Raw genomic sequence first — 244,539 nt, 5'->3', positions numbered from 1 at the left:
TGCATAGCATGTGCCAGGCCCTGTGTTCAAAGTAACAAGCCATACACAACTGACTTGCTTTTTGTTTTGTAGTACATACAGGTCTACCTCATTCTTTCAGTGGCTGCTGAAATATTCTAACTTTAGATATGCCATTATTTAACCTGTCCTTTGGTGAAGTACTTGAATTGCCTCAAACCTACCTTACCCTGCAGTGGCATATGTGTGCACATAACTTGGGAATAGCATAATGACCAGGATGGAGGTTATGTATATTTAAAACTTTGATAGATACTGCCAATTTTCCTCTAAAAGAAACTGCTGATTTACACTTACATAATGTATTATCTGATCGCAACCTCACATAATATATTAGCAGAATTCTTGGTTTTGAAGAAATTTTTAGAACCTATACTGTAGCAAGCATCCTTTTAGAAAACCCTTATGTAATATGTTACATTCAGCTGATGATGTGTAGCCTGAAGACATGCAGGTATGAGCTGAAGATGTTGTCCTCAGTAGTTTTCAAGTTCATTCTTAACAGATTAGTTACTTTTGTTAAATCTGTCAACAATCACCCTAGTCATTCTTTTCATTTCCTTATTGTAAGGATTATATAGATTTCCAAAAGTTTTAGGAAATAAATATTTATTCACAATGATAATGTAACCTTCATATTTTAAAATCCCTATTAGTAAAGCAGAAGACCATCTACAAAGGCAGAAAGGAAAGCAACTGCCTTGCAATTCTGTAAAAAGTATAGCATGTAGTTGCTAAAAGGTGTGAGTAGATCAAGTTAACCGGAACTTAAAAGTATCTTGGTCAGTCACTGAATTCCGAAACTTGATCCAAGACAAATATTGAGTGTTAAAATTCTGCCTGTGATCACACATGGGGAATCAGAACCCCAAGGGTTGCATTTTCCTCACTTCAGAGCAGTTACTGCAGAACAACACTGCCTGTCCTGGAAAGACACAAAGTCCATAGGAACTCCTTTCTACTCTCATTAAAAGAAAATGATTCCTTATAGGTAAGCACATGCTATTCTCCGCACTCTGCTCTTTAGTCCCTGAGTTCAATCAAAAGTGCCAGAAGTGAAGGGAGAAGTCATTTGCTACCCAATCGTCTTGCTTTGGCTACCAAGCATGGACGTTAAAATGATGATGAAATTAGAATGTGTACCCAAGACAGCTAGATCGCCAGTGGACTCTTGACAACCACTGGAAAGAACCAGTGTTGCTAGACCATCCACTTTTTCAAGAGAAGCCAGGAATCTGAAGTTTTGGGAACTCTCCCAGCTTTTACATGCTAACAACCAATTCAAACATTTTTGAAACACTGCTGAACAGAATGAGCATGGCATCGCAGTTTCTAACCTCTGGGTCATAAATTCAGGGGTCGAAAGCAGACTCCTCTATGCTTAGAGCTGTCTAGGAAGGCAAAACTACTAATAACTGTTTATAGAAATACATGTGTCCCCTTTTTAGATACACAAAGAAGAAAAATTATTGGGATCTTTAAAAACACCTTAAGAGCTTCATTATCAATTCAATGCTAGTCAAATAATTATAAATTCTTTTTAATGAGAAGATCACTAATTGCCTAGATTATCTAGTCATTCACTGGAATGCTGTATAGAGGTGTGCAGAAAACATAGTTTTGGGTTTGTTTTGTTTTTTGTTTTTTGTAAACTCTAAACATATTAGAAAGGCTTCTAGGCAAACTGTACCAAGGAGCAGGAATAACTAAATTTTGCAACTGGAAGAATAAAATGGAAGCTTTTCAGAATGTGGAAGAAAAGTAGGATACTGGGTATATTGTATAGATTTAGTCACAGGATTAGAAACAACTTACTCTGTTTGAACAGATCCATCTAGCTGGCCAAGTATAACTTTCAGGGATCAATTTTAGCCATAATTTTTCTTTCTGGAAGAAAATTTTGCACCTCTGTAGCTGTACATTTACATACGTATGCTATTATGCCACGTCAACTTTTGAAGTAACTTGCAACCCACTCCCTGAATGCATTTTATTCCAAAGTGGACAGTACCATTAAGAATAAAAATTAGTTGCCTTAATACTAGTGATTTCAGCATTTTTAGGTAACTGAATCAAGCAAATGATGTTGCTTGATGGCTACTAATCTAAATCCACTCACCACAAAATTGATCTTGCAGAGTGTTGCAAAACACTGAACCGCAGGAGTCAGGAGAGAGAGTTAGGAAACCTACCTCTCATCAAGGTTCTGACGGTGTTCATACTGTAATATGAGAGTGTTAGACCAACTCAAAAGTTTCTTTCCAGCTTTAGACTTCTGTGGAGATTAAATTTATTATATTATTGGTCTGAAGAGTCTTCTCAGTATAATGTGTTTTTCCTTTTCTGACTCTTCATTTACCAACATGTTTGTCTGACAAGGATCTCTGAAAGAATGATCCCCACCCCTTCCTCTATCACCAAGACCATAGCTTAAGGGAGCTGGGAGTTTTAGGAGGGTTGTGTGTGTGTGTGTGTGTGTGTGTGTGTGTAATTAATACTTGAGATTCTGAGTAAGAGGATAATCTAAATAATGAAATAGAAATTCAGGCATGGGGACTGGGGCTGTAGTTCGTAGCAAAGTGTTGCATAGCATGTGTGAGGCACTGTTCAATCCTCACCACCACATAAAAATAAAAACAAATAAAAGAAAAAAAATTCAGGCATGGTTATCTCCCTTTGAGTGCATATGCTTAAGGTTGGCCTTATCTCTATTAAGTAGACAGTTTGGAAGCTGGATAGAGTATGAGAATAAAGTAATTTTCTCCATGTCATTTCTCTCCAATTACCAGGAGAAAAAGAAAGAAAGAGGGCTGCTTTTGGCAACAGTATTAGTCTTGAATCTCTGAACATGGAAGCAAAGATCAAAAGGTGTTAACCAGGGCTGGCATTGTGGCTCAGCGGTAGAGCGCTTGCCTAGCATTCGCGGGGCCCTGGGTTCAATCCTCAGCACCACGTAAAACTAAATGAATGGAATAAAGGTATTGTGTCCAACTACAACTAAAAAATAAATATTTTTTTTTAAAAAAAGGGTGTTAACCATATTAAATGAATCCTGAATCCTACACATTTAATTACCAGGTTTATTCCACTGAAATGAATTCTCAAACTTCACCCATGAGTCCTGATGCAGCAGTTACAGATTGTGAGTCCTGGGCTGTTTGGGGCTGCATGCCCAAATGTGTTTCCTGAAATAGCTCCAAAGTCATAGGAACCAATATGGAAGTTAGTAGCGAGTGAGGATAAAGTGAAAAACAGTAGAATCTACTGAACTAAGACTTTGTTTTTTGTAAAGTTATTAGTTTTATACATAGCCCATTATAATTATATTACACATGAACTTCACATATCTCAAATATCTAGTCTGTGCTGAAAGCAAGATTTGAACCTAACTCTGAACGACCACTAAGCTTTTTCTTCTTTAAAAATAACTAAACTTAGACTGGAAACTCTACGTAAGACACTGGGCACTTGCTATATAGACCTGGGAGGTCATAACTTCTGTAGTCCTTAAGACCAAAATCCTCATTGGTCCTGAGTTTGATCCCCAGCATTGGGGAAGAAAAATCTTAACTGGTAAAGAATTCCATATGAACGTACTTTGTTAGTTACAAAACACCAGAATGGTGATTCTAACCTTGTTCAGATAGTGCAATAAGAAAAATATAATGCTTCTCAGAATTCTATAAAATAGTATATTAAACCTGAAATAAATGCATTTTAAGCAACATTCAATATGGCATGCTATATTTTACTCTACAGAAGTAACAGCAAGTTTTCTTTTAATTAATGGGCAAAAAAAACCCTTTAAAAACCTAAGACCATTTTAGTGATAATAATCTAGCATTAGAACACCATCAATCCCGGAAAAGAGTTCAAAAAACAGTATGATATAGAAACAGGCTGTTCCTCCTGTTATATAAATGTACATTAGATTGTAACAATCATATGTCACTTGTCATTTAAATATAGCTTGAAACTGAGAACTCTGGATTGGCAAAGCCTTTTATACATCAATCAGCCCTCATTACCCCAAGATCAATCAGTACAACAAAAATGCAGCCTGCTCAGGGCCAACTTCAGTCAAACTAACTTTTGGATGTAATTTGACAAAAATGAGCAGTGAGTCTGAGTAAAACATGAGCTGTTTTAATAGAAAATCAAATAATAATATGTCTTAAAGAATAAAAATGTTTATTCTGCTCTCATTAACAGTTCAGTACTCCATGTACTCATAGAGTGATCCAGGTTCCTTCCATATTATGGATCCACAAAGAAAAAAAAAAAAAAACAATGTTACATTGCGTTGCTACCTCTCTTGGGAAGGGATAAAAGAGTACCTCTAATGTCTAAGAGTCACAGTCTAGAGCAGTACTTCCCTTTCAAATTCCACAAGAGAGAACTTACTTCATACACCTAACTACGACGAGGGCATGGCAAATCCAGTCATTTGGCAGTTATGATTCAGTATTAACTCTATTACAATGGAGAATGGGCAAACAGATGTTGGTAACTACCTTAGTTATTGGTACACGCCCATTCCCATTTCTTGTTCACCTGATTGGATAACACAAGTGATCTGAGAGTTGGAAGGAAGGACATTAAAAATCTGCACCTTGGTCTGGCAAGCAAAATGTGGGTATTACTCCCAGAGCACCACACAACAGCCCAAGCAGTTAAAGCTGAAAAGCCAACTGCAACATTGAATGCTGCCTGCAACATTGAATGCTGCCCACTATTATCCTTTAGAGACAATCATCATTCCCCCAAAATAATAGCCAAAAAACTGTCAGAGCCTACCTTGGAGTTTAGAATCGGTTACAGCAAACTCTGGAATGAAGCTGAAATCAGAATCTATTTGGCAGAGTGTATGTAGCAGAGTCCTTCCTAAGGGGATCTGGTCTTCCCTTCCTTCCAGAGGTTCTGTATCTGTAAACTGGCTCAGGGCTGGGAGGTGATTGAGGGCTATGAGAAATTAACATTTTTGGCAAGAATACTACATATATATAATGTTTTCAAATTTTACTCAACTACAAGAGGTAAAACTACAAAATGTTCAAAATCCCTCAATTCTGCTCTCAATCTACCTTTTCCCAATGAAGGGGAGAAAATATAATCATTCATTCCTTAACTCTCTGCAGTCTATAGTTGAGACAGATCCCTAAAACAGAAGACAGATTAACAAAACAACAAGCAAGTTTATTAACATCCACAAAGCACAACACAAGAGAGAAAAGCAACTCAAAGCAGTTGTTTAGGAATCTGCCTTAAATAGTATTTTTTGTTTTATATTTTGGTACTGGGGACTTACTGCAAGTGTGCTTTACACTGAGTTATATCCCCAGCCATTTATATTTTTTTCAGAGGGTCTCAATAAATCACTGAGGTTGTCCTCAAACCTAAAATCCTCCTGTTAGTCACTGAGATTACAAGTGTGCACCACCACATCTGGCCTAAACAGTTAATTTTAACAAAGGAAAATGAAGTTCAGATACATGACAATGGAAAAGTGGCCCCAGGCTTTAGAGATGGGAAAACTGTGGGAAGATAAATCTATTGAGATTTAGAAAGTCAGCTTAAGAGGGTCATCTCTGAACTGAGAAAAAAAGTTCTGCATGAGTAATTTACATTTGGGAAGGGAAAGGAGAGAGAGAGAGAGAGAGAGAGAGAGAGAGAGAGAGAGAGAGAGAGAGAGAGAGTGTGAGTATGTGTGTGTGTGTGTGTGTGTGTAGTGGGTGGGTGTGGGTATAGACTTTTATTCTTTGTGAATCTCTGTCCTGCTTTTAGGCAAACTGAGAAATGGCAGAGTTTCTCTGCATTTTGATTGTCTTCAACTCAAGAATCCTTTATATTTTGGAGAAAAAATATCTTGGTTTCCTTCATCATCTTTATCACCCATCATCTTCAAAGAATTTTAGTCACATAGGCTGATACCATTCCCTCCTGTATTTTGCTACTTCTCCTTTTCTAAGTCTTATTCTTCCAATATCCAGGGTCACACGTTACTTCCTTTGTGAAGGCACCTTTAATTTGACAAACATGAGTACCTATAGCATTTCAAACTGTGCTAAGAACCAGAGTCATATGACAACATGGTCCCTGTCCTCCATGAATTATTATACCGATGTTGGGTTTTATTCCTATTGTACTTGGAAATTCAGGCTCACAATGACATAATTGTTAAATACTATTATGCTCAACAACTACTGTTTTCAAATATCAAAAGTCCATTTACCACCAACTTTAACTTCCTCTATCCTGCTGCTGAGTAGGTGAACTGAATAATTAGAAATAGTTTTTTAGCAGAGAGTAATAAAGTTTACATCTTAGCAGAGTAGTTTAAGCCTGATAAAATAAGAGAAAAGACAATCTAATTATTTAAACTTGGTTTCTTTATTTTTTACTTTTAAAATTCACAAAAAGCTTTACAATATCTGCTTTCCCCATGTCGATCATCAAGGCTTTATGGTAAGACAATGAAAATTTTATCACATCAGTTATGTATACTCAAAAACAATGGATAATTTACAAACACATCTCTTTAATCAAGAACATTTTACAAAATACATACTCTGGTACACATCTGAGTTTATCCTATAACTGGACTTTAAAAGGCATTTAAAAAAAGAAAAGAAAAATCCCCAACAAATTTAACACTGACAAGCCTAGCAGAATAATGCTGATGGCAAGCTATAAAGAGCTTTAAATATCAAATGTACTTTGAGGGAAGGGAAAAGGAAGAAATTACCTGTTGAACCTACATTGAAATGCATCTGTTAGTAAGACTTTTCCTTTTAATGAATTTCAATAAAGTGAACAACTCCTTTGCCTCTGGTAGTTTCTTAGGTTTTATTTTCAAACTTGTGACATCTTAAAGAAACAGAATCCTGGGACTAGAATTTTTAAGGAAAAGGAAAACACTGGGGACAGGAGGATATGACATCAGTACTTTCTTCATCTTTCTATGGTAAGTAATAAATCACTATTCACACTAAGGAAGAATATCAGAGATAATAAGTGGAATTTCATTTGGCTTATGTTTTATAAAAGTTAGCTAAGTATAACATCTCAATGGTAAAAATAAAAATTTAAGATAGTCTCCCTTAGGAAACTTAAAAAAATAAATGTTGCCCTCAATTAGTTTTTAAATTTGTGGAATGGCATAATACATATTTGGAGACACTCATGATAGAATCCATTAAAATTATTTATACTGCTATTTCCTCTTTTAATATAGTCTTGATATACTCTGGGGGAGCTCTTTAGATAGCATATCCACTAAAAATAATGCCAGAACTGAAGTGAGAATAGAGTGGAAATGGAAAGAGGATGGGAGGATAATGAAATGGTTAGTAATAACAAACATGATTTTTAAGGTTTCCTCACTAATGTCACAAAATTATATATTTTGGCTCAATGGCACCACGCTGCTAGAAGTGACCAGGAAATAAGTGGAATATTCTAATGGTCCCAGTTAGGTCTTTAGCTAACTTGTGATTTGGATGGATCACTGATGAAGGACTGTTGACACAGTCTGGTTGGTAGAGGGTGGCTGTGGGGACTGACTGCCTGTTTTGCTCTGTTTCTTTGAAGAATACTTTTGAAGGGCTAGGAATCTCTACAAGTCAGCAGAAAAAGAACTCCTCAGATTACACAGATTAACAAAAGAATAATTCTGTAAATGGCTTAATCATGAGCATGTTATCAATCTCCTTTTTTAAGAAAAAAAAAATCTCCAGTACTCCTCTATATTTTAAATTTTTCCTCTATTGATCAGAAGGTTTTTGAAACAATCTCAACTTTAAAATATCTCTTTATCATTCATCAAAAAATTGCCCCATTAGTCTAGTATATGATTTTATTGAAGACTACGTGGCAGAGAGAATAGTCAAGAGTTTCATTTGGAAGAGAAACATTGAGTTCATTTACTTGGGGGGAAAAAAGGATTTTATTCTAAGGTGTCTCTTGGATATTTTAAGTGCTCTACTATATCATAGAGAATTATTCTCAAACCAAATATTCTCTAAGATACTAATGTACTCAGGATAGGACACTTTAACGTATTAAAAGTTACAAAGCCTAAGAAAAACAAGCACAAGTCAATAAAATCACAGCTCAGAATTCAAATATTTCCACATGGTATCTTCACTATGAAATGCAAAAAGACTACTGTTTAAGTGAAATGATCTCTAACATGTAAATTTCACTCCTGTGACCAAACAATCATAAACTGTGGAAGACCATGAGTAAGTACAGAAAGCTACTCCCCGGGACTGCTTTTTCAAAGCTTAAAAAATTAATTGACCATCATTTGGGTGGAGGGATGAGTATGGATTAGGAGGCCTCTACATGTTTAAAAAAGATTCTAATTAAAATATTTTAAGCAGACTATTTTAGATGTTTATTTGATACTGGAAATGTGGTCAACTATCATAAAGTATTTCTCTTCATTACAAAAATTCCATATATTAAGGATTTGAACAATTGGGAAAAAAAATCTAGAAACATTTTTTTTTTTTTTTTTGCCTGAGCACTAAATCTTCTAAAAAGGCTCTCCAAAATCTTGAGTAGAAGTATCATAATCTGCAATGAAATGCTTGAGTTCTTCAACACACCGCTCACCTATTTCATGCAAATTCTGCCGCAGTGCAAACTGTATAGACTTTTCTAATGAAGGGTCTTTCTCAATCAGCATTTTCACCACCATCCCAAATGTTTCACAGTCCTGTCGGTAAACCTAGAATGGCAAACCACATTCTGGTTAGCTGAGAGTGAAAATAATTAGACAAACACTTAGTTGATTGAGCTAGCAGAATTACAATGCTGAAATCTGTAAGGGAAAGGCAACAACAAGGCAGAACTTCTCCGAGAGTTGTGTGGTTGCTGCTGCCAGAGACCACTTAAACCTCTGGCTTGGATATTTGCTGACAAATGAGTACAAAAACAGATACACCACATCACTGACTGTACAAGCTTGGAATGGCATTTGTCAGTACTAGATAGGGCAGTCTACTTAAAAGGATCATCAAGCTAGAGATGAGAAGAGAAAAGAACAAAGGCTAGGCAAGGCACATCAATGGCTTTGTTCATTTATTTGTTTGGAAGAAAACAATTTCTGGGCCCCTAACTTCAGCTTCTTTGAATCATGACAAGATAACAAATTCAACAACATACAACAAACAATAAGAATGCTGAAGTATTGAGCTGAGGTGGTTGAGCTCTTGTCTTGCATACATCAGGCACTGGGTTTGATCCTCAGCACCACATTAAAAAATAAACAAATAAAACAAAGATATTGTGTCCATCTACAACTGAAAAAAAAAAAAGAAAGAAAGAAAGAAAAAAAAAAGAATTCTGAAGTATCTATTGGAAAAAACCTTTTCAAGTTAGACATAGGTAATCATAAGTTCTCCAAGGCAGGCCTAAAATCAAAACAGTATGTTAAATACTCCCATGCATGAACATGTTTGTGTGTGTGTGTATATAGATATATATACACACACACACATATCATATGCATTATGTATACGTACATTTCTATTTCAATATATATATCTTACTTCAAAATTTATACATATATAAATTTATCAGTGGCAATTAGATATTTTTCTGTCCAAAAATTGCTATTTCTTCTACACTAAATGACACTTCCTTAATTTATAGTAAAAAAAAAAAAAAAAAAAACATTTTAGATTTCCATGCTATGTTTTGTACACAATAGTTCATGTCTTTAAGGAAAAATAGTTAAGCCTCCAAAAAAATTATGTGTACTATTAATTATTTGATTTAAAAGACATGCTACAAGGCTGAGACAGGAGGATTCTGAATTTAAGGCCAGTCTGGGGAATTTAGTTGAGAACCTGTCTCAAAATAAAATTTTTAAAAAGGGTTCAGAATGTATCTTAGTGTGAAGCACTTGCCAAGCAGTAAGAAGCCCTGGGTTTAATACCAGTACCACATAAATAAGTAAATATCCTGTTATATTATCTTTTATTTTTCTAATGTAACAATATGACATTGTTTGTTCTCCAAAAATGACTTTATTCATTCTGGAAAACTTCAGAAATCATATTTTTATGATTTTTTGATTTTATGTTTTTATTCCTAAAATGGTCACTGCTAGTTGTGGTGGCTACTACTGTTTTTAAATGTCTACAATATTTGCCTAAAAATAGCTATTTCAAGAAGACTGTTGAATGTTTTCTTGGGGTATGGGGTGACTGAACCCAGGGGCACTATACAAATGAAATATATCCCCAGCCATTTTTATTTTGAAACAAGGTCTTGCTAAATCACCCAAGTTGGCCTCAAACTTGTGAGCCTCTTGCCTCAGCCTTCCTATTAGCTGGGATTACATGTGTCACCGTGCCCAGCAAGACTGTTTAATTTTTGCCTCTCACTTCCAGATTGCTAAATTTTACTAAAATTATTTCCATGCTGTTAAACAATTCAAAAGCCCCAAAGAAATTTAAAGGAAAAGTTCTTCAAATGACACCCAAATTAAAATACATAAAAACTTTAGCTCCCTTCTCAGCAATTTACACACACATTTTTCTCAAGAGTAATGAAATTTACTCATAACTATCAAATTTAATTCAGCAATATAAATCCACAATTTGTTTCAGCTTATTATAAGGTTACATGATCCAGAACTAATATTAACATTCTGATAAAAACCAACTTAGAAAACAGTATACCATTCAGATAATATCACACATGATGTCAAGGCAATAGAGTACATTATGACTAGTCTAACAAACACTACTGTACCTAAGTCAAGCCAATTCAGTCCCTGTGGAGGAAAGTCAGAATCATGATATTTCACAGTCTTTAGTGGAGGTAAATTCCTTACCAAACCAGTCAGCCCACATAATAACAGCATTTTAACACCAACCACAGGCCTCAGCAGACCACTTTGTGGGTGGCCTAAATTTTACAGACTTTTTTTTTTTTTATAACAGATGTACTAGATGAGGATAATGTTACCTGCAAATTCTTTAATGTAAATCTGCTTTTTATCTAAACTGCAACTCTTCATTTATAGCATATTTACAGAACATAAATATGCTACATATTTGCATAAAAAACAAAAAATTTTAGACATTTATTTAAACTGTTAACTACTATTACTCAAGTGACAAAATACTAATAAACATTTAAGGTTTTTGTTATTTGTGTGTATTTACTATAGGTTTTTTAAGTTTTTCACTGGAAATAGAAAAAAAATTATACAATGGTTAATAAAAACAACCAGAACTATTGTAAATAATATAATTTTCTACTAGAGGAAAACTTTTCTGAAAAGCCTGCTTAAAATGTCCTTGTTGGGCATTAGACAGGAAATAATTAGTTTTTGTTAAAGGAAGACCTCACCCTCCAACATTTTATAAATACAACTTGAATCTGTCAGAAACCTATTTCCGAAATCTGTTCCACAATAAACTCAATCCCAAAACAGGAAGGGTGTAGTTATCTGTAGGAGAATATGTTTGCTTATGGTCCCTAGCTGGAAATTCATTAATAATCTTCAGATTTGGTATCTACAAGCCACACAGGAAGATTTTGTTGTTGTTGTTGCTGTTTTTGTTGTACTTGGACTTCATCAAAATGGGAAACAGGTTCAGCTATGGGAAGGGTTTATATACACCGCACAGAAACTTACTTAAATTTGCCAGCATAATGGAAACACTATCCAAATGTGGTTTCACAAACTCCTTTGTTGTAGTAGTTAGTATTAAGTTAAATTCTTATAAAATATTTTTAGGAACAAAGAAATATGCTAGGATAAACTATCAAGGTTTTTTAGTATTAATTATGTGTTTGGGTGACTAGAAGAATATCTGATGAAACAAACTCAATGGCAAATTGCTCCATTTAAAATTCCTTGTAATGACATAAAACTTCTGAAAAATATCACTTCTATTCCTTACCTCTGTTCCCACAAAATAAGAAACCAAAATAAAGGCAAGATGAGTTGCAAGGAGAATTTTCAGATAAACCATTTTTAACATACATTACAATTCTGGAAGAATAGTTTGAAGGAGGGCTGGGGATGTGGCTCAAGTGGTAGCGCGCCCGTCTGGCATGCGTGCGGCCCGGGTTCGATCCTCAGCACCACATACAAACAAAGATGTTGTGTCTGCCAAAGGCTGAGAAATAAAATGTTGAAATTCTTTCTCTCTCTCTCTCTCTCTCTCTCTCTCTCTCTCTCTTTAAAAAAAAAAAAAAAAAAAGAATAGTTTGAAGGAATAGTGGAGGTTAGAGTTGTGCCAATGCATCCAGCAGCCATTAGCCTCAGAGGCCAAATTATCAAATGAGAATATTTCTTCTACTGTTGGTGACTCATCATTTCAAAGTCATTTCAAAATACTTAAGAGCCTAAAACATATTACTTTGAAAGAAACCATGTTTCCACTTTCAAATATATTGTCAATGCAACCCATATTTATATATATAAATTATATACAAAATCTCCCCCCCACACACACTGAGAAATTGATCTCAAGGGTCTCGCACATGGTGGGCAAGTGCTCTACCACCAAGCTACAGCCCCAGTCCTTTTTGTTGTGTGACAGGGTCTATGATAAATTGCCCAGACAGGCTTCAAATTTATGATACTTCTACCTGAGCCTTCCCCGGTAGCTTGGAATACAAGCATGCTACACCTTGCCCAGCTTATACACAGAAAATTGCTGGTAGTTTGCTTAGCAAAATGTTTTTTTCTTCAGATTGTATAAAGTGATTGCCAATCCAAATCAAAGAATATAGTTCAGGTTAAATGTCCAATTCCTGTCTCATTCTATAATTAATAGAATAATTAACAGCATACTATTATTTTTAACAATCAGATCTTCTAATCAGAGTCCAGATAAGATTTGGTCTTAAACTCTTTTTCCTATGAGATAAGATAAGCATACTATAAGAAGAAAGTAAAATTCAACTTAAAATACCCTGCTTCACTGTCCATTCATATGGTTTTCACCACCAGAACTAGATACCTATACAAAAAAACATTTTTTAAAAGACTACACAAAGAGCCAAGTTTTAAAATATCTAATAATATGTTTTATCTTTGCAAAAAAAAAAAAATCAAAACACACACAAAACCAAAAACTAGTACAGAGACATCATTAAGAAGTTAAGAGGACTGCACATTACTAAGATGAAGCAATAATTAAAATGTAAACATTACATGTAAAATAAAAGGAAAATTTGGCAGTTCTGCCTGTGTCTCCATTGTATAGGTGTGACAGGAAAGCTCTAAAATTTTTCCTCAAACATTGAATCATTCCCAGTGATTCAAGTCAGTATTTATCCCATATAGTTCAACTGGGAAGCAGTTGTGTTCTGTATTCTATTTTTTCCTAAATGGCAATTATTTCAGTTTTAGAGACAAACTGGAGCAACCAGAATACAACTTTAAAAGTCAAATTTTGATTATAACGTCCTATATTTCTGTTTAAAGCAGCAGTATCAGCAATCATTCTCCTCACATGCTAAAAAAACTCTGAAGCATCTAAATGGAAATCATGTTACACTATGTGTTTTCCACTTTCAAGTCATTGCATATACACATAATTACACAGTTAAATCTTCAAATTCAATTAATTTGTAGAAAAAGAACCAATTGTTTTGACAATGGAAAATGAGACATTCACATCTACAAGTATGCCACAAAATAAAGAAAAAAATGCAAAAAATTACCATAGCTATGATTTTTAATTTTCATTCTAGTCAGGCCAAAAATGATCCACAAGCAATTTTTCATTCACACTAAATAACATAAAGATTAAATTGTATTTAAATTACAACACTGAAAAAATATCTCTGATCCTTTTTAAAATGCCCCTAGATTACAACTATCCTAAAAAGGTGGGCTCCTAAATACTGATAGGCAGAGTGATGAAATTTTTATGGTGATGGGGCCTCCAGGTTTGGGGTACAATATGGGCATTATAATAGTACCTCAGCTCACAAGGCTTTTTTGAGGATTATATGAGAGAACACACATAAAGCACTTAATACACTCAGAAACCATCCAGTTATTCAACAAATATTTGAGGATTTACTCTGTGTAGGGTCTATACACAAGAGTTCTTCAGGTGAATAAAATGTATTTTTAGTTAGAAAGATGCAATAAAACACAAAAACACAAACATATATATAATACCAGTAAGTTGTTAAAAGAGAAAGTAGATTCAGTGATGGAGAAACTGCTTGGATTGGTCAGTGAATAAAGAAATGTTTTAGTTGACAGACTGACACTGAAGTAAGAAGCCAATGAGAGAAAACTGAGCAGAAGTCAGTTTCCACAAAGGCCCCCCAGAAGGAATGGAAAGCAAGTCCTCTTGACAGAGAGCCAGTAGAATGCCAGAGAACCACTGGAGTAATATGAGAAATCTGGAGGGAAAGGTAAAAGACAAAATGTGCAGGTCTCTAGAGCCATAGTAAAGACTTTAGATTTTTATTCTGAGTACAATGGGAAGCCATTATTGGATTTCAAGCAGGGGAAACATTATGTTTAACAGGTTTACATATCAGGAAAAAAAAAAAAACATTCCAACATCTCACTTGCCTAGGAAAATTGAGTTTCAAAGTATTTTGAAGTACTAACCTTTGTTTTAAACACTATTGTTTGTCCCTTTTAGATGGAAAATTCTAAAACATATTGGCCATTTCCTGCCTCGTAATTTAAAAAAAAAAAAAAAAAGCTCTAAGAAACCCCAAAGCTAGTGTATTTTCCCCCCCTCTTTGAAAGCATAATGATCATTAGCTAAACTGAGTTATCGGTTTACATTTAATTTTTATCACTTGCCTCTTTAATTTTGAATTGTGTTACTCCAGTCACCAGAACTGGTCAAATTTTCTGGCACATAAATTGAATTAAAGGCTAAAAGAGACAAAATTTGTATCATACATTTTCCCCCAATAAAATTGTTACCTTTACCATCTTATCAGTAGGCATCATTTGATTATTCAGTAACTTTCAAAGTGTTCTTCTTTGGTAATCTGTGGTTAAACAAATCTGGTTTGCCTTTGCTACTTTGAGGATGCTGTGAATTGTTGGACAATGTCCAAAACTGCAGTTATTTTATCCACTGTGAACTCCTTAATCTCTCTTGTTGAATTCCATATCAACATAAAACACATGGAGTATTCTAAGCCCTTTCCACACCCAATTCAGGAAATCCCACTGCTGATAGGACTCCCCTCCTGTCCCTATCTCACTTCCTCCTACTCTTAACAAAATTGCCTCTTTTCCAATTTATCTTCTATTCAACTCAAAAATGCTACTACTTTATTCTCCCAGTCTCAGAAAAAGAGTCTCTCTGAATTGTCCCAGTTACTCCTTATATCCCTGCTACTGACAGTTCCTCTTGCTTCAGTACTTATTCCATGTGTTTATCTTCAGGCTCCTTCATATAACCCTTACCTTTTCACAAGCATTCACAAATAGATTTATTCTTCTGCCATACTCTCATTCCCTTGTTCTGCATTTCTGATTTTGGCAATGTAATTCAGGCTATTATTTCCCACCTAAAAAGTAGCAAAACATTTCTGTATAGCCAAATCAATTGCCCCAAACATCATGATCATAATACTCACGTACTGAAAATTCATCCATAAGCTATTCTATTAAAAGAATTCAAACACTTTTTTCTGACATTCAAACTTTTATAAGTCTGTCTCCAACCCACATATCCTCATATAATTACCTGGGTTACTATCAACTATCATTTTTCTACCAAAAAAATTTCAGCAAAATGTAGTCTATAATAAACTGTTTTTTCACTCCTAGTTTCTCATCCACTACTTGGGGAGACTGCATCCTTTAATTTGTGGGGTCTGTACTAATGCTGAATAGTCAGTGTGAGAAGTGAACTGCAGTTCCCTGGTTGGGGTTGAGACAGATTATTTCCTTCCTGATATGTATCCTTTACAATAAAAGTGTAATCAAAGGTATAACTCTTTGCTGACTTCTGTGAGTCTTCTGGTGTACCCTTCAAACTTAAGGGGGGTCATAGGAAACCCCTGGATTTGTAGCCATTTGGCAGAACTGGGGACCCTCAGAGTGAAGCTAGCATCTGAAGTAAGGATACTCGTACCAGCACTGTGTCCTTTAACTTGTGGAGTCCACACCAACTCCAGGTGTTGGTGCCAGAACTAAACTACACTACACTTGTTGGGTTGAAGCAGAATATTTCCTTTTAAAGTCTTTCTACCAAATCAAGAAAAAGTTTCTGAGCCCATCATTCAAGCTCCTTCTAATCTACCAGTTAATACAATTTTGTTGAAATCTACTGTAAATTCATTGCAAAAAAAAAAAATAATAATAATCTTTGTGCTGAGGAGTAGAGTGGGGAAATGAAGGTTATATGACAGATAAAAATACCACACTACTTGTAATTGTCAATTATTCCTTATAGTTTTCTATTTTTGTACTTATGCTGATTCTATTCACCCTAACTTAGAATCCTTTAGGTCCCATTTCTATATATGAGAATCTTACCCCAATCTTAAGGGTCTGATCAAACATCACTTCCACAGTGAAGCCTTCTTTGGTTGTAACTGAAACCTATTTTTAAAAATCTGTTTCAAAGCCAATGAGCACAGTAGAAAGCAATTAATAAGAAATAGAGTAAATTTGAAAAAGTTAATTGAGCTTTTAAAACACAACACACTACATATCTCAGAAAACTCTGGCCTTAAAAAAACTCAGAGGGGCTGGGGTTGTGGCTCAGCGGTACAGTGATGCCTACCATATGTGAGGTGCTGGGTTTGATCCTCAGCACCACATAAAAATAAATAAATAAAATAAAGGTATTGTGTCCAACTACAACTAAAAACAAAAAACACCTCAGAAACATATTCTTTTGAAGTAAAGGGAATTGCCAGCAGCCATCAATGAGGAAGAAGTAAGAAAGGACAGTGTTAAGCTAACATTGAAGCCACTGAGGCCCCTTAAAAGCCAGGAACTCCGCCTGGTAAGGAATAAAAGACATGACCTTAAGTTCATGTAAGACTGAATTAGATCTGAGTCTCTATACAAAAAGAAGATCTTTGGAAAAGTATCAATTGGAAAGAAAATTTAAAAACCTGGTTGTTGGCAAAAGAAAACCACAGGTTAACCTAAGGAGGTAGTTTCCCCTGAGAATACATACGCAACTGGAAGTTCTGAATATAAGCCAACAACTCCAAAATCCCTAGACAGGGATTACTCTTTAGGTTTATTATATTTAAGATAATTTATGTTTCCTGTATCTGAGTATTTATACTTTTCAGTAGAGTTGGAAAATTATAAAATGTTATCTCTTTGAATATTGAATATCCTCTATTCTCTTACTTTTATGTCCTCCAGTTGAATCTAGGTAATTTTTTCATCCTATCTTTCATTACTCTTAAACTTTTTTCTTTCATATAACTTCATATATACATACACATATTTTTGTTGTTATTGATGGACCCTTCATTATTTATTAACTTATTTATTCGCTTATTTATTTATTTATATGTGGTGCTGAGAATTGAACCCGGTACCTCACACATGCCAGGCAAGCGCTCTACCACTGAGCCACAACCCCAGCCCTCAATCTTTCTTTAATCTTAAATCTTGAGCATTTTAAACATAACAAGCTGAGTTTCTGGTTCTCTGGGGAATCCATGACTTCAGTATTAGCTTAGCAATCTGGTTTCTTACTTCCTCTTCATTAACAGTTGCTGCCATCTCCAAGTTTTGTTTTGTTTTGTTTTTTTAGAGAGAGAGAGAATGTTTAATATTTATAATTTTTTTTTTTTTAGTTTTCAGCGGACACAACATCTTTATTTATATGTGGTGCTAAGGATCGAACCCAGGCCGCATGCATGCCAGGCGAGCGCGCTACTGCTTGAGCCACATCCCCAGCCCCATCTCCAAGTTTTTTGAGGCAAAAGTTTTCTGGGAAATAGAGTATATTGTATTTTAAAGATCAAGGTTTAAATTATATCTTAGTTATAATTTAAGATTTTTTAAAAAGAGCAAATATGAAAGGAAAAAAATTAAAAGTAATGAAAGATGGGATGAAAAAAAATCTACCTATATCCAACTGGAGGACATAAAAGTAAGATAATACAGGATATTCAATATTCATAGAGATAACATTTTATAATTTTCCAATTCTACTAAAAAGTATAAATACTCAGATACAGGAAGCATAAATTATCTTAAATTTAACAAAAGTAAAGAGTAATCCCTGTCTAGACACATTATAGTGAAAGTGCATATAAAAAGTAAAGACCTTTAAAAATGAAAATAATTTCCTTACTCCCTTCACAGATAGTTCTAAAGATATAATTAAAATGAATGCTTTTTTGCATTAATCTTCTCATTGCTTTAAGTAATGTAGTACATGCATAAGAAATCCTTTCAATCTTGCAGACACTGAAAACCATTAAAGTATTCCTGCATTTTTGCAACCAAATGAATAAAAATGACTTTGCTGCTTTATTTCCTAATTATTTGAAGAGAATGGTTCTTGAAGAATTATTGTAGTGTTAATCTTCATTAGCTTGATTAATTAATAGCAAAGACAAACTACATGAGACTGAGGGTACTTCAGACCAGTACTATTCATTCGACTGTTGAACAGAGGAGTTGGGGCAGGGCGCTATTAAACAAATATTTATTGTGAACTTACTATAGGCAAGGAAATTCTGGATGACCCAAAGAGGATTCATCAAGTAATTTCCCTTCTGTCTATTAAAAAGGTAAACAATATGATCTCTGAACACATACTCAGTTATGGGTAGGAAGAAAAGAGGTCATCAGGCGCTGGGATTGTGGCTCAGTGGTAGAGTGTTCGCCTAGCATGTTCGAGGCCCTGCATTTGATCCTCAGCACCACATAAAAATAAATAAAGGTATTGTGTCCAACTACAACTAAAAAATAAAAAATATTTAAAAAAGAGGTCATTAATTTTTGTCTGTGCAACTTTTACTGGCAAACAATAGCTATGCAACTGATAAACTCATTGAATAGATATATTTTTACTGTAAAAAATTTTAGAAGGGGCTGGGGATGTGGCTCAAGCAGTAGCGCGCTTGCCTGGCATGCGTGCGGCCCGGTTTCGATCCTCAGCCCCACATACAAACAACTAAAATGTCAATTAATTTAGTATTTATTAGTCTTTTGCTTTACACAGGACCCACAATCACAACCAAGAATGTGCTGCATGAGGGATGGGCATGAGGCTCAGTGGTAGAAAGCTGGCCTAACATGCACAAGGACCTGGGTTTAATCCCCAATATGCTTCTCCCCCAAATGATATTAATACAGTATAAAACTGTCGGAGCTCCCTGACAAGGATTATAACTGAGACTTCTCAAAAGAAGTGTTTATGTGTTATGCATGCACATATATCTATGTACATGTATTTACACACACATCCAACAGAAGCTAATGACAGTAAGTAGTCCTCAAACATAGTCATCCTAAAGATACAAACAAGTGCCACAATTCAAATACAATCTATACACAGCAAAAGACAATTGGATTAATACATTCAGGAAAAAGTACAGAAATCATCTGACAGAAAGTAGTTTAGTGGCAGAGGGACTATGCAACTGCATTTGCTGACATGGGATTTTTAAGTTCACATAACGATCATTTCAAAGATACAATGAAATAAAATACTGCCTACCAATATCAATGAGACTGTATAGATTAAAAAAATAATGAAAGAAAATATCCTTGCCTGAAAAGTAACTTTGTTATCATATACTTTACAGGCTATTTCCCAAGCAAATTAATTTTTAAAAGATATTTGTACAGAAATCAAGTCTTACTTGTCTTAATACAATCATTACCAAACAACAAATAAAAAATTAAATTAAAAAAGGCAAAAAAGGAACTAGAGATTATTATGCTAAGCAAAATAAGCCAACAAAGGCCAAGTGTTTTCTCTGATATGTGGATACTAATTCAAATAAGGGGAGTGGAGAGAATAGAGGTATTTTGGACTAGACCAGGGGAGTGAAACGAGGGGAGGGAGCATGAGGGTAGGAATGATGGTAGAATGAAACAGATATTATTACCCTGTGTACATATATATGATTACATGACCTGTGTAACTCTACATCATGTACAACCAGACGAACGAGAAATTATATTCCATTTATATATATTGTGTCAAAAGGCATTCTATTGTCATGTTTAACTAATTAGAACAAATTTTAAAAATTAAAAAAATAAATAAAATTATATATATTTTTAAAAGGCAAAAAGGAGAATATCATCACTACATTATAGGTAAATGGAGATACCAACATAGCTACATACTGTCTCCAACCTACACATTTTAGTTCTCCAATATTTGTTTTATCTTTTATCTTCCATTTACAAAGATTATGATATAAAATCCAAGAACTCCCAAAGGAACACATTTTTTTTCAGTGTGATATTAGTTACTTGGTATGAGTGTGTGACTTATTTTTATAAATTGAATTTCCAGGCTAATACACAGTAGTCTTGTAAACATAAAATTAGACTTAAATCATCTTAAAATCTACCTTGAAAAATAGTTCAAAACAATACTAGGAGACATTGTGATTATTGACACTGTCCCAGGCAACTTAAATATATACTCAGTCTTCTATAACCCTAGATTCCATACCCTAAGATTCAACTAATTACAGATCAAAAATATTTGCAGAGACGGGGCGGGCTGTGGCTCAGTGTAGCACACTTGCCTGGCAGGTATGAGGCACTGGGTTTGATTCTCAGCACTGCAAATAGATAGATAGATAGATAGATAGATAGATAGATAGATAGATAGATAGATAAATGTCTATCGACGACTAAAAAATATTTTTTAGAAATATTTGCAGAGGGGCTGGGGATGTGGTTCAAGCGGTAGTGCGCTCGCCTGGCATGTGTGCAGCCCGGGTTCGGTCCTCAGCACCACATACAAACAAAGAAGTTGTGTCTGCCAAAAAACTAAAAAATAAATATTAAAAAAAAATTCTCTCTCTCTTAAAAAAAAAAAGAAATATTTGCAGAGCAAAAAACTGATCTGTATTCAAGAGTATAGACTCTTTTCTCTTTGCCATTATTTCCTAAATAATATGTAGTATAACAACCATTTATATAGCATTTACACTGTGTGAGTCATCTAGAGATGACTTCAAATATATGAGAGGATATGCATGGGTTACTTGCAAATACTATTTTATATTTTATGTGAAAGAAAAATCATAGTCACCCAAAACATGCAAAATATTTCATAGTAAAATCTTTAGCATCTTTAGATTTTGGTAAATGCAAAGGGTGGGGGAGTCTCCTGAAACCAATATTCCAGGGATCCCACAGGATAACTGTTAAATCAGCCTTCCTTAAAGAGGGGGAGGGGGCCCTGGAGACAGAGCTCAAAAAAACAAAAAAGAAGAGGAAGAGCAGGAAAGAAAACAACAAAACAGATGACAACATAATTAGCTGCCAACAAACCAAACACTAAATAATCAACTCATGTCTAATACTTAAGTTCAAGTTACCTATAAACAGAAACATAAGATATTTTTGGTGCCACTTTTAAAAGGTCTCTTCTATAAATGAACTAAGAATACCAACAAATGCACATTGTTATAATTGTAGTCAGCAGTGTAGAAAGCAGTCAGACTTTCACATATATAGGCTGTTGATTATGCAAGAGAACCTTGAATTAAATTAATTCCATTAATAAATGAGAAGAATCGAACACATTAAATGGAAGCATCCAATGTTCACTATACCATGCTATTTATAAATGTCTTCAATGTAAAATATTCAGAGACTAAAAAACGTTGATTTACAAAAGCAGAATTTGAAAATATTACAGAAAACTTTAACCAAACACTGGTACTCAGTGGATAAAGAGGAGAGGTGAGAAAATAAAGCTTGTGCATGGGCTTATTCCACTGGGCACACATTGACTGAAATGAATTTGTTGTAGTGACAACATCCCTTGGGATAAAGTTCAAAGAGCCTCATCCCTTGTAGTACTTGTGCCATTTTATATTTATTTTTATAAAGTTTGGTATTTGTACTATCTGTATTTAATGTAAAAATAATCTTGTAATGAGAACATCAAGCTAATTATTTGCGGATTTATACCAGGTATAAAATAACTTACCTTAAATTTTCCTTAAATTTACTTGATTTTGACTTTTCCCATATGCTACAAATTATGTTACAGAGAGAGCCTGGAGATGAAATTCTCTGAAAACTTTACATTCATACTTCAACAACAAATTCCTAGAGTAACAGCATGACTAGAATTTGACTGGTAAATCGTAACATTTAAACACTTAGAAATTTGGCAAAAATAATTTTTTTCAATTTATTTTGAAAATGCAGATTTTCAGGTGAATTTTATGTGAGTATATATGTAAAGTCTGAACAACTGGTTGGTAATAATGGACTGGTAATACATTTGGGTAGACTTGATGTCTAGACAAGATAACAGTGAGAGCTGAATTTTTAAGAACCTTCGTTACTTGCTCTGATGAAAAGGAAAAACAGAGAATGATTCTATTATGTAAGGTTAGTATGAAATGCTTATATCAAGTACATACTACAATAGTAAGAGCTGTCACTACTTTGAAAACGATTTTATTTTAAACTATCATAGGCTAAAACCTGGTTCTTTTCTTTATCCACAATCAACCCTAGTTAACACTTTCATGACATTTGACTAATCTTCACATCAATACTCTTTAAAAGTAGAACAAAAATAATCTATTATTTATTGAAAAAGAAAGAACAAGAGCTACTGAGAGAGGGGGAATCATCAGGCTATGGGTAGCAGCTGAAACTAGACACTGAAAAAAGGGCCACGGCTACAATGACCAAATGTAACATCTATTTACAGATGAAAACACTAATTACTCACTGGTGCTTTACAATGGTATGTTTGAGGATTTTTTTAAGTTTTAGCACAAGAACAATGCACTCCTAAAAGTATTTAAAAAAAATTCAAAATATCTAAAAATTCTACTGTTAAAATGACATTAGCACAGATCAGCAGTAGAGACCCTGCTTAGCATGTAAGAGGCCCTGGGTTCATTCTGCAGCATCATAATCAATAATAACAAAAATAAACAGTGTGTACAAAAGAAGCAATATTTAGCTTTTAATCTTCATTTATTTATTTATTTATCTATCTATTTATCCATTTATTTATTTATTTTTGGTACCAAGGAATGAACTCAGGGACACTGGACCACTGAGTCACATCCCTAGCCCTATTTTGTATTTTCTTTAGAGATAGGGTCTCACAGCACATCACTTTTGCTAAGGTTGGCTTTGAACTCTTGATCCTCCTATCTCAGCCTCCTGAGCCACTGGGATTACAAGAGTGTGCTACTACGCCTAGCCTAGCCTTTAATTTTAAATATGACTTAGAACAGAAAGGGGCCTTACATTTTTCAGTCCAACTTTTGAAGAAAAGCTAATAATCAGCCCATATATTGTTAAGAGTATAAAATTCAAAATAAGATAAAAATTATTATTTAGTATATTAATCTAGACTTATGGTAGGATTTTATCAGCCTATCAGCTAATGACTGGATAGGCAATAAAATGACTTCTGAATTTCACAACAGCCAAACTATGGAACTAGCCTACGTGTTCATCAATGGATGAATGGATGAAGAAACTATGGTTTATATATACAAAAGAGTTTTATTCAACCATAAAGAAAAATGAAATTGTATCATTTGTAGGAAAATGAATGGAACTTGACACCATTATGTTACACACAATAAGCCAAACTCAGAAGTTCAAGGGATGGATGTTTTCTCTCATACGGGGAAGCTAAAGAGGAAAAAGAAAAGAGGGGTTGGATCTCATGAAAATCAAAGGGAGATCAGTAGAGGAAAAGGATCAAGGGATAGGAGTTGGTTGGGAAAGTGCTAGAGAGTGATATTGGCCAAATTATAATCATACTGTTATATTGTGTGTATGTTCGAATATGTAACAACAAATTCCATCTATATATACAACTATAATGCATCAATGAAAAAAATGTGGAAAGAGAATTTAAAAATCTTTATAGAGAAATCCCAGAAAAACACAAGGTGGTTAAAAATAAATAAATAAAAAGACAAAGCCTTAAAAAAAAAAAAAGACTTTTGAATTAACTTCATTTTCCTTAGATAACTGGAGTTAAGAGATTTCTAGATAGCTAAGCTATAAAATATTTTTACACGAGCTTAACATATCTATGACTATAAAAGATAATGACTTTACTAAAATACATATATATTCAGTTTTAGTCTTTGATGTTATAGAAAACAAAAATACTCAATTCTCTTCACCAAGTGTACCTGACTACTCTTTATTTCTGTATATTTAAGAAAAGAATGGTATCCCATTGAAAATGTTCCTGTATATATTTAACTATAAATTTTGTCAGATAAATAGGTAATCAATTCCTTTTCAGTGGATGGAAAACAATCATTTTCATAAAATATCAATATTGCCAGGCATGGTAGCACATGCCTCTAATCCCAGCAGCTCAGAAGGCTGAGACAGAAGGATTGTGAGTTCAAAGCCAGCCTCAGCAAAAGGCAAGATGCTAAGCAACTCAGTGAGACCCTATCTTTAAATAAAATACAAAATAGAGCTGGGGATGTGGCTCAGTGGTTTTATATCCCAAGGTCAATCCCCAGTACACATTCCCTCACGCCCCACAAATTTAAAAAAATACACACACACACACACACCCCTTAGGATTGTGTCCTGAAAAAGCCAGAGAGTTTTTTTGTTTTGTTTTGGTACCAGGGATTGAACCTAGGAGTGCTCAACCACTGAGCCACATGCCCAACACTTTTTTTTTTTTTAGAGACAGGATCTCAATGAGTTGCTAAGTGCTTCTCTACGTTGCTGTGATTGGATTTGAACTCAGATCCTCCTGCCTCAGCCTCCTGAGCTGCTGGGATTAGAGGTGTGCACCACCATGCCTGGCCAGAGGTTTTAAAAATGAACTCATAGTACTTTTGTTTTGTTTTTCTATACACAAAATAAATTTTAAAAACACAAAGAGATAAGACTTTCCCCCCTACAAAAGATACCTCTTTATGATTTGAAGAATGTTATAAGCTAGTTGGAAAGCTGAGGTAAGAAGACCCAAAGTTCACTGTCAGCCTCTGCAACTTAACAAGACCCTGACTCCAAATAAAAAGGATTAGAGATGCAGCTCAGGGTGGCTTGCCGCTGGGTTCCCTCCCATATTGGGGACCCTTAAACTTCAAGGAACTGCTCCATCTATGCACATGTAGAACAAATTAAACTTTGGCCAGAAGATTTAGTTTATTTATACTCAAATAACTGCCATAAAATTAATGACTTTCATGGGATTCAATAGCTGAAGGACCTACTTTATAAAAACTACAAAAAAACTAAATATTGTAGTTCATCTTTAAAATTTACCAGAACATATTACATTTGATAAAATAGATAAGGTACTTTGGTTATTACAACTTGATTTGTTGGTTTCATCTATATGGATTTATTGTGGTACTATTCTTTTAAAAATTTTTTTAAAGATTTCATGTATATGGAAAAAGAATAATTACCAAACACCTGTGTAATCCATTACTTAGCTTTCTCAGACCTTTATAATTTTCCTACCCATTTGGTATTTAATTTCTAAAAATAAAATGTGTAAAATTCAAGTCAAAATTAGAAAAAAAAATAAGCTCTTAAAACGACTTCATTTTCAAAAATTATTGTTCTAGCTATGAGTTTATAAAATAACCAAAGTACTCTAGCAAAAACAAAACTTCCATTAAGTCTTCTAGTTTATAGTACTTTAATAATTATTTTAATTCTCTTAATAATATTAAAATACAACAACTCCCTTTTAGATTTATTATCCTTTCTTTAGTTCATCTCTTGCTGTAGTAATTCTCGATATGTTTTAGCATCAGATATTTCATGTGCTTGAACAGATAAAAACAGATATAGTCTTATTACTACATCAAACATATATAGGTTTCTACAGGGTACCATAAAAATTGACTCCATGCTATATAATTTTATGTGGGTACTGCTAAGCTACCCCATATATCTGACTGGTAACCCAGTTTCTCAAGAGATCAACTGTGAAAAATAGTAAGAAGAGATGGCAGAATATTAATAAATGACAACCCAAAATACTCCTTCTTTTGTTATTTCAGTTGAGTGTTTCTACAAGTTATATTCACAACCCAAAATACTCCTTCTTTTGTTATTTCAGTTGAGTGTTTCTACAAGTTATATTCTTAAGAATTCCACCTGAAATTTAGGTGAAAAAGAGAAGTAGCATTAAATCATTCGTTTGTTCAACATTTATTAAGCACTTACTAGTAACTACTGGGCCTAAGTGTTGACAGGTGACCAGGTTGAGACATCATCTCTGAACTCAACTGACTCAGAGACTAGTCAGTTTCAGGTGTATGACTTCATCCATCATTCACCCAAAAATATATCTTAGGATACCAATAATTTCTCTAGGTGATGCAGATAAAGCACTAAGCAAAACAAAGTACTTGTTCTCACAGTGTCCATTATGGTAAGGACAGACAAGGAAATAAAAACATATATCAAGGATCCTATCTATAATCCCAGTTAATCAGGAGGGAAAGCAGAAAGATCACAAATTCGAGGCCAATCTGGGCAATTTTGTGAATGAAACCCTGTCTCTAAATAAAAAATTTCAAAAGGTTGGGTATGTAGCTCAGTGGTAAAGCACTCCTGGGTTCAATTCCAGCACTGGTGGAAAAATATCAAGAACTTTAAAAATAAAAAGCTAAAAACAAAGTGAAAGTAAAAATACAAAGGGGTCTGGGGTTGTGGCTCAGTGGTAGAGCACTTGCCTATCATATGTGATGCACTGGGTTCAATCCTCAGCACCACATAAAAATAAATAAAATAAAGATATTGTGTCTATCTACAACTAAAAAAAAAAAAATAAAAAAAAAAGCAATCTTAAAAAAAAGACAAAGTGATAGCAATTATATATAAGATAAACACATTCATATTTGTGTTGAAGACATAGTGATCAAAAAATCTTTTATTAATGTTCTTAATTGATTTGAGAGACATCAATCATTTTCACATCACCAAATTAAAGGAGGTTATCTCACTCTCCATTTTTTTTTTTTTTTTTTTACATTTCTCTAAAGACTTGATGTTGCTGATCACCATTATTTTAAAACTACTGATCTGCCTTTCATGGTGGCATTAACACAATCACATTTAGGATTTAATTGAGATTTTCCCCTACCCAAACAAGGGAAGGAGATTTTAATTGATGTGAAAACTGGACAATACCTTGAGAAAGGCTTATTTTGTTCTTAATTTCAAATAGTTTTTAGAAGAGTATCTACCAATGTGATGACATTTATTCAAAATACTGAAAAGTAACATCATCAAAAAGAAGCACCTATACAAAATATTTCATAAAGCCCTTTCACATTTTTTACTTCATTTAATCCTCAAAAAATGATAATATCCTAATGAGCTAAATAATATTTCATATTTATACCCTAATGAGAAAGATAATCATTTCAGATTTAAAGACCTCATTTTTCAGAATAACATCACTAAAAATGAGATTTAATACTGTATTTTTTCAATTTTTGGAAGATAATTAAGAAAAACATAAGAAATATCTATAATTCAAATATTAAAAAATAACATTTGCTAACACTTTGGTGCATTTAACATCCTTTCTTCTATCCCTATTAAGTTTTAAAGTTTTTTTCATTGCTTCATATTAACTAGACAATGTTCTTTTTAAAAAAGAAAAAAGTTTGTTTCTTATTTAAAAATAAAGAAGGATGGACGGGCTGGGTCTGTAGCTCAGTGGTAGAGTGCTTGCCTAGAATGTGTGAGGCATTGAGTTCAATCCTTAGTACTACAAAGAAAGAAGGAGAAAGGGGGGAGGGGGGAAAGAAAGAGAGAGAGAGAAAGGAAGGTAGGTGAATCACACTGGTTAAAATGACTATGAAATTAAACAATTTTTAAAAACTAAATAGAATTTCAGAATGGCAAGTAGAAAAAACAAATAAGTATCAGTAAAAATTTATATCTGAAAAGTATATGGACCAACGATTATGAAGAAGACTGTGTTCCCACCTGTTCAATCTCTTTGGTTTTTGATGCTATTGCTTTAGAGCGACTGGTTAGTTGACTGTCTTCAAATAATTCTGTGCCATCTGTTGTATTTGACTCAGGTTCTTCTGGATGGTCAATGAATAATGGTGCGGTGGATCCAGCCTTTAAAAAAGAATTTTGCAAATCTTTATTTTTTTAAAAAGACCTAAGAGCATTTCAGATGGTTATGTATGAGAACTAAGTGGTACATTATATTAACAGAAAGTTATACATTTAACTTATTTAAAGAAAAGAAAACTGTCAATTTCATTACACATAATGAGTATATGTGAAGAGGATTAAAGAAAAAACAAATGACACTTTTTAAATTTTAGGTAAGATAAAACCTCTAGGCTTAATTCTATTCTAAAATTATTTCACTCTATATTAAGATACAGATAAAAGATTTTCTCCCCATGGCTATTCTTTTTTTTTTTTTTTTAAAGAGAGAGAGGCAAAGAGAGAGAGGGAGAGAGAGAGAACTTTACATTTATTTTTCAATTATTGGCGGACACAACATCTTTGTTTTGTACGTGGTGCTGAGGATCGAACCTGGGCTGCACGCCTGCCAGACCAGCGCGCTACCACTTGAGCCACATCCCCAGCCCCCCAGGGCTATTCTTTAAGCAATCTATTTATGGAACACTGAAGGAGAAAAAGTTCAATTGAAAGTGAAAGGTATGTGCACACATAAAGAAATATGAAAAAATGGAACACAGAAAAGGGATCCAATTCAGAAGTTAAAACACCTGACTCTTATAACTAAGGACTTATTGATATCATTAGAAAATCCCACAAAGCAATAATGATTATTTATATTTTAAAGCAACAACTCTACAATGAATAAATAATCCTAGCATAGTCTGGAAATCATTGCCTATCAATATACTGTCAACTGTGTCAAAAAAGGAGAAAGAATTAAGGGGATGTGCACATTTCATATACATGCACAGGTGATCCACAGAAGAATACTATCCATGGGAAAAAAAATAATAAAATTTTTTTTTCCCCCAGTACAGGGGGTTGAACTCAGGAGTGCTCTACCACTGAGTTACATCCTCAGTCCTTTTTATTTTTTATTTTGAGATAGGGTCTCACTAAGTTGTCCAGGCTGGCCTCCAGCTTGGGATCCTCCTCCCTTAGCCCATCATGTTGAAATCTGGCATGGTAACTGTTTTGGAAGTTGAGAACTTTAGTTAGTGATTAGGTGGGTTTAATGCTTTTAAAGAGGAGACTTTAAGGAATGATCTTGTTCTCTTTTGCTCTTCTACTACGTGCCCAACAGCTTTCTTCCCCTCCAGAGAATGCAGCATTTAAGGCGCAACATCTGGAATCAGGACCATGCCATTGCCAGACACAGAAGGTGCTAGCACCTTGATCTTGAATTTGCCAGCATCTAGAACTTTAAGAAATAAATTTCTGTTCATAGCAAATTGCCCAGTCTTGGGTATTCTGATGCAGCAGCACAAAAGTGACAAAAACATGGGCCAATACACAAAAAAATGTTAACTGGGGAGCATAAGAAGCACATCAGAGCAGATATAAGTTTTAGTAAAAACAAAAGGCAGTAAGAAAAAAATAGCTAGGTGAGAAGGGACACACTTGTAATCTCAATAACTCAAAAAATAAAATTAAAAAAAAAAAGGGCTGGGGATGTAGTTCAGTGATAGAGCACCCCTGAGCGTTCAATTCCCAGTACCACAAATAGAGAGGGAGGGAGGGAGGAAGGAAGGAAACTTGACACTAAAAAATAAACTTAGAGATATATTGTTCAAGGCATTGTTGCAAAAATATGGCAAGAGCTTAAAATACATTACATGTGTATATATATGTACTCTGTGTGTGTGTAAAACAGAGGCACCAAAAAAGAAAAAAATTTTGAAATTTACAAAGGTTGCCAATGAAACAGTCATAAAATTTTATAGTAGGTAGGGAAGCAGAATCAAGAAAAATCTCGAGTCTTACTGTACTGAACATTATTGATTCCACTGAATGAACACAAATTTGAAAGAGTCACAGAAGTCATGCATTCTAGGCTGGAACAGAATAAGTGGAGATACTGAAGCAGAAAACTACATCCTATATGTAAAAATAAACCCCACAATATTTTCACATTTAAATGTTAAAATTTTCTTCTACAGCAGGAAGAGACGTGCTCTACTAGAATGTTCAAAAACCTTCAAATAATTTGCCTTTCATTCTGATGGCCACAAGCAAAACTTTCACCTCTACCTAAAAGGATGCTAAGTTACATCTCTACAAAATTTGAATGCAACCTCTTTAATGGCTACTGTAGTTCAGCATTTGACACAAGCAGATGCAGAATGAATAGTGAATTTAAAACCAGTATAGTATTTTCCTCTGAAAATGTGTGCCTTGAAATACTTAATTCTAATATACTCATAAGGGAAAAACACTAAAAGTCTGGTAAGTGTAGGCAAGTTTGTTATTTATCCTTCCTTCAAAGACCAATGATGAGCATATTAATATATTAAAATCTCTGAACCCAGCTGAAATATGAAAACCAATCTACCTCTTTTAAATGCAGCACTTCCAAGGCTGAGGTAGAGCTCAGTGTTAAAGTATTTGCATATCATGTACAAAGCCCATAAAAAGGGCTGGGAATGTGGTTCAGCAGTTAATCACCCCTGAGTTCAATTCCCAATACCTTCCCCCCAAAAAATCCTATTCCCAAAAAAGCACAAATCCCTAAAAGCACAGATCACTATTTAAGAGCCCATGAACAAATATTATCTATTATCTGAGAAAAAAATATCGTGCTAAATTTCTTAGACAAAAAATTCCCAACTACTTAATTTCCAATATGAAAAAATATCAATCTGATGTGGAAAACATTTTAGACAATGGTATAAAATTGATGTTACTGTTCAGCATTAATGATGTACCAAGTAGCAAACATACTTAAGTAATCTTAGTCTTACTCTCACATCTTTCTTGACTTTGATCCAATAAAAGATCATGTCTGAATGATGACCCCCACTTCCAGATTTTTAGGGTCATTTATTTTGCATTAATCCAAAAATCTAGTCAACAGTGGTCAAATTTTAAAGTGAGGGGAGAAGGTTAAAAAGTTTTTATAGCAGGGCACAGTGGCATATGTTTGTAATCCCAGCAATTTGGGAGGACACCAAGTTTGAGGCCACCCTAGGCAACCTAATGAGACTCTAAGCAGTTTCCAAGCTCCTGTCTCAAAATTAAAAATAAAAGGCTTAGGGTGTAGCTTAGTGGTAAAGCACCCCTGGATTCAATCCCAAGTACCCTCACCCCACACACACAAAAAGTCTTTCTAGACTCCAATGTTACTGACTATTTAAGGGTCAATGAGAGAATATATGTACATCATTTAAAATCTGAGAAGGGTAGACAATAACATTTTTTAAGAAGTTAAGAAATTAAAAAATGATGGGGAGTTGGAGAAGATGAATAATAGAATAATACTAATATTATTCATATAAAAGTAAAGCCTTGTCTATATATTAATAAGATCTAAATATGTATTAACACAATAAACTATTAAACCAACAAAAAAATTGGTCTTACTCTAAAATAACAATTTTGAAGCACATGTATCTATTGTTAATATAACAACCATATTCTAAATTATTAAGATAATTAAAACTATTTAAAATAACACTATTAATGTATTACTGTGTTATTCATGTTTTTAAATAATGCTAGGAAAGTGCTACAGGATAGCTTGATGTTCTTAATACATTTACTGAAGAATATGAAAAAAATATCATTCTGGCTACAATAACAAGAAAACCTTGACCTATTTAAGGACAATTGCTACCTAAATGACAGATCAGAATTTTCAAAAAGAAATATTCTATGTAAATTCTGACAGGGTTTGTACTTTTTATGAGCAGTGTACATTAGTTACTTTGGAAAGGACGTTTTTATAATCGATGAAGATGTAGGAAAGTATATTATTGCTATATAGAATTCCTATGCTTAATCCCTTTTATCAAAAAACCTTCCACAAAAGTCATCCCAAACTATATCACAAGGCCAGAATTCTCCAAATATAAATAACTTGTCATGTTACAGAAATTTTTATATTGTCTATCTTGTCAAGATTAATTCCTCTTGCATCAAATCTTGAATCTGAAAACTTAATTTAGCCCACGAAATCCTTTTAGAGATGTTATACATTATATGTAAATTTTTCAGTTAATGCAGACATTTCAGAAATAACTTTCTATAGACCCAGAAATGTCTTTTTTGGTTTTTCTGGGTTGTTTTTATGAGTTTTTTTTTTTTGTTGTTGTTGTTGTTTTTTTGTGGCAGGGGAGGGAATCAGGGATTGAACTGAGGGGCACACGACCACTGAGCCACATCCCCAGCCCTATGCTGTATTTTATTTAGAGACAAGGTCTCACTGAGTTGCTTAGCACCTTGCTTTTGCTGAGGCTGGCTTTGAACTCAGGATGCTTCTCCTACCTCAGCATCCTAAACTGCTGGGATTACAGGCGTGTACCACCACACCCGACCTCATTTTGTTTATTGTAATCAATAATCATCAAAGGTCTCAGGAAGCCCAAACAATGTTTAATTTCATTCTTAAGATACTTATGAAATAATTTACATAAAATATAATGTGCAATATAAGTACAGCCCACAATCCAAGTCAAATTAGTTCTGTGTTCTGAGTTCATTGGTTTATGACTAGTGGTTGGTTGAGTATGATTTCCTGAGACACTTTTAAAAGCAAAGTTCATCAAAATACGTATATAAATAATCCATTTTTTTATACTCCATATTTATGCAATTCTTATACTATTAAAGTATCAGAGACATTCAGGCACAGTGTGATTATTGCATTCAGAGTCATTCACATTTAGACTGTTATCTCTTGTGTGGTTAATTTTAATAATCCTTGGGAGTACTTTTCTTCAAATATATTTGAAGTTCTAGAAGATATCAGATATTTCCCACCCATAACTTAAAAGTCCAGGAAAAAAACCTTCAGACATGAAACATACACGAGGAATTACACCATACCTCAAACTCAGAAATTTCAGGCAAGTTACTTTCATCTGATTTCTCAAGCTTCTCAGCAGCCCATTTGCTTGCAGCCTCAGCTAGTTCCTTTTCAGTTAGCCTACTGGGTTTGTCTAACACCTAGTAAAAATAAAAGAACATTTTTTGTTACAATACTCAAGGGCTTTTAAACTTCAAATATGTCAAGAAGCACACCCCACTTACACTTAAAATCACATAAACCTTCAAATTTATATGGATAACTGGTACATTCTTTTTCGGCTCCTTCAAAAATACTCAAAATAGGACTCCTTTAAATAGCGATTTTCTTTGAGACATATAGACTAGATCTAACTGGCAATTTAATCTACATAAAACTTCAGAAATTCATCTAGGGAACAAAGCAAAAGACACAATTTAACTCATATACTAATTGTAGATAAAATATAAAAGACATTATAAACTAATTTCAGTGTTTTATCTTTATAGTCAATGAAATAAATGATGCCAAAATTTCATTAAAGCAAGTTCCTAAGTAATGCAGTAGGAAAAGTCCAGATGTGTCATCTTTATAATTTATAACAAATCATATAAATCCTACTCCTTACACAGTTTTAAAATTTAAATTTCATTGAGCCTACTACTATTTCTTCCTCTAACCAATTACAGTATGAACAAATTATGGGCTTTGGAGTTATAGGCAGACAGTTGTGAAATGCAATTTAATCAATTGCTAGGAAGATGGCTTTATACACATAATTAATAATGCTTGGTTTTTTCATACATAACATAGATATTAATAATACCTTATAAGGTAGTTATGAAAATGAAGAGAGGTTATCAGACCTGAAAACATTTAGGATAGGCTTGATATTTTTTTGTTTCTTTTCTGTATTCATTGATATAAATCTATTACACCTAAACATATTTGAAGAAGACCAATGAGTTCATGGGGGAAACATAAAAACAAAATAAAACGTCTACTGGATCACATAATTATTCCTATAATATCATTTAAAAGCATATGCTATAGAATGAGATGTAAAATAGTAAAGCACAAATAAGAAAAACCCTTCTCTAGGGCCCTTATAGTAACTTGCTGATTCCATTTCCTTATAGAAAACCTTATCATAAAACCTTACCATTTCCTTATTTCCATTTCATCAACCATGCCTTGACAGCCCTCATTTTGTCCCTATATTTTTTCTAAGTTACATTATTGATCCCAAATATATCTCTATTCCCGGTGCCAGTCCTTGTTTTTTTTCTTTCCTTAAAAAAAAATCCACCTTATGGTGCATCACTATTAACATAGTGCTTTTAAAAAATCATTCTATATACAAAATATTTCAATTAAATAAAAATTCCATAAAGGTGTTACAAGCTTGTCACCTCAACTTGTAAACCAGGAAACTGAGGTCAAAGTCCCTAATTAATACTGAAAAAAAAAAATCCACTTGACTTTCTTCCTAATTAAACTCACCAAACTACTGACTGGTCACTGGTAATATTTACAATGATTTATATATACATGGAGTTGTGGGACAGTAAAGTATCCTGCTCCAAAGATATCTCTTTGTGACATATTTTGAGTTGATTATTCAGAAAAAGTGAAGATCTCTACAGACACATGTATGGCTTTAAAAAACTGTCCTTTTACAATAAGAAATTTATATTTATCACATGAGTAAAAGAAGCAGAAGGTGTAAATGGTCTTTTTCTTTGAGATCCCCATATCTTCCTTGGACAGGTTTTTCAAAGAAAAATGAGATTTCAAGCCTGACACCTGGGCCAGAAAGATTACCACAGGTGGTCCTCAGAGGGCTGCTGCCTAGGAAACTGTGTCTGCATAATAAGATAAGTTTTATCCCACACAGTACTTCTCCTGAACCTCCCCCCATGGCTTCTGTTACTACCTCCCCTGGTTCAGGACCTCTAAAATCTATTCCCTTGTGCACCACAAGATATTATATAAAATTCAATCATATGATCCTTTCCTTGATCTCATACTTTCTGTGTGGCTCACATGCTTAGACACATAATAAATTTTTAGTTTGTCTTCTATGACTCTGTTTACAGTCAGTTCATTTCATAGACTAAAATTACCAAACCTTCAGAGGGAAAAGAGAAAATTTGAAACTTCACTTCCAAGTAAATTCCATAGCCAAAAGCAAGCCTAAATATCTGGCTCCAACACCCTGCCCATATAGAAGGTTTAAAAGATATTATATAAAGCAATATCTTTATTACTACTTAGTAATATAAGATTTTTTTTAAAAGGTACAAGAAAACACACACAAATACATCCAAGAAAAAAATTTATATTTAATTTTTGGGGGGAGTATCTTTTTAAGAGAAAGTTATAAAGCAAAACACAAATGTTCATATGGGCTCTCAACAGAAAACAAAGTAAAAACCTACTATAACTTAAACTACTAATCTGTTATTAAATGTGTGCACTTGAAAAGGTATTGGAACTACCTTTTAATAGCAAAATATAAACTTCTGAAAGCATATTCCTATTTAAGGGCAACAATGTTTATAAGAAAAAGTCCTCTACCAAATCAGATCTATGAACCAAAGCTTTTGATATCTACCCTGTAGCCCTTGGCAAAGAACACTCAGAGCTACACTTTCCTAATATGTAAAATAGTTATACATCTAAAATTTTGATATTTTTTTCCATTTTAAGATTTTACAGTCTATAACAAAAGTGCAACCATCTACATGAAATATGACAAAAATGGCAAAAAATTCATCGTTGTTGTTTCACATTAAATATGTTTTAACATGCAGTGCAAAGTCCAACTTTAAAACTTATTTTTTTTAATATTCATTTTTTAGTTGTAGTTGGACACAATACCTTTATTTTATTTATTTTTATGTGATGCTGAGGATCGAACCCAGCGCCTCGCTCATGCTAGGCGAGCGCTCTACCACTGAGCTACAACTCCAGCCCTATAAGTTATTTTTAGGTAGCAGTGTATTTGGGGAGAAATTAAAACTTAATATGTAATAATTTAAATTTTTGTGGTGACTTGACTTGATCAGGTTCTATCTATTCTTTATTAACTGACAAGAAAAATAAGTCAGTCTTTCATGTGGGTAAAGCACTCTTAATGTGTTTAAGACAGAACCAAAAAATCTTATCAATTTTTGCTATTTAATACTTGCCATTCCAGGGTTGAGGACATAGTTTAGTGGTAGACCACTTGCCTAGCATACATGAAGCCTTGGGTTCAATCCAGTACCATAACATTAAAAAGCAACCTATTACTCTAGAACCCTCTGACTTTGAGAAAGTTCCAATAATATAAATTGTCACAAACTTTTCCCCTCTGAGGTAGAGAAGAAGCTGCCCCTTGAATACCCAGCACAGACTTCCAAGTAATCCTGAAAAGTCAAAAATAATAAAGGGAGAAGAACAAAAAGAAGTGAAGAAGAGAATATAAGAAACAACAATTGTGGACAAGAGAAAGAGTGTGAAAATTGTAAAGAAAGAGAACAGATGGAAACAGCAATTTCTCAAATATTAAATTTTGGGGATAAAAAACATAGGGTCTGTCTTTTCAACATGTTTGGAGATGCTGGAAAGTGATAGTTAAAAGAAAAAAAAAAAGTATGGCAGTATGTAAAAACGTGGATGTGTAACCGATGTGATTCTGCAATCAGTATACGGGTTAAAAATGGGAGTTCATAATCCACTTGAATCAAATGTATGAAATATGATATGTTAAGAGCTTTGTAATGTTTTGAACAACTAATAATAATAATAATAAAAGTAGCTATCCCTTAAGAAAATTATTTAACCTCTGAACCTCCAATCTGCTGTAGAATGGAGATTTATACCTACCAATATCAGAGAATTTCTGTATGAATTAATAAGAAAACCCACTAATACCCTAAATTGACTAATTATAAACAATGTTAAGTCTTTACCTATACCCCCAACTCACCCCAAAAAGCAAAAATCTACAACTATGCCCCATCTGAATATTTATTCCCACCTGATTACAGTCAAGATGAACAAGGGCTGTAGCAGTAAATATTAATTTTAGCACAACCTATGGAAAAATTCTACAAGAAAATTGTTCATTTACTCTGCTATTTTAAAATTGTGGTTACTTAAAATTCTATTAAATGCAAATTCTATTAACTATTTAAATGCAGCAAATCAGCCTCATAGGTATGATTATACATGCTAAGAGCATCTGTACTAGCCAATCTTATTGACTTTATCATTCTTCTTTAAACTCATTTTAGGAAAATAACAAACCTTTGATGAAGGAACTGCTGATGAACTTGAAGGTGAAGTATCTCTTGATGTTTTCAAAGATTGGACTGGTCTTTCTTTACCTAAACAAAAAAATATAAAATTTTTCTAGTTCATTTGTTCTCAAGTGATTTTGTAACTGAATTAATGGGAGAGGATCATAGAGTTATTTTAGTACTGAAATGTTACATCACATTATTAAATTAATTACATTAATATCTAAAACTACCTTTCTCAGAGACTGACAAGATCAAATATTTAAAGTAACTCAGAACCAAGTGATATATATGGCAATCTAGGCCACACCAATATCAGTTATCAAACCTGGAGCTACAGAGATGACAATGCCTGAGGAAAGGCAAAACACAATTTTAAATCATGAATGCTTCCTTTTCCCTGCGACTACATGTTAATATTTAACATATCACAATATAAAAAGACAAATAGTTATTGTAGTTATTATATAGATACTAATAGAGCTAATCAAAGGGCTAGCTCAAGGAGAGCTATGTATAGGAAATTTAGATATTCCTGAAATGTTTATACAGTTTAAAAAGTAAAATTAGAAAACTATAATTCAGAGTACTAATCCAGAGCCTGGCATGAATGAATTTCCAAATATTTGTTAGATGGCATGAAATAAGTCTAAAGCCACTAACCCTATCTCAAGTCACTTCAGATACTTAAGTGCTGTACACATGCACCATGTTTTATAGAAACTTAAGCCAGGAAGTACATTTAAGCAATATTACTTTAGTAGGTTCAACAACAACCAAAAAGTATGTTTAAATATAATCTTTAAAATTGGTAACAATAATGTTATTGATAGAAAAATATTTCACTAAATTGTCAAACTCTCTGCTCTTAGTTGCTGGAGTAGGGGAAAACAAACAAACAATTAATAATATGGAGAAAAGAAGAAAGTGGCATCAACTTTTAAGTCACACAGAGCTGATTGAGACTGGAGAGTGGGTTAAGGCCAGAAGAGCAAGTCAAAAGCAAAAGCAAAGGAAAAACGACCTTGAAACTGAGGCAAAGCCAGTTCTGGACAAAACGCCTCTTCCAGCTCTTCCTCACAACAGCCAAGATTGCTAAGCAAAGGCCTAGAAACTCAAAGGTTTCCAAGCACCTAGGGCAGTGGTGAATAACACCCCTTTCCAATGTCCTGAAGACCCAAGAAGTTTCTCTATACCCATGACCTTCAATTAGGGACAGTTTTGTACCTCCCACCTCACATACTGAGCAATATGTGAAGACATTTTTGATTGTCACAGTAAGAGAATGCCACAGGCATACTAAGTAGAGGCCAGAGGTGCTACTAAAAATACCTGTTGGGGAGACATCCCCATAAAAAAGAATCATCTACACTCAAATGTCAATAATGTTGAAGTTGAGGTTGAGAACTCCTGGCTCTAGACTGAGTATTCCAAGTTTGAAGCTCCAACAGTTTTTAAAAAGACATAACGTACAATTTAGGGTACCACAACCCTGGTACCATAAAAGGTTTTCATACTGAGCAGGCTAAAAATTTACAGTATGCCTTAGAAATCAAAAGAAACATGATACAAACCATCATTATATCACCAAAGCCAAGAGTATGATTTATTTAGTTATTCTTTATTGTATTCCCATTGCATGTGGCAAACTCTACATCATACTGAGATAATATCAGTCTATCCCACTATACCAAAATTTCCTAAAGGAACAGTATCACAGCTCATTCCTTTTTGAATAGCCACAGCCTACTTAACTCAAAGTCTTAAAGACAAGATTAGGCATTCAAAATTAGGTAAAAAGGTGAAACTTATTTTCTACCTTTAGCATGCATTGACTTCTCCATTCTACTCAAATAAGCAAGCCCTTGAAAGATGAGGTGCTGGACCAATCAGCACAGCAGGCTATACTAACTAAAAGCATAATTGCAAGCTCAATTCTAACATGCATGTGCTAGACACAGAAGAAAAAGAAAAACAAAAAACAAAGAACCTGTCACAAGTAGCTGTTAATCTCTTATTTAGCAATTCCTTTATAAACAGGGCAGCAGTACTGCAGATATGTCAGGTATGGTCCTATGTCAGTCTTAGGACCTTTCCTGATTTAAGCTGCTTAAAAGCTAATCTAGGCTGATGTCAACCAACCTCAGTGTGCAGAAGCAAAGAAACACTAACAGGCAAGGCAGGCAGTTCATCATATATCTACATACATTCCTTTACACCTGTTTACATAAATGGGAGGGACAGGCGAGAAGCAAAGGACAAAGAAAATGATGATGGCAGCAGAAAAGCACAGAAAAGGTAAACAGAAATTCCTTGATCCTACCTGCCAAGGGCCTCTCTATTCTATAGATCTAAGCCTCCCATGGATGGTTATATTCCTGGTCAGGAATGGCTAGTCCATACAATGAACCCACATATCCTACCAAATCCTACTGCTGCAGTGCTATCTAACTCTAATGACAATAACGGACTAATGGAGCAGTTATATATTTTTCCCATTTCCATTACCTCTACCTATTCAAGCCTCCCACCCCTTCAAAATCCCAAATCAGAATCTAGCTCAAAACTCACCTCTTTCTGGCTTTCCTTCATTCTGCCGTTTGTAGGAGGCACCAACACGCACAGGCTCTAGGGAAAGGTGGGCAGGCAGGAATTAACACCAGCACCTCTGTGCCCAGATGGAAAGATAAGAACCCAGAAGTAGGAGCAACAAGAACAGGAACTTCTGAGTGTTCACTAGTTACCCTTTCCTACCCTGCTTTCAAGCTGGGTTGCCTGAGCAACCACCACTGAAGATGAATCATAACAGAACGGAAAAAATGGGAGACCAAACATGCCATACAAGGTACACTTCTTTGGCATACTGAGATCACTATTCAGAGAAACAACAGACACAGGAATAGCTCTTAAAAACTGTCCTTTTGTAAAAGAAATGTACATCTAAAATAACAAACAGTAGATGCAAAAAGAGGCTTCCTTTGAGGTCCTTTAAATCTACCTAAAAATGAATCACATAGTATCAGGAAGATCACATCAGGAAGAGAGACTAGAAGTTCAGCACCTGAACCAGATGCTTTCAGGCTGTCACTTACTCTTTTGAGAACAACTCAGACATTACCTGAGATTTTATCTGCATAGCAAGAAAACCTTTTCTTTTCAGTGCATTCCTCTCCTCACCATCCCATAGCTTATTGACACCTTCCCACCTGAAACCCCAAGCTTCTATTCCAAAGCCACATACTTCAACCATTTAGTCATTCTTTTGAGTCTTATATATTACATACACATGTAATAAATTTCTATTTCTTTTCTCCTGTGGATCTACCTGCTGTCATATTATTTCAGAGTCTGTTACAGAACCATCAGAGAATATAGGGAAAAGATTTAAACGGCCCCCATATAGGCCAGAAGCTCACTGGAAGTATTAAGATGAGGCTAGTCAAGGACAGCATGGGCAGAAAGGAATGAGAAAAGGATCAAAGATAAGACATCAAGAGAAGAAAAGGAACCATTCTATTCATTGTTACAAGTACCTAATCTCACCTATAAAGTTCAGATTCAAAAAACTTGTACAGAATGAGACACACCGAATCAGGAGTGAAAAATGAATCAACACTAGAAATCAAGAAAAATACTGGGGAAAAATTCAAACAGTCATTCTGATTTGCTTTCAACAAACAGCCTATTACTAAATTTTGCTGATTCTCCTTAAGCAAATTATCTTATACATGGTTTTTCTTTAAAAACAAATCCATAGCTATAAATCCTGAAACATTTGTTAGTTTTCTTGCCCGCAAACTTTTAATGATGCAGATAGAATAAACTTTCTAAACAGCCTAAATATTCCAATTAGGAAGCCCAGATAATTCTCCAATAAGGGCAAACATTTTAGCATTTATTTAAAACCTTTCTTAAAAATGCCCTTTTCCAAAACTGTTTGACATTGTCAGTAACCTGCCTTGAACTATGTTTCAAGAAATATCATGGAAATAATGCCATCCTATATTTTCAATAATGATATGGAAGATACAGTAGCCTTTTCTCATTCACTGATCTCTCTGGCTTCAGGCAAGTTTTTGTTAATACTGAACAGCTGATCTCCTTTTATGTTAGATATACTATGGACACTATTACTATTACTTTTCTATTAGCTATGGTTAAACTCTTAGTTTATGTACAGCAACTGTCTAGAGCATTATGGTAGACATATACTTTATTCTTACTTTTATTTCCTATCCTTATTTCCCTTTAAAATAAACTCTTCCATCTTTTTATTTGTTTTATAAAGTGTTTTATTTCACCAAGTTACTCAAATTCTTTTTCAAACCAAGAGATAAGAACAAATGATATTTTACAGATATCTATTAGAGCCTTAGTCCACCTCATACTAGCTGGTAAGAGTGGACTGTACCACCCATCCTATCAAACTTTGTGTTCAATTAGTTACTATATGTTGATAGCTTAAAATCAATCATGATGGGAATATTCACTCCACTGATATAAGCAAATACAAAAAATAAGGTCTTTTAAAACAACATAATTTTAATTCCAAATTTCAGAGACACTGTAGTTACTGAACATTTAGTTAGATTCCCAACAATGTTGCTTTAAATAGGTCTAGATTCCTAACACACCAGTAAAACCACACATTATAATTATAGAATCTTGAAGAAATAGTGACTAAATCAATCCACTAAATGTTAGGGTGTTTTTTTGTAACACAAGATTTAATAGTAATAACCCCACTATGCTTAAACTCTTCATCCCAGTTTCTACTGATTTGCTCACTTTAGAACTAAAGACCTCATTTTTTTTTTCAGTTGTAGAGTACAATATCTTTATTTATTTATTTTTATGTGGTGCTGAGGATTGAACCCAGTACCTCCATGTGCAAGGCAAGTGCTCTACCACTGAGCTACAGTCCCAGCCCCAAGACCTCACTCTTACCCTTGACACTTTAATGACTTATACATAAGATTTTCTTAATATTTTAAAATTGGTTTTTCATGCCTGCATCAGTCACCTTTCTGTGACAAAATCTGAGATAACTAGCTTATAAGGAGAAAAGGTTACTCTAGTCACAGTTTTGGAGGTTGTAGTCCACAGTGGCTTGGCCCCATTGCTTTGGACATGTGGTAGCACAGTGCATCATGATGGGAAAATGATGTAAGAGGCCAGTACACCTCATGGCAGCAGAGAAAGCAGGAAGGGTCTAGGGTCCCAAAATTCCCCTTGAAAGACAATCTTCTAAGTAGGCCCCACCTCCTAAAGGTTCCATGACCTCCCAATAGCAACACAGGTTGGGGCCCCAGAACATTTTGAACCCTCAGTGCCTTTGTATTTTTATGTTGGTCCCATACATCTTTCTAACTATATCTTTCCTTTTCTTTTCTGTTACTTTTTGTTTCCTAAATGTGAGTGTTCCTCCTAACCTCAATTCTTTTTGCTCTGCTATTCCTAGTTGGTTTCAATCAACACTATGAAACACATTTCTCAAATCTGTCCCTTCTACTCACTGTTCTACATTCTAACTGACAGGATGTTATTCACTAGCTACTTAGCTATTACACCTCAAATTAATCTCACTCATCCTAGTAAGCAGACACTAACTTTCTGCTTGACAGCAAAGGGGGAAAAAGGGGTCAAAATATTCTTGCCTTTGCTGTGATTTGCTAAACAAAATGAGTGTTGCTGGGCACATGGCACACACCTGTAATCACAGTGACTCAGAGAGGCTGAAGTAGGAAGACTGCAAGTGCAAGGCCAGCCTGCAACTTAGGGAGACCACGTCTCAAAAAATAAAAAGGTCTGGGGTATAGCTCATTTATAAAGCTCCCTTGGGTTCAATCCCCAGTTCCACAAAAAAAGAAATTAATCTTAAATTAGGATTAAGGAAATAAACCAAGAAGGAAAATTCTGTAAGTGGCAGTATAGAAATCAAAACTTATAAATATTGGTGGTTAAAGAAAAATAAAGATTAAAAAAAAAAACAATTACAAATACTTTCTAACTTAAAATGGTTCAACTTATAATTTTGAAACACTCAATGGTATATTGGCCATATGCATTCAGTAGAAACTGTACTTTGAAATTTGATCTTTGCCAGGACTAATGATGTATCGTATAATACTGTAACTGAATGCTAAGCAGTGGCAGCAAGCCACAGCTCCCAGTCAGTCACACTGATCACAAGGGCAAACAACCAAAACTCTACAGTGTACTGTGTTGCTAAACTATGAAGTTCAGTAGTCTGGTGCATTAAATATATTTTCAACTTATGATGATGAATATAGTACTACTGTAAGTCAAGGAACATCTTTATTGGTTCTATACACCAGACATAAAGGTTTTTTAAAGTAAAAGCAAAAGCTGGAGAAGTAGCTCCAAAAAAACATTCAAGAAGTTCTTTAAGAATTGCAGGGGCTGGGATTGTGGCTCAGCGGTAGAATGCTCGCCTAACATGTGTGAGGCCCTGGGTTTGATCCTCAGCACCAAATTAAAAGTAAATAAATAAAATAAAGATATTGTGTCCAACGACAACTAAAAAATATTAAAAAAAAGAATTGCACAGTATTTTTTGATTCAAACAAAATAGCTGAATACAAATCTACTATGATCTTTCAAAAATATGCTTTCTTCTATATTTTCCTACTGAAAACAAGGAGTCATCCAACAGTATCAAGTGCTATTAATTATAATAATTCATAAAAACAAAGGATATTGCACGAAAAAAAAACCCAGAAATCATCAAGAGAGATAATAAAGTTAGGGTCTATGCCTTGTAAACTACTGACTCTCAAGAGTACATACAATGCTTGGCAAATAGCAACAAAAAGAAACCTTCAAATTCAAGAAACAAACTTCACAGCACAGGTGTTATTCATCTCTCCTTTGACAACTGAAGAGTTGAAATAGAAAATGGTTTGTTTTTCTGGACCACAGACAAACAGGAGAATTTGGGAATTCTGGTTAAAAAAAATGTGACTTCTTAAGAGATTTACCGGTTCATTCAAGAAAATCTATAACAGAAAATGGGTACTTGTATCCATTGCGTCAATCCCAGAAATATGTTCTGTGTTAAAGGTAACCAAAAATGATGGGGAAATGATACTGGTATAGAGGTGGAGAAAGCTTTGCACCATCTCTGCCCCACAATCTATCAGGTCAGATACTGACAAGCTGAAGTAAAGTCAACTGACTAGGAACTCTTGAAAGTGCCCTGCTAAGTGGTGCTCTAATATATCCACTAAAAGCATGTAATGCTCACTTCTGTACATAAGGAAAATATTGTATCACCTGTACACATTTATGAATGCTTGCCACTGAGAGAACATACTAAGTCCCAAGCAAAGACACTATAAAATGTCTATACATCTAGTATTAATCGATTACTGCTTTAGAACTTTCATCATTCAGATGCCAGAAAAGCTACACCTGTACTCCTAGGGTTCACCCAGGAAACTCACAGCCAAAGCTCTCTTATGACCAAACAATGGGTTCCCAAATAAGAATAATATATTATAGAATCTAATTCAACAGCTAATTAATAGTGTGAATCAGTTAATAGCTCAAGACTTTTCAGGAAAATACTAAATTATACTTCAGGAATTCCAAAAGAACACAGCTAATCCCAATAAATCTTCTTTACTGGCATTCTCTCACAAATTTCTACTCGACCTTCATTTACTACCTAAAATGCTTATTCCTATTTAATTGTTTGTTTGCTTGCCTCTTTAACTAGATCATAAACTAAAGATGGTAGAGATCTGTATTGCTTGGCAAACCATGTATCTTCAATATATTTTTATTTGTTAAAAGACAAGTATACGTACTGAACACAAATACAATGGTTCCAACTAAGAAACACTGTGATATGTATGTAGTTGTTAGGAGAATGGCTTTAGCCTCCCTTTCTATTATCTAGTATACAATCTTATTTCCATATTCCCATTACTACTTCAAATCTGCACAGAAAAGCCTGCTCTCTAAATACAAAATTAAACTCTAAAATTTTTTTTTTTTTAAATGCTTTGTTGGGAGTGCAGTGGTGCACACCTGTAACCCCAGTGATTCAGGAAACCAAGGCAGGAGCACGGCAAATTTGAGGACAGCCTGGGCAACTTAGCAAGATCCTGTCTCAAATATAAAAAGAACTGTGGATGTAGCTCAGTTGTTGGGAACCCCTGGGTTCAATTCCTAGCACCATATACATGCACACAAAATTTATACATAACCAACAGTTCTTAAGATATACATCTTTTCCCACTATAATAAAGTTCAATAATGAACACTTCCAAATACACTGGTATCAAAAGTGTTTTTAATATTTGAACACTTAGAACAAGTATTTTTAAAAGAATTAAACAGAGATGAGTAATAGTCTTTCTTTGAAATACTTGCCAAAAATCAAGAAAATAAGAGGAAGTTAGGTTGGAGAAAAACAGGGCAACAACATTAACAACAACAAAAACTCTGCAAATCTTCCATAGCAATTACATTTTTTTAAATTGAAGCAAAATGCTATACAGTCTCATTAAAAAATAAGCATCACTGGCAAATTTGGCAAATGTTTAGAATACATTAACAAAGAAGTAGTTTGTAAGTTCCTGCAAGCCACAATGGATTTATAAAAACAAAGGAACACAATCTTTATGTCACTGTTTGATTGAGGAAATGCTTTACAACTTAAAATTTTGGCAAGAGTGCATCTGATAAGGCCTTCCAATGAGATCCCTAAATGGAAATAAAGACAAGATAATAGTAAAGTCAGAGAACCACAAGTGGTTGAGTAACAGCAAACAATGATGATCAAACCTTGAGGTTAATAGATCTCTAAAAGTATCTAAATTCAACTCTGGGGAATAAAAGGATATGACAGTACTCCTCCAGTATGGAAAAGGTTACAACAAAAAAGAAATGTTTGTTTGTATATGTGGCTTAAGAAAAATAACTAGTATTAAGTAGATGTTAGAGGAAAAGATTATTTTCTAAACAATGAGCTACATACAGAGGTGGAATGGCCAAACTGAGATATTACAAGAAAGACTTCAACAAAAAATGGGTATAAAAGGGGCTGGGGCTGGGGCTGGGGCTGGGGCTGGGGCTGAGTGGTAAAGCATTTGCCGAGCAAGTGTGAGGCACTGGGTTCAATCCTCAGCACCACATAAATAAATAAATAAATACTATATATAAAAGAATGGGTATGAGACTGAATTTAATGAATTCTGATGTTGCTTTTAACGCTACTATGCTAAATAAAAGGTAAATGTTAAAAGAAAATGAGGTTAAAAGACAGTCTACACATTGTTAGCATCTGAATATTGAACAAAAAGTACTAAAAAGAATGTTGCTTTCACAGTTATGTCCAGGTCAGCCTAACTAACATAAGAACCAAGTTCTTATTAGTGAAGTATGGTATGAAAATAAGTTTGATTTAGAAGGGTAATTAGTCTGAAGCAATACAAAGTTCCATAGGATTTACCTAAAAAGCTAAGTAGAAGACATTTAGTTGTATGTGTATATAAACACAAAATGAGAAATAGGCACTTGAGTTGGAAAAGCAGTTAAATAGTTCTGTGGCTTAAAACTAAGAACAAAAAGGAGATGTTAAAATGCATGTCAGACTTATGAATATTTAGTCCTTTAACAGTTACTACAGTCAAACTACTAGTTATTATTAAAGCAGGTTAAATTACTCTGAAAAGTTATAAACAAAAAGCAAAAATTTTACAATTAAAGAATTAAAAAAATGAGGGCATAGGAATTTTTAAAAATTGTTATTTTAACATGTAATCTGTAAAAACATTTAAAATCTTTACCAAAATTTCAACTACATTACAAACTGAATTTCAACACATTGTTAATTAATCTAGCTTAAGCTGGTGATAATTGAATGATCCTATTCCTTGGTATTTCTTTGAAGGAAAGCAAGGTACAATTAATATCTGTGATGTTCAGATAAAACAAAAACTAGTATCACAAGTGTAATATTTACTTCTCTATTTACTGTTGAAAACAAGACTTCTCCAACTTAAGACTCCTTGGCTTTTTAATAAGATGATCTTATATAAGTATTCTGAAAGCATGAGAGGAATATAGAAAATACTTTCTTAGTATTGCATAAGTAGTTAAGGAACCAAAGTATCCTGTAAGAGTTCTCCCAGAACAAATTCTTTTATCTTCATTAAAGAATTTTACTTTCAAAGTTAAAAGATTAATGAAAACAAACACGGAATTAGCAAAGTCATGTATATCTATATTTCAGTTTACTCCATATCTTGGGTCCCCCAATCTTTCCACCATTCCATATACTAAAGATATTAAACCTCAAAAGATGGGAACAGTATACTGGAGATCCTGAAAGAGGAATATCACATTATGTCTCATGCATACTTCATCTTAACACTTTAGAGTTTTGGTCACAAAGCAGCCAAGTGCATAAAAACAGAAAAAAAAATGGTCTCCCAGAAATTTCTGTTTTAAAGGATAAAAAAAAAAAAAAAAAAAAACACCAAGGCTAATTCACCAATTCTACTTTTAACAGCTTCACTATAAGCTATCAAATAAGAATCTCAAGTTTCTGTTTTAATATTTTATGTTTTGTTAAAAAGTCTTCATTATTTGTTTCCATAGATACTTTCTTCCTCTTAATCAAATCATTAATTGATCTTGACTTAAGTCATACATATTCAGAAAACAAATACTTAAAAGGCATCTGGCTAATTTACCATATGTCTGCGCATGAAAGCACTCACTAAGTTTAGAGGTTATTATCTTGAAGGCTTTTTGCTTTTGTTTGGGGTTTTTAATATGCAGGTGGGAGAGAGAAAAGCAAAGGAGAAAATACTCATTAACATTAAACTCCACAGAACTTCCAGTTTCCCAGTAAGTGTCTCAAGCATATTATATTAAGCAATCAGGCACAGAGTTGCTATGTTTTTGTTTTGGTTTGGTTTGAGAGCTTTCCGATGATATTCTTAAGTCTTACACCATCATTCATACACCTACCTATAACCAAAAACATGTTTTTTAGAAAGCCTTACTCTGCCTAGCTCTACAAATTAAGGAATAACAGATAAATGTTTGCTCAACACAGATTCAGGCAACAGCTACAAGAGAAAACAATGTGATGATGATAGGTGGTTCTCTATCACTCTCATCATGCAGGAGGCAGAGGCTATTGAATTAAAATTCTTATTATTTGAAAAAGACATTAAATAGGAAGGAAGTTAAAAAGAAAAGTAAAAGAAATATTCTGGACTTTTTTTGATTTCCCTCTCTTGGCTTACAACCAGTTAGAATATACTTCTGCACTAAATTTGAAGGTAAAAGGTTATGCAGACCCCAACTTCAAAGAGTTGGGAAAACCCATGTGTTTAGTATTCATTATACTATTCTTTAAAGTTCCCTATAAATTTTAAATTTTTTCAAATTAAAGTTATAACACCTATGAGGCAATCTGTCTTAGTACACTTCCATCAGTGGAAACTGTGAAAGGAAAAGGAGTTGTATAAAATACATACTTCTATGTTGAGACTGATGGAAAGAATATGTTTTGCTTCGTTCTGGAGAGTAACTTCTACTACTGACACTGGAGCCAGATCTGCTGTGTGGAGAATCCTTTCGACCTACAGGTGATTCTCTGAAAAAAGGAGCATCCCTTTTATGAGGAGACCGGTCTCTCGCATAATGGGAAGAGTAGAAACTTTTTCTTCTAAAGCCATCTCTCATGTCCCTTGGAAGAAAAAATAAGAAAAGATAATTATACCCTCTATTCCATATACATACACAGGCCTGCAAGCGCACACACGCGCAGACACACACACACACACACACACACACACACACACACAGAGATATAAATGGCAAAAGCTCTAATTACAAGCTACTCTTTATATTATTGTAATCTTGGTTCCTTGTTCTACCAAAACCTAACTGCCAAAGTCAGTTAACAAAATGAGACTATCAGTTAAATATGATTTAGAATGCACCACTTTTTCAATTAAGTAAAAGCCAGATGGTCAGGTACAAAGGTTACTTTATTCTAAGCAAGCACAAATTCTAAAATGTGAAAAACAGAGTTATATAAACTATTTTTCTTGCCTTTAACAATAAACCACACAGTTACTACAATTCCAAAGGCACCTAGCAATACCAAAGATTTTCCTAGTGAAACATTCCATGACATGTTATTTATTCCTTTCTAAGTATTGGGAATGCTCAGGTAGAGCATGAGCATCCCTAATCCCAAAAGCTCCAAATTTTGAAACCTTTTGAAGTCTGAATATTTCTGGTCCTAAGTATTTCAGAGAAGAGATACAGAGGTCAGATGCAATAGTGAACACCTGTAATCCAAGCAGCTCAGGAGGCTGAGACAGAAAAAATCTGAATACTTCTAGTCTCAAGCATTTCAGAGAAGAGATATCACAGGTGGGGCACAATGGTGCATACCTGTAATTTCAGCAGTTCAGGAAGCTGAGACAGGAGGATCCCAATCAAGGCCAGCCTTAGCAACCTAGCAAAACCCTAATCAACTCAGTGAATCTCAAAATTAAAAAAAAAAAAAAAAAAAGAGCTAGGGATGTACCTCATTGGTAAAGCACCCTGGGTTAAATCTCCAATATCAAAAAAGATGAGGAAATACATGATTTGTGTATATCACTGCCCCCTGCCCCTGCAATCTGGCAATGTCTAGAAGGCTTTTAGTTATCATAAGGGGTGAGATGTGATCATGCTGGTAGGTGCCAACAATGCTACCAAAATACTACAATGCTCAGGACTACCCAGCACACACACACACCAAAAAAACCTGGTATGTACCTATTAAATTCTGAGTTTGTGTCCTTAGTTTACAAATTGCTGCCCATGTTTAAATACCTACTTTTTATAAATCATCTTTACTTTCATAAGTTAAATTTTTTATTGAGCAATATCATCAACTCAAATGAATAAGCAAGCCCCACTAGGAAAAATTTATAAGCAAAAAGCATCTTTAAAATGTTGAAACTAACCAAAATTATTAAGCAAACCTATCAAGAACAAATGGGTGTAATTAATTGATGATTTAACAAATATACTTCCATATTAAAATTAAAGACTATTAAATTTCAGACAGAAGAATGCTAAGAGACAAACCAATGGCATGGACATTATTTTTGCAGGGAGCACAGTCCTAGAAATTGAACCCAGAGCCTTGTATACATATTACACAAGCACTCTATCACTGAGCTAATTCCCAAGCTCATCACACTGAATTTCAAATGCTCTGAAAATAATATCAGTATATTAATTAATGGTCACACATAAGTAGGTTGTTGTCCTAGGGTTATCTGAACACTAGCTAATTAACACAAAAAATATACTGCCTCTATAGACACAATTAAGTTTCCCTAGGAAAAAAAATAGAAAACAGCTAAAATTCATTAATGATAAATGAACTGGTACAGAATTCTAATAATGAAATCAAGTCTAGTCACTAAAACATCTATCTACTGAAGGAGTTAATCATTATTTTTCTTTCAAAAAAGACTGGCAGAAAAGAGGGGGAACTGGGATTGACCTTACTTTGACTGAAAGGGTTTATTATTTATTTGATCATATCTGGAGGTCAAGGGGAAAAGTTAATTTACAATAAAGGGGGAAATTGATAATCCAAGACACAACCACGTTAATTGACAAATAAACCTACAGATTTTTGGAACTCTATCAGTTGCTAGGGACTCAAAGAGAAGCCAAATGCACACAGGCCCTGCATCACAGAACTCTCAGGCTAAGAGAAAACGACATTAAATATACATAAAACAGGTGAATGCAGTCAAGAATGGATGTAGTGAAACTAATTAGGAGTCTGTTTAGTCCACGGAATAAACAATAGTAACCTAGATAAAATAATGGGGTCACAAATTTTACACCCACAAGAACATACCTTTTAGACTTAACATGTGATGAAAATTTGACAAATGAGTGTCAAAGATGGATGGGGAATGCCAATCTGATTCCCAGAATTCTAGTATGATAGATTAACAAGAAAAACTGATCTGAGAAATGAAGATGGGGTGAGAATAGGAGCATATAAAGTTTGAGGTGATCAAATAACATCTAGGCAAGCAACTAGAGACAATGACCCAGAAGTTCAGAAGATATTTCTGGTTCTCAATGTAAATTTCCCTGTAAACAGACAGTAAACCCATGGATACAGATGAAAACAAGGAATAAAAAAAGCAGAGTGCCCAGAATGTATGGTTTAAAAGCTATAACACAAAGAGAGAAATGGGGGACTGGGGTTGTGACTCAGTGGTAGAGTGTTTGCCTAGCATGTGTGAGGCACTGGGTTAGATTCTCAGCACCGCATATAACTGACAACTAAAAAATAAAAAATTAAAAAAACAGAAATGGGCTGCCAAATGAGAGAACAGCCAGAAAAATACACACACACACACACACAGGAAGAGAGTATATTATCTGTGAAGCCAAGGAAACAGCATTCCAATAAGGAGAATAAAGATTTTCTAAATTCAAATTAAATGAACTTCTTTTTTTTAAAAAAAATTTTTAGTTGTTGATGAACCTTTGTTTTATTTATTTATAGTGGTACTGAGAATTGAACTCAGTTCCTCACACATGCTAGGCAAGCACTCTACCACTAAGCTACAACCCTAGCCCCTAAATGAGTTCTTACTGATAGCTTACTTAGAGGATAGAGGAGAGCAGGTCCATATTAGGAAAGACTGCCTATCTTCTTCCATTGAAAAGATGAATGCTGAACTACAGTTGCCTAATCCCAACACCAGATGGCAGTAAAATCAAAGCACAGTTCAGAACTATCATAGTAGTCTGAGGTGGCTGGATGAATTTATGGGAAGAACATGTCAGATTTTAACAGCTCAAAGTAATGCCTCTCCTCTCCCCTTCATATCAACCTCACCCACCAACTTAAGAAAAACATTAAAACAGACAAGTAATCTCGGTATCTTCTTTTATAAAGTGGTAATATTGGCTAACTTACTTTTTCAGAAATACACACAACCACTATATGATAGGCACTATGGAGGATCACCCTGGCTCTGAGGAAGTTTAATATCTAAATGAGGTTTGTGAGAGAAGGTTCAAAAAGGCTGATGCTGTAATTCAGAAGGAAATATGTATTAGTATATTAAAAAACAACTGATCTGGGTCTTTAAGGAAAGATGAAAGTTAGATCAATATTGACTAATAGAAATATATTTGAGTTATATATTATAGCCATATTTAAGGAAATAGGTGAAATTAACTTTAGCAATTTTTTAACTTAACCCAAACTAAATATGTCCATAGTATTATCAACATACAATCCATTTTTTATTTTCTATTTTTTTAGTAACTTTATTTTGTTTATTTTTTTAATTTTTTTTTTTTTTTAGGTATACATGGGCACAATATCCCTATTTTGTTTATTTATTTTTTCATGTGGTGCTGAGGATCAAACCCAGGGTCTTACACATGTGAAGCTCTACCGCTGAGCCATAACCCCAGCCCCTATTTTGTGTATTTTTAAAGTTGTGCTGAACCCAGTGCCTCACACATGCTAGGCAAACGCTCTACCACTAAGCCACAACCCCAGCCCAACATGCAATCAATATTTTAAAATGCAGTGAGATATTTTACATTCTTTTTTCATTCTAAATCTTAAAATTCAGTGTGTATTTTATACTTACAGAACATCTCAGTTTGAGCTGGTCATATCTCTAGTGATCCATAGGCATATGCAGCTAGAGACTCCCACACTGGACAAAAGATTTGGATGAAGGAAAAAGCATTCAAAGTTTCAAGAAAAGGAGAAAGAGGTTAAAGGGGATTATGTGCCCAATAACAGAAGTAGTCAGTAGGACCTTATAAAGCAAAGACTAAAAAACAAAAGTAGAAAACTTAAAAGGGAAAAAATAGTATGAAATACTGCTGAGCCTAAAAGAGACCTATACAATAAAGATGTAGGAGTCATGTGACCTGTAAATCCAGGAGCCCAATAAAACTCAGAATTCAAAACAAATTTTAAGAAATTAAAATACATCTATCTGCTAAAGGAGCTTAAATTAAAATACATCTATCTGCTGAAGGAGCTTACTCATTACTTTTGTTCCAAAAAAAGATTAGCAGAAGGAAGACAGACAGAACTGGGATCAACCTTATTTTGACTAAAAGGGTTTATTATTCAATCATATTATGTCTAGCAGTCGAGGGGAAAAGTTAATTTACAATAAAAGGGGAAGTTGTTAATCCAAGACACAAAATCAAACGTCAAGAGAAAAATGGTAGAAACTGACTAAGAGAGGGAGATGGTGTTACAGGAAAGATACACAAAATGTAGGAAGAGAAAAACATAAGAAAGCATTATCAATAAAAGAATTATAGAAAATTATATAAAAATTACCAACTGAAAGTAAAGAGAGAATGTGAAAAGAGGCAAAACTGTGAAATAGCTCCTTTGAGGCAAAGTATTCATTAGAAATGTTCCTAAAAATGTTAAGTCCTTAGACCTGTGTGAGCATTTCCTAGGAATTTAACAGAAATTCAAAATCAATAGTAGCAGCTCTCACCAACTGAAGCAGAAATCTCTGAGTATGTGACCCAGGATTCTGGATTCTAGATTCTGGGCTATAACAACACTTTCCGTGAAATTCTTATGCAGACAATACATTGAGAGGAGTTAAGTAGAGAACCTTACAATGTGTAAGAGCTATATATAAGTGAACTGTCCACAAGTCAGAAAGTGAAAATTCAAAGCTCATGAGAGCACAAAACTATTCTCAGTTGATTCAAAGGTCTGGCCATGTCTGTGTGTAGCTCTAACCAGAACTGAAACATGCAAAAAGACTTGTAGCTAAATGCATTATCAAATCATGACAGAGAGGTAGATGGGACAGAGACAACTGTGAACCAGAAATTACAATTATCAATGAAGACGGCACTAGATGTTTAAAATTTATCACAGTACAAACATAAGGACATGGTAGTACAAACAGGGAACTTCAAAGATAACATTAGAATAGTGGCTTGGAGTTCCTAGAATGAATCTAAGGGATCAAAGAAGAGCAATTGAGCTGGGAAAAAAGTGGTTTCACTCCTAGAACATTAGGTTCCAGTTACAGAAAAGAGATGGCAAAAGAGATGGAAAATAAAGCCATTCTATTTTGAGTACTGTGAATATGAGTTTCAAAACATACTAAAAGACCAAGTCCTTGCTATCTTGAAGCTTATATTCTAGTAAGGAAGATGGCATATAAACATTTCAGAGTGACAAGTAATATAGGGAACAACAGACTGAGAAGGTTATTTTAGGTAGGATAATATGGGAAGATTTAAATGAGAAAGTAACAGATAACCAGAGAGGTGACAGAACCCAACAAAGAAATTCAAAAAGAACATTTCAGGTAGAAGATACAGCAACAATAAAGGCAAAATATGATGTGTGTTTAAGACCAGTCTAGCTAAAGCAGATTAAGAGGGAAGAATCATGGAGTTCATGACTACAGAATTTGAAAAATATCATGAAGAGATCTGAACTATGTTCACAATCATCACTAAAGGCTTTAAGAAGGCATCAATTGTTGGAGAGAACATACTGATAAGTAAGTATGCTTCTTGGAGTTTACAGACTTAAACAACATCAAAATTTCAAATGCAATATTAGTCTTGTGTAAGGACTTAACAAAAGTATCACCCAGTAGAGGAAGGAAAATTGGGTTAGGATACATTAAGGTAGTCTGTGAACTAGCCTCCTAAGTACTAAAAAATCCTTCCAAAGTAACAATTGTTAACAACTATATTGTTAATATAGTGCTGATGTGATTTGAATTTTTGAACTCATCTAAATAAATTAAAAGAACTACCTTTAAAATAGTTGAAGTAGTACCATCAGTCTGCCTACCTTTAAATTTTAACCATCCCTTAAGAATTTTATGATCTTGAATAACCTCCTATGCCTACAAAGTGATGACAATACTAATACCTTCTTCACAGACTTTAGTGAGGAGTAAACAAATATAGAGATAGCATTTAGAACAGAGCCTGACATGGCACTGACATGTCTATTGACAACATTACCCCTATATGATTTTCATTAAATCAATAAAAGGTCTGCAGCAAGAAATAGCTAAGGATCACAAACACACTTGTCATTCAGAAAAGCAGAACTCTTAAATCTTACATATCTGTAGGAGTTCAAAACCAAGTCATAATAATAAAGTGTTGAGAGCCACAGCCCAGTCAGAATGGCCCCTGGCACTTTGCCAGAAGTATGGTTGAGAGGCGAGCCATTAAGATGATGCTGGGGGGCTGGGGATGTGGCTCAAGCGGTGGCGAGCTCGCCTGGCATGCGTGCGGCCCGGGTTCGATCCTCAGCACCACATAAAACAAAGATGTTGTGTCCGCCGAAAACTAAAAATAAATATCAAAACTCTCTCTCTCTCCCTCTCTCTCTCTCTAAAAAAAAAAAAAGATGATGCTGGATTGATTCAATTGTATATTAGACCTTCACTGTCCGGTAATAGGATGGCTCTTGCTGCATTGGAGGCCTGCTACTTTGGAGTTCCCACTGAGTTCTCGGGTTCCGAGGGTGAGTGCGCATGTAGCCCGGGGGAGGGAGTTCCGGTTGGTGTGTGGTGTGTTCCTGGAGGAGCTTCGTGGGTGGCATTTGGGAGAGTTCCCAGGGAGCCTGTGTGGAATGTGCTGGTGGAGTTCGGAAATAAAGTTTGTTCTTGCTTGAGTGGCTCGTGATTTGTGCCCAGCCAGACTGCGGCAATAAAGCCTCTAGAAAAAGACTTCAGCTTGATTTCTGGGGAAATTTTGCTTTATAGAAGATGAACAACCAAAAATTCAGTATCAAAGCCTTGAGCTAAGAGTTCTTTATACAGATGAAGCATATGTAAAAGTAAGCAGAAAGACAGCTAACAAAAAATAAAAGATCAGAAAACATTTACTGTTAAGAGCCACAAAGGACTTTTGTTTTGAAATATTGAACCCCAAGTCTAGTACATGCTAGGCAAGCTCTCTATCACTGAGGTACATCCCCAGACTTTTTTTTTTTTTTTTTAAACATCTTTATTTTGATACAGGGTCTCCCCTAAGTTGCCCAGTCTGGCCTCAAACTTTTGATCCTCCTGCCTCAGTCTCCCAGGTAGCTGGGATTACAGGCATGCACCTGGCTCAAACAGAAATATTTTAGATTTGTGGCTATATGGTCTCCATCACATATCAACATTCTACTCATGTATCACAGCAGTCATAGCCAATAGGTTAATACTTGGGCATAGCTATGACACCAGAGTTAGCTCAGCACACTTATGGGTTTTATCATCAGAAGGTTATTTGTGAGAAAGTTTTAGCAAGGCAGGCAGTCTGAAGGATGCAGTGAAACTTGTGTGACACCAAGTTCATCTTGTTTTCCCCAAAATCCTCTATCCTTGGGAGAAGGTGCTGACCTCAAGGCCTTCACTATTAGAGCAGCACCTTGGCATGCAGCCACCTCTAGCCAGCATTATCACAGCAACTGGGGCAACATGACCTGCACTTTTGCATAGTCAACTCCCAGTGCAAACTCAGTCATAAGGGAATCAGAGACCAGGGTTCGAGTCACCACTCTTCACAGTTATGTTCCAATAAAATCTTATTCACAGAAACAAAGAGTTGGTCAGATTGGCCAAGAGTTGCGATTTGACAACCCCCAATCTAAATGATTGTATACTTAAAAATTTTCAAATACAGTTACCTACAGCTTTGTATTTTCACAGAATATGAAGAAAAGTATGTTTTCCCTCCTCCTACCTATTCCCAATATCTTGAGGAGCTCCATCAACATTAAAAATACAAACTCAGACTTTTTTTTTTAAGTTAGATAACATGATAAAGGCAAACTATATATTAACCTTAAAACTACACAAAACCATTTCCTAGATTTGCTTCTAATTCTTTGTCACAATAACTGATGAGAGAGCATAATGAGTTTTTTAAACTTACAATTCACCAGAAAATCCATAATCCTTTCATTAGTAAACTCATTCCTAGGCAACACCATAGGAATTTTTCTCTTTTCTCCATTTTTTCTTTCACTTATACTTCCTAGATAAATCGCTATTGATTATTATACACAATTTATATAACTAAATATTTTTCCTGGTATATCAGTATTCTCAAAGTTTCTTATTTTAGGTTTAGATATTTGTAGATTCAAATTTAGTAGATAATGGCAAACTGTTTACCAGAGCATTTATATTAACAGTTAATTAACCTCTCTGCACCTTTTTCCCCATCTGTAAATGGAAATGTGGGATAAAGAGTGAAAATGCCTACCACACATAATAAACACTTCACATATTAATTTATTAGCTCAAATTTTAAAATACATAAGTTAAAAAGGATGGGAAGCAAGTAGAATTCATATATCTTGCTGATGAGAATATAAATGCTGTGGTAAACAGTTTGCCATTATCTACTAAAGTTGAATCTACAAATAAAGAATAATCAAGCAAATCCACTTTCAGATCTATCTCACAGAAATGTATGTTTGTGTGTGTATACACATACACAAAATACACTGTCAAAGTATTTTAAAAATCAATTTTTAAAAAAAATTTCATACAATGGAACTACACATTCCCTATGATAATAACATATTATTATATTCTTATAATAATATAATGAATATAATAATGGATATAACAATGAAAATGAAGAAACTACTGCTACATGCAATTTTGAAGAATATCACAATGTTGATCAAATACAAAAGGGTATATCATATACAACACTATTTACAAAGAGCCCTCACTTTACAAAGTTCTGATTCATACAAATTTCAGTACCACATACTATTATTTGGATAAGGATCCCCCAAAAGGCCCATATGTTAAATGCTTGGGCCTCAATGTGACACTAGTGAAAAGTGGTAGAAATCTTTTCGAGGTAGGGCCTACAGAAAGTAAATGGGGACATGCCTCCAAAGGCAATTATGGGAAGGTGGTCTCTTCCTTTCTCTTTGGTGCCACTGTCATAAGATAAGTACTTTGCTCCACCATAGTCCTCCTTCATAATACACTGCCTTATTACAGGGCCCAAGAGCAACAAGGCCAATTGATCATGAATTGAAACTTCCAAAACTCTTGAATCAAAAGAAATCTTTCCTCTTTGTAAGTTGTCATCTCAAGAACAGAAAACTAACCCACATATCACAGTTTAAAAACACCAGTCTCCCAATAACACAGTTCAAATATTACTTTCCACAGTCACTGCATAAAATATAAACTTTGTTACTAGTTCTTCAGACCACAAATCATTACATGAATAACAAATGCACACCATGACCAATAACCAATCACACCACATATTTCGAAATCCATTGGTGATTGGTCATTTACATCTGTTATTCAGTTCACACACAAACAACAAAAATGTGTTGCCGTGGGGACTGGAGTTGTAGATCAGTGGTAGAATGCTTTCCTGGCGTCCGTGAGGCAGTGGGTTCGATTCTCAGCACCACATATAAATAAATAACAATAAAGACCTATCGACAATTAAAAATATATTTTTTTTAAAGTGTTGTCTTGTCTTCCAGGAATAAACTCATGTGATATTTTACAAAAAGGGATAATCAAAAGCTAACTGAGAACTAGGGTTGTGGCTCAGCAGTAGAGCACTCACCCAGCACCTGCAAGGCCTTGGGTTCGACCCTCAGCACCACATAAAAATAACTAAATAAAATATTGTGTCCAATTACAACTAAAAAATAAATATTTTTGCCGGGGTCCTGCCTCAGTGGGATCCAGGGGGTACTGAAGGATGAGTGGTGCTAGTGCAAGAAATTAGACAAGAAGTCATTCTGTTGGAGCAATCTCTAGGAGAAAGCTCTAAAACTGCTTTTTCTCATCATTATGGGTACAGAATCATTAGTAAAATGCATCATCAATTTAAAATTTCCAGATTTTCCCAGGATGTAACATTTCCTTGTTTAACAGATGCCAAACTACGAAACCAGACTCTTTGTCTCCTGTCATTAACCTTTAAGTTTAAAGCACACCTGTACTTTGTTTCTAATCTAAGATCCCATCTAAAAGTCCCGCAAATCTTAAACTTATTATAACCTAAAATCTATAAAATATTCTTAAAGCGTCTAAAAAACCCATAGCTAAAAACCTAAGAATCTAAAAATATTTCTAACATTATTCTAAAAATGTATTTTATAAAACCTTAACTAATGACTACATTTATTCTTATAAAACTGGTTAAGCTGCTTTCTCAGAGAGTTTCCTTGTTCCTTAAAGTATGCCAGTTCTTAAATCTTAGTAATCTTTAACTAAAGGGCAGGCTCTGTATGTCAATCCACCTGCAGCCAATATTAGCTATTGCTTATCATAAATCTCTAAAAGAGGATTTATTAGAAGGGAAATGTATTTTTATTAGCCTTTTCTCCCCTGGATGAATACCATAACCTATTCTTAATCAAAATAGACTTACATATGGTGGACTTCATGCAATAGGCATAATAATTGTCTGCTTAGGCTTTTTAAGAGACTGAAGATTATGCATTTGGTTTCTTAGTTGATATAATCAACTGTGGTGCCTAAAGTTCCTGAATGATTTCCCCAGAATGATTATTGATATTTTTCTGCTTTGTCCTCAATGTCCTAAGAGATAGTAAAACAGTCTTTTAAGTCATAAACCACCTATTACATTCTTGGCCATCTAGAATTTAATCTGGTTTAGCAATAAGTATACTCATGCCTTCTGTTAGGTTTATGAGTATAAAATAAAAAGTCCCAATTACATGAAAAAGGGTCTCATGGTTTCAGTTTCCCACAAGTGCAGCCTTGCCACTTTCATCCTCACTATGATCTTGTCAAGACAGTGGGAGGGGGAACGCCTTCACCAATTTCTTTTTTTTCTTCTAAAGCTAACTGGCCTGAGAATGCATACAGCTCAGTGTTACAGCACCCGCCTAGCACATATGAGGCCCATGGGTTCGATTCTCAACACCGCTAAAAAAGAAAAAAGGAACTGGCCAACAAAGATGAAAGTACAGACAAGACACAGAATGTGATAATGCTAATAGTTCTATTCAAATCAAACACAAATGAAGGTACAAAAGAAATAGCTCATGTGGAACACCTATGACATCCTCCTTCAAGAGACTCCAGATACATAGAAAGAGCTTAACGAAGGCCATTTTTGACATGAGTGACAAAAAGGATGAAGACATAATAGAGGAAGTGACACTGGCAAAACCTCTCACATTAAAGAAACTCAGAGCTATCACATGACAACAAAAATGCAAAGGATAAAATATTGGAAAATGATCCAAACTTGGAATGCAGTAGAACAATTTACCAAGGCATAAACAAAATGCTTGCTCTAAATCTTAGGTTCTTATGATGAGAAAAAGGAAAGCACTCTTCAATATAATTAATCTTTTATTTTTGCAAAGAAAACTTTCCTGATGTTTCTAATATTAAGTTACAGTATACTAAATATCAGTTTTACCATTTTATCATATTCCTATACATCTTATAATTGATAGTAAGAGTCAATGCTTTGACAAAAATAAAAAAAAGTCACGAATGTAATTTTCCTCATTTACTATTAAAACTACTTAAGTCAGAAAAATGATTATTTTTGAAGAGAAAAAAGAAAGTAATTGTGTAGGGGCAAGAGGGAAGCTTCTAGAATGCAAATAATATTCTATTTCTCAACCTGGACTATGATAATTCAGTGGGTTGTACACCTCAATTTGTGCATTTTGTGTTATATATTCTAAATAAAGAGTTTGTTAAAAAGAAAGGTGTTTATCTGTCTCTAAAAATGTAATATAAAAAAATAACTATCATTTAACATGACCTAAAAGGACTTTGTTTAGAAGTAAAGAGAAATTTTATCCTTGAGAAAGAATTTTTTATTTTTAATATTTAAAAATAGCATACATACATAGCAACATAAAAATAATAAAACTAAATTCTCTATAATGAAGTCTCAAAAGAAACCCTACATACTTAACTGAACAACACTTTTTATTATCAAAAATACACAGCTTGACAGGACATTCCATTCTCAGAAATTTTTAAAGTAATTTTTATGGATGGATGTTTTAGAAACATAAACAAAGGAATTGCTACAGTGGATACAGACAGATGAAGCTGCCATAAATGAGAGAAAGTGGCTCAGAGTCATTCATAATAACACAATCCTGTGGTTTCTGGATTTCAGTCACTCTATACCATTTATTAGAATGATGGTTTTTCAAATCTAGTTTCACATTAGAATCATCTGATGAGCTTTTTGCTCTTGCCTGGGATGGGTAAGGCCCTGTGTTCAATCCTTAGTACCACAAATGGGGCAGGGGGGACACAACAAGGTCCACCCAAGATAACTGAATCACATCTCTCAATGTGAAAGCAGACATTAGCATTTTTAAAAATGACTCCTGCATAATTCAGAGTATAGCCAGCATTGAGAACCATTATATGAGGCAAGCTACTATTGTATTACAGATTTTTCATTCCAAAGTCTCACACTGTTACCTTACCCCAGAGATTGCAAACTATTTTCAATGAAAGAAGTTGAGATTTAACATTTTACAAATCTAGATTTCTGAAGCAGGCCTTGTTGGGCTTACATACCCAATTAGCAGATAGCTACAGCAGCTGCTCTAATCTAGCATTCATTTATTTTCTTGCTACTACAAGTATGCAACATAATTTTCACTACATTAGCAACATAGATAAATACATGTTAACTGTTTACCCACAAATGTTGCAAGTACTTTATAACTACTGTATCCGTATACACTTAAGTAACACAATGTAGTAACTTAAATTGATCTTGTAAAAGTTTTCACCTCCTTAGCCTCTTCTCAATCAACCTCTAACTTCCTCCTTTAACTGAAACCTGGCATTGAATACAAATTCTATCCCTCTTGAGTAGTAAGTGCACATTTTTTACCCCCCCACTTCAGGGTCCTGAGGAATATGGAGAATTTTTTTTTTTTTTAAAGAGAGAGAGAGAGAGAGAGAGAGAGAGAGAATTTTAATGTTTATTTTTTAGTTATTGGCGGACACAACATCTTTGTTTTGTATGTGGTGCTGAGGATCGAACCCGGGCCGCATGCATGCCAGGCGAGCGCACTACCGCTTGAGCCACATCCCCAGCCCCTGGAGTAGAGAATTATATTTTAGATCCTTTACCTCCTAAGCAAAGGGGAGTGAAAAGTCCAAGAAACTACTCATTTAAGTTCATGCCATCCACTGTACCTCATTATCAAACTCCTGGTAACTTCTCACAATCCTTAAAGATGTTAGCACAATTATATAATCCACTGTTACCACATACCTTACCCATGACATGGTTTAATCAAAAGTTATGTGCAATACTGTAGATTCACAATTCCTTGACCACCTCCTCTCTTCACAATACTTTAGCACACACTTAAATCCTAAACCTTTCCATTCACTATCCAGTGGGGGGCCCTCATCAGAATCCAATATCACATTTTAGCTACAATGTCTCATCCTTCACTTTTCTCACTCCTGCTGTAACTCCATATCCACCTCCTTGGTACCTTTCTTCCTGTTCTCTCTTTTTTTTTTTTTAAACAATCCATGTTCCGCATCCTAACCTTAATCATTGTGCATCCAGCCTAATCACTCTACAAATAACAACTTTCCATTCTTGCAATTCTGACACATTATGTTAGCCAACCCAAAGCCTGAATTAATCCCAAAATCTGTGATTTCTTCACTGATATATGTGGATTGCCACACCCTAGAGAGAAAAATACACAAGCCTACAGATTTAATTCCACTATAGAATCATGATCTCTAACTTTCACTATGCCTTTAATTCTACTCAGTAATTCAATAATATGTACATATATACATATATGTGTGTCTACATATATATGCATCACTGGTGAGTTCAATCTCTCATTCACATGAGCAACTATTCCACATCTTATTTCCCCAAAGCCCTGTCAATGAGTGACCCAGACCTAAACTGCCTCAACTGCTCGCCAGATTCCCTCTGGTCTTAGTCAATTTACCTTCAGATGCACTCATTCCTCATGCTATCTTTCCTTTCTATCCCTGTCAAAAGTTAACTAATTTATGGTCTTCATCCTGATTCTTCATTGATATTGCCTCATCAGTTATCTGATTTCTGCCTTAGATCTCAATCTCTTTCTCTCTTCCAACTATGACTATGGTCAAGTCATTGATCACCTTTTAAAAAGGTGGCAAAAACATCTGTCTTTAGCCAGTGTTCTTCTCCAGCTAGTAACATTCTCCACTTTCCTTTTCAAGTTTTTTCTTTTGCTTTTTGTTGTTGTTGTTGTTTTGTTTTGTTTTTGAAGTGCTGGGGAATGAACCTAGGGCCTCCTGCACTTTCATTGAGTTATGTTCCCAGCCCTTTTTTAACTTATTGAGATTAGACCTAATTAAGTTGCTCAAGCTGGCCTTGAATTTGCAATCCTCTTGCTTCAGTCTCCTAAGTAGCTGGGACTACAGGTGTGCACCACTATACCTGGCTCTCTCAAGCATTTTTTAACAAGTTATCCATCCATATTGAATCTACCTCTATCTCGTTCATCCTTACACCACCAAACTCAAATGATATTCTACTCATTATAGTTGCACACTCAGTTTCATTGGACATTGGTTATCCGAAGACTATTTTAAAAATTTGATTTTCTACCATTTCCAGGCTTCTTCATTGATATTGCTTTGTCTATCTATTAATCTATTGCTTTTATATAACTCCATCTTCTCTTTAGACAACCTCAACTAGGAAATCATTTCTTCTATGTTGTCAATCTCAGATAAAGGAATTATTATATATATACTAAACAAAATAAAAAAAACAGATATATCTTTCTTCCTCATTCGCACATCTTGCTAACTTTTTACTATTGATTAAACTTAACCATTTTTCTTCATCCCATTCCCTATGTTCAGTTCAGACATTCATAATTTCTTGTTTTATCTCAAGTGCCATCTTTAAAGTCATCCTACACACTGAAAACAAAATAAAGTGCAATCTATTTGGGTTACCCTTATGGTCTGGATTTGAGGTGTACCCCAAAAGCTCCTGTATCAATGCAAAAATCTTCGGAGATGAAATGACTGAACTGTAAGAGCTATAACTAATCAGTCCATCCTAGTTTGCATGGACTGACTGTGTGGTAACTGTAGTCAGGTGGAACATGGCCAGACGTGGGTAGGTTTCTAGGGGCATGCCCTGAAGGGTTGTTTGTTTTCTGCAGCCCCTTCATCTCTCTTTCTCACTCTCTGCTTCCCAACCAGATCATGAGCTAAGCAGCTTTCTTCTGCTGGGCGCTTCCCCCATAATGTGCTGGCTCACTTTGGGCCTAGAGTAATGGAATCAGCCATCTATGAACTGGGATCTCTGAAACCATATAAATAAGTTTTCCTCCTCTACATTTTGCCCATGTCCTCTAATTAAAAAATGAACTAAATCCTAACATATTCTGGATTTCACATAGTGTTTTGAACAAATGGATATATCACCATATAAACATAGAACGAAGATGAGTAGGTTATGACACACTTGGTGTGTACATAAATGATCAGTATCAAAGTGTTAATTCTTAGCCCAGTGTGGTTGTATATACCTGTTATACCAACTACTCAGGAGTCCAAAGCAAGAGCTTAGTGGTAGATACCTTGCCTAGGATGTGCAGAGCCCCGGGTTCAATCCCCAGAACTAGAGGGAGTGACAGCTTTCAGAGGCAAGGAAGAGGGTGGTAACAGAAATCTTGATATACTATCCTTACTTCTGTTAGCTGTTATTTAATGCAGTTGCTTCTAAGAATTCCAAACTCCCAACATTCTAACATATTTGAATAGGAATGATTAATACATGTATCCTGGACTTATAAAGTACATAACGTTTATAAAACCTTTAAAAAGGGAGGAAATTAGCTAAGTTATAAAGTTCCACTGCCAATAACAAGCCTGTAGAAGATGATATTAAAGCAAGGTGACCCTGTACAGCCAGAAGAGCCATGGGATCAGAAGACAAACTACATACATGGGTCTGAACAAATACAGAGTTCATATAGGTGTCAGGTATTGGATCTGATTTTATCTTACTTACAGACTTATAAATTAGATTGTTACAATTTCATGGATGTTAGCAGAATACACAAGATTTCTGCATAAGACAAAGGACTTTATCACTCATAGCACAGCAAACAAAACATAAGTATTAACAGTTCCCCTGTTCTCAAGTCCCAGAGATAATGTGGCATTATCCTAAATGGATTCTGTACATGAAATGAGTGTGGGTCTCAAGTGAGGAACACTGAACTTGGAGAATCTACCATTTTCACACCCATCAACAAGTAGGACTTCTCTTTTTTTTTAAAGAGAGAGAGAATCTTAATATTTATTTATTTATTTTTTTAGTTTTCGGCGGACATATCTTTGTTTGTATGTGGTGCTGAGGATCGAACCCGGGCCGCACGCATGCCAGGCGAGCGCGCTACCACTTGAGCCACATCCCCAGCCCAGGACTTCTCTTTAACAAAGAAGGAGATCTTACTTTACCCTTCAAGATTGCTTACTGCAAACCCAACTCTGTGAACTAGCCTGAAAAGTGAGTAGTCAGATTCTTGCATAACTTGGCAAGATATGTAAGAGTGAAAGAGACCCATGGAGGACTGTCTGTACTAACAACCTGGAGCCAGGTTTCACACTGACAGAAAAAAAGACATGAAAATATGGGGTGGGGTGGGGGGATTGCCACAAACTCATGGTCTTCAATACAGGTTAAAAACTAAAAATAAATTCAAGCTGGGCACAGGGGAACAAGTCTGTAATCCCAGCAGTTCAGGAAGCTGAGACAAGAGGATGGCAAGTTCAAGGCCCAGCCTCAGCAACTTAGTGAGGCCTTAAGCAACTTAATGAGACCCTGTCTCCAAAAAGGAAAAAAAAAAAAAAAAAAAAAAAAAATAGAGGTAGGAGGCTAAGGTTGTAGCTCAGCAGTAAAGCCCCTGAGTTAAATCTTCAGAACCAAAAACAAATAAACACAGATGTACAAATTTCTGGCATGCTCACTCTCTCTGTGTGTATCTGTGTGTGTGTGTGGGGGGGATGGTGTGGGTGTGTGTTTCTGCACATCTAATGCCCAATCTTGGCTTCAAAACACCACTCTCTACTGTAGAGAACCTGTGCTCTTTGGAGGAATAGCTGATTTCAGGGCCAAAACAGAGGAAAGTCTAAGAACCTGAGACAATTTATGTCAGAAGTAAGGAAGTGAACAAAGAATGATGTAGGCATGTCAAAACAATGCAGATGGCCTTAGTTTGGCAATGCATTCATAGACATGACACCAAAAGCATAAGAAACAAAAGAAAAATCGATAAATCAGGCTTTAAATTTTAAAATTTTGTGCCTCAAAGAACATTAATAAAGGGAAAAGACAATTTAGAGAATGGAAGAAATATTTGCAAGTATATTATTTTATAAGGTTTTTATATCCGGAATTTAAAACAAAGCAAAATAAAAACTCCTAAACAAAGACAACTCAGTTAAAAAATGGGCAAAGAACTTGAATAAATTTCTCCGAAGACATACATAAACAATAAGCATCACTAGTCATTAGGAAAACACAAATCAAAACCATAAGATAACACTTCACTATTTATTAGTTGGCTATTCAGAGGGAAAAAAACAGAGGGGGATGGAACATAAAAAGTGTTGACAAGAACAAAGAAAAATGGGGACCTCCATAACTGCTCATGGGAATAAAAAAAAAAGCTATAGCCACAGAGAAAAATGGCTTGACAGTCCATCAAAAAGCCAAATACAGAATTACCACAGGATCCGTTAGGTCTATTCCTATACATATAGGAGAACTGAAGAATTGACTCAAAACTGGTATGTCTAAACCAGCTTTCACTGCAGCATTATTCACGATAACCAAAAGTCGAAACAATTCAAATGTCCATAAGAAGATGAATGGATAAACAAAATGCTGTAAACTCCCATATTATTCATCCATAAAAAGTTGTGACAGATACAATATAGAAGAAGAACCTTGAAGGCATTATGCTAAAAATGCCAAGCAGCATCTGAGAACAAATTTTCTATGATCCTACTTACATGAAATATCTAGAAAAGGCAAATTCAGAGAGGCAGAAAAGTCAACTGGTGGTTGCCAGAAATTAGTGATAGGAATAAATGAAGAATTACTGCTCAATGAGCAAAGAGTTTCTGTTTGTGGTGACTAAAATGTTTTGGAAATAGTAGTGATGGTTGCACAACATTGTTAATATAATCAATGCCCATGAACTATAGACTTAATGTTTAAAAAGGCATATTTTATGTATTAAAAAAAAACACAGAAGCTAACCTGAAAAACTTTCCCTGGTGAAATCTGAGCATAAAAATAACAACAGTAGAAAATTATAAAGCACTGAATAAAATAGGAATCTAAGAGTATTTCATACTGATATAAAAAAAGTTTTATTTGTTTAAGGGAGTGGGATACAGAGATGGCATTCTCCTTATAGCAGAATGTCAATCTAATAAAGAACAGAGTTATTTCACAATTACCCATTCAAAACAATCACATTAAAAACTGGGGCTGTAGCTCAGTGAAACAGTACTGGCCTAGCATATAAGAGACTCTGGGTTCAAAACCCACCTTCACAAGGTTGGGGCAGGGGGTGGGGGAGAATTCAAAAACCATCATGTTTGTCTTAGTGGGTTTGGGGTACTAATATAAATTAGCCATTAAGTGGCTTAAATAACAAACTATTTCTCACAGTTTTGGAGGCTGGAAAATCTAAGATCAAGACACCAATAGATCTGGTGTCTGGTGAGGGCATTCTTCCTGGTTTGAAGGTGACCATCTCTTCTTGTGAGACCTCAATATCGTAGAGAATAGAGAGAATGTGAGAAAGTTTTTGTGTCTCTTATTAAAGGCCCTAATCCCACCGATGAGCATTATTCCATTGAAACACCTCCTAAAAGGCATGGCCTCCTAATAACATCACAACAGGGGTTAGAATTTCAACATATGAACTTCGGGGAACACAAACATATCCATAACAATGTTAATAATTAATTCACGCAAAAAAAAATCACTGCTGGCTGCTAAAACTAGTAGGTGGAAATAGAATGAGGAATGGTATAATCACACAGTTTCAAAGTATCTCCACTAATTTCAGAGAGGAGAGTTACTTCATAGTGAAAAAACTTTAAAGCCTTCATCTTAATCAAGTGGTAAAAGTCAACAACAGCAAAAAGAGGACAAATCAATAACATGAATAGCCTAACAATAAGCAATTAAAGAACACAGTATCACTTAAGGGACTGTTCCAATGAAAACATACATGGATCTAATCATAAACAAACATCAGACTAACTTAACTGAGGAACACTCTAGAAAAATAATTTTTCTAAAAATCTACCCAGTATTTATCTTACCAAAACCAAGAAGTCATAAAAGTCAAGGAAAGAGTATTCCAGACTGAAGAAGTCTCCAAAATGTGATCTACAAACCCAGATTAGATCTTTTTTTTCCATAGGACAGTTATTGGGATCATTGCTAAAAACATTCATGTAGTCACTGATTACAGAAGCCCTTTGAATTGTTCCTCCAACTTTTCTGTAAACTTTAAAATTGTTCTCATCTTTTCTCCCCACAATAAAAAGAACTGCTGTGTACACTCCACTGACACAAAACCAAACTACTGATTATTATGGCTTTTCTAAATGCTGAGAACACTACCAATATACCCAACTGTTGTCTTTGCAGGGTTTATAATGCAATTTTTTTTTCCTAAAACAACAGCTGTTTCCTATTCACAATGTCATTTAGGTAGGAAATTTTTCATGAGCCCACATAAGAGAGAATAGCTTACAAACAGCCAGATATATGTCAGACAGTAACAGCTGTACCTTCTGTGACAAAACAAAACCCAAGACATTACTGAAGACAACTGGACACAGTGCAAGTATAGGAAGGTGTGGGTAGTTAAGCACTCTCTATGCCATCCCTTGCTTTACTTTTCTTCATAACAACTATTTAATTATTTGCTTACTATCCATAATTTACTAAGATGTAGTCAACTTGAAGGTACAACCTTCTTATTCCCAGGGGATAGAAGAGCATTTGACATATAATATTCAAAGAAATATTTAACAAATGACTAAACATATCATATAGTATGAATGCTATACCCTGAAGACAGAGGCTGTACCTTGTTTTAATGCCCCTGGTATAGTTAAGAAAACTGATCACTAATGAACTATTAATAATCAATGGTTTTAAAAGTAAAATAACAAATTGAATGTGTTGGTGTGCACCCGTAATCCCAGCAATTCAGGAAGCTAACGCAAGCAAGAGGATTGAAAGTTCAAGGCCAGCCTCAACAAGTTACTGAGACCGTGTTTCAAAATTAAAAATCATAAAATAAAATAAAAAGGGCTGGGATATAGGTCACTAGTTAAATACTTGCCTAGCATGTGTTTATTAATAACCAGAAACTCTAAGTTACTTGTGTGAAGCCCTGGGATTCAAAAAACTTCAAGGGGGGTGGGGAGAATATACATGTCAGAACCAAAATAAATTACTATGTGTCAGAATCATGGGATACAGTCTTAGCAGCTGGCTTAAAGGAAATTTTCAAAGCCCTACTTATATTAATAAGTAAGAAAGAAAAATAATTACCCAAATGTTAGATTTCAAAAAAGGGGTAGGAGGAAGGTACAGTCTTTTTAGAAGGCAAACTCACAACATCTATCAAAATTTATAATAAAGATGCCTTTTGACATCTTTAGAAATTCTGCTTTGGCTATCAATCTCATAAAAACTATTGTTTCATAAAGATATCATGTACTAGGATTTGTTGCAGCAACATTTTGTACTGTAAATAGAGTGACTAGCGAAATTATTTAGCATAGTCTCATTATGGACTATTACTTAACCACTAAAAAGAATTAAAGTTAAATCAAATACTTTGAAGGGATTTCTACAAGCACTAAATGCAAAAGTAATGTAGAGAAAAGTATGTATAACATGATCCCTAACATGATCTTTTTTGTTGTTGGTACTGGGGATTGAACCCACAGGCACCCTACCACTGAGCCACAACTCATCTTTCGTATTTCAATTTTATTTGAGAAAAGGTCGGGCCCAAGTCTCCCAGGTTGGCCTTGATTTGCAATGCACCTACCTCAGCATCCTGAGTAGCTGGGCTTACAAGAATGTACTACTGTACCCAGCTAACACGAATTTATTAATAACCAGAAACTCTAAGTACTTATGAATATAGAGAAAATACAGAAAAATATATACTGAGATGTTAAGATGACTATAGCAACTAAAGATCCATATGTGATTTTATTTCATTAATAAAAAATTCTATAGACAAAGGAACACTTAAAAAGTGGGAAAAAATAAGATTAACAGGGCTCGGGTTGTGGCTCAGTGGCAGAGCACTCGTCTGGCTCATGCAAGGCACTAGGTTTAATCCTCATAAAAATAAAGGTATTATGTCCACCTACAACTAAAAAACTACATATTTAAAAAAATAATAAGATTAACAGAGAAACTATTTAGAAAGCTAAAAATACAACTAAAATAAATTTAAGAACCATTTCTTTGGGGAAGAAAATAAACTATAAGCTAATCCAAATTTTTAAAAGTTTTGTTTTTATCATCTACTTTTCACATAAAGGTCTTAATTACATTAGATATTATTTTGACAAACCAGACTTCCAATATCACATTTTCTCAAATATTTGTCTGAACACTATTTTTTGAAAAGTTCATTCTTTCGCATTTGCTTGGAATGCCACTGTTGCCAAATCCCAAACTCCTAAATATACCTAAGTTTGTTTCTGAAGTGTTTTGCTGTTCTATTTGACTGTAACTGTGTACATGTCTACAGTTTTACAATTTGGGGTATATGGTTTATGATTCTCTTGGGAGAGAATCTGCCATGAGATCTGAATGTCCCTGCACAAATTTGCCTGTATACTAAATTGCAAGACCTAACTACTCACTGATAGTAAGCAATTTCCGTAGATGGTTACAGAAATGGTTAAATAGATCAAGGTAGCCACAGGAAGATTAACAAATGGCTGCTCATTCCTAGAGAAAGGAGGATTGGCTTGCTTTCTACTTACTACTAAAGGTACTGAGCTCCTGACCCTGGGTTCTTTGGGTCACTGAATCTCTCTCTGCTTATCACACTGCTAGGTGGAATTTGAGATCAAGGAATTAGTGCTACCACGCTATTGTTCCTGCCAGCTGCTGTCCTGTGAACAATCTCATCCACTTAATCTTATTGTCTACTTCTGGCACGTGTAGAGTTGTGGTATTTGGTTCCTTGCCATGCTCTATGAGACTGGGGTTCTTTTCCCCAAGAGTTCATAAAGGACTCCATTTACAACTTTCATTACAACTACTGTAAAATATTTAGAAAACAAATAAATGAAAACAAATTATAACCTGGCTAAACTGTCCATCACTTTTATAACACCAACTATTAGATGCCCTCTATAAGTGACCCAAACTAAAAATGATTGAGCAAAATGTGTTTTCCCATCAGAATTTTATTGATCAAAATAAAGCAATCGAAGAGCTGGGATTGTGGCTCAGTGATAGTGTTCACCTAGCATGTGCGAGGCCTTGGGTTCTATCCTCAGCACCACATAAAAATAAATAAAATAAAGGTATTGTGTCCAAATACAACCTAAAATAATTTTTTTTAAAATAAGAAATAAAGCAATAGAGAGAACACTTTATAATAGGTGATACTTTGTAGAAGGGAAACCATTAATAGAGAAAGAGGGCCAGGGGCGGGAGGAGGAAAGAGTAACAGGAGGTATTAAGGAATAATATTGATCAAATTGGGTTTTATGCATGTATGAATATGCCATAAAGAAACTCACTATTCTGTATAATTAATAGGTACCCATAAAAAAATTATAAAAAATAGAAGACACTTTGCATGGATTCAAGTATTTTCAGGATACTTCTGAAAAAAATGCTTAATTTTTAATTAAGCAAACTGAAACCTCATGATCCATACCACACTCTAAGAATAATTTAACAACTTGCAAGAATACATTAATAATTCATATATTCTAATCATATCTTCATTATCAATTACAAAATGCCAATAGATATAGAACATTAGTTATGGGTCACATTAGTCACAAAAAGAATATAATGCTTGTTGCTTTCAAAATTTTAAATCCTAATGAAATACTTCATCTATGTTCCTTAAAATTAGATTTCTACAGCACAAATCTAAAAGTCAAAGTACTTATGTTATTATTTCTATCTTTTTACCTGTAGTCAGGCTGTCGGTTTGCAGAATGATCATCTCTTGTCCATCTATAGCCAGATTCATCCTGTAACATAAAAAAAGTTACTTGGACACTTGTTATATTATTTTGATCATGTTCAATATGTCTAACAGTATTACGGAAATTAACCTCTAAGGCCAAAACATTATGAAGACAAAAACACGTTTCTAAATCTTCCTAAAGCTTTAAAGGCATAAAAAAGAAAAGAAAATTAAAAATAAAAAAGATACAGCACGTTATCCATTTCAACAACTAAAAATAAACTGACCAAGAACCTGTGGTTCCAGTTATCTTTTTTAAAAAATTACATTATTTCCTTGACAGACCCACATAGGCTTACTGTCAAAAACACACATACCATATGATAATAGTCAATGGCTTCTGAGGACCAGGTATAAATTTTGATGCATACATTTCTCATCAAATTTCAGATTCAAGCTCAATGAAGAACTTGCTACTTTTTTGGAGGGTGGGTGAGCAGGTGGCTCAAACACAAGGCCACATGCATGCTAGGCAAGTACTCTACCACTGAACTGTATCCCAGCCTAAACTTACTACTTTTTCAACTTTTCATGCTCAAATTTTCATTTTTCATCTTATGCCTCATCAAAAAACTACAATTAGAAACTATATAATAAGAAATTGTCAAAACTACATTAGACTAATATGTGGCACTAAATTTAAACATATGAACCATATTTGTCCTTTAAGACATAACTACATAGATACATAGAAAGAAGCCAAATAGTAATTCATACCCAATTACTTTAGAATGACACATAGAATATAACATGTAATATCTTCATCTTCCTCTTTAACATTATATTCCTTATTCTTCCATAAGTAAAATGTACCTATCATTTTCCTTCTCAACATTAAATAAAAACAAAACTTCACAGCTATCATAAAATATTGGATCAAGTAAAAAATTTAATTTATATAAATCAACTCCAAATAAGAATTAGTGTCAGGAGAATCCTAGGATCACAAATGTACTTATTGTTTGTTTGAATAAAATTTAAAGAAAAAAAATGTAATATAAAGCATGACAACAAACATGATTTATAAGAATATAAAACAAAAGTACTACTATTGAAGCAACATTATGCTACAAGTTTTTTGGGAAAAATCATGTTCATGAGGTTTAAAACACAAGTCCAATAAATACAAAACTCCCTCTACACTTAATGGTCACACAAAGTTTTGATAAAAGGGATAACTTTTTTCTTTCTTTGAAACAGGGTCTTGCTATGTTGCCCAGGCTAGTCTCAGAACTCATGACCTCCAGTGATCCTCCTGCCTCAGTCTCATAAATAGAGACTGAGAGCATATGATACCATACCCAGCTTGTGATAACACATTTTTATACTACGGGATAAACTATTTCTCCATGAGAATAACTGAAGAATGGCTCTGATGGCAAATTCCAGTATTACTAAAAGGGAGAGAAAAGGTAGTATTTACTTTTCAACACATACCAGCCCCTTCCTAAAGGAATGGCATGACATTTAAAAGCTGAACAAAATAAAAAACAATTCTAAGACAAGAAAGAATCTATAACACACCTCAAACTTTAAGAAAATACTGAATAGTGTTGTTACCACTTTAGAATTGTCAAAAATCAGTATTACGTAATAGAGAACTGTGCTCCCATAAGATAACTATCCTCTGTAAATTGCCTTACCTCCATTCCTTCAAGTGTAAAGTATGGAAAATAATCCAATGGCCAATATGAGGTCAAATTTTACTATAAACAGTGTTTCAATATTTCAATTAATTACCATATTATATACAGTACGGAAGGGGAAAAATAAAAGGTAGGAAAACAGTCTGGAAGAGGAATACTGTAAGTATGCAAGCTAGAACAGAGAAATTGCATCAAAGAACAGTTTCAATCAAGTTAATAACAAATTACTGTAACCGTAATACATACTTCTAGATCAAGAGAAATAAATTATAATTGCGGTAGTAATAACAGCAGCTAACATTTTAAAGTGCTCACTATATGAAACAATGTTTTAAGTGCTTTCTAATATGAATTAGTAAATATCCTTTAAGAACTATAACAAAAATGAGACTATCAACAACCTTAACCCACTTCACCCATAGCATTTCATCATGATGAAAATAATGAAAGTAATTTCAAGTGGGTTCATCCAGTAAGACATGGTAACCACCTGCTTATCACTTAAGCACCCAGGCAACAGATTATCTTTATATGGTTCTACAAATCCCTGCCAAGTAAGGGGATTAAAAAGCAGGCTAGTTGGAATGAATGTCATTTAGAGCTATCCAGAGCATTTTTACCCACCCTGTCCAACACCCCAAGATTCTTGACTACTAGTTCCCATTTGACAGCTCCAGTAAAATTCAACAGAGCATCAGCAGGAAGTGTTAATCAACTGCTTTCATGGCTGTCACATAAATTTTTATTACATGAATTTTAACTTATAAGAAATAACAATTAGTACATGGGGGAAATTTACATACTCCTCTGTGAGGTGGACCACTTCTTCGATCATGAGAAAAACTGCGGCCCTCGTCATATTCTCGGTAATCAACATGACTGTAATATCTACTGTAGCTTCCTTCACCAGGTCTGTCTAGCAGTGGTGGTTTCTTTGGCACAATATTAACTACTCTATGGTAGCCATCCTAAAACAGACAAAAAGAAATATATAAAAATCACTAATTTCTCTACTTGGTTTTGGAACTGTTTTTTAAAAGCACAGGAGTTTTTAATCCTCTATCAAATAGGCTAAATGTATAAACAAAAATGCATTAATGAAACATGAATATAATAGTAAAGTCTTCACGTGAATTAAAGAAAATAAAACTGTTCAACAAAGCCAAGTTTTCAAAATAACGTGCAACAATGGGAAAAATCAATCTTAAGAAAAAAATTATCATTTTAATAAAAAATAAACTTCAGATAGTAAAAATGTTAGCTCTACCCTTAATTTCCTAAGAAATTTAGAAATAAAACATGGCAGCACACACATTTTATCTACTTGCTTGAACTAGTCTACTTAGAAAAAAACGCAAGATTTTGACACATAAGCAACAGCAAACAAGGAGATGAAATGAGTTAAAAAGATTACAAGGAAGGAAGCATTTTGTTATTTTTCCAGCAGCAATAAAGAGGGGCAAGCCATTGCCTTAAGCAAAATAAAAGCTAACACAAAATCTGAACTAGTTTTATTCTTGATGTTTTAACATTTTAGCAACTGAGTAGGGGAGGAGTGTTGGACTTGGGGAATCTGACAGAGGGAGAACATTGTCTTAGGTTGGTAGCTGATGTGAAATAACAATTAGAAGCAGACAGCTATGACACATGTATCTGTGATCTGATCTAGGACATTCATGGTACATGGGCAAGAAATTTGAAAGTTTGGTGATTTTGTGATTCCAAAAAAGCCTTATAAAACATAAAGATCTGGGGCTGGGGATGTGGCTCAAGCGATAGCGCGCTTGCCTAGCATGAACTGGGCACTGGGTTCGATCCTCAAAACCATATAAAATTAAAAAATGAAGACATTGTGTCCACCTAAAACTAAAAAATAAATATAAAAAAAGAAACATGAAGATCTGTTATTTACACATCCTAAACCTCAGTTTCTTATCTACAAAATGGAATTACTACTAATACCCACCTCCTAGAGCTGCTGTGAAGACTAAATGAGAAACTGAAAAGTGGTCAGCGCAGTATCTAACACACACTAACTTCTCAAAAATGTTTGTTACACTGATTACTACCTTTGCAGATGTATATTTAAGGAAAAAAAAAAAAAACTCAATTCCTTAAAGTGATTCCTTATATTACTTCTTAGCATTAGTCAAAATAATTATTGAATTGTTATTAAATTATTATATAACATTCAAATGATTAAGAAATCTGTCAATTACAAGGAAAAAATTAATAGTTTATATCTATTTGAAAGCTACAAAAAAATCAAAATAATTTTTCCACGGACATATAAAGTGGTTTCCTTCTTTAGTGCATTAGATTATTGAAGTGTAAGATAAGGGCTAGGGATGTAGCTCAGTGGTTGAGGCCTGTTTTTTTTTTGTTTTTTTTTTAATGCTCTGTGTGTGTATTTGTTTCTCCTCCCCCCCCCCACACACACACACAAACTTTAAGATATATTCTTTTTAAATACAATATGATGCACAAGTTATATTCATACTTTTTCCCACAAACTACCTTTCACAGAGATTGCAATTAAATTTAAGAAAATATGGTGTTTCAAAAAAATAATTTGGCTCGATGCACATGGCAGTGATAGGAGTCTTGGAAATCAGGATCTGGTCCTCGTCCCTCCTCTGTCTCCCACTTTATCTTCCCCCCACCCCCCACCCGTGTGTTCCATGATGAAGATTCAACACCGGAGATGCCAAGGCAAGCACAGAAAATACAAAGCAAATTTTATACCCCAGGTTCCCAGTTTTCCTCTCCCTTCCCACATGCCAATTGGTATTCATTAGCAACTCCTTGTGTTGCGAGGAGTGATCAGCACTCCTCCCAAAAGATGTTAACAACCCATTTCCTTTTCTTTTATAATCAGCCAATTAGTACTCCACTTTCTAACTGGATCATTTACTATCTATGCTGACCACCTGTCTTTCGCCTCAGTATCAGCACTTCATGTCTGTAATTCCAGGTTGAGACAGGAGGATGAAGGCCAGCCTGGGCAATTTAGACCCCGTCTAAAAATAAAAAGGGCGGGGGGGGGGGGGGGGGGGGGTGGGTGGGGGGGGTGGGGAATGGGGGGGCAGTGCAGGGAAGTAGTTAAGTAGTACCGAAGTTGCCTAGCATATGTAAAACCCTGGGTCCAATCCCCAGCCCTGCAAAAATACAAATATCTTTAAGCCAAAATTAACAAAATTACAATTTAAAACAAACATCTTTCTCTCCCTTTTCGCCCCCTCTCTCTCCTTTCCCCCCTTTGGTGTTGCTGGGGATTGAACCCAGGGCTACATGCATTCTGCCACATAGTAAGCATTTCTAATTCAAAAGTTGCTATTCATAAAATTAAAATAGGGCTGGGGATGTATCTCATTGGTAGAGCATGCACAAGGTCCTGTGTTCAGTCCCCACTACTACAAAACTAAAAAACAGAATTAGAATAACTAATTTTTCCAATTCCAAAGAATCATAAAAATTAAATTCTACAATATTCTAAAATGTTTATATATGTTTCAAAATACTTTCATGAATAGAGTTAGCTTCTTACTCTACAAAGCAATCTGTTGCTTTGTTCAACTGCCCCAGTTACCAGAAAGTTACTTCAAGATTGTAAATTTTACATGATAAAACTTTCAAAGTAGTTAAAACTCATATCACATTTATATATTTTAAAAATTGCTTTACCACCTAATAAAATCATTCATATGATCATTTACTATCTACACTGACCACCTGTCTTTTCGACTCGGTATCAGCACTGCATGCCTGTAATTCTAGGTTGAGACAGGAGGATGAAGGCCAGCCTTCATAAACTTAGCAAAAGAGAAAAATCCTATTAACTTGCAATCTGCCAATGAATATCAAAAGAGCATTTCCTTTATGTTTTGAGAAAATGTTTAAATAGTAAGTACATTGTGCTATTTCTGCTCTTTAGACAACTAATCTTAAAGAAAACTCCCTTTCTATATGAAAAGAATTAAGGAAATGAAGACAACGGTAGGAGTCTGTAACAAAGCAGAGTCGTATTTTCAGAGATTCCAGGAGGCACCAGGTTTGATCTTCAGTACCACATAAAAATAAAAATAAATAAAGGTATTGAGTCCATCTACAACTAAAAAAATATTTTAAAAAGAAATAAACTCAATGGAGTCGAAACATTTCTACTATTTCATAAGCAGATATTTCAAATGTCATGTTTGCATATAAAAATCTTAGTTTACTCAATGAAAGCAACTGTTATTGCTCTGTTCATTATGGAAAAATTTGTATATTATCATATGAATGCATATCTACGTATTACTAAATATCCCTATTCATTTAAAAATTATAATTTTCAGTGGGCATTACTAGAATTTCCAAAAATATTCATAGAACTTAATGGATTTATTTCTCCAAGTTAGTAAGAAAGGTGTGATCCATCAGGCAGACCAAAAGTAAAAAGTATATGTTGCAAATTTTTTTTTTTTAAGTCTATTTTACTCAATCATTTGTCAACTCTGGTATACATGTTTTGTTAAAAAGTAACAAATTGTATTTTAATTTACTATACATTCCATTTAATATAACTACCTGTTATGAGAAACACTTTCATTTTTAGTAAGTAAAGGTTGCAAGTGGGTGATTTTTATTTGATTCACTGTATAAATCAATGCCAAACTTTCTACATGTTAAATCTCATAATTAACTGAGTACAAGTTTTGTGGAAAACCTCAGTTCTTTCAAAACATTTCTTGAGACTATGAATATATGCTCTAAATGGCAGAGCATATGCTTAGCATGCCTAAGGCCCAGAGTTTAATACACACACACCTGATTTTTTTCTTTGCCCAGTTCTACAAAAATAAATAAAATAAAACCAATAAAAAAATGATTTTAAAAAAATAGACATGAAAAAAAATAATAAAATAAAATAAAAAATGTTAATATATATACCCCCTCCCTTAAACATCCTTATCCATTAGACACATAGTGAAATATTTATTTACATTTGAAAAATGAATCATTGATTTACTTCAAAATCTGGGAAAGAAGTAAACGGCAGAGACACAGAAAAAACACAATTTGCAAGGAGTAGATAATTGCTGCTTGGATTATATATCCTTTGGGAGATGATTATATTGTAATTTTTATATAATTTTTTCCTTATAAAAAGTCAAAAATAGGACAGAGGTTGTAGCTCAGTGGCAGAGCATTTGTCTATCATGTGTAAGGCACTGGTTGATCCTTAGCACCACATAAAAATAAATAAAGGCATTCTGTACATCTACAACTACAAAAAAAATTTTTTTTAAAGTAAAAAAAATGACTCTTATACTAGTGCACTAGCAAAGTAAGTATGATGGCACATCTAAACAATTAGTGGTTTTACTTCCTATCATAATCAACTTACAACATGAACATAGCTTACAGAACCTTGCTGGTCTTACTCATTGAACAAAGAACCTACAAAAGTAGTTGTCACAAAGTAAGCAGTTCATAAGTTCATACATAACATACATTCCATTTTGCTATCTAAATTTTATTTTTCTTTTGTCATCACATGCTTTATTATAAGAAAAATACCATACAAAACCATATGTAACTCAAAACTATTACACAGACTGGAAGACTTTTCCTTTCAAAGGCTTTGAGGTTTTGAGGTCATATTTTATGACATTTATTTTTATCACAGCACTCATTGATTCTTTTGGAGATTATAAAATTTTAAAATTAGGTTCAGAGCATTAGTAACTTACATTTTGGGCACTAAGATAGCTAGTCTGAAGCAGTCCAATCTGTTTCTTCTTGCCTTATTTTTATTTTATATTAGTATACTAAGTAGATTTTTCTGATTTTGACAGCATTGGTGAGAATAGTAAAACCCAGTAGGGATATTAAGACCAGCAATATTTTTCTGTCACATTCATGTTAGTTTTTAGTTACATAATTAGTTTCTTTTTAAAAATTTTTTTAAATTTTTTTTTTTTTAAGGACGGACCCAACACAACGCCTTTTCTTAAAAAAAAAAAAAAATATTTATTTTTTAGGTGTAGATGGACACAGCACAATGCCTTTATTTTTATGTGGTTCTGAGAATCGAACCCGGGTCCCGCCCATGCTAAGCAAGCACTCTGTCGCTGAGCCACAATCCCAGCCACCATAATTAGGTTTTATAATCAATCAATAGGTACTGCCCCAAAAAAGCTAAGACATATTATTATAGAATGTGACCAAGAATATATAGTTTCTCTTCTGAAGATAGTGACAACAAAAAGAAAGTTAAGTTCTTGCAATTCTGTTAGCCAAAATTAAAACAGCCCCTAGAGTAGCTCTACACAAGGGAATATCATTAAATTAAAACTCAGCAAGTGAACATATAAGATTTTGCATTTCATGAATGTAATTTTCCAACTTAAACTAATAAAATAGTGCTCTCTAATAACACGTTTTAGGGGGTATATTGTGATCCACAATTTTGAAATGCATCCAAAAGCTTAGATAGATTTGTAGGAAGAATAGGTAGATATATATGACAAAGCAAGTTTAGTAAATGTAAATGGTTGAATATAAGTGGTAAATATATGGCTGTTCATTATAAAATTCTTTCAATTTTGCTGTATGTTTGAAAACTTTCAAAAGAAAATACTGGGAAATGTTATACTTAACATGGGTAAATTTATATGAACACTATTTAATAAACCATTGAACTGGGGGGGGTATAACTTACTTGTCTAGCATGTGCAAGATCCTGGGTTTGACCCCAGCACTACAAAAAATAAATAGAAATAAGACACTTTTAAAAAGGAATAAAAAAGGGCTGGGGTTGTAGCTCAGTGGTAGAGCCCTTGCCTAGCATGTGTGAGGCACTGGGTTCAATTCTCAGCACCACATATAAATAAATAAGATAAAGGTCCATTAACAACTAAAAAAAAAAAATTAAAGGTATAAAAAGAACAGTAATTAAAATATGCACATGAAGGTCTAGAATAATAGTGTTTCAGGAAAAAAGGAAAATAATACTTGTTATAGGAAACAAGTATTTGAATATTAACACACTGTAAACAATGTTTTAAATATGCATACAATTAAAATTACTAAATTAAGTAAATGATTTCAAGTTGAACAAAAGAAAGGTTTCTCAATTATACTTTGAGTACAATTACATTTAGGAATATTTGAAATTGTTATGCACATATATATATATTCTCCACAAAGCTTCAGATATTAACAAAATCATGTTCTTAATTCACTAAAAAAATGTATTTTTGGTTGGCTAAACTCTCCAGGAGAAATATTGTCATTACAAGAGTTGCAGAAATATTCAATTAAATTTAAAAATAAATTTCATAAATATCATTACACAAGTTAACTATCCCTAATCCAAAAATCCAAAGTCTGATGTGTTCCGAAATCTGAAAATTTGGGGGTGCCTAACATGACTCTACAACTAGATTTCACGCCTAACTTCATGGGACAGATCACAGTCAAAATAAAATAAACATATAAAATCAATTTCAGGTATGTGTATAAAGTACATATGAAACACAAATTAATTTCATGTTTAGACTTGGGTCCCACCTCTAAAATAACTTATAGCAGCACAATTCTCAATAGCTAATACTGTGGAACCAACCCAGAAGCCCTTCAATAGATGAATGGAAAAAAAAAAAAAAGTGGCATATATATACACAATGGACTATTACTCAGAAATAAAAGAGAATAAAATCATGGCATTTACACGTAGATGGATGAAGTTAGAGAAGATAATGCTAAGTGAAGTTAGCCAATCCCAAAAAAACCAAATGCTGAATGTTTTCTTTGATATAAGGAGGCTGATTCATAGTGGGATAGGGAGTGGGAGCATGGGAGGAATGGATGAACTCTAGATAGGGCAGAGGAGTTGGAGGGGAAGGGAAGGGGTATGGAGTTACTAACGATGGTAGAATTATGATGATCATTATTATCCAAAGTATAGGAATGAAGATATGAGTTGGTGTGAATATACTATGTATACTATCATAAAGATGAAAAATTGTGCTCTAATGTGTAATAAGAATTATAATGCATTCCGCTGTCATATACAAATAAAAAACTACGCAATAAACACTTTAAGAAAAAAAATGACATTATTTACATGTAAATATTTTAAAATTTGAAAAAAAAATGTAATCTGAAATACTTTTGGTCCCAGGAATAAACAGAATAACTACTTGATTATTAAACCTAATTATGTAAATCAAAACTAATATGAATGTGACAGAAAAATATTGCTGGTCTTGACATCCCTGAGTTTAACTACTCTCACCACTGCTGTCAAAAATCAGAAAAATCTGCTTACTATACTAATGTAAAATAAGAATAAAGTAAAAATAAGGCAGGTAGAAAAAGATCAGACTGCTTCAGCCTAGTTACAGTACAATGTCCAAAATATAAGTTACTAATGCTCTGAACCTGATTTTCAAACTTTATATTCTCCAAAAATTCTGAAACTGGAATTTCTCTCCATTTTCAAGTAATCCAACAGAAAATCAACACTTTATGTTGCAGCCTCATTAGAATTTCCATATTACCTATCTGTTCCCCACTAGGCTAACAAGACAGACTCCCACAACTGAAGTCTGCAGATATCTAAAAAACGTTCTGTCACAAAACCTGATAAAGGCTAAGAAATTAGATAACCAACCTTACAGAAATTCTATGTTAAACCACACAAAGTATTTTTGTTTGGGTTTTGTTTTGTTTTTGTTTCTGGGTTTTAATTTTTTTGTTTATTTGTTTTGTTTTTGGGGGGATCAAACTCAGGGCCTCACCCACACTGACCTACACCCCCAATACCAGAAAGTACACTTTTAAAAATAAAGATCTTATAGGTATCTAGAAGTTATATGTAGATATTCTATGATAATTCATTTCCTTCCTATAGTGGAATGGACATGCTTATATCCCAGATTCTTTGTAGTGTACGTCTTTGGACTTTAGTCTTCTATGCACCTACTTACGACTATAATATATATATATATATATAAAAGTAACTTACAAAAGTAATATATTATCTACATTTATATAAAGGAATTTAAAAGAATACAATACAAAAATAATAATTCATACATTTGCCAAATTATATGCTGAGGATAAGATTCCCAATACTAAAATATAACTCAGTATCAGCACAACAATTCATAAATATCCAACTGCCTTTCCTGGTTTATCAAAGCCAGAAGTTCACACAGCAGCTGCTTTTATTAATTAAGTCATACTATGGTAGGAGGTACCTTCTCAGCAGTCACCCTTTCGTTGCATACTTTATGTCATATCCAATAGTACATCAAACATTTTTCAGTGTTTCAGAACCAGAAACAAATAGGGCAAAGGGTGTAGCATGAAAAAGACAAAGAATACAGTAAAGTTGCTTTTTGCTAAGAATTCAAATACAAAATAAAATTAGAACATCACATTCCCTCATCCCAAGAACTAATGATAGTGGGTGCTCACTTTTTAAAGAATTAGCTAAAATTTTATACTTAGAAAAATATATGCTGCCTTTCCAAAACTTTAAACTTATTGAGATATGACATTCTTACAAGAAGTATGCAAATAATAGATGTACTGTTGCATGAATTTTCCCGATAAAATTACTGTATAATTATCACCCAGATCAGGACACTGAACACTCCCAGCACAGCAAAATCCATCCTGTGCTCTCTTGGTACCTCTTCCTCCCCAAATAAACATTTTTCTAGCTACTTTTGCCTGTTTGACAATTTCATATAAAAGGAAACACACAGGATATACTTTTGTGTCTAGCTTCTTTTGTTCAATATTATGTCTGAAAGGTTCACCTGTGTTTTGGTCTCTAGCCATAGCCCATTTATTCCCTGTGCTGTATAATTTAATCCACCTATTGTTGGATATCTGCACTGTTGACAGTTTGAAGCTGTTATGAATAATGCTGCTTATGAATATTCTTACGTCAATATGGGAGTTGTTTTGTTTTGTTTCATATTTGTTTGTTTGTTACCAGGGGTATAAGCCCAGGGGCAATGGACTTCTCGAGCTACATCCCAGCTGTCTATCTAAACTATTTATTTTTAGACAAAATCTCACTAAGTTGCCAAGGCTGGCCTCAAATTTGTAATCCTCCTGCCTCAGCCTCCCAAATTGCTGGGATTACAGGCGTAAACCACCACTCCCAAGCAGTATGAGGGTTTTTTTTTCATTTGTTCTTTATTTTGGTGCTGAGGACAGAATCCAGTACTCTGCACAGGCTAGGTAAGCACTCTTCCACAGAACTATGTCTCCAGCCCTCAATACGTGTCTTTAAATAATATTAGATGGTCTCTGTTCTATAAGCAAAGATTTGAAAACTTAAATAATATATTATGAAAACAAAGCCAGAAATCATAATTTTATTTATATTTTATTTCTGGTGTCAAACACTTTAATCCAGGGATTCAGCAAGTCCATTTAAATTTCAATCTAAATATATGAACCAAACAACCCAACAACTATAGCTTATCTAATGAATTTGTCCCCAAAAGACATAAAATATTTTCATATCATGTTATAGTTTGTTGTTACAGATATTCAAACTCTGATTTATACTCTATTTTGAAATTATAGAAATGAAGTCCCCAAAGGTAGCTCTTGATATTTAATGACCTACAGCTATAGTTTGGACCTTAAGTGTCTCCCAAAGGTCTACATGGTAAAGGTTTGCTCCCCTGAGAGATATAAATGGGAGATGGTGGAGCCTTTAGGACGTCTTATTGGGAAGTCTTTTAGGTCACTAGAGGCATGTTCTAGAAAAGGATAGTGGGACCCTAGTCCCTTCCTGGTTTTGTTTTGTTTTTTTCCTCCCTGGCCTTGAAATGAATGGTTTTGCTCTGCCACACCCAAAGCCTGTCATGATATGCTACCTCACCAAAGGACCGATCCATCTTGGACTGAAAACTCCCAAAGTGTAAACGAAGTTGATTATGTCAGGTATTTGTTATAGTAATGGGAAGCTAAAAAACCTACTAACTAATACTGTATCACAAAATTAGGTTTTTCATGGTTTAATCCTTATATTCAAATGTAAGTAGTTTCCTTTAACATATGCCTTTCTATTTTCTAGATTTAAAAACGTTATTCTGAGAAGAAATCTATAAACTTTACCAGGCCACTAACAAAACAAAAAGAGAATGAGAACTGATGCTTTATTGAACTAAAATGTAAACACAGAAAACAAACAGATAATTCCTAAAAGCCCTCAAAAGGCATAAGGTATTGGAGGAAGAAGAAGGTTTAAATTACTAACCAAGATAAGGCCAAGTTCATCATAAGAAAAGTATTCCTGCATCCTGGGCAGATGGGATATGGGAATACAGAAAGGTTAATAAACTAGGAGGTGACGGGGAGAACACAAACACCAATCAACTGGAACTAAAAGGGAAAAAAAGGAGAGGGAAGAACCTATACAAAGTCTGGACAGGTTCTGTGATCTGGAAAAGAGAAAAGCAACCTAGGCTCCTCCTTGTCCAGAAAGAACCAAGCAGCCAGATAAGGAAAACACAGTTGAATATATCTGATCTGATCCTAAAAGCAATTGTATATAAACACCATCTCCCTACCTGCTTTCTACTGTTGAAACTATTGTGCCGAGGGAAAAAAAAACCTGTTTCATATTTATTCACACAGAGAGAGATAGTATTAAATGAAAATATCTGATTTTGTTTGGATGAGGATTTTGATCATCTGCCATCTTTACCTCAATTCCTGCCATCATCAGTGTTTTCAATCTTCATCTACATCTGTATTTCTTTTTGTTGTTGTTGCTTTATTTGGGGGGGGTGTTTTGTTTTGTTTAGTATTAGGGATTGAACCCAGATGCACTTTACCACTGAGCTACATCCCCAGACGTTTTTGTTTTTTTGTTTTGAAAAAGGGTCTTACTAAGTTGCTTAGAGCCTTGCTAAATCGCTGAGGCTAGTCTCAAACTTGCAATTCTCCTGCCTCAGCCTCCTGAGCCACTGGGATTACAGGCGTGCACCACCACACCCAGATCTACATCTGTATTTCTTTTTCTTTTTTGTTTTATATATATATATAAAATATATAATAAAATATATAAATATGTATATACTCTATAATACCAACTACTATCTTTCTGCTGCTCTGTGGCCTTTATATATCTTTTTTTTTAAGTTGGACACAATATCTTTATTTTATTTATTTATTTTTATGTGGTACTGAGGATCGAACCCAGGGCCTCGCACATGCGAGGCAAGAACTCTACCACTGAGCCACAACTCCAGCCTTACATATGTATTTCTTAAATCTGGGTGTAAGGTGAACTTTTAAACAACAATGATGTCCAGATTCCATCTATGGAGATGATTTAATTATCTGCAATGGGGCCTATGCATGGTATCAGAGCTCTGTAAGGGGCTGAGAATGTGGCTCAATGGGAGAGCATTGCTAGGCTCTGGGTACAGTACAAAAAAAGAGAGAGAGAGAGAGAGAGAAAAGAGTTCTCTAGGTAATTTTTAATGTGCAGCTAAAAATTGAGAGCCTCTAATACAATCACTAAGCCAAACTCTATCCTCAAAACTTTCTTGAACCTCAACTCCAATACCGTATACCAAACCTTCTATTCCCATCAACACACTGATCCCCACCCTGAAGTTTATCATCTTGGAAACTCAATGCTCTATAATACCAACTACTATCTTTCTGCTGCTCTGTGGCCTTTAACCTTGCTAAGCCCTTCTTGTCCCTCATTCACTCACTTTTTAAATCTACTGTTCTTGTTTTAGCCTTACTACCTTTACTAATTATTAGCCCACATTACAGAATGTATTACCTCAATAATTCTGTGCCAGATCCTTCAGTATCATCTTATGGGTTCATTATTCATCGTGCAATCTTAAATCAATACAACAACCTGCTTTCCCACTTCTTTTATTACCTGGATTACTCAGGTAATAAAAAAACACAGTCCTGCAGATGGTACCCAGTTGGTGGCATACCCACACAGAAAATTATTTTATGAAGCTCTGAAATACTGCATTTAATATATATAATAAAATATATGCTTGGCAGGGAGAGGAGGCTTAAAAGCAATTAAGTAAAAAAAAAAAAAAAAAAAAAAAGGTATCCCATTTCCCATCCCTGTGTTACTTATACAATCACCTATATCATATCTTTATCCAACCAGGTAAACTACAAAATAACTGTACCAAGTTAAAAAAAAAAAAAAACATGTTTTTTTAAGATTAGAAATAAGGTCTACATGTCAACCTGGAAAGAAATGACATATGGTAATAATTAAGTCTATCCATCATCCTGAAATATGATAGGCCTCTTTATTCTTTCCATCTTAAATTACTTTGTATCAATCCTAACCTGAGTTGTAATCCAGGCCAAAACAACCCTGAAGATGACACTGTCCACCTAATAGTTGTCAGATTAAATAATCTATTATAAAGAGAAAACAGCTAACATATAAACAAACCCTTTTTATGATGTTTAATGAATCTACAATATGCCCACATACCATTACCACAAGCCCAATTCCCTGGTGCTTAGAATGGGCCTATACAAAAGTTCAAATTTACAATTTCTTGACCTTTCCTAAAACCCATTTAGGCCTCCCCAGAGGACTCTGCAGAAAGAGTATGTACATTCACTTAATAAATATTGAGCTCCTATTAGGTACGGTGCTGGAAACAATAAGCAAAATAGCAAGCTCCTTGAGAAAAGGCCTAGAGCAACTGAGACAAGCAAGACAGAAAACAAGAAGCAACCTACCTGTCCCCCCACCCGCTTTCCCAGAAACTCTCACTTACTGGCCAGGGTGCCTGACCAACCACAAGCAGACACTACTGCAGGACTCCAAAAAAGGGGCATTAACAGGTTACTATTCAAAGATAAAAGCTAACCTCTTCTAAAATGAAAGCCTACTCTAAATTTCATACATTCAATTCACAAACATTTTTAAGAACAGAGACAAATAAAAGACAGCCAATAGTAGGTACTCAAATATTTCTTGGTGAACAGATGGTTTGACACTCATAACTCAAATATTCTTCACTAATCTGATATAAACACTTTATTTTAGAAATTTAAACAAATATAACATTTTGACATAAATAAAATGTTTAAACTATTTTCAAACTTTTCGAAGATATTTTTTAATCTAGACTGGTAAATTTCTGGCACCTGAAGATACTGTTAACAGGTCAAGCTTTGATGTATCAGATTAAGACACTAGGCTCTGAATTATTCTATATGTAAGAGTAACTTACATTGGGGTGACTCCGAGGAGGTACTCGTTCTCTTGGAAGTCTTTCATAGTCATATCGTCCCTCAGACCACATTTCATCTCTTCTGTGAGCCACTAACCAAAAACAAAAACAAAATATGGTTTTTATGTTACTAGGCAGTAACAGAGAAAGTAGTAGCAAATTATTACATTCCAACACAAATATTTTCGAGACATCCTAAGGGAAAAAATATATAAGTTACAAAAAGGGAAAAAGTGATTAAAGCAATGTTTCTCCTAAACAATTTTGAGATTTTCTAAAAAAAAAAAAAAAACAAAAACAAAGACAAAAAAATCACTTTCCTTTTATTTTCAAGGTTATTTAAAGCTTCAAAGAAACCAATTATATGAAGAGTCACAGACCACAAATACTTCATTCTCAGCTAGCAAAAAAAATAGGAAAATTCAGTTAAATAAATATTTTTTTTAAAAAAAGAGGCAGAGCTAGGGTTGTGGCTCAGTGGTACAGTGCTTACCTCGAATGCATGGGGTACTGGGTTCAATCGTCAGCACGCATAAATAAAATAAAATAAAGGTATGGTGTCCATGTACAACTAAAATTTTAAAAAGTTTTTTAAAAAGGGCTGGGGATGTGGCTCAAGTGGTAGTGTGCTCGCCTGGCATGCGTGCGGCCCGGGTTCGATCCTCAGCACCACATACAAACAAAGATGTTGTGTCCGCTGAAAAACTAAAAATAAATAAATAAATAAATATTTTTTTTTAGAAAATAAATAAATAAATAAAAGAAAAGGGAGATCAGCAAAGCCACTCCTTATTTACTGATGAGTAGTTTCTATAACATTAGCTTTTTGCTTTTCTACATTCTGCAGGTTTATATCTCCTCCCTAGATGGTCAGTGAAGAACCTTTAACTGGGAAAAAAATGTTAAATGAACAATCCTGTAAAAACACACTCAACAAATCTTGACACAAACCACAATAATCTCTGACACAGACCCTCTTGAGTTTCTTTTTAATGTTGTAAATTTATTTTAATGCAGAGACACCTTCATCAAACTTGAAGTTAATACCTGCATTTTTGCAGTTTGGAAAGAAAGAAAGCTTTCTCTTTTCATAAAGGTAAGAAATGTTGCCTACTTTGAGATTATGATGATGACCGATTAGGCTGGACCCCAGAGGAATTTGCAGAAAGCAGGTTTATTTAAAATCTCTGGACTCCAGGTCAGATCAGAAAATTCTTTGAAATTTATACTCAGTAGGTGTTTACATAACAGTGGATGTTACATAGCAGTTATGTATTTTTAGGTTGGACACAGGTTTCACAGGTTTTTAACCAAGGAAAACAGAAATAGTAACTTCATCACAGCAGGCTCTTCAGAGACAATCTATTATACCATTTGTCTGCAAACCCGGAATTTATAAAAAAGAAGAAGCTCAAACCATAGTGAGCAAAAAAATCCTGCTGACATTCTTTGTAAAAATCTTGATAAGAAGAGAAACATAATTATAGTGTGGTCCGTTTGGGGGGCTATATCAATGACATTCGGGGTAGAGTGAACATGGCATATAACAAAGTCGAAGGATACACACCTCCAAGAACAGACGAAAACAGAAACTGCAAAAAGGCAAAAGCCTAGGTAAACAAATAGGGTACAGGAAAACGGGTCACTTATATGAAACAGCAATACAGAAGATTAGAGATTAGCAAATATTTTCTATAACAGACCAGACAAATATTTTTAGCCTTACCCTTATATCTGAAAAAGACTGCACTAGATATATAAGATCATTTTTATATTAAGAAAATTGACTTTGCTGGGAGCTGTGGCGCACACCTGTAATCCCAGCCACTCAGGAGGCTGGGGCAGGAAGATCAGGAGTTCAAAGCCAGCCTCATCAAAAGTGAGATGCTAAGAAACTCAGGGAGACTCTGTCTCTAAATAAAATATAAAATAGGGCTGGGGAATGTGGCTCATGCTTGAGTGCCCCTGTTATGGGCCAGGCTATATGGGCAATGACCAGACTCCATTGTACCCTGAGACTCCATGTTATGTAAGAAATGTTTCTCCCATGGGAACACCCAACCTCAGTACCCATCTCTAAATAAAATATAAAATAGGGCTGGGGAATGTGGCTCATGCTTGAGTGCCCCTGTTATGGGCCAGGCTATACGGGCAATGACCAGACTCCATTGTACCCTGAGACTCCATGTTATGTAAGAAATGTTTCTCCCATGGGAACACCCAACCTCAGTGCCCATCAACAGTTGCTTAGCATAGCATGTTTGGCAACACAAAATGGCAATTCTTTTTTTTTTTAATATTTATTTTTGAGTTGTAGTTGGACACAGTAGCTTTATTTTATTTATTTTTATTTTATTTATTTTTAAATAAAATCGAACCCAGGGCATAACCACGTGCTAGGCAAGCGCTCTACCGCTGAGCCACAACCCCAGCCCCACAAAATGGCAATTCTTATAAAATGTAAAATTGTTCTTTTTGGTTCCCATTTTTCTTGGACAATGTACCCTGACAGAAATTGATTGTCTAGACGTTAGTAACTATTCTTTAACTTGTATAGGATCGTTTGACCCACTACCCTTTCTGCTTATGATTTTAGATCTCATGGTGTTTGTTTATGATTTTGAATCAGAGCAACAGCCACTTGTGATTAATGTGGTTTTGGAATATAAAGGTGTACTCTAACCCTTGAAGGGTGTCAAAGGGTATAGACTTGCAGCCTGTCCCTTGGCCTGCCAGTTGGTGAATCTGGACCACCAGATGGTGAATAAATGTTCCATCTCCTACTTTAAGACAGACTCAAGTGATTTATTGCAATTTCACCATAACACCCCTGAGTTCAATCCCCGGTATCCCACCCCACTACCCAAAGAAAATTAGCTTGAAAATATCTCATGTAGGGGCTGAGATCGTGGTGCAGTAGTAGAGTGCTCCCCTAGCACGTTATAGGCCAGGGGTCGGATCCTCAGCACCACATAAAAAAATGAAATAAAGGTATTGTGTCCAACTAAAAAATTTTTAAAAATTAAAGAAAATATCTCATGTAGTTAAAGAAAATAAGAAGATAATGATGATGAAGAGACTGACTTCCTCTGTATGAAAATCCCTAGTTTTATATTTGGCAGAAAATGGTTCAGCTTCAAAAGTAGTCTAAAAATCATGGTCATGATCATTAAATCACCAAAGGATGTGCTAATAAATTCACTATGTAAAAGCTTGATGGGGAACTTTCTAATGACTTCCCCTCAAAACTGTAAGCAAACTACAATTTAAAGAAAAAAATAGGATGTGGGGCCATCAAGAAAACTGTAAATCTGTGAAATATTCTTACCTTAAAAACAAAAATAAAAAAACAAAAAAACCTAAATTGAGAAGGGTGGCATGTATCTGCAGTCCCAGCTACTCAAGAGGCTCATTTGAGCTCAGCAGTTTGAGGCCAAAACACTAAAAAAAAAAAAAAAAAAAAAAAAAAGGCCGCAGGGGGCGGTATAAATCTACATTTAAAAAAAAAAAAGGCTGCAGGGGGCAGCATATAAATCTAATCAAGCCTAAGGCTCTATCATGAAAGGATAAAGGAGGTGTTCTATCACAAAGATTAGGCTCCCTGCTAGCCCCCAGAGCACTGTCACTCTAGGCTATCATCCCAGTAATTTGGTAGTCTAAGGAAGGAGGATTCAAGAAGAGCCTGGGCAATTCTGCAAGACTTTGTCTCAAAATAAAAAAGGCCGAGGATATAGCTCAGTGGTAGAATGCTCCTGGGTTCAATCCCCAGCAGTGGGGCAACAGTTAGGCTCCTAGATGCAGCAGAGATTTTATGAAGTGACTCACTCTACCTGACTGTGGAAGATCATGTATATAGATTTCTTCTGATCAAGTTATAATTTTTTGCCTGGCAGTTTGAAAGATAGCAGACTATTATTGCCATAACCTCAATTATTTTAATTACTTAAAGAATCAATCCACAATTCATGAAAGCTAAAAGAAAAAGTAGAGAAAAAAGGTACGTCTACAGACATCCTACCCTGAACATGTCCTATTTCCTCTATCTCAGAAGCTAAACAGGGTTGGGCCTGGTGCTCTAGGCTTTAAAAAACAAACACAAAAACAAAACAAAAAAAAAACAGCAATTGGAATAAAGCAACAAACAAAAATACAAAAATACAATCATGCAGAAGTTCAAAAAGAACTGTTCAGAATATAAATCATCATTTGTAGAAGAATTAAACATGAAGAAACACATCAAGAAGCTAAAACCCAGATCCCTCAACAAATTGAAGTGAAAATCTAAACAAACATCAATTCATCAGAAGAGGCGTTATTGTTTAATGGGTATGAGATTTCAGTTTGGGAAGATAAAAAAGCTCTGGAGATGCTGGCAATGGTTCCATCAGTCCGAATGAAACTGAATTGCATTTTTAAACAATAGTTAAGGGCTGAGGTTATAGCTCTCTGGTAGAGTGTTTGCCTAGCATGTGTAAAGCTCTAGGTTTGTTTCTCAGCACTACATATAAAATAAATCTTTAAAAAGTGCATTGACAAGTAAAAATTGTTTTAAATGGTTAAATTAGTAAATTTGATATATATTTTACCACAATAAAGATTTTTTAAGAAAACCAAAAACACGAATTTACCTGGCATCAAAATTCTAACCACATAATAAAGTTTGTTGCATTTCCTACATCTAGTTATCAATTCTGCAAGGCATCAACCTGTATAGTATTCTTAATTTCTATAAGAAACAAGTAGCATCCATCAAACAGACATCACACTAGTGCTACTACAGTATCAACTCCTACAGTTAATCCTGTAACAACTTTATCTGACTCCATACCTGAGGACACCCCAAGAGTATGTAAGCACCTCATGAAGAGCTACAAAAATTAGTTGCAAGTTGAAGCGTTTAATAAATAAATTCTCTTCATCTTAATAAGTTCACACTTTTAAAAGCTTTTTCTTAAAATTTCAGTTTTTATACATATAGTGAATAATTTAATGAAAGGAAGCTTATTTTATCAATACAATAGTTAAACTGCTAAACTTTCTATAAATACAGTGCTAAAATATAGAAGTCACAGTATAATGCCAGTGCATGCCTGTAATCTCAGCTACTCAGAGGCTGAGAGAAGAGAATCCCATATTCAGTTCAACTTGTGCAACTAAACAAAATACTGGTTCAGTGGTAGCACTCGCCTGTCACATATTGGGTTCTGAGTTCAATCCAATCCTGACCACTGGGGTGAGGGGTAGGCTATAAAGTAATCTCCTGTAATCAATTATTTCATTTTTGAAAACTTCTATCTTCCGGTGAGTACACTACAATACTAAATTAACAATTAACATCTTTAGATAATCTGCAAGTATTTAGTTTTTAAACGTATTATTCACCATAACTAACTATGCTTTTACAAATGAGCAGTATTGGAATGTTTAATATAATATTAGTATATTACTATATATATAGTAATTTGATATATATATCTCCAAAATAAAGAATATAAAAATAGAATGCATAATAACTGTCAAATTAAACAGGTCTTGATTTTGGCAAGATAAATCGCATCCACTAGCACAAAAAATTTAAAATCAAACAGCTCTGGTAAGGCCCCATGACAAAATATTAAACTTCTCTCATCCGTAAGAAATCTATAATTGAGTAAGGCAGGAATATAAGTAAGAAAGATTCCATAAGCAATTCTGTACTGTTATTTAAACTAGAAGGAGAGTCTGATTACATACAAAAGAAAAAACATTGGGCTGTAAGATGGACCTGAAGGTGGATCTTAAATGAAGGTAGCAGAAAACAAAACAGAGGAGGAGATGATAATGCAATTAGGGGAGAAAATTATTAGAATAATTAGGGGAGAAAATATGCTAACATTACCTTACATTCAAACGGAAGTTTGGTACAACTTTCTGACTAGCAGATTTATAAAGGAGATCCATCCCACAACCTGTTAGCTAAATTTATATAAAGGTATTCGGACTCCCAGTGAGTGATTCTGCTACTTACTGTGTCATTAATTCACTAAGTCTCCTCACATTAATGGAGTCTCAAAAGTATTCCAGTAAAATTCTCTAGTTCAACAGGTTATGTAAACTGAATACAACAGAAAATGGAAGGACTCTCAACATCACAATTAGAGAACAGAATTAGAATCCAATGTGGAAAATGAAGACTTCATTTAGAAGTGTGCATTAACTGGTTCCAAATTCTAAAAAACAAACAAACAAACAAAAAATCCCTCTCATGCTATAATTAATAAAGAAGGTAAGTTTAATATATCATCATGGGTTTTAATTCCAGAAAGAAAATAAGCATCTCCTAGAAGTGTCCACTGAGTTAACTTCAACAGAGGGCTGAGGAAGGGAGGACTGCCATTCCAAGTAAAAGCAGCCAGGAAATTCAGAAAACAAAATCAGGGCAATATCCTTGTGTCAAGCCACTCACACTTTGAGCCAGAGAGGTGCATGCCTATAATCCCACCAACTGGGGAGACTGAGATAAGACAATTCCAAGTTCAAGGCCAGTCTCAGCAAATTCAAGGTCAGCTTAGACAACTTCTTAAGACAATTTAAGAAGACTGTCTCAAAATTTAAAAAGACATGGGGTGGGGGTGGGGATATGGCTCAGTGGTAAAGTGATCCTGGGTTCAATTCCCAGTACTTCAAAGAAAAAAACGCATTTGGACCCAAAGTTAAGGTGATAATACTGGTTTTTCATGTTATTCAAACCAGCTATAGTAGCAATTTAGGAAATAAAATAACTGCATTTTGATCTAGTAAATTTCCATTATTAAATACTCAGCACAATTTTCCCTCCTTCCCAAATTCATTCCCTTCATTTTTTATTTTCACCCAGCAGCTATTTTGACAGCCAACTACAGTTAGTAAATAGCAAAGTTTCATTTAACCTCATACTTTAGACGAACTTTTTGCACTGACAAGATTAGAAGTTCTCCAGATACCTGCAGAGTTAATTTACTACAATGACACTTCTTAATGTCCTTTTAATATCACTTAACAACCAGATCCCCCAATCTTGCTTTTTCATAGTACTAATCATCTAGGCTACTATATAATTTACATTTAATGCACATTATTGATTCCATACTACTAGAAACATGAGCTATATGAATCTCCATTGTTCACTGATTAAGCCCCTAGAAAAGTTTGCACAAAGGCCAGACAAGGGGCACGTGCTGTAATCCCAGTGGCTCAGGATGCTGAGGCAGAAGGATCACAAGTTAAAAGCCAGCCTCAGCAACTTAGCAAGACGTTAAGCAACTCAGGAGATTCTGTCTGTAAATAAAATACAAAAAAGAGCTGAGGTGTGGCTCAGTGGTTAAGTGCTCCTGGGTTCAATCCTTCCAAAAAAGAAAATTTTGCACATAATATATACTCAAAATTCAGAGTGCATTTACTAATGCTAAGAAAATGATTCTTCTAAATAAATAACTCCATATTTCCACTTCCATTTCAGCTCCTTTCAAGGTAATGCTCCACACCTTCAACTCAATATGCCAAAACAGTTTTTCACACTTCTCAGAAAACTACTTCATCTCCTGTCTTCCCTATTTTGGTCAATGATACCAACCAGGAAGACAATAAGGAGAGCATGATCTAATTAAAAGTGACACCGTAAAACATGAAAGCATTCTGCCACTTTTTCCACAAAAAGAAAGTTAAAATCTCTCTTAGCCTTTCTTTGATTCACATTTTATATGTAATGTTGTGTTATTTGTAAAGAGCCCCACCTTACCTGAAATAAGACTGCCTCCCACCTTACTCCATGTTAGAATGGCTCCAAAATAGGCTAGACTTCAGCTCATTTAAAGATGTATTCAAAAGACTGATTATTGTTGCAAAGATTACTGTGATCTCAGAGAATATAATATATAACCAAGTAAAGGTTCAAGAGTATAAAAATCATTTTTCTTGGTTCATAGCTATGACACAAACTGAATATGTTTTTGCTCTGTTAATTTCATTTTGTACTTTCCTTGTAAACTTTATAATTGTTATCTTTCAGTATTTTGTAGAGATACTTCATATTTAAAAAATTTAAAAAAAAATAAAACCTGGGTAAATCTGAAATAATAAGCCATCAGATAGTACATAATACTGACTTCCAGTACTAATGCTAATCCCAGTTAAATGAAAGGGGTAACTGTAAAATTATAGATATTGAAGTCATACCCTATTAAACTGGCTTGCTGGCTGTTTAAAACCAAAAACTTGGAGACCAAAGTCAATGAAGTAAAAAGGCCAAGGAAAATGCAGCCAACACTTTGGCTCTTGCCCTCTAAGTTCAGCTGGACCCAAAGAACGATGGGACCCCTTTGTGGGCTCTGCAACTCTTATGAGTCACTTATCTGTGGATCAGGGAGATCAAGAGGACCCTAGAGAACAGGAAGCCAGTGCACATACTGCAATGAAGAGACTCATTGGACATGGAAATGTCCCTGATGCTTCCAAGAAACGCCACATACGGTCAGCAGGACCCTGACCCATCCTGGCAGATGGCACCTTTTGGTAAAGGAACACTAAAGGAGCCAGGAGGCTTCTTTGCACATGTCCCCAAGAGTAATCTCTGAGGAATCTCAGCTGACTCTAAGAATAGATAGGAACAAAGTTAGTTTTGACCAATTTGGTCTTAAATACCTGGCAAGGGTATTTAAGGTGTTTAAGGGTGTTTAAGGGTGTTTAAACACAGTCCTACATGGACATTTACAAGGAAAACCAATTTTTTTTTTAATATAACTTAAGATTTTACACTTGTGTCAGCCATACCAAAAGTAAGTGAAGCTGAAGGCTATAAAGGAAGGATTCTTGATAATAACAATCATAAGAATTGCAAACTTTTCCTCAGTTAATTTGAGTCTGATTTTATAGTCCTACAAATCTTCCTAATCTCCTATATTGATGAACTTCATCTGTTTTTAACTGATATGATTATGAGTTCCTGTCCTCATCGTTTTCAGAGACTGGGTGAAATAGTAATTGTTTCTGTTCTAATTATTTACAAAAATGTAATGCTTTGCTGTCTTTATTGTTGTCTTAGCATAATCCCTGCCTTTTGCATATGCCTTATCCGGTCACCTGCCATCTGCTACTGTGGACCTCTGGACTGCTCTGATGCTGAATGCCCTTAACTCTCCAAGCCCCATCTGATAGAGAACAAGGACTCTGGGTTGCTTTCCCCAACTTCACCCCATTTTAGCAGGAAGAAGCTTGGAGATGTCATTGCCCACTTTCCATAGAAATGGAAACTAGAAATTGACAGTGTGGAAATGTAATAGGGGTTCACTGGATGCTTTGACTATATACCTTTTGCTTTGAAACTTACATATTTTTTTCTTTTTCCCAACCTTCTTCTCCCTGATCTTCTTTTCCCTAAACTTCTCTTTCTTGATCTTCTCCATGATCTTCTTTTCCCTAACCTTTTCCTTCCTGATCTTTTCTCTTATCTTCCTTTCTCTAACCACCTCCTCCCTGATCTTTTCCCTGAAGTTCTCCTTGATCTTTCCTCCCCAATCTCATTTTCTCAGAATCACCTCTTTAAAAAACCCTGTTCCTGCTGATGGGTAAAAACACAGGGTTTGGGACCGATGAAACACAGGGGATTCCTGTCTCAAAAAAAAAAAAAAAGATACCAACCAGTACCCCCAGGCCCAAATCAGAAACCTGAATCATACAAAACTCAAAACTTTCATATCTAAATAATCACTAAATCCAGTTATTTCTATAAGTTCAATAAAGGACAGATAGCTATACTTATTCAAATTGATAGCAAATTGCTTGTTCTGCATGGATGCCATTATTTCTCAATAGCACACCTTTACCTCTGCCTAGAATATTTATCTGCCTTCATCTTTCCATGTCAAGAGTCATCTCAAATATCACTTTTGTTGCATTTTCCTAAAACAGAACTGTCCTTTCTTCGTACCCCTCAAAACATTCTACTACATTAGTACTATATAACACCATATTCTATTTAATTTGCTTCCTTTCCACCCTACCAAACTAAACACCACTGCAAAGGCACACAATTGCACATTTGTGTTGTTCCCTCTCCTTAGCAAAGTATTTATTATGGGCCAAACTAATAGTTCATGTGACCACCACCTAAGAACCTATATACAAGAGTTTGTACCTTTTAATTATTCAGAAAACTTTTTGTTAGTAATATTGTATTATGATTCCTGACATACTTCTCAAGACACTAATATTACTTTGCTTTTGAGCAAAAAATATCAATGATAGCCATCTAGCTCTAAGATCTAAAGCAGTCATTCTCAACCCTGACTGCACACTAGATCTAAAGAGCTTTTAAAAATAATGCTACCTAGCAGGGTACAGTGGCACATGCCTTTAATCCCAGCTACTTGGGAAGTTGAGGCCAGAAGATACAAAGTTTGATGCCAGCTTGGGCAATCTAGCAAGATCCTATCTTCAAACAAAATATAAAAAGGGCTAAGGGTATACCTCTATGATACAGTACCTCAGGTTCAATTCCCAGTACCGGGGAAAAAAAAAAAAAGGAAAAGTAATCCATATAGTATTGACTGCACTATCCTCAGTACCGCAAAAAGGTATAAATTAAGTAACATAAAAATTTGTATAGCTGAAGTAACAGGTCTTAAGATGTTGGCATATTTTTAGGCAACCAACATATGAATCCATAGGAGAAGCAGACAGATACTATGCTTGTATATATATATAACATTAAGAAGAAAATTTTGTTGCATTTAAACTTACCATCTAACAGAACTTCAAAATTTGAGTAAGGATTCTTTAAAATTTAGAAAGATTTTGGGCTGGGGATGTGGCTCAAGCGGTAGCGCGCTCGCCTGGCATGCGTGCGGCCCGGGTTCAATCCTCAGCACCACATACAAACAAAGATGTGCCTGCCAAAAAACTAAAAAATAAATATTAAAAAATTCTCTCTCACTCTCTCCTCTCTCTATCTCTCTCTCCACTCTCTCTTTAAAAAAAAAATTTAGAAAGATTTTTAAATTTAATTCTTAAAGCCAGGCACAGTGGCACATGCCTATAATCCCAGTTACTTGAGAGGGTAAAGCAGGAAAATCCAAAATGTGAGGCCAGCTTGGGCAATTTAGTGAGACACTGTTTCAAAAAAACAAAAGGGCGAGGGGGGTAGCTCAGTAGTAGAGTATCCCTGGGTTCAATCTCCAATGCCACAAAAGAATAAAATTAAATTTAAAAATAATACCACCTAGGCCCTACACTCTGAAATACTGTAAGCGACCAGGTGGAGGCTACCCAGGGTCCCCTAACAATGGAAGGAAAGCCAAGGTCCCAGGGCTGTCCAAGGATATGAGGACAGCTCTGTGCAGGACCAACAAGGGCATGGCATAGAGCAGGCTCTGGATGACCTCTGTCTTTCCACATCCACCCACCTGCACAAAATGGGTCTCTCCAACTCATCTTAGGGATAGGTGGGAGGATCCTTGCGTTCAGGCTGGGGGAATGGAGGACAAAGAGGCTGATCATTTAACCAGGTGGATGAATGGCAAAGAGATCCCTGAGTCCTCTTATCAAGCCCCCTTCTTCTCTGGGTTCTCCTACCCTCTCTCAGCCCTCATACCATCCTATCTTTGCTGGGCCCCTTCAGAGCAGCCATTCTCTTCACTAATTTTTTTCAAATCTTAAACTCATCTCAGGCTGAGGTCAATTGATTTAAAGCAAGTAAATACATTTCTGACAGCCTAAATTGAAACATTAGGGAGATTTTAAGAATTGACTTGAATCTGAAAACTGCATAATGATATTTCTACTTTAAAATGTTTAAAATTCCAGGGAACTAAATTAAAATAAATTTTAAAAAATAATTAGTTAAGGTCTTAGGGGGAATTAGCACTGATACCAACTAATATGGTCAAAATAGAACAAAGGACCTACCAGAATTCAGTATTGTTTAGTACTCAGAGGTAAAAGCAGGTATAGAGGTAGTTATCAATGTTTTAAGACAGTTAAAAATGTTTAAATAGAATCTTGAGAGGTCGCTTAAATGTGAATGAACAATATGAATGAACAATAGTGAATAGTAGAATCTAAGGAAAGAAAAAGGTATAAGGGAGACATGTTTAAAAAAAAAACAAAAAGAAAACAGAATTGACCAAAGCAGATTCACATGGCAAGGAATGGAGGGAAAAGCCTACTTTGGTATTCAGCAAGTTTTCATTTCCTCCTCTATATGCAAGAATCGGTGCAACTGAGTTTCAAAACATGTAAACACCTTACCCACACAATCTTAAAAAAAAGAGATACCATCTCTCACTTTCCAAAAACTGTGGAACCTCTGAAAAGCTTAAATTCCAGGGTTCATTGAAGCCTGGAGACAGACTCTGGCATGCATGACTTTAAGGTTTAAGCTCTTTCCAACAGTATCATACTGCTTCACAAAGGAGATGGGCAAGGGCAGAGAGAACAAATTCAAGGTCATTAAATAGTACCAAAGCAAAATTCTACACACGAAGCCCACTACAGACTTCTAAGCCTAGAAATAATGTGAGGAGGGAGAGTGTCAATAGAAAAGATTAACCTAAGAGTTATTGTTTGAGGGGCTGGAGATGTGGCTCAAGCGTTAGCGCGCTCGCCTGGTATGCGTGCGGCCGGGTTCGATCCTCAGCACCACATACAAAGATGTTGTGTCCGCCGAAAACTAAAAAATAAAATATTAAAAAAAAAAAAAGAAAAAATTAACCTGGCAATACACAAAATGGATTAGAGAAGAAGCCGGCGGCAGGGAAATCACTGATTGCTACCATTATGAATCATATAACAAATTTTTTAAAGTACTGCATTCTTTACTTTTCAGAAGTCACTGCCTATTCAATGCTTTAATAATACTTCTTTTAGGTACACCCATACATTACTGGTGGGACTACAAATTGGTGTATCCACTCTGGAACGCAACATGGAGATTCCTCAGAAAACTTGGAATGGAAACACCATTTGACCTAGTTATTCTGTTCCTTGGCATATACCCAAAGGGCTTAAAATCAGCATACTCTAGTGACAGAGCCACATCAATGTTTATAGCCACTCACTTCACTGTAGCTAAGCTATGGAACCAACCTAGGTGCCTTCAACAGATGAATGGATAAAGAAAATGTGGCTCATATACATACACATTCACACACACACAATGGAATATTACTCAGTCACAAAGAAGAATGGATAGAAAAGAATAAAGCCAGGCACAGTGGCATAAGCCTATAATCCCAGCAGCTTGGAAGGCTGAGGCAGGAGGATCAAGAGTTCAAAGCCAATCTCAGCAAAAACAAGGTGCTAAGAGACCCTATCTCTAAATAAAATACAAAATAGGGATAGGGATATGGCTCAGTGATTGAGTGCTCATGAGTTCAATCCCTTGTACCAAAAAAAAAAAAAAAAAAAAAGGGAGAGAATGATAGTATGGCTTTTGTCAATAAACGGATGGAACTGGAGACTATCATGCTAGGTGAAATAAGCCAATTCCAAAAAACTAAAAGCCAAATGTTCTGATATGTGCATGTTAACATACAATAAGAGGAGGAAGGAGGTAATGGAAGTTTACTGAATTAGAAAAAGGGGAATGAAGGGAAGAGTTGGGGGATGGGAATAGAAAAGAGTAGAATGAATCATTCATAACTTTCCTATGATTATTTATGAATATATAACCAGTGTAACTCCACATCATGTACAAGCACAAGAATGGGAAGTTATACCCCATGTATGTATAATATGTCAAAATACACTCTAATGTAGATCTAAAAAGAACAAATAATTAAAAATATATATATTTCATTATAAACTTTAGCCAAGCATGGTGGCACATGCCTGTAATCCCAGCTATTTGGGAGTTTTAAGGCAAGAGTATCATAAATTAGAGATAGGCCTGGGTAATTTAGTGAGACCCTGTCTCAAAATTAAGTAAATAAAAAGGACTGGAGATGTAGCTTGCCTAGCATGTCCAAAACCTAAGTTGAATTCCCAGCAACAGAAAAAAATTAAAACTTTTAGTTCAGAATAGAATGGTCATTACAGAGGCTGGGGAGGAGGAATAGAGAGAGAAGGATTGGGGGGGGGGGGAGGGTTGATAGATGGATACTAAGTTACAGTTACACAGGAGCAAGAAGTTCTGGTGTGCCTACAGAAAATAATAGTAGACTATACATTTCAGAAAGCTAGAAGAAAGAATTCTGAAAATTTTTACCATAAAGAAATGATAATTGTTTGAGGAGATAAATGTTTAGCCCGATTTAAACATAACAACATATACATGTATCAAAACATAACATGGTACCCCCAATACAAACAATTTTTATATTTTTAATGTATAAGTTTAAAAATGCATTTAGTTTAAAAAAACTTTTTATTTCATTAACTTAAGATTTGTGACTGTATTTCATTAATTAACTTAGATTTGTGACTGTCCACTATGATAAATGAAATTACACAAGTAGACAAAAATGCCAGATGTCTGCCTAAGTATAATATTTATAAATCTAAACCTTATTTCACATCTTACTTCACACCTAGATGAAGTTAAAGGCTAACTGGTCAGCCTCCTTTCAGTATTTTACCTTCCATTTTACCTAAAAAAAAAAAAAAAAAAAAAAAAAACTTAACTATTAATATGTATTCTTAATGTGTGCTTTCCTTTTTTTTTTTTTTCTTTTTCTTTTTTTAAACTGGGGATTGAACCCAGTAGTACTCTACCACTGAACTACATTCCCAGTAAAAAACAGATCTGTTTCCTAGTGTGGCCTTGAACTTTTAACACTTCTGCCTCAACACACACCCGTAATGTAATCCCAGTGACTTGGGAGGTTATCATACCCAGCAAATTATGCTATCCTTAAGAATCCAAATAGTTTCTTATTAATTAAGCCTAATAAATCCAAATTCCTGTCTTTCAAATGCCTACTTCTACCATCTCCTACTCTTCCCAAAGCATTATTCATGCCATTCTCCTGTGACACAAAATAGGATATTCTATCCTATAATTGAGTTATTTTCCAAACCAAAACACCTCCTTCCATTCTATCATTCAACTTCCAACCATACCTCAAGGACCAATTCACAATCTGCTATTCTGTACAAAATCCATTTTCTAAAACTTACAGCACTTAATACGGATGCCAAACTGATGAATGATAAGTCACCTGTGACTTTATCTGGCTTGTGTGTGTGTGTGTGTTTTTTTTTTAAACCAAGATTTTATTCCATTGACAATATTATTAAAAAACTTAGAAATAGGACCGGGGGGTTGTGGCTCGGTGGCAGAATGCTTGCCTAGAATGCATGAGGCACTGGGTTTGATACCTGGCACCACATTAAAAATAAATAAATAAAATAAAATAAAGGTATTGTGTCCATCTACAATTAAGAAAATATTTTATAAAAATTTGAAAGTAGTGTTTTAAAAAAAAAAACACATTTTATCAACATTTCTTGAACAGATTAAATGTTCTGACAACAGTAGGATCATATTCTTACAAGTCACAATTATCTATAAGTCACAATTAACTGAATAGCAGCTGATCCCTTCCCCCAGGTTCTTTACATATTAATTTTAAGTGCCTTGACCACTGAAACCATACTTTCAGCATCTACAATCATTCAAGAATTACCTGACTGCCTATTATGCACCAGTAACTATTAGATATTGAAATTACAAAAATGAAAACAAGTACAGTCTCTCCTTCACAGTCTAGCTTAGCAGATAGGCAAATAGAAAAACATTTAGAATACATGTGATAAGCTCTAAAAGCTAAGCAGAGAGCATTTAAGGAAGGTAAAGAAAATTAACTCTAAGAAGTTAGGAAACGCCCTCAAATAAAGTGACAGCAAGAATGGGAGTTATCCAGAAAGAGGTAGGTGGGGACAGGGAAACCAAATGTCCAAATAGAGAAAAGAGCCTTTCCAAAGACACTGAGGAGATAAAAAAGTATTTTGAGGTAATGAAATTAGTTCAATATGGCAAGAGTCACTGCCAACTTTCAATGTAGGTATCAAAGAAAGGACTCAATTGAAATGATTAGCAGCAAAAACCACGTGTTAATAAAGGTCAGGAAATGAAACAACCTCAGTAAAAAGGCTGAATATGTAAATGAGCAAAAGCAGAAAAAAGGTTTGAGAGAGCACAGGATGGGTGCTGAGGGGTTAGATGCTTAAGAAAACCAAGAGCAGTGACAGCCTAAATCACGGGAAAAGAAACACAAAGCAGCAGAAGATAAGGGAATATAGCATAGAATACCAAAGGGGCTTACATCTTGGGCGATAACCAAGGATAACTGGGATGTGAAGCATGATAGGTTTGGCTGGCCACAGTTTGCCAAGAGAATTAGTACCAGCGGTCCTTTGGTGGACGCCGAGGCATTCAGGCCTCGCAAAATTCAGCTGCGCCCTGGATGGATTGCACTTCCGCCTCTCCAGAAGACATCAGCTTCAGTCTGGATGGACTGTGCAGGCTCCAGGACAGGCTGTGGGTTCCAAGCTGCTGGCACGCAGGCTCCCAGGGAGTAGTTAGAGGCCTGATCTGTATGTGCTGGTGGGTAGAAGTTAAGTATAAACTACCTTGCATTATTTTGATTTTGTCAGTAGGAATGATGGGCCCGTTACGACCTCTTAGAGAAAAAGCTGTTCGTGCCCATTACAGATCGGGAGGGCGGGGGGGAGGGGCAGGGGGGAGGTGCCAAGAAGTTCAACATACCAATCAAGATTAGTCATTCTGTGAATCCAACTTTCCCCGAGTTGGCCTTGTCTCCCCGACTACACTGAAATCACCGCCACGAGGGAAAAAAAAAAAAAAAAAAGGCCTGGTTTGCAATTTTTTTTGTTGTTGTTATTTCCTAAAGTGCCTAAAACCGAGGTGAGTACGTCGAACACATTCAATAAAATTCCCGATTTCTTGACTGACTGATGTTGAGTTACTAGGTCACCTAGCTCAGTACTCTTTTTGCATATTAGAATACTAAAGAGAAGCGAATATCTAACTTAGACTCGATACTTTCCTTTATTCCAAAATCCACTGCGTCTCTCCACCCTCAATCGCAAGGGCAGAACTGTTGCACGACTGAAATGCAGCAGGAGACTCCAGGTTCCTCAGCGGGAACCACCCGCCAGCTCCCCCGAGGCGTAGCTGCCAGCTCACGCGTCCCGTCACCTCTAGCAAAAGTAAAATGCGCTCACCTACTCTGGGCCGCCGGGAGACACCGCGAACGTAGTCGTCCGCTCGCCGCCGCTATCCTAAGGAAGCACTTCCGGCGCGCGCTTTGACATCACTGACGCGCGCCTTTTGGCCCGCCTCCGGGGCCCGGGTCTAAGGCGAACCGGGAAGGGGTACAGGTGGCCCTACCGCCCGGTATTTTCCTCTGACCCCTGCAGGAACAGATGATGCCAAATCCGCTGCCCGCGGCGAGGAAGAGTCGGGGTTGAGCCCCAGCCGAGCCGAGGCTGGTGGTCCTCTGGTCTCCCGGGCTCGCCCCACCTGAAGGTAAACACCTCCTCTCTTGCGGCCTTTTCCTTCTACCCGGTAGCCAAAACGATTTGCCACCTCTCCCGCCACCGCCGTTTTAGTGCTGAACATCAACCTTTGCCTGCCTCGAGTTTCTTACCAGAATGTCTAACGTATGAATGGGCTCAAATGAGGAACTTTTAAAAGCGACTTGTTGATGTTGAGTGTCTAAAGTTTTCTAAATAATTCTCCCCCAAACACTTAGTATAAGCAAATTTTCCAATACTTTGCAAGTTGACATAAATTAGAATCAGTATTTTGCTGTTTGTGATCGTTCATACTGTTAACTCAAATACATGGCACACATGGATTTCATGTGCAAAAATGTGAATTTAGCTTGAGGATCTGGGTTCAAGAATTAAAGAAAAAAATTGGTTAATCCTGAAATAATTTTCATGGGTAATTTGCTAACTTTGTAAAATAAGTTGTGAAACTTAATTAGAGGTTATATTTGTAACCTTAAACATAAAGTGTATATGTAAAACACTATACCTTGGAAGCTCTCATAAAATGCTGTAATTCATAATTTGTCAACAAAGTGCAAAATTAAGTGTTAAAAATAATTTTACATTGTCAAAAAGTGAGCCTAAAATTTCCTCTTGATATGAATACAACCCCAAAAAAGTACCCAAAGTATTACAAAAAAAAAAAAAAAATTAGTGACAGTGGTTCTCTATAAGCCACCAGACTCTCTGAGGTGAATGGCAAGGTATACTATCTATTTGAAAGTACTTTCTTGCTTTTATCCTAAGGGGAAGTAAAAAGTAATCTCAAGGTTTTGCTTTCATCTTTTGGAAAGCCCTCCTCTCATACACTGTCCAGCACTAAAAGATTAAAGAATTTACTTGAAAGAAGGACCATATTAAAAAGTCTTTAAGTGGTGGCTGGGGAAAATGAATTCCTTAATTCACCCAGCTGGACTCAATGACTCTCACTTTTTACATTTGTAAGAAAGACATGTAAATTAAATTAGTGGTGGCCAACACTTGGTTTTACTTGGAATGAGGAATGCCTGGTTTACATTACTTATAGGTTGCTTTTTTTTTTTCCTTTTTTAGAAATGAGTGGTGGCTTAGCTCCAAGTAAGAGCACAGTGTATGTATCCAACTTGCCCTTCTCCCTGACAAACAACGATTTATATCGGGTAAGTTTTAGTATTAGTGCATTTATCTACTGAATTGTCTATTTGAGATACAGATGTACTTTTAAGCAAATAGTTCTGACAAAAATCTTTTTATTTATCTACTTATATATGTTTTGGTACTGGGGATTGAACTCAGGCACTTAACCACTAAGTCACATCCCCAGCCCTTTTTTGTGTTTTATTTAGAGACAGGGTCTCACTGAGTTGCTTAGGGCCCTGCTAAATTGCTGAGGCTGGCTTTGAACTTTTGATCCTCCTGCCTCAGTCTTCCCAGCCACTGGGATTACAGTCATGTGCCACTGCACCCAGCTTCTCTTACAAAATTCTTAATTAGAACATTATAATGCACTTAAACCGTTAATACCAAAGACCTCTATTGAAAATATGAATAAGTGAAAAAAATTAGTTATCATTTCCAAAGAGAATTTACTATGCTTTTTTAGAAAACAAGTTTTTTATAAACAGAAGATAAAATAGCATTACAAAGCGGGAGCAGTTTGTGATAGACCAGTTTTTACTGCTTGTTTACTTGGCTTTTGAAACTAACTGGTAATGGAGATGAGGTTTTGGAGTAAAGGACTGATAAGAACAAATATTCTTTTCCTAACTCTCAGGTTTTGCGAGTATTCACAACATTCACATATAAGCAGAATGTTTAACAGTTTAATACATGTGGTTTTCAGTTCAGAATAAGGGTGATTGAGATGTGGGGGAAATATCCCTTCTAGTATTTTCTTTCACTTCTTTACCTTATAGAGAACAAAATTTCCCACTTTATTTTTCCTGCACATGGGTGGTTGAGAGGAATTGAAAGGAAGGATGTGAATCCTTTCTTCAAGTGTGCCCTATTTTCTTTACTACTTTGGGTAAATGTTCAGTACAGAGATGCTACATATGTGATTCATGGTACTTAATTAATTAAGATAGCTTGAGTTTCAAAGAACATAGGGGAAAATTAGCTTTAGCTTCTCTATAACAAAATGGACAGTGTGTTGAATGCTTAATATATGCCGAGTACTCTTAAAGGTTGTAATAGAGACATATCAGTGAACAAAAAGACTTGAATTCATGATTCAGGATAACAAGAAAAACAGACTGTGCAATATGAAAAAGTTAGATACTAAGGGAGATGTTAAAATGTTGGTTGCTAAGGAGAAAAGGCAGGGAAGGAGGGCTATTAAATGTTAAGTTGGTAATGAAGGTGAAATTTTAGATAGGGTGGTTAGAATACCCTTATTGAGAAGGTAACTTTCAAATAAAACACTGAAGTAATTAAGAGGCAGATGTCTAGGAGAAAAGTATTTCAAAAGAGGAAGGGTAATCAGAGGTAAACCCATTCTAGGGATGCCTTATAGGGCCTATACAGATTATTCTAAAGAGCCCAGCTTTCAATCTGAGTGAAATTAGAAGCTATTAAAAAATGTTATATAGAAAAGTGTACTGGCCTCAAAATCTGATGTTGCCAACACTGGAATCCAGTTACACTGCATTGCAGCATTACTGAACTAATCATAGAACTCAAAATTTCATAATTATTGGTTGCATGTTGCCGCAGTCTGGCTGGGCACAAAATAACCGAGCCACCTCACAGCCTTGTAGGTTCAAACAGCAACTCTTTATTCCCCAACTCTCACCAGCACTCTACACACACTTCCTGGGAACACACTCCCTCCACCTGGCTCTGCGTGCCAATTCTCTCGGAACCAATGGGAATTCCAAAGTAGGCAGCAGGATCCGCCCTAATCCCTGAGCCGCCCTATTCCCAGCAGGATCCGCCCTAATCCCAGAGCCTCCCAGAGCCTCCTATTCCAGAGTAGGGTCGCCTTTCAACCATACCCTCTGGAAAAATGCCAGGTATCATTCCCGACTAAACTGTGGCTCTCAACAGCATGTATTAACATATTCTAAGATTGTTTTTTAAAATACATTATATAAGTGGTTTTTTTAGTTTGTTTGCAGTGCTGAGGGTTGAACTCAGAGCCTCACATATGACCTCACACATGCTAGGAAAATACTGTGCCACTGAGCTACATCCCCAGCCCATTGTGTAAGAAGTAGGAACTAGCTGGGTGTGATGGAACATGCCTAAAATCCCAGCCACTCAGGAGACTGAAGTAGGAGGATTGCAAGTTTGAGACCAGCCTACGCAACTTAGTGAAACACCATCTCAAAATAGAATAAGGACTGTGAATATAGTTCAATGGTAGAATATTTGGCTAGCATGCACAGGGATCTGGGTTCAATTCCAGTACTGAAAAAGGGGAAGAGAGTACTTACAAGTTTATAGGTACTAGCTGAAGATAATAGAACTAAAAGGGAAGAAAGGGCCAACTATAAAGTACTACATATTAATGATGGACAGAGGATGGAGATCTATGGAAATGGATTTTTCATTGTTGAAGTTTTTGTTTTTATAAGCAGTCTAACGACTGTCTTCTTAAACAGTTATTGCTTAGACTGTAGGTGTAGAATACAAAAAGTGATATTCCACAACATTGATATTTGGTTTGGCTGAAGCTATGGTGGAGTTGATAGTTGCCAAGAATATACCATAAGAAAACAGCAGCCATCCGGTGTACCTGCCTTAGATCTATCACACATGTAAAGTGTCTCTTTGTTTTGCCATACTGGGGATTGAATCCAGGGATACTCTACCACTACCTACCCCTCCAGCCGTTTTTTTTTTTAGCTGTAGTTGGACACAATACCTTTATTTTTCTTTTATTTGTTTTTATGTGGTGCTGAGGATCGAAGTCAGGGCCCCACAGGTGCCAGGCAAGCGCTCCACCCCATAGCCACGACTCCAGCCCCCTTTTTATTTTTTATTTTGAGAAAGGTTATTGTTAAGTTCTTGCTAAGTTGCTAAGCCTGACCTCAAATTTATGGTCCTCTTGCCTTAACCTCACCTATAGTTGGTGTTACAGGTATGTGCCACTGTGCCCAGATAAGTGTTTTTTTTTTCCTCCATTATCAGAAATTCAGGAACAGAGGCAGATACATGTGATTCCAATGACAATAAGAATTTTGTTCTGGGGGCTGGGGTAGTGGCTCAGCGATAGAGCATTCGCCTACACAAGGCCCTGGGTTCTATCCTCAGCACCACATAAAACAATAAATAAAATAAAGGTATTGTGTCCAACTACAACTAAAAAATAAATATAAAAAATTTTTTTCTGGTCACACAGAAAATATTTCTTGTAGAACCTGTTTTATAGATGGAAGGCTAAAATGTCTTTATAAACCATAACAAAGAATTTAGTTATTGTTTACAACCTGAAAATTCAGTGTTTGTGATTTTAAATTATAAATTTTTATGTGATCTTTTGTTTCAGATATTTTCCAAGTATGGCAAAGTTGTGAAGTAAGTATTCACCTTAAAAGATACTTGATATAATCAGATGAATAAACTATTAACATTTTATGTATATTTCAGTTGTTGTATGTACATAAATATGTAGACAACTTTTTAAAAACAATTCCATACATTCAATTTTGTTTTTTTTTACTTGACATTATATCCTAAATTTCTTTCTCTGGTTTTCCATAAATGGATATTAAACACTTGAAGTTCATTTGTATCTTGAGATTTTTAACTTTGTTAAAACTAACTTTGCTACTACAAATCATCAAAAATACTTCTGGGTTGGGTCAGTGGCACTTACCTGTAATCCCAGGAATTTAGAAGACTAAGGCAGGAGGATTGCAACTTCAAGCATTGAGAATTTATCAAGACCCTGCTACAAAATAAAAAAGAGCTGGGGATGTAGCTCAGTAGTAGAGTGCCTCTGGATTCAATCTCTAGTACTTAAAAAAAAAAAAAAAAAAAAAACCTGCAGGTAAGTAAGAGCTAATTAGGCATAAAGAATGGGAAGATGAGGACTGGGGGATGTTCTAGTTCAGGTTGATTTTATTCAGTGATAAAGCATTTGCCTAGCATGTGTGAGACTCTGAGTTCAATTCCTAGCACAGCAAAAAACGGGGTGGGGGATGTACAGGGACTAGCTTGTACTACAGGCCTTGTCTCAAGAGAAAATAAAATGAAACAAAGAAACAAAGACCAAGTATGGTGGTGTACCCTGTAGTCTCAGCTACTCTGGAGGCTGAGACTGGAGGATCTCAAATTCAAAACCAGATTTAGGAATTTAGGCGGTGTTTCAAAAAAAAAAAAAAAAAAGCTCCAGAGGTCTGTATCTTTGTGGTAGACCACCCTTGGGTTCAATCTTCATTACCATGAAAACAAAACAAAACAAAGAAGGCCCCTGTAACTGGAGATGAGTAAGTTAAGGGAGAGAAAAGATGGCTCTAGATGCGTGTTGGTTCCTAATCTTGTTTGTTTTTCATTCTGAAAACACTAGGAATCATTGAAGAAGGCTCTTTTTTTCCTCCATTTTTTGAGGGAAGAGTGGTACTGAGGATTAAACCCAGGGCCATGTGCTTTACTACTGAGCTACTACATCCCTGACTGCCCAAATTTTATTTTTTCTTTTTATTTCTTTTCCCTTTTTCGGTTGTATTTTTTCATTTTGAGCAGGGTCTTGTTAAACTGCTAAGGCTGGCCTCAAACTTGTAATCCTCTTGCCTCAGAGCCCAAAGTTGTTGGAATTATAGGAAGGTGTACACCCAATATGGCTTCTAAAACTTTTTAAAAGCTTATTTTGGCTTCAGTGTAGAGATTTGGTTTAGAGTTGTAAAGGAACAAAACAAAATGGAGTAGCATTGGCTCAGGGTACTTCAGATGGAGTCAGAAGATCATTGTTAATCAGATCTCAGACAGCTTTGCAGCTGTTTGAAATGGGCTGCAAGCAGATCCACCTTCATGCCCCATGAGAGCTGACCTTTTTTGTTAAACACCACTGACTGCTTTCTATAAAGGGACCTTTTCCCCAAAACTACCCAGAGACTGAAACTGCACCCAGTTCCTTTCTTGCAAAACAGCTGAACTTCTGCCCTCACTGATCATAATTCATAACAAGAATTATGTGATTTCCAAACCCTTTGTAGAAAAGCTAAAAATTTAGCTGCCACTTTGTAAAACCTTGTAGCACATTTTCAAGACTGCTTGAATCTGTTTTTTTCTGGATTATAATCCTACCTAGCCCCAAACAAATGTAATTCTCTTTGTTCTAGATCAGGTTGATTTTATGCTCAGTCACAAAAGTAACGAAAACAAATTTATGGAGACCAATCTTTTTTTATGTAAATTTTTAAATTTATATATGACAGCAGAATGTATTAAAATTCTTATTACATATTTAGAGCACAATTTTTCATATCTCTGGTTGTATACATAGTATATTCATACCAATTCATGTCTTCATACATGTACTTTGGATAGTAAAGATCATCACATTCCACCATCATTAATAATCCCATGCCCCCTCCCTTTCCCTCCAGCCCCTCTGCCCTATCTAGAGTTCGTCTATTCCTCCCATGCTTTCTCTCCCTACCCGACGATGAACCAGCCTCTTTATATCAGAGAAAACATTCAGCATTTGGTATTTTGGGATTGGCTAACTTCACTTAGCATTATCTTCTCTAACTCCATCCATTTACTTGAAAATACTATGATTTTATTCTTTTTATTACTAAGTATTATTCCATTGTGTATACATGCCACATTTTTTTATCCATTAATCTATTGAAGGGCATCTAGGTTGGTTCCACAGTTTAGCTATTGTGAATTGTGTTGCTATAAACATTCATATGGCTGTGTCCCTTTAGTATGTGATTTTTTGAGTCCTTTGGGTATAGATGAAGGAGAGGGACAGCTGGGTTAAATAATGGTTTCATTCCCAATTTTCCAAGAAATCTTTATACTGCTTTCCATATTGGCTGCACCAATTTGCAGTCCCACCAGCAATTTTCAAGTGTACTTTTTCCCCTTGTCCTCGCCAACACTTATTGTTGTTTGTATGTGTAATAGCTGCCATTCTGACTGGAGTGAGATGAAATCTTAGATTGCTTTTAATTTGCATTTCTTTAATTGCTAGTGATGATGAACATTTTTTCATGTATTTGCTGATTGGTTGTACATCATCTTTTGAGAAGCGTCTCTTCAGGTTCTCAGAAATAGAAAAAGCAATCATCTGGAAAAATAAGAAACCCAGAATAGCTAAAGCAATCCTTAGCAGGAAGAGTAAAGCAGGTGGCATCACCATACCAGACCTTAAACTATACTACAGAGCAATAGTAACAAAAACAGCATGGTATTGGCACCAAAACAGATTGGTAGACCATTGGTACAGAATAGAGGACATAGAGACTAACTCACAAATCTGTGCTCACTTATAAGTCACTTTCACTTTGTCATTTCCATTCTTGATACCCCTGACTTTGAAGAGATAGCTGGTTTTATAAATGTATTGATTTCTCTTACTTTGTAAATGTTTTATTACATAACCATTTTTTAAAATTTGAGTTTTCTAAATATTCATATTTTTTAAATTATTGTTGCCTCATTTTTAACTGGCTCTTTGTTTATGCTTTAAGGGTTACTATAATGAAAGACAAAGATACCAGGAAAAGTAAAGGGGTTGCATTTATTTTATTTTTGGATAAAGACTCTGCACAAAACTGCACAAGGGCAATAAACAACAAACAGGTAAGCCAAACATTCTCACCAAGGTTTGTAGCCCAAAAAATATGGGGAAATATGGGAAATATAGTTAATGAGTATCCACAGATTCAGAGAGCATCTAATGGGGATGACAAAGATATACTATGCTCCCAAAACATTGGTAGAATCTAAGAAAAATACCATAGGGTAGACTTCATCAATCAAAGTAGGCAATTGCTAAAATCATCCAAAATATAAATGAAATTGAAGATTCGAAGAAATAAGATCAAATAACTAGTTTAGGTTTCTGTGAAATACATCCTTCTGCATTTACATTTTTGTCTGTTTAGTTGTTTGGTAGAGTGATAAAGGCAAGCATTGCTATTGACAATGGAAGAGCAGCAGAGTTCATCAGGAGGCGAAACTACTTTGATAAATCTAAGTGTTATGAATGTGGGGTGAGTAAACCTAAAATTTAATGAAATCATTGTAGTTTACTCTGAAGTATTTTCCACAATAGTCTTCTATTGGTGTTCCTCAAAACTAAAATCATGAGATATAACAATCTAATACTTTTTAGAAAACAATTTCAAAAAGGTAGAAACTGGAGAAATTATCACTCTATATTATCCAATCACATTTATCTTTAAATACTACATTTAAATTAAATTTACTTAGATGAGTCTGAAGTCTCTAAATAAAACAACTTTTAGAAGCTGGTTTCTTGTCTTGCCAGACAAGAAAACATTGGGGGTATTTCGGTTAAAAACATTAACCATTATAATGGGGAAAAAACTTTTTCAGAACAGTGGGTTTGGTGGAGCATGTCTGCATTCCCAGCTAATTGGGAGGCTGAGGCAGGAAGATCTCTTGAGTTTGAAAATTCAAGACCAGCCTAGGTCATAGGCTGGCAGCCATATGCAGTGCCTCACTTCTATAATCCCTGCTACTTGGGAAGCTGAGGCAGGAGGATCACAAGTTCTAGGCCAACCTGAGCAACTTTGTGAGACTCTATATCAACATTTTTTAAAAGGGCTGGGAATATAGATTAGTGATGGAATGTGCCTGGGTTCAGTCCTAAGGGGAAAAAAAAAGAACTTCTGACTGGCTAAAATCAGCTTCTAAAAGTTGTTTTATTTAGAGACTTCAGACTCATCTAAGTAAATTTAATTTAAATGTAGTATTTAAAGATAACTGTGATTGGATAATATAGAGTGATAGTTTCTCCAGTTTCTACCTCTTTGAAATTGTTTTCTAAAAGTGTTATACTGTTTATCTCAATGTCTTAAAAATTTTTGGTAACTCAGATTTTTATTAATGTTATTTCCTGTTTCTGTGACATTTTACCAGTGTTTAAATGTCACAATTTATTACCACCAGGTGCACTGGCACATGCCTATAATTTCAAATACTTGGGAGGCTGAGAGAGGGGGATCACAAGTTGGCAACTTAGCAAGACCCTGTCTCAAAATAAAAAGGACTGGGGATGTCGCTCAGTGGTAAAGCACTCCAGGGTTCAATCCCTATTATCGCCACCCCCCACCACACAAAATTAAGTACCAGTATTATCATTTAACCTATCCTCTCTGAGATGGTAGGTTTTGAATTTTTCTTATTGGAAATGTCACTCTGTGTCCTAGGCTGGATTGAACTTTCAAACGCAAGAGATCTTCCTGCCTCAGCCTCCCAATTAGCTGGGAATGCAGACATGATCCACCAAACCCACTGTTTTGAAAAAGATTTTTTCCCCATTATATGGCTAATGTTTTGTAATCGAACTACCCCCACATTTTCTTGTCTTGAGTCTATTCATGATCTACTGTCATCCATGTAACATTTTGGTGATTAGGAGAGACACTGCCACTCCCTATTCCCCTTCCCCATCAAAGAACGATATATAGACAGAGGGATGAATGAATAGAAAGAGGAAGCAAACAGTGGCATGGATGCATACGAATTCTGTCAATCTTTATGATTTTAAACCCTTTTAAGTGAATGTTTTTAAGATGCTTTTCCGAAGTCCTAAGTTTTGTTTTAAAAGGAGTACTAACATGCATAAGGTCCTGGGGGTTTGGTCCCTACCACCAGAAGCAAATAAATAAATAAAAATTAAAAATAAACTTTTAAAAGGAGTAGAGATAGTTATGTTTATAATAGAATATATCATTTTTCATGTTCACAGTAAATATTAAATTACTGAGAAACTTTGAATGAATCTGGCCTGTGGATCCATAGATTTATTTTATTATACTTTGTAAATTTTTATACATTCTTTAATTCCCACAAAATTGGTTTACATTTATTCCTCCTTTTTTTCTCAAAGTTATTTCAATATTAAGCCTTTTTTTTTTTTCCAATGGGACATGTTAAAATTTGTTGGTATACCATTGTCCCAGAACAGTTTGGGAAGTGCTTCTGTAGGTAAATGTAGTCCTATTAAATAGGACTATAATATCAGCCATTTTATTTATATATTTATTTATTTACTTATTTTGCAGTGATGAGGAATGAACCCAACACTTCACATTTGCTAGGCATTTTCTGTACAGCTGAGTTACATCTGTAGCCCATTGGTTTTTGGTTTTTGGTTTCGTTTTGTTTTTTAGTTTCTTTTACAGTTGTAGATGGACAGCATGCTTTTATTTTTGTTTTTTAACATTTATTTTTTAGTTTTAGGTGGACACAGTACCTTTATTTTATTTTTATGTGGTGCACAGGATTGTGCCTCACACATGCGAGGCAAGCACTCTACCTCTGAGCCACAACACCAGCCACCTACTGGTTTTTTAAATTAAGATTTGTAGAGTCTTTTTTCATAATTCTTCAAAGTGTGCCTTTTCCCTTTAGTATATATCAATTCAGACATGCTCATAGTAGGCACATGGAGCTAGTGTCTACTATAATTGGACAGTGCAGGTATAGTGTAGATATGAAAGTAGTTAAAAATAAAAATGAAGACAAAATTTTCCTTTCTTTGCAGTGCTGGGAAATGAACCCATAGACTTTGCTCATGCTAGATAAACTATTGTTTAAAAGTCATTTTCTTTTGTGTATTCCCAGTGTGAGGATTTTATTTTTTTATTCTAAAACCTTTCAGTCATAAGGTACCTGGCAGGTTTCTGTAATAACAAATATAGTATTTTTCCTCTTTTTAATGTGAATTAAAAGGAAAGTGGACACTTAAGTTATGCGTGTCCTAAAAATATGCTTGGAGAACGGGAGCCTCCAAAGAAGAAAGAAAAAAAGAAAAAAAAGAAAATTCCTGAACCAGAAGAAGAAATGTATGTATATTTATTATGACCTTAGTGTGTTGATTTGTCTTTTTACTGTTGATTAATTGCATGCTGATCTCCTCCACACACACCCTTCTCTCTCTGTTTAATAATTTAGTGAGGAAGTAGAAGAAAGTGAAGATGAAGGGGAAGATCCTGCTCTTGACAGTCTCAGTCAGGCCATTGCATTTCAGGTACTAAATATTTTTTTTAAAACTAGTAGTTACAAAGATTTATAGTCCTTGCTTGCTTTTTCTCTTCTCTTTTCTTTTTTTGGTGCTAAATTGAACCCAGGAGCACTTTACCACTGAGCTACAGCCCTATCCCTTTCTATTTTTTATTTTGAGACAGGTCTTGCTAAATTTCCCAGGCTGACCTCAAAATTGGGATTCTACTGCCGCAGCCACACCAGTCACAGAGATTATAGGTGTGCAGCCTCCATACCTAGCAGCCCTTACTCACTTTATTGACTGTCTCCTCGTGGAAGCCTCTATCTTTCCCCTTCACCTCCTAAATTTGAGATTACAGAATGTTCCTCTAACAAATGGGAATGAAAAGTTCCCATTTGTTCCTTCTGAATTTTAAGAAAAACATTGAAACATTTTTAGTTTCCTATTTTCATTATAGAATTGAGCAGAATTATTTGATTAAAGTGAGTTTAGCTCAACCAAAAAGACTTTTCAGAAATTACCTAGGAAAGCCAGGCACAATGGCACATGCCTATATCCCAGCAGCTCAGGAGGCTGAGGCAGGAGGATTATGAGTTCAGAGCCAGCCTCAGCAATTTAGGGAGGCCCTGAGCAACTCAGCAAGTTCCTATCTCTAAATAAAATATAAAAAGAGCTGGGGATGTGGTTCAGCGCCCCTGGGTTCAATCCCTGGTACCAAAAAAAAAAAAAAAAAAAGCAAGGCCAGTCTTAGCAACTTAGCAAGGCACTAAGCAACTCAAGTGAAACCCTCTTTCTAAATAAAATACAAAAAAGGCCTGGGGATGTGGCTCAGTGGTTAAGTGCTCCTGAGTTCAATGCCCCAGAACCAAAAAAAAAAGAGAGAAATAACCTAGGATGATTTTGAGGAGTATTGTAATTGAGACAAAGTATGAGGGTTGAGAGGAGTATCTTACTGTCTTCATGACCTGGAAGGGTGGAAAGTGGTGTCATTTGTGTTGCATTTTTGCCATGTTCAAATTAATGCATCATGAATAACATTAGACAAAATGCTGGTTTTATTTCTTTTCTGAATCACATTATAGCAAGCCAAAATTGAAGAAGAACAAAACAAATGGAAACCCAGTGCAGGGGGTCCTTCAACATCAGATGATTCAAGACGCCCAAGGATAAAGAAAAGTACATATTTCAGTGATGAGGAAGAACTTAGTGATTAAAATTGTATTTATTATGTAAATATTTTAAAAATAAATCTTGGAGTATAAACTTAATTTGGGAAGTAAAGATTACTTTTAGTATTTGAACGTAAGAATACTTAATATCAAATAGTTTTGTACTATAAAATAGTTCATAGAAAATTTAAAAATAATTTTAAAGCATCATGTTTCTCTTTTGCCTTAGCAAAGTACAGGTTGAGCATCCTTCATTCAAAAGTCCAAAATAATTCAAAATGCCCCCAAATCCAAAACTTTGAGCACCAATATGCCACCTGAGGTGGAAAATTCCATACCATAAAACTTTGTTTCATCCACTTTATTAAATATATGTATAAGCCATGTGTGGTGGCAAACACCTATAATCCCAGTGACTTGGGAGACTGAGGGAGAAGGATCACAAGTTCCAGGACAATTAAACAATAGCAAAACTCTATTTTCAAGATAAAATAATATAAAGGGAATATAGTTTCAGTGGTAAAGAGCTTCTGGGCTCAAATCCCAATACTGCAAAAAATAAAAATTTGTTAAAATAAAAATGTATAAAATAACCTTCAGGTTATGTGTAAAAATATAGGAAACATCAATGAATTTCACGTTTAGACTTAGGTCTCATCCCTAAAATATCTCATTATATATGTATAAATATTCCAAAATATTTGTGGGCTCAAGCATTTTTGATAAGGAATTCTCAACCTGTACTAAAAATCAGGATGTTAATAATAATCTTGTAAAGAACTAATTGTAATAAAAATAAGAAAAATATGATAGTAATATTATTGTTATCCCATGGGAAAAGGCAGATATTCAAATGACTTATTTAAAAACTTGATATTAAAAACTTTATTCATATCCAATTGGATTACATGAGGGTTTGCAAATAAATTTAATCTCAAAACAAAACTTCATACAGACTGGAAAGTTGAATGGTTTATTATTAGGAATGTTAAATAAACTTTTCAAGAGAATTTTGTTTCTAAATATGGGTGCTTTATCATCTTATTTTTTTTTTAGCTTAATCTCAATCCGAGTGTTGTTATACCCATAAAATATGAAGTAGCTCTCAAAATCTTATACCCAAACACAGAAGCTATTTGTCTGCCCTTCCTGTAGGACCAGATTCTGTTCCCCACAAGCAACTACTTATAACTTCATTGACTATTTCTTTTCATATGTATGTACATATTGCTTAAAAAAGGCATATATTTCTGTCACTTAATTCATAGAGGGATAAGGGAGGACTTTTTTCAATCTGTTATATCTCCCTCTGTCTCTTCTATTTTCCCAGTATGGCTATGTTAAAGTATTTGGTTAAATCCATATTTACTATTTGGGTTTTTTATGACCATATAAATAGTTTATATTTCATGTATTTATTACATTTCTTCTTATGACTATATCTTTCCCTGTCTTCTGCAGTTGGTTATGTAGGAATGGAATTATAGAGTCTTTAACTTTCTACTGTGTATATTTCTATACTGTTTGACTGCTTTGTAAGAATACCCACATACTACATTTTTAAATTACTAAAAGCAATAAAAATGTTTCTACTTTGAAATCTACAAGGATATTGAAAATATTAACAGCATAGAATCTTCAGTCTCAAACAAAAAAAATGATCAAATGCAGTACTCTATTTTCTGTTCATCCATTAATTAATAAAATATTATGTACTTTCCAATAGAAAATGAGCTAGAGACTTAAAGAATATAAACAATAAGTAGTATGAAAACTACTTTCATTGGGTAACTAATCTACTTTAACCAGCAAAATATTTTTTACCTCATTGGGAAAAAAATAAAAATAGAAAAAAAAAACTACTGCCTTATCAACTAGATGGCAGACTAAATTCCATTTTATTTACATAAGAATAATAATTTGGCTGTAATTGTTCTTTTATTATTTAAAAAAAATTTTGTTTCACTATACTGGTGTTTGAACCAGGGCACCCTACTACTGAGATACTTCCCAGCCATTTCTATTTTTTATTTTGAGAAAATCTTGATAAGTAGCTGAGGCTGGCCTGGAATTTGTGATCCTCCTGCTTTGGCCTCCCCTCTGGTGAAAATTATTTTTAACTGATATATAAAACAAAATTGTACATATTAATGGGGTAAAATGGTGTTTCAATACATGCACAGAACATGTAATATTTAAATCAGGTTAAAAATCCTTCATCTCAAACATTATGGTGAAAACATGAAATTTTTTTTTTCCCCCTCCTGGGTACTGGGGATTGAACACAGACACTTTACAACTGAGCTTATCCCCAGCCTTTTTTTATTTTAAGACAGGGTCTTGCTAAATTGCCAGGCTGACCTGGAACTTGTGATCTTACCACCTCAGCCTCTGGAGTATCTGAGATGATAGGTGTGAGTCATTGAGCCCAGCTATTTGTTACTGATTTTTATGAAGTAGAAGTATTATTTGCAAGAGGCTACAAAATTTTGAAAGTTTAGGGACTGGGAATGTTACTCAGTGGTAAAGCACTTTTTAGCATGTGGGAGACCCTGTGTTTAATCACCAACATCCCTACCCCAAAAAAGATTAAAAAATCAAAGGTACTATGTCCAAGTTCTTTTTTAGGGGAGGTGGTGCTGGGAATTGAACCCAGAGTTTGCACTTTTGCTAGGCAAGCATTCTACCACTGAGCTACATCTGGACAACTTAACAAGATGCTGGTTCCACATAAAAAGGGTTGTATTGTAGATCAGTGGTAGAGCCCCACTGGGTTCAATCACCTGTACTGCAAAGAAAAAAGGAATCCAAACTTCGGAACCAGATTGCTTTGGTTTAACATCTGGTTTGAACACTAGTTGCATAACTCTAATCAAATTATATGTCAGAACTAGGCCTTAGGTTGATTTTTTAATGTTTTTATTAGTGCATTATAGTGATACATAATAGTAGAGTTTATTTTGACATAATTATACATGCATTGAATATTGTTTGCTCTATTTCAGTCCTCACTAATTCCTTCCCCTCCTACTGCTCTTAGTCCCCTTCTCCTACTCTACTGGTCTTCCTTCCATTTATTCATTTTTAATTGGTTCTTTATAGATATACATAAAGGTGGGAATCAGTATGATATATTTGTATATATACGTATCATGATTTGATCAATTTCATTTCTCAGTTCTTCCCTTTGGTTTTTATTTTGTTTGGCTTTACAGTATTTTCCTGCCTCATCTTCCCAAGAATCTGGAATTATAAGTGTGAGTCATTATATCAGACTTATAATATCTCTTATTGATCACTCTATCCCTCTAGGTTAGCTTTTTGTAGCAAATCCCATTGAATTCCTGCCTACATTCATTTTCCACTTTCTCATCTTGGTTTCAACCTGTGTTATTGACAGGATTGATGTATCTTTCCTTTATGGATTTGGCTCACTAAAAAGTACCAGAGAAATATATTTTAACATCTTTTTCTACACTTAACATAAATCCAGCCATGAGCTTCAGGGAAAAGTGACTCAATCCTGGCTCTAGAAGGTAGATCTCCTGGACTGAGCTAACCATAATAATCTCATTTCTCAGAGCCAGGCATAGTGGTGTATGCCTGTAAATCACAGCTAATTGAGAGCCTAGGCAATTTGGTGAGACCCTGTCTCTAAATAAAAGATCTTAAAAATGGCTGGGGATGGAAGAGTACCTCTGAGTTCAGTCCTCTGTACTGCCTACCCTAATAATCATCATCATCATCATCTCTTTCCTCTTGCCAGCAATTGGTTAAGAACGGACATATGGTTCAGTTCTGGACAATACTAAGTGAGTGAAGTCTATTAGGGGCTTCTAGGGAAATTTTCCTTGCTGTTAAGAATAATAACCCTTGGGCTGGGATTGTAGCTCAGTGGTAGAACACTAGCATGTGTGAGGCACTGGGTTTGGTTCTCAGCACCACATACAAATAGATAAATGAATAAATAAAGGCCAATTGACAATTTTTTAAATTTTTTTTTTTTTTTAATAATGACTCTTCTTTTTCTGAGTGTTCTTTCTCTGGATGGGATTTCTGGCACTGTTGGAGACAATATTAAGATCTTGTAAGATACCAGCCATTAGTTGAAATTATATGTAGTTAGTTAACAGTCGTTAAATATTTAACTCATTAAATATCTCTGTCTCCCAGACATTTATTGGATTGCAATTCCTGACACACTTGTGAATGGGTGGGGACACTGACTAGTACCAATCAAAGAGCTGTGAAAAGAAATGATGTGTATTTCTGAACTGCAGCACTTAATTATTGGTGTAAGGCTTTCTAGTGTTCTCTTATTCTGGCACAGTGATCAGTACTGTTCAATGTGCTAGGAGCTACGTCACACTCGGTTCTTACGTAACTAGAGTTCACTGAAGAGAACCCATAGCTGGCCTGGATATATCTCTTTTTAGCATAGCATTTTTTTTTAAAGAGAGAGAGAGAATTTTTTAATATTTATTTTTCAGTTTTCGGCGGACACAACATCTTTATTTTATGTGGTGCTGGGGATCAAACCCAGCACCCCGCGCATGCCAGGTGAGTGCATTACCCCTTGAGCCACATCCCCAGCCCCTTAGCATAGCATTTTTAAAAATACCAAGTAGGGCTACAGCTGTTACTCAGTGATAGAGCAATTACCTATCATGCATAAAGCCCCAGCATTAATCAATCAATCATTAATAAATACCAAAAAAAAGAAATCACATCTTGCTGTTTTATAAATCTGGCCTTTCAAGACAACAGAAATACTCTTCAGTCTTAGATCCATTCTTCTCCAAGCTTCAGTGTGTTCATTTAGGAAAGTGAATAATAATACACACATTTCTAGATTCATAATAGAAATAAGTAACAGAAAGCACTTAAAGAATCTAACATATGGTTAACACTATGCAAATTACAGACATTATTAAAATGTTATAATTTTGCTTTGTACCAGCACATATACTTACTACAATAAAAGTAGCAATAAGAGTAACATCAAACATTAAGTATTATAATGAATTTTAAAATGACATTTCTCTGTGTGAGGAGAGCAGTTCAAATTTATCCAAACCTATAAGTTAACTTTGATCAAAATCATTTTTATGTTAGAGCCTTTAAAAATTTGAGGTAGGGCCTGGGGATATAGCTCAGTTGGCAGTTGGTAGAGTGCTTGCCTTGCATGCACAAAGCCCTAGATTCAATCCCCAGCACTAAAAAAAAAAAAAAATGAGGTAGCCTGCACTGTTTAAATCTAGCAACTCAAGAGGCTGCAGGAATATCACAAGTTTGAGGCCAGCCTCAGCAACTTAGCAAGACCTGTCTTGAAATAAAAAATTAAAAGGATTTAGGGATGTAGCTCATTGGTAAAGTAATTCCCTAACATGCATTCAGTTTCTAAGACCACAGAATAAATCAATGTGTATGTGTGTACACACACACGCGCGCGCACACGGATTCTGATGGAAGTCACACACTATGTAAAAAGACTACCAAGCTGAAAAGGTCACATGCAGATGATTGGGTCAACAGCTTGCTGAACTTTAATCAATAGCGCAACCAACAACCACATGAGTGAACTATCTTGGACATCCAGCCAAAACGAGCCTTCAGAAAACTGCTGCCCCAACTGATATCTGGTAGACCACATGAGACAACCAAAGCAAGACCCAGCAATTCTACTCTGAGCTATATACCCAAAAGAAATGAAAATATATGTCCATAAAGAAACTTGTAATGAATGCTTATAGCAATATTATTCAAAGGTGGAAACAAATGTCTATCAGAGAACAAGTGGATGAACAAAATATGGTCTATCATACAATGAAATACTATTCATCCATAAAAGAAATAAAATGATGATACATGTTACAACATACCAAATAAAAATAAGTAAAGAGGTCTAGGGATGCAAACAAATGGAAGAGAAGTGGAGTGACTATTACTAATAGACAAAATAGACTTTTGCACAATATATATTATAACAGATACAAATGAAAATTTTATAATGATAAGTGGTCAATTTACCCAGAAAAAAAACCAAACACATACTTAACAACAGAGATCAAAATACATACAGCAAAAACAGACAAAATTGAAGGAAAAAGTGGACAATTCAGCAATGTTGGAGATATCAATAAACCCACTCTCAAAAATAAATGAACTAGATGAAAAATCAACAAGCAAATTAAAGCCTTGGACTTGGCTTAACTGACATTAACAGAGCACTCAATACGAAATTAGCATAATACACATTCTTTTCAAGCACACATGAATCATTCTCCCAGGTAAGCAAGATGTTAGACCATAAATATAAAGGGCTAAAAACCAGGCAAAGAATGTTCTCTAAGCACAATATTAAACTAGAAATAAGCCAACCAAAGAAACTTGAGAAATCCATAAATATTTGTAAATTAAAATAATATACTTCTGAAAAACTTTCAAGCCAATGAAGAAATCTAAGAAAATTTAAAAACTTCTTCCCTGCACAATAATAAAAATTCAACAAAAATTCAAAAAGCATGGGATATAGCTAAAGCCATGCTTAGAAGCAAATTTAAAATTAAATTTAAATTTTTACATTTAAAATTTTGTATTAGAACCAAAGCATGGTAGACATCTGTAATCCCAGCAATTTTGGGACACTGAGGTAGGAAGATCATAAATCGAGGCCAACTTTGGCAATTTAGTGAGACCCTATCTCAAAATAAAATTTAAAATGGGACTAAGGATGTAGCTCAGTATTAAAGAATCCCTAAGTTCAATCCCCAGTACCACACACACACACACACAAAAAAAAAAAAAAAAAAAAAAAAAAACTATTAGAAAAGGTAAAAGGTGTTGAATTAACAACAACCTATGCCAGGCACAATGCTGCATGCCTGTAATCACAGTGACATGGGTGACTGAGGCAGAAAGATCCCAAGTTCAAGACCAACTTGGGCAATTTAGCAAGATCCTATTCAAAAAATAAAAAGGGCTGGAGATGTAGCTCAGTGTTACAGTGCTTGCCAAACATTAGCAAGGCTCTGGGTTCCATCCCTAATATAGAAAAAAAGAGACAAAGCAAACTGGAGGAAAAGCTGAAGGATCTAAGGGGCAGTGTGTTGCCTTGACTTTTCCAGCTTCTAGAGGAAGCACTCCTTACTTGGCTCATGAACACCTTCCTCATCTACAGTGCAAACAGTGCCAGGTCAAATGCTTTGTATATCACATCAATCTGACCTCCTCTTCTTTCTCTCTCTTTGACTTTTAAGAGTCTTGTAAGTGACATAAGTTCTAGGGATTAGTACATGACATCTGTAGGGTGCCATTATCCTATCTAATACTCCCTATAGCAAACACATTTAGTTAATATTTTAAAAATCTGGGGCTGAGTGCACAACCAGAGAAATGAAAAGTTGTGTGGCAATTGTGTGCAATAAATTAAAATGATTCGGCTGTCATATATACCTAATTAAAATAAATAAATAAATTTAAATGAAAATGCTAGGTCCAGATGGCTTTATTTGTGAATTCTTTCAATTATTTAAGAAGAAATAATACCAATCTTTGAAAATTCTTCCAGAAACAGAGGCGGAGGGAACACTTCTAAAGCCCTTCTGTGAGCTCATTATTATCCTTATATTCAATGCCAAAGACATCACAATAAAACTACAGACTAATACCCTTGTAAATATGAATATACACACATCAAAAATCCTAACAGAACACTCACAAAGTAAATGTAGCAACATATTTTAAAAAATTACATACATTGACCAACTGTGATTTATCTCACCTGTATGAGGATGGTTTAACATTTAAAATCAATTAATATACCATTTTAATAAAATAAAATAGACTTGGTCATTTGAATATATGTAGGAAAAAACACATTTAACAACATTAAGTGCCTATTTATGATTTTTAAAAAAAACTCTTGAAATAGAAGTAAACTTTAACTTGTTAAAGAGTATGTAAACCTACAATTAACATGGTTAACAGTGACCAAGATCTCTGTTCTCATCTCTCGAACATTGTGCTAGTGAGTTCAGCCAGTGCAATCTGAAAAAAATAAAATCCTACAAATTAAAAAGGAGGAAATAAAATTGTCTTTCTTTGCAGACAACATAATCCTTTACTCAAAAAATTCTAAGAAGCTCAGAAAGGAATTGTTAGAACTAATAAATTTAGTAAAATTACTATTCAAGATTAATACACTAAAATCATTTACATTCCTCTAATAAGAAATGATATGAAAATAATTCATAGTATCAACATAGTAGTAGAACAAAATGCTACCTGAGTGTCTTGGCACATACCTATAATCCCAGTTACTCAAGTGCCTGAGATGCGAGGTTCAAAAGTTCAAGGCTAGCCTTGGCAACTTAGTAAGACCCTGTCTCAAAGTCTAGGGGAAAAAAATCTATAAAGGGAGTGGATGTAGCTCAGTGGAAGAGTGCCCTTGGGTTCAATCCCCAGTACTGAAAAAAAAAAAAAAAAAATCTTAGGAATAAACTTAACAAAAGCAGTGTAAGATTTTGTACATCAAAAAAGCAAACACTGCTACAAGAAATTTTAAAAGATTGAAATAAATGGAAACACATTTTGACAGGAAACAGACAGATAAGAATGGTGGGAGGGCCGGGGATGTGGCTCAAGCGGTAGCGCGCTCGCCTGGCATGCTTGCGGCCCGGGTTCGATCCTCAGCACCACATACAAACAAAGATGTTGTATCCACCGATAACTAAAAAATAAAATATTAAAAATTCTCTCTCTCTCTCTCTCTCTCTCTTTCTCTCTCTCTCTCTCCTCTCTCACTGTCTCTTTAAAAAAATAATAATGGTGGGAACACGAAGTTAAGAGTTCACTGAAGAGAACCCATAGCTGGCCTGGATATATCTCCTTTTAGCATAGCATTTTAAAAAATACCAAGTAGGGCTGTAGCTGTTACTCAGTGATAGAGCAATTGCCTACCATGCATAAGGCCCTGTGCTGACCCTCCCACCCGTCCCATGCTTTCTTTTCCAAGGAGCAATTTACCTGCAGCCCTGCCTGGACAAGATATGTTATAAACTACCTATTATCTGCAGGAGAAATGCAGGCCCAAAATAATATTGGTAAGAAGAACCCTGAAGGGGGAAACTCTTGTAACCGTTTTCTCAAACCAGCTCCCAAAGTTCAGGGAGATAAGGATAATTCCTCCTAATCATGAAATCTGGAAGAATTTATGGTTAAGAATCCAATTAGAACCAGTCAGCATGGGCCAAAATGACCTAGAGTTGTCATGGCAGTGGGGACTTAAAAGTCTGATGTCATCCTGCTTTCAGTCAAAAGTCAAGAGGTGGACCTGGGCGTGACTCTCTAGAAACTTTTCTGGGATCCCCAATAAAACTGGACTGTAGGAGAGGCACAGTATCCCTCTCCTCTCTGAAAGGTGCTGAGAGCCATAGCCGAGTCCGAATGACGCGTGGCATTTTTACCGAACAGTGGTTGAGAGGTGACTCAGCAAGCCATTGAAATGATAATGGTTATGTTAAGCTGTGTATATTAGACCCCTGCTGTCCGCCTAGGCCTGCTACTTTGGAGTTCTCCCGGGGATTCCCGGAGAGTTCCTATTGGTTGGGGAAGTGCCAGAGAAGGGATTTTCCAGTTGGTGGTTCCTGGAGGAGCTGCACGTGGGTGGCGTTCTGGAGAGTTCCCGGGGAGCATGTGTGGAGTGTGCTGGTGGAGTTCAGAAATAAAGTTTGTTCCTGCTTCAGTGGCTTGTGATTTGTGCCCAGCCAGACTGCAGCAGAAAGGACCCATTTTCTCCATTGAGAGTGTCTCCTTTCCCTTTTCCTAATCCTTCAATAAACTCATGCCTGTTGCTCTGAGCCACATGGCTGTGATTTTTTTCTGACTTGATTACAAGAATGAGGGTCTGGGGGAAAGGTGAACCTTCCAACTGCCTCAGTTTCCTGGAAGGCCTTAACCCTGTAACAATTCCATTTTCAGATTGGAAGATTTGATATTATTAAGATGGCAATACTCCCCTAGTTGACATATAAACTCTGTGATTCCTATCAAATTCTAGCAGATTTTTTTCAAAATTGATAAGCTAATCCTAAAACATATATGAAAATAGAACCCCAAATAGTCAAAAGTCAATCCCCAAAAAACAAAGGCTGAATGTTTTCTCTGATATGCGGATGCTAATTCACAGTAAGTGTAGTGGGGCTAGGGATTAAGAGGGGAGTGAAAAAAGGGGAAAAAATATGGGAGTAGGAAGGATAATAGAATGAATTGTACATTATTATCCTATGCACATATCTTATAAGATTACATGATGAGTTTGATTGTACTTCATGTACAACCAGAAGAATGAGATTGTACATCATGAATAACCATAAATACTCCATTTATGTATGATGTATCAAAATGCATTCTACTGTCATGTATAACTAATTAGAACAAATTAAATATACATATTACAACAGTTATTGTGAAAAAAGACAAATATTTACTGATATAATTAAACAGAAAGAAAAAAGGAACAGAATTTTGAATCCAGAAATAAACTATTCATGGTCAAATTATTTTTTACAAAAGATCCATGGCAATCCCATGATATAAGACTCCTAAAACACAAGAAGTAAAATTAAAAATTAATAAATGAGATGGACTCAAACTAAAAAGCTTCTTCTCAATGAGGTGATGAGAGAACCTACATTTTGGGAGCAAATTTTCACCACACACATGTCAGATAGAGCACTAATCTCCAGGACATATAAAGAACTCAAAAAACTTCACACCAAAAACTCAAACAACCCAATCAATACATGGGCTAAGGAGCTGAACAGACACTTCTCAGAAGAAGATATACATTTGATCAACAAATATATGGGAAAAAGATGTTTAACATCTCTAGCAATTAGAGAAATGCAAATCAAAACTACTCTTAAGATTTCATCTCACTCCAGTCAGAATGGCAGTTATCAAGAATAGAGACAACAATAAATGTTGGCGAGAATGTGGGGGAAAAGGCACACTCACATTGCTGGTGGGATCGCAAAGTATTGCAACTAATTTGGAAAGCAGTATGGAGATTCCTTAGAAAACTTGGAATGGAATCACCATTTGACCCAGTTATCCCACTCCTTGGTTTATACCCAAAGGACTTAAAAACAGCATATTACACTTACGCAGTCACATCAATGTTTATAGCAGCACAATTTACAATAGCTAAACTGTGGAAGCAACATAGATACCCTTCAATAGATGAACGGATATACATACTCAGCATTAAAAGAGAATAAAATTATGACATTTGCAGGTACATGGATGGAATTGGAGAATATCATGCTAAGCAAAGTAAGCCAATCCAAAGGAAAAAAAAAGGCTGAAGGTTCTCTCTGATAACTGAATGCTGATCCATAAGAGGGGGCTGGGGCATGGGAAAAATGGAGGAACTTTAGGCAAAGGGGAGAGAGGAATGGAGAGGAGGCATGGAGGCAGGAAAGGTGGTGGAATTAGAAAGACATCATTACCCTAGGTACCTGTATGACTGCACGTATGGTGCAACACTACACAAGTGTACAGCCAGAGAAATGAAAAGTTGTGCTGCCATTATGTACAATGATCAAAATGCATTCTGCTGTCATATATACCTAATTAAAATTAATTAGGTATATATGACAAATGTTGCTGGAAAAATTGTATATCCACACATAAAAAGTTAAATTTAGACCCTTATCTCATATGAGTTATAGGGACTTAATGAACAACTTGAGCTCTATTGAAACTCTGGAAGGTCCACACCTTATGAGTAAAAACCAAGTTCCTAAAAAAGGATATGTGTCTCAGGACAAGTCCTAGGTGGACCTACACTAAATAAACTGGTAATCAAGACTCCAGAAGATCAGCCACTAATCTAGTGCTGAGATAGGATGTCCAAGAAAAACTACACCTCCAACTCCTGCCAGCTACGGGCTAAGAGAACATAGCCGTAACTCACCAGATGACACACAAATCTCTCTGTTGTCACATGAATGGAACTTTCTAGAAATCTACAAATTTACTGGAAATCTGCATTCTAAGATTTTAGGGAAAGTTGTTTTCCAGGAGGCACTCTGCTATAAAGCTATCCAAAAAAGAGAAGCTGCTGGGCACTGACCGCTGCTGGCCAACATGCACTGTAGGAACCTGGTAGTGGAAAGAGGGCAAGGGCCTGTGGCTGGAAAAGCCGAGCATACTGCAGGAGTTTCAGGAGTAAGCACAATGGAGTCAGGAAGTAAAAATCCTTTTTTTCCTGTAATGGTTCTCTAGCACCTTCTACAACAAAGTTTCAGTGCCATTTGACAAAGGAAAACTATTGGAAAAGCCCAGAACCATTTTCTCAGAGCAGGAAAAATGGGTGACTTGGGAACAGAGTGCAATACTAAGCATCACACATATATATGAATACATATGAATATATTTGTATATATGATAGGATGGGTACAAGCAGGAATGATGGGAGGTCCCGGGGACACAGTCACAAAGGGAAGAGAAAAGCAGCTATCTCAAGAAAATAGGATGCACAGTCAGCTCTCTCAAAAGAACAAGATGTTTCAACCCTGATCACAGGCAGGGGAGTCTACAAACCACAAAGGCAGAACAAGGACATCCCATACACACATCCCCACATGCAAAACAGGCTTTAAAACATACATCAGTCAACAATTATCCCCATGCAAATTTAGCATTTAAAAAGGGACCTATGAGGGGCTGGGGTTGTGACTCAGTGGTAGAGTGCTCACCTAGCATGCATGAGGCACTGGGTTCCATCCTCAGCACCACATAAATATAAAATAAAGATATTGTGTCCACCTAACACTAAGAAATAAATATTTAAAAAAGAAAAGAAAGGACCTATGAACATACCACCTTGGTTGTTCTCAATTAGGTCCTCAGGCCTGACAAAACCAGGAACTATGTAGATAGGATTCCCAGGAACACAGGTGTGGTTCTCACTCTGGAGACAGACCTTTGGGCATCTATGCCGAAAGTATTTTGACTTTGAATATACTTCTGATGTATACAGCTGTCTCTGTGTGTGTGCATTCATGTGTGTGCATGCATGCTCTGTGTATGTGTGTGTCATCAGTTATCTTAACAAATGGGAATGCATGAACCGAGAAACTCCCTACCTCCTGCAACATTCTCAGAATCCCTGCAACATATATCAGTTGCGCCCAGCCTCTACCCGGGCATTGAACCCAGGGCACTTTACCACAGAGCCACACTCCCAGGCCTTTTTACTTTTGGTTTTGAGACAGGGTCTCACTAAGTTTCCCAGGCTGGTCTCAAACTTATGATCCTCCTGCCTCAGCCTAAGCAGCTCGTATTACAGGCCTATGCCTCCTCCACCCCCTGACTAGCCTAGCTGACCATTAAACATGCTGGTGACCTTATTCATCTGGGTAGATTCTTGGTCTGTGGCATAAATGATGCAGTTCCTGGCAGAGCATTGCTACCACAAACTCTCTGGCTCGGTTCTGCATGTCCAGGGCAGTTCTACATGTCAAGGCGGATGCTCCTCCTGCCTCCTCTAGGAGCAAAAGCAGAAAAAGGAAGCAGGGCATCTCCTTCCCACAGAGATATCTCCAAAATTCTACTTTAATGGGCTGTCTCCAGGATCCCTTAGGGTAACCCATATAAGCAACAGGATGCCGATACTAGGGAGAAGGCTACTGTTTGCAGCCATAGCATTCCAGATCCCCAGGACTAAAAAGGAGCCCCAAGTTGTATCTCTGTCTTTGGTTTTATATTCTACATATTCTCTTACAGTTTTGTCTTCCAGATCACTAATTATTATTTAACTTTGTCAAAATTCTGTGAAACCCATGCACTGAGTGTTTAATTTTGATAAAAATGATTTTCTTTTTTATATATTTATTTTTTAGTTGTAGTTGGACACAATATCTTTACTTTACTTATTCATTTTATGTGGTGCTGAGGATTGAACCCAGGGTCTCTCATGTGTGAGGCAAGCGCTCTACCGCTGAGCCACAACCCGAGCCCCAAATGATTTTCATTTCTAGAATTTTTTTTTCATATCTGTGGTTGATAAAGACAGCTGCAAAACCAGCATGGTGGTGAATACCTTTAATCCCACCTATCCAGGGAGCCAATGCAAGGAGGTCGCAAATTGGAAGCCAGCCAGGACAACTTGGTGAGACCTTATCTCAAAATAAAAATGAAAAGAGCTGGGGTGTAGTTCAATGTCCCTAGGTTCAGTTTGTCTGTCTGTCTGTCTGTCTGTCTCTCTCTCTCTCTCTCTCTCTCTCTCTCTCTCTCTCACACACACACACACACACACACACAATGCAAGGATAGCTACGAATTCTTTGTTACTCTTCCAATTCCCCTCTCTTTGAATCTGGACTGACTTCAGTAACTTGCTTGACCAATAGTATGCACTGCTGCACTGCAAGTTATGCTCTGGACTCAATCACAAGAAATTTGTGACTTGTCACGGGGTTTTTAAAACCTTGCTCTAAGAATGCCAGCACTCAAGATGCTCCCTTTAAGAACCCAGCCATCATGCAATAAAAGGTAAAAACACAGAAAGTCACTTGTCAGAAGTTCTAGGTGGGCTACCAACAGAGAGCCTGCACCAAATCTGCAAATAGCCATAGCCCCAGTAGACAATTCCAAAATTTGTAGTCAGACTTGAAAATAGATTAGGATCAGTGCTTCTCTTTCATGCCATCTTTTATCTATCTCCTTTTGTCTTATAAATTCCCAGAATTCTGTCCCTTTTGCTGCCACTCTTTTTCGCTTGTTTTTGATTTTGATATTTTTGTTTGTTTCTTTTGTTTTCTGGAGGCAAAGAGGATTGAACCCAGGGACATTTTACCCCTGTGCTATATGCCCAGTCCTTTTTATTTTTATTTTGAGACAGTGTCTCATTAAATTGCTGAGGCTGACTTCGAAATGATGATCCTCTGCCTCAGCCTGAGGAGTCTCTGGGACTATGAGCATGTGCTACTGTGCCCATCTTGCTGCCACTTTTATTATTCTTTTTCTGGACATGAAAGAATCCATTCTAGACTATAAAGAGGGGATGGGAAATGGGGCTAAATGCATTTTCATACAGTTGGAATTCATAGAAGAAAAAATTTACATAGAATGTGCAAAAGATTGAAAAGAGTAGCTTTATTTTTTAAAAGCAAAATTTACAAAGTTATCCTACAGAGTTAATAATGAGTGATTTATAACTTACACAATCTAGAAAAATAATTATGCCAATCATACTGATGCAGTGTGTTAGAAATCACTTGCCTTACCAAACATAAATAAACAGAAATTGGTATTGGGGATAAAGATGTGTTAGCCTAACACAATAATATTTGATTTTCAGGAACATATTATTTGAGGAAAACAAGTCACAGATAAGTCAAGTAACCTATGTGTTTTGATAATATTAGAAGATGCTTAAGCCAATACAGAATCCATATAAATAACACTTCTTATTTAAAATTTATGAGTTAGAATGGGTTTTATCTTCTCTCCTTTTCTATACCTTTATTTTAGTAACTTAGGGCACTATAGTTAACTTCAATGAATGCCAGGTGCTAACACCCAGAGGTTATGATAGCTTTAAAGGTCAAATTGACTTATTGGGAAAAACTAGCCAATAAAAAATTTCATAGTAGTGAAGAAATGTCTTATAATCCTGATATATCTTACTGGACTAGTCTTTTAGAACTTGCATTTTCAATAGGGTGTGGTGGCACACACCTGTAATCCCATATACTCCAGAAGCTGAGACAGAAGAATCACAAATTCAAGGCCAGCTTCTGGCAATTTAGCAAGAACCCATCTCAAAAAATAAAAAGGGGTGGGGCTGTCACTCTGGTAGAGTCCCCCTGGGTTCAATCCCTATTATAGCCAAAACAAAACAAAATAAATCCTACAATTTCATTACCATCACAAACATTAGGAATTCCAAAGTTGGACTTAAATGTTCTATGACCACACTATTATAGATAATAATCTATGTACAGTTTCTTTCAACATTCTACATTTGTTTTATACTGTCAAAAAACATAATTGTTTTTTTTTCTTAGAGAGAGAGAGAGAATTTTTTTTAATATTTATTTTTTAGTTATCGGTGGACACAACATCTTTGTTTGTATGTGGTGCTGAGGATCCAACCCGGGCCACACGCATGCCAGGCGAGTGCGCTACCGCTTGAGCCACATCCCCAGCCCCCATAAATGGTTTTTAAAATTGCTCACAAAGATATGTATCTGAATTTTTTTAATATTTACTTTTTAGTTTTTTAGGTGGACACAATGTCTTTATTTTATTTTTATGTGGTGCTGAGGATCAAACCCAGTGCTTTACGCATGCCAGGCAAGTGAGCTACCCTACTTGAGCCACATCCCCAACCCCTATCTGAATTTTTATGTTATACATTGTCTAAATGATAATTTAGCCTGGAAAATGTCAAGCCACTACCTGTGCCTCATTTTACATAGGAGAAAACATGTTCTTGTATTCCTTCACTTAATTTTCATCTGATAAACTCAGGTATATACCTTTAGATAGTATATGCCCTCTCCACCACAACACTTAAAATTTGAAAGAATTGGGGCTGGGGTTGTGGCTCAGCAGTAGAGAGCTTGCCTAGCATGTGCTAGGCCCCGGGTTCAATCCTCAGCACCACATTAAAATAAACAAATAAAATAAAGTTATTATTTCCAACTACAATTTTAAAAAATTTTTTTTTATAAATTTGAAAGAATCAAATTGCAGAAACACATGTTCATCAAATCGTGAACTGTGTCAGTCTTTTGAAAAGAATCTTTACTTGAATACGCTAGAGATGATGATTCATGCAGTAATTTTATCTCATGAAATGATAGCAAATCTTTTTTGGCTAACATCCCAGCCAAACTCCAAATGTGACTTAAATCAAGATGGATCATAACTGTCAAATGCTATATTCATTTTAAATTTTTAAGTCTATGTCCACATACTATATGTGACCACCTGTAACCACCAATTACAGACAAAAACTGAACATAAAATCACTTTCAAATTTTTAAATCTTAGTAGTTAATCACTTTTGCTACAATTCTGGGAGATGTGATTATTATTTCAAGCAGCATATAATTTTCACTCATTTTTGTGTGTTTCTATATCTAGTGTATAGGATTCCCTTTAAAAATAATAGCAAAACAGAGAAAAATAGCTACAATTTCAAGTCCTACTGTGTGCCATGTACACATTATTGACAATCATCTTCACCATCCTGGAAGATAGGTATTGATCTGATGATCCACAATTTTTTTTTCTCTCTCTCCCTTTTTTTTGGGGGGGGAGGGGGGCGCGGGTAGTGCTGGGGATTGAACCCTGGGCATTTTACCACTGGCTACATTCCCAGCCCTTTTTATTTTTCATTTCAAGACACAGTCTTGCTAAGTTGCCCAGACTGACCTCAAACTTGCATTCTCCTTCCTCAGTTGCCCAAGTTGCTGGGTTTACAGGTGTGTGGCACAATCCCTGCCCACAAGGAATAGTTTCTTTGGTTTGGTTCGGTTTATAAAATATCTCATGGGCCATAGTTGACAGCATAGTGCATGGCCATTTATCAAATATCCTAACAAACTGTGAGACCAGTAAGAGCTATTTCTGTATCTTCAAACACAACCAGTTATTTCTTTTCATTTCAATTCTTTGCTCTTTAGGTGGTGGAGGGAAGGTTTGGATCCTGATAGAAGCCTAAGCCTCCTCCTCTTTCTAAGGGCTCATTTTGTCTTTTTTCACATAATCAAGGTCTGTGTCTTACCATAACTTGGAAGGTTTGGAGTGGATAGCTCTATGATCAAGGAACACTTTTTTTCTTATTATTTTTTTTCCTTGTTTTCTAACTCTAGCAGGTGACATTTCCATACTACTGGCATGGTGAATTTCAACATTTGAGTGTGAATGAGAAGATGAGGAAGGAAGGAGACAAAGAAGTGTCATTTGACTGGCTTTGGGTATTGATGTTTGTGTCCTTCAGCCAAAGAAGGGAATTCTGGTTCAGTTCTCTTGGGCTTTGTATTAGGGTTTAGAGACAAGATACAGCTAACAATGAATTGTTTGTCTCATTTTGCCCCTATTATGCATATAGTGCCCTCAACATTATCACATATAGGAGTAATCGGCCCAAGACCAAATTCAGATATTACTGGCTAAAGATCATCCAGCACTAACATGATAGTAAGCCATTATTATGATTTTAACAAATTATAATAGCTAAAGTATTTACTGGCTTGAATGTAGGTCAGTGTTAGAATACGTGCCTATCTTGTGTGAACTCTGGGTTCAATCCCTAGTACCTAAATAAAAAGTCTGTTATGTATTGGACTCCATTCCAATTGATTCATCTTCACCACAAACACTTTGCCTCTGAAACGAAAGAATCTATTAAGAGCTTGAAAAACACTACATGCTGAATATTTACAATAGTGAAGGAGTTAAAATATATAAAATGTTAATTTGTAGAAATTCAGGCCTTCTTCATGCTGATCTGAACAGTTTTAGCTGAGACAAAGTGAGAAAATTATAAAGTCACCTCCCTAGATGTATGCATGGTGTCATTAATTACTTGAGGGGAAAATATAAGGTTTCCTTTTTTGGATTTCTATCTCTTAATAGAGTTGTCATTCCACATTTGTTTTGTGGAATAATAACTTCAATTTTTTTTTCCAAAAGGATACTTCAGCTTAAATTAGTTCAGTAAATTAAACACTTTCCACCACAAAAGACTTAGCATTCATGTTAGAAACATTAAGGATGGGAACTGAGGCGATAAATGTTATTTTCTTTCCATCCTCATCACAAGATTCTTACTTAAAGAGTATAATCCAAGGCTGTCAGAGCAAGCCTCAACTAAAAAGTCTACAAATAAAGTCATTTTAGTAGACAGGAGGTCATGGGGGCTAACAAAACCAGCTAATACCAATCTAATGTATCTGTCTATATATTGTGTTGTATTGTAGATCAAGGTCTCTACAGACTGTCAGGGAAGAGCTAAAATAAAAGCAGGCCAAAAGTTGACACTAGATACAAAGAACACAAGTAGGTCAATGAGACCTAGTAAAATAAGGCAAATGCAGAATCAGAGATGTGCCAAGGACAGAAATCAAGTTGCCCAATAAAAACCAGTGGAGATAAATAGAATAGGTAGAGGGTCCTAAAAGATAATTATGATCTAAATCAGTCTAAGCTAAAAGAATTAAGGGCGAACAGAAAAAAGACCTCTGTGGAATCTAACAAAGATGTGCTGTGGCAGCTTCCATTTTGGAACATAAAGTCTTACAGATGTTCCACCATTGCTTTTGAAGGCATAGTGCTCCATGCTGACATTTTTTTTTTTTCCCCCCGGTGGGAGGTGGAAGGGGTGTGTGCATACCAGGGATTAAACCAAGGGGCACTCAAATACTGAGCCACATCCCCAGCCCTATTTTTTTTTTAATTTTTTTTCTTTTTCTTTCTTTTTTTTTTTCCCCAGCCCTATTTTGTATTTTATTTAGAGAGGGTCTCACTGAGTTGCTTAGCATCACACTTTTGCTGAAGCTGGCTTTGAACTCGCTATTTTCCTGCCTCAGCCTCCTGATCTGCTGGGATTACAGGCATGTACCAACGCGCCTGGCTAAGCCTGACTTTAATAGAGGCTAACATCAGACTCCTGTGGGTCATGTGATTTGGTTTTGCTCTCTAAATATACACCTCACCCTTCTGTCACTTATGCACATTCAGATGGGTGCAAAACATCTGAGCCAGAAAGCACAAGAGTGGGTGTAAATCTATCTCTGCTAATAAGAAACAACTCAAGGCACATGATCCACCAGCATTAAATCAACAAGAGCCCTAATTTGTATCATGTTACCAAGAGCAGGAATTGGCTCATTTGCAAGGTTTCTGTCAATTGGCTCTTCCTAAATGTAGAAAAATATTTATCACCATTCTTGGGATCATTTGGATTATTGGCTCTGACTTCAGATAAGTAGAATGAACAAACCCTAATTTCAGTGGAAACTACTGCTGCATTCTTCCATACTGGGCTCTCACAGCTGATTCTACTTTAGAATGTCTAGTGGATTACCTATATTTGCTTATTTGCTATTTTCATTTGCTATTTCATTCAAAAATATCTAGTCTGATGAACAGCGTTCAATGCTGTCACTGAATATATTTTCAATACTATTTGCTTTATTTTTGGTAGGACTAATCAACTCACTGGCAGATAGGGTTGCCTATGGATTTAATTTTGATGTAGTTTGGAAAATGGTCAAATACTTAGTTGACATTTTTAAAGCATCAGTGAATTATTTATTTAAATATTTTTTCTCATTTTAGCTAACTTATATGGGGGAGGGGAGAGAGGGACCAGTAAATAGGCTGATTTCACTTGATTTTGCCAACAAAAATTACAACATAGAAAAAAAAACAAGAATATTCAGATTTTTTTCTTTCTTATTTATTTGGGGAGGGAGGGCAGGGGTACTGAGGTGCTTTACCTCTGAGCTACATCTCCAGCCCTTTTTATTTTATTTTTGAGATAGGGTCTTGCTAAATTGCTGAGGTTGGCCTAGAACTTGCAATTCTCCTGTTTCAGACTCCAGAGTTTCTGGAATTACAGCACCATGCCCAGCTACTCATGAACCTTTGAAATGCAAAATGAGCATGCATGAGCAACCCAGGCCATTCCTTGATCTGTGCCCTTGACCCATGCCTCTGCTTGCAAAAAAGTAACATGAGAACAATACTCAGCAAGTGCTAGAAAACCTGGCACAAAATTGTAGAACTCTGCCCTGATTCCACCTCTAGTTTAGCCCCTATTTACTGTCCCTCTATATTCAAATATTCATACTGTAGACCAAGGGTTTGCTGTCTACCCTCTGGAGATGTCCCATATTCTCCCTTAAATGTGTATGTATCCTTTGCTTTACCCCCAAAACTTTGTTCTCTCAACATGGATATGGTGTTTATCTCTTGCTCTACCCCCAAAGACATCTCTGTCTTTCAAGATTGCCTGCATTTTTCCTTGAATGTGTATCTGCTTTGCTTAATAAATCTGTTTGTGTGTCTGACTGAAGAGTTAAATTCTTTCCTGTCATGTAGCCAAGGACCTCACTTGTTCTGAGTTCAGGTCCCTTTCTCTAGGAACTCTTCTGGTATAAAACTGATTTTTTTTATTTTTGCTCATTTTTTTAATTGATTTTATCTTTTTAAATACACGACAGCGGATTGCATTACAATTCTTTTACACATATAGAGCACAATTTTTCATATATTTGTATATAAAGTATGTTCACACCAATTCATGTCTTTATACATGTACTTTGTTTTTTTTTTCATTACAATTCTTATTACACATACATACCACAATTTTCGTATCTCTATTATAAAACTGATTTTTTGATTTGACAGGAAAACTTTAGTAAGTGGTAAAGGGGAAAAGCAAAATATAAAATTTTAGAAGGTAACAAAAGTTGACACAATGGAGACAGTAAGTATATATTCTTTCAAGAGGCTATAAAGGTGTTGTACAGAGCTTCTAAGATGACTCCCAATCATCCCTGGCACCTAGAGTTCATGTTTTTGTGTAATATCTTTCCATCGACTCTGAGATGGATTTAGTGACTTGCTTCTAATAAATATAGTCAAATAGAGTGTCGTTTACAAAACACTAGATTCCATCTTGCTTGCTCTTTGTTGCACTCTTCTCTCATTGTGATGGAAGCTAGCAGCCATGTTGTGAAGTATCCTAGAGAAAGAATAACATGGCAAGTAACTGATGGGATGGAGACTTGTAGCCAATAGGGTACTGAGGCCCTCAATCCAACTGAATCCTGCCAACAAGCAGATGAATTAATTTGGAAATGGATCTTCCCCTAAAGAACCTTTGCAATGACTACTGCCTGGCTGACTCTTGATTGTGGTCTTGGGAGACACTCTGAACCAGAGCACCGAGCTAGGGTATGCCTGGATTCTTGATACATAGACACAGCTATTTTTAGCTGCTAAGCCTTAGCATAATTGTAATGCAGCAATGAATAACAAATAGAGAAAGCAAGATGTGAGACTGGGTGATGACTTAAGAAGAAAAGATTTTGGAAAGGACCCTCTTTTGTAGTGCTGGATATCAAACCAGGGCCTTGTGCATACTTGGCGAGGGCACCACCACTCAGCTAAATCCCCAGCCCTTTTTAAAAATCTTAATTTTGAGACAGGATCTTGTTTAGTTGCTCAGCCTGGCCTCAAATGTGCAATTCCTCCTGCCTCAGCCTCCTAAATAGCTGGAATTACAGGAATGCATCACTTTTTTAGATAAGAGAATTTTGAATATTTTATGTGCTTAACAGCCAGTAAAGAGAGTTTGAAAATCAAGAATGATCATTAGGAGAACAAAAGGAGATGAGAAGATACCAAACAACAAACTTTCTACTCAAGGTGTATTTTTGTGGGCTAGTGGCATTAACATCACATGTTACAAATGCACAATGTCAGGTCTCCCCTCAAAACTACTGAGTCAAAATCTGCATTTAAACTAGAAGCTCTAGTGACTCATATGCACTGACCCAGACCACAGTGAACAGAATAGATTCATCCAGGAGTACAATAATTTCATTTGAGACTAGAGGAAATAGGGAAGGAGATGGACACATTAATACATTTATAGATGGAACTGAGAAAGAAAGAACTTGGTCACAAAAATCACTTTAGTATTTTCTATGATATATAAATTTATTCAGGGTACAGAGCTTGAAATGAATGGCAAAGAATGACAATAGCTACTAAAGTGACTGAAACAGGGAAATGACCTGAGAAAATATATAAAAGAGGCACTAAAAGTCCAGCTGAGTTTGGAGACCAGGTATTGCTAGGTGTAGGGGTAAATGATTTTTCTTCAGTATTACCCAGCAGTCTGCTATAAAACTGGAAAAGGCAGATACTGCTATCTGGAAACGGTATGGGAAGTTAAAATAATGTGCTGCAGTGTTTTGGACAGAAAATAAAGGGAGTCTAAGCTGGGAAAAATCAGAGGGTTTAAGGGCTGATAGCTAGAAGTTTAAATGGGGAACAGTAAGAGTATTGGAAAAACAGTAATTTTCAAAAACCAGAACAAAGGAATATAAGATTTCAGAGACCAAAAGATTGGATTATTCAAACACTCTACCATCTTTTCCATTTTGAATTCCTGGTAATAACAAAAGAGATGTAAGAATTATAACCATGTCATTTAATAAGCCCAACCTAAGGATTGCATTTAATAAACTAATTTTATGCATTTGACCGCTGGATCTTTAATTTATTAAATGAGAGAAGAGATTTGCTGGCCCCTGGAGAGTTCCAGGAGACCACCATGACTTTCTTTTTTCCCCTCTTTGGGTACTGGAGATTAAACCCAGGGGCAGTTTATTACTCAGCTATATCCCCTAAACCATTCTAGCCCTTTTTAATTTTTTTCCCCTGGTACTTGGGATTGAACTCATGGGTACTCTATCACTAAGCTATTTCGCAAACCCTTTTTATTTTTTGAGACAGTCTCACTAAGTTGCTGAGGCTGGCTTCCAGCTCATGATCCTTCTGCCTCTCAGCACCACTCCCCCACTCTCATGTCACTGAGATTACAGGCACATGCCACTACACTCAGTGTAAATTTTATTTTGAGATGGGGTCTCACTAAATTGCCCTGATTGACTTTGAACTTTCCATCCTCCTGCCTCAGCCTCCTGAGTAGCTGGGATACAGAAGTGTGCTATTGTGCCTGGCCCCTGTGACTCTTTAGGTTTCTCTTAGAAAACACTCTTCCATTCACTTTCAGCCACAAAATATAGCTAAGTGCAATGGTGCATGCCTGTAATCCCAATTACTTGGAGGCTGAGGCAGGAGAATTGCAGGTTCAAGACAGCCTGCCCAATTTGACAATGACCCTATCTCAAAATAAAATTAAAAAGGATGGAGTTGTGGCTTGGAGGTGGTCACAAAACAGTCTGAAAGTGGAAATTTGTGTGACCAGTTCTTTTTAAGAATCATAATGAAAAAAATTGATTTAGAATGAAATCCTCTCCTCTCCTGCAGTCAGAGCCTGCATCATGCAGCCTTCCCACTCCTGGAAGAGGAGAGGAAACTATTTTTTTCCAATTCACCCTCAGCTAGATACTCACAGCTTCTGAGCCCCTTGAGGGCTGTAGCATCAGGAGATACGAAAGGATAGGGGACACAGAAACACAGAAATTCTTACTTGCCCAATACTGTTATGACATGTTCTCTGGGCCTCACGAGTATTTAGAGCAGAGAGGTTTTTGTTTGTTTGTTTGTTCAGGTTCTGCATGTGTGTGTTGATTCACTTTTCCCAGAAGCTACTGCTTCTCTTATTGATTCTCAGTCCACTTACACAGACCTTTTCTTGAGGTGGGGAGCAGTCTCGTTTGGCAAAAACCCTATTAGTCTGGAGCACTTTCTTTGGTGGGCAGGCGAGTATTGGGGATTGAACCCAGGGCTGCTCTACTACTGAGCTACATTCCCAGCTTTTATTTTGAGACATCTTACAAGTTGGGGAGGCTGGTCTTTAACTTGCGATCTTCCTGCTTCAACTGTCAAAGTCATTGGAATTAGAGGCATGCACCACTGCACCCAGCAGGCTGCAGTGCTTTTAAAATGACACTTTGCTGATATTTGTCCCAGGAGTTCCACATCTTATCCCTGATAGCTATGCACTCTGCTTTGTGCCAGAGATGGATACAGTCACTTCTTAAAGCAAAAGTGTCTTTTTTACTTGATACCTCCATGGCCTTTGTTTCATGGGGTGTGAGAAGATGAACAACCCCTTCTCAATTGTAGTTGTAGTCAGCATATGTGTGATAAGAAGGCAGCTAGTTGAAGACAAAGAGAAGAGGAGGCACATCCAGTAGGGAAACTGAGATAGAAAGTATAAGCATTAGACTTTGGTCATACGTAAAACATAATCTCATGTTATAGCAGATTAATCAAATTAAGGAATTTATTGATCTTATGATATAAAAGTCTAAGAATAAGCATTTCAGGGGTGTTATTGTTGAATCTTCCTGAGAAGATCAGGGAAGAATCCTGCTTACTTCCTGTGACATCATTCTTGAACTGTGGCTTTCACAGTACCAAGATTACTTCCCTAATGCCAGCCATCCTGAACAGGAAGAAGTGAAAGCAAAAGTGTGTGCATGCTTGAGTCTTCCCCTCTTAACAGTAAAGTAATAGCTTTCCTGGAAACTCTGAAATAAACTTCTCTTTACATTTCATTTACATATCAACAGACTACCCCAAGCTTGAAGGGAGGCTGAAAAGTTAAAGTTGTTTGATATGGGGCCCAGTAATGTTTCAAGTAAAATGAGTGTTCTGCTAGGAGAGGAGAGGTAATAGATTTTGCATAGGCAATTAGTGCAAGCACTGGACAATTCACTTATTATAATTTCATGTTTTCCTAAAAAGTACCATGGAGGTTTTACAAAGATGTTAACAACATGGTGAGTTAAAAAAAAAAAAAAAAAAGTATTAGAGGACTGGGGTTGTGGCTCAGTGGTAGAGCACTTGCCTAGCATGTTCCGAGCCCTAGGTTCAATCCTTGGCACCATATAGAAATTAATAAAATGGAGGTATTGTGTCCAACTACAACTAAAAAATAAATATTTTAAAAAAGTATTAGAGATAATGCAAAGGAACAAGATTATAAGATAGAGAAGGAAGCAGAGTTCCTTTGCAAAAGTGGCCTTAAGTTTTCTAGCAGGCAATTCAACTTTTTTTTTTTTTTTTTTTTTTTAAATTGGGGATCGGATTGCTTTACCACTGAGCTACATCCCCCGGCCTTTTTCATATTTTATGAGACAGGATCTTGCTAAATTGTTTAGGGTCTCACTAAGCTGCTAAGTCTGTACTTGAACTTGGGATCTTCTAGAACTTGCCTCTGCCTCACAAGTTGCTGGAATTACGGACAATGTGCCATCATGCAGGCAATTCAAATAGGAAAACAATTTACAGGAAATGCAATGTTCTTGAGAAAAGGGTTTACTTGTGGAGAATGCTCCAAAAGTCACAGTAAAAGGGATTAGAGTGGGTGGGAGAATGAATTACTGGAGAAAAAGTATACTTATTCCTTGATATCCCTGAGGAATTGGTTCCAGGCCCCCCACACTTGTGGATACCCAAATCCATGGATGTTCAGGTCCCTTATACAAAATGTCATGGTATAGGTTGAGCATTCCTAATCCCAAATGCTTGGGACCATAAGTGTTTCAAATTTTGGATGTTTTTTTCAGATTTTAGAATATTTGCAAAACATATAGTGAGGTATCTTGGAGATTGCACCCACCTAAAGATGAAATTCATTTATGTTTCAGATGCACTTTGTAGCCTGAAGGTAGTTTATATAATATTTTTAGTGCACCTGTGTTTTGACTGTGACCTGTCAGGTGTGGAATTCTCCACTTTTGGCATCATATTAATATTCAAAGTTCCAGATTTTGGAACATTTCAGATTTCAAATTTTTAGATTAGAGATACTCAGTTTGTATTTGTGTCTAACCTATGCATATCCTCCTATATGCTTTTTTTTTTTTTTTATACTTTGTAGCTCTGCCACTGAGCCATATCCCCATCCCTTTTTATTTCATTTCATTTTGAGATAGGGTCTAACTAAATTGCCCAGGAGGACTTCCAACTTGCAATACTCAGCCTTAGCCTTCAGAGTCACTGGATTTAAAAGGCCTGACTCCCCAAGTAATTTTGATCTACAAGTGGTTGAATCCAAAGATTTGGTATCTGCAGATAAAGAAGATCAACTGTAAAAAGCAGTGGTATGACAGCAATATTTTGAAAGAGAATATAGAATATAAATATTGGTATAGGAGGTAGATCTTGATTTGCAATTATGAAGGTGGTGAAGATGATAGAGATGAATCAAATTTTAGGATTAATTGGCTTTGAGATTCAAAACAACACCAAGGCTAAGACCTCAGATAATGTCAGACAAGATAAGGCTGTCTTTATCACTGTCAAGAGTCTTTTATTTTTGCATGGTTCATGGTTCCAGGTCTTCAAGAAAGATCTGGCCATAGCCAGACATGGTGGTGCATGTCTATAATTGCAGAGGCTCAATAGGCTAAAGCAGGAAGATTACAAGTTCAAAGCCAGCATCAGTTGCAAGACCCTGTCTCAAAAAAAAAAAAAAAAAAAAAAAAAAAAGGAGCAAGGGATGCAGGGATTTGGCTCAGTGATTAAATGTCCCCTGGCTTCAATCTCTGATATCAAAAAAAGAAAGAAAGAACAAAAGAGGGGCTGGGATTGTGGTTCAGTGGTAGAGCGTTTGCCTAGCATGTGTGAGGCCTTGGGTTCGATCCTCAGCACCACATATAAATAAATAAAATAAATGTCCAATGACAACTAAAAATTAAAAAAAAAAAAGAAAGGAAGGAAGGACAGAAGGAAGGTCTGGCCAGATGAGAATGACATGGCTCTAAAATGTTCTTTCACCGAGTGGCTGAAAGGGGAGGATATATTAATTTGAAGAATGCTCATCCTTCAACATTATTTGGGACCCAACATGACTGTCTGTCCAGAAACCAAAGTTTTTGGGTACTTTGTACCACTTCTGTATTTGGTGATGATATAAGTACTATTGCATCTAAGACACCAGGAACTTTTTAAATTTATCTAACTGGTTGTTTTTTTAAAAATTGCTGGGAGCCACAGCCAATTAATATGATGCATGGCATTTTTGATTGAAAGGTGATGCCAGCTAGCCATTGAGATGATACGATTATGTTAAAAAGTACATTCATATGGATACCGGACTCCTGCTGCGGGACTCCTGGAGAGTTCCCATTGGTTGGGAAAGTGCAGTAGGAGGGAATTCCGGGGAGGCGCTTGCGCTAGAGTTCCGGGAAGCAACCAGCAGAACGCCGCGTGGGTGGATCGGGAAGCTTCCCGGGCGGACGTGTTATTGGCGGTTCTTTCAAATAAAGTTTGTTCCTGTTTGAGTGGCTCGTGATCTTGTGCCCAGCCAGACAGCGGCAACTGGTGGCCCTGTACGGGGAGCGCCTGAAGCTTGGAGGTGAGTAAAATTGCTCGCCCCTGAGGGAAGGCGACAGAATGGGTGACCATTTCAAAAAACAATGTGTTCTTCTTTTGATTTATTTTGTTTTTGTTTCAAGCTGCCTATCCCTAGAATTTTCTCAGGCAAACTGGGAAAAATGGTTGGCTCAAGGCTTGAAGTTGTTTGGCCCGGAGAAAGAGAAAATTGATACAACTATTCTTTGCTCCGTTTTTGTTTCATTCTGTTTCGGCTTTGTTTTATGCTACCTTACTGGGTTGCGTTACCTTTATAGTAGATTAGAAACTAGTAAAAAACAAACCGAAAAACTGTTAAGTAAATTGTTAGAGGTCCAAACTGTGGTAGAAAACATGTCAGGTCAAGCAAAAGAGAAGGTCTCTCCAGCTAGTCAGACAGAGGAAAATTTGAAGAAAGAAAGCTTAGAGGAAAAACGACCATCAGTTGGGGAGTTACAACAGGAGGCTGCTACTAACTCCGTTCTATCACCAGAGGGCGTAAGAGCTGAGCGGCCCTCAATTCCTGTAGTTAATGCACAAAATCCTAAGGCAAGATCCCAAAGACTAGCATGCCCTGTACTTGAGCAGGCAGGAGGGCAACGAATTCATCGCGCTCTAGATTTCAAAACAGTAAAGCAATTAAAAGAGGCTGTAACAACCTATGGCCCGCAAGCACCCTTCACCATAAGCATGGTTGAATCTATTACCAACTTAGACATGACACCAGCAGATTGGGCTAACATGTGTCGATCTGTGCTAAATGGAGGACAATATTTGTTATGGAAGGTTGCCAATGAGGAATTCTGCATGGAGACAGCTAGGCGAAATACAGCAGCCGGTTACCCTCAAAGAAATCTGGAGATGTTGTTAGGAAAGGGACCTTATGAGGGTCAACGGCAACAAATTGAATATGATCCTGGTGTATACGCACAAATTGCTGCAGATGCAGTTAGGGCATGGAAAACTTTACAGGGGCATGGAGATTTACAAGGACAGTTATCTAAGGTAATACAAGGAACTAACGAACCTTACGCTGAATTTGTAGATAGGCTTATTCAGACAGCTTCTAGGATATTTGGAGATGTAGAACAAGCAATGCCATTTATAAAACAACTGGCTTATGACCAAGCAAATCGTTGCTGCAGAGAGGTCATTAGACCATGGAAACATGAAGATTTAAACACATATATTAAATTATGTAGAGACATTAATGAACAAGGACAAGTCTTAGCAGCAGTACAACAGGCTTTAGATGCCAGGCCAAAAACATGCTACAATTGTGATCAGACAGGACATTTTAAAAGGAATTGCCCCATAGGAGGAGGGTTTAACAAAGCTAGGTATCAAAGGAATAGAATACCAGGTATTTGCCCACGATGCCGTAGAGGGAGACATTGGGCTAATGAATGCCGTTCTCAAACCACCATAGAGGGCACTCCGTTATCAAAAAACGGACAAGGATCAAGTGTTTACCCACGATATCGTGGAGAAAGGCATCAGGCTCCATTGCCAAAAAACGGACTGGAGGGCCCAATGCTCCGGGGCCCAAAACCACAAATATACGGGGCAATGGAGGAACCCAGCAGCACCATCAAGGTAGTGCCCAGGACACATTATCCATTAAATCCCTCATCAGACAAACTAGAGGGAGCGCAGGGCTGGACATCTGCGCCTCCGCAAGAGCAGTACTAACTCCAGAGATGGGAATTCAAATCATTCCCACAGGAGTAAAAGGACCTCTTCCCCAAGGAACGGTAGGCTTATTATTGGGACGCAGTTCTTCCACACTAAAAGGACTTATGATAAGTCCCGGGGTAATTGATCCCGATTATGAAGGTGAAATAAAAATTATAGCTAGTTCTCCAAGAGGCATATCAGTTATCTCACCAGGGGATAGAATAGCACAGTTACTAATAATACCCAGCCTACATGATAAATTTTCTAGTCGTACTGTAGAAAGAGGTACCAGGGGATTGGGCTCCACAGGTGTAGATTGGGCTATGCTGTCTTTAAATTTAGATTCTCGCCCCATGCTAAAACTAAATATTCAAGGATACGACTTTAATGGGCTACTGGACACAGGTGCAGACCTTAGCATCATATCTAGTCAGGAATGGCCAAAACATTGGCCATTACAACAAGCCACTCAAACGCTTCGAGGCCTAGGAGTGGCTACTAATCCCCATAGAAGTGCAATGGTATTAGATTGGAAGGATCCTGAAGGATGTGAGGGAACTATACAGCCATATGTATTGGATCATCTTCCTATAAATTTATGGGGACGAGATGTCCTAGATCAATTAGGTTTAACGTTAACAAATAACATCAATCCTAATGCGCCCACTACTAGGGCTAAACAAGGTTTTAAAAAAGAAAAAAGATTAGGAAAACAAGGACAAAATATAGCAGCACCAATTCAAATAGATCAAGGAACAGACAGACATGGGTTGGATTTTCAGAAAGGGCCACTGAGACAATAAAAATTACTTGGAAATCAGAAAGACCAGTGTGGGTTCCTCAGTGGCCCCTGACTAAAGAAAAGATACAAGTAGCCCATGATCTGGTTAAACAACAATTAGCGAAAGGACATATACAACCTTCCATATCTCCCCATAATACTCCCATTTTTGTTATTAAAAAGAAATCTGGTAAATGGAGATTATTACAAGATTTAAGAGCCATTAATAATGAGATGGTTATTATGGGACCTGCTCAATCAGGGATTCCCCAATTGTCTGCTTTACCAAAAACCTGGTATGTTTTAGCTATAGATATTAAAGATTGTTTTTTTTCAATTCCTATTCATCCTGAGGATAGTCCACATTTTGCATTTACTATCCCTGCACTAAATCATGAAGGTCCTGATCAGAGATATGAATGGAAAGTACTCCCTCAGGGGATGGCTAATAGTCCAACTATGTGTCAAATTTATGTTAACAAAGCAATCCAACCACTTAGAAATCAAAATCCTGAACTACAAATATTTCACTATATGGATGATGTATTATTGGCACATAAAGATAAAAACATATTGCTGGAATGTTATGCCACACTTACAAACTTATTAAAAAATTATAATCTAGAGATAGCAATAGATAAAGTACAATTAAATCTTCCAATTAATTATCTAGGAGTCCTGTTATCCTCAACCATGGTCCGTCCACCAAAAATTCAAATACGAGTAGATCAACTCAAATCACTTAATGACTTTCAAAAGTTATTGGGAGACATAAATTGGATAAGGCCTTATCTAGGCATACCAACAGGAGAGCTAGGACCTTTATTTGATATCCTAAAAGGTCCATCAGATCCAAATTCACCCCGCATGCTAACGCCTGAAGCAAGAAAGGCATTAAAAATCATTGAAACATATATGGAAAATATGCACTTGGATAGAATTGATATAAGTTTGCCTTTATTATTTATTGTACTACCAACAAAAAATATTCCTACAGGAGTATTTTGGCAAGAAGGTCCATTATTGTGGATACATTTATCTTATTCTCCTAATACTATTCTTACTAGATATCCTGAGGCTGTAGGACAATTAATACTCAAAGGAATAAAAGCAGCAAAGGGAGTGTTTGGGATTTCTCCCAATAAAATTATTACTCCATATACTATGGATCAAATTGATGAGTTAGCCAATGAGTTAAATACTTGGGCAATAATCATGTGTAAATCTAATGTTTCATTTGATAATCACTTGCCATCTAATCCTTTGTTGTCTTTTTGGTCTAAGCATCCTGTAGTTTTTCCAAAAATGACAAGAAAGACCCCTATCATGAATGCTCCAAATATATTCACTGATGGGTCAAATAATGGTACAGCAGCAGTAGTTACCCCTGATCAAACTTTTACATTTTTAGTACCCAAACAATCAGCTCAAAAGGTAGAGCTTAATGCAGTATTACAAGCTTTTATGATGTTTAAAGATTCCGTATTTAATTTATTTTCTGATAGTCAATATGTAGTTAATGCTATAGTATCCCTTGAAGATGCAGGTAGGATTTCCCCTTCTTCTACTGTTTTCTCTTTGTTTTCCACTATACAAAGTCTAATCTGGGACAGAAAAGATCCATTCTTTATAGGACATATCAGGGCACATACAGGATTGCCTGGAGCCCTTAGTTTGGGCAATGAATTAGCAGATAAATCTACACATGACATACATATTTTCTCCACAATAGAAGAAGCTATAAATTTTCATAAAAGGTTTCATGTCAATGCTAATACTTTACAAAAACGTTTTAAAATAACTAAAGAACAAGCCAGACATATAATAAAACAATGTCAAAATTGTGTGACATTTTTACCACAAGTTAATCTTGGAGTCAATCCTAGAGGACTGATACCTAACCATATTTGGCAGATGGACGTCACACACTTGCCAGAATTTGGAAAATTAAAATATTTGCATGTTACAGTTGATACTTCTTCTGGATTTTTGATGGGCTCCCTTCATGCCGGAGAAAAAACTAAAGATGTTATAACTCATTGCTTACAAAATTTTGCCACTGTGGGCGTTCCAAAACAGTTAAAAACAGATAACGGTCCCGGTTATGCTTCTACCTCTTTTAAACAATTCTGCTCATCATTTGGCATTACTCACATAACAGGAATTCCATACAATCCACAGGGACAAGGCATAGTTGAAAGAGCTCATCAAACTATTAAAATGTACTTATTAAAACAAAAGGAGGGAATTGGAAAGGGGTATATATCCCCCAAAGATAAACTTAAAATAACCCTCTTTACTCTAAACTTTTTAAATTTGGATTCATCAGGACTTAGTGCTGCGGAAAGGCATATGTATCCAAAAAATGTGCATAAGCCTAAAGTTCTTTGGAAAGATATTCTAACAGGACAATGGAAAGGTCCTGACCCAGTAATTGTCTGGAGTCGGGGCTCTGTTTGCGTGTTTCCACAGGGAGAACAGCAGCCGATTTGGATTCCAGAAAGACTAACTAAAACGATTTCTACAGATCAAAAAGAAGATAATTTGACTCAAATCCATAACAGCTGATATCCAGAACTCCAGCTTGGCCATTCTTACATCTGCGACTGATTAACCAGGATGCTTTTTTCAATATCTATTTTATTATTGCATTTTTCCATATCATAGGTTCTATTTTATTTTTGAGCTCATACAGACCTAGGTTGATGTTTTTCTGATCAGTTTTATTTTTTAACTGTGGAGTTTTTAACATTGCAATGGAGATTTCACCTAGGTGAAACTACAAGGCCTTTACTATTGTCTTATGTGTTGTATGTTATATGTGCACACTTCTGTTTTGTGTTATGTGTCTATATGTGCGTATGTCCATAGATCATATATGAGGAGTGCTCAAAAAAAAAAAAAAAAAAAAAAAAAAATGGATCCAAGTACTTTTTATTATTCACGTAATTTTAATGGTTTAATTTAAATTGGGTAAACAGCTGTTAAAAATTATTTTAATATGTGTACAAATAAGCAGGTTAACAAATCTGTTTGTTTATTTTCATCTTTCCTTTTCATTATATTTAATAATTCTGTTCAAGATAATATAAATTGTTCTAAAAAAAAAAAAAAATGTTTTCTTAGTACCTGTTAAAATGTTACATTTTTTTTTTTTTTTTCTTTCTCTCTTTAACATCATTGTCAGAATTCTTATTTTTCATCCCAGTGCCGGTGAAGACAAAGATGAAACCAAACTACAACTTCTTCGATAATTATCACAACAAACTGTATAAACTGATACATCAATGATCTTGGGAGGAAATGGACATATTGATAGATTCCTCCACTTTGAACTGCTTACAAAACTTGCCTGGACTATGTATCACTTGTATGCACTGTGATCTATCTGTTGATACAACAAATTATGGTAATGCTGGCGTATCTTTGCTGATGTGTCACCAGTGATGCAATTTTCCCTAGGAGTCGTCAATTGATTTGGTGTTGTGGCATTTCTGTATCCTCCTCCCTTCTACTAGTGATGGTCTAATTTTGGGGGCCAACAGAGGTGAGGCAAAGAACCTCACCCCCCCACTGGCACCAAGGCCAAATCTGGGGGCCAACAGAGGTGAGGCAAAGAACCTCACCCCCCCACTGGTGCATAGGCCTATCCACAAGTATGGCTATATGCTGGATCGGTAGTCAGTGACGGGTATGATCCAATTGCAATGGTATCAACCTAAGACAGGAGGCTGACGCCTAAAGGTCAGTTTTCCAATGACGGGTAAGAACCATATGTTGAATTGGACAAACCTAACAGGCACGGTCCCTAGCCACATTACTTGTTGCTTAATTAAACAGAAAGGGGGAGATGCTGGGAGCCACAGCCAATTAATATGATGCATGGCATTTTTGATTGAAAGGTGATGCCAGCTAGCCATTGAGATGATACGATTATGTTAAAAAGTACATTCATATGGATACCGGACTCCTGCTGCGGGACTCCTGGAGAGTTCCCATTGGTTGGGAAAGTGCAGTAGGAGGGAATTCCGGGGAGGCGCTTGCGCTAGAGTTCCGGGAAGCAACCAGCAGAACGCCGCGTGGGTGGATCGGGAAGCTTCCCGGGCGGACGTGTTATTGGCGGTTCTTTCAAATAAAGTTTGTTCCTGTTTGAGTGGCTCGTGATCTTGTGCCCAGCCAGACAGCGGCAAAAAATATTTTTTAGTTGTTGATGGACCTTTATTTTATTTACTTGTATGTGGTGCCAAGAATCGAACCCAGTGCCTCACACATGCTAGGCAAAATCACCCCAAAATCAGTCAAAATCTCAACAGGATTTCTTGTAGACAACAAGAAGCCAATTCTAGAATTTATTTGTAAAGGAAAAGGAACTAGGATAGCTGAGACAATTTTGAAAAAGGAGAAAGTTGGAAGACACACTATCTGATTTCAACATTTACGATAAATCTACAGTAATCAAGACAGTGTGGTTTTGGCAAAAGGATAGACACAAGATCAATGAAACATAACACTGTCTAGCAATAAACCCTCCAAAATGTGGCCAATTGACTTTGATAATGGTGAAGAGGCAAGTCAATGGAGAAAGAATAGTATTTTCAACAAATTATATGGGAACAAATGGATCCACGCAAAAAACATAAACTCAATCCCTACCTAAAACATCAAATAAAAGTTTGCTTAAAATGTATCCTATGCTTAAAGGTAAAAACTTAAAACACGTAAGAGAAAACCTTCATGACATTGGGTTAAACAGAGTTCTTAAATGTGGCATCAAACCACAGTCCTAAAAAGGAGACGGATTCACTGGACTTAATGAAAATTAAAATTTAGTCTGCCCCCTTTTTTAATATTTATTTTTTAGTTGTAGTTGGACACAATACCTTTGTTTCACTTATTTATTTTTATGTGGTGCTGAGGATCGAACCCAGGGTCCCACACATGCAAGGAGAGCACTCTACTACTGAGCCACAACCCCAGTCCTTCCCCCCATTTTTTAAATCCTACAAAACTGGGGATCAAACCCAGGCAGGGTCTCAAGCTGCCACTGAGTTATACCACCAGCCCTAAATGAATTCTTCTTTGAAACACCTCAAGGAAAATAAAAAGACAAGCAACCATCTGGGAGAAAAAATTTACAAATTATGTATCTTATAAGAGACTTGTAAATATAACATAATAGAGCTCTTAAGATCAATAATTAAACCCCAGTGGGATATTATTCAGCCATAAAAAGGAACACAATTTTGATATAAGCTACAACATGGATGAATTTTGAAAACATTGTGTTCAATGAAATGAGTCAAACATAAAAGCCGAACATAAAAGTATTGTATGATTTCACTTATGAGGTGCCCAGAACAGGAAAATTACTGGAGATACAACGTAGAATAGAGGTTATCAGAGATGGGGGAGAAGGGGTTATTATTTAACAAGTACAGATTGATGGGGATGATGAAAAAGTTGATATGGATAGTTATACAACATTAGAAATGTATTTAATGCTACTGAATTATATACTTACAAATGGGTAAAAAGTTAAATATTATATCTTATTTCCATTTTTAATAACCTCAGTGATAAGAAGACAATCTAATTTTTTTAGGTAAGAAAAAGTTTTGAATAGATATCAAACCAAAGAAGATACACAGATGGCTAATAAGCTCTTGAAAAAATGCTCAACACAGTTTACCATAAAGAAAATACAAATTAGCTGAGCATGGTGGTGCAAACCTATAATCCGAGAGACTCAGAAGCCTGAAGCAGAAGGATCACAAGTTTGAGGTCAGTTTCAGTGAGTTAGTGAGACGATCCTGTCTCAAAATAAAAAAATAAAATGGGTTGGGATGTTTAAAGTGATTGTGGTAAATGTTGTAAAATAATTCAATAGAAGGAAGGAAGGGAGGGAGGGAGGGAGGGAGGGAAAGAGGGAGAGAGGGAGAGAGGGAGGAGAAAGAAAAACACAAATTAGATATCACAATAAGATACTACTACAGATCCATAAGAATGACTATAAAACAAAACAAAACAAAAAAAGACTAACAGTACTAAATGTCAGTGACTATTTGGAACATTTGGAACTCTCATACATAGCTGGTAAGAATACAAAAGGTATAGCTAGTTTGTAAAAAAGTTTGACAGTTTCTTATAAAACTAAACATAAAATACTATGTGACTCAGCAATCCCACACTAAAGTATTTACACAAGAGCAATGAAACCTTATATTCACCCAAAGCCCTACATACAAATGCTTTATCCATAATCACCAACTCCTGGAAACAACACAGATGTCCTTATACTGGGGAATGGATAATCAGTAGGGTGCATACACATGGTGGAATATGACTCAGCAACAAAGGGGAACAAACTACTGATAGAAGAAACAACATTGAAGAATCACAAGTTCATTATTATAAGTAAAAAAATAATCACAAGGAGGAAAAGGCTACATTCTCTATGATTCCATTTGTATGACATTCTGGAAAAGGCAACTAACTCTTAAGAGTGGAGAACAGGGGGGGATCCAACATGGCGGCCGGCGAGGAAGCTGCACTTTCAATATCTCCACATTAACGGGATCAGAAACACCAATTAAAACAGCTACATTCTACCTACTGAGGATCTTCTAGCAAAATTCCGTTGAAAGGAGACCTGCCGAGAATTAGTAAGTTTATTAGATGTGACAGTTTGCCCCAAACAAGTGAAACTTGACTGGCAGCGCGGGCTCAGAGTCCAATCCCGCGGCCACCCGCCGCTTCTGCAAGCGGCAGGCGGCCCAGAGCAGCGCGGCAGAAGGGTCCCCGCCCAGCCAGCAGACAGCGCCCGCCATCCCGGCTACCCTGGCGGCCCTGCTTTCGCCCGGCGAACAGCCACCCCACCCGGCTGGTTCTTAGCCACGCCGCTGCAGACACCCGGCTTTACAAGCACCCCCGGCGGCCCTGCTCGGCGAGAAGGGTCCCCGCCCTGCCGGCAGACAGCTCCCGCCATTCCGCTCTTGTTCTGCAAGCAGCCACCCCGCCCGCTTGGTTCTTAGCCACGAGGCTGCAGCCGCCCGGCTTTACAAGCGCCCCCGGCGACCCTGCTCTGCGAGAAGGGTCCCCGCCCTGCCGGCAGACAGCTCCCGCCATTCCGCTCTTGTTCTGCAAGCAGCCACCCCGCCCGCTTGGTTCTTAGCCACGAGGCTGCAGCCGCCCGGCTTTACAAGCGCCCCCGGCGACCCTGCTCGGCGAGAAGGGTCCCCGCCCTGCCGGCAGACAGCTCCCGCCATTCCGCTCTTGTTCTGCAAGCAGCCACCCCGCCCGCTTGGTTCTTAGCCACGAGGCTGCAGCCGCCCGGCTTTACAAGCGCCCCCGTCGACCCTGCTCGGCGAGAAGGGTCCCCGCCCTGCCGGCAGACAGCTCCCGCCATTCCGCTCTTGTTCTGCAAACAGCCACCCCGCCCACTTGGTTCTTAGCCACGAGGCTGCAGCCGCCCGGCTTTACAAGCGCCCCCGTCGACCCTGCTCGGCGAGAAGGGTCCCTGCCCGGCCAACAGACAGTTTCCGCCATCCCGGCTACCCTGCCGGTCCCGCTCTTGCCCTGCAAACAGCCACCCCGCCCGCCTGGGTCTTAGACACGCGGCGGCAGCCACCCGGCTTTACAAGCGCCCCCGGCGGCCCTGCTCTGCGAGAAGGGTCCCCGCCCTGCCGGCAGACAGCTCCCGCCATTCCGCTCTTGTTCTGCAAACAGCCAGCCCGCCCGCTTGGTTCTTAGCCACGAGGCTGCAGCCGCCCGGCTTTACAAGCGCCCCCAGCGGCCCTGCTCGTCGAGAAGGGTCCCTGCCCGGCCGGCAGACAGCTCCCACCATCCCGGCACTCCTGGCGGCCCGCCCGCTCTGCGAAGGGTTACCCCACCCGGCTCTTAGCCACGCGGGCGCCATCTGCCTGGCGCTGAGGGAGCCCCCGGCGGCCCAGCGCAGCCAGAAGGGTCCCCGCCTGGCCCGACAGAAGGCACGTGCCCTTCCGGCTCTGCTAACGGCCCTGCCCACCCAGGAAAGGGCTCCCCACCTTGAGAGGATGGGAAGGAAATCTAACCAAGCCTCTATGAATTAGCGAACTGGGATCTAAAACCAGAGATTATATCAGACCAGAGACAAGCCAGTTCCACCTCTCCCTTCGGTCACTCCTGCAAGGAGCCAGGGGCCCGCCATAGCAGAGAGGGGAAGTCACCAAAGATCGGCCAAAGAGATTCCTTCCCAGCGGACTCTAAATTAGCAGGAGCGGCGAGGGAGCCGGACGGAGCTGGAGGGAACCGCGGCAGCGGCACGGGAACCGGCGGGAGCTGAGGCGGCGCTGACGCAGGAGCCGGCGGGAGCCGCGCGGCGCAGGTCTCCCAGCTACAGCCCCCACCAGTGCTGACAACTGAGGTCTCTTGCACCAGATACGGGGGCGTGGCTACCAGAAGAACGAAACGCGATCAGTATGAAAAGACAAGGAAAGAAAGGACCACAAGCAATGCAGGTCAACTCAACTTTAGAAGAGGTAATATCTGCAGCAGATGGAATGTCAGATAAAGAATTCAGGATATACATGCTTCAGATGATCTGGAGTCTCAAGGAAGACATTAGACAGCAAAATCAGACAATGAAAGACCACTTCGACCACTTCGACAATAAATTACACAAACAAATCCAAGAAGCAAAAGATCAATTATACAGGGAGATAGAGGTTATAAAAAACAAACAAACAGAAATCCTGGAAATGCAGGAAACAATAAACCAACTTAAAAACTCAATTGAGAATACTACCAGCAGAGTAGAACACTTAGAAGATAGAACATCAGACAATGAAGACAAAGTATTTCAACTGGAGAAGAACATAGACAGCTCAGCAAAGCTGTTAAGAAACCATGAGCAGAACATTCAAGAAATATGGGATAACATAAAGAGACCCAACTTAAGGGTCATGGGGATACAGGAAGGTATTGAGGTCCAAACCAAAGGAATGACCAATCTATTCAACGAAATAATACGAGAAAACTTCCCAGACTTGAAGAATGAGACAGAATCCCAAATCCTAGAAGCCTACAGGACGCCGAATGTGCAAAATCATAAGAGAGCCACACCTAGACACATTATAATGAAGATGCCCAACATACAGAATAAGGAGAGAATTTTAAAAGCTACAAGAGAAAGGAAGCAGATTACATTTAGGGGTAAACCAATCAGGATAACAGCTGATCTTTCAACACAGACTCTGAAAGCTAGAAGATCCTGGAATAACATATTTCAAACGTTGAAAGAAAAGGGGTTCCAACCAAGAATTGTGTATCCCGCGAAATTAAGCTTCAGGATGGAAGATGAAATTAAAACCTTCCATGATAAACAAAAGTTAAAAGAATTTGCAGCTAGAAAACCAGCTCTTCAAAACATCCTCGGCAAAATATTACAGGAAGAGGAAATGGAAAATATCAATGAAAACCAACAGCGGGAGGTAGTACAGTAAAGGTGGGGGGGAATAATCAAAGAGGAAAACAAACCATGTTTAGTAACATAAATAAACAAATATGGCTGGAAGAACAAACCATATCTCAATAATAACTCTAAATGTTAATGGCTTAAACTCACCAATTAAGAGACACAGGCTAGCAGAATGGATCACTAAACAAGACCCAACAATATGCTGCCTTCAGGAGACACATCTGATAGGAAAAGACATACATAGACTGAAGGTGAAAGGTTGGGAAAAATCATATCACTCATATGGACTTCGCAAACAAGCAGGAGTGTCCATACTCATTTCAAATAAAATAGATTTCAAGCCAAAGTTAATCAAAAGGGATGAAGAGGGACACTACATACTTCTCAAGGGAACCATACACCAACAAGACATAACAATTATAAATATATATGCCCCAAACAATGGTGCAGCTATGTTCATCAAACAAACTCTTCTCAAGTTCAAGAGTCTAATAGACCACCATACAATAATCATGGGAGACTTCAACACACCTCTCTCACCACTGGACAGATCTTCCAAACAAAAGTTGAATAAGGAAACTATAGAGCTCAATAACACAATTAATAACCTAGACTTAATTGACATATATAGAATATACCACCCAACATCAAGCAGTTACACTTTTTTCTCAGCAGCACATGGATCCTTCTCAAAAATAGATCATATATTATGTCACAGGGCAACTATTAGACAATATAAAGGAGTAGAGATAATACCATGCATATTATCTGATCATAATGGAATGAAATTGAAAATCAACAATAAAAGAAGTAAGGAAAAATCATGCATCACTTGGAGAATGAACAATAGGTTACTGAATGATCAATGGGTTATAGAAGACATCAAGGAGGAAATTAAAAAATTCTTAGAGATAAATGAAAACACAGACACAACATATCGGAATCTATGGGACACATTGAAAGCAGTTCTAAGAGGAAAATTTATTGCTTGGAGTTCATTCCTTAAAAAAAGAAAAAACCAACAAATAAATGATCTAATACTTCAACTCAAAATCCTAGAAAAAGAAGAGCAAAAAAACAGCAAAAGAAGTAGAAGACAAGAAATAATTAAAATCAGAGCTGAAATTAATGAAATCGAAACGAAAGAAACAATTGAAAAAATTGACAAAACTAAAAGTTGGTTCTTTGAAAAAATAAATAAAATCGACAGACCCTTAGCCACGCTAACAAAGAGAAGAAGAGAGAGAACTCAAATTACCAGCATACGGGATGAAAAAGGCAATATCACAACAGACACTTCAGAAATACAGAAGATTATCAGAAATTATTTTGAATCCTTATACTCCAATAAAATAGAAGATAGTGAAGGCATCGATAAATTTCTTAAGTCATATGATTTGCCCAGATTGAGCCAAGAGGATATTGACAACCTAAACAGACCAATATCAATTGAGGAAATAGAAGATACCATCAAAAGACTACCAACTAAGAAAAGCCCAGGACCGGATGGGTATACAGCAGAGTTTTTCAAAACCTTTAAAGAGGAATTAACACCAATACTTTTCAAGCTATTTAAGGAAATAGAAAAAGAGGGAGAACTTCCAAATTCATTCTATGAGGCCAACATCACCCTGATTCCTAAACCAGACAAAGACACTTCAAAGAAAGAAAACTACAGACCAATATCTCTAATGAACCTAGATGCAAAAATCCTCAATAAACTTCTTGCGAACCGGATACAAAAACATATCAAAAAAATTGTGCACCATGATCAGGTAGGATTTATCCCTGGGATGCAAGGTTGGTTCAATATACGGAAATCAATAAATGTTATTCACCACATCAACAGGCTTAAAAATAAGAACCATATGGTCATCTCGATAGATGCGGAAAAAGCATTCGACAAAGTACAGCATCCCTTTATGTTCAAAACTCTAGAAAAACTAGGGATAACAGGAACATACCTCAACATTGTAAAAGCAATCTATGCTAAGCCTCAGGCTAGCATCATTCTGAATGGAGAAAAACTGAAGGCGTTCCCTCTAAAATCTGGAACAAGACAGGGATGCCCTCTCTCACCACTTCTGTTCAACATAGTTCTCGAATCACTGGCCAGAGCAATTAGACAGACGAAAGAAATTAAAGGCATAAAAATAGGAAAAGAAGAACTCAAATTATCACTATTTGCAGATGACATGATTCTATACCTAGCAGACCCAAAAGGGTCTACAAAGAAACTATTAGAGCTAATAAATGAATTCAGCAAAGTGGCAGGCTATAAGATCAACACGCATAAATCAAAGGCATTCCTGTATATCAGCAACAAATCCTCTGAAATGGAAATGAGGACAACCACCCCATTCACAATATCCTCAAAGAAAATAAAATACTTGGGAATCAACCTAACAAAAGAGGTGAAAGACTTATACAATGAAAACTACAGAACCCTAAAGAGAGAAATAGAAGAAGATCTTAGAAGATGGAAAAATATACCCTGTTCATGGATAGGTAGAAGTAACATCATCAAAATGGCGATATTACCAAAAGTTCTCTATAGGTTTAATGCAATGCCAATCAAAATCCCAACGGCATTTCTTGTAGAAATAGAGAAAGCAATCATGAAATTCATATGGAAAAATAAAAGACCCAGAATAGCAAAAACAATTCTAAGCAGGAAATGTGAATCAGGCGGCATAGCTATACCAGACTTCAAACTATACTACAGAGCAATAGTAACAAAAACAGCATGGTACTGGTACCAAAACAGGCAGGTGGACCAATGGTACAGAATAGAGGACACAGAAACCAATCCACAAAACTACAACTATCTTATATTTGATAAAGGGGCTAAAAGCATGAAATGGAAGAAGGATAGCATCTTCAACAAATGGTGTTGGGAAAACTGGAAATCCATATGCAACAAAATGAAACTGAATCCCTTTCTCTCGCCATGCACAAAAGTTAACTCAAAGTGGATCAAGGAACTTGATATCAAATCAGAGACATGGCGTCTGATAGAAGAAAATGTTGGCTATGATCTACATACTGTGGGGTCGGGCTCCAAATTCCTCAATAGGACACCCATAGCACAACAGTTAATAACTAGAATCAACAAATGGGACTTACTAAAACTAAAAAGTTTTTTCTCAGCAAAAGAAACAATAAGAGAGGTGAATAGGGAGCCTACGTCCTGGGAACAAATCTTTACTCCTCACACTTCAGACAGAGCCCTAATATCCAGAATATACAAAGAACTAAAAAAATTAGACAATGAGATAACGAATAACCCAATCAACAAATGGGCCAAGGACCTGAACAGAAATTTCTCAGAGGAGGACATACAATCAATCAACAAGTATATGAAAAAATGCTCACCATCTCTAGCAGTCAGAGAAATGCAAATCAAAACCACCCTAAGATACCATCTCACTCCAGTAAGATTGGCAGCCATTAGGAAGTCAAACAGCAACAAGTGCTGGCGAGGATGTGGAGAAAAGGGTACTCTTGTACATTGCTGGTGGGACTGCAAATTGGTGCGGCCAATTTGGAAAGCAGTATGGAGATTTCTTGGAAAGCTCGGAATGGAACCACCATTTGATCCAGCTATTCCACTACTCGGTCTATTCCCTAAAGACCTAAAAAGAGCACACTATAGGGACACTGCTACATCCATGTTCATAGCAGCACAATTCACAATAGCAAGACTGTGGAACCAACCTAGATGCCCTTCAATAGACGAATGGATAAAAAAAATGTGGCATTTATACACAATGGAGTATTACTCTGCATTAAGAAATGACAAAATCATAGAATTTGGAGGGAAATGGATGGCATTAGAGCAGATTATGCTAAGTGAAGCTAGCCAATCCCTTAAAAACAAATGCCAAATGTCTTCTTTGATATAAGGAGAGTTACTAAGAACAGAGTAGGGAAGAAGAGCATGAGAAGAAGATTAACATTAAACAGGGATGAGAGGTGGGAGGGAAAGGGAGAGAGAAGGGAAATTGCATGTAAATGGAAGGAGACCCTCAGGGGTATACAAAATTACATACAAGAGGAAGTGAGGGGAAAGGAGGGAAAATATAAGGGGGAGAAATGAATTACAGTAGAGGGGGTAGAGAGAGAAGAGGGGAGGGGAGGGGGGAGGGGGGATAGCGGAGGATGGGAAAGGCAGCAGAATACAACAGACTCCAGAATGGCAATATGTAAATCAATGTGCAACTGATGTGATTCTGCAACCTGTATATGGGGTAAAAATGGGAGTTCATATCCCACTTGAATCAAAGTGTGAATTATGATATATCAAAAACTATGTAATGTTTTGAACAACCTACAATAAAAATTAATTAAAAAAAAAAAAAAAAAAAAGAGTGGAGAACAGATCAGTACCTGCCAATGGTTAAAGCTAGGGGAAGACTTGAGCACAAAGCAGCAGCATGAGCAAAGGTTTTTGGGTAGTGGAACTGTTCTATATTTTGACTGTGGTGGTGATTACATGACTGTGTGCATTAGTCAAAATTTATAGAAGAGGGCTGGGGCTGTAGCTCAGTGGCATAGTACTTGCCTAGCATGGGTGAGGCACTGCGTTTGATCCTTAGCATCACATAAAAATAAACAAATAAAATAAAGGCAATCTGTCCATCTACGACTACAAAATTTTTTTAAAAAAATCATAGAAGAGAGCTGGGGATTAGCTCAGTTGGTAGAGTGCTTGCCTCACATGCACAAAGCCCTGGGTTCAATCTCCAGCACCACACACACATACACACACAAAACAACAACAACAAAACACCCATAGAAGAGTGAATTTTATTATGTTGAATTGGTATATAATTTTTTAAAATCCCATTTGTGATAATGACAGCTGGATTAATAATAATCTTGGAGACTTATTAGGATGACTTGTAAAACAATAAATATATGATGGAGAAATTTATCAAAACAGATGTTTCAGAGGAGATGAAGAGATGTGCTTTTGTATACTAGTATGCCAGGCATGATAATGTTGTTTTTCACCAAAAAGTGTCTTTCAAATATGCATTGTAGCTAGGTATGGTGGTGCATGCCTGTAATCCCAGTGGCTTGGGAGACTAAAGCAGAAGGATCACAAGTTTAAAGTCAACCTCAGCAACTTAGTAAGGCCCTAAGCAACTTAGAGAGACCTTGTCTCAAAACAAAAACAAAACGGCTGAGGATGTGGTTCAGTGTTTAAGTGACCCTAGGTTCAATCCCTAGTACCAAAAACTAAAAATAAATATGTATTGCAAGTTGATCCCTATATTGCTACAAAGTTAAACCCAAGTCATAGTACTTTAGATTTACCACTAGGTGATATACTAGGAGCCATAATAATTGATGAATGAAGTTTGCCAATAGATTAGTCATTCTTCTATTTGATAATAGTAAAGAGGCAGTGAAAAAATGCCTTGCTATTAAAAATACCATGGAAATTTATTGGGGGTTGGAGAGTATGTGACTCTGGCAGAGGAGCCAAAAGCAAATGTGGAAACTCAAAACCATCAAAGTAAAGCTGCTTATCCTCCTAGCAACTGGCATGACTTCATATACATGAAATCTAACTTGAACATCTTATCAGCTAGAAATGCTTTGATGTCAGTTTGTAATCAAGGACTTCTACATGCTTACCAGAGATTCCCATCTCCACAAATTATTATTATAAATCTCTTCTATTAAAATAAGACTGGATTGATTATATAAATAATCACATCTTGCATTTGTAAAATATAATAACTCTACAAATAACTTTTAGATACATATGTATTTCCTCGTTTAAACTTAAAATGTGCGCTTGGATTTGTAAAGAGTTTAGACGCTTTCAAATCTATAAAATTTTGTTATTTCAAAGTAATTCAGGAGTTTTACATCAATTTAGTCATAGAAATACATATATTCAGACAGTAGAATGAAGTGAATATAACTTTCCTATGTTTATATATGAATACATGACCAGTATAACTCCACATCATGTACAAGCACAAGGATGGAAGTTAAACTCCATGTATGTAAAATGTGTCAAAATATACTCTATTATTGTGTATATAGAAAAAGAACAAATAAAATGAATAAAAAAGAAATACATATATTCATAAAGATCACAATTTATTTTTGGTCATTTTCTTCCCATAACAAGAAATTAAAGGATTTGTTGAGAACTACAGTTTAATCAGCTGGTACTAACAAAGGTCTTGATTCAAATAGAAAGCTAAGATTCCATCTGACTCTGTTTCTCAGGACACACCACACCCAAAGACCATGTAATTATGTAGATAGAATGCCAGAATTTTAGGATTGTATAACTGGATGGGACATGAAAGATTTTTGAGAACAATCTTCTTCAGCTGTTTCTTCTTCCTCTCCCTCTTCTTCTTCCGCTTCATCATCTTTTCTTTCTCGTTTGCTTTTGTCTTTGCAATACTGGGGATTGAACTCTACCACTGAACTACATCCCAAACACTTTAAATAATTTTTTTTAATTTAAATAGGGTCTCACTAAGTTGCCTAGGCTGTCTTCAAACTTCTGATCCTCCTGCCTCAGCCTTCCAAGTCATCAAGATTATAGCCATATGCCACCAGGTGTGGAATATAGTTGTTTGTTTTAGTTGCTTGGCAGGGGGAATAGGAGACCCTAGGTAGAAGAATTCTGGTAGTTGGCTACCCCATGCTGCATTTAGTGGGTTGAGGGGAATGGGCTATCTAATAATTCCACTAAACTTTGGGCTTTCATGACTCAGGGGAACAAACAAACAATGATTTTTTCAAACCGAATGGGCACTCAGGTGAGCAAGGAAGGACTGCTGGCAAAAGCAAATGTTTGTGTAGAATTTACTGTGTATACACCAAGTATTTCATGTATACAAACCCATAATAATTCCAAGAGGCACATACTATTATCATGCCCATTTTCTATGTAGGAAAACTGAGGTACAAGAAGGTTAAGTAACTTGTCCTGTATTATTTAGACAGTAAATTGTGGAATGGAGATTAAGAACTCTATCTGGCTCTAGTCATTCTTCTGAGCTACCTCAGAAAAACCCCTGGCACTTAGATATTATTTATGAGTGCTGGGCATCGTTTCTGATTACTTTATATATACTAGTTGGTTTAACACTAGTAACAATCCTATAAATATGTACTGTTACGAACCCCATTTTATAGATGTGAAAGCTGAGGCATACATTAAGTAATTGCACAAGGTTACAAAGCTAGTAACTTACAGAGTCAGAATTCCTCCCCCATTCTTGGTATTGCATGGAGGAGCTCTCTACCACTGAAGTTACATCCCCAGCCCTTTCCTTTTTTTTAATATTTATTTTTTAGTTATAGGTGGACACAATATTTTTATTTCACATTTATGTGGTGTTGAGGATCAAACCCAGTGCTTCATGCATGGTAGGTGAGCACTCTACCACTGAGCCACAACCCTAGCCCATTCCCAGCCATTTTTACTTTTTATTGTGAGACAGCATTTCCTTAAATTGCAGAGGCTGACCTCAAACTTGCAATCTTCATGCCTCAGCCACGCAAATCGCAGAAGCATGTGCCCCTGCACCTGCTACTAAAGTCAGAATTTTTATCCAGGCAATCTAGTTATAGACAATGCCCTTAACCACTGGATCTTGCTCAAAATTTTATTTATATTAAACTTATTTATCTATTTATGTGTTTATTTAACAGTGGTATATGCCTAAAATCCCAGTGGCTCAGAAGCCTGAGGCAGGAAGATCACAAATTGAAAGCCAGGATCAGCAACTTAGCAAAGCCCTAAGTAACTTAGCGGGACCCTGTCTCAAAATTTAAAAAAAGGGATGGAGATGTGGCTTAGTGGTTAAATGCTCCTGGGTTCAATTCCTGGTACAAAAAAAAAAAAAAAAGTGTGATTTTTTTTTTACTTGCATGATAAAAATATGTTTGTTTCTAGAATACAATATAGTAATGAAATGTATTATTTGAATGGCAGTGTGTTTGTTGTAAGAAATTCTTGTAAGAATCACTGGAGTTTTATTTATATTACTGCAAAAACTGATATTAGTTCCATCTTTTTCTTATGAAGATATATCTGACAACAGATTGAAATTTCTCTTTAAATATCACTCTCCAAGATTATATCTCAAGGAAATATTTTCCCTTCTGAGAAATTTGATATTGCAGCTGTGTTTGTGCTATTTATTGGCAGAGGGATTTTAGATGCTTACAAATTTTTCATATGTGTTACAGTAGACATTTTTGAATCAAGCATATTCATATAAGAATGTTTAAAATATATTTGACCTTACTAGGGGTTCTAAGGGTAACTACAATACTTACATTTTGTGCTGGAAGCTTATAAAATCACTTAATATATCATTAGGGATAAAATCTTTATAACTAGAGTTTATTAAAATGCTGGTTTTTTTTTTTAAATAAGAAACACACCACCATTAGCTTTCTTGGCTGTGGGATTTGTATGTAGAGTTGCTCTCCCTAAACTCTAAAATATCTAAACATGTAGATTTACCAGGACACTCAGAGTTGGTGATACAGTATAATTGTAGAAAGCCAAAAATTTTTCATTTTAAGACCCTCTTTGATTTTTAGGGATATTGAGCTTATAATTTTGGACTTCTCAGCAACTAATCTAACCATACTATATTACATATTCACATATATTAAGGTTTTTTTCCATTGGGATCCTATAGGCTATACAAGGATAAATATGAAAATCTGATCCCCAGGGCATGTGCTAAACACTTTAAATGACACTAATACAAGATAATAGAAATAAACTGTAATTAATAAGAAAATTCAGAGATAAAAGTAGGAGTGAGAAAGAATAGGAAACCTAAGGAGAAAATGGTGTGTTATATAGAAAAACCATCAAAAATATGGAAAAGATCAATTGAAAAGGCAAGAAGAGTAAAATACAAAAAAATCACATAAAGTAATAAGAATAACATACAAAAATAGACTTTTGATCAAACTCAGAAGATAAAAGAACATAGTTTTAACAAAAGATTTCCAACATGAACATAAAAGTTACTAGTGAGAATGGTGATATTTAATATTCAAATAAGGATGCACATAAATTCACTTTATTACCTAAGCAGATATCCTTGCACCAAATAAATTAATAGTGTAGACTTTAGGGCTTTGGAGCAAATCTATGTCTTTTCTACAGAGGGCTCTCTTCAGTTGTTGTTGAAGATCGAATGCAGGCCTAAGGCATAGTAGGCAAGTGCTCTACCACTGAGCCACCACTGAGCCACATCCCAGCCCCAGATGACTGACTATTCTTTTAAGACAAGCTCACGTCTTCTTATTTGCCCAGTGTAGAGACTGAATGCCTGACCTGGGATATCAATTCAAGTGACCATAATAACTGAGCTTTGCTTTCTGAATTGGGAATTATCTGAACTAATCCATAAGTTTGCATGTCATGGAAGCAATCTTCCATGGAAAAAAAAAAAGATAAGATCTCGGACATAAGAAGAAATGGAAGGCAAATAATTGCATGAAGGATCCATAAGCAGTGACCCTTCCTCTTCTTCAGTCCATATCTATTGTTTTATAAGGAGTTTTACAACTGATTGATTGAGCATGGGGAAATCCCAGACCTGGTTTACAAATGGTTCTGCATGATATGCTGCCACCAGTCAGAGGTGGTTCCAGTGAAAAGGAAAAATATTAGAGGAAAATTCTCCCAAGGAGCATAATTCAGAGCAATTTGTCTACTTTGTCTGGACTGAAACATGGTCAGAAGTATGCATCTGCACTGATTCTTGGGTGTTGCTAACATTTGAGCTAGATAGCCAGGCAACCAGTGCCGCAGTCCGGCTGCAGCAAACTAACCAGGGGGGTGACGAGCAACTTGTGTAGATTGATACAGCTGGAGTGGGAGCCGTTTATTGTAGGACAGGAGGGGTATATATTCATTCCACACAGCTTATCTTAATTAACATAAACTAGATACAGCAGTCAACAAATAAGGAATCTCCACACTTAATGGCTCGCTGGTGTTACTTCACAAACCACTCCCTCTGGCATTTTGCCAGGCGCCATCCAGACTTGTTTACAGACCCTAACAAACCAGAAAGGACAAGATTAAAAAATTGATAGCAGGTGTTCAAAAGAGGTATGTGGATCTTTCAGAATGGGCAACAGAGTATGAATGTGTTTGTGTCCTATGCAACTACTTACAAAAGGACATCATCTGAAAAGAAATCATTCAGTGATTAATACTCTCCCCTCACCCCCAGCAACTGAACCCAGGGAGACTATACCACTGAGCTACATTTCCTGCCCTTTTTATACATTTATTTTTATTTTGAGATAGGGTCTTACTTAATTGCTGAGGCTGGCCTAGAACTTGCAATTCTCCTGCCTCCCCAGTTGCTGGGATTAAAGGCATGAGCCACCACACCTGGCATGATTCACTTTCTTAATGTCAGTCAATCACTCTCCCAGTCTCTCTGGTCCTTTCTCAATAGATACAGGCACTAACTGGTTGCGTTATTCAGAATAGAGGCTGTGGGAAGACATCCATGAAAACTAGAAGCCATTAGGCAGGAAAGCCTAGTATCAGAAACTCCTAGCAGCAACTCTGCTGGTTTGAGAATGCCTGGTTCATGTGGCTTCCTACCTAAGTCCATCACAAGTTCAGTACAGCACTAGAGATGGGGCGACCTACTGCAGTCACACAGCCTCTTAGAGATGGGTGTGGCTTGCCAAAATGCCAATCAACCTATTTACTGCAAGTCCCCTGCAACACCGAGAAGCAAGTACCAAGACTCCTCCTGCTGAAACTTTACCCCTGACTTTGATGTAGTTTCCCTTAAATAAAGAATCTGGGGCCCTTTTTCAGTTGTGCAGTTCCAGATCCTGTCAGGACTGGAAAACCTATCAAGCGCTCCCCTTTTTATCTAATTTCTGCCTCTGTCTTTACTTCTTACTAATTAATTCAGACTTTTTACTTCCCAGACAGCTCACACCTCCTGAGCAGAAACCTACCCTGGTGAGGTGCTGGTTACCCGACAATAAGAGGCTTTGCATGGGCTAAACCTAATAAGATCTTCTCTCTAACACTGAACACTGAGCCTCCTATTTGGTGCCCTTCCTTGAAGGATACAAGCCAGCCATCTTGTGATTGGTTGATTACATTGAAATATTTCTATCTTGGAAGGAATTTCATTAGAACGAATACAGATTCTGGATATGGATTTTCCTTCCCTGCCTATAATGCTTCTGCTGGCACCACCACTCATGGACTCATAATGCCTTTATTCATTTTCATCTTATTATGCCCAACATTGCTTCTGATTAATGAATTAATTTCACATCAAAAGAAATGTAGCGGGTTGTGGCTCAGTGGTAGATTGCTTGCTTAGTATGTGTGAGGCACTGGGTTAGATTCTCAGCACTGCATATAAATAAATAAAGGTCCATTGACAACTTAAAAAAAAAACACCAATAGCTATAATAAAAGAAAGAAAGGAAGGAAGGAAGCAAGCAAGCAAGCAATGGCCTCATGCCCAGAAAACTCACAAGTCATACCATATACTCCATCTACCAGAATTACCTGGCCTAAAAGAACAGTGGAATGGTTTACTGAGGATACAGTTGATTTGGAGAAAACATCCTGAAACAAAGTGTGATGCTGTTTTACAAGATGTAGTGTATGTTTTCAATCAAAGGCCAATATGTGGTGCCATCTTTCCCGTGGGCAGAATAAATACAGGAATCAAGAGATGGAAAAGGGAGGGAGTGACTCTTCTCACTATTATACCTACTTATAGAATTTTTGCTTTCCATACCTTCAACATTGAACTCTACTGAGATTTTGATTCTCAAGAATGAGATGCTTCCATGAGTTTTCAACAACAAGATTCTATTGAATTGGAAGCTGGTCCCCCCCAACTCTGTACTGGGAATTGAACTCAGGAGCACTTTACTACTGAGTTTACATCCCCAGTCGTTTTTACTTTTTTAAAATTTGAAATAGGGTCTTGCTAATTTGCTGAGGCAACCCTTGAACATACCATCCTTCTTCCTTAGCCTCCTAAATTGCTGGGTTTATAGCCATGCATCACCATGCCCAACAATTTTGGAAAATAAAACAGTTACTTGCATATTTAGTGCTCCTTATACTACTGAACCAACAGGTAAATAAGGGAGTTACTTTACTGGATGAGGTGGTTGACCCTGACAACCAAGATGAAATTAGAGGTGGCTCACACCTGTAATCTCAGTGACTTAGGAGGCTGATGCAGAAGGACATCAGGTTCAAAGCTAGCCTCAGCAATTTAGTTAGGCCCTAAGCACTTAGAGAAGCCCTGTTTTTTTAAAAAAAATAAATAAAAAGGGCTGGGAATGTGGCTCATTGATTAAGTACTCCTAGGTTTAATCTCTAATACAAAAATAAAAAAGGCAAAATTGGCTTGCTGATATCCTGCGAGGGTAAAATCGATTATGTCTTTTGCCCAAAGGGTTCCTGAAAGCACCTCCTAGTACTTCAATGACGAGTAGTAAAAGTTAAAAAGAACTTTATCAACTAAAGCAAGTCAGGACCACTGAGCATTCAAACTCTTCAGGAATGAAGGTCTGGGTCATCTCACCAGGTAAAGAACTCAGTCTAGCTAAGTGCTTGACTAAATGAAAAGAAAACATGGAATAGCTGGTGGGGAAAGGTTTTACATATCAACTATAGTCCCATGATAAGTTACAGAAAGGAGGATTGCAGCAGCTACATACATTTTCTTCATCACTTTTTATGTATGTGCATGTACAAGTATTTGTAAATATGAACTCTTTTCTTCATCCTCTTTTTCCTTTTATTACTTAATATAAGTTCTGTTAGAGGTTACCTTGAAAATTTAGTCCTTAGGTAAGATAAAACAAGATAATACTGTAGCTGAATTTAAAAAGTAATTAAAATAGTGTAGAGATGGATGGTGTGGTTGCTTCCAGAGATGGGTAGAATGACTACTGGGATGTAGTGTCTCCTTACTTTGGTGAGTAGGTGAAAATCCCTTTATCCATAGGATGGTTGCATATAGGGGGAAAGGTAGAGAGTTCATGTTCTATAGAAGTGCAAATACATGTAGAAAAGTTTGTGGGGATGCTGAGCAGTCACAGAAAGTCATCTCTGCCCCAAGCCCAGCCTCTACTCTACAGTCCACTTGGTGTGGAAAAGGCTAGTGCTCTGCTTTATGAATTTGTTCCTTCTGACTCTGCCAGTAGCAGGTGTCAGAAGTAGGAAGTAAAGTTGGAGAAAAAAGGGTCTATGCTTCTTTGCTATCTGCGTTTTTTTGGCTTTCAGTCCTTTTCCTGTTCCTTGGAACATCCCCACAGCACAGCAGTTCTTTCTTTGGCAGAAGCTGCTTTCTTTTGCAGTTTGCGGTTTTCCCCATACTTGCAATACAGGCTTTGTATGACACTATCTGAGATACCACCACCAGTGGGCCAGTGCTCCTTTTTTACAGGTGTGGGGTAAAGTCTTGGGGTTTTTTTTTTTTGGGGGGGGGTAACCAGGGATAGCACTTAGAAGCACTCTACCACTAAGCCACATCCCCAGCCCTTTTTTGTATTTTATTTAAAGTCAGGGTCTCATTGAGTTGCTTAGTGCCTCACTGTTGCTGAGGCTGGCTTTGAACTTGAAATGCTTCTGCCTCAGACTCCCGAGCCGCTGAGATTACAGGCATACACCACTGCACTTGGCTAAAGTCTTGAAACAAAGTCTCCCAACTCTCTGTTCAAGGTAACTTTCAGTGATGAATATTATGTTCGCTTCACACTACTTTCTGGATTTAAGCAAGGCAGATAAGAGCCAATTATGTAAATAAGAAACTATCTTCCGGCTGGGGATGTGGCTCAAGTGGTAGCGCACTCATCCGGCATGCGTGCGGCCCGGGTTCCATCCTCAACACCACATACAAACAAAGATGTTGTGTCCATCGAAAACTAAAAAATAAATATTAAAAATTCTCTCTCTCTCACTCACTCTCACTCTCTCTTTAAAAAAAAAAAAAAAAAAAAAAGAAACTATCTTGAAGCTAGGGCCGGGTTGGTTTGTAGTAAAGAGGAAAAGCAGGAGGAATGCAAACCTGGTCTGTGTTGTTGTTAATTAAGGCCAGACCCTGGGGTGAAACAGAGACCTATTAGAAAGGAGTAGACTGTAGGGAGAGAGGGAGTTAAGAGTAAAGAAGGTACTTGGGCTGGGAGCAAACTTTAGAATAAAAGAGTCTTAGTGTAGTAAAAAAAAAAAAAGAGAGAGACTGACAAACTACCATAGTATCTTAGTGTGTTTTCTTGTGAGTTTTTGCTTATGCTTTTTATATACTTTAGTCTATCTGGTATATTCAAATGCACATTCTGCATTTCACAACAGAAGCATTGTCTTTATTACAAATTCTTCATTAGCGTGTGTGTGTGTGTGTGTGTGTGTGTGTGTGTCTGAGGACTACCAATATTGTTTTTAATGACTGCTTAAAATACAAATTTTTGTTAGATCACAATTCTTGTACTGTGTAATTATTCCTCTTCTGATGAGCATGCAGGTTATTTTCAATGTTTCTTAAAATAACTGCAATGACTGTTTCCATGAAAAAGCTTTATATGACTTCTGGTTGAATCGTTAGGATTTATTACCAAAGTGGAACTACTGTGTCGATGAACATTTTTTGGACATTTTAAACCTTAATCTTTTAAATCTTAATTCTTCCTTAAATTCTTATAGATCCACAATCCTTTAATTCAAAAAGCGCTGAAAATTGAAAGCATTTTTATATTTTACCTGATCCATACATTTAGCAGCAAATCCTAAGTAGAAATAATGTGAGGAAACTTATGGGCTTTAATTTTCCCATTTAGTGCGAATATTTACATTTTCTCTGAAATATTTTATGTGTCAATTATTGGGCACGAACTCAGAACCCACTCAAAGTATTAGATAATGATGAAGCATTTTTACTACCTTTTGAAAATCCCAAAATGTCTTACTTACCAAATATGTCTAGCTCTAAGGGTTTCAGATGAGAATTGTGAATGTCACAGGAATGTGCTAGATATGTTAATTTAAAAAAATATTTGTTGATATTTGAACTTTTTATATTGATATTATAGGCTGGACTGTAATATCATTTCTCCAAATTCATATATTGAATCCTTGCCCTCAATACCTCAGAATATAACTATATTTGGAGACAGGGTCTTTAAAGAAGTAATTCAATTAAAATGAGGTCATTAAGGTGATCCTAATCCAATGACTGTTGTCTTCATAAGAAGAGATCAGGACACAGACATGCACCTAAGCGAGAGCATATGAAGACAGAGGGCCTCTCCCAGCCAGGGAGAGAGGCTTCAGAAGAAAACAACCCTGCTGATACCTTGATTGTAGCCTCTAGAACTGTGAGAAAATAAATTTCTGTTATTTAAACCACCCAGTCTACAGTGCTTTGTTATGGCATTCAAGAAAAATCACTTAACCCTGGCCCTAAGTTCTTTGTCTTTAAAATGAAGGGTTAGACTACTTGATAACATTCAGTAGGACTCTAAGCCCTTTAAAATGTGTATTTATGTAAGATATACAAAGTGACACACAGTGCTCCAAAAATGTTATTTTATCAGTAAGCACTCAATCACCCTCAATAGATGAAAAAGTCAAAAATTACAGAAATTAAGCAAACTTTCCAAGATGTATCAGGGAACGGAAGAAACAAGGCTAAGAACATGGGACTTCTGGTTGTACTATTTCCTTTTCAGTTTAGCTACCAATTATTACTTTATAGGAATGTGAACTTGATGTAAACACAGAGAGATTGATGGCAATGGAACAGACAGAAGAGGGATATGTTTTATGCAGAAGTAAGCCATATGCAGGAAGGAGGTAGATGAGATTCATCTAGTCTTTTGTCAGAAGGCAGCTTGTCTGATAGCAAGGTAAGTAAAATGCATGTAAGGATTTTGAGTACTAGGCTGAGGAGTTTGGGAGCCCTTAGTTCTTGATTACAGTGGTGGCATAATGTTAACTGCATTTTAGTTTTAATCTGGTTGTGGATTAGTGAATGCTTTGGGGAGTTTGAACTGGAGCTTCTGAGGCCAGTTAGATGGTCGTTATGAGTCTAGTACAAAATGAAGAAGGCCTCCAGCATGTTGAGGTAATGGGAGCCAGGAGGAATGTATTCTTTGCGTTGTCAACACACAGCGTTCAGGGCACATGTAAACTCATTTTAAAGGATTATGAACACTTCTTTTAAAAGACCAGTGAGGCCAAAAAAAAAAAAAAAAAAAAAAAAAACGCTTTTGGGATTAAAACATGGTTAAGCGCTTGGCTTTGTCATTTTCTAATTACGTAACCTAGGGAAAGTCACCTAATCTCTTTTGAGCTTCGGTTTTGTTTCTTCTAAATTAAAGATGACAATCCCTACTTGATGCAACACTCGTGGGCATAAAAGCAGACAGCTTTTGAAAGCATTTGGCAATGGCGCTCAATGTGGGTTTTGCCTTCCTTCAGGTGTCCTTGAGTTAGGTCCTGAGTAGCCAAAGGCGGCTGAAGTCAGGAAAGCGTTTCTACCTGGAGATCCTGCGCGGGCACTCCTGTCCCGAGCTGGGATGGCCTCCAAACGCCAGCATCTCCTCCCACCAAGCTTCGCGCTGGATGACAGAGCATCCCCAATCACTCTCGGGACAGACGCTTCGCCCGCAGAAGGGCGCTGGAGCACGCGGCAGCCCGGCCAGCGTGGGTGCGAGGGGAAGCCGGGAACTGGGCAGCAAGGGCTGCGGCGCCCGAGGCCGCAGCGGCCACCCCCGCACGGTCCGCCCACTCTCCCGCTAACTCGCCGCGGGTGCTGGGCCGCGCTGGCCGCGTTTGAAGTCTCCGGCGCGGCCGCTGGTTGGCCGGCGCGGGTCACGTGAGCCGGGCAGGAGTTTCCCCGACAGCTGGAGGCTGCGTGGGATCCGGCGGCTCTGGAGCTCGGCGGTGCGGCCTTCCCCGCCCCCCTTCTCTTCCCCCGCCCGCTTCCGCCCGGCTTATTATCCTCGGTATTGACAAACAGAGCGGCCGCAGCGGCGACTCTGGGCGTGCGTTAGTAGCCGAGCGATGGGAGACAAGAAGAGCCCCACCAGGTAACAGCGCGTGGGCCCCGGGGCCCGGACCTGCAGGCGGCGGGGCCTTCGCGCGGGGCTCCAGGCGGCCACTTCGCTCGCCGCCCGGGCACCGGGGCGAGAACGGGGGCGGCGCCGCTGCTGCGCGAGCACTGCCGCGTGAGGGGCCGGCGTCGGCCGCCCCACAATGGAGCCGCGATGGCGGCGGCAGCGGCCCTAGCGGCAGCCCCCGGTGTCGGAGCGGTGGCGGCCAAGGCGAGTGCGGCGGGGCTCGAGCCCTCCCCTTTCCTGGTTCCCTCCCCCTCCGAGACGGAGCACTGCGCGCCGGGGACCTGCGGGGCGGGGGTCGCAGAATTGGGGCGGGGGGCGGGGCGGGGGCGGCCGGGGCTCGGGCGCCGGGCGCGGCCTGCTGATGACCCCGCGCTGCGTCGTGTCCGGGTTGTGTCCTGCAGGCCGAAGCGGCAGCCGAAGCCGTCCTCGGATGAGGGTTACTGGGACTGTAGCGTCTGCACCTTCCGGAACAGCGCCGAGGCCTTCAAGTGCATGATGTGCGATGTGCGGAAGGGCACCTCCACCCGGTGAGTCCCGGGCCTGCCCCGCACGCCGCGGGCCGCCGGCCGCCGGGGTCGCGGCGCACCGGACGCCCCTGAGGCTGCGGGCCCCTCCCGTGACACTCGCAGACCGGTCGGGAGCGGGCGAGACCGAGGTGGTGGCCGCGATAGGAGTCGGGTCACATCGATCGTGACCCACGCGATGGTTTGCGGCGAGGGGTAATTGAAGAGCTCGTAACGTTTTTTTCTTTTTTGCTGCCAAGAGAAAATAAATTATTTAGGGAGGCATTAGTTCCTGCGATTTAATTCGTATCGCTGGGTATAATGTCTCCTCCCCACTCCGGGCATAAAAATGTTGACTGCATTGTTGTGTTAGTGTGCGGGGATCAAGAAGACTGAAATCCTCTTTAGGAGCAAAGGATGTAATTTAATTTTGATCCTCATAAAAAAGTATCTTATTGTAGAATACATAATAGATTAAACCGCTTTTTAAAAACGTGTACATGTGGAAGAGTCAGACCAAGGTTTTGTTTGGTGTGCTATTCCAGTTCTCTAATATTTTCTAAATAAGTATTTGGAGGTAAACCCAGTCACAGGAACGCATTTTTACGCAAAGTATCCAAATATCTTTAGTTTGATTAAATAGCAGCCTGTTAGAAAAAACAAGATAAAATGATATCCGCCTATTTTCAGTCTAAGTTTATGGTTCGTAAGCTTATAGTATTATAACTCTGTCTTTTAAAAAGCCACTTAAATGAATTAAGTGGATAAAGAAAGTCATCCAGGAAATTCAGAGTCAGGCGTTCTTGATATGCCAGCACTTAGTTAAAAGAGTTCTTGGCCTTTAGAGGAAGGTGGCCTTTGAATTAATTCATTGTAATCCTGTGATTTATAGCTTAACATTTAGATAAGGTACTTATTTTGATATTTCAAAGTCTATTAGAATCTTAAATTCTCACAGTAAGCACATTAAGTTTACTGTTACTTTTAAAATAGAGGGTCTTTGTAATTTTGACATTATAAATATTCAGTAAAAGTTAGATTTCTAAAAATAAGATATCCTGATGATTTAAACACTTTATTAAATTTTTAAAACATACTACCAGAAGTCTCAAATTTTAAAAATTTTCTGCGTGAAACGACCTGCTTTTGACATGGTTGTCTTTTTGTAAATTTAGACTTTTGAATATGAATTTTCATTTGAATTGGATAAAATATTTTGAACATTTTTCAGGATAACTATTAAAAAGCAAACTTTTAAACATTTGCTAAATTCAAGGGAAAATGAGAGAACATTCTAAAAGAAAAAAAAATTACCTACTTGCTATTTTTGGACCCGTGTTTTAAGTATTTTGAAAAGAAGAGCATATTATGTCATATGAGGTTGGATTTGGTTAAGAGTATACTCATATATCTTTATTAGTACTTTGTATTTTAAAAAATTCTCAAGAAGCACCATTTAGGAAATTTCTTTTTTGGCAGCAGGAACTTTAAATCTTAATCTCTGGTACTACATTGTTGCTTTTTGTTGTTCCCTCTCTATTTTCTTGTAGCAATTAGAAAAATACTGAAACTAGAAGAGCCTATATGTTTATTTGCAGGGACAGCAAGGAAGGGGGGAAGCTGTTGTCCTACTCCACAGCCAGTCTTGGGGTTAGAGGAACCCTGAGAAATAGAGTAGGTGGTGGCAGCTCAGAAGAGAAGAAACAGGCCGAATACCTGGCACCTGGAAGAAGAAGGATTATAGTGCACAGGGGAGTTGGCCCAGGACAGAGAAGTGGGCCTACTTTTAAAGAGGCTTGAGGCCCACATGGGAGCCCCTGACATTTTTTTACCAGTACATCTGAGCTCTTGTAGATCCCATTTTTAGTGGTGGAAACATTACTTGAGGAGCACTCAGAGAAGCATTGTCATTTGGATTGAAACTGAAGAGGCTCTGGGCAACCCACCAGAAGTCTAAGGGACACTCTGTTCCTAAAAGTAAGTGTTCTGCACTGTGACACCCTCTAAGCTTCTTCCTTCCTCTCTGAATTGTCTCTTTTCTTTTGACTTTGGCCCTGAGTTAAACCTAAGAGCTCTCATTTCTCTGTTATCTGTTACTTTCCTACTGTTGTTTCTGAAATTAAGAGTGGAATCCATGTTTGGGTAGAACAATGGAACAGGGCATTGTTAATAAGGCAGATATTGATTACACTGCAAAATACTTCCCTCCCCAGTAATGTTAGGAAGACAGGAGTAAAGGACTGCAGAACACTATTGAGAAGTGAAAGTTTCAGTAGTTGAAAGAAGTAATTCTCCATAGCTGACATGATCATTAGCTGTGAGGTGATTTCAAGGATAAGGTTGTGGAGAGCCAGAGCTGGGCCTGGATAGCTGTACAGCAGAAGGATGCAGTTTGCTGAAGACTTGTTTATGTGACAAACAGCCAGGATTTGAATTCTTTGGGTCAGACTGACCTCTGAACTAATTCTCAGTTGCCAAATGTGAGGCCAAGTCTAAGTCATCCTAGACATTTGAAACATTTTTTTTTTTTCCTTTTAAACCTTCAGAAAAGATCCAGTCCATGATCTCTCTTTAAAGTCTTTACTGACATAAAATATATATTTTTTTCTTTAAAGAATACCTAGTTCAAATGCTTCACATTCCAACAGAAGACCATTTCCTTTGCCTATATCCTAGGGAGGTCATGTCAAGCTGTAGAATGAGGTTACATTCATAGCATGTCTGTCAGAATAAAATATGATTTGACATAGTTTCAATTCCTCAATTGTATTCTCAATTATATTCTTTTAAGTTGATGCCATTTCTGTGATTAAATTTCAATTTTGTATTTGGTGGCCTTTATTTAAATTTGATTAATCTCTTTTAAATCTAGAACCTAAATGACCTGAAATTTTCTACATTGTCCTTTTGTGAGAAACAGTAATAAATGTCAAACTGATAGGGAATATTAAAAAGAAAAAGCTACAGCAACAGATTATCATCAAAGGTGCTGCTCAGTCTTCAGAATCTGAAGTTCTTTTTAAGGCAATAAGTGTTCCAAATATAAACATAAGAAAGCAGAAAATTAAGAGCCATTATGAATCATCAGAGAAAATGAAATATTTAGTGTAGTCTGTGTAAAGGTAGAAATGGATATATAACAATTAAAACTGGTATCTTATTGTGTCTGCATTTAGGAATGAAAAATTACTGCTTACTTCACAGAATAAATATTTAGAAGTTAAAATGATAGAGTTGTTTGTTTTGGTTCTGCACTGTGATCTAAATGCAAACCTATAAAATAAAACCTAGTCTATAGCAGGTTTTTAAGTATAACAGGTAGTGTTATATTTTCTCAGGGTATGCTGTGATAGTTCCATTAGGTTTCTCGAAAGTGTTATTTTAGAAAGCTGTGGAAAAGATGACTTAGAAACCACTAGGTCTTGTACTAGAAATCTGGTAACTTAAGCTCATATCTCAGAACTACTACAATAAAAATATTTATTGAGCATCTTATACAAGAGTTGAACTAGGTATTGGACATACAATGACGAACAATCAATATATACATATATATATATATATATATATATATATATTTTTTTTTTTTTTGCTTTTGTAAAATTTAACGGTTTTCTTATCAAATGAGAAGCACTTTGAGCTGGGTGAGGTGGCTCCCAGCAGCTCTGGAGGTTGAGGCAGGAGGATTGCTAGTTCAAGGCCAGCCTCAGCAATTTAGCAAGGCCTTAAGCAACTCAGTGAGACCCTGTCTCTAAACAAAATATAAAAAAGGGATAGGGGTTTTGATTCAATGGTTAGTGCCCCAACTTCATTATAAAGTGTTGTTTAAAACTTAACACAGTGTTATGGTAAGGATTCGATTATTAATGAAAAGAATTACTTTACCTTCTGTAAAATGAAAATAAACTGTGAAGTTCACATTTCAAAGAATCCCTAAAGAAACTATTATCTGATGAAAATCTTTTCATTATCACTGTTGTCTTGTCATACTTGTTTTCTTATTCTTTTAATTTGAGATTTGTTACTAATTCTCCTAAATCCTTGGTGTGGGAATGGGATTTAAAAAAAAAAAAAAAAAGAGGGCCATCTAAATAAGCCTGCCTTTTTTTTTTTTTTTTTTTTTTTTTCTTAAAGAAATACCTGATTCAGATTCTGGATCTTTTCTTACCCATCTGAGTTTTCTTACCCATCTGAGGAACCTTTCCAGCAACCACTAATTTGTCTTTTCAGAGATTCCTTGCTTGCGGGGCGGGGGATTCTTGTTTGTTTTCTCTCCTTCCTTTATCTTGGATTAGAATACTCACAGAGGGTCATTGTTTATAGGAAATTGTGAAAGTGATTAGTGTTTGGAAAGTCTGTGGTAGTTGTTTTTGAAGTGTGGAATGAGGAACTGTAGGGGTCCCTTAAGCCCTTTTAGTTAATTTATGCATTTCAAACTGTTTTCATAAGAACATTTGGCCATAATTTTCCTTTTTCACTGTGTCCACATATGTAGTGATGGTGCAAAAGCAGTGGTAGGTGAAAACAGCATTTTAGCATGAACCAGGGCAGTGGCACTAAATTGCCACATTCATTCTAATCTTTACCACCATGCCAGTGCAGTAAAAATAATGCCAGTTTCCCTTAAGAATATCCTTTATGAAACTAAGAGTTAGTAGTTTTATTAAGTCTTTGTCTTTAAAATATTCTGATGAAATGAAAAGTGCATGTGAAACACTTCTGCGGCATCCCAAAGTGCAGGGGTTGACTGCAAAGGGAAAGCACTTGAGAAGTTGCTTTTTTACATAGAACATCATTTTTTTTTTTTTTTTTTTGAAAGGCCATCTGACAAACTGGTTATTCAAAATTGGATATTTAGGGGCTGGGATATATAGCTCAGTTGGTAGAGCACTTGCCTGGCATGTACTAGACCCTGGGTTTAATCTCAGCACCATGAAAAAAGAAAAAAGTATACTTTCAAAATTGGATGTTTAACAGTTAGTGTCTTAAAAATGGATACAGTAAGTTTTCTACTTAAAGGGAACAGTTGATACTATTTGTTGTCAATAATAAAAGTGACAAATGTAAACTAGAATTTTTGAAAGCTTTTAACTTCAACAGTGAGTTTTAGAGCCTCTGAGTCCTTTCTGTGTATTTTTGTATGTATTTACTGTTTTTGTTGTATTGGGGATTAAACTCAGGGCCTCCCACGTGCTAGGCAAGTCCTCTGCCTCTGAGCCACATTCCAAGCCCTTAAATTTTTTTTAAGTTGCCCAGGCTGTTCTTGAACTTGGGATCCTCCTGCCTCAGTCTCTCAAGTTGCTAGTATTATAGGTGTGTGCCACTGGGTCCTGCTTTATTTTTTCATTTTTTAAGTTGTTTTGTTTTTTTCTTTTGAATACTTTAATGACTTTTTCTGATTAGTGGTAATATCAATGAATGTAATTTCTGATATTTTATCATGAAATATGTCAACATTTGGAAGGGCTGCATACCTCTGAACCCATATGTCCTAAAAATCAATATGTGAGAATTCAAAACAATGCATAGATAATTCCTTCAAAGTACAAAATAGCAAAGGGTTTTAGGGGAATACTATGAAAATTTTGTTGTGTAGTTTTAGATTTCAAATTGCAACTAAACTTTTGGGGAAAAAAAACTGTCTTTAGTATCAAAGAAGAATATTTACAATTATTTAAGAAAAGGCTACTTAAATACCTTCTCCCTTTTTTTTGACTACGTATCTGTGGGAGTCCAGATTTTCTTCATATTCTTGAACCAAAATGACATATTGCAAAAAAAGTGAATGCAGAAATAGATATGACAATCCAGATGTCATTTATTAATCCTGATGTAGGAGGCTAGCAAAAATATACATTTTCAGAGGCTGGGGATATAGCTCAGTTGGTAGAGTGCTTGCCTCTCCTGTATAAGGCCCTGGGTTCAATCCCCAGCACCACCACCAAAAAAAAAAAAAAAAAAAAAAAAACAGTGCCAGTTTCACACAAAATTATTTTTGGAAAATACAGATTTTTTTCATGAAAGTATCAATTAATGTGATGTTTTATTAATTTTTTTTTTGCTGCTGGGATTGGAACCTAGGGCTTGGTGCATGCTAGACAAATACACTACCACTGAGCTTACATGCCCTTAACCCCTGTTTTTGTTTCCAGTATAATAATGATAGATAAAATCCACGTAAACTAAAGATCTTTAACTTTTAAGACTGTGAAGAGAACTTGAGTGTGTATGAAATGATGGTTTAGAATTTTATTGGCTTAGCTTTTTATACAGAAAAAATTGACTTCACCAGGCATTCTTTTTCTTTTCTTTATTTTTTTATTAAATGAAGTTTCTCTGATAACTGGTGTTCTTCCTAATTGTTAAACTCATTGGCTGAATCTCAGTATTCTTTCAAAGTCAACTCTATGGTGTTTGATATTGCTATCTTTGTTTTTAAATTGGAACACTCCTTCTGAATTTTCCTTTTAAGTTTTTGAAATCAATTTCTGCCTAACCATGTTTTACTTCTCTATATTCCTTATCCTGTATGTGGCATAAACTTCTTTCTGGAACCTAAGCTGAAACTATCATTGTCTCAGCTTTGATTCTAACTTCTTGTCATTCCTTATATACATTTATTTCTCCATCTCAAATCTATTCTTTTTTGAGTTTTTGTAGTTATAGTTCAGAAGTCATATATTATTTTTTTAACTGAACAAATTGATCTCTGGAATGCTACTAATATTTTTTTTGAAGACTATCTGGTAATGTTGGTCCCTACATATTAAAAAAAAGTGGTCTGCTGTGGCTGCTGAATAACGATGAACTTCTAAGCATGACGTTCAAGGCTGTAATAATCTATTCCCAAATTGCCTTTCTGGTGTCATTTCCTGCTGCTTATCCTAATCAGTCCTGTGCTATATCAGTGTTGAAGTATATTTATCAGATGATACTCCTAAAGAAATCCTCTGGAATTACCCTCTCCCTAACTCCAGTTAGTATTCATGAATCAGTCCTGTGCTATATCAGCGTTGAAGTATATTTATCAGATGATACTCCTAAAGAAATCCTCTGGAATTACCCTCTCCCTAACTCCAGTTAGTATTCATGTTGATTCTATGTACGTATGTATGTATGCATATATAATTATTTCTAGAGGATCTATAAGTTGTAGTATAATTGTCTAGATTTTTATCTACTCCACAGGGCAGAGACTCTGATTCATTTTGGTATACCCCAAACTAGTAAAGTACCTGGATCATTATAGGTATATAAACTTTTTCAATTAATGTTCCTTTAGTTTTGATTTTCTTTTTTGATGCTGATATTGGTTTTTCAATAATTTCCAAAGATTGTGTTTGAAAAATACTATTTTGTTCATAAGTTGTACGTTTATATTAATTGTTTCATCATTATTTCAATGATAATGTTGTATATGAATTCCTTAGTACTTTAAAGGTGCAGCTTTGGAAAGTTGTTGTTATTCTTATGATCTCATTTGCAGCCGCATAGGTCTTGTTATGAAATATAATTGTTGACTAAATTGTAAGTTCTCTTGTGAATGACTTTAAATTTAAGATAATTTTTCATGAGAGCCTATCAAAAACTAAAATATGCTGTACGTAAAGTTGTGGTATTTGAGATTAATTGAAAAATAGTTTAGCATTTGGATTTTATATTTGTTTGGACTGGACTGAATTTAAAATAAAATTGGAACTAATTGAATTTAATTATAATTAAAATGAAACTAAATTTTATGATTGAGGTAGTAATGTTTTGTCTATAAACTTGTACTTTCTTTATGAAGTACTTCAAACTGAACCCAGGGCCTTACATTGGCATTACCTCTGAGCCACATACCCAGCCCCAACTTGTACTTTTAAAAATAAATCAATGTGCCAATTAGTAATGACTATATAGAAATAAGACAGACATTAGGAAAATAATGGAATTTTTCCTCATCTGCTTCTTCATATCCCCACCCCCACCCCTGTGCTAGGGATCAAACCCAGGGCTTTACACTGGTAGGCAGGCACTATTCCACAGAACTGTACCTCTAACTTGGGTTTTTTACTATTCTTAGTTTTTTATTTTGATTTTTATTTTACTATTCTTATTATCCAGGGTTAGGCTAACAGGATTCATTTTTTAAGAATTGTATTATCATTATGCCTGCTGGGTGAACTCCTGCTTATTCTTTTAAGACCCAACTCACTTATCTATGCCCTGTGATATTCTCCTAGCCCATTCCAAACCTGCCTTCTTTTGTGTGTACCTCTGAATGTGGCATGCATCTAGCTACTGAATTTCCTCATAAACCCAAGGTTGATTTGTATCTTTTCTATGAAGCCAAATATTCTAAATGTTGAATTAACCAGAAAGGAGAGGATGGCTCTTTGGTTAAAGCTCTTGGCTCTTTTAGTTCAAGGTGCATTTGTGATACCTGTATTATAGCGTTTATCACATTATCGTTCAGTTACATGTATTCATCCATTTCCTTGCTGCTCTTTGAGTTTCTTAAGTGAAATTGGAGTTTTTTTGTTACTTTTTTGAAGGTGCTTGGCAGAATGCCTTGGAAATAATAGGTGTTCAATAGAGGTTTGTTGAAGCAGGTGTATATAGATATTAGGAAAAAACAGGTTATTGGGTTTTTAAAAATACAACCTTTGAAAAAGTGGGAATTCTGATGTAGGATATATAAGTCACTATTTGCCCTTCCATACATATGAGTGCATTATTGGAAGTGGTAATGACAAAATCATAAAATTCTGCACAAGCTTATTGGGCATATATCATAGATCATGAACGATGCTAAGATGATAGAACTATGGATGACTCTGTTCTAGGCCTCTAAAGAGTTTGAATTCTGGCACGGACGATAGATGGTATTTGCAAATGATATACAGAAGGAGTTTAAAATAAATTTTCAAACATAGTCCTAGCTTTTGAAGAAGACCCATTCTCAGATTATGAAATCAGTTTTTTTTTTTTTTTTTTTTTTTTTTTTTGACTGATGGAATTGACACATGCCTGTAATCCTAGCAACTCTGGAGACTGTGGCAGGAGGATCAAAAGTTCCAAGCCAGCCTGGGCAGTTTAGCCAGATCCTTTCTTAGCATCATGCAGTTTGGTTAATTACCTTTCTCCCCTATGAAATTTCAGCCAAATGATAGTCTTTGAAAGGGCTGCTATTTCATTGCTGGTTAAAACTTTCTTTTTTGTATACAAATGTGTGTATATTTCAAAGAAACTGTTATTTTTTAAGATGATAGTTGTCATATAATTGAAGTAAGATTTCAGTAGATCAAAATTTTCTGCCAAATGTATTGCCCATATATCTAACCTTGAAGGAAAGAGGAATAAGCAAAGAAACTTTACCCAAGTAGGCTAGTCTTAATAAATCTCTTTGCTGAAAAGAAAAGGATCCAAAAATAAATTAGTATTCAGAGAACCTAGGTTTAAACTAGAGTCTAATTCCTCTTCATCATCAGCCATATAGAGTGGCTTGAGGCCAATAAGAGGATATATAGGAGTGCATTTTGAACACAATAAAGCATTACACCAGTGCTTTGCCTATGCTAAATTTACATACTAAAAACTTTAAATATAATCTCAAAAACCATCTCTTTTTTTTTAATATTTGTTTTTTAGTTGTAGTTGGACACAATACCTTTATCCCATTCATTCATTTCTATGTAATTCTGAGGATGGAACCCAGGGTCTCGCCCGTGCGAGGCGAGTGCTGTACTGCTGCGCCACAACCCCAGCCCTCATAAACCATCTTTGAGAAACAGTTTTATAATAGGATTACCTTGTTAAGTTTAATGCCTCTTTCTTGTTGGTTATGTTATCAGTCACCTTCAATATGCTATTCAGGAGTATGGTTTTGTTTTCCTTTTCTTTAAACATAATTGTAAGGCCTTTTTATCAGTGGCAGTAAATGGTGACTTTTACCATTAAGGAATATATTTGAACAATTATTGTTATGTTAATTTTCAGTTATTGTAGTTTGGGGGGGAAGTAGGAATTTACTTGTGTAATGCTTTACTGTGTTCAGGGTGGGTTCCTATTTAGCCTTCATTTGCTTATCAACCTCCCTATGCAGCTAGTGAGGAAGCTGGTCATCTAGTCACAGAAATATATTAGACCCTAGATTGAAACCCAGATTGTCACAACTACTGGTTGATCTTTTCACCCTTTCTTCCCTGGTAAAGAGGTTTATAAAATTATCCTAGCTAGGTGAAATGTTTCTTTGCTTATTCCTCTTTGCTTCAAGGTCAGATATGGGCCATTATATTTGGTAGAAACATTCTGTGGTGTATCAAGTTTTCATTCAAGGATTTAAGTGGGATTTTCAAAACCATGTATTTCCCTTAAGTAATTATCCCTTTTAAAAAAGTATTAGTAAATAATTCTTTCTAGCTTATAATTTTAGTGGTATTGCAAGTATATAAAATATTATGTAATTGTGACTTTATTCATTAAATCAAATATTTGTTGAATACCTACACTGTTTCATTTATCAGCTTTCATGATTACTACTTAAACTTTGTTATGTGAGCTGTGATTGGTAACAATTTACTTTAAAAGATTCTGTATCTATTTGGTAATTTTGTTTATTCTAGAAAGTTATAGAATTATCATTAGAGAATTCTCAAGCAAAGGAGCTTTCCAAGAGTCTCCAAAATGGACATTTCCTGACATAGACTACTTACTTTACACATGAAAAAGGATGAACGTCCAGAAGCAGTAACACACACATGTAATCCCAGTGATTTAGGAGGTGGAGGCAGGAGGATCTGTAAGTTCAAGGCCAGCCTTAGCAATTTAGTAAGACCCCACGCAATTTAGGGAGACCCTGTCTCTAAATTTAAGTGCCTGTAGGTTCAATTCCTAGTAACCCTTCCTTCCCACCACCAAAAAAATTTAAACAGTCTTCAGAGGGTAAACTAAGGGGTTTGTGGTAAGAATGTTGGTATTAAACATTCAAAATGGGTTGAGACCACTGTTGTTTGCAAATCCTTCTTATTGGGATTTTCAGCTACCCTGGAAGATTCTAGTGGTAATGTTTTAGCAATCTTCTGGGTGGGATCTTCTCTGTTTTTTTTTTTTTTTTTTTTTTTTTGAGGCGGGTGGGGACTCATGGCTCTACCATATGTCCAATTTATAGTAAAAAACACAGGCCAGAAAGATTGTGACTTGTTCAATAGCTGGTTAATGTGAGACTCACATATCTGATTAGCCACTCACTTTTTATTATCTTGCTGTGGTAGGAAGTAGGTTTGTCTAGAAAGTATCTCCTTAAGGATTTTTTCTTACAATTTTTATAAAACTTGATCTAGTGTTGTACGTTTTGATAACTTCTAACATTAAACTCACTGCTTAGAATAAGAACTACATTGTTCAAATCTGTGAGCAGTATGATAAGTGAAGAACAAAATAACTGTTTTCCCTATGTTAATTGATATTTTGAGTTTAAATGTTAACAGACTTCATTTTGATGTCTTTTTCTTTTTTCTTTTTTTTATTTTTGCAGTGCTGGGGATTAAACCTGGGACACTCTACCACTGAGCCATATCCCCAGCCATTTTACATTGTTTTTGAGATAAGAGTCTCATTAAAGTGCCCAGGCTGGCCTTGAACTTGAAATCCTCCTACCTCATCTTCCCAAGTATCAGGGATTACCGGCATGAGCCACCACGCTCTGCTCGCTGGTTTTCTATCAACTTTTTACGTAGCATTTTTCTGTGGTGTTCTTTGGAAATTTGCATTATAATTTAATCTTATCATCTTTCACTTAATTTAATGCAGGGTTTTATTATACATTCAAGTTTTCAGTGCAGGAAAGTACCTGTTTTACTTGTACATATTTGTTTTTAATTTTTTAAAATATGTTTTTAGTTGTTGATGGACCTTGATTTTATTCATTTATTTATATGCCATGCTGAAAATTGAACCCAGGGCTTCACACATGTGAGGTAAGCACTCTACTACTGAACCACAACCCAGCTCTCGTTTTTAATTTTTATGTGTATTCATTATGAAAATGTAAAACAAAAGAGCAAAAGCAAACGATTTCAAATTTTAGGAATTCTCTACAGTTATGCAGCATTGTAGTTAAGAGTGTGGACTCTGGAACTTTATTCTGTGGGTTTAAATATTGTTTTCACCATTTACTAGCTGTGTAATCTTGTGAAAGTTACACGACTTTTTGAACATCAACTTTTAACTTGTGAAAATGAAGGTTATGATGACGCCTTATAGTTATTATGAGGAACAGTGCACAGTGTGTGGTATATAGTAAATCCTCAAAAAACTGTTAGCTAAAGCTTATTTTTCCAGATGAATTTCATATTTGCTCTGTTTCTATGAGTAATATCATTGGAATTTTGATCAGAATTGCATTAAATTTGTATAGTGCTTTGGAAATATGGTCATTTTGATAATATTAATTCTGTCTATCCAAGAGCAAGGTAGATCTTCCCATCTTCTTTGACTTTTTTCTTTAGGGTTCTGTAGTTTTCATTGTAGAGGTCTTTCACCTTTTTTTTTTTTGCAGTGGTGCAAGCCTTTATTTTTTTTTTTTTCAGATTTTTAAAAAAAATTTTTTTGCATTACAATTCTTAATACACCTTTACACCACAATTTATCATGTCTTTCACCTCGTTTGTTAAGTTGATTCCCAAGTATTTTATTTTATTTTTTTGAGGCTATTGTAAATAAGGTAGTTTTCCTCATTTCCCTTTCTGAGGATTTGTCACTGATATACAAAAATGCCTTTGACTTATGGGTGTTGGTTTTATATCCTGTTACTTTGCTGAATTCATTTACTAGTTCTAGAAGTTTTCTGGTGGAACTTTTAGGGTCTTCTAGGTATAGAATCATATCATCAGCTAATAGTGCCAATTTGAGTTCTTCTCTTCCTATGTGTATCCCTTTAATTTCTTTTGTCTAATTGCTCTGGCCACTGTTTCAAGGCCGATGTTAATAGAAGTGGTGAAGGAGGCCGTCCCTGTCTTGCTCCAGTTTTTAGAGGGAATGCCTTCAATTTTTCTCCATTTAGAATGATATTGGCCTGGGACTTAGCATAGATAGCCTTTATGATGTTAAGATATGTTACTTTTATCTCTTTTTTTCTAGTGTTTTGAACATGAGGGGGTGCTGTATTTTGTCAAATGCTTTTTCTGCAGCTATTGAGATGATCATATGATTATCATCTGTAAGTCTATTGATGTGATGAATTACATTTGTTGATTTCCATATATTGAACCAACCTTGCATTCCTGGGATGAATCCCACTCGATTGTGGTGTGCGATCTTTTTGATATTTTTGTATTCGATTTGCCAGAATTTTATTGAGAATTTTTGCATCTGTGTTCATTAGAGGTATTGGTCTGAAGTTTTCTTTTTTGGATGTGTCTTTGCCTGGTTTTGGAATTAGAGTGATATTGGCCTCATAGAATGAATTTGGAAGTGCTGCCTCTTTTTCTATTTCCTGAAATAAATTGAAGAGTATTGATATTAGTTCTTCTTTAAAGGTCTTTTAGAACTCGGCTGTGTATCCATCCAGTCCTGAGCTTTTTTTGATTGGTAGATGTTTGATAGCGTCTTCTATTTCATCACTTGAAATTGGTATATCATCCTGATTCAATTTGGGCAAATTATATGACTCTAGAAATTTGTTGATGCCATCAATATTTTCTATTTTATTAGAGTACAAGTTTTCAAAATAATTTCTAATTATCTTTTCTATTTCTGTAGTGTCTGTTGTGATATTTCTTTTTTCATCACATATGTTAGTGATTTGAATTTTCTCTCCTTCTCTTCGTTAGCATGGCTAAGGATCTGTCAATTTTATTTATTTTTTTAAATTTTTTGTTTTATTTGCTGTAGTTAAAAAAGTAAATGTCTATTTTTAAGGTAGGGATTGTCAGAACATGGTAATGGTCTTTTCCATACTGCTGCATCTTCTGTATTATGCTGATTCGTCTGTCCTTTATTCCCCTTTCACAAATTCTTTCTTGGTCTTTATGATTGCTTAGGCATTATCCATCTCAGAAAGAGCTGTGTCCCTAGGCCAGAATAAATGCCTTTTAAATTAATCTCAAAGCATTTCATAACAAATGATGATTGTATTTACACAGTGTACTGAAAATATATTGGTCTTGTTTCTTTTTCCTCCCTGAATTGTTCTTTCTGAGGCTAGTACGCATTAGTCCAAGAATCAAATTTCATTTACACCCATATGGCTTTTTGGCAATGATTAAAGGTGATAAACGATACAGTAAATATAGTGTAAGTCTTAGTTAATCATGGATGATTGTAAAAGTTCTCAGTGCCTGTGTCACAGTACCTATCAGTGTCATAGGTACCGATAATGCTTAACTGAATTGCAAAGACCTTTGTTATTTATTTGATTCTGCTGTTGTTTTAAATTGTTTACACTTCTGATTTTTCCTAAGGAACATTTATCAGAATTAAGTTCTTTCATAATCCTGTAAGTTGGAAGGAGTATATTTAATTGTGCATTTCATATTTGGTTAAAAGAACTTACATCAGCCTATGTTACCTGCATATTCAACTTTTTTGGCAGTTTTTAAAGAATTTTTTTAGTTGTTGATGGACCTTTATTTTATTTATTTATCTATATGCGGTGCTGAGAATGGAACCCAATGCTTCACACATGCAAGGCAAGCACTCTGTCACTGAGCCACAATCTCAGCCCTTCAGCAGTTTTTTTTTTACTATCAGTAAATGTTTTCTTTTACTATCAGTGCAATGCATGATTGCAACTACTGCCACTAGCATTTAATTCTATCTTATGTCGTTCTTCCTTGTTTGTTGAAGCTTAATTACAAGCAGAGAAACCATTTACTTGTCATTTAGTACTAGTAGTACTAAGTAATTGCAGCAAGCTAGTCAGGAGACAGGAGTGTCCTGAGCAAGGGTAATGCCAGTGAGGAGAGGGAAATGAATGTATTAGATGTGTCTAGGAGAAAATTTATAAGATTTGATGGTTGATTGGATATGGTTTTAAAATGTAGGAAGTTGGGTTGTATAGCAGGGAGGAATCAGGATGAGTACAGGATTTTGGCCAAATTAAGCAGAAGCTTGAATCATGGTACTCCTTATTGAGATAGGCCTGGGAGAAGGAAACAGTTCACATTTAGATTTGTTTAATTTTTTGGCGCCTGGAGGAATTTTGAGAGGGAAGATCTCTGAGTTGGTTAGATATATGGGGGTAAAGATTGAGAAAGAGGACAGGGCTATAAATACTTATTTGGTAGTCATCAGCATACATATCTGAGTTAAAGCCAAGGGAGTGGGTAAAATAGATCAGGGATATAGTGGGCTGCACAGCATGAGAAGAAAGACTTGGGATGAATATTTGAGAAATATCACTATTTTTGTGGGAGGGGTGATAAAAGATGAATGTCCCACAAAGAATAAAGAAATGGATGGAAAAAATAATTAGGGAATGGAAGTACAGGAGAGTATAATATAGAAACAGAGGAAAGAGGATGTTTTTAAAAGAAAGGGGATGTATTTAGCTGTGTAAATGTCCTTTGATCAGACAGAATCTTAATTTTTCTGTCAAGTTTCATGTTATATTTAATAGGTGGACATTTGGATCTACATTTTAAGTTCTAACAAGATAATAATCCTTCATAGTATTTATCCAAATTTTTTTCTGAATTCTATCTGTAAGTTAAATAAAGCTTTTTAATATTGGTAGGTAAAGGTAAGTAAAATTATCTTAGTAAGTAACTTTATTGTTCAAGGAAGAGTGCTACAATTAATTATATAGTAATATCTATCCTTCAGCTTGTACTTTGAAAGTTGGCTCTTGATTGTAGCTACAGAATGTAATTAATGAAAAAGATACTTAAAATATTGGGTTTATCTTGGTAAGAATATTTTAATGGCCAAGGGTATAGCTCAGTGGTAAAGTGCTTGTCTAGCATGCAAGAGGCTCTGGGTTTAATTACTGGTGATGCAAAATTTATTTTTTAAATTGGTAAGCAAATATATAGTAACTTTTAAAATCTTGGAAAATTGCAGTTACTTGTGAAGGATCATGTATGAAGAAACTTATCTTCTCTTTTTAGGAGGGGTGAATCATAGAACTCTTTATTGATTAACTAACCAAGCACATCATGGTACATTTTATAAAACCATTTTTGATCTATAAAGCAATAGCTGTCTCTGCAGGACACTGAATTTGATATAATTTATGATGCTTAAAGATTCAGGTTTTATGAGTGCTAAGTAAAAAGCTATTTACAGCATGGGCAGTATAAGAGGGGAGTAGCTAAGACTCTAGAACTGAATATCACTGAGGGGTTTGTGAATTTTGAAAATAATTTAACTATCCATTAAAATGGAGATTATGGGGCAGATGATGGGCTAGGTAATGGAGTTAGAAAGGAGAACAAGATATCCCTGCCCTCTTGGAATTTAAGTCCGAATACAGAATACAAGCAAAATAATTGCAGATTTTGATAATAATGGGAATTATTTGAAGTAGGTAGATTACTCTGAGGGGATGTCATAAAAGCTGAAGGTAAGAGAAAGTGTTCATGAAAAGAGTACTGGTTAACAGCAAATTTAAAACCCCCTTTTTTTTAAAAAAATAATTTGTTTTATATGGAGCAAAGACTAACATGTGGTAAGGCAGGGGTGGGTGACATCAAACAAAGCCAGAGAAGTAGGTAGACTACAGATCACAATTTAGTCATAAATGATACTACATTTAGATTTTGTTGGAAACGTAACAAGAAGCCATTGAATAAAGAGAATGGACTGGAAGGATGCAACAGTGGAAATAAAAAGGTGAGTTAGACTGTTCCTCTAGTTAGGTGGGAGATAATGGAGCATTAATATTTTGAAATTAATTTAGATACAATGGGTTTGTACCTTACTGTTATTGATGCTTTAGTGTATGGTTCCATGAAAAAGGTGATTAATGAACATCCATTGAAGATTTTTGAAAAGTGCAGCACGTATATGTACTTTGTGTGAGAGAGTAAGAGAAAGGGAGAAGATAGATAGGTATGTACATACATGCTGCGGATCAAATTCAGGGACTGCCTAGCATATTAGATAACTGCTCTATCACTGAGCTACCACCTCGAACCCTGTGTGCACTTTTAAAGTGATAGTGCAATTAATTATTTTAAAGTCACGATTAACAAGAGCCTAGTGAAGTATAATAGAGGAATTGCTGTTTTAAAGTTTTTAAAATTCATTTGGAAATGAAAAATGAATAACTTTTAAAGGAAAGAAAATTAGGCATTTAGAGCTACTCTTTAAGTTATAGTAACTATTATTGACTTGAGACTAGTGAAATTTATTATTACAGAAGAGAGCCATTGTTTTATAAAATCAGTCTTACAGAGAAAATATTTTACTCATATTTTAGAGATGATTATTAGGAATTGATTTGAAAACTAATGCAGGGCTTCAAAATCTGGACAGATTAATTTTAATATTATATTGTTTTTCCTATCTTTTCTCTCACGAGGCTACAGTTCAGGTGTCAACCAGAGTTGCAGTTAACTCATGGCTCACGTGAGGGCAGATCCAATTTCAAGCTCACTTAAGTGGATTTTAGCATACCTTAGAAGAACACATGTTTCTGTCTTGCGTGACTGTTGACAGGTTTGGCTGTTGGTCAGAGACATCAGTTTCTTGTCACATGGGCTTTTTAATAGGGCTTCTCTGAACATTGGCAGCTTGTTTCCCCTAAAGGAAAGTATCTGAGACAATAATGCACCCCCTCCCAAAAGGAAGTCACTTTTTATCTACTTTTGGAAATGATAGCAGTTTGGTTTCTGTCTTATTCTAAAGGAATGCTTTCTTGTTGGTTAGCATTATTAGAATTCACACAGGATAGATTTGTATACAGCATCTTAATCTCTGGAATTTTTTTCTAAGCTATTCCAGTAAAATTCATTTTAGCTGGTTTTGTGGAATGAAGACAACCACAAGATGTACTTTTCAGTGCTAGTTTCTAAGTGACCCTTTTGGTTATCTGTGTCTATTCTATAAATATAAACAAACATGTAAGATCTTTGTGCTACATACTTACTCTTCAGTGATTAGAAGTTAAGGAAGAATCTAATAGAAAAATTAACTAGATGACTCTTTTTTATATTTATAATTGGAAATGGAGGTCTTTGTAGGGATTAGTCTGTTTCTGTTGTTATAGTGAAATGTCTGGAGCTTGGTAATTTATAAAGAAAAGAGTTTAATTAACTCACAGTTTGTAGGTCAAACGTCTATGATTGGGTGGCTCCATCTGTTTGACCTCTGGTGGGGCCTCATGGTAAATTGTATCATAATGGCAAGAACAAGTGCAAAAGAGATCACATGGTGATATAGGGAACCAGAGAGTAAGGAGGGGTCAATCTTGCTCTTTTTTCTTTTTAATTTTATTCATTAACTTATTTATTTTTAATTTGTTCTAATTAATTATACATGACTACAGAATGCATTTTGACACATTGTACACAAATGGAGCACAACTTCTTCATCTGGCTATACATGGTGCAGAGTTACACTGGTAATGTAATTATACATGTATATAGGGTAGTAATGTCCCTCTCATTCTACCATCCCCACAGCCCCTCCCCTCACTCCCTTCTGCACAATCCAAAGTTCCATCATTCTTCCCTACCCCCCCTCCCATTATGGATGAGTATCTGCTTATCAGAGAAAACATTTGGTCTTAGGTTTTTTGGGATTGACTTATTTCGCTTAGTATGATGTTCTCCAGCTCCATCAATTTACCTGCAAATGCCATAATTTCATTCTTCTTTAAGGCTGAGTAATATTCCATTGTGTATATATAACACATTTTCTTTATCCATTCATCTGTTGAAAGACACCTAAATTGGCTCAGTAGTTTAGCTCTTGTGAATTGAGCTGCTGTAAATAGTGATGTGGCTTTGTCACTGTGGTATGCTGAGTTTAAAATCTTTGGGTATAAACTGAAGAGTGGGATAGCTGGGTCAAATGGTGGTTCCATTCCAAGGTTTCTGAGTAATCTCCATACTGCTTTCCATAGTGGCTGTACCAATTTTCAGTCCTACCAGCAGTGTTTGAGTGTACCTTTTCCCACACATCCTTGCCAACACTTATTATTGCTTGTATTCTTGATAATCACCATTCTGACTAGAATGAGATGAAATCTTAGATAGTTCTGATTTGCCTTTCTCTAATTGCTAGAGATAATGAACATCTTTTCATATGTTTGTTGATCGATTATATTTATTCTGTGAAGTGTCTGTTTAGTTCTTTAGCCCATTTATTGATTGGGTTATTTGTGTTTTTTTTGGTGTTAAGTTTTTTGAGTTCTTTATATGTTCTGGAGATAAGTGCTCCATCTGAGGTGCATGTGGTAAAGATTTTCTCCCATTTTGTAGATTCTATCTTCACATTGTTGCTTGTTTTTGCTCTTTTTATAACAACTTGCTCTTACAGTTAATCCCCTCAGAGGGCACCTCCCCCATGACCTAATTCCTTTCCACTTGGCTCCATCCCTTAAATGTCCCATTACTTTTCAATGTCTCCATACTAAGGACCAACCTTCCAGCACATGAACCCTTGGTTCATATATACTCAGACCACATCCAAAGCATAGCAGTGTAGTACCCCTTTTGGAATGAATGAATCATTTAAAAACTAATGGGTTTTTATTATAATACTCTTCAACCCAGATTTATAGAAATAAATACACTTTTACCCAGAGATGTTTGTATCTTAAATAGGAATGTAACAATAATCTTGACAAGTGTGTGTAAACCTTTTTTAAGAACAAATATTACCTCATAACAAGATTAAAATGTAAAAATTTCCTTTGAATTATGTTTTGAAGAATGATGACTTTATAGACCATTTTATCCCCTTACTCTTTTTAAAAATTTTTTAGATGTTGATAGGACTTTATTTTGTTTATTTATTTGTATGTGGTGCTGAGAATCAAATCCAGTGCCTCACACATGCTAAGGAAGCACTCTACCACTGAGCCACAACCCAGCTCCTATTTTGTTCCATTACTCTTAAAGGAAAAGCTAGACATTTTCTTTAATTTGTTTGCATGGAAAGAAGAATCATGAAACTACAAGTTTCTCAAAGACAGGGGATAACTGTCTAGCTGGATAATGATAAAGGATTATTAAAACATGTATCTGCATCTAGTACCTACTGTGGCAATGACATCATTAAAATAACATGATTAACATACACTGAGTTAAAGGCAATAGCATATCTTCATGTAAGTTTGAAGGGAAAATAAAATTCTGTTGAGGAAGGTTTTTTTTTTTTTTTCCTTTTAGGATATTTTTCTTTAGTGGAGTGCGGTGGCACATGCTTGTAATTCTAGCAGTTTGGGAGGCTGAGGCAGGAGGATCTCAAGTTCAAGGCCAGCCTCAGCAACTTAGTGAGGTCCTAGAAACTTAGTAAGACCCTGACTCAAAATAAAGAAAAAACAAGGGCCAGAGATGTGGCTCAATGGTTATTTATCAGCAGCTGACGTACTGATAAATAACTTTATATACTTTAATGGTTGGTTTCTTGATAGGTGACAGATGGTTAAAAACTTAGTGATAAATGGGAATTGTATTAATACTTTTAATCTGTAGTCTAAAAAGATTGTTAGTTCATTTTGGTAGCTTCTATATAACAATTAAGTAAATGTTAATGACAAGAGCTAAAAAATGGTAGATTTTGATCAGGAGGAGAAGGAGGAGGAGGATTATTCTTATATTAATATTAAAAAATAATGGTGGTATTTTAGTGAAATGGAATAGTTTGATAGCTAATATTTTTGTATGTTAAAACATAACTGTCTTTACAGTGAACATTCAAAAATGAAAACTGCTAATCTTTGCTTTGTGTTTCTGATAATGCTAGAAGTTTCTGTTGATGCTCTGGTTCGCAAATTGTTTCTATATGTACTTTTGTGTGTTCATATATAATAACCCAATGAATTTTTATCTTTTTCTCCTGTAGTTCTATATGTATTAATAATCTCAAATAAAATTAAATAATCTTCTTATTCTGATAGAGAAGAAAAACCTGGATCACTTACCAGTAACTGGAGTTCTCCTATTGGGTAATCTCCACAGATCCACATTCTTTGAAGTTATTGTGAATGCTTCGAGGACCAAGGAACCGTTGAAATTTCCAATTTCAGGAAGGTAAGCAAGTGCACTGACGCATGTATCTAGCATCTTCCAAATCCCCTACCCCCAACTTTCTTACATATACATCTGTACTGCATGCCCCCTCAGTTCCAGTGGATGCCCATCAGGAAGATTCTCATGCTGGACAGAAGGGCAGGAGAGGTGGATCTGTGAGGGAAAAGACCCAATAGGATAACTCAAGTTACTGGTAAGTAATCTAGTTTTTACAAACTTGAGAAATTTTTCTTCTCAAATTTCTTCTCTTTAGGAGGAATTTGTTTAATAGAAAGGAACTTGTTTGAGATAGGTTTTTTTTTTTTTTATGTCTAATGTGGATTTTGAAAACTATTGTATGGAGTATATACTGAACTATTAATAGACATATGAATAAAAAGTATGATGGGTATTATTTACATAGTAATTGTTTCTAAAAAATGTATGTTCATTAGCTTTGGTGAATAGTGTAGTTCTAAAGCAGTATAGAGATATTCTTTCTTTTTTCAGTGCTGGGTATCAAACCCAAGGCCTTGTGCATGCTAGGCAAATACTCTAACACTGAGCTATATCCCCAGCCCCTATTAAAGTCTTGTATAAGTTTATTTATTTATCATGTTGCTCTTATTAAAGTTAATACTGGTATTATAAATTTAATGCACATACCAAATTTAGTCAAATTATTTTTGTACAGTAGTACTGAACAGTAAAAGTAGTTTTATATTAATTGATGGGCATGTCTTCTCTTTTCAGTGTTGCATATTGAACCCAGGTTTTGTGCATGCTGAGCACACATTCTGCCACTGAACTGCATCCCAAGTCTAACTACTAACTAGCAGGGATTTTGTTGTTGTTGGTGGTGGTTTTTCTTTTGGTGGTACTGGGGAATTGAACCCAATGGGATTCTACCTCTGAGTTATACACTCAGTTCTTTTAAAAATTTCATTTTGAGACAGGTTCTCACTAAGTTGCTGAGACTGGCCTTGAATTTAAGATCCTTCTCCCTGAGCCTCTTAAGTAGCTGAGATTACAGGCATGTGCTTCCACATCTGGCTGACTAGCAGTTTTAATGACATATTTTCAGTATACTTTTAAACTTCATTGAAGATATAAATTGTTTTTCAAGTATATCTACCACTTCCTTGTTCCTGACAAAAGTGCTAATTGATTTGAAGTGTAGTAGAATTGGTTCAGTTTGAGTTCTGTGATTCTTCAGGTGACAGTTTTTTGAGTTGGTATGTAAATGTTAGCATTAGCTAATTCTTTTCTTTTGGTTTCTTTCTCATTTAGTAGTAGTATCAAATAATTCTTCTAAAAGCATTTTTAGCACATAAAGCATGTAGGGTGTCCTGCTCCAGCTGTTTTATAAACTTTTATTTATAGTAGCTGAGGCCTCTCATAATTCAATTCCATTCTACTTAGCCATTTCTTTAACTTGAAACTCATGTTTTGATGTTACTTGGGATAGTTGTCATATTTATGGTTTGATTGGTGCTTTCCCATTTTTTTTGAAATGACCTTCTCCCCATTCTTCTTTTCTGTACTTTTAAAGTTAAAGCATGCCCTTACTCCTATATCAATTGTTTTTTGATAGCTGTGTTTTCCCAGTGATAAAGAAGGGTTTCTGTGACATTATGTTAATCTATGAAATGTTCCTAGTACAGTTCCCAGCAGCATATAGTAAATGATCTTGTTAGTATTGTAAATAATCTTGTTAGTATTTGATTGTAGCTTGATCTTAAACATGTCTCTGGTTATAGTTATCTGCATGACACAGTTTATCTCTTTACTATTAACGTTAGGTTATATTGCTATTTTGTGTGTTCCTTGAAAGGGTTTTATAGTTTTTAATTTTTTTCATTTCCTAACATCAGTGATTAAGATGAAATAATACTCATTGAAAAATTAGTTTTCCATGTAGATTGATGAATATACTTAGTTTTTCATGTATGAAACAGATTCTTTTCCCTTGTCAATCCTATGTATACTATATTTTTTGAAAAACATATTTTTCCCTTGAAAAGCTTGTATAGTGAAATTCTCATTGGTTGGATTTCTGTGGCATATAAAAAGGAATGTCTAGTTTTGAGAGTGTTAATTATACTGGCTTCATTTTAAGCTGCTACACAGTGTAAGAAGACAGCCTAGAAGGTGGGTGTGGTGGTACCCATCTGTAATCCCAGCTTCTTAGGAGACTGAGGCAGGGAGATCACAAGATGAAGGCCAGCCTGGGCAGTTTAGTGACACCTTCAGCAAAATTAGTGAGGGCCTATCTCAAAACATAAAGAGGGCTGCGGATGTAATGTAAGCTTAGTGGTAAAGTGCCCTGGGTTCAATTCCTATACCTAAATAAATAAATTGAATAAAATAAAATTTAAAAGTAGTGAAAACAATCTGGAAATTCAGAATACTTGATATTTGAGGTTTAATATCCTAGAAGATTATTGGTTGATTTGCAGAAATGTTTGTTTTTTAAGAATACCTGTCAAGTGAAGGAGTAAATGAAATTTATTTTGAAGGTCATGGAGGGAAGAAAATGTTCTTTGGTGGATTGTCTCATGGAAGTAATTACCAGAGAATCAGTTCAGGTCCAATAATTAGGCAAGCGTAGATAAAAAACATTTAGTCAAATGACTTAAATACTAGCTTTGAATCTGCTATTGCAAATCTGTGTAATATTCTATTAAAGCTCATAGTTTGTATGGTGTTTTAATAACATAATGGTTGTACTGACAGTGTCCTTATTCTTTGAAGATAAATACTAAAATATTTGAATGTGGTGTATCTTAATGGGTTCAGGAATGGGTTCAGAAAAAAGGTATATGAATATTTGGATTTGGTGTGTATATGTATATTTAGAGATAAAAGGAAAGATAAAGCCAATGTGGTAAATATTAACAAATTTGAACCCTGATGAAAGATATAAGGTATTCATTTTACTGTGAACATTTCTGTGACTTTGATATTAAAAAAAAAAAAAGTTGAGGAGAAAGTACCTTAAAGAGAACTTTATTGTGCTTCAGCTCCTCTAATTCTAAATGGAAATAATAGAACCTATTCTTTCCATGCCTTGCTCCAAGTAGGCACAGTGGGATGACATTTGGCAGAATAACAGCCAAGAGAACTATAAGAAGTTTTTTTTTCCCTTTTGTCATTAAAAATGAGCTTCATAATGGATAAATTTTAAATGGAAACTTTTGCCTAAAAGTTTCTTAACTTAAAATATGTCTATTTTAGCCAGGCTGCTTGGCACATGCCTGTAATCTCAGCTATACAGGGGACTAAGGTAGGAGGGCCACGTTTAAGGGCAACCTGTTTAAAATGAAAAGTAAAGAGGATTGGATATGGAGTTCAGTGATGAAAGGCCCCTAGATTCAATCCTCAGTACTAGAAAATATTATTACCTTTTTAAATTGAGGGCATATTGAATTATATTTGAATAAGAACAATTATTTTAAAAATAGTAATTATAAGTTGATATGTAAAGAATTGAAATTTTGAAAATAAAGAATATGATTTTAAAATAACTCCATAAATGAGCAAATAGACACAGCTAAAGGGAGAAGTTAGTAGTTTGAAAATGGAAGTTAGAATTCTTCCAGAACAGCACAGGATATAAGAGATGAAAAACAAGAAAGAAAAACTAAGATATGTTAGAGGACAGGTTGAGAAGCTCCAACATGTGTCTAAGTGGAGTTTTAGAAGAGAGAATACAATAGTGGGGAAGCAATATTAAAGAAAAAAATGATTAAGAATTTTCAAGAGGGGCTGGGGATGTGGCTCAAGCAGTTGCGCGCTGCTCGCCTGGCATGTGTGCGGCCCGGGTTCGATCCTCAGCACCACATACCAACAAAGATGTTGTGTACGCCAAAAACTGAAAAATAAATATTGAAATTCTCAAAAAAAAAAAAGAATTTTCAAGAATTAAAAAATGTAGAACTGGGCATGTTGGAACACTCATGCAGTCTTAGTTACTTGGGAGGCTAAGACAGGAGGATTGCTAGAGCTAGACATTGTCTCCTAAAATAACAATAACAACAGCAAAAGGAAATTAATTATAAAATAATTAGAATAGAGTTACAACAAAAGCATTGTATCAAAATTTGAGGGATGTTAGATAAATATATTGCTTTGATTATATTAAAAGATTGAAACTATTTTGAAAATAAATATTCAACTGAAAAAAAAAAACCAAAAACACTAAAAAAGAGCACAGTAAAACCAAAGAAAGAAGGAAGAAGGAACTAAAAGTAGAATTTGGTGAAGTAGAAAATTATTAGACATAAAAGCAGTATTATGATTAAAGCAAATCAGATCTAGTTCTTTTCAGTTGATTCTGGAACTGTTTCATCAAGAAAAGCTATAATAATAAGTAGTAAAATTTAAAAAGTATTACTAAAAATATAATAATGATTTTAAAAATAAGAAATCACCATTAAATTTATATGCATATAAATTTTAAAATGAGTATAAAATTTTTTTTTTTTTTTGGCACTGGGATTGAACCCAACAGTCCTTAACCACTGAGCCACATCCCCAGCCTTTTTTCATTTTATTTATTTTGAGGCAGGGTTTTACTAAATTGCTTTAGGGCCTCCCTAAATTGTTGAGGCTGGCTTTGAACTAGTGATTGTCCTGCCTCAGCCTTCTGAGTTGCTGGGATTACAGGCATGCACCACTGTGCCTGGCACCATTTAGGCAACTGAAGTTGTAGTAAACCTCCTCAAGTTTTAAGAATAGTTTTTTGTTGTTGTTGTTGGTTTGTTTTTAATAATAGGGCTGGGGGTATAACCCAGTGCTATAGTGCTTGCCTGGCACATGCAGGGTTCTAGATTTGATCTTCATGCCACTAAGTAAGTAAATAAATAAATACAATTCATACACCTTACAGTTTTCCCAGTCAGCCAGGTATGATAGCATATGCCTGTAATCCCAGCAATTCAGGAACCTGAGAAAGGAGGATCATAAAAACAAACAAACAAAAAAACCTGGGATATAGCTCACTGCCAAAGCAACCTGGGATTCTATCCTCAGTACTACAAAAAATAAAAAAGAAAGTACAATTCAGTGGGTTCTGTTTTTTACTTTTTCTTTTTTTTTAATCTTGAGACAGGGTCTCATTAAGTTGCCCAGGCTGGCATTGAACTTGTGAGATTACCGGCAAGCACCACATTTCTGACTAGCTGACTTTCTTAACTTCTTTCTTTTTTACAAACTTGTGCCATGATTACCATTCAGTTTTAGAAATTCTTCATCTCCCTAAACCTTCTATCCTTAAGCATCTACTAATCTACTTTCTGCTTCTATAAATTCATCTTATCTGGACAGTTCTTAATATTGAATCATACAATCTTGGGCCTTTTGTGATTGGTTTCTTTCACCTAGCATAATGTATATAAGATTCATCCATTTTGCAGCACATATTAGTGCATTTCATTCTCTTTTAAAGACAAATAATATTATTATATTGTGTACAGATAATATCATATTTTGTTTATCCATTTGGATTGTTTTTCACTTTTGGCTATTGTGAATAGTCCTATTAGGAACATAGTATAAGTTTGTTTGTTTGTTTTTGGATGATGCTAGGGATCAAACACAGAGAAGCACTCTATCATTGAGCCATATCCTCAACCTCTAGGTACAAGTTTTTGTGTAGATATATGTTTTAATTTCCTTTGAGTATATACCTAGGAGTGGATTTGCTGACTCCTATGGCAACTCTTTAACCTTTTGTGGAATTGTCAGATTGTTTTCCAGAGTAACTACATCATTTTACTTCCCTACCAATAATGTATAAGGGTTCTGGTTTTTCCATACCTTCACCAAAACTTTTTATTATCTTTTTTTTTTTTTTAAGTACCAAACATTGAACCCAGGGGCACTTAGCCACTGAATCACATCCCCAGCACTTTTTCTGTGTGTGTGTGTGTGTTTTTTTTTTTCTCTTGAGACACAAAGTGTTGCTAAGTTGCTTAGGGCTTCACTGAGTTGATGAGGCTGGCTTTTACCTTGCAGTCCTCCTGCCTCAGCCTCCTAAGCAGCTGGAACTAAGGTGTGTGCCACTGTGCTTGGCCATTATCTATCTTTTTGACTATTGACATTCCAGTTTGTGTGAAGTAGAATCCAAAGAAATAGTATTAGTAGTCATATTTGTAATCATGTTTACAGATATGCTTTGGGGAACACACCCCAATTCTATACAAATTGACTAGAGAACTAAAAGAGGGAAAGCAACCTTGACTTTTTTTTCGGTACCAGAAATTGAACTCAGAGGTCCTTACCTACTGCGCCACACGCCCAGCCATTTTTTTTTTTTAATTTTTTGAGACAGAGTCTTGTTAAGTTACTTAGGGCCTTACTGAGTTGCTGGAAGTTTTGCATTTGAGATCCTCCTGCATCATTCTGCTGGGATTACAGGTGTGTGCCACCTTGAGTCCTTGAGTCCCCCCCCCCAATACCTTTATTTTATTTATTCATTTTTATGTTGTGCCAAAGATCAAACCCAGTGCCTAACATGTGCTCTAGCACTGAGCCACAACCCCAGCCCTACCTTGACTCTTTTTTTGTTGTTGTTTTGGGTACCAGGGATTGAACTCAACGGCACTCAATCACTGAGCCACATCCCAAGCTCTGTTTTGTATTTAATTTAGAAACAGGGTCTCACTGAGTTGCTTAGTACCTTGCTGTTCCTTAGGCCAACTTTGAACTCATGATCCCCCTGTCTCAGCCTCCTGAGCTGCTGGGATTATAGGCATGTTCCATTGTGCCCAGCCCCAACTTGACTTTATTTATTTTATTGACTTTTAAAATAAATGACAGCAGAATGCATTTCAATTCATATTACACATACAGAGCACAATGTTTCATATCTCTGGTTGTATATAAAGTATATTCACACCAATTCATGTCTTCATACATGTACTTTGGATAATGATGTCCATCACATTCCACCATCATTGCTAACCCCCTGCTCACTCCCTTTCCCTCCCACCCCTCTGCCCTATCTACAGTTTGTCTGTTCCACCCATTCTCCCGCTCCCTACCCCAGTATGGATCACCCAGCCCAATTGTTAATAAGAAAAATTTAACCTTGAAACCTAGACTGGAAAGAATATACAAGGGAAAATATTTTGCAGTCAATCTTATTTATGGACACAGACATGAAAATTTTACATGGGTTAAGAACATAAGGATGGTTCAGTATTTAAAATTATGTTTATATAATTTGTAACACTGGGAAAAATCTAGATGGATTTCATAAAAGTATATGATAGAAACTGTGTATCCATTCATGTTAAAAAATAGATAAATTATTTATGTATTTTTGACACTGGAGATTGAGCCCAGGGGCACTTTACCACTGGGTTACATCTCCAACCCCTTTTTATTTTTTAAATCTTGAGACAAACCTTCGATAAATTGCTGAGGATCTCACTAAATTGTGGAGGCTAATCTTGAACTTGTAGTCTTCCTGCCTAAGTCTCCAGAATTGCTGGGATTGCACTTGTGTGCCACTGCACCCAGCAACAGATCACCTTCTTAAACTCTAAAAGACAAGTGAACTTTTTTCTTCCAGTAAAGTTTGCCTTTTAGACTTTCTCAAACAGTAACCATCGTGCTCTATAGTGAAACCTTATACACATTCTTGTTAATGTCAAGAGGAAGACAAATATATCTCTGTCAGTGTGTCAGTAAGATGAGCAAAAATACAAACAAGAAAACCCAAAAAAGATTGGAAAGGAAGAGAAGTTAGAACATTTCCCTAGAAAATGTAAGAGAAAGGAACACACTGTAATAATAAGATAATTCAGTGTTCCTGTATACAGGGTTAACATTCATATTGGCAGCAGCCATTTAGAAAATAAAAAAAAAATATTCTTTATAGGGAATTATATACCCCAAATTTTATTGAAGAACATAAAATCTGGTTTGAATAAAAGGCAGAATATGCTGTTTGTGAATGGGAAGTTTGTTTAAAATTTATTTAATAGAAAATATTACCAAAGTTACTTCTATTATATGTAGTTTTAAATAATAATCCTGATGGGATTATTTGTGGGAAATGACCTTCATGTGCAAAAGTAAGGGCATAAGGAAGCATGGTTATCTTGGAAGCATATTACTGATTAGAAAGGGTCATGAGAGAGCCTTCTGAGTGTGAGAAATGTTAGTACTTGGTTTGGGGTGAAACACATAATGCTATTTGTGCTTAAAAATCAAGCTGTATGTTTAATATTTTTGTATTTTACTATATGTAAGTTATATCCTAATTTAAAAAAAAACTGTGGGATTTGAAATAATATAATATTTATACAGGAAAAAACAGATAAATGTAACACAACAGAAAGTTCAGCAGTGAGTCTCTGGTGAATGCCAGAAGTAGCATTTATTAGTATGAAAAGAAAAAGTAGATGTCGAATTGATTTTATATATGGAGGGAAAACTACATCTCTCCTTCAAGTCACTTGCAAGGGCTGAGGATGTGGCTCAATGGTAGAGTGCTTGCCAAGTGTGGGTGAGGCCCTGGGCTGACTTTCAGCACCATAACAAATTGTATGCAAAAATAAATTCCAGTTGAACTAATCAATGTGATACCCTATTTTTTAATTTTATTGTGTGTGTGTGTGTGTGTGTGTATGTGTGTGTAAGGGTTGAACCCAGAGCTGCTCTACCACTGAGCTACACCCCCAGCCCTTTTTATTTCTTATTTTGAGTCAGGGTCTCACTAAGTTGCTGAGGCTGACTTTGAACTTGTGATTCCCTGCCTCTGACTCCCAAGTAGCTGGGTTTACAGGTTTGTGCCACTGTGCCTGGCTGAAAAATTATTTTTTGACAAGAGAAAAGTGTAGAGAAAGATATCATTTTAGAATATGGATGTTTTTAACAAGTCAAGAGGAATGAGCCATCAAGGATAAACAATTTTACTCTTTCAAAAAAGAAGCACTAAAAGATAATTGGCACGACTAGGAGCAGCAGTGTACAATATCTTTAACAGCCAGTGGATTTTCATCCAGGTCTAAAAATTGAAAGAACATGACAGAGATAGAAATAAAATGAGCAATGATATAAATGCACTTTGTAGCAAAGGTAACTGGAAATTGAAATGGCTAATGAACTGAAAAGATGCATACTTTCATTTATAAGGAAATGTAGTTGAAAACATGAACTGTTTGTTTTCATCTATAGAATTGCAAAGCTCAGAATGGAATTTTGTGTAGTTGAAAATGTGTATACCCCAGTGTCCTGCAATTAACAGCTAGTTAAGGTATTAGTCTACTGAAATTTGCATATTTTCTCTAGGAAATTTGTATGAGTATTTATTTGGAAGACAAAATGTAAATGTTTCTCAGTAGAAGGACATTTAAAAATAATATTTAGAATAATTGTATCGTGAAGAATTGCCTAGACCTGTTTAGATCATTGTCATTAATGATTATTTTAATAAACAAATTACACTTTCTATGCCTACTGTTGTTTTAAGTACTTTATGTACATCAATATTTTTAATCCACATGAAAACTGAGAAATAGGTGCTTTTGTCATCTCCTTTTTAAATATGGAACTACTAAAGCATGTAAAGATAAATAACTGTACTAGTCTTCTCTGTTGCTCTAATAAAATACCTGAAGCTGTGTACTTTATGAAGATAAGAGCTTTATTTAGCTCATAGTTTTGGAGGTTAAATTTCTATGACTTAGTGTACCCATCTGCTCTACTTATGGTCTCATGGTGGATGACATCACAATGGCAGGGCATGTGCAGATAAGATTTTATGATTAGCAGCCAGAGAATGAAGAAGGATCTTTTTTTTTTTTTTTCTTAAATTACTTGTTCTTGAGAGAACACACTCACACTGTGAGACTAGCATTAATCCCTTCTGAGGTGATAGCCTTGGTGACCTAATTACTTCTACTTGGCCCCCTCTTGAAGGTTTCACCACCTCCAATTTTTTTCTATATGGTACTAGTGATTGAACCCAGAGGCCGTCCACAAGTGAGAGTTTGGATCTGAACCTCAGTTGCCTGATTTTTAGAGTTCACTGTGCCATGTTACCTTTGTGTGTGTGTGAATATGGAGGGGCCCTCTTAAAAATGTAAGGAAAAGTTAAATTGCACCGTGTGATGTCATTACAACACACTCATAATATTGGTTGCTTCTGGATGGGTTTTGGAGGTAAGGGGAATCTGGTGATAGTAGTTGAAATAAAACTGTGGGCTCTGTGTTTTTCCTTAAAGAATATGTGTTATAGCTTTTTTTTAAAATACATTTTTAGTTGTATATGGACACATACCTTTATTTTTATTTATTTTTATGTGGTGCTGAGGATCGAACCTAGTGCCTCACACGTGCTAGGTAAGTGCTCTACCACTGTGCTACAACCCTGGCCCTTATGTTTTATTCTTCTTATTTTTTTAAATAATAACTTTATTTTATTTATTTTGAGTGTGTGGTGCTGAGGATAGAATCTAATGCCTCACACGTGCTAGGCAAGCACTCCACCACTGAGCCCCAATCCCAGCCCCTTATTTTCGATATTAGTCTGTAGTTGAAAAAAAATAATAAAAAAGCAATGGCTCTGACACAATAGCTTAAAGACTAGCCTGGTTCTGAGAATGAGCAGCAGATAAATGGTAGGTGCTAGGGAAAGGGAGATGAATAGGTTTCATCCCATCTTTAAGGAGTTCAGAGAGTTACAGGGAAAGAGAGAAGGAAAATGATTTAATTCAGTTGTTATGTGCAGATCTCTTTCCTTCTTCTTCCCTGTATCTCTTATCACTGCCTTTTCCCTCCAAATACAAATAGAAGAGGAAATACCTTGACTTGAGGCATGAGAAACAGCCACTGAAATATTGATGGCAATATAATTTTAATAATATTTAATTACATTAAATATTATAATATTAAATGATTATATAAAAATACAATATGCACAAAATATATATTATAATTTAAATAACAATAATATTTAGTGATATTAATAATATTGATGGCATTTCCTGTTCAAATTATTCTTTGGTAGTTTCAAACAAAACTACCAAAGAATAATGTCTGTAGTATATAGCTTGTTCATCATTAGTGTAATTCCTTGTGGTTAGTGGACTTCTGGATGCTTGAATGAATAACTTTCATACTTTATTTACTTTTAGCTTTTATACTTTACTCTCAAATTAACTAGCACCTTAACCAACATTTTCCTTAAACTATTTGGTGTATCTTCTGTGGGTTCCATTTACTTCCAGTGGTTTCCAAGACTAAGGTAATTTGAATGAGAACACTATGTGAAAACTTGCATTGTTTTGTGCGAAAGAACTCTGACTTGAGTAATATTTTAATCTGTAGGAAATTTTGAATATCATAGTTCATTTTAATTTCATTTTACTAAGTCCAGTACATTTTTTAAAACTAGTACTCTTAAAATCTCATGATAGTACAATTTTTGTTCTCAGTGTTATTGTATTCTCTTTCAGTCAGTGTTGTCTTATAAAACTGTTTATGTTCTGTATTTTATTTCTGAAATTCTTAATATCCTAAAACCACATTCTTTTCAAGTTTCCAGATGGACCATGGACTATTTCCAGATGATACTAGTTTGTTTGTAGTAATAGAAATCCTTTTAAAATCTGTCATGGTATCTCATAAGGAGTGGTGCTATTATTTCATTTCATCTTAGGAGAGAGTTGTATTTTCTTTGATGGTAAATTGGATTGGAATTAGCGTATGTGAGATCCTCCCCAAAAGGCAATTTTAAGTATCTGAACGTTGTCAAGAAGGGACAAATTTGTACAAATTATAGTGAACAGTGCTTGTAAAAAATTGAATTATAATGGAGAAGAACCTAAAATAAAGCATGTTATTATGCTGGATGGATGTGAAGTTGGTCAACTTCTGTTCATGTGTATATGGTGCTTTTTTGTTACTGTGTAACCCTTTGGTTTACCAGAGATGATATAAAGGCAGTGTGGTTACCTTTTGGTTGGAACAACAGTGCTGGCTTAAGTCTCTGTCCAGAAATTTTGATTGTTCTCTTTTTTGACAGCCTGGTAAGGTGTTTTCACCTTAAAATCAACTTATCCAAGATGTACTCAAGAGGAACTTTATATTAACTGAAGAAACAAACAATATTAAATTCAGTAAAAGTATTAAAATAGTCATATGCATTTAAGACTTCACATTAGTCATGGCTAAGTTAGAGTGGCACTGTCCAATACAAATATAATGCAAACTGCAACTAGAGTTGTAGCTCAGTAGTACAGTGCTTGCTTGCCTAGCATGTGTGAGGCCCTGAGTTCAATCCCCAGTACTGCAAAAAACTGTGGTGGGGGAGCCATGTATATAATTTAAAAAGATAAAGTGGAACAGGTGAAATTACTTTATTTCCCTGCATTTTTTATTCATACATTATAGTTGTACATAATGATGTAATTTGTTTTACATATTTGTACATGCAATATAATTTGCCAATATCACTTCCCAGCACTTCGCCCCTGTTTTCCTGGCTCCCACCCCTTGGTCCCTTTTCTCTTCTGATGGACCTTTGATTTTCTGAGTTCTGCCCCCATCTCTCTTTTCCTTTTTCTTTTCTAGCTTTTGCATATGAGAGAAAACATAGAAACCTTCACTAGCTAAGTATAACAATCTCAGTTAACACTAGCTAAGTATAACAATCTCAGTTAACATCCATTTTCCTGCAAACAACAATTTCTTTTTTCTTCATGACTGAATAAAACACCACATTTTCTTTATCCATTCATCTGTTCATGGATACCTAGACTGGTTCCATAGTTTGGCTGTGGTGAATCGTACTGCTGTAAACATGGACATGTGTGTATCATTGTAGAAGATGACTTTAATTCTTTAGGGCAAGTAACCAAGGAGTGGTATAGCTGGGTCATATGGCGATTCCATGCCTAGTCTTTGAGGAACCTTCATACTGATTTCAGGTGAAATTATCTTTAGTATTATATTTGTTTAGCTCAAAGTATCTAAAATGTTATTCTTTCAGTTATTAGTGAGATATTACAATATTTATTTCATACTAAATCTTTGAATCTGGGATGTATTTTACATCTAAAGCACATCTGATATCGATCAGGCATGTTTTAAGTGCTCAGTACCCACTTGGTTTCTGTATCATGCAACACAGATTTAAGAGTGTCTGAAAAAGAAATGTGGTTTTATTTTTGCCTATTAACTTCTCATTAAAGATGCTTTATATATCCATGAATACCTGTTCATGGATATCAGCTCTACTGTTGATCATTGGTAATCTGAAATTGTGCTGTTTCTGTACTTGATAGCACATTTAAGTGCTATCAGGTGGTCTGTGATATCTAGTCTACTTAATTTCTTTATGTGAAGTGTATAAGCTTTTGGAATATTGGCTTCTACTTTTTATCAGAATATCTTGACTCAAACCTTCATTAGCTAGAGAATGTAGGATTATTATATATTATTATTCACTAATAGAGCAGGATAACAAATCTCTCTTGGTTTAAAGTCATTCCTCCAAATCAGAAGGATTCCTTTCATGATGATTTCTTTTTTAAAAAATGAGATTCAACACTTGCTTTATGGAGATAGGGTTTTCTTTCCCTAGTTACTAAATGCTTTTCAGAGCAACTCATTTTTCTCTACTTTTGTCCCTGGTAAATATTATTTGAAAGTTGGTATATTGTAAAATAGAGCCCTATGGTATAACACATATGACTTAACATTTTGATAGCTTATTGGTTTCATCTTTCTTAAGATAAGGGGCATTTAAGAGTATTATTCTCAGTAAATTAATTTTTAACCTCTAATACTGTTTATTCCTGTCTCTTAAGTGAAGACTTTCTATAAACAGTGTGAGATTTTTCTTTTCTTTTTCTTTCTTTCTTTCTTTCTTTTTTTTTTTTTTTTTTGTGGTGGGGTCTCCCTATTTTATCTAGGTTGGCCTCAAACTTTTAGGCTCTCAAGTGATTCTCCTTCCTCAGTCTCCCCTGTAATTGGGAGTACAGGAATATGCCACCACACTTGGCTACTCCTGTGAGATTAGTTGCACTCTGGATATATAAATGTTTAGATTTTGAAGTTTGTTGGGCCACCTGTTTTGTTATCTTAATTATTGCTTAATTTCTATACCTGTTCTGAGTTTCCAGTCTTTCAGCCTGCCTCCTTGTTACTCCACCTCCATTCTAGCAGAATCTCAGATATTACCCTATTATTCCTTCTGAATCCTGCTGTCCAGGCATATCCAATATTGTTGTCAAGCATTGCCAACCACAGTCAGTGCAGCATTTGTCTGTTGGTAATCCCCAATAAGATAGCAATTTTAGCATTAGTAATAATCTTAAAATGGAATTAACGTTAGAGTTTCTGGCTTGGAGTTGAAGTCAAGCAAAGAATATTCTTTGCCTGTTCACTGTGAGCATTCATTTTATTTAATTTCATTGCCTTAGCCAAATGACAGCTGATAGTTGCTTATAGTGGTCATTGGTGAGTTGCAGCCAGTTATATGGCCAAAGAAAGGACACTAGGTAGCATAGACAGACTGCTGGACAGCATGTGCTAGCTAGCAGCTGAGAGTGAGCAAAACTAAGAACTGGTAGAAGAGCAAATTAGTTTCTTATTTACTGTAATGACACTAATTTTCAGAAAATTCCAGTTTTTATTTCATTACTAAACATTTGCTGAGATCAGTTAAATTTGAGTTACTTTCTCAGAAGTGAACAAAACGGTCACTGTGCCTTGTCAGGCTGTGGTTACTTGTCATCCCTGTTTAAATCTTCAGGAGCATCCATCTCTGTTTAAATCTTCTCCTTTCCCACTCTGTCTTAGAGGTTCTACAAGATCTGGTGGTACCAGTTTGGCTTATAGTCTTGTTTGTTTGGTCCTCTCAATCATTGTTGACTTGTGCCATGTTTTGAAGAAATGTATTTGCCATTATTGAAAAAATCAAGAATACCTGGGATGTGACTCAGTGGTAGAGTGCATGAGGTCCTGGGTTCAATCGCAGTGCTGAAAAACAAAGACAAAAATAAAGACAAATAAAAACATAAAGAGATTTCTCTTGAAACCTACAAAAACATCAAGAGATTTCCATCTTCTTAAGATTAGCACACTAAGTTACATTGTTCGCTGCAATAATTTGCTCAAACTTAGTTGTGGCTTGGTTTCTACCTTTCTCATAATTTCCTGTTTTTTTCTTATGCTTGCTTCTCTTAATGTTTATTACTAATCTAGTCTCTGAAGATAGTTCTTCTTACAATCCTTGTTCTAGGTAATCTGGTTCCTTGCTACTTTAAACTTCCTTTTTTAAAAGTTTTGTGTGTGTGTGTGTGTGTGTGTGTAATGTTTTACAGTTCTTTTAAACATATAAAGCACAATTTTTCATATCTCTGGTTGTATACACAGTATATTCACACCAATTTGTGTCTTCATACCTGTACTTGGGATAATAATGATCATCACATTTCACCATCATTAATAACCCCTAAATTTCCTTTTTTGTGTTATGAGATTTTTTGTACAGCCAAGGCGACATTCTTAGGATAAAGCCCACACTCTTTAAAGTGTATTTTACATATCCTTTCGTGGTGTCATTTCTATTTATTTTTCAGTCTTCACTCTTGCCATGCACTCCTGAAAAGTTATGCCCTGGCCAAATTACCCACCCCATTTCCCCACACCACATGGTCTGGTCTTTCTGGCCTTTGCACATGCTTTAATCCCTGTTTTACCTTTTCTCCCATTTTCTGTCTCTCAACCCCAACCCTGACCTATTCCTTCCTCCCAGTTTAGTTAATTCCTGTTAATTTCATGTCTCAGTTTAATTGTCAACATCTTTCAGAAAGCCTTCTCCAGGAGATCTGTCTAGGTACCTATCCTGTGTATTTCTGTAGCTGTCTGGATTTAACTCTCTTTAACACATCATGACTTCTTTAATAATCCATACTTCACACTGTTTTTTTTAAATATTTATTTTTTGGTTGTAGTTGAACACAGTACCTTTATTTTATTTATTTATTTTTATGTGGTGCTGAGGATTGAACCCTCAATAGGGTGGCGGGTGCTCTATTGCTGAGCCACAATCCCAGCCACACACACTGTTTTTTGTTTTTTTTTTTTTAATGTATTTTTTAGTTGTTGATAGATCTTTATTTATTTGTGTGCAGTGCTGAGAACTGAATCCAGTGCCTCACACATGCTAGGCAAGTGCGCTGCCACTGAGCCACAACCCTAGCCCCTTCACACTGTTTTGTAGACATTTTAAAGACAGATGACATTGTCTTCATTTTTGATTCCCAAATCCTTTAATAAAATGAGTGCATAGAAAATATTTTTGAACGGATGATTCATTTCTCTAAGTCTTTTAATAATTCCTAATTCTGAGTATTTGTTTATGTGGTTTCTATTGTATGGAATATTCATTTCACCCTTCCAACTCATATTCATTCTTTTAAGTTTCAGCTTCTAGGATATATCCCTAACAGATTTTTTTGGCCTATTTCAGTGTCTTATTTACTTTTTTCAAGTTTAGAAATACTTTTTAGAAATTTTTCATTTTAGCATTCAGCATTGTTTTATGAATGTTTCTTTAAATTAAAGTTATATTTAAAGCCACAATTTCATTTTAAGGTGTTAAAATTTGATTTATTTAATAGTAGAGAGCTAGCTAAAATAATTTATTTGATTATGTTCATTCATGAATTGAATCTCTATTACTTTACTGATTATTCGTCCTCATTTCTTGAACACTCTTAACATCTAGTCAAGTTTTTATATTTACCTAAATTTCTTAATCTAATTTAGACTTCTCACATAATAGGATTTAGTGCATGTATTTTAATCACTTGTGAATTTTTCTATTTTTTCACACTAAATTGAAAATTAAAACTATGTCTCTTGTGTTAAAATTATGTTATTTTAACTAATATTGTTATTTTGAAGATCTCGTTACTCAATGTATATGTGTTTCTATTTTCATTTTCTTTTTTCTTTTGGTACTGGGGATTGAATTCAGGGGCACTCGCCCACTGAGCCACATCTCCAGCCCTATTTTGTATTTTATTTAGAGTCAGGGTCTCACTGAGTTACTTAGTGTCTTGCCATTGCTGAGCCTGGCTTTGAACTTGGGAGCCTATTGTTTCAGCCTCCCAAGCCACTGTGATTACAGGCGTGTGCCACTGTGCCTGGCTTGTATGCATGTTTAATGTGTGACTGAAAAAAAAGTGTTTTCAATGAGATATGTTCAAGAAATGAACCCCATTTTTTTCATATGGGAAGTACTAGGCAGTTATTTAGGCAACTCCACTTGTATGTCTTCTAGGTGTTAAATCTAACATGTAAAATGGAACATAGATTCCTCTCCCAGTTTTCCTTTCTTGATCCTCTTATTTAACCTTGTATTTCTCATTCATCTGCAAATCCTGTATGCTGTACATCTAAAAATATACTTCATCAACCCTCTACTGTTATCATCCTAATATAAACTACTATCATCTCTTTCCGGATTATTGCAATAAATTGGTGATAGTTTCTGCTGTTACACTCATCTCTCTGGATTATCTTATCTTAAAATAGGTGCCAGGTAATTTTTTTTAACATTTTTTTTGTTGTTGTTTTACATGGACAGAATATTTTGTTTGTTTATTTTTATGTGGTGCTGAGGATCGAACCCAGGGCCTCACATGTGCGAGCCATAACCATAGCCCGGTGCCAGGTAATTTTTAACTTTCATCAGATCATATTATTCTTCTGCTCAAAACCTTTCCATTCTAGTTAATTTCCCATCCTAACTGGAATAAAATTCCAAATTATTTTCATTGTCTGATAGGAAATCCTTATAAAATTTATTCTTGACTGCTTCTTTAAACTATTTCTACCATTTTTTTCTCTCACTGCAGTTCAGTTTGTCATCTTAGTGTAGCTTGAATATGCAGTCCTCTTGCCTCAGGGCTTTTAGATTGGTCTTGCTTCCCTGCACTGTTTCACATCCAGGTTCCTGCATGAATTATTACCTCACATCATTCAAGATTCTGCTAAAGTGTAATCTTTTCAGAAGGTCTTTGTTTGTTTCCTTATATGTGTGTGCATTTACCTTTATTTATTTATTTTAGTAACACGTATGCTTCCATAAAGGTTTATTTCTCTATACCTGTAGCATGGGGCCTGAAACATAGATGACATTTAATAAATATTTATTAAGTGAATTAATGACTACATAACACAAAAAAAATTTATATTACTGATTCAGAATATTATTGTAGGACATAATCCAATATATAAGAAGGCTTAGCTTTGTTTTGTTTCATAACTTGTGAGCTTTATAGGGCTAGGGTTTTTTTTTTTTTTTTTCTTTGCTATGCACCCATTTCCAGATCATTATTTGTCAATAATTATATACTTAGTAAATATTTACTGAATAAATTTATGTAAATGAACAGATGTCTTTATGTCTTTATTATATAAAAATTGTACTGTATGTAAAAGTAACTTTAGAACTACAAGTACACTTCATAACTTAACAATTGAGTTTTAGAAGAGCTAGACTGAATAGTAACACTTTGATTAAAATCATTGCATCTATTTGCTTCAGCCCATTTATTATTTGTTACCTACTCCAAGCAACCATCATTTCTCATCTGGACTACTCTAATAGTGTACTACTCTCCCATTCCCAATTTTATATGTGTCATCCTTCAGTTTATTCTCTACACAACATTTTAAAAATAGAAATATAATGGAAGTCACTTTCCTCTTTAAAAGTATTTCAGGGTACCTGTTACATCTAGAATAAGTCTAGGTTCTTTAACATGACCCATAAAGTTTTACCTCTGGTCCACCTACCTCTCAGTTATTGCCCCTCATTCAATATTCTCCAGCCTTATTTTCAGTTTCTACAATATGTCACTTTTTTTTTTTTTGCCTCCTTGGCACACAAGGTACCTACTTTCTGCCTGAAATAGTCTTTCTTGCACTCATTTATTTGGACAATTTCTTTTTATTATTTAAATCTCAGTGTGTCTCATCTTGTGGAGAATCTTCCTTCACCTTATCCACTGCAGCTCCTATTCCTGTTAGAATCTGTCATGCTGTTGGGGTGGGATGGAGAAGGCCTTGCACATGTTAGGGAAGCACTCTACCCTGATCTATAGCACCCCTGTTTTTTTTTCTTTAATTTTGAGACACAGTCTTACTAATTGCCTAGGCATGTTTTAAACTTGCAATATTTCTGCCTCAGATTCCTGAGTACCTGGGATTGCAGGTGCATGTTACCATTCTCTGCTTGAAAAAAAATCTTTATAAGTAGGTATATTATTTACCACATATTCTACAAAGAAATTTTACATTAATAGCAAAAGCAAGAGCTGGAAAGTAAACCATAAAGTCTTTTCAAACCTTAAAACAAAAACCTCAGTTTCTTGAGTTGAAAAAATGTAAAAATATTCTCCTTAAAAAAAAAAAAACAAAAACAAACTCATATAACTCAAAGCCAACCTCAGCAACTTAGTGAAGGCCTAATTAACTCAGAGAGACCCTGTCTCAAAAAAAAAAAAGCTTACATCAAAGTTCTGAAGATATTATAAACTAACAGTTGCAGTCTTGTTAGAAAGTAATTACAATAAAAATTAAATACATTAAATATATAAATAATGTAGGTCATGAATGAATTTTCCTAATAATTTCATTAGTAAAACAATGAAAATAAGTTAAATATTCAACTAAAGAATTTAATAAAAGAACAACAAAATAAACGTAAGGTTAAAAAAAAGCAATTAATAAAGATAGCAAGAATTAATGAAGATAGCAAGTAATGACTTAGAAAAGAGAAAAAGTAGTTGAATAAAACAGAGCTTATTTTTTGATTAATCAAGGAAGTAAGAAGACTCACATTTTTCTTCTGAATCAAAGTAAAATGCACAAAATTAATTTAGGATTATGAAGCAGGATGCGATGATGCACTCCTGTAATCCCAGGGTGGGGTCAGGGGTCTAAGGCAGAAGGATCACAAATTCAAGGCCAACTTGGGCAACCTAGTGAGACTCTGTCTCAAAATAAAAAATTAAAAGGGCTGGGGATGTGGCTCAAGTGGTAGCGCACTTGCCTGGCATGCGTGCGGCCTGGGTTCTATCCTCAGCACCACACACAAAAGATGTTGTGTCCGCTGAAAACTAAAAAAATAAAAATAAATATTAAAAAAATAAAAAAATAGCGGCATTGTATAAAAAAAAAATAAATAAAAAGGGCTGGGGATGTAGCTCAGTAGTAGAGTGCCCCTGGTCAATCCCTAGTGCTAGGAGATAAAAGGAAAAAAAGACGATGAAGAAAGAAAACACTGTGTGTAATTGCACAGTTTATCTACAATAAAGTGCACAGATCTTACGTGCTTGGTTCATTTACATTTAATTTTGAATATTAATGTGATAGTACCCTTTATTTGCAATCCCCAGAGTTCTGTAATCACCTCTTCCTCTCCATCCATCTTTCCCCTGCTAGGTTCTGAGAGTGCACCAATGCAGCTCTAAAAATTACAACTCTGTTCTTTTTAGTAGTTTTGTTTTCTGTGCCACAGTCTGTAATTAGTGTGAAAGAACTGTTTTATAAACACAATCGCCAGTTTGATAATATCTTTTTCTTGGCAACTTTAAAGTTCTTTTCTGTTATAATAGATATTAAGTTAAAAGCAATTTGGGTTTGGTGTTGTGAATGGGATGATGAAGGTTACGAAAAGCAAACATGCAGAAAAGTTGTATCAGACAGCAGGCTAGGAGGCAAAAGAATCACAGGTAGAGTGACACAGCCTTCTGGAACTGCCATTTTAGATAAGGCCAGATGGCCCCAAACATCTTAATGTGACTCTAGAGAGAGGTTCCAAATGATGGTTCTTAGTCATCAGGACAGCACAGCATTATGACATGTAAGATGGACTTTAGAATTTGTCAGATCTGGGGTTGAACAAGACTTGGAACATGATCATGGCAAGTTTCTTGAACATTTTGGCCTTGGTTTCTTCATCACATAAAATGGAATTTAAAATTAATGTGAGTAAATGAAGCTAAAGAGCTTAGTATGATCCTTTGTACACAAAGACACCCTTCAAAATTAGTAGCTCTTGTGTATTATAGTGTTTACTAATGCAGTAAAGCCTGTAACACCTTCTAGGAACAAAATATAAAATAAAGGTTTGGTTTTTAACAGTTTATACTTTGGCTATGGGAATCCATTTTATCAATACTTCTTTTTTCATTACTCATAATTGAAGTCTTGCTATGTTTAATAATAACAATAATTGTCGGAAGCCATTCTCACACGTGACTGGGTGACTCCCGGTTAGGGTCTGAGGTGCTCTGGCTGTGTCGGAGCTTTCCCGGCCCTCTCCTGTTAAGAGAACCTGTCCGTGTGGGGGTGTAACTGACCACTGACCCCGGAGGCCCAATCACTGACCCTGACCTTGGAGTGCGGCCCCCCCTTCAACCTTCATTGGATGGAATTCTCCCCTGAATTTCTTGCTCCCCAATAAAAGGCTACTCCCTGGCGTGCTCGCTCTCTCTCTCTCCTGCTAGCCCTGAGTAATCCTTGCTGCCCTGCCTGGCGGTTAGAGGAGGGAACCAGAGAGGGGAGCCGTCTCGGACCTGGTCATAGAAAAAGGTAACTGAGTCTGTGTGTTTATTTCGATCTCGCTAGCTAACTTTTATGCCAAGAACCTCATTAATGAAACCATTGTGCTGGACGCATGGTAGAAATAATAACTTTTGTTGTTGTTACCATCATCATGGTACTAGAGATTGGATCCAGGGGCATTCTACCAGTGAGTGACATATATCCAGCCCTTTTTATTTTTTATTTTTTGAGACAGAGTTTCATTAAGTTTCTCAGGCTGGCCTCAAACTTGAGATCCTCCTGCATCAGATTCTCAAGTAGCTGGTATTATAGGTGTGTGCTACCATGCCTGGTGCTACTTAAATTTTTAATTGACATTAGAAAACACATTGTATGGCCAGGTGTGGTGACACAAGCCTGCAGTCACAGCAGTGAGGTGTGGTGTAGGGGGAGTCCTCAGGCAGGAGGATCTCAAGTTCGAGGCCAGCCTGGGCAACTTAGAGAGACCCTGTCTCTAAATAAAAAATAAAGAGAACTAGGGATGTAGCTCAGTGGTAGAGTGCATGTGGGTCAATCTCTAAAGAGAAACAAACAAAAAAGACACGAAGAAAGAAAACACGTTGCATGTATGCATAATTAATCTACAATAAAGTGCTCAGATCTTACATGCTTAGTTTATTTACATTTAACTTTGAATATTAATATGGTACTCTTCTTTATTTGTACTGAAACTGTGTATTAATGAGCTGATATAGTTGATAACTGAAATAATTTAGTTAATATTATGTTAACAAAGCTTCAATAGAAAGCAAATATTATTTCAAAAAACTGAGTTAACATTGTAAACAATGTTGGTCTGTATTAACTGAGTAGCATTGTTATTTAGCATATTGTATTTATTTGTGGCCTTGTCTAGTAAAATCTCTGGTTACAACTTCCATGTATTAGTACATAGTAAATGTTAACAGGTATCCTGTGTAAGATTATGAAGTTTGTCCTAAATTTCTCTTATATCATTTAGGGAACCTAATCCGGGAACGGTTCCTTACTATCTTTGGAGAGAGATGTTGAACTCTAACAGATAATGTCATGTGTCCTTCCTCTGTTAGGACTCTGTTCATCAACAAAATCTCCTTTCTACTCTTTTTCTCTACTTTGACTTTAGATAAACTAATTTTAATGCATTTTGTTTATATCTGATATTTAAGCCCTAACTCCTCCTTTTCAGTTATTTTGAAATGTTTCATTATGACTCATTCAATCAAAAAAAAATTTTTAAAGAAGTTTTTTTTTAGTTGTGGATGAGCACAATACCTTTATTTTTTTTTTTTCTTTTTGAAGCCTTTATTTATTTTTATATGGTGCTAAAGATTGAACCAGTGCCTCACAGGTGCTAGGCAAGCGCTCTACCACGGAGCTACAACCCTAGCCCTCTAAATTAATTTAGTTCACTTCCCTACAACCCAAGTTGGTGACTTATTAGCTTGTGGTATAGTGTAACTAATTAGAGCTACACCTATCATAGCAAACATAAATGTTTATTTTCATTTAGAATATTGTTTTTATTCTAAGAAGTATACTACTTTGTTATAAACTTAGTATATAACTATTGATCTGGAATTTCAGAGAAGGCTGAATCAAAACTTTTCTTAGCCGAAAGATACCTATTTGTTGGTTTCTTATGATTCTTAACTGTGAAAAATTAAATATATAGTATAATCAAGCCAGCTATGGTGATGCATGCCTATAATCCCAGCTACACAGGAGGCTGAGGCAGGAGGTTCACTTGAATCCTCACAATTTGGGGTTAGCCTAGTCAACATAGAAAGACTTCATATCTTTAAAACAAGAAAGATTTAAATTTAACCCTCTCAAAATTAAAGGTAGCTGCTTTTATTATTTAGAAAGCAAAAACTGTAGTAATACATACATTACTATTATTTAAGTCTTGAGATTGATTATTTTATATGAATTATTTAAATGTTCTACTGTAGGGTAATTTCCATCTCATACTCAGCATGTATTTATCTTCCCTATCAGTAGCATATACCATCAGTTGGTACTTATGAAAGGCCATCATATATTAATATTAACCTAAGAAACATAAGGATCTCTAACGATTTAAAAACTGCTGCAAAGTGTTATATACTACATATATATTTTATAATAATATATCTAATATCATATTTAAACATTAGGTTACATATAGATACGTTTATACAGGTAGTTTCCATTTTATGATGGTTTGACTTAATTTTTTTTAACTTAATGACAGGTCTGTCTGGATGTAATCCATTGTAAGTCACATCTGTGTCTGTGTATGTGTATACACACATGTGAACTCACAGATGCATACACAAGGCCAAATACCCAAATCGAACATTTCTGCTGTTGTGGTATCATTGTGTTCTCAGGCACCTAACAGTTGTTGTTTCATCTGTGCCCAATGCCCTTGCATCATAAGCCATGAGTATTGAAAATGGACAGAATTTTTAAAACTTTTCATTATAGAATATTAGAAATATATGTAAAAAATAAAATATTTCTTAAAATCCCTAAATGGATTAAACTTACTCCCCGAGTCCTTCAGCATTGAATCCAGGTTCCAGGCCCCTTAATGTATCCAGCTTAGCTGGGTAGTTCTGGCTCTGGATTTCTTCTGAGGTTATAATTAAGATGTCAGCTAAAGCTACAGTCATTTGAAGATTTGACTCAACTGGAACATCTTCTTCCAAAATGGTATGTTCACTCTGGCTGTTGTTGACAGGAGGCCTTATTAGTTCCTTGCCATGTGTACTTCTCCAGAGGGCTGCTCAAGTGTCCTTGTGACAGCAGCTGACTTCCTACAGAGTTAGTGACCCAAGAATGAACAACATTAACGTGACTTTTATGATTTAGTATCAGAAGACTCACTCTCATTTCTATAGTATCCTGATAATCAGGTGACAAATACAAACAGCATTTGTCTAATCCTTATTCTGAAATTGGGAAGCACAAGTAAGATGGAGAAAACAAATAGCTTTTATTTTTTCTCAGATTGTGACATTAGTGTAGCATTGCCATTTTGTTTGCAAATGACAAAATTTGACTTACTAAACTCTTACAAGATGCATTCTTAAGTCGGGTTTTAGTAACACCTACACATATTTACCTTCATATTTTCATACACTCAATTGATAACGTTAAGAAATAAAAACAAATGATTGTTTCTTATTTATTAATATTTAGTAACAGGTATGCATAAGAAAATGTATTGAGGCATTTTTACAGTGTGTAGTTTTTACTCCTCATAATGACTGTCTTATAAATGAGACTCTTTTGGGTTTTGTTTTTGCAGTAATGGGGATTGGACCCCGGGTCTTGAGACTGCTAGGCAAATGCTCTACCATTGGGCTACACCCCCAGCCCAAGAAATGAGATTTTAAGGGAATATTAGAGTACGATTAGAATCTAGTGATTCTTGCTTTGGAATCAGGCTCTTAAATAATATGCCATTATATCTCAATCATTTAGTATCCTTGTAACAGAGACTAGATAAATTTAAAATCACATCAACAGTAATAAAAATAAAGAAGTTATTATTCATAATAAACCATATCTGTGAAAAGAATATTGTTTACTGGGTTCTGTATAGGACTCATGAGTTTGAACTATAGATCAGGTTTTCCATTAATATATTTATTTTTTGTCTTAAATTCTACTACCTTATATGCTAATTTAAGATTATAGATTGCTGAGTTGTTGGTAGTAAGTAGTGGCTTACTAGATAATTATGGATATTCAGATTGGACTTGCCCTGGAAATGTAGGATAATTTCTTACAGAAGGTTGTTTCTTATACTCTTGGACTTTGGATGAACTTTGTCCCATTAAAGTATTTAGAAAGTATTTAGTAATGGAAGTTTGAGGCAGTGGCAAATGTTGTGTTAATCAGCTTCTTACTTATTCTTGGCAGGAAAGTCACTAAGTGGTAATCACCCCTAATATTTTACTGCTTTAAAAAAGTTAAGGGCTGGAAGTGTAGCTGAGTGGTAGAGCACTTTCCTAGCATACATGAGGCCCTGAGTTAGATCCCCAGCACTTAAAAAGAAAGAAAAATGTAAAATTATTGTATTATGCCCATATTGATGCTGTTGAAGATTCCAAATATTGTTCAGATATGAATACCACTTGAGCAAGGCTCTAGAAATTGTAGAAGCGATCATTTCAGATGTTATCAATGTCCTGACACATGAATACATTTTCCTGCAAAAGCTAGTTTATACTAAGGTGGGAAATTGAATATTCAGTAATAGTTTCTTTGTGTAGGGAAAAAAAACCCCACTATGATTTTTCTTACTCCATTGAGTCAAAACTTGGAGGTGTATTTTTGATTGCCAATAACTTTTTATCTCCATAGATGCTATTTTATTAATATTGATACTAGCCCACTTAATCCAGTTGATATTGAAATTTGGTCTGTTATAGTTTTACTCTCCTGGAAATACCTTATGTCAGTGATAAATCCAACAAAAAGTTATTGATTTTTTTTTCAAATAGATTGCCTATCTAATGAGTTGTTGGCCATTTTTCCACATTTGTGGCATTTAAAACAAATGATCTGCTAGTGTGCACATGCAGTAGTCTTAATTTCTCCACATTTTATGATACTGACAATATACAATGCCCAGCCACATCATGTTAAAAGAATTTTGTGTCTTCTGCTTTCTCATCAAATGTGTTACTAATTTTGTGATTTTTTTTTTAAAACTTCTCTTTCAATGATGTCTTTGTAATTTTCAGAGAGAAGCTTATTTTTAAACGTTATTCAGAAGCTTTGGTGCTTCATGTCACTATTTGATTGAGGCTGAAGGATCCTCCCATTTATACTTTACCAGTTAACTTGTGCATAAACATTATCTTGCAGATTCATTGATACCAGTTGTACTCATTAACATTCCAGATTGCACTGATGCTCTCTTCAGAATTTTACATCATTGTTTTTCTTTCTGCATTTGTGGAATTCTTTTCACTCCTTTTATTTTTTGTTACTGAGGATTGTCACTCCACCTTTTATGAGTTAAAATGATTTTTATGACTTTAGATTACACATTGTACAATAGCAAAGCTTCCATGAAAAACCGAGGAGCTTTGAAAAATACCTACACCAGGCTGTTCTCCTACTGTTTTATGTCAGGTTAGGGAGCTTCTCTGGCAATTGGTATTTGAATAGAGATCTGGAAGAAATGAGGGAATGAGTAGGCCCGAGGGACAGCAGGTGAAGCACTCTTGGAAGAGATAGATAGCCAGTGAAGCTGGACTAAGTTTTATCTCCAGACTTCACATGTTGAAACCCTAGCCCCCAGTGTGCAATGTAACTATGTTTGGCGATAGCCCCCTGCCTTTGGTATTGGGAATTGAATCCAGGGACACTTTACCATGGAGCCATATCCTCAGTCCTAGTTTTTAATTTTGAGGCAGGGTCTCACTAATTTGCTAAGTCTAGCCTTGAACTTGATATGCTCCTGCCTCTGCCTTTGAGTCACTGGGGTTATGGGCAGGCACTATTGTGCCCAGCTTAGGAGATAGGGCTTTTAAGAGGTAATGGTAAAGGTAGTGTGAAGAGTGAGATCCCACTCCCATAGAATTGTAGGCTTATAAAAAGAGGAAAAGAGACAAGTCTTTCTCCCATGAGTGCACTGAGGAAAGGCCATGTGAAAACAGGTGTTCTGCAAGCCACTCTCATCAAAAACTAAACCCTCTGAATTTTGATCTTAGACTTCCCAGCCTCCAGAACTGTGAGGAAATAAATTTCTTTTAGTCAATCCATCCAGTCTATGGTATTATATTATGGTAGCCAGAGTAAAGACACTGGAACAGAGTTCCAGAGGGGAAAGTATAGATCAGGTGGGGACAGAGTTTAAGTCATGTAGTTTTAGTCATCTAGTCATGGACTAGAGTAAGAATTTTGGATTTTCTTATTGTTGTACTCTGGCAACCAGAGTACAAGGAATGGGGGTGGTGGTTTGGTGGAGAGGAAGAATGCATTTGTGATGGTTAATCTTGGTTATCAACTTGACTGCATTAAGGGTTGCTTAGAGAATAGTAAATAGAGAATGGTAAAGCAGACTTCTGGGTTTGTCTGCTATTTGAAGATTGGCATAACCCAGTAGGGAAGCTCTGCTCTGCATGTGCGCAGCATCATCCACATGGAGTTTAAAAAAAAAAAAAAAGGAGAAGCTAGATCTCAGTTGTTTTCTCTCTCTTTCCATGCTGTCTCCCATGGAAATAAGACCAAGTTCTTTAGCCTTTGAATTAGAACTTGCACAAGGAGCTCTCTAAGACTTTGACAGGGGCTGAATCATTGTTATCTTTCTTGTTTGGTGGCTTTTAACTTCTTGAACTGAGTAGTTACTGATTTCCCTGTTTCTCCAGCCTATACGCAGCCATTGTAGGACTTTGAAGCTTCTCAATTGTGTGAGCCAATCTAATAAAGTTTCTTATAATGATATATACTCTGTTGGTTCTGTTTCTCTGGATAAACCTGGATAATAAGCTATTGGATATTTTAAGCAGAAGAACGATTTAGTCTGATTTACATTTGGAAGGATTACAGTGGCTGCTTTGTAGAATAGTCTGTTGTAGAACAATAGAAGAACATTAGTTTTGAAGAATAATAAGGGTGATTATCAGTGGAAGTGGTAATAGATTATTAGTTTCTGGATATATTTTGAAGGAAGGGTGGAAAGGATTTGCTGGTGAGTTACATGTGGGTCTGAGAGAGAAGGGGATGAATACTACTTCCAAGAGTTTGGTCTGAACAACTGGAAAAAAGTGCTGTTTACTAAGATAGGAAGATGTCAAAGAATGAAAGGTGGACAAAGGGAGCAACTATGAGTATAATTTTTTAATAAGGTACATATTATTTTGAGGTGCTCCTGACATCCAATTGGACTTGTGACACAAGTACAAGATATTAGGATTGGTGACAAAAATTTTGGAGTATCAGTGTATAGTTCAGTTTCCCAACCTTGGATGCACATTAGAATCAGTTTGGGAACTATAATAAAATTTGAGCCTGGTTCCATATCCCTTCAGATTATTCAAGTGAGACCCAGGATTTCCTGTTTTAATTTGATTAGCAGTTAGGTTAAACATGTTTTTAGACCATTTTAATTAATGTATAATTGACATAACAAATAACTGCACAATTAAAGCATGCATTTTTGATACGTTTTGACATGTAAATACACCTATGAAACCATCATAACAATCAAGATAATGAAATTATTTTTCATCCCCAGAAGTTTCTTTATGCTGCTTTTCAGTTCCTACCCCCGTCCCTTGCTTACCTTGACTTTCATCCCCATCACTAGACAACCACTGATCTCCTTTGTCATATACATTAGTTTGCATGTTTTGTGATTTTACTTAGATTCATACAATATGTTTTCTTTTTTGTCTGGCTTCTTTCACATAATTATTTTTCATCTATGCTGCTGATGTAGTTGTCCTGGACAAGGTACCCAGTGGGCAGAGAAGGATGGTTTACTTAGGAATATAGATAGGATGAAGTATTTTAGTTGCATAGCTTCTCTTTTATCAGTGAAACATTAAGTTTACCCTTGGTAAAATGGAACACAATAATAGTAAATTTTGTCTACTTTCTGTCCCTAATACTTATAACAGTGATTGGAATATAATGAGTGCTTAATAAACATTTTTAAATATACTGAAGCAAGGAAAAGTAATCTTGGATTGAAGGGGAGAATACGTAAAGATTAAGGCAGGCAGTATAGAGGCTGCTTTGAGGTTAGGATAGGGTGGTATTAGTGGCAATGATAGGGAGGAACTGTTCCAAAATAGGAAAGAAACTTTGAAAGGACTTGATGTTTATTTGGCTAAGAGAAAGGAAAATTGAGAGTGTCCTATTTATAGTTCTGAAGATTGTCTTTCTTTATTCAAGTTAAGTAAAAAGCTAATACCACTCTGGGATGCTGTTTAAGGATGTTAGAGAGTTTTCAGAGTTAATTGCTTAACACTAACTTAGCTTTTATAAAACCGAACTAAGGGGCTGAGGTTGTGGCTCAGTGGTAGAGTACTCACCTAGCATGTGTGAGGCCCTGGGTTCGAGCCTCAGCACCATGTAAATGTAAAATAAAGATATTGTGTCCACCTAAAAAAACTAAAAAATAAATGTATTTTTTAAAAAACCTGATATAAGTAATCTATTTTGTGTGTGCTCACTAAGGACTATTCCAGTGCCAAGGAATGGAGTCTTCTTTACTACCACGTAATTTCCCAGGAATTTATGGAAAATTGTGTTCTGGTCTTCTATAAAAGTGTTTGGAGTTAAAAATTACAATATAAATAGGCCTTGGAATAAAAACTCTTGTGAGTATTCCAGCATAGGTTCTTGAAATAGCAAAAGAGATTCTTCCTTATATTCTGTCAGTACACTTAGGCAATTGACAAGAAGGAAAACTGTATTGAACCTGAGGGATAAGTTTAATTGCTACAGTGTGGTTACCTTGGATCAGCAGTTTTCGAATTGTATTCCACAAAATCACCCCTGAGATTACTGAGATATGTAGGATAGGTACCAAGTGAGTGGGGACTCAGAGATCGATACCTCAACTTCATGTGTAAGGTTGTTTTTTTTTAAGTTTTTTATATCGAGAATTCTTATAAAATTTTGTTAGCATGATTCTGCTGCAAAAATAATAGTTTAAATATTGCTACTATATATTTGTTTGATTTTTTATGAAAGTCAAATAGTGTTAATATTAGCAGAAATAATTTCGATATTTGTAGGTGGAGAAATGACTTATGGCTTTTTAGTAATCAATTTTTATGAAAAAGTAAAGATGTTCCTTAAATCATTCCATTTTCATGAAGAAGTAGTGTCTTAAAAACAAGGTGGAATAAACAGTTTTTTCAAGACTGGATCTCTGAAAGTTGGCACCTAAGTAAGTGTTCACATGATTAACAGCTGTATTTACACATTATATTTAACTGGTATTTATTATGATCATCAATATCAAGAGATGTTTCTTGAGCATCTAATTCATGTAAGATGTGCTGTATTAGGTGCTGGGGATACAAAAGTAGGTAATATCTAATCTTTAGAGATTAGATCCCAGATGGTAGGGAAAGAGAAAACAACCATAAAAAGACAAATATAAAGTACAGGAGTATGCAAGACTGATTCTGCAGAGATTGTACAGGGGTCCCGCAAATGCACATTTCTTTTCTAAATATTTTTACCATTAAAAAAAAAATAGGAGTAGGGGTGTAGCTCAGTGGTAGAGCACTTGCCTAGCATGTATAAGGCACTGGGTTTCATCCTCAGTGCCACATTAAAAAAATAAATAAAAGTATTGTATCCATCTACAACTAAAAAAATTAAAAACACAATAGCCAGGTTTGATGGCACATGCCTGTCATTCTAGCAACTCAGGAGACTGAGGCAGGATAATCACTAGTTAGAGGAAGCCTCAACATCTTAGACTCTGTCTCAAAATAAACTTTAAGAAAGGCGAGGGTTGTAGCCCAGTGGTACAGCAACCCCCTGGGTTCAATTTCCAGTACAGACAAATCAAAATAGCATGTTATATAAATGTGTTCTGTGTAGCAAATTTTAACATTTATAGCGAGAAGCCCACTTAAACTAATTAATATATTTTGCAGATTAATTCACTTAAAATTTAAAAAAAAGTAAAGTAGCAAATACTTTTTCAAGCTTGTTGAAAAAAGACAACCCTGGCAAAATAAGTTTTTGTTTGTCTAGTACTTGGGATCAAATTAAGGGGGACTAATGCTTGCTAGGCAAGCAACCTACCACTGAGCTACACTTCCAGCCCATGGGTAAAATATTTTTAATAATTGTCTTCCACATATGCCCTCATACCATAGTTTTGCTCTCACACTCTTCAAACCCTCTCCAACCCTATAACAAAGCAAAACTTCTTTCAGCTTTTCTTTTAATTTCATTTTCTTTTGATTTTCTACCACAAAATCTCAGAATCTGATCTGTCAAAAAAGACACACCTCAGGTTGGGGCTGCAGCTCAGTGGCAGAACATTTGCCTAGCATGTGTGAGGCACTGGGTTTGATCCCTAGCACCACATAAAAATGAAACAAATAGAGCATGCTATCCATCTAAAGATGCACTTCAGAAAGCCTAGGAAAGGAAGACACTGAGGCCAAGTTAGGATGGTGTCTGAGGGGAAGGGGAGCAAGAAATCCAAGACATTTGATTGATTAACTTGGCTATTATTGTGCATTCTGCAGTGCTTGTTAACCCTTTATAGTCTGGTTGGCACTAAAGCCCTGTCTCTCTTTAGTTTAAGGGGCTCCAAATGCAGTTTTAAAAACAGCTTATTGAGATACAATTCACATACTGTAAAATCCATTTGAAGTATGCCATTCATTGGTTTTTAGTTGGTTCATACAGTTGTGCATCTACAATCTGATTTTAGATCACCACAATCTAATTTTAGAATATTTTTGTTGGCCCAAAAAGAAACTCCGTATCCACCAGCAGATCCTTCTATTCCCCAACCCATTAGTCCTGGGCTGCTACAGATCCTACTCATTATTTTTTGGATTTACCTATTTTGGCCATTTCATATAAATGGAATCATACAATATCTGGTCTTTTGTGACTGGCTTATTTCAATTAACATATTTTCAAGATTTATTTGTGTTGTAGCATCTGCTAATTCTCCATTCCTTTTAGTGACTAAATATTCTATTTTATGAATATATGCCATATTTGATTTATCCATAAGTTAATGGACATTTGATTACTTCCACTTGTTAGCAATTACCGATAATATTGCTATGAACCTTTGTGTGTAAGTGTTTAGGTGAACATATGTTTTAATTTCTCTTGGGTATATGCCTGATTAGTTTATTACTGTGCAAACCTCAGAATAATATTTCTGCTATTTCTGGGTTTCTGTTTTTCAGTCTCTGAACTATGTCATTAGTTAAGAATATCTTAGAACTGTGCTAGATGTTTTTTGTTTTTTTTTTTTAAATTGGAACCACATGGCTCACAAAATCATGTGGCATATAAATTAATTCACCCCTGTAACATACACATGCCTTAGTCAAAGCACATTTGAGAAGGGTTTAGTCCATCTGTTGATGGTTCCTGCTGTCGTCATGGTTTAGTGGCCAAATAGATTATAATGGATGAATTTAAAATATTCCAAATCATGATAATTCATAATTTTGTATGCCTGTTGTTATTTATTATGACAAAGACTATAAGTGGTATTGATAACTTTATACCAAACTTACAGCAACTTACAACTTTTAAGAAAATTGTCTCTATTTTTTCCCCCAGACTTCTAAGTTACTTTAATTGAAATGCTTCCTAAGAGTCAAAGTGAAATAAAAAGATATAGTTGTTTTAACTATAGTAGTCCCAACCTTATTCATGATTCTACTTTCTGTAGTTTAGGTTACGCATGGTCAACAATGGTCTGAAATTATTTCAATATCATAAGATATTTTGGGAAAGAGGGAGAGACTATAGTCACATAAATTTTATTGTAATCTGTTCTGATTATTCTATTGTACATTATTCTAATTATTCTGTTTAATTGTTAATCTCTCACTATGCCTGATTTATAAGTTAGACTTTATCACAGATATACAGGGTTTAGTACTGTCTACAGTATTAGGCATCCCCTGGGGTATTGGAACATATTCCCCAAGTATCAGGAAGGACTACTATATTTATAAGGACTTTCTCAGCACTATACAGCTAAAACACAGAAAGAGCATCGTGCCTTGGAGTAGCAAAAACCACAGAGAACATTAACGTTGACAATATAGTTAGAGGCTGGTTTGTTAAGGAGCCTGAATGCTTGTTTTAAAACATTTATTTATTTAAAAGAATCATAGAACTTACTGATAAATACAGGTTTTTGGGTCCTATGTCTGAAAGTCAGGTTCCTTCAGACTGGAATGGGACCTGGGAATCAGCATAATGAACATTTGCAATGCTGTGAGGACTGTTCCTATTGTTGAGCAGAACTGATTTGATACTAGTATATAGAAAATGACTGGATTTCCATCAAATATTAGATTTATGTTTGTTTTTCTGGTACAAGGGATTGAACCCAGGACCCTGGGTAGGCAAGTACTCTACCAGTGAGCTACATCCATAGCCCCTTTTTTTAAAAAAAGTTATTTTGAGATAGAGTCTCCTAAGATGCCAGGGTTGGTCTTGATCTTGTGATCTTCCTACCTCAGCCTCCTACGTGGGCTAGGTTTACAGGTTTGTGCCACCGTGCAGAGCCAGATATGAGATTTTTGTAACTAGAAATGGACAGGAATAATATACCTAGTCCTGGCTCTTTTGCTTATTGGTTGTAAGAATTATAAGAAATCAGTTGAATTTATTTTAAAAATTAAGTATGTAAATAACACATTTACCTACTCTAAAATATTAGACTATTTTAGATAAAAAGTAAGCAATAATTTAGTTTTATTGCCTGCCTCCAAATAAAAAGGACTGGGAATGTAGCTCGTGTGCAGGGCTCTGGGTTTATTTCCCAGTACTGCAAAAAAGAAAACAAAAAAGAGAACCAAAAATAGTTATTCTAAATGGTGGCATTTAAAGAATAGTTTTAGAGAATGTGTATTGTTTCTAGTTTATAGATGCACAAATGATTTTTTGTTGTTGTTGTTAAACCGGGCCCAGTTTTAGCTCTTGAGTTCATTTTGAGAAGTTCTGTTTATAAAGATTGTTTTTTATGTTTTATTCTTTTCTTGAAGTCTTCAAAGGATGAAAAGAAAATTTGCTTATTTTTTATAATTACTATGTGGATCTTTTGGGGCTTTCAGTGGCTAATATGTATAGTAAATAGGATTTTAGTAATTTTATTTTTTTCTCTGTCATGGGTTAGTTTTCTATTTCATCATCCTAGAAATTATTTCTTTCATCTTTACCTATCAGTTATTCCCAACTATATTTTTTTTAAAAAGACCAAACTAGTACAAAAACAGAAAAATGGTAGAATAAAAGGTTGATGCAGTTGTGAAATAGCTCATAGCTATTGTTATCATCTTTTAAGAAAATAGCAAAGAAGTCTAGAGATGCTGTTTTGGTAGCCTTTGTTTCTATTATCCTTTAATTTTCTATGAACACATTTGAGAATTCACATTTTCTTCATTAGCAGTTTATAATGACAAAGAGAAGAAAATCAACAAAGTAAGCTATTTCACAGTTATTAAATAAATTAGGAGATGAATACAAAGAGATTGAGGTTAACACCCAAGATTATAATGTCAAAATTAACCATATAAGGGAAATCTCAGATTATGAGTCTTCAAATGATAATGTCCTAGGTCAGCTTTTCTCAAACTCAGGAGTTGATAAATGAAGAAATACTTCTGAGGATCAAATATATATATATATATATATTCTCATATAAATAGCAATTCAACAGAAAGTTTTGTTTTGGGGAGTGCTGGGGTTTGAACCCAAGGCCTCATGCATACTAGGGAAATACTTTTATCAGTAAGCTACATCCCAGGCCCTGTTCTTTTTGGTTTTTGTTTGTTCATTTTAAAGAGATATGTTGCTGAGAGCCACAGCCAGTCTGAATGGCCCCTGGCATTTTGCCAATATTATTGGTTGAGAGGCGAGCCATTAAGATGATGATGAATTGATTCAATTGTATATTAGACCTTTACTGTCCGCCTCCGCCTGCTACTTTGGAGTTCTCCAGCTACTTTGGAGTTCTCGAGGGGATTCCTGGAGAGTTCGCATTGGTTGGGGAAGTGCCGGAGGAGGGAGTTCCGGTTGGTGTGTGGGGTCCCTGGAAGGGCCGCGTGGGTGGCATTCAGGGGAGTTCGGAAATAAAGTTTGTTCCTGCTTGAGTGGCTCATGATTTGTGCCCAGCCAGACTGCGGCAATATGTATATACTTTTATTTGCCCAGCAGGCTGCTTGAGAAGTGTGAAGGGAAAGGTGTGGGTAGCTCCAATGCTGGGAACAGGCCATATTGCAGGAATAGAAAGTACTTATTATGTAATATTTTGAAATAAGAACTTGGACCATCCTGTTTTTCTTTAAGAACTGATATTTTTTCATTTTATATATTTGGGCACAAAAGTTTACTTGATACAGTTCATAAGAACTGACAGTAGATATTATACCTCATCTAAAAATGAAAGTGGTAATTTTGGAGCAAAGAAAATTTCAGCTATCCTCTTTTCAAAATTATGAGCAGTCACGATTTTCCAAAGTAGAATGTTTGCTGATGGAAGTGCAGGAAGAGGAAGTGGAAGCAAAGATAATTTAAATCTATTTCAAATGTATTTGAAATCAGGAAGGGGTGGTACAGTGGTGCACGCCTTTAATCCCAATGGCTAAGGAGGCTAAGGCAAGAGGGTTGTAGGTTCAAAGCCAGCCTCAGCAATTTAGTGAGGCTGTAAGCAAACCTGCTGAGAATCTGTCTCAAAAACAAAACAAAACACTAAAAAGGGATGGGGATGTGGCTCGGTAGTTAAGTGCACTTGGGTTCAATCCCTGGTACCAAAAAAAAAAAAAAAAAAAAAAAAAAAAAAAAAAAAACCAAAACAACAACAATAACAAAAAAACCCCACACAACAAAAACAACTAACCAACCAGAAACCAGGAATCCACATTTACAAGATATGTTCCTAGGAGTAAACTTGACAGCTGATGAGGAGTTAGTTCACATTTGAGAAAATTCAAAAAACAAACAAAAAAGTTTTAGGGCTGGGGGTGTAGTTCAGTGGTAGAACCTGTGGATGGTATGCATGAGACCCTGGATTCAATTCGTAACATCATTTGAAAAAGAAAGAAAACCTTTAGTCACTTCAGGTCTAAGTAGTCCCCCTTCTGCACCCATGAATCCAAATGGATTGATTGTCAGGGGGAAAAAAATGCCTCTGTACTGACTATGTCCGATTTTTTAAATTTTCTTGTCATTATTTTTTAAACATTACAATATAACAACTATTTACATAACATTTACATTTTATTAGGTATAAGTAACCTAGAGATGTTTGAGTATATGAGAGGCCAGGGCTAGTAGTGGACACCTGTAATCCCTGGCTGAGGCAGAAGGATCTCAAGTTGGAGGCCAGCCTGGGCAATTTAGTGAGATCCTATCTAAAAATTGGATTGGGAATATAGCTTGGTGGTAAAGTGCCCCTGGATTCAATCCTCAGTAAAAATAAATAAAGAATATAGGAGGATATTGCTGGGCATAGTGGCATGTACTTACAAAGCCTGCTAAGAGGCTGAGGCAGGAAATTGCAAGTTGGAGGCCAGCTTTGGCAATTTAGGGAGACCCTATCCTGTCTTGAAATAAAATAAAAAAGAGGATCAGGATATAGCTCAGGTGTGAGACTATGGATTCAGTCCATGGAATTCCCCCCACCCCCTGCCAAAAAAATATATATATATATAAGAGGAGGTACTTAGGTTATATGCAAATATCATGTCACTTCATGTAAGGGACTTGGATTTTGATAGCCATGAAGGGGGATAAGGTCCTATAGCCTATCTCATGCAGATACTAAAGTACAATGGTGTACCTCCCAAGCCAAGTTATTATGATATTACAAATTGGGTTTACTGTATTTTAAAATCTTAAAATTAAATTAAAAATTTAAAAACATGATTTATTGTTCCTTTATTCTGTAAATTTCATAACATGATAAAATATTAGATTTCCAAGTTCCATAGTGTGGTTAAAGGGCAAAAGTTTTTTAATGGCTGTTTTTTGTAAGTCCTCTGGTTATCTAATCACAGCACAGTTTTTTTTTTTTTTTTAATGGTTTTCTTTTGTGTGGTTCATTTTATTTTATTTTTTTTTATGTTTGTGATAAGTAAATTCCATATGCTAAGTAAATTTCAGGAGGGCAGGGATTATGTTTTGTCTTGTTCATGGTTAATCTTCAGCACCTTACCTGTGCCTGGTACTGTGAGTGTGCAATACATTTGTCAAACAGGTGGCTTCTTATAAAATCTTATCTTGATTATGGGAATTAAAGTCATCATACTACAGTGAAACATGCATATCCATGTTTATAGCAGCACAATTCACAATAGCCAAACTATGGAACCAGTCTAGGTATCCATCAACAGATGAATAAAGAAAATGTGGTGTGTGATATATACACATGCATACACACACACAATATAGAGTTATTCAGTCATAAAGAAAACTGAAATTATGCCATTTGTAGGAAAATGGATGGAAGTAGGGATGATTATGTTAAAAAAATAAGTCATATTCAGAAAGTCAAGGGTCCTGTGTTTTCTCTCATATGCAGAAGCTAAAGAGGAAAAGGAAAAGAAAAGTGGTGGGAGAGGAATCTCATGAAAATCAAAGGGAGAGAAGTGTAGAGGGTTCAAGAGATGGGAAGTGTGGAGGGAGGGGGAAGTGTTGGGGAGTGATACCAGCCAAATTATATTATTATGTTGTGTGCAAGTATGAATATGTAACAACAAACCCTATCATTATGTACAACTACAATGCACCAATTAAAAAACGTGGAAGAAAAGAAATCTTTCCTTTGTTAGAATTTTGGGCTTTTGTTAGCAATGTATTACCAGATTCACAACAGATTTGGGTTTAATTCAGCCTTCTTTACCCATTGAGATTTAGTATATTACTTCAATTTGCCATATATTTTAGTTTCATTAAACAGATTACTTCTTTCTGACCTATGAGTAGTACTGTCTTTTTTTTTAAAGAGAGAGAGAGAGAATTTTAATATTTTTTTAGTTTTCAGTGGACACAACATCTTTGTTTGTATGTGGTGCTGAGGATCGAACCCAGGCTGCACGCATGCCAGGCAAGCGCGTTACCACTTGAGCCAGATTCCCAGCCCAGTACTGTCTTTTTTAAGGAAAAAAAAAAATCAGTTACTTTTTTTAAAAAATATTTTTTAGTTGTAGATGGATACAGTATCTTTATCTATTTATGTGGTAAGCTGCTTCTGCAGATTATGGTCGCCATTGCAGGATGGCGCTGGCTCCACTGTGGTCTGTGACAAACAACTCCTTGTTTGGGAGAGTTGATGCATGGTTTTTCAGCACCCTATGAGAAAGTTCCACGTGGCAGCTTCGCATTGGGGCTTGGGATGCTTTATTAAGGCTGGGAGGGGCATCCGACCAGGAATTAGAAGAAGTATCAAGGGCCTGAATAAACTGCTGAAAGAAGATTCCTGAGTTGCGTCTTCCTTGCGGGCAAGGGGTCGCGACATATTTATTTTTATGCTGTACTGAGGATCAAACCCACTGCCTCAAAGTGCAAGGCAAGCACTCTACCACTGAGCTACAGCCCCGGCTCCCAGTTACTGTTTAAAAAAAAAAAATACACACACACACATATATAGATGTCAATAGACATGACAAACTTTATGCAGTCTTTCTGGGATATATATGAAAGACACATAAGGATGCCTAAATTTGTAAATACCATATTTCACAAATTACAGTTTAATCCTCCCATAGCTTAGTAAGTGGATGATGATGGCATACAGCTGAGCTACGGCTAAATAGCACTTATTTACTATGTAGATAGATGATCTTTTTATTGTACATCAACTCCTTATCACTGAACATTATGTTACTCTGAATTTGTAAAAAGACCATAAACTTATGTTCCTACTATCTTCAGTGAAACATTTTTAAAGTTCATTCAGCCCTCAGAAAGCAGCAGACATTTCAATACTTAAACTACACACACACACACATGTAAATACAATTTTTGTTTTTTTCCCCCCAAAACTGAGCCAGGCCTAGAATTGAGTGTAAATTTTTAATCTTTAAGTATACATTAATCCTCATCATTAAAGAATAAAAGAATGGAATTGTATACACATTTAAGTAAGTCTAAGATAAAAGAACAACAAAAATATTATTCAGGAACAGAAAATAATAACATTTTCTAAAGTTAAAAAGGACCACTATAGAATTTTTTTAAAATTTTTTTTTAGTTGTTGATGGAGCTTTATTTTTTATGTGGTGCTAGGAATTAAACTCGGTGCCTCACACATGCTAGACAAGCACTCTACCACTGAACTATAACCCCAGCCCTAGAAAATTTGTTGATGATTAAAAATTAATAAAATAAACAACAAACAATACTAGTACAGAGATTACATGATTTCTTATCACATCACTATTCTCATGCTTCCAGCTTTTTCATGTCACAAAATTTCCAAGTTCAGCATATCTATCAAGTTGGTGAGTCTCAGAGAACTGTTCTTGGCTTGCTGTATTACTCTCTCAGATTCCCTTATTTCCTTCATTTTAATGGCAGGTGTGTGTGTGTGTGTGTGTTTTCTTTAGCCTTCTGTATCCAGGTACATAACAGAAATTATTCTTCTGAACTGTCATGAGGTTCACTGTTTCCATTCCATTCTGACTATACCACAGTATAGATCCTTATAGCTATTATGTCATTTCTAGTTTGATGTGGTAGTCTTCTGGCTTGTCTCTTTGTTCTAGTCTCTCCCCTGACAAGTTCCACTATGTGTTCTTTCCCATGTTGGTTTTTGCCACCTAGGAGAATGTACTCTTTTTTTTTTTTTTTCTTTTAGTTGTATATAGTCAAAATACCTTTATTTTATTTATTTGTTTTTATATGGGGCTGAGAATCAAACCCAGTGTCTCATATATGCTAGGCAAGCATTCTACCACTGAGTTACAACCCCAGCCCAAGAATGTACATTTAATGAGTATTCTATTCATAAGTTACACCAAGAGTGTAATACTTTAGAAGAATTAAAATACTTTAGAAGAACTTAACATAAATTATTTAACTCAGCTTTATGGTTTTATGAAGTAAATTATGTTTTGCTAATATGCTTTTTTAAAAAATATTAATTTTTTTAGTTTTAGGTGGACACAATATCTTTATTTTATTTTTATATGGTGCTGAAAATTGAACCCAGTACCTCACACGTGCTAGGTGAGTGCGCTACCATTGAGCCACATCCCCAGCCCCATGACTTTTTTTTTTAATATTTATTTTTTAGTTTTGCTAATCTACTTTTAATTTCAGATTGATAAGACGTTTTAAAAAAGGAAAAATGACTCTAGGAAGATTCTGAACATAGAAATGTGTGAAAAAGACCTGGTGGCAATGTATTGTAAGATTTCTGAATCTGGAAATTAGGGTTATCCCTACTTACATGAAAATGGGAGGGAGATGTTGAGGAATACTGTCACAACAGAGGGGTACCAGTTAGAAATTATTGATGGAGGAGGGATGGGGAGGGAGTGATTATGTTATAAAATAGTCTGTACCTAATTACAGCATAATATAGTTAAATTCCTGAAAATCTTAATGTTAGGTACTGAGGTTAAAAAACTATTTGAGTTTTACTTAAAGGCAGCAGTAAATAAAGTAGGTGTAAATAAACTTTGTACAGTTTATTAATTATAACATAAATAACTTTAATTCAATTTCTATTCTAGGTTCAAAAGAATATAAATTTATTTTAATGTTTGCAGTTTTATTTACTCTGACATTTTTTTTTTAAAGAGAGAGAGAGAGAGGGAGAGAGAGAGAGAGAATTTTTTTAATATTTATTTTTTTTTTTAGTTTTCAGCAGACACAGCATCTTTGTTTGTATGTGGTGCTGAGGATCGAACCCGGGCCGCACGCATGCCAGGCGAGCGCGCTACCGCTTGAGCCACATCCCCAGCCCTTACTCTGACATTTTTATAAATTCATTCTGCTTTAATTTTTGAGATAGAAGGAATGACAGTACAAAGTGCAATAGGTGAAGTTGGCATTCATAATATTATGAAAACTCAAAAATCCACAATAAGCTGTGAGACAAAATGGTAACTACTGAGTTGCATTGTATATTTTAGAGTGACTCAATTTTAAGTGACTGTTCATTAGGCACTAGCCTAAACAACTCTTTTTTTCAACCTTGCCATATCTTTAAACTTTCTTTCTCTAGCCATATTCCAGTACAACTAAAAAAGAAATTAAATTCTTATTGCTGTTTTTCTTCTGTAGAGTGAGTGGTTAATCCTGACCAATAAGTAAACTTTGAGGCAGTACCCCTTTTCTGAATGAGATACCTCTGAGGTGACAGATATGCCAATACCCTGATCTGATCATTATCATCCATTCATTCATTAACAAATAAGGGTTGGATATTTAGTATTTTTTTCAATACTGTATCAGGTAGGTAGTAATTATACAATGTTGCATAAAGCAGATACTTCCCTTTTCTTGTGGTGCTTAGAGCCCAGAAGAAATGGTAAAGTTAACATTACAATTCTTTCTTAAACCCATTTGTTCCTTACTTAATTTTCTATTTACCACCTATCAACATTTAAGAATTATTTCTTTTTGTTTTGTCCTTGATCCCACTGTCTTAGTCTTTTTGGGTTACCATAACAAAATAACAAAGACTGGGTAGATGATGAACAACAAAAATATACTTCTCAGTTTTGGAAGCCGAAAGGAGCAAGGTTAAGCAAGGTATTGGCAGATTCAGTGTTCAATAAAGACTCACTTTCTGTTTCATATGATAGTGTTTTCTTGCTGTTTTCAGTGGTGCCTTGGACAGAGCTGCTCTCTGGGGCCTCTTTCATAAGGGTGGTGATCCCATGCAGGAGGGCTCTGGCCTCATGACCTAATTACAATTACCTCCCCACTTCCTGATTCTATCACATTAAAGATTAGGTTTCAACATAAGAATTTGGGGTAAGGGACACAAAAATTCAGACTATAGTATTCACCCACATAATGTTAGATGATAACATGGATTTTGTGATATTTTGCTTAAGGAATATTTGTAGGTTGAGAAGTGAGGAAGGCACATCTAAGTAGTCAACATTTGCTTTTTCTGCCTGACTTAACTTCTTTGTTGCTTCCTTATTTTAGGTGTTACTTTAAATTTTTATTTTGAATTTCTACCTGGAAGCTTCCTGGAAGTTTCCCTACAATATCTTCAGATTGATGACACTTTGTAAAATTTAAGTCTAAAACTTTCTATCATTTAAGGGTAAATCATGCTCCTTAGCTTTTCATTATTGAATATTTTCCTATTTATTCAGTCCTTTTTTTTCTTTCCCCCTTCATTTTTGTGTTGCTCTCTGCTTTCAGACTACTCTTCAGTATTCAACAAATATAATATAGCACAAATTCTTTAAACTTCTTTTTAATATGGTCCCTGGACCAGAGACATCAGCTTAACTTAGAAATTAGTTAAAAATACAAATCCTTTAGCTCTACCCCAATGCCTGTTGAATCAAACTCTGCTTTTAGGGCTCTGCAAATTGAACAAGCCTTCTAGGAGATTTTGATATACCTTGAATTTGAGCATCATTACCTTAATCCTTTTCTTTTTTAAGCTCATTTTCTTACGAGTCAACCATTTAATCATACATTCAATACCACTTTTATTTTGATCTTTAGATCTCTAGATCTAGCTCTCTAACCCTGATTTCTGTCAATCCTATTTTTTAAATTATGCATTAGACATCTGTCCTGGATGTCTTTCCAGTACTTCATATTGTATAGGTTCTAAACAAAATTCATGATTGGTCTCCTGAAATCTGTTTTACATCTTGTTTCCTATTTCCTTTTAGCTTTGAATGTTAGATTTTGCAGTATTTTCTCAGTATTTTGTTTTGTCTTGCTGTAGAAGAAGAACAACAACAACAACAAAATTTTTTTAAAACTATACTACCTGCAATAGGATAAGGATTTTCTAATCAATGAAGTTACCATTTTTCGTAGACCATATGTTGAAATATGTTTTTATTTGTTGTCCATACTTCTTCCCTCTCTGCTCTCTCCCACTCCTTGCCTTTCTTTCTCTCTTAAGGGCCTCAGGGGCCCAAGTTCTATACCTGTGATCCTGGGCCAATATGGTGATAGCTTATCTTGCACCAAAGGGTGAATTCATGAGACATTTAAAATACTTCTGTGTAAGTCCTGCAGTAGTTCCTCAATATTCTTTTTTAAATGAGTAAGTAGTTAAATCTCAAAAGGCTGAGCAGATCTTTAAGGTCAAAAAATGCATAATGAGATTGTGACTAAGGTCATAGGAGTTTCAAGGATTTGAGTAATAAGAAATGAGAAATTTTGAGCTCAAAATATTAAGTGAACAAATTAAAAGGTTTTAAAAGGAAAGAACAAATAGTCATTGTTTTGGATAGTTAGATATTTCATTCTCTGAGGAGGAAGGATAAGTTAAAATATTATTTCAGGGGTTGAGGGTGTGATATAGTGGTAGAGTGGTTGCTTTGTACAATCCCTAGTACCAATAAAATATTATTTCAGTGAAAACCTTAAAGTTTAACTTTTTAAAAATTCATGTTTATTTATATGTATGCCTCCCTATGAACATTTCATGATGTACATTTAAATGATGTCTCATGTTGCTTTGTGTACAGTTATATTTTAATATTTTGACCATATATCTTAGACTATGAATTTTAACCATTATTATAGTTTTTTCTATTTTTGTTGAACAGCACAGTAATTTGATTTTACCTATGAGGATTTTATACTAGAAATTCTCTAACATGGGATACTCTTTCATAAAACTATATATATATTCTTAAGTTATAATGCCAAAACCTTTCTTTTTAACATGCACACAGGAAACCTCGACCTGTCTCCCAGTTGGTTGCACAGCAGGTTACTCAGCAGTTTGTGCCCCCTACACAGTCAAAGAAAGAGAAAAAAGATAAAGTAGAAAAAGAAAAAAGTGAAAAGGAAACAACTAGCAAAAAGAACAGTCATAAGAAAACCAGGTAAATTTGAAGAGTGTTTTATGGCATTGTTGAAATAATAAAATTATCTATATTTATATTCTTTTTTAACATTGATATATACAAAAAGTGAAATCAAACCCAGAGGTCACAAATATAAGCTTAAGTATGAGGATGGTTTTCATTTTACAAGACTTTTAATAGATATTTCTATCTGTTCTTTTTTTTTCTTCATAAAAAGAACTATTTGAAAAGCAGGAGAATGGTAATTCCTTTGCATGGGCTTTGACCAATCAAAATGGTTATGGGTCTGGTACCAGTGGAATAACAGCCCCGCATATAGCTCAGCCTTATCTTTCATCAATTTCCTCTGTGGTACAGCTATTTTCCTTGATTTTAAAACATCTATCTTAATATAGTATAAATTTAAAGCATAATTAAGAGACTACTAAATCCAGGCTGTTAGTTTTTTGTCATGTTGAAGATTCACGAATGATTGGTTCAATTAATGTTAATTATTTGAAGCATTTAGTGATATTTTTGTGGCTGGTTACACATAAATCGCTTTAAACATAGATGTATTCATTTGGTTACTTTTGCCTAGTTTACTATTTAGTGTGTGTTCAGAAATTTGGTAGAGTGACAAGCTAGTTTAAAAACTCATCATTTTTTATGTTTAGGCCAAGATTGAAAAATGTGGATCGGAGTAGTGCTCAGCATTTGGAAGTTACCGTTGGAGATCTAACAGTCATTATTACAGACTTTAAGGAGAAAACAAAGTCACCGCCTGCATCTAGTGCTGCTTCTGCAGATCAACATAGTCAGAGTGGCTCTAGCTCTGATAACACAGAGAGGGGAATGTCCAGGTCATCTTCACCCAGAGGAGAAGCCTCATCATTGAATGGAGAATCTCATTAAAATTTATTTTCTCCAATTTCTTATCTTAGTCACTTCTGTCCTACCATGCAAATACACAGATTATGCCAAGAAATACCACATTTTCATGACAAACACATTTTGTGCACAATCCATAATTTGAGTTTTACATAAAATTAAAATTTTGTCAGAATTTGTTAGATTTTACCATAATCTATGCCTACCAAACATTTCCTGACCTAACATTTTGGTCTCTGCGGTTATGTGCCATGAAAATGTGGTTGAATTATCATTATGCAGTGTTATTGGTAAGTCTATTTTCACTTTTAGTTTAGTGAATTCTAACACATGATTCTTGAATTCTCTACTATTGGCATGTAACAAGTTTAAATTTTTTATAACATAGTGCAAGCTAAATATGTAATATTTGAGAATTGTGAAACAAATAGTTATATGTATACAAGTCAAAGATCAACTTAATCAACTATTGCTGCAACAGGATTTTCTTAATGGTTATCCTCTTAAATACACCTGCTGGTACTTGGTGTGGTTAAATAGGAAAGTTGTTATTAAATAAAGAATTTGTTATGAACCTTTGCCAATGTTTTTGACACCTTTTACTAAATTATTATTTCTGAATTATGCTTCTGGTTTTATCCATTTTTGTTTGTTTGCTTATTTTTCAAAACATTCATTTATTGTAATGTTTACTAGCAGACTAGTAAACAATAAAGCATTGATTATTTAGCTTTATAATTCAGGTTTGGTGATACTGTCATTGAACACTGGTATTTTCTGTATAATATAAAACATTAAAATTAAAATAACTATAAAACATTAAAATTCATTGGGCAAAACAGAAAAGAAACTTGCCATATTTTAAAAGTTGCAATTTTGGAAAAGCTTTAACTTAATGATAGTTTTATCACTGTTTCCTTGTCCCAAACTTATTCAGGGTTATAGATATATGAATCTAATTAACACAGAAATTGGAACTGTTGCACAGAACTGGGAAATAACTAATCTTATATCAGTTTAATTGGCTTCTTATTAAATATGACAGTTCTTATGAAAATCATATTACCCTATTTTCAGATACAACTGCCAATTTATGCATTTATCAATATCCTGAAGTTTAAAAAGTATTTACAGCCCCACTCATTATTATGTACAATTACCAATAAAATATTTTTATGACTACAGATTTTGCATTTTGTTTACAACTGATAAAGTGTTTTATGTTGTATTTTGAAATCCAACTTAGAAACCACATATACTTAAATTCTCCTAAGGTCTCCTGCTTTCTCTAACCATTTGCTTAGTATACATCCACTTATAGGAGACTTTTGAAATGTAAATCAACTTAAAAACATAACTTGGGTACAAAATATCACATTAAAAACATGATAACATATTGAAAAAAAATGTAGACCCTGACAGTTGTGATATTTGGTGGTTTCTTGTGGTAATGTAATTTTCTGTTTAATTGCAGTACTTTATCGAGGCACAATGGTACTGTCCTTTGTAAGATGTTAGTTGTGAAATACAGCTAATTGCATACAGTAAAAGTCTGTGATTAAAACATTCATATACCTCATTCTTCAGTGTTGTTAAATGAAACAATTTGTACTTTTATTATAAGATACTTTGAATGGAATACCAACTAAGTGGTTATGTTCTTTTAAAACAAGATTTTTTTGTCTTATCCTGTTTTTCATAGTTCAGATGTTTTATGTTTCATTTTGAGGATAGTAAAAATTAAAAACATAGGGCAAATATTCTATTTTTAAGTCAAAATTATGCTTTTAAAGCACTGCATCTTATTAAATACTTTCAGGATATATTTTAAGTAAACTGCAAGAAAGGAAAAATTTGACAGAAGATGGGATTTTACCTGAGTAGGACATAAATGTGAAGACACTGTGGCATGGAGCTTGAGTGC

At 35.8% G+C, this 244,539-nt stretch overlaps 3 protein-coding genes and 1 non-coding gene across 28 annotated transcripts; 2 read left to right on the top strand and 2 right to left on the bottom strand.

Moving 5' to 3' along the window:
- Nucleotides 1-6,389: 6,389 nt before the first annotated feature.
- On the bottom strand, nt 6,390-106,025 carry Pphln1 (periphilin 1). Of its 12 annotated transcripts, none has more exons than XM_076854330.1 (12): nt 105,952-106,018; nt 105,473-105,536; nt 105,111-105,307; nt 88,753-88,844; nt 75,289-75,453; nt 72,782-72,843; nt 48,961-49,172; nt 40,010-40,066; nt 37,446-37,525; nt 33,191-33,310; nt 28,148-28,288; nt 6,390-8,752 (listed from the first exon to the last, which is right to left on the bottom strand). In XM_076854330.1, exons 4-12 carry the CDS (start codon nt 88,822-88,824, stop codon nt 8,558-8,560), a joined length of 1,104 nt encoding a protein of 367 aa, XP_076710445.1. In that variant the 5' UTR covers nt 88,825-88,844; nt 105,111-105,307; nt 105,473-105,536; nt 105,952-106,018; the 3' UTR covers nt 6,390-8,557. The 12 variants fall into 12 exon arrangements, with proteins under 12 accessions (XP_076710445.1, XP_076710447.1, XP_076710444.1 ...); XM_076854332.2 differs by having other exon boundaries at nt 105,473-105,531; nt 105,952-105,972; XM_076854329.1 differs by lacking the exon at nt 105,111-105,307.
- A 35-nt stretch (nt 106,026-106,060) lies between these two features.
- On the top strand, nt 106,061-139,685 carry Zcrb1 (zinc finger CCHC-type and RNA binding motif containing 1). Of its 8 annotated transcripts, none has more exons than XM_076854322.1 (10): nt 106,061-106,255; nt 107,335-107,420; nt 110,753-110,781; nt 113,910-114,021; nt 114,327-114,434; nt 117,145-117,257; nt 117,367-117,442; nt 121,803-121,844; nt 123,078-123,147; nt 136,485-136,606. In XM_076854322.1, exons 2-10 carry the CDS (start codon nt 107,337-107,339, stop codon nt 136,511-136,513), a joined length of 663 nt encoding a protein of 220 aa, XP_076710437.1. In that variant the 5' UTR covers nt 106,061-106,255; nt 107,335-107,336; the 3' UTR covers nt 136,514-136,606. The 8 variants fall into 8 exon arrangements, with proteins under 8 accessions (XP_076710437.1, XP_076710436.1, XP_076710440.1 ...); XM_076854321.1 differs by having other exon boundaries at nt 136,482-136,606; XM_076854325.1 differs by lacking the exons at nt 123,078-123,147; nt 136,485-136,606 and adding an exon at nt 127,431-128,488.
- LOC143398707 (small nucleolar RNA SNORA70) lies at nt 132,217-132,350 on the bottom strand. The gene has a single exon (XR_013091308.1). It is a non-coding gene; the product is annotated as a small nucleolar RNA SNORA70 (small nucleolar RNA).
- A 35,835-nt stretch (nt 139,686-175,520) lies between the features above and the next one.
- Nucleotides 175,521-244,183, top strand: Yaf2 (YY1 associated factor 2). 7 transcript variants are annotated; one of them, XM_076854318.1, is made up of 5 exons: nt 175,521-175,706; nt 176,138-176,263; nt 197,353-197,424; nt 241,611-241,763; nt 242,402-244,183. In XM_076854318.1, exons 1-5 carry the CDS (start codon nt 175,681-175,683, stop codon nt 242,637-242,639), a joined length of 615 nt encoding a protein of 204 aa, XP_076710433.1. In that variant the 5' UTR covers nt 175,521-175,680; the 3' UTR covers nt 242,640-244,183. The 7 variants fall into 7 exon arrangements, 4 of the variants coding, with proteins under 4 accessions (XP_076710433.1, XP_076710430.1, XP_076710431.1 ...); XR_013091201.1 differs by lacking the exons at nt 197,353-197,424; nt 242,402-244,183 and adding an exon at nt 177,838-178,216 and having other exon boundaries at nt 241,611-241,694; XR_013091203.1 differs by lacking the exons at nt 241,611-241,763; nt 242,402-244,183 and adding an exon at nt 177,838-178,216.
- Nucleotides 244,184-244,539: the final 356 nt, after the last annotated feature.

Source organism: Callospermophilus lateralis, chromosome 4 (genome assembly GCF_048772815.1).
Source record: "Callospermophilus lateralis isolate mCalLat2 chromosome 4, mCalLat2.hap1, whole genome shotgun sequence".
NCBI classification, from domain to species: domain Eukaryota; kingdom Metazoa; phylum Chordata; class Mammalia; order Rodentia; family Sciuridae; genus Callospermophilus; species Callospermophilus lateralis.
The sequence above is the reverse complement of the archived record's forward strand: the minus strand, read 5'-3'. Positions and strand labels throughout refer to the sequence as shown.

What these genes read in the sequence shown, in the direction of transcription:
- Yaf2 (XM_076854318.1), top strand. Translation starts at nt 175,681, where the DNA reads ATGGGAGACAAGAAGAGCCCCACCAG. An exon ending in GACAAGAAGAGCCCCACCAG is followed by an intron (nt 175,707 to 176,137) that starts GTAACAGCGCGT and finishes TGTGTCCTGCAG; the next exon opens with GCCGAAGCGGCAGCCGAAGC. An exon ending in AAATTTCCAATTTCAGGAAG is followed by an intron (nt 197,425 to 241,610) that starts GTAAGCAAGTGC and finishes ACATGCACACAG; the next exon opens with GAAACCTCGACCTGTCTCCC.
- Pphln1 (XM_076854339.1), bottom strand. Translation starts at nt 105,069, where the DNA reads ATGCTTCACATCCCAGTTATCCTTGGTTATCGCCCAAGAT. An exon ending in GTGGTCCACCTCACAGAGGA is followed by an intron (nt 72,844 to 75,288) that starts GTATGTAAATTT and finishes TTTATGTTACAG; the next exon opens with GATGAATCTGGCTATAGATG. An exon ending in CTGAAATTTCTGAGTTTGAG is followed by an intron (nt 28,289 to 33,190) that starts GTATGGTGTAAT and finishes TCTTTTTTAAAG; the next exon opens with GCTGGATCCACCGCACCATT.
- Zcrb1 (XM_076854319.1), top strand. Translation starts at nt 107,337, where the DNA reads ATGAGTGGTGGCTTAGCTCCAAGTAAGAGCACAGTGTATGTATCCAAC. An exon ending in AAGTATGGCAAAGTTGTGAA is followed by an intron (nt 110,782 to 113,909) that starts GTAAGTATTCAC and finishes TTATGCTTTAAG; the next exon opens with GGTTACTATAATGAAAGACA. An exon ending in CTAAGTGTTATGAATGTGGG is followed by an intron (nt 114,435 to 117,144) that starts GTGAGTAAACCT and finishes GTGAATTAAAAG; the next exon opens with GAAAGTGGACACTTAAGTTA.